The sequence below is a fragment of the Myotis daubentonii genome, chromosome 6 (assembly GCF_963259705.1).
Source record: "Myotis daubentonii chromosome 6, mMyoDau2.1, whole genome shotgun sequence".
Lineage (NCBI taxonomy): Eukaryota > Metazoa > Chordata > Mammalia > Chiroptera > Vespertilionidae > Myotis > Myotis daubentonii.
In genome coordinates, this window is record NC_081845.1 from 94,838,882 (window position 1) to 95,121,134 (window position 282,253).

Below are 282,253 nucleotides of genomic sequence, written 5' to 3' on the forward strand. Positions count from 1 at the left end.
AAGACAGAACCTACGCAGAACCTGGAGATGGAGGAGCTTCGCTGGAGAGAACATGGCAAGGGATCCTGGATTGAACCTGACTGCAGAGATTGGCAAGAGAGCCTGACTAGAACCTGGTGACCGAACCTGGCTGGAGAACCTAGCGAGGGAACATGGCTACAAAACCTGGCTGGAGGTCCGAAGCAGAACCTCTCTGGAGATCCAGACCAGAACGTGGCTGGAGATCCTGGCTGGAGATCCTGGCTAGGCTGCTGATCAACTGAACACTGTCTCCATATCATTCCTTCTTCGCCGACTCCGTCCACACCTTTGGGAACCCCTGGACCCGCTGGGGTTGGACCCCGGCACATAAGGACGGATTATCCCAAAATCACTGGCACGTATTTTATTATTTATTTTGAATAAAGAAACAACATTGCGGGCACAGACCTGGGATCATGGGCAGTGGCTGGTGGAACACAAGGTGGAATTTTGAAAAACCCTGTGGCCGGTGTTTGTGCTGGATGCAGAGTTGGGTTCTTCTCCAGGACACGGTTACCACAGGCCTGGGTCAGAGAGAGGGAAGGGAACCCCTGCTGACAGCACAGTGGCGGGGCTGTGAGCTCCCTCTGCTGCTCTCCCTGGGCCCCTCCCTGCACACACTCTGGTTCTAAAGCTTGCGCTGGGCTGAGGGTTATGAAGCGCAGATCAGTGAGGTCAGGGAATGGACTTCAGAAGCCGAGGAAGCCCTGCCAACCGGCTTCGTGGGAAGACGGGTCCGTCTGACGTCCCTACGGGGGACATCGCTGCCTCTCACCGGGCAGGGCTGCCAGCCGTGCTGAGCACTAGCGTGGCCTGTCCGTGGCACGGCCTTCCCTCACGGATACGTGTCTTCCGTGGTAAGAAGACCTTGGCCCTGTCTACCCATTTGCCTCTTAACTATAGGGACCAATAACCTGCTTCTCACTTTAAGTTCAAATTAGCAGTGGGAGCTTTCTGGAAACGACGAAGAATGTCCTGAGACAACTCAGACATGAGGCAGACACTCCATGCTGCCTGTGCTGATCACAAAACACCCGTTTCCCAGATTTATTGCAAACTTTCAGGCTTAACACAGGTGAGTTCATTGGGTGACACAGGAGTGCTCAAGACCTTGTGTGAAGCTGCCGATGGCAAGCTGCCTGTTGTTCCACAAAAATCTGTGTTTCTGGCCCGGCCGGCTTGGGTGTGTGGTTGAGCATCAAACTATGAACCAGGTCAAGGTTTGATTCCTGGACAGGCACATGCCCGGGTTTCAGGCTTGAACCCCCCATTTGATGTTTCTGTGTCTCTCACCCTCTCCTTTCGTCCCTGAAAGCAACAAAAACTGTATATTTTTAAAAATCTGTGCTTCTGATTTTACTAGTTTCTTCCCAAGATGTTGTGATACATTTTCCTTAAACACAAAGTTGTGGCCCCAAGAGTGAAGACCAGAGACTGTACGACTTCTGAACTGACAACCACTGTCCCCCAGAAACCAAGTCAAAGGCCTTTTCCTAGGACGGACCCCGAGTTTCCTGCGGAGCAGAGCAGGGCTGCCTCCCCTCCTGCTCAGTGGGAGGTCCGGCCTGGGGACCACCTGCAGGACTGACCCTGAGGGGGCCGCTGTAATGTTGATTTACCTGAACTCTGCTTCTACTGAGTCAGCTCTGAGGAAAAGTGTGAGATATAAAAGCAGCGAGTTTTGTCACACATAACTGGACAGCATACAGAATTTAAGCCACAGTTGTTGATACATTCTCTTTTTTAAAAAAAATTGATTTTAGAGAGACAGAAACATTGATGTGAGAGAGAAACATTATCTGTTGCCTCCTGTACACACTGGACCGGGGACTGAACCCAAAACCCGGGCATGTGCCCTGACAGGGAATCAAACCGGCCACCTTTCAGTGCACAGTACGACACTCAACCACTGACCCACACCAGCAGTGCTGTCCATTCTTTTTAAAAATAAATTGCTGTGATTTGTAAATTTATGTCAAATTTGTATAAACACATTTGATATGTTCTCTTTGACCATATCTCAGTGTATTCTTCATATAGAATTGCTGTGTTTGCCATTCTTTTTCATCCAAATCTAATGTGGACCTTAGCGTGGCTTTCCCAGACTGTCACACATCACGATTAGAGAATGTTGAGTCAGTTATGATTGTCTGCTTGCTAAATTAAAAGTGATATTCTCCTAGTTGCCTCTGTACAACTGCCCACAGAACTGAATTACCACTGGGGTCTCGGGACAGAGTTTGTTCTCAAATCCAGGAACTGGAGTGATTTCTTCCCAACCTCGCCAAGAAATTCTGACTCTTCCACATTAACAGAAACATATTTTCCCAAAGTAAGTGAGACACACTTTCTGGTCTGATTTCAGGTGGTGTAATTTGCACTTAACATGCTGAAAAGCCTGAAATGCTGATGAGAACAGTAGGTTGGATTTAGGAATCCGGGCCACCGTTGTCTCTAAGAAGGGGAAGGTGTGTGCGGGAGCTCTGGGTGTCATTACATAAGTTAATACAAAGCTTGTCATTTCCAGAGAAGGGGACCATGGTGAGGCGGGCATCTTGTCCAGGAACTGGAATTGCTCCGCTGCAGCCGCCTCAGTTTATGGGCAATGCGGTCACTCACTGAAAGGAGTAGCGTGTGGGCAGGCACATCTGTGAGTGAGGGAGGGGAGTGCTTTCCTGGAGGAACAGTCCCTTCAGAAGGTGAATGCGAGGTGGTGGGTGCAGTGGCTGAGCGTGTGGGTCTGAACACATCGCTGGGCTCAGCCTGGAGGGCACCTTTACTGCCTGTGTCCTTGCAAAGGTCCTTCCACCACCATCACTCTATTCTCTCCAACTGTAGGAACGAAGGGCACTGAGCTCACCGAGATGATGTGAGAATTAAACAAAAATCTGGTGCAACAAAAGCCCCTGTATATCCTGGGCACAGAGTAAAATGCTCAAAATGCTCAATAAATTTTACTCACTTTGTATACTGAGGTATAATTGACATATGGCATTAGCTTCACATAAAGATTGGATATCCTAATATATATAAAAAACCAGGGCCCTCACTACCAGACAGACAACCAAACAATAACAGTAAGAACCACACAGCAGTTGTGTGGGGCGACTATCCCAGCAGGGAGGTTAGTGAGGGACAACCAAATGACTGAACAAGCAGGCTGTGTTGGGTGACAAGACCAGCAGGAGGGTTAATGAGGGACAACCAAAGGACTGACCATCAAGTTGCATGCAGTGGCTGGGCCGGCAGGGGGGTTAGTGAGGGATGACCAAAGGACTGACCAGAAGGCTGCGTGGTGCAAATTGGCCAGTGAGGGGGCAGTTAGGGGCCATCAGGATGGCTGGGGCGGGGGGCAATTGGGGGCAACCTAGCCAGCAGGAGGGCAGTTAGGGATGATCAGGTAGGCAGGCAGGCGAGCAGTTAGGAGCCAGAAGTCCCGGATTGTGAGAGGGATGTCCGACAGCCGACTTAGGCCCGATCCCTGGGATTGGGCCTAAACTGGCAGTCAGACATCCACCAAGGGGTACTGGATTGGAGAGGGTGCAGGCTAGGCTGACTGAATACCCTCCCCCCCACACATGAATTTCGTGCACCGGGCCTCTAGTTTGTATATATTGGAAATGACCACCACAGTAAGTCTAGGTAACATCTACACCACATGTAGTTACTAAACTCTTTCTAGTGATGAGAACATTTAAGACGGTGGTTCCAACGTGGGGCACATGACACACGGGGGGCAATTTGATTTTTAAGGCCAGAAATTTGAGAATGAGTTATTAACAGTTCATTTTTTTATTTTTCAGGGTTCTAGGGGCCTCATGTATAGTATATAAATGTATATTGTGACATATTTATGCATTTCAGTTGTCTACTAGTGTTGTTTTGAAACTTCACTTGCTATTTTTTCATATCACTTCATATTATTTTTTAAACAATTTCTTAGTGATTTTTCCCTCAGTACTTCAAATCTCCATTCGTGCTTTTACTTTTCTCTTTCATGGGTGCCATGTTCTGTGGAAGCTTGTTTAGACCAAGTTAACAGCCCTTTAGGCTCCTCCACGTGAATAGGAGCTCACTTTTTGAATAATAAGAATCCTATGTCACAGGGGGCATCAGGGTTTTAGAGATGCTTAGGTGGGGCATGGCCAAAAAAAGGGTGGGAAACCTCTGCTTTAAGATCTACCCTCCTGGCTGTGCATTACATCCTGATGACTTATTTATTTCTTAGCTGGAAGTTTGTGCCTTTTGACCATCTTCCTCCATTTCTCCCCTTCAATTGCAGTCATTTCGCTGCAGCATTGTCAGTATCCTGTCACTAGACATATATATGCAGGCACAGGGAGGACTGCATGTCAGAACTGAGGATCAGAGAGGTACCTGTATGTTAGTATAACGTGTACTGATTATCTAACGTAGAACTAGATGTTCTAAATCACATGATCACATCAAAGGATGTACTTCCTAGTTTCCCATTGAGCTCAACTTCCTGATCACTCTGTAATAATTTCATTAGCAAAGCCTTCTTCTACCTTTTCCTAGAATAAAGCAAGAGAAATTGACTAAATAAGAGGACATGGCCCCAAGAAAATGAGAAAATCCTAACGCGGAACAGGAGTAAAGAACTCAATGCTTTTCACATGAAATACTAGCTATTTTAACGCAGAGCTGCTGGGCCAAAGGCTGGCTTTGAGTCCTTCTCAGTCTCCCAGTCCCTTGCACACTTTGGTTTGGACAGTTGGCCTGATCACACTGGTGGGGTAAGTGCTGTCCAAAGGCACTTTCCCTCCATCCCACACAGATCGCCTCCTCTAGCCCCTTTCTCCAGTGTGTTCCGGAGGGGCCCTGAGCGCAGTGACAGCACCAGGAGAGAAACCTGAAAAACCTTTCACTCAGGATAATTATTGAATAACTTTATTTTCCTTCAATGAGTTACATCCCCCCTGTAAAGAGTCACCGATTATACTGTCCAATCAGCAGCTACAAGACTGACATGTCATTAGTTACTAGGGGAAGCTGCTCTATGAGGTGTCCCCAGAATCACAGCCTTTTCCACTATTGAAACACCTGAAAGATCACAGTGGCTTTAACTGTGAGAGGCTAAGTCATTTCCCCAAATCTGCAGCACTAAGTTGTGTTGCATCACTAAGTTGACTGGCGAAATAAGCCAGTCAGAGAAAGACAAGTATCACATGATCTTACCCATATGCGGAATCTGACGAACAAAATAAACTGATGAACAAAATAGATGCAGAGATGCAGAAGTACACATGGAAGGCAGGGGAGGGTGGGTGGGTGGGAAGAGATCAACCAAAGAACTTGTACGTGTGTATGCATAACCCACAGACAAAGACAATAGAGTGCTGAAAACCTGGGGTGGGAGTGAGGGCGGGGAAGGGCTACAAGAGATCAATGGGGCAAAAGGGGACATAAGTAATACTTTCAACATTAAAGGTTTTTTTAAAGAACAAAATTGAAGGCCTCATAACTTGCAGTCACCTCCCTCACCCTCATCCCCCAGCACACACACTCATCTATTTGCAAAACAGCTCTGTCTGCAGTGAGAGAGACCAATGCTCCCCAAAGGCTCCAACTTGTGTGCTCATCACCGACAGCGCAGAGCTGCCTCACAATAGGGCCCAACACAGTGTTTCTGACACAACCAGACCAAACCTTCATAGCACTAAATCAAAGCAATGCTTTTAATGGAGAAAATTCTAAATTACAGAAGAGGACCTTCCTACTGAATCTCTGACCAGCAACTGATGATGCTGTTCATCTCTGATGCTCAATGGTTCTCAGTACTGAGATGACCCAATCCAGGAACAAAGAAATGAGTTCCTTACTTAGTGTTTTGGGGATGTGGGTGGAGAAGGGTCACAGTCCACACTGAGTGAGACCCCCCTGCTCCCTGCCCCTGTCCTCTCTGAGCTCCAGCATGGTGTGTCTGCGGTTCCCTGGAGGCTCCTGGATGGCCGCTCTGACAGTGACGCTGATGGCACTGAGCCCTCCCCTGGCTCTGGCCAGGGACACTCCACGTAAGTGCACCTTGGGGGTGGGCTGTTGTGGGGGAGGAAGGAAGGGAATTAGCTTTGTCACTGTGTCCAGGCCATGTCCATTAGAAAATGGTGGCATTTTCTTCAGTGGCCACCTGCCTTTATCATATGGATCCCGATTCTTCCACCACAAAAGGGGCTGGTGCTCACCACTATGAGATGTGCATGGGGCTCCATGTATCTCAGACATTTCTTGTCACCTCCCCTCCAGTAAACCTCCCCAGACTATGTCCCCTTCCATCAGGGTCCTGAAAGGATTGAGAAATAATGATTTCAGACTATTTCCCACCCAGTGCTCCATTTATTGTATTGAGTTATCCCCAAGAGGAAAGTTTCTCTGGCATTTTATGGGGAGTCAAAGGAATTAGATCCTCTCTTTGAGGACCCTGTGTTCTGTCCTCAGCAGAATCTGTGATGTTGGTGCCTCTCCCTACTATGTGAGATGTTTCCAGGGGCCTCCCCACCATCTCCTTTCCTTTCTCCGTGAGCCCCTTAAGAAAGAAAAAATTCAGAGCAATAATTCCTATAAAAATCATACCCCAGGGTTGTGGGACAGAGAGCATGGATTCACCTGACGTTACTTCAAGTGGTTAGGGAGTTCTTCCTGAGGAAGTGACACATGAGACCGGGATGATGAGAGAAGCCACAGTGTGAAGATCTAGAGGACAAGTGTCCCAGGGAGAGGGGAAGGGAGAGGCCACAGTGTGGGAACGTGTTCGCCGTGCTGAAGGGGCAGGAAGGAGGCTAGCGGGGCTGCAGCAGGCGAGCAAGTTGGGGAGTGACACTGACAGAGGAAGAGGCTGGGGAGATGGGAAACAAATATTGGGCCCTGACAGACAGGTAAGAAGTTTGAATTTTATCTGAAGAGACATGTGAACTGCTGAGGGTTACAGGAGAGTCCACGTATGTTTATTAAAAACAAAAATCTCAGCTACCAGGGGGGATTGGATTGCAGGGTTCACAAGAGGAGTCAGGGGCCCTTGAAGAGCATGGAAGAGCACCCAAGTGACGGGCTTGGGCGTCAGTTAGTGTGTGTGGCAAAGGCAGCAGGAAAGGCGAAGGAGAAGTGAGCAGATCTGGGGGAGATATTTCCACGACTCCTTCTGGATGAAATGGGAGAGGAGTCAAAATTCCAAAGGATTTTATCTTCAATAATCTGATTAAATTTGGTGGAGCTGTGTATTGAGATGGGAAAGACTGTGTAAGAAGCAATCTGAAGGTGGTGGTTAGGAATAAAGGTTTTGTGTAAGTTTGAAGTGATTTTAACATTTGTGTGGAGCTGTCAAGTGGTCAGTTGCATACAGGAGCCTGGAGTTCATGGCCGGTCAGGGCAGGGGTGATTGTGTTGGTGTCACTGACACATGTGCTGTGTTAAACTCCAGGGAAGTGGAGGGGAGAGAGAGAGAGAGAGAGAGAGAGAGAGAGAGAGAGAGAGAGAGAGAACAAGAAGATCTAAGGGCTGAGCCTAGAGGACCAAGGGCCAATGAGAGCAGAGGACACTGAGAAGGGGTGCAGTGTGTTGAGGGAAACCAAAAGAAGGTGATGCAGGGCTGTGAGGGGAAGTAGATTTTTCCAGAAGGGAGTGGCCAGCTGTGGTGAGAACCACTAGGAGGCAGGGAAGTGAGAGCATGCAGAGCAGTGAGCACTGGGTTTGGTGGGCGTGAAGTTCGCAGTCAGTGAATGGATGAGACAGAACCTGATTGGACCGTTTGAAAGGAGGACAGGAGCTGAAGACGTGAGGGATGATTACAGGTGACTCTGAGCAGCGACCTCAGGGAGACTGTGCGCTGGCCTCAGGGAGTCAGGGGACCTAAAGCATAAGAACAAAGGAGCCTCAAGAGAAGCTGGGGGACGCGAGAACCAGAGATGCACAGTCATCAGCGAGGAGCCACTGGAGTGGCCTTGAAGGCAGAGGTGACTGGTTATGAAAGCCACCAATTCCAAAGCCACCGTTTATTAGTGACCCAGAGCAGACAGTCACCACCTGAGGAGGAGGGTGGAGTCATGGACAAGACAAATCTGGTCCCTGCGGCCTGGAGCAGCGTCACATGGGGCAGTTACTGTGCACCAGGCCTGCATTTGAGTGTGTGACTCTCATAACCATCCTGTCTCACCTGCAGCAATTACAGATGTAATCACTCATGGAATCTGATTCAGAGAGTTTAAGTAACTTGCCCAGACTCACAAGGTTAGTTGTAGAGCCAGGTGACATAGTCTAGGTCTCAGTATCTAGAAAGTCCTCTCTTCTACCTCAGCACAGTCCTTTCATAGTAGGTGCATGTATATCCGATTATTATACAGACACCAATGTTTCTGTCCTTGTGTTCAAAATGATATTTAGTGATAAAACTGATCAAAGACAGTTGCCAAATGTTGATAAAGACATTATTTTCTCTAGAAAGTTAAGGAATAGAAAGATCTCATGACCCTGCATTTTTAGGGGTTATAAGAATTAAAATAGCAAGTTATTTATTGATTGCTTATATGATCAGCAATAGGAAGAATCACTATTTAATCCCACACTTAACACTATCCTGTGAGGAATACAGTATCAGTAAATCTATTTTAGAGATAAAGAACAAGGCCCATGGGTGTACAGTCTGACCCAGTGGGAGCTCATGTTCTAATTTAGGTTCCTCATTCTAGAGCCTGGGCTTCCACCCCCACTGTGAACAGGGGCTTGGCTGGGTCTGACTTGCTGCTGAGATTTCTGATGTTCCCATGGGCCAGCGTGTGTCTCAGGGTTGGCAGCAGGTGCAAGGGCTGCCAGTTCCGATATACAGGAAGAATTTATATCCATTTTGCATTTACACCTTGAAAAGCTCCATATAGGCTCACACCATGTGCAGACTGTCATAGACACGTGAGGACCACAAGGAAGTTTAAGTGCCCTCCTCCCTCTCATATTCCATCAGCAGGTGGGCTTGTGCTGCCAAAGGAAATACAGAAGCCCGATTTAAGCTGAATTTCAGAGAAACAACATTTATTTATCTGAAATTCCAATGTAAATGGGAATCGTATGTATTTATTTGCTTTATCTTTAAGTTGGGCCCATGAGCATGGCCTGACAGTGCTGAGCACACAGGCTACAGTGAACAGCAACTCACACATGTTTATTTTTCAGCTTCTCAGGTGTCAGGAAAGTGCTAGAGAATCTGTGAAATGTTACATAGACTGAGCCTGAGCAGAGTGCGCTCCCCTCTGCCATCACTTCTCCGTGAAGGCCTCCACCTAAAGCTGGGACCTGCTCCTGTTTGTAATCTGTCTCTGTGAGGGGTCATCTCAGCTGCTCCCCTTCTGAGGGACCTGCCTGTAGAAATGAGAGTCCACATCCGGCCAAGGCTGGTACCCTGATGCCTCCTGGTATTACTGGGAGCAGGAGGCAGGTAGAACGGGAATTAGTTGGGACTTTGAACAGGAATCAAATGGCCGTGGCTGTAGCTGCTCCTGTAGACAAGCAGTGGGCCAGTGGCCGGGAGATTACGAAAGAAGACGATGTTGAGGATAAATGATGACTCGGTGATTGGATAGTGAGGCAAAGAAACAGGTAGATCTTGGTCCTGAACAAGTTTATTTTCCTGGAAATATAGTCTGCACTGGGACCAGATTCCTATAGAACATATATGTCATATAGACCAGGCCTTTCCACAGACACAATATTGGCTAAATTTTTATTGTCACTCTCAGTGCTGCATCATCAACAGTGGCTTTTTCATCCCAGATTTTTTAGACAGTTCACCACCCCTTTCCCTTCTTCCCACCCCTGGGACGTCTGCAATATGTAAAGCCATGTCTGCTGTCACACAGGGGTGTCTCTGACAACTGGTGGGGATGCTGAGTGCAGCCCACTGTGCACAGAACACCCACCCCAACCTCACAGAGTCATCTGGTCCGAACGTCAATAGTGCTGAGGGTGAGAACACAGCTGGACACTGGCTGTTTCTGAAAATTCTAGACTCAAACCTTATACACACTCACCTTCCAATGCATCTCTTCACGGGTTATTAAGGAAAAAAATTAGACAGTTACATAAATTCACCACTTTCTCGTTGAACCCATTCAATCACTTGAAGTTTAAAACCTTCCTTTTTACTTTGCCTTCTGCAATATTTGTCAAAACGTCATGAGTTGTGGTCACTCATCTCTGCTGACCTTCCACGTCTCTCCTCCATGAGTCGTGCATCGTCAGGAGCCCCCTGTACTCAGTCAGGGTCTCCCATTTCTGCAGGGACTCTCTCCACACCAGCGATGGTGTCAGAGCTTCCATCCACCACCTGCTTTAACCACAGGTGTGCTCTGGTTCTCTGCGCCTCCTGGGATGGACATGCAGGACAGAGAGGGCACCCTATTGGGATTAGGGTGTAACCCCTGAACCTCCTCAGTGCTTTCCCTTACATGCAGCAGAAGCCCCCCTAACTCACCCTCAGGCTCTCAGCACCCGCCTCCTCCAGGCTCCTGTCCCCTCCCTCCCACTGTCTGGGCTCAGAGCCTGTTCTCTGGTTTCCCAGGAGGCACATGGGTTCTCTCAGGCTTTGCAGGTGGCATTGCCTTCACCTGAGATGTGCCCTTCCCCCACATACAGCGACCTTCCCCCACATCCTGTCACTCAGAGGCCCTGGCCCCGCCCCTGATGGGACTTGGACCCTGTGGTTCCTGCTTCAGGGGCCCCTTTCCTGCCATCTCCCTCCTGTGTGGGTGTGCCTGTGGTTGGGCTGTGATGGGCACTTTGGCGAATTCTAAGCTGCAGAGCGGAGGGCGATGCCCGGTTTCCCACCTGGGTCCAGGGCAGCTGGGGCCTGGCACAAGGTCCCTGCCCAGGGGGTGACAGGAGGAGGCGGGTGTGGAGAAGGGAGAGGCTGGGGGTGAGGGGGGGGGGCGTCTAGGAGGAGGCGGTGATGGCACAAGTCCTCCCCAGCCTGGAGCCGGGAGCCCCGCAGGGCAGCCCAGTGGGTGCCCAGTGTCTGAGGGTCTCAGGGGTCTCCCTGCCCTGCGGCCTTCCTCCAGCCCCAGAGGAGGGGCCCGGGAGCTGGCAGTGGGGTGCCGGGTCCTGTGTCCCCACTGCCTTGCCCCCTGCACTGGGCGGCTTCGCCTTCGACTCTCACCAGTGTGACGTGACAGGTCCTTCCTCTCTCAGCAGCAAATTTCCTGGAGCAGTTTAAGTACGAGTGTCAGTTCTCCAACGGGACGGAGCGGGTGCGGTACCTGTTCAGAGACATCTACAATGGAGAGGAGTTCGTGCGCTTCGACAGTGATGTGGGGGAGTTCCGCGCGGTGACCGAACTGGGGAAGCCTGATGAGAAGGACTGGAACAGCCAGAAGGACAGCCTGGAGCGGATGCGGGCCCAGGTGGACACACTCTGCAGACACAACTACAGGTTGTTTGAGGGATTCCTGGTGCCTCGGCAAAGTGAGCGCGGGGGGGGGGGGGGGGGGTAGGGGTGGGAGTGGTGGGATGGAGGGGCACAAACAGGGCTGTGAGGAGCACCCATGAGGGACCTGATGGCGGCTGTGGGGACCCTGTTGTCCTGTCCTGTGGAGGGCGTTTCTGGGGTGTCCAGCCATGTCCAGTTGTGTTCAGCAGCGGGGAAGGAGGGGGTGGGAGTTGGGAGAAGGGAGTCTGTCTGTCTTGGCCAAACCCCCCGGACCCTGAGCCCTGGAATAGGGGTGCTGGGTGCACAGGCCTGTCCCTGGGCGGAGGGTCAGGCTGGGTGTGAGGGGCGGGGCCTCCAGGCACCTCTGGCCTCTCTGAGCTCCTTTCAGGTCTCAGTGTCTCGTTCCCCCTCAGTGCCCCTGTGTTTACAGAGGGGGTGATGGGGAGCCAGGGTCTCATTGTAATTGTGTTACTTAACACACTGATGTCACATCTACACAGGCTGACAGCATTTAAGTCATTGCATGTTAACTGTTTAGAGTTCTGACAATTTACCTCACATTCTATTTTGTTAAATATTTTTTCAATATTGCCAAATACCCTGTGGAAAATTTGTTTTTTATATTTAATTTATCCTTCATTGATTTCTCAGGTTCTTGAACAGTTTTCACGTACGTGTTGGCTAATGACTGTTCCTGCGCTAGGAATGGCCTATTGTCCGTCATCCCTGGGGTCCGGGCCTTTTTCTCAGTGATTTTCCGGGTTCTCCAGGCAGCAAGAGGGACACTTTGCTAACATGGATTCAGCATTTTAACTTGCCCTTGCCTTGTGTTTTCATTCTGTTTTATTTCTTTCCGTGTTAGGAATGTAAACATCTTTAAGGTAATGAAATGCACTCAGAAGTTGCTAGCAATGATTTACCATCAACCTTAAATCTACCCTTTTGGGGTGCAGTAAAAATGTTTCCCCCAAGTTTCTCCTCCTCGTCCTCCTGCTCCTCCTTCCCCTCTTCCTGTTCCTCCTCCTCCTCTTCATCCTCCAAATCTGTATTCATTGAGCCTGGTCTCAGCAGGAAACACACGTATTAATGAGAACCAGTCCCAGCACCTGCCCTGAGCTCAAATGTCAGCTTAAAAAGAGAGACAATTATAAAATGACAACAATCCCAATAACAGGTTGGCTTCTTTTGAGAAGGAGCGGGTTGCTCAGTGAGTGTCACTATGAGTGTTAGAATGAGTGCTGCCCTGCTCCTCGCTCTCCCTCAGGACTGAGCCCCCAGAGCTAGGGAGTCACCTGTCTTTCCTGCTTCCAGGGGAACCATCTCTGTGTTCTCAGGTGTGATCACATTCCCAGGACTTCACACCCTGAGTCCCCATCTTCCCCAAGCTGTTCCCCAGTTTCTCTGTCTGCTTTCCTAATATTATATCTCCATACATGATAAACAGCTGACATACAGTGATGACTACGTTCCAGCCGCTGTTTTACATATTTCAGGCCCATTGATCCAACTGCCACAGGGCAGTTGAGTGGAGCTGTCCTGGCCTGGAGCCTGGGACAGGAGGCAAGGCCGAAAGAGAGCAACCAGGGGCCGCCTGTCCTGCTCACGTCTCCCTCCGCCTTCTCTGTCCTAGCTGAGCCCACAGTGACCGTGTATCCTGCAAAGGCCCAGCGCCTGCAGCACCACAACCTCCTGGTCTGCTCCGTGAACGGCTTCTATCCGGGCGGCATTGAGGTCCACTGGCTGCGCAACGGCCAGGAAGAGGAGGCCGGGGTGGTGTCCACGGGCCTGATCCGGAACGGGGACTGGACCTTCCAGACCCTGGTGATGCTGGAGACAGTTCCCCGGAGCGGGGAGGTCTACACCTGCCAAGTGCGGCACCCCAGCAGCACCCGCCCTGTCACTGTGGAATGGAGTGAGACGCCCTCTGACCTCACACCTCCCCCCCACCACCACTACAGGGGATTTTGCTTGTCCCTGAGGGTCAGGGTCCCCTTTCCCCACACCCCATTTTCCTTCGCTCGTGTCTCTCCTTCAGCACAGGCCACAGGGTAGCCCTGTGATCGCTTGTGTGAACACCCATAGCCCTGGGAGGCCGCCATGCCTGCCCTGATCTGAATTCCCCACAATCTCCCCGTCACGGTGCCCTTGACCCTGAGCACCATCCCCTGTGGGCTGGGCACTGCTTCTGCCTGCACTGAGCTGCCCACTGTGATCTGGGAAGAGGCGCGTCCTCCACAGCGTGGGGACCTTCCTGCCACAGGAGAGCCCGTCTGCTGTGCCGTCTGCGGCTCTGTCACCCGGGCCAAGTCCTGGAGGTCACCAGCCCCTGGCTCCCCAGCCTCAGAGGCCAAAGCAGTGGCCTTGGGTTAGGAGTGAGTGGACCTGCTCAGTGTGACCTCAGTCTCTTTCCTGGAAATGGCTATTGTTCTGCTTCTTCTAGGGCAGCCCCCCCTCCCTGCCCCTCTCTCCCGCCCCCCAAGCTCTCAATCTCAGGGTCTCCATTAGAGAAGCTGCTTTGGGTCAAACCCACTGAAACCAGCTTCTCTCTCAGGGGCCCAGTCTGGATCCTCACAGAGCAAGGTGCTGAGTGGAGCCGGGGGCTTCGTGCTGGGGCTGCTCTTCCTCGGGACGGGGCTGCTCATCTACTTCAGGGCTCAGAAAGGTGAGGAGCCTGCTGGCAGCTGAGGCCCCGAGAAGGTGGGGGGACCTGGGGCTTTGCTGGGTGAGCTCTGGGTATGGCAACGCCATAGAGGCCTCTCTTTCCCTGACGGTCTCACGTGTCCTGGAAATGCAGAAATAACCAGATCCGGGTTGTTAGGGTGGAGACATGAGGAGTCATGGCTGTGGGGTTAGAGAGCAGTTAACACGCACGGGAATTTGGGTGCAGATCCTGGGGTACACGGAGAAGCAGGCCTTGTGGTCACTAATGACACTGGATGTGACAGCTTTGGGGCCACTGCTCTCAGCTTCTGCTCTGGTCCCTGCTCTGGTGTCAGCGGGTGGGGGTGCTGCTGGAGAAGCTCAGGTGGCCTGGGCGGGGACCCTGTGTTTGGGGACACACTTACCTTCATATCTTTTAAGTGGCATCTTCCTTCTATTCCCAGGACACTCTGGACTTCAGCCCACAGGTAACGCTCTTTAATCCTCTCTTAGGGACGCATTGGGTTTCCCTAGAACAGAAGGTGCAGGGCATGAGCCAGGGGACAGGTAGCGGGGAGCCTGGGTGTGGCTCTGGCGGCCGCTTACACTGCAGGGTCTCCTCCCGCCTGGTGAGAGGCAGCTCTGAAGCAGCTGTGGCTCCTGTGGCCTCAGAGCTTTTCTTCTCACTTGGGAGCCCCAGCAGGAGGCCTGGGAGGGCAGCGCCCCTGCTGGCGGGGCCTGGGAACAGCACTGCCCTCTGTCTGCAGGACTCCTGAGCTGAGGTGGCCATGGGGACATGAGCAGGAGAGAACCTTCTGTCCAGCCCCTTGGCAGCCTGAAGAGGTTTCCTGCTGGGCTCTCACTCCACAAGGAGAGCCGCCTCGGGCTCTGGCTGGGTCCTGGCCCCTGACCCCACAGCAGCTGCTCCCTGCTGGTTCCTGCCCACCTGGACCTGGAGGCCCCAGTGTTGACTGCAGAACCTTAGCTCCATCCCTCCCTGTCCCTGTGTGTCAACCCTCACTGTCTGCTGTGCACCTTATGTTACCTCTACCCACATCCTATCTAATAAAAGAGAAACATGGTAATTGGCGTACGACCGATACCCTTTTCATTGGCTAATCAGCGAGATATGCAAATTAACTGTCAGCCAAGATGGCTGCCGGCAGCCAGGCAGCTTGAAACTAACATGAGGCTTGGTTGCCTCAGTGACGGAGGAAACCAACGTTCCCCGCCTGCCGCTGCCTCTGAGCTGGCAGTTTAAGAAACTCTGTAACAAATACGCCCAACTTCAGCCAGCAGATTCGCAACATTGTAAGCAAAGGCCAGAAACCTACTTTCAGCCAGAGGCCTAAGAGCTGGAGCCAAGCCTCAAGCTAAAGCTGGCCCAGAATTAAAAAAAAAAAAAGGAAAAAAGGAGCGTTTGGGAGTTCAGTCACCCCCAGCCTGAAAACAGCCCTCAGCCCCTCACCCAGACTGGCCAGGCACCCCAGTGGGGACCCCCACCCTGATCCAGGACACCCTTCAGGGCAAACCAGCCGGCCCCACCCGTGCACCCTATATAGTAAAAGGGTAATATGCCTCCCAGCACCGGGATCAGCGGAGCCGTGAGGCCTCCCGGCACTGGAATCAGCATGACAGGGGGCAGCACCCAAACCCCCTGATCGCCCTGCGGCTCTGTGTGTGACAGGGGGCGGGGCCACAACCTCCCTATTCACCCTGCTCTGTGCCTGATAGGGGGGAGCTCTCCCCCCCACGGGCCCTGCTCTGTGTGTGACGGGGTAGAGCCATAACCTCCCCATCAGCCCTGCCCTGAGTGTGAGAGTGGCGGTGCCCCAACCCCCTGATCCGCCCTGCTCTGTGGGTGATAGAGGGCAGCACCCCAACCCCCTGATGGGCCCTGCTCTGTGCGTGACAGGGTACAGAGCCCCAACCCCCCTGATGGGCCCTGCTCTGTGTGTGACAGGGGGTTGCTCCACAACCTCCCCATCGACCCTGCCTTGAGTGTGACAGGGGGCGGCGCCCCAACTCCCCAATCAGCCCTGCTCTGAGCCCGACCAGGGGCTGCACCTAGGGATTGGGCCTGCCCTCTGCCACCCTGGAGCAGGCCTAAGCCAGCAGGTCGTTATCTCCCGAGGGGTCCCAGACTGCTAGACGGCACAGGCCAGGCTGAGGGACCCCCCTCCTCCCCCGAGTGCACAAATTTTTGTGCACCGGGCCTCTAGTCCTATATAATAAAGAGCCAATATGCAAATGGTCATCGCACCCTCACGCCATCACCCCATGATGCCCTCATGCTGTCACAATCCATCACCAGGAGGCTGCGTGCACAGCGGGCGTGCACAGCTTGTGGGATATATGTGTGCAGAGCTGCGGAGGCTGGTCTACCTGCTCCAGACTACCTCTTTGGGAAAATCCATCCAGGAGCTCCTGATGATTGGGAGGGCCCTACCTCTTAAGGGAAATCGATTGCGGGGCTCGTGCACTATCAGAGGGAACAGGCCAGGCTGGGGAACTCCCTTTCCCTGAGTGCACAAATTTCGTGCACCAGGCCTCTAGTCCTATCTAATAATAGATAAACAGGGCAATTGACTCTATCTTCGTTACTCCTCCCATTGGCTAATCAGCATGATATGCAAATTAACCGTTAACAAAGATGGCAGTTAATTTACATATGTACGTGCCCAGTGGCTATCAGCTATCGGATCCTGCAATCAGAGCTGAGAGGTTCCCTGTCCAGGCCTGATGCCTCGGTCAGAAGAGTAAGTCCTAGGCATGGGCGTAGCCGGGATGGTGGGGAGCAGGAGTGGAGCCCGCGATTGCAGGGAGGTGGGGGTCCCCTGCCCAGACCTAAAGCCTCAGTCAGAGGCATTAGGCCTTGGCAGGGTTGGAGCCAGCAATCGTGGGGAGGAGGGGCAGAACTGGCAAAGGTGGGGAGCTGGGGGTCCCCTGCCCAGGCCTAATGAATCAATCAGAGGCATTAGGCCTGGGCAGAGGTGGAGCTGGCCATTGTGGGGAGCTGGGGGTCCCCTGCCCAGGTGCGGAACCAGTAATCACAGGGAGCAGGGGCCGAGTTGGTGATCATGGGGAGCTGGGGGTCCCCTGCCGAAGCCTAATGACTTGGTCAGAGACATTAGGCCTAGGCAGGGGTGGAGCGGGAGATCCTGGAGAGCTGGGCGCCCCCTGCCCAGGCCTAACACCTTGGCCAGAGGCATTAGGCCTGTGCAGGGGCGGAGCCAGTGATTGCGGAGAGCAGGGAGGGAGCTGGCGATGGCGCGAGCAAGGGCAGACCCAGCGATCATGGGGAACAGGGGCTGAGCCAACGATTGAAGGAGCTGGAGGTCCCCTTCCCAGAGCTAATGACTCGGCCAGAGGCATTAGGCCTGGGCAGAGGCCAAGCCGGCAATTGTTGTGAACTACAGAGGAAACACCTTTTCTGACTGCTCATTGGCTTAGCTCCCTGTATGCCACTGGTAATATTCTTAGTAACTTGGGTAATAAGAATCCAAATAGGTGATCTAGGATTTTTCACCACACTCCTGGAGAAAAAAAAGGAAGGTCCACTGCTGAAGGGTTAAGAAATGTCATATCCTGTCCTAGCTGGTTTTGCTCAGTGGATAATGCCTCGGCCTGCCCACTGCTGGGTCTGGGTTCAATTCTGACTAAGGGCATGTACCTAGGTTGCAGGCTCCTCCCTGGCCTGGGCCCAGGTCAGGGCTCATGCAGGAGGCAACCAATCAAAGTGTTCCTCTCACTTTGATGTTTCTCTCTGTCTTTCCCTTTCTCTTCCACATTCTCTAAAAATCAATGGAAACATATCCTCAGTTAGGATAAAAAAGGAAAGAAAGAAAGAAATGTCATATCCTATGAAAGACACATCTTGAAAATGCCTAAAGAAAGTTGTCATTTTTTCATGGTAAAGGGACTGGAGTCTGTGTTGATGAAAACACCTTGGTGGCTGCAGTGACTGGCAGTGGCTGCAGCAGCGGGGTGATGGGGTGGTGCCTTCCCCTGATCAGCCTGGTCGCCTCCCACAAAGGGAGGCCAGACTGTGGCTTAGGCCCACTCCCCCAAGGGGAGCAGGGAGAGAGAGTAGGACATCCCCTGAGGACTCCCAGTATGTGATAGGAGGCGGGCTGGGCTGAGGGACCCCCCTCCAGTGCACAAATTGCTGGGCCTCTAGTCTATATATATAAAAATCTAAGCGATTGTTATGACCGAAGGACCAGAACGACCAGAACAATGGGTTGACTGGTCGTTATGACACGCACTGAGCACCAAGGGGCAGACACTCAATGCTGGAGCTGTCCCCTGGTGGTCAGTGCACTCCCACAGCAGGAGCACAGCTCAGCTGACAGATCAGTCCCTGTGGCCCACCAGCCTGGCAACAGCCACTTACTCCCTCAGTCGTCCTGCAGCTCCAATCTCCAGGAATGGGCCAGGGACCAACACACCAGTGCAGCCAGCATGATCCCTACAGCGCCACTGGCCTCCTGGAAGTTGGCTTTGGGCACAGCGGCTGCTTCCCTGCCCTAGACCCTCCACAAGGAAGAAAGGATATAAAAGTGGCCACAAGCTGGCTTCTGACAAATGGCGCAAACATCATTGGGACAGATCTGGATCCCGGGCCAGCAAGGGCATCCCACCACCCGCAAGGAGGGCCAATCACATCCCAGCCCCTCTCCACCCCCCTAGGGACCCCACCCATGCTCCAATTCATGAACCGAGATTCTAGTTTCTTTGTAAAGTTTTCCTCAATTAAATATGGAGTGAAATCATCTGCCTCACACAGCTTCAAGGGCAGGAAGTAGAAAGAAAAGGTTTCCTTGTTCCCTTCATGCTTTTTCATGAGTTTTCCATCCTGTAATTCGGCCTGGTTCCTGAGCCAGAAAAGAGCCTGCAATGGACCTGGACAAGGTGGTCTCCTACATTGGTGTTTCTCATAGACAAGCACACAGGATCCCTTGCTCCAGGGATATGGAAAGGAGACAACAAGTATAAGAAACGCAGGCTGGCCCAGTTGGTGTGGCTCAGTGGTTGAGTGTCAACCTATGAACCAGGAGGTCACCATTCAATTCTGGATCAGGGTGCATGGCTGGGTTTTGGGCTTGATCCCCAGTAGGGGACAGTGAGAAGGCAGCTAATCAATGATTCTCTCTCATCATTAATGTTTCTATCTCTCCCTCTTCCTTCCTCTCTGAAATCAATAAAAAATATTTCTTTTTACAAGAGAAAAGAAAAGCAGGCAACTTGTAATGATCTGATGTCTTCATAATCAGGTTTTTTTTGCTCTTTTTCTCTGATTTTTTAAAAGAAGGTACCTAAACCCAGTGCCTCTTGAAGTCCCCTTTATGAGACTAATGGTGGCCTCCACACTTCAGTCTTTTTGTGTCTCAGATAAATGCCTGCTGTGCTGACTCTGCCTTGAGATGCACCTTCCCCATGAGCAGATCCCGGAGGCCATCCGGACAGAGCTGCCACTCCAGTGGGAAAGGTGCGCTTCTGAGGCCTCCAGCTTGTGTGTCAAACTCACTGTCTGTCACAGGATTTATGCAGCATCTTGTTTAATAAGACAGAGGAGGAGAAAGGACATATAGATACACCTGCTCATTTCATCTGCCTATTTATTTTCTACCTACAGTCATCTAGCTATAGAAACAGGGGATGGATTTTAAAATAGTTGTCTACAGGGCAAAATGAGGGAATAGGTTGAGGAAATCTGTATTGTTCTGAATATATATCTTATTTAATAGCTTTAACTTGAGGAACATTCAAATATGTTTTGTAATAATTTAAATCAAAAGTTTTAGAAGGAAATACATAAAAATAATCAACAAACTATAACAATAGAAACAAACTGACAAGAAGTAGATGATGGGAAACAGATAAAACAGTAAATCAATCAAGAGTTCCCAGTCCAAGACAGTGAAGGAAAGCCCTGAGATCACCTCCCCCCATTTCACATTAATTCACACCTGCAGAGGAAATGAGGGCTGACTGAACAACTTCTGCTCAACCAGCAAGAGAGAAATCCCATAGACTCAGGGGGGAGAGACAGAGACATGGCACCATGGACACCCTACCCCAGCACTGACCTGCAGTGGGCAGGGGTCCCTGAGGGCGTATGTGCAGACTCGCCCACTGTGGGTAAAGTGAAAAAAACAGTGGCTGAAAGGGCACCTAGACTATAAGGAGAAAAATCCATTTAATAACTGAGAACATCTGCCAAGTGGGAGGGGAACTGCAGGAACCCTCTCTGCTGTCAGGGGCACCTGAAAGAGCCAGTCATTCATTGACACTGTCCCTCCCCCTTGGTCATGAGCAGGACATAAGTCATGTGCTTCAGCCAGTCAGCCTTGGTGGTCAGGGTGTATACCAGGCCCTGACCCCAGGCCCCAGGCCACAGGCCCACACCAGCTCTGTGGCTTGTCACCAGGACTTCCACAGCCAATCCCACTCCAGCTCCAGCTTAGGGCTCCTTACCCTCAGGGCTCCACATGGCCCACTCCCACTCCAGCTCTGGCTTGCCTGCTAAAGACACCTGGCTCACACAGTCTACAGAGGAGAGGCTCCTAAACACATCTCTCCTTCAAGACTGGGAGAGGTCGCTGTTTCACCTAATTCATAGAAACAAACACACAGAGAGAGAGAGAGCTACAACAAGGAGACGGAGAAATGTATTTCAATAAGGAATAAGGAAACATAAATAAATAAATAAATAAATAAATAAATAAATAAATAAATACTACTAGTAAATGAATCAGAGATAAGCAATTTACCCGATAAAGAATTTAAAGTAAACACTGGTTATAAGTATGCGTAATGAACTCGGGAGAAGTATAGATGAACTCAGTGAGAACTTCAAAAAAGACATAGAAAAATATTTAAAATAACCAATCAGAAGTGAGGAATATGATAATTGAAATGAAAACAAAAATAATCTGGAGGGAATCAACAGCAGATTAGTTAAGGCACGAGAATGAGTCAGCAAGCTGAAAGTCAAGGTAGTGAAAGTCAACCAGAACCGCAAAAAGAAAATAATATTTTCAAAAGTGAGGATAGTTTAAGGGATCTGTGGGGCAACATCAAGTGTGTCAACATTTGAATCATTGGAGTCCCTGAAGGAGAAGAGAGAGAAAGGGATGTAAAACCTACTTAAAGGGATAATGGCTGGAAACTTCCCCAATCTGGTAAGGGAAACAGACATCCAATTCCAGAAAGCACAGAGACTTCCAAACAAAATGAACCCAAAGAGGCCCCTATCAAGACACATCATATTTAAAATGCCAAAAGTTAAAGAATCTTAATGGCAGCAAGAGAAAAAGCAGCTCGTTATGTACACAGGATCCTTCATAAGACCAGCATCTGATTTTTCAGCAGATACGATAATGGCACAAAATATTCAAAGTGATGAAAGGCAGAAACCTACAACCAAGTATACTCTATCCAGAGAAATTAGCATTCAGAATTAAAGTAGTGATAAGAGTTTCCTAGATAATCAAATGATGCAAGAGTTCTCACCACTCAACAAGCATTTAAAGAAAAGTTAAGGAACCTTCTTTAACTGGAAAATACCAAAAATAAAAATAAAAAAATATTGGAAAGAAAAATTTGCACTGATATAGGCAAACAGTTGTAAGTGTAGCAGATCAACCAATTATAGAGCTAGAAGGAAGATTAATATACAAAAGTGGTAAAAGCATGTGTAACACTGTAATACATTCAGAGATACACACACAAGAGAAGATGTAATATATGATGTCAAATACATAAACATGGCAGTGAGTAAAAAATGTAGTTTTAGAAAGCATTTGAGCTTCAGCAACATTTGAGCTACAGTTAAAAAAACATTGCTATAAACATAGCTTGTGATATATGAATCTTATGGCAAGCCAAAACCAAAATTCTATAATACATACAGTTAAAAATGGAGAAAAAGAACCCAAACAATACACTAGGAAGTCATCAATGTATCAGAAAAGACAGCAAGAGCCATATCCGGTTTGGCTCAGTGGATAGAACGTCAGTCTGTGGAATGAAGGGTCCCGGGTTCAATTGCAGTCAAGGGCGACTGCAGTTGCAGGCTCCTCCATGGACCAGGATCTTGTCAAGCTCAAGCAGGAGGCAACCAATCAATATATTTCTCTCACATCAATTTTTTTCTCTGTCTTTCCCTCTCTCTGAAAATCAATGGAAAAATATCCTTGAGTGAGGATTTAAAAAAAAGAGAAGAAGAAAATAAGAAAAGAATTACAAAAACAACCAAAAAACAATTAATAAAATGGCAATAAGTATACACCTATCAAAATTACTTTAAGTGTGAATGGACTAAATATTACAATCGAAAGATGGGGTGACTGGATGGATTCAAAAACAAGACCTGTGCATATGCTGCCTATAAGACTCATTCAGTTTGAAAGACACTAAAAGACAAAAAGTGAAGAGATGGAAAAAGGTATTTCATGCAAATGAAAATGAAAACTGCAGTAGCCGTAGTTATGTCAAACAAAATAGACTTTAAAACAAAGACTGTAATAAGAGACAATAAAGGGCATTACATAATGATAAATGGATCAATATAACAAAAAACATAACATTTGTAAACATCTATGCATTAAACATTAAAAGCACCTAAATATTTAAAGCAAATATTAATAACATAAAGGTAGAGTTGACTGTAACACAATAACATCAGGGAACTTTAACACCCCACTTACATTAATGAATAAATTTATTCAGACAGAAAATCAACATAGAAACAATGGTCTTAAATGACACATTAGTATAGATACACTGAACAGATACAGACCATTCCAGCCCGAATCAGAAGAATGTACTTTATTTTCAAGTACTCGTTGACCAGTTTTCTAGAATAGACCCCATGCTAGGCCACAAAAAAGTCTCAATAAATTTTTTAAAAATTGAAATCATATCAAGAATCTTCTCCAATCACAACAATATGAAACTAGAAATAAATCATAAGAAGAAAATTGGAAAAAAAACACATGGACACTAAACAACGTGAAACTAAACAAATAATAGGTTAATAAAGAAATCAAAGAGTAAATAAAAAAATATCTTGAGACAAATGAGAATGAAAACACAACAATCCAAAATCCTTGGGACACAGCAAAAGCTGTTCTAAGAGGGAAATTCAAAGCAACAGGCCCACCTCAACAAACAAGAAAGAATTCAAGTAAACAATCTAAGCTTACACCTAAAGTAAGTAGAAAAAGAAAAACAAACAAAGCCCAAAGTGAGTACAAGGAACGAAATAATTAAGATCAGAGCAGAAATAAATAAAATAGAGACTAAAAGGATAATAGAAAATACCAATGAAACTAGGAGCTGGTTCTTAGAAAAGATATACAAAATAGATAAAACTTTAGCCAGACTCATTAAGAAAAATAGAGAGAAGACCTTAATAAATAAAATGAGAAACAAAAAATGGAAAGTGACAAGCAACACCGTAGAAATACAAAAGATTATAAGAACACTAGAGGCCCAATGCACAAAATTAGTGCATGGGTATGGTCCCTAGTGGCTGCCAGCTGCCAGCCGGGGCCTTCCTTCATTCCACACCACCCCCTGGTGGTCAGCGCATGTCATATCACGCGATCCAACTCCTGGTTGGTCACACTCCCGGTCGGTCAAACTCCCAAGAGGACAGTTTGCAAACTCCCAAGGGGACAGTTTGCTTTTATATATATAGATACTATGAACAATTATAAGCTAACAAATGGACAACCTAGGAGAAATGAATAAATTCTTAAAACCATTTAATTTTCTAAGATTGAATCAGGAAGAAAAATAAAATTTGAACAGACTGATCACTAGATTCAAAATTGAATCAGAAAAGAAACATTCCAATAAACAAAAATCTAGGGACAGATGGCTTCACACCTCAATTCCACCAAGCATTCAAAGAAGAATTGATATTTATCGTTCTCAAACTATTCCCAAAAATTAAAGCAGGGGGAAAGCATCTAAACTTATTTTATGAGGACAGCATATCAAAACCAGACAAAGACCTTGTCAAAGAAAGAGGAAGAGGAGGAGGAGGAGATGGAGGAGGAAGAGAAGATGAAGAAGAGGATGAAGAAGAAGGAGGAAAAGGAGGAGTAAGAAGAGAAGGAGAAAAGGAAGTAGAAAATGACTGGCCCATATCCCAGATGAACACAAATGCAAAAATCCTTAACAAAATATTAGCAAATGGAATTCAGCAGTACATTAAAAATACCATGCAGCATGATCAAGTGGGATTTATTCCCAGATTGCAAGTTTGGTTCTATCTCCACAAATCAATGAACATGATATACCACATAAACAAAATGAAGGGTTAAAAAATCATATGAATATATCAATAGATGTAGGAAAAGCATCTGACAAAATCTAGCATCCATTTATTTAAAAAACTTTCAGCAAGGTGGGCATAGAGGAAACATACCTCAACATAATAAAGTCCATACATGAGAAACCCACAGTTAAATCATACTCCATGGGGAAAAGATGAAAGCTTTTTCTCTAAGATCAGGAACAAGACAAAAATGCCCACACTCACCACTCTCATTCAACACAGTATGATAAGTCCTAATCACAGCAATCAGACAAGAACAAGGAAAAGAAATAGGAAAGAAAGAAGTAAAAATTGTCATTATTTACAGATGACATAATACTACATCTAGAGAACTCTAAAGAAACCACCAAAAAACTATTAGAACTAATAGTGAATTCAGTAAAGTGGCAAAATACGAGATTAATATTCAGAAACCTGATATTTCTATCTTATATAATAAAGAGGTAATATGCAGATTAACCCTCATGCCCTCACAAGAGGGTTGCCTATGACCAGGCCAGCAGGGGGGTTAGTGAGGGACGACTGAACAAACAGGCTGCATGGGGCGATCAGGCCAGCAAGGGGGTTAGTGAGGGATGACGAAACGACTGAAAAAGTAGGCTGTGTGGGGAGACCAGGCCAGCAGGGGTTTAGTGAGGGACCACCAAATGACGGAACAAGCAGGATGCATGGCACTGTCAGGCTGGGGGTGGGGGGGACGAAAGGGGCAACCAGGCTGTCAGGGGAGGGGGCAGTTGGGGGCAGTTGGAGGGGAGCAGGCCACCAGCGGGGGGCTTCATCCCATGCACTGAGAGGTCACTGTTCTATGCCTGGTCAGGTCACATGTCAGGGTTGTGGGATGTGAGATCGATATCCAGTAGGGGATGTGCAGGAGGCAGCTGACCAATGGGTCCTCTCATCAATGTTTCTCTCTCCCTCTCCCTTCTGCTCTCTTTCTAAACAAAATCAATACAAACATTTTTAAAAAATGCTAACCAAGGAATAAAAAGACTTATACTGGGAAAACTATAAAACATTGATCAAAAAATTGAACAAGACACAAATAACTGGAAGGATACACCATGCTCCTATAGAGAAAGAATTAACATCATTAAAGTGCCCATACTATACAAAGCAATCTACAGACTCAATTCAATTCCTATTAAAATAGAAATCGCATTTTCACAGAACTAGAACACACAATCCTAAAATTTATATGGGTCTACAAGAGATCCCAAATAGCCAAAGAAATCTTGGGAAGGATGAACATAGTTGGAGGTATCACACTCCCTGATTTCAAATATACTACAGAATTATAGTAATCAAACAGTATGGTACTGACATAAAAACAAATACATAGTTCAATGGAACAGAGTGGAGAGTCAAGAAAATAACCCACTCTTATCAGGTCAATTAATCTCCAATAAAGAATGCAAGAACATACACTGTGATAAAGATAGTCTCTTCAATAAATGGTGTTGAGAAAATTGGACACATACATGCAAAAAAAAAAAAAAAGAAAGAAAGAAAGAAACTAGACCACTTTCTGGTACCTTGTACAAACACAAACTCAAAATAAATTAAAGACCTAAATGTAAGACCTGCCACTATAAAACTGCTACCAGAAAACATAGATTCTTTGACATTGATCATAGCAGTATTTTGTTGGCTATGTCTCCTTGGGCAGAGACAACAAAAGGAAAAAAGGGTTCGGGGGGACTTGCCCTGGGCAGTAGCTCAGTTGGTTGGAGGATCATGCCTTACACCAAAAGTTTATGGGTTCCATCAGGCCCCTGGTTGGGGCACATACAGGAGCCAACCAATCGGTGTTTCCTCTCTCTCTCTTTCCATCTCTCTCTCTCTCCCTTCCTTTCTCCCTAAAATCAATAAGCATGTCCTTGAGTGAGAATTAAAAAAAGAAAAGGTGCCCTAACCAGTTTGGCTCAGGGGATAGAACATCAGCCTGCGGACTCAAGGGTGCTGGGTTCGATTCTGGTCAAGGGCATTTACCTTGGTTGCAGGCACATCCCCAGTGGGGAGTTTTCAGGAGGCAGCTGATCGGTGTTTCTCTCTCATCGATGTTTCTAACTCTCTGTGCCTTTCCCTTCCTCTCTGTGAAAAATCAATAAAAGAAAAAAAAGGGAATTCAGCTGGTGTGGTCCAGTGGTTAAGTGTTGACCTATGAACCAGGAGACCATGGTTCAATTCCAGGTCAGGGCACAAACCCGGATTGTGGGCTCAATGCCCAATGCCTGAGTTTTGGGCTCCATCCCCAGTAGCGGATTGTGGGCTCAATCTCCAATGCCTGCGTTTTGGGCTCCATCCCCAGTAGGGAGCATGCAGAAGACATCGGATCAATGTCCTCTCTCATCATTGATGTTTCTATCTCTCTTCCCTCTTTTGAAATCAATAAAAATATTTTTTAAAGAGGACTCCATTTAAAAAAACAACAAAAAAATAAAATAAAATAGGGACTCCATCAAATTAAAAACTTTTGCACATCAAAGGAAACCATTAATAAGTTGAAAACGCAACCTGCTGACTGGGAAATTATTTGCAAATGATTCCTCCAATAAAGGGTTAATATACAAAATATATAAAGAATTCATACAACCCAACATGAAAAGACAACCAATCCAATTTAAAAATGGGCTGAGGGCCTGAATAGGCATTTTTTTAAAGAGGACATACAGACATCCAACAGATACATGAAAGATGCTCAACATCACTAATCACCAGGGAAATGCAAATCAAGCACAATGAGACATCACCTCACACCTGTCAGAATGGCTGTTATCAAAAGACAATAACAAGTGTGGGAGAGGCTGTAGAGAAAAGGGAACCCTCGTGCACTCTCGGTGGGAATGCAAATTGGTGCAGCCACTGTGGAAAATAAAGTAAAGATTCTTCAAAAAATTAAAGTGAAATTATCATATGACCTGGCAATTCTACTGGGTATTTATGTAAAGAAAATGAAAACACTAATGTGAAAAGATACATACATCATATGTGCATTGTAGCATTATTTACAACTAAAGACCCGGTGCATGAAATTCAAGGGGGGGGGGAATGTCCCTCAGCCCAGCCTGCACCCTCTACATTTGGCTGTTGGCACTGTCATCTTTGAGGGCGGGGCAGTCAATTAGCATATTCCCTCTTTAATAGATAGAATTTTTTTCTTTAAAATATTGGATACTGTACCTGCCATGGTCTTGACAAACCAGTAAAAATGCAAACCCAAGCTAAAAGTGTCATAAAATAAACTCCTTAAACAGGAATTTCATGAGACCTTGGAAAGGTGCTATCATGTGGTTGTTTCTTCCTTTTTTCCTTCTCTTTCTTTTTCTTGATGTTTCATCTTTTGTCCTTTCTTTCTTTTCTCCTTTATTCCTTTTCTCTCCTCTCTTTCTCTGAACTTTTCCGTTGGCAGACTCGTCAGTACTTGAATCTGTCTCGCTTCCAGAAGACAAAGGAGAGGGAAACACACCGTCATCTGAAGAAAAAGATGACCTATGTTGGGATCGGTGGTTTCTGGTTTTGCTCTTTTCTCCATTTGTCATTCCTGCCGGCCCAGCATCTTCAGGACGTGTGCGTGGGGAGTTCTCATTCGTGTCTACAAACCTGCCTGCCTTGGGGAAAACTGTAGGGAAAGGCCTTCCCGGGTGGGCTCAAGCGGCCCGAGGTGCTGAGGAACCAGGAGGGGAGCGCCCGCCACCGGCTCTGCGGAGCCCGACCTCCTGACCACGGGGTGCTCTCCAGTGATGTAACTGCAATGTCGCAGTTTCCCTTCAGAAATTAGTTGTAAGTTACTTCCCATGTGAAACCCGACCTCAGACATTTCCTTTGTGGTTTCTGAAGTTTTTTTAAACAAAACCCACTGACCTCCCTAACCGGGTCACAAGTTTCTGCCCAATGGGAGAGGTTTGCTGGGCAGCGTTGCCCAGATACCCGCCTGGACCCCCGCCCCCACTCCAATCACTCGGCTGGGGGCGAGGGAAGTTCTGAGGCTGACTCCCCAAGGCTGCTGGTGGGGCAGGATCACTTTCTGGGAGGGCAGACACTTTGGAGGTTGAGACGCTGAGGCTGCAGGTGTGTGGGGGGATCACTCCATGGGGACGTGCAAGGTTCCAAGGCTGAGACCCTGAGGCCATGGTGGAAGTGGCTTGCCCAGTGCTGCTAGGGTAAGTTCCTTTGAAGAAGGGGCAGAAAGATTTAGGGCAAAGAAGCCCTAAGATGCAGTTTTGCGGACTGTGAATTAGGACCATGTTGTCGTCTTGTTACAGTTAAGCCCTTCTTGTACTGGGGAAATGGAACCAACTGTGGTTGAGGGTAGCCTAGGGTATGGGGCAAGTTTATATTAGTAGTTGGGGCAACGGGGCAAGTTGATATTAGTAACTAGGGAAACGGGGCAAGTTGATATTAGTAGCTAGAGCAACTGGGCAAGTTGATTAATGAATACCTTGGTAACGGAGCAGTGTTGATTAATGTACCCCAAGTAACTTTGTGTGTGTTTAGCCAACTGTTGTATGATTTAGGGGAATAAAAGGCTGGCATGGAAGCAGGGTCAGCACTGTCGTGGGAGAACACGCCTACAGCAGCCGCTGGCCAGCTTTTCAATAAATCCTCACTTGCTGCTTAAGACCTAATTGGAGTTGGTGGTCTTACTCTCGCGAACATTGGTCCATAACATTTGGAGGCCCCAGCGAGATACCCATTGGTGGTGAGAGGTATCCCCTGAGGGGCAGGAGGCTCTCCCACCCATTTGGGCCGGGAAGGCAGTAAGGATTTATTGAAAAACCCTGCAGGAGGTAAGGCCTGGAGGCGCCTGGGGTGAGATCTCACAGAGGGGAGTCAAGTGGAGGACTGGACGCAGCACTACCTCCCGACTCCAGCCGGGGGGGCCATGACAGTGGCCATGGCATCTGGCAAGTGTAACTTTTGGTTGCACTGGGTTTGTCTGTCTGGTGTTTGTTGTCTAGTATTTGTTGTCTTGGTATTTGTTGTCAAAAAGTCATCTGCTTCTGTGTGCACCCTGCTGCAATGTTTTTTGAAACATTTTCAGGACTTCAAGGAGCGAGCTGCAGGTCCCGGGCAACCTTAGGTTGCATTTGTCTGGTTTGTTTTGTCTCTGCTCTTTGTTGTCTTTGTCTTTGTCAAAATGGGTCAGGGTCAGTCATCTTCGTCTGTCAGGGCCAGCCTGACAGGGTTGAGCCGGGCTGAGGCAGGGAGGTGGGAATTGAGAAAAGAAAGAAAGACAGGAAAGCGGGGTCGGGAGGACCCCAGTTCTCTTTTTGAACTGAAGCGACTTTATCAGCTATACAATCCTATTTATGCACAACACACTGAACAGGAGGTCTGTCAAGAGGAATGCATTCTTTGTTCCTCTTAATCTCTAAGGGAGAGATACAGCATATCTCAGTAAATAGTTACAGACTTCTTGGCAAGCTATGAAAGGCTGTTCTCATTCTACAAACGTTACTCCCATTCTACTGATAATCGCCATCCAAACAAGTCTGGGAAAACTGTGTGGGTAAGGGTCCCAGCCTTGCTAGCCCCTACAGGTGCAAGGACCTTGCCAGCTTACATCTGGCCCCCAACATTCGTCGACCCCCTATCAGTCAGGCCCACTCCAGGTGAGTGGAAGGGGAGCTTGATCACCTCCCGGGAAGCTATAGAGCTCCCTCAGGAATGGGGAAATTGTTAGGAATTGGGTGGATTGTTTAAACTGTGAGTGAATATCTGGTGAAAGTGTGTGAGTATGGAGGGAGGGGGCCTGCCCTCTCCTCTCCTTTATGTGGCTCCACGACTTCACTTACGGAGTCCGAGTGGGCCCCAACCTGCGGTTCTGCGATTCGTCATATGGCATAACGGTGACTCACCCCCACATGGAGGTGACCAGGCCTGGGGTTTATACGGGTGCACCTTAGCTAAGACGAATCTAATCTCCCAAGGGATGCGGCCAGGCGGGCATCTGCATGAGGATCTGTGAAAACAGGTCACCCCCTCCCTTGTCTGTCTCTCGCCACCGATCATGATGGGTCAGGACTAAGTTTGTTTATGTGGGACTAGCCAATTTACTACTCATTACTGGTCTGTGTAAAGTGATAGCTACTTTGATTTATTTTGCCTTTTCTGTTGATACGCTTGGCTGAATGCTTTTAATTTGCAGAAATTCTGTGAACGGGAGTGGCCCACTTTCCAGGTGGGATGGCCGGACGTAGGGACTTATGATTTAACCACTGCTTTTCAGGTTCACCATGTTGTCTACGGCCGGCCGGGTCACCCTGACCAAATTCCCTATATTCAAGTGTGGGTCGATATTTTAACTGAAAAACCAAGGTGGTTACCGAGTTGTCAGAATAAGGAAAAGAAATTGGGACAGAGACAGACAGTCCTCTTGGCTTCGGCCCAGAGGAGCAAAGCTCCCCCTGTTCTCCAAGGTCCGGGTGAGGAGGCACTCCCCAGGGTCAGGCCTCCCCCATATGCTCCTCCACCCACCGGTCCCACGGTGGCAAAAGACCCCAATCCGGAGCCCTGCCTCCTCCACAGCTGGTTTCCACCAGTCCAGGGCCCGGCTCCGTTCTCCCCTCCTCACACTGGGCAGGGACAGTGTTTGCAGGCAGGGAGGGGGAGGACCGGCGGAGCCCTGCAAGCGTCCCCTGGTCCCACAGCTCCTGTGTTGCCAGCCTTCTGTGGTCTGTGTCCCCTTTTCTACCGGTGGCCTGTACAGTTAGAGGGGCCGGGGTCCTTCTTTCTCCCAGAACCCACAGGGGTTAATCTCTCTTTTGGAGTCCGTGATTTTTTATAATTGTCAGCAGTTACTACAAACCCTTTTCACTTCAGAAGAGAGAGAGAGAGGAGGAAGGGAGAAAACTTGTTCTGGGTCCAGATAGACAGCCTACATCTGACCAAGACAGATTAGAGGCTGTGTTTCTCTTCAGGTGACCCGACTGGAACCCCAATATTAACAGGGGAAAGGAGGCTCTCGATCGGTATCGCCAGACTCAATTGAGGGGCATCCGAGCTACTGCTCAGAGACCCACAAACCTCTCTAAGGTGACAAAGACAGTCCAGGGGCCTAACCCTAATGCCCTGGAAAGTCGGAGGGCTGTCAATATTGCATTTGTTTCCCAGTCGACCCCAGATATTAGAAAAATTGCAGAAGTTAGAGAGCTTTGAGGAGAAATCAATCTCTGAGTTGGTTGAGGTGGCCCAGAAGGTTTTTAACAATCAGGGAGGACTCGACGGCAGGTTTAAACACCGGATGGTGAAGGTCCTCCTGGCCATAAGCAAGGAAAAAAGGCCCAAGGGGCCTAAGAGACAACAATGGCAAAGAAAAGACTCGCGGGAGAAAAGGAGTCCGACCCGGGCTTGGGAAAACTCAATGTGCATTTTGCAGAAAGGAAGGACATTGGAAAAAGGGAGTGCCCTGAATGTGCGGGGGGAACCGACTCAGTCCCATGCTGGTGGAGGAGGTGGATTGGGGTTGTCGGGGCTCAGCTGGCCCCCAGAAGCCCAGAATAACCCTGACAGTGGGGGGCCAAAAGGTGGACTTCCTTGTGGAACTCATAGCACTCACTCAGGCCCTCTGGTGGGAAAAGGGAAAAAGAGTAAACATTTCAGCTTCCTGAAAACAGCTGTCTTGAACCCTGCCACACTCTTCCCTGACAAGGAGGCAGAGGCCCCTCTGCATTGCTGCGAGGAGACACTGACTACCCTCACTTCCCTCCGCGAGGACCTTATGGACCAGCCCCTGCAGAATCCGGATGAGACCCTCTACATGGACGGGAGCAGCTTCATAGAGGAAGGTACCCTGTATGCGGGGGACGGCAGTAGTGACATGAGGAGGAGCCAAGGGAGATCTACAATCTGCCAGGATTAGAAAGAAGCCCTGGTAAGCGCCCCGGCACTGGTCCTGCCAGACCTACGCAGGGACTGCAAGGATATATTTCCTCACATTGCCCTACAGGAGGCCAAGTAAATGGCTAAAAGACCAGTAGGTCCCCTAGAAGTTCTCGTAGCCCTACCAGCGCGAAGGCTCCCAGAGAAGCCTACTCATCTGCCGGAGGAGCAGAGGCTAGCTGAGAAACTAAGGGCCTGGGAAGGAGAGGCTGGATGGCTAATTCTGCCAGATGGGAGGCCTATAGTACCAGAAGCCCTGGGGCGGACCAACGCTTCCCAGGCCCACCAGAGCACCCACCTGGGGGGAACGAAGCTATCAGAACTACTGGGAAAAGAATTCTAAATCCCAGGGCTCCAGAAAATATCTCAAGAGTTGGCTAGAGGGTGCCAAGTGTGTGCCCGGGTGAACCAAGGGCCCCCTGTTGTGGCCGTGCCAGGGCAGCGATTCTGAGGTCAGAACTCTGGAGAACACTGGGAAGTGGACTTCACCAAGATACCAGGAGGACAAGGAGGGTATAAATACCTGCTAGTTTTCATTGATACCTTCTCTGACTGGCCTGAGGCATACCCAACCAAGACAGAGACAGCACAGGTAGTAGTTAGGAAACTCCTCACTGAAATTGTCCCCCGGTTTGGCCTGCCACTATACATGGGGTCTGACAACGACCCGGCATTTATTGCCAAAGTTACACAATCCATAGGTAAGGCCCTAAGGGTTACTTAGAAATTGCATTGTGTTTATAAGCCACAGAGTTCTGGACAGGTAGAGAGGATGAATCGGACCTTAAAAGAAACAGTAACTAAGTTAAAATTAGAGACTGGCGAAAACTAGGTAAGTCTCCTTCCGTTTGCTCTCCTCAGAGCTAGGTGCACCCCATACATCCAAGGGCTAACTCCTTTTGAGATAATGTTTGGGCGACCGCCGCCATTGGTGTCCACGTTGGGGGAGGAGGAAGTCGCCCATCTCTCTGCCCGTAATTTGCTTAAGTCTTTGCAGGCACTCCAGCAAGCTGCCACAATAACCCAAAGGATTGTGAAGGAGGCTCACCGAGAGACTGAACAGCAGAAGGAGCCCAGGGGACATCAGTTTTTGCCGGGAGACCTCGTCTGGGTCAAGCGGCACCAGCCCGGAGGACTCGAACTGTGGTGGGATGGTCCTTACACTGTAGTCCTCCACACCCTGTTAGCAGTTAAGGTAGCTGGTAAGAAGCACTGGATTCACCGTACACAAGTGAAAGAGGACCAGACCCTGGGGTGCTCTTCACGATCCAGAGGTGAGAGACCCCTCGGCCTTTCAACCCCATCGGGCCGCTGGCACCTGTGAGGTGGCCGGAGGTCCGGAGGGACGCCAGCTCCCTACCCCATCGCCCATTTTTGCATGGACCACCGTCATGAGCCCAGGCCCAGAGGTGAAGCCAGTACTGGAAACATCACCACGGAAATGGCCTGTTCCCAAGGACCTATAATGAGGGCGGACATCTTCTCTCCGTTAGAGGCCTCCTTCCAGCTCCTGCTGCCTGGGGAACTCGGACCAGGACATCCGAAATGTCTCCACGGACCAGGAGACACCAGGACTCTGTCCATGGGGACACAGGAGGAGGGGGCTCACCCTTGAGGACATCTCTGGCACAGGGCTATGTGTAGCCTCAGCCAATTACTCACTAGGTGACTCCCCCTACCAGGGCAATTGCAACCAAACCCCAAGAGGAGAGCTGGGGGCAGCGGGGGGTGGGGGGGGGTAGCGTCCCCTGGTACCTGGTAGCCCCAAATAGGACTTGGTGGGCATGTACAACAGGAATCACTCCGTGCTTTCTCTCCTTAACCATGCAGGTAGGGGGGAGCCCATCTCAGCTAGTGGATACTAGCGACGAATCCAGGGTCTGAATTCATGCTTAAAGACCAGGAGGGAGTGTTACAGTTAGCCCCCTCTTGTACTGGGGAAATGGAACCAACTGTGGTCGAGGGTAGCCTAGGGTATGGGGCAAGTTTATATTAGTAGTTGGGGCAATGGGGCAAGTTGATATTAGTAACTAGGGAAATGGGACAAGTTGATATTAGTAGCTAGAGCAACTGGGCAAGTTCATTAATGAATACCTTGGTAACGGAGCAGTGTTGATTAATGTACCCCAGGTAACTTTGTGTGTGTTTAGCCAGCCGTTGTATGGTTTGGGGGAATAAAAGGCTGGCATGGAAGCAGGGTTGGCACTGTAGTGGGAGAACACGCCTACGGCAGCCGCTGGCCAGCTTTTCAATAAATCCTCACTTGCTGCTTAAGACCTAATTGGAGTTGGTGGTCTTACTCTCATGAACATTGGTTCATAACAATCTTTATAGAAAGAAACTTAGCGGTGGCTTCCAGTATAGAACCAGGCTGGGCTGGTTCGCGTTGCGGGCATGGCTGTCGCGGAGGTGGCGGCAGGCCCCATATTGCGCAGCTTCCGGCTCTGTGGTGCTGGGTGCCCCCGCAGGTAAGGTGGGGTGAGGTAGGGTGGGGTGGGGGGGGTGGCTGTCGATAGGCAGACTCTCCCTGGTCAGCTCCTTCTGGTGTCTCACCTGAGGTCCTCAGCCACCTGTGCCTTAACAGTCCCCAACTCTAAGCTTTCCTTTGTGGAACTGTAGGAATTAATTACACTGATTTGAAAATGTCTAAGAAATTGCAAGGGACCAGGATAGTCAAAACAATATTGAAAAGGAGAAGAAAGTTGGAGGATGTTATGCAGATTAAGGAGGGGCCATGAACTAAGGGCCCCTGTACAGGAGATACCTCCCCTGCCAAAGGAATTTGATTTTTTGTTTTTGTTTTCTTATAAAGGGGCAGGAAGGCCTCTGGGCAGCATTCCGCCAGGCCACTCACTGCCCGCTCTCAGCAGCCGCCCCCCGGGACTGGGGGACTCTGGAGGGGCTGAGAGGACTGGGTGCCATCATCGTTGTGACAGAGTGATGGTTAATTTGCATATTAGCCTTTTATTAGATAGGATCGCCAAGGAAGCCAGTCAACCTAGGTGCTATCAATAGACGAATGGATGAAGAAGGTGTGGTGCATACATATGATGGAATATTACTCAGACATGAAAAAATTAAAACCTGCCCTGGCTGGTTTGGCTCAGTAGATAGAGCATCGGCCTAGGAATGAAGGGGCCCAGGTTCAATACTGGTCAAAGGCACATGCCCGGGTTGTGGGCTACATCTCCAGGGGATTTGTGCAGGAGGCAGCCAAGCAATGATCCTCTCTCATCATTGATGTTTCTATCTCTCTTTCCCTCTCCCTTCCTCTCTGAAATCAATAAAAAATACATTTTTTTAAATTAAATCTTGCCATTTGAGGCAGCATGGATGTAAAATATTATGTTTCCTGACATAAATCGGACAAAGAACGACAAATACCATATGATTTCACTTACATGTAAAATCTAAAACACAAAACAAAGTGAAACAGTGCCGGAAGCCAATGCCAGCATGTCAGCAGGGCTGAATCATCTGGAAATGGCTGAGGGCATTTCCCAAACCTGAGAAGGATGATTGTGGCTGCCAGACAGCTAAGGGCATCTTAATGTACATGTTACTGCCTCCTACTGGCCAAACACCTGAACAGCCGAAGGCAATTTTCCCCAATCTGACAATGGATTGTGTATAGGAAACCCTACCCTTTGATGTGTATATCTACCTCGCCTTAGGACAAATTGTGTAAATAAAAAGAAAGGGGTCCTGAGACAAGGAGAGCTTAGTTCCTTTAGCTAAGTCTTCTCTGACTCGCCAATATGCCTTTCAAAATTATATTTCATCTCTGGGCTCTCTATTAAATTACACACAGCCCTTCTCCAGAATCCTGAACCCTTCTAGATGCTGGAATAAGACCCCTGGCAAAACAGAAACAAGCTCATAGATACAGAGAATAAATGCGCGGTTGCCATGAGGGAGAGGTGGGGAGGGATGGAAAGGGGAAGGGAGTGACCACAAGCTGCCAGTCACACAGCGAGTCATGGGGTGTGACATGCGGCGTTGGGGAGATGGTCAGTGACACTAATGACGACGTGCGGTGACAGATCCACTTCCTGTGGTGACCACTCTGTAAGGTATCTGTGTTCAATCACTACATTACAGACCTGAAACTAACATAATACTGTTTGTCAATTATAATTAAACATTAATTAACTAAAAAATAAAATAGCTGCCCCGATTATACTTTTTTCCAAAAAGAGTGAATGGCCAGCGCCACTGGAGGGCTACCCACTTCACCATTTGCCTCCTGACAGGGAAGGTTTAAGGGGAGCAGAGACCTGGGTGGCAGGGCCAGGGACATGCCCGGCTGAAGTTGCAGGAACTTGGAAAAGCTACAGCCCTGAGGTCTGGACACTGGGAGCTGGGTGAGGGCTGGACCCTGGGAGCTGGGTGAGGGCTGGGCACTGGGAGCTGGCTGAGGGCTGGACACTGGGAGCTGGGTGAGGGCTGAGCACTGGGAGCTGGCTGAGGCCTGGACACTGGGAGCTGGCTGAGGGCTGGACACTGGGAGCTGGGTGAGGGCTGGGCACTGGGAGCTGGTGTTAGGTCGGAGAGAGCCCAGGATCAGATACATGTGACAAGATAATGGACTTCCCCGGAATTTCTCACAGATCAAGGTGCCAGACACAGATACCGGCTTCTTCTCCCTTAATCCACATACCCCCACACAGATACTGACTTGTTTCTGAATACCCCCGCCCATCCCCTGCGGCAGAGAATTCCTCAGCTTATGTCCCACCCCTCACCCAACCGCAGTATAAAAAAAGCGCCCCCCTCCCTGTTGGTGTGAATCCACATGCCCTCTCTTTGGGGTACGTGGGTCTCCCAGGGACGCAGAAATAAACCTTTTCCTTTCCTTTCTTTTCTGATTCACTGGAGTCTTTATTTCTTGCGCCGCCTCCTGAGCCACCTAACCTAACATTTGGTGCCTTGAAACCCGGGTGGCGCGAGCACTCCCTTTGGCCGTCCCTCCACGGCTTGGGGTGCCCGCCTCTCCCTCCTCATGGCTCTGGACCCATCAGGACCTCATCTCTTCAGCTCAGCAACTTTTCCCAGTTTGGCAGCATCAGCGGTGAGTCCCGCCCCGCCCCCGTGCTGCTCCCATGTGGCCGCCCGCCCGCCGACATCTCTGTCCGTAAAACGTGGCCACGTCAGAGATTGCCTCTTTGGACCCTTCCAGGAAGGCTCCTGCGGACCTGGGGGGAGTAGCAGGGACACCTCTACTCTGCCCACGGTCCCTCCGTCCCTCCGTAGCGTGGGTTAAACCGCTGGGATGCCAGCCTTTAGCCCCGCTACAGGCCACAGGGATCAAGCACAGGGGGAATCCAAATTCCAAACCTGACCTGAGCACACCTCTAGGGTGCCTGCTCACTGATCTGGCTAAAAGCTGGGCCTGCCCAGGACCTGCGTCCTTTTTCTGTAACGTAACATAGCCCCAGTATGAAAATGGGACCCTGACTTTACCATCACTACGATCTCAGTAATTTCTGCCAGTGAACTGGGCAATTTGCCCAAGTCTCTCTCTCTCAGTCTCTCTCTCAGCCTCTCTCCATCTCTCTGCGTTCCCCATCCCTCCCCCAAAGTTCCTTCCGCCATCTCTCCTCTCTCCGCCCTTCCTTCTCCCTCCGGGCTGTCCCTGCACTGCTGAGCCCGTGGTGTGTGTGGTGCGTGTGGGAATGAGTTCATGTGCTGTGTGTGGGTGGCAGCGCCATAATCATCATCATTGTCTCCACGTTCTCCCACTCCCCTTCACCAGAGACCACAGCAAATTCCCCCCGCGAAAGGCGCCACTCTCCTACTGGCCTCGTGCCCCTGTCTGCCCACCCTCTCTCCTCCTCCCTCTCTGCTGGACTCTGCTCCAGCCACGCCTTCTCCACCGCCTCCTGATCCCGCCTCCCTTCTTCCGCCCGCCCCCAGGGCGGGAGCCGGAAACTCAAGTCCCCTGCCACCCCCGCCCCTGCCTGCTTTCCCAGTCGGTACACACATGTGTCCGTAGGCTCTACCTTCCTTCTGTCCTTCCTCCTCCGTTCTGCCCCTGGGAGGTTGCGGCTTTTAAACTCAACTGAACTGCACCTGGTGTCATCAAAGAATTCCAGTACCTCTCCCACACCCACCCAGTCCACCTCTCCCGCTCTCTCCCCTTTCCTTACAGGCCTGCCTTACTAACCTGTACCCCACGCAGTGCCCTCTGTAAGGTCTAACCGCCCGCCTTCCTCTGTGCGCTCCACCGAAACTCCACCACCATGACTGCCAGCACTTTAATTCACAGGTGGCCGGCCAGTTCCCTTTGCGGGAGGTTGCAGCTGTGCTCTCTTCAGACCCTCTTATCTAGCATCTTCCTTCTCCCCTAGAGCCCAAATCCTAAGAACATCAGCTCCAAAACAGCCTCTTCCATTCCTGCGCCCATTCTACCCCTGCCATAGTCCCGTCCAGGAACTGAGGGCATAGTCTGAATCTATGCCCCCCACTCTCTAACCCGACCTTTAAGGTCTTTATTAGTCCTCAAACCCAGGTCCGAGATCGAGTGAAAAATGGCCTTGAAGGTTCTTAATGCCCTGGAGGAGCAGGCACAGTCAGAATGGGAGGCCTGCCTTCCACAGGAGGTAGACTTGCAGACAAGCCTTAGTTGTGACCCTGTGGTTGACGGCAGCCACCATGGCCCTAAGGGGGCTGTGAGCGGTGGGGGTTGCAACGAAAGGAACGCCACCGGAGAATGCTTCAAATGCTGAAATGAAGGCCACTGGGCAATGCAGTGCCTCTGGCCCCAAGCTCCAACCAAGCCCTGCCCGGCATGCGGTCAAAATAGTCACCGGAAGAGTGACTGCCCTGGAAAAGTGGTGGGCCTCCTACGCCTCAGCGTAGGGGGGCCACCCTTCCAGGCCAGGACCCACCCGCTGGCCATGTTGGAACTGGCTGAAGACTGAAGAAGCCCATCCTCGATGACTCCAATCACCCTCGCTGAGCCTCAGGTCACAATGAAGGTAGTAGGTCACCTTCCCGGTTGACACGGGGGCTGCCTTCTCTGTCCTGCCCTCCTTTTTAGGGCCCCTTTATCCTTACAAGATCTTGGACATGGGTATTGACGGCAAATCCACCTGCCCTCTGGCCACTGGACCCCTTCTCTGCCTCCTTGATGATAGCATGCCCCATTGCCCCACGCCCCTATTAGGACGAGACATCCTCAGCATCCTAGTGGCCACTCTGCAGCTCACTCTGAGCCCTTCAGCTTCCCTGCTCCTCCCACTCCTGGCCCCCTCCCTTTACAGGGACACTGATCCTCCACTGCCATGTGTCCCGTCATGGGGCCCTGTTGTCCCAGACCACAGTAGCCTAGCTCAGTCTTCGCCTAGCTCAGTCTTCGCCTAGCTCAGTCTTCGCCTAGCTCAGTCTTCGCCTAGCTCAGTCTTCGCCTAGCTCAGTCTTCGCCTAGCTCAGTCTTCGCCTAGCTCAGTCTTCGCCTAGCTCAGTCTTCGCCTAGCTCAGTCTTCGCCTAGCTCAGTCTTCGCCTAGCTCAGTCTTCGCCTAGCTCAGTCTTCGCCTAGCTCAGTCTTCGCCTAGCTCAGTCTTCGCCTAGCTCAGTCTTCGCCTAGCTCAGTCTCCTCCACTGTGAAGCCTTATCTCCTCCACCTCATCTCCTTATCTCCTCTGCCTTATCTCTTCTTTGACTGTCCCCTCCTCTGAACTGAAAACTGCTCTGACCTCACCCCATCCCCCTCCAACCTTCCCAAAGGAAAAATGCGGCAACTTTAAAATCCAAGCAGCTAGAGGACTGGGAACAGGCTGCACGACCTGCTCCCTCCCTCTCCGCCTTTTCTCCAGCCTCCAGGTCCCTGGCTTCCGCTGTTCCATTTTCCCTTGGATAACAGTGAGTTCTAACATTTCCTCCCACTTTCACTGCAATACCTACCTCTCTCAGGCTCACCGAGTGCCTTCCACCATCCCCGAAGAAGATTCAGCGACACCATCCAGGACCGGATGACCCATCATTCCTCACAGGCTCTTACCTGGCAAGGGACCCTCCAATTTTGCTCAGGTTTTTCTTATTTTCAGGTGAAACGGACATGGAATGATGAGGGAGTCATCAATTCTACTGTCTGGATGGGAAATCCTCTAGTGTCACTCTCTATTTACGAACCCTGGACCTACTTCTATGCCCACCCTCACCAACACAACTTTCCATCTACTCTCCAACATCAATCCCTCCTCCTCTACATCCTGCTGGATTTCTGTCACTGGCTAGAACCCTCATCATAGCCACTCAATTCCAACCTATTGAACCATCTAACTAAACTCTCTCTAGAAATTCGCAGCTCCTGGCCGGACCTCCTGCCCATGGCCCTGACCAAACTCCGGCTACACCAAGGAGCCCCATTTTCTTGAGCCCTTTTGACTCTTCTTGCTCAACCACCGTCTTCTTACTGATCCCCCTCCCCTGGGTACGTATCTCCCATATCTGTCTTAAACCAGGCAGTTGCTCCGAGAACACGAGAACAGGTTTCTGCCCAAGCCAGAGCCGACCGACCAGGACTCCCAAGACCAGCCCCTCACCCTGGTGACTCGGTCCTCCTTAAGAACCTACAACCACAAGCCTTGGAGCCCAGGTGGACGAGACCTCACACTGTAATCCTCACAGCCCCCACTGCGGCCAAGCTGCTTGGCGACCCCAGCTTGACGACCTGTCCTGGCACCGCCTCTCCAGACTCAAGAGGACCCCGGAGCAGCATGACTTCTATAAATGTGAGGTGTTGGGCCCACTAAGGTCTGCCTTAACTGCCCTCCCCTACTCCTTCTCCTCCTGGCCCTGAGCAACCTACACCAACCCCCACCCGCTTATGTGTGGAGGTTCAAGGTCCATGAAACCCACTACCAGAACGGCAAACAAGTCACCTGGCAGGTAGGATCTCAGGACTGCCATCTGTTCGGATGTCAGACAAAGATCCAGATGGCTGTCGACATCCAGTCAGTGTCCAATACTGGCTGACCCTATGTCTGTTTTGCTTATGACCAGAGGAACCCAGACAGGTTTAATCAAGATGTCAACACCTATGGGGTTGCCACGGCAGAGACTGTCATACCACACCGCAGCCAGTCTCACCAAGGCCAACCCGGGTACCTTGTTTTGGTGCAACGGCACCTTAAGCAACTGCATGAACTCCTCTGACCCCGGGCCTTGCTTAGTGGTCACAGTAGTTCCCCAACTAACCTTGTATGGAGAGTCGGAGCTCACCTGGGTGCTCCCTCCATCCCAAACCCGGACCTGCCGGGCTGCCTTCCTTCCTGTCATTTTAGGGGTGAGTATTGCTGCCTCAGTAGGCCTCACTGGGGGGCCCTCGGGAACAGTCTGGTCACGGCTCAGGACTTTAATGACAAGCTCCAGTTAGCCCCGGAGTCCACTACTGCTTCTTTAGCTTCCCTACAGCAGCAGATAACATCAATAGCCCAAGTAGCCCTGAAGAACCGGCGTGCCTTAGACCTTCTGACTGTAGAAAGAGGAGGAACCTGCATATTCCTTCAGGAAGAATGCTGTTATTACATCAACGAGTCCAGAGTAGTGGAGCAAAATGTACAGACCCTGACTAAGCTGAGTGAAGAACTACATGCAGGACACTTCCAGGACAACTCTCCTTCCAGCTGGTTCCAAAGCTCCTTAGCTACCTGGGTCCTACCCATGATAGGGCCCCTGATTCTCATCTGTGTCTTTTTTCTCCTAGCCCCCTGCCTCCTCAAGTTCATCCGCTCCCAGATCGCGGAGATGTCACGAGTGACTGTGAATCAGCTCCTGCTCCATCCCTACACTTGGCTCCCCTCCGACCTGCCTCTGCTGAACCCTGGCCTTTAACCACCCCCCCCCCTCCTTCGCCACCCGTGGTCAGCTGGAAGTAGCTAGAAAGAGTCGCCATCCCCTATCAACAAAAGGCCGGGATGTTAGGTCGGAGAGAGCCAAGGATCAGATACATGTGACAAGATAATGGACTTCCCCTGGAATTTCTCACAGATCAAGGTGCCAGACACAGATATCAGCTTCTTCTCCCTTAATCCATATACCCCCACACAGATACTGACTTGTTTCTGAATACCCCCGCCCATCCCCTGCTGCAGAGGATTCCTCAGCTCATGTCCCTGCCCCTCACCCAACTGCAGAATAAAAAAAGCGCCCCCCTTCCTGTTGGTGTGAATCCACATGCCCTCTCTTTGGGGTACATGGGTCTCCCGGGGACGCAGAAATAAACCTTTTCCTTTCCTTTCTTTTCTGATTCACTGGAGTCTCTATTTCTTGCGCCTCCTCCTGAGCCACCCAACCTAACAGCTGGGTGAGGGCTGGTCACTGGGAGCTGGCTGAGGGTTGGACACTGGGAGCTGGCTGAGGGCTGGACACTGGGAGCTGGGTGAGAGCTGGGCACTGGGAGCTGGGTGAGGGCTGGGCACTGGGAGCTGGGTGAGGGCTGGACACTGGGAGCTGGGTGAGGGCTGGGCACTGGGAGCTGGGTGAGGGCTGGACACTGGGAGCTGGGTGAGGCCTGGACACTGGGAGCTGGCTGAGGGCTGGACACTGGGAGCTGGGTGAGAGGTGGGCACTGGGAGCTGGCTGAGGGCTGGACGCTGGGAGCTGGGTGAGAGCTGGGCACTGGGAGCTGGGTGAGGGCTGGACACTGGGAGCTGGGTGAGGGCTGGACACTGGGAGCTGGCTGAGGGCTGGGCACTGGGAGCTGGGTGAGGGCTGGGCACTGGGAGCTGGGTGAGGCCTGGACACTGGGAGCTGGCTGAGGGCTGGACACTGGGAGCTGGGTGAGAGGTGGGCACTGGGAGCTGGCTGAGGGCTGGACGCTGGGAGCTGGGTGAGAGCTGGGCACTGGGAGCTGGGTGAGGGCTGGACACTGGGAGCTGGGTGAGGGCTGGACACTGGGAGCTGGGTGAGGGCTGAGCACTGGGAGCTGGCTAAGACCTGGACACTGGGAGCTGGGTGATGGCTGGACACTGGGAGCTGGGTGAGGGCTGAGCACTGGGAGCTGGCTGAGGCCTGGACACTGGGAGCTGGGTGATGGCTGGACACTGGGAGCTGGATGAGGGCTGGGCACTTGGATCTGGATGAAGGCTGGGCCCTGGGAGCTGGATGAGGGCTGGACACTGGGAACTGGCTGAGGCCTGGACACTGGGAGCTGGCTGATGCCTGGACACTGGGAGCTGGCTGAGGGCTGGACACTGGGAGCTGGCTGAGGGCTGGACACTGGGAGCTGGCTGAGGGCTGGACACTGGGAGCTGGCTGAGGGCTGGACACTCAGGCTGGCTGAGCGGCTGCAGATTCTGTGGAGGACAATGAGGATCCCAGGCAGGGAGGTGTCATGGACAATATTATGACGCAGAACTGACTCTCTGAGCCCCAGGTCGTCTAATGAGGGGACGGTCAGGAGAGCCGGGGAGGGAGCAGCAGCAGGCCCACGCCCTGGGCAGTGAGGACAGAGAGGAAGCAACAAGCGCCACCAGCTTCCTCTCCCCTGAAGCCTCTCAACTCAAACAGGCAGACAGTGCCCAGTCGGCGGCCCCTTTGACTGGAGCCTCGTCCCAGGTCCAACAAGGAGGTGGGTTCCCTTCCCTGTGAGGGCACATCCCAGTGCAGGTTCCATCCCTGTTGGGGCCCCTGCGGGAGGCAACCGACCAACGTTCCTCTCTCTCCCTTCTTCTCCTTCTGAAGTCCATTAACATAGCCTTGGGTGAGGACTAAAGAAATGATTATGGCTCTCTACATAACAAAATAAATAAAAAATCAATATAATTAAAAAGAAGAAAGACAGCAATTGTGGAGTCACAAGAGGCCTCAGGAAGAAAAGCAGGGATGGGTCCTCTGAGCCCCGAGAGGACAGGAGGGCCTCTCCTCGGCCTCCCTCCCGTGAGGGGGACGGAGGGGACTGTGATGGCCCCGCGTTGCCATGAGCACAGGTAACTGTGACCCCCACTTCGAGGTGACGAGACCAGCATCCAGGCCCCGCCTACCATCCAGGGCTTTGCAGACCTGTGGTCAGGAGCCCAGCCAGCTGTGGGGTGAGAGGGGCGAGAGCTCCAGGTGCGGGCAGCGAGGAGACCCCCACGCAGCACCTCCCACCCACAGAGCCTGACCCCTGGGCTGCTGCCCTCATGGGTCCCTGAGGTCTCCGCACCCAGCTCTGCCCAGAGCCTGTCTCCTGGGGCCATGGGGGGGGGGCAGGAGGAGGTCCCCCCAGAGTGGGTCTGAGCACCAGGGACACCAGCTGGCAGAGAATGAAGTACCTGCCTGCTTTGCAGACTTTGAATGTGGAAATGACCTGGAACTTTCCTTCAGAAGAACAGGAAGGGGCGGGGCATTGCCTCCCAGTCCCTTAGGAAGCCTGGGGCAGGCCCTCCTCCCTCATGTCCTGGGAAGGATCCTGCAGTGACATCAACCCCTGGGGGAGCACAGAGCCTTACTTGCCGTCCCCCTTGCTGTGCCTCACCAGCACCTCCCGCTGCAGGCGGGGCTGGCACCAAGGAAAAGACCTGGCAGAGGGGGAGATGCTGAGCCTGTGGCCATCAGAGAAGCAGCCTGCACCCTCCAAGGAGCTCAGACCCTGGGGACCAGTGTCATGCAGGGCGTGGTGGGGGCGGGGCCTGCGCCAGGATGGCTGCTCCTGTAGGACCCAGGCCTCCCCCTCCCTCCAGATCACCGCCCCCAAGAAGTGCAACTCTATCCTCCACCAGAAGGACCTGTAGGGTCAGCAAGAGGACCAATGAGGCAGCACAGGCTTCTGGCCAAGCTGTGGCCTTCGTCCCCTGACGGGGCCTTAAAGGACAGATCCGTACAGCGAACTGAAGGGGGAGGGAAGGTGTGCACCCAGCCCGCAGGTCTTGGACCTGAAAGCAGCCTCCAGGGCTCCAGGCGTGGGGCTTCCTGGGCAGGAGCTGCTCACTGAGTGCAACGGAGGAAGCAGGCAAGCAGCTGAGGCCACCCCCCACCCCCCCCACCCCTGCTCCCAAAGCACTTTGACAAACAAGGGTGGGTTCCCAGTGCTGAGACCTTTCCCCCACCCCTACCTCCCCCCTCCCCCCCCCAGGAGGCTTCCAGAACCAAGGAGGGGCAGTGGGTGAGGAGGCAACTACCCAGGGCCCACTACCAGCTCCAGATCCAGAGTGAGCCAGCGATGCATGAAGGGGCCCAGGCAAGAGCTGCAGCATCAGGTGACCTCACGCGCGAGCCAAGGTGGGCAGTGGACTGAGTGCTAGTTTGGTGATGGGGTGTCCTCCGAGGTCGGGTCCCTGTGACTGGGATGTGTCTTGGACATAAAGCGAGTGCGGAGTTCTGATCTGTGGTTCCGTTCTCCTGCAAGGGAAGTAGCCAGAGAAGTGGATCTCAGGGAGTGGGAGACATCTCCAGTATGGAGGCTGAGCACACAGACACAAAGGACCTGCCGAGGATGGAAACAAAAACTCTCGGCCTGGGGAATGCCCTCCCCAAGTAGCCCACTGGGAGACGCTGAGGTTTTGGGAAGGGCAGTCCCCGACCCAGCGACAGGAGACATTGCTCTGCTCAGTGGTTTTCTTAGTGCAGGACCTTCTGTGTCTGTGGGTCAGGCCCGCTCATATGAGTGTTTCTGTTGATGTTTGTGTCTGTTTGTTGTTTGGTTTATTTGTTTAAAGATGGGACACGTCGTCTCTGGGGATCCCAGCTACTGTGGCCAGGCTGACCACATGGCAGAGATCGCAGGGTCACCTCAGCAGCTGCTGAGAATTCTTCATCTTGGGGAGCTTCCTGCTTTCCCGCCCAGGGTGGCAGCCGCCAGGGAAAACTTCTCTTAGCTACTGAGAAGTTTCTGTCTGTCTGTCTGTAATGTAATTTTGGTCACTGATGTCTACCTTTTGGGGACTTGGTTTGCTGGGGACAAAGATTACACAGGAAAGTAGGGATCACAGGCAGGGGAAGTCAGCACCATGGGCTGGGATGGGACTCCATTGTTTGGGCAACAAGGTTAATGTCTCCATGATAATGGGCGGTTCTTGAATAAGAATGAACCACATTCCAAGGTTGACTCCCAGATCAAGGTTGAATCCCAGGTCCCAGGGACATGTAACTTAATATTTTGAGTTTGCTGAGTTAAATGGTAAAACAATATTGAGTATCAAAATATTTTTAAATAACGAAATACTAAAATATAAATCTCAGTATGCCTCATGTGGAGAATCTAGAACAGTGGTTCTCAACCTTCCTAATGCCGTGACCCTTTAATAAAGTTCCTCATATTGTGGTGACCCCCAATTTCATTGTTACAAATTGAAAATAATTAAAGCATAGTGATTAATGGCAAAAACAATATGTAATTATATATGTGTTTTCCAATGGTCTTAGGCGACCCCTGTGAAAGGGTTGTTCGACCACCAAAGGGGTCGAGACCCACAGGTTGAGAGCTGCTGATCCAGAGGATGGATTGGAATCTGTTAATGAATAAGTATTGTATTATTTTTAAAAATCTGAATATATTGCTAATCTGAGGAATGTTAATTCTAACTAATTGGATGAATAGAATAGGAAACTGAGATGGTTAAACAGCAATTTAGAGTTATCTAGTATATCCTATAGTCCCTAAACCGAGGACACTTAAGAGTAAATGATTTGCATTTTACCTCCCTAACCATAGGACAAATAGCTTATGTCAATGTACTGAGGGAGACAGATATATGCATAACCCATGAACACTGACAGTAGTCAGTGAAGGTCTGGTATGGAGAGCAGGGCCAGGTAGAATGGGCCAATGGAGGGTGGGAAGGAGAATATATATATATATATATATATATACACATTAGAGGCCCAGTGCACAAAATTTGTGCATGGAGCGGGGGGATGACTGGGGTGGGGTAGGGGATTGTCCCTCAGCCAAGCCTGCACCATCCACAATCTGGGACTACTGGCTCCTAACCACTTCCTGCCTGCCTGCCTGATTGGCCCTAACCACTTTTGTCTGCCAGCCTGATGGCCCCTAACCGCTCCCCTGCTGGCCTGATTGACACCTAACTGTTCCCCTGCTGGCCTAATCACCCCAAACTGCTCTCCGCTGCTGACTTGTTCACCCCTAACTGCCCCCCGCGGCAGGCCCAGTCCCTCCCAACTGCCCTCCCCTGCCAGCCATCTTGTGATGACATGGGGGGCCATCCTGTGATGACATGAGGGGAGGGAGGGAGTGCCACCTAGACTTTTATTAGTATACTAGAGGCCCGGTGCACAAAAATTTGTGCACTCAGGGGGCAGGGGGGTTCCCTCAGCCCAGCCTGTGCCCTCTCGCAGTCTGGGACCCCTCGGGAGATAACGACCTGCTGGCTTAGGCCTGCTCCCGGCTGGCAGAGGGCAGGCCCAATCCCTAGGTGCAGCCCCTGGTCGGGCTCAAAGCAGGGCTGATTAGGGAGTTGGGGCGCCGCCCCCTGTCATGCACAGAGCAGGGCGGATCGGGAGGTTGTGATGCCACCCTTAGTCACGCTCAGGGTAGGGCACCACCCCCGTCACACTCAAGGCAGAGTTGATGGGGAGGTTGCGGCGCCACCCCCTGTCATGCACAGAACAGGGCCAATATGGGGGTTGGGGCGCTGTCCCCTGTCACTCACAGAGCAGGGCCCATCAGGGGGGTTGGGCCTCCGTACCCTGTCACGCGCAGAGCAGGGCCAATCAGGGGGTTGAGGAGCTTCCCCCTGTCACTCACAGAGTATGGCTGATAGGGGAGTTGGGGCACCGCCCCCTGTCACACACAGAGCAGGGCGGATAGGGGGTTGGGGTGCCACACCATGTCACATTCAGGGCAGGGCCGATGGGGAATTTATGGCTCTACCCCATCACACACAGAGCAGGGCCTGTGGGGGGGCCAGGGTTGGGGCACCACCCTCTATCACCCACAGAGCAGGGCCAATCAGGGGGTTGGGGCACTGCCACTGTCACACTCAGGGCAGGGCCAATGGGGAGGTTATGGCTCTACCCCGTCACACACAGAGCAGGGTCCGTGGCATGGGAGGGGTGTTGGGGCGCCACACCCTGTCACACACAGAGCGGGGCGATCAGGGGGTTGGGGAGCTCCCCCCTATCAGGCACAGAGCAGGGCTGATCAGGGGCTTGGGGCGCCTTCCCCTGTAACAAACAGAGCAGGGCGGATAGGGAGGTTGTGGACCAGCCCCCTGTCACACACAGAGCTGCGGGGCAATCAGGGGGTTTGGGCACTGCCCCCTGTCATGCTGATCCCTGTGCCGGGAGGCCTCGCAGCTCTGCTGATCCCGGTGCTGGGAGGCATATTACCCTTTTACTATACAGGATAGAGGCCTGGTGCACAGGTGGGGGCCGGCTGGTTTGCCCTGAAGGGTGTCCCGGATCAGTGTGGGGGTCCGGATTGGGTGCCTGGCCAGCCTGGGTGAGGGGATGATGGCTGTTTGCAGCTGGTCACACCCCCTTCAGGGTGGGAGTCCACACTGGGGTGCCTGGCCCATCAGGGTGAGGGGCTGAGGGCTGTTTTCAGGCTGGCGGGTGACTGAAGCTCCCAACCGTTCCTTTTTTTCTTTTTTCTTTTATTCTGGGCCACCTTTAGCTCTGAGGCTTGGCTCTAGCTCTGAGGCCTTGGCTGCTGAAAGCAGGTATCTGGTTTGTTTGGGTTCTATAATCGAAACACTTTTTCAACTCCAGCTCTGAGATCCCGGCTGGCTGAAAGCAGGTTTCTGGGGTTTTGTTTAGCTTCTATATGTGTAACAATGTTTCAAACAGCAAGCTCAGAGGCGGCAGCGGCAGGTGGGGAACGTTGGCTTCCTCTGTCACTGAAAAAAGCAAGCCTCCTGTACGCTTCAAGCTGCCTGGCTGCCACCCGCCATCTTGGCTGGCAGTTAATTTGCATATCACCCTGATTAGCCAATGGGAAGGGTAGCAGAGGTATGGCTAATTACCATGTTTCTCTTTTATTAGATAGGATATATATGTGTGTGTGTGTGTGTGTGTGTGTGTGTGTGTGTGTGTGTGTATGTGTGTATATATATATATATATATATATATATATATATATATATAGTACTTTCAACAATAAATATTTTAAAAAATAGGACTAAATAGAAGGCCTCCTAACCTGCAATCACCTCCCTCACCCTCAGCTCCCAGCACACTCACTCATCGATTTGCAAAACGGCTCTGTCTGCAGTGAGATAGGCGAATGCTCCTAAAGGCTCCAACTTGTGTGCTCAGCACTGACCAGAGCATAGCTGCCTCACAATAGGGCCCAACACAGTGTTTCTGACACAACCAGACCAAACCTTCAAAGCACTAAATCAAAGCAATGCTTTTAATGCAGGAAATTTTAAATTTCAGAAGAGGAACTGCCTACTGAATCTCTGACCAGCAACTGATGATGCTGTTCATCTCTGATGCTCAATGGTTCTCAGTACTGAGATGACCCAATCAAAGAACAAAGAAATGAGTTCATCAGTTGGTGTTTTGGGGGATGAGGGTGGAGAAGGGTCACAGTCCTTACTGGGTGAGACCACCCTGCTCCCTGCCCCTGTCCTTTCTGAGCTCCAGCATGGTGTGTCTGCGGTGCCCCAGATGCTCCTGGATGGCCGCTCTGAAGGTGATGCTGATGACATTGAGCCCTCCCCTGGCTGAGGCCAGGGACACACCACGTAAGTGCACCTTGGGGGTGAGCTGTTGTGGGGGGAGGAAGAAAGGGAATTAGCTTTGTCGCCATGTCCAGGCCATGTCCCTTAAAAAATGGTGGCATTTTCTTCATGGCCACCTGTCTTTATCATATGGGTGCCGATTCTTTCCACCACAAAAGGGGCTGGTGCTCGCCACTATGAGATGTGCAAGGGGCTCCATGTATCTCAGCTGTTCTTCTCCCCTCCCCTCCAGTAAACCTCCCCAGCCTGTGTCCCCTTCCATCGGGGTCTTGAGAGGATTGAGAAATAATGATCTCAGACTGATTCCCACCCAGTGCTCCATTTACTGTATTGAGTTATCCCCAAGAGGAACGTTTCTCTGGCATTTTATGGGGAGTCATAGGAATTAGCGGGTCTCTCTTTGAGGACCCTGTGTTCTGTCCTCAGCAGAATCTGTGATGCTGGTGCCTCTGCCTACTATGTAGATGTATCCAGGGGCCTCCCCACCATCTCCTCTCCTTTCTCCATGAGCCCCCAAAGCTCATAAGTCCCTGTAATGGAGCTTCTCCTATAGAGGGGGCTATGCTCTCTCTTCCTCCTGTGGAAAGCCCCCGGGAGCGGAAGCAGAGATGCTGAGGACTGGGAAGGACCCTACCGATGAGAGGCGTCTCCTGAATGCCTGGCAGGGTAGTGCTCATGAGGGATCCATGTTGAACCTTCCTGTACCATCACTTCCTCCTACATCTCCCCTTCTCTGGCCTGAGCCCACAAATAGGGACTCACTTCGTAGAGATAAATTATGTGAAATTCTGTGTTTTTAAGTTAAAAATAGTCAAATGTTAGCAATTTCTTTTGTTCAAATTATAGACCGTGAGCAGGAGTAGAGAGAGAGTGTGAGGTTCCTTACATCCCATGGGGCTGAAAGTCAATAATCAAGTCAAGGGAACTCATTGGCCTCCTGGAGTCTTGGCCCCGATGCCACAGTCCATTCACCATGTCCTCAGTTTCCTGTAAGGAGCCGTGTTTGGTTGTCTCTACTTCCAGGTCCCCCCTATTCTTCCCCCAGCTATGTCCTCACCACTCCTGAGACCCCAAAGTTCACACAGACGCTCAGCCCTGGAACAGATCCACGGACAAGATAAAATGTAGTGATATTTTCCCTCTTTCGTTACCTGTGATGTTTCTTCCAACTAATAGGAGGGGAATGAGAACGAGTCTCTGAATTTCTCACAGGAAGCAGAGGGAACATAAAGTCTCATCTGAATAAAAGTGTGTGGGAGCTTGAGCCCTTGCTGCTTTCCAAGGTCCCCACAATGATCAACTCCCATAGCCTGAGTTCATTCATTAGACCACAGGGATTTATCTGAGCGACTGTTACACACTAGGCTCTGTTCTAGACTCACAGAAGCCGATTTCATATGATAGAAAGTCACCTTTTACATGGAACTTAGCTAATGCCCACCTCCCCGAGGCTCCTGTCCCCCCCCTCCCACTGTCTGGGCTCACAGCAGGTTCTCTGGTTTCCCAGGAGGCACATGGGTTCTCTAAGGCTTCGCAGGTGGCATTGCCTTCACCTGAGATGTGCCTCCCACCCCCACATACACCAACCTTCACCCACATCCTGTCACTCAGAGGCCCTGACCCCGCCCCTGATGGGACTTGGACCCTGTGGTCCCTGCTCCAGGCGCCCCTTTCCTGCCATCTCCCTCCTGTGTGGATGCGCCTGTGGATGGGCTGTGATGGGCACTTGGGTGAATTCTAAGCTGCAGAGCAGAGGGCGATGCCCGGCTTCCTTCCTGGGTCCCGGGCAGCTGGGGCCTGGCAGGAGGTCCCCTGCCCAGGGGGTGACAGGAGGAGGCGGGTGTGGGGAAGGGAACGGCTTGGGGTGACAGGGGGGGCAGGGGGGCGGGGCCGAGGGGTCTAGGAGGAGGTGGTGATGGCACAAGTCCTCGCCCAGCCTGGAGCCCTGAGCCGTGTGGGTCAGCCCAGTAGCCCAGTGTGTCCCCAGTGGCTGAGGGTCCCAGGGGTCTCCCTGCCCTGCAACCTCCCTCCAGCCCTAGATGACAGGGTCCCCAGGTGCTGCCAGTAGGGGTGCCAGGTCCTTGTCCCCACCGGCTGGGGGCCCCCCATTGGCCGGCTTAGCCATCCTCTCTCACCAGCGTGAGGGGTCCTTCCTGTCCCCACAGCGCATTTCCTGTATCAGCCTAAGTCCGAGTGTCATTTCTCCAATGGGACAGAGCAGGTGCGGTTCCTGGAGAGACACATCTACAACGGGCAGGAGGACCTGCGCTTCGACAGCGACGTGGGGGAGTTCCGCGCAGTGACCGAGCTGGGGCGGCCCATCGCTGAGTTCTTCAACAGCCTGGAGGACCTCCTGCAGTGGGAGCGGGCCCAGGTGGACAGGTTCTGCAGAGACAACTACAGGTTGTCTGCGCGATTCCTGGCGCAGAGACAAAGTGAGTGAAGAGGGTGGGAGTGGAGTGGTGAAGTGGGGGGGGTGCGCACACAGGGCTGTGAGGAGCACCCTGAGGGGCCTGAGGGCGGCTGTGGGACCCTGAGGTCCTGTCCTGTGTAGGGGAGTTTCCGGGGGTGCACAGTCCTGTCCAGTGGGGGGAGGCGTTGGGGAGCAGCGGGGAGGGAGGGGGGGAGGGGGGAGGAGGGAGTCGGTCTGTCTTGGCCAAACCCCCCAGACCCTGAACCCTGGAATAGGGGTGCTGGGTGCACAGGCCTGTCCCTGGGCAGAGGGTCAGGCTGGGTGTGAGGGGCGGGGCCTCTGAGGCACCTCTGGCCTCTCTGAGTTCCTTTCAGGTCTCAGTGTCTTGTTCCCCCTCAGTGCCCTGTGTTTACAGAGGGGGTGATGGGGAGCCAGGGTCTGATTGTAATTGTGTTACTTAACACACTGATGTCACATCTACACAGGCTGACAGCATTTAAGTCATTACATGTTAACTGTTTAGAGTTGAGACAATTTATCTCACATTCTATTTTGTTAAATATTTTTTCAATAGTGCCAAATACTCACTTGAAAATTTGTTTTTTATTTCTAATTTATCCTTCTTTGAATTCTAAGGTTCCTGAACAGTTTTCACGTACGTGTTGGCTAATGACTGTTCCTGCGCTAGGAATGGCCTATTGTCTGTAATCCCTGGTGTCCGGGCCTTTTTCTCAGTGATTTTCTGGGTTCTCTAGGCAGCAAGAGGGACACTTTGCTAACATTGGTGCAGCATTTTGTCCAGTTCCTGGCTTGTGTTTTCATTCTGTTTTATTACTTTCCATGTTAAGAATTTAAACTTCTTTAAGGAAAAGAAATGCACTCAGAAGTTGCTAGCAATGACTTACCATCAATCTTAAATCCACCCTTTTGGGGTGCAGTAAAAATGTTTCCCCCAGGTTTCTTCTCCTGCTTCTCTTCCTCTTGCTCCTCTTCCTCTTCCTCCCCCTCCTTCTGCTCCTCATCCTCCTAATCTGTATTTATTGGGCCTGGTCTCAAGCAGGAAGCACACATATTAATGAGTTCCAGACCCTGCTCTGAGCTCAAATGTCAAATTGAAAAGAGAGACAATTATAAAATGTCAACAATCCCAATAACAGGTCAGGTTCTTTTGAGAAGGAGCGGGTTGCTCAGTGAGTGTCACTGTATGTGTTATAATGAGTGGTGCCCTGCTCCTCACTCTCCCTCAGGACTCAGCCCCTGGAGCTAGGGAGTCACCTGTCTTTCCTGCTTCCAGGGGGACCATCTCTGTGTTCTCAGGTGTGATTGCATTCCCAAGACTTCACAACCTGAGTCCCCATCTCCCCAAGCTGTTCCCCAGTTTCTCCCTCTGCTTTCCTTATATTCTCTCTCCATATGTGATAAGCAGCTGACATATAGTGATGGCTACGTTCCAGCCGCTGTTGTACATGTTTCAGGCCCATTGGTCCTCATATGTCCTTAAGCAGTGAGTTAGTATTACCACCCCCTTTGCAGGTGAGGAGCTGAGCGGAGAGGATCTCCCAGGATCAGCCAGTAAGAGGCACAGCCTGGATGTGACCAGGCAGCCCTGCTCCAGAAATCACACTTGAACTCACACACTGTGTGCCTCACAAAGATTTGTAAACACTTCATTCAACAATGAGAAACTGTTTCAAGATACGAAAAATCCCCCAAATTTCCTCAACGTCTCTCAAATACAGTGGCCTGGGCTGTAGGCAGAGATTCAGGGCCCATGGCACTACCTCCTGCGGGGCCACAAGCAGGTTTGAAGGGGGCCTGCTGGGGCCTGGAGCCCAGGACTGGAGATGAGGCCGAAAGTGAGCCACCAAGCGGCCTGCCTGTCTTGCTCACTTCTCCCTCCACCTTCTCTGTCCTAGCTGAGCCCACAGTGACCGTGTTTCCTGCAAAGACCCAGCGCCTGCAGCACCACAACCTCCTGGTCTGCTCCGTCAACGGCTTCTATCCGGGCGGCATTGAGGTCCGCTGGCTGCGCAACGGCCAGGAAGAGGAGGCCGGGGTGGTGTCCACAGGCCTGATCCGGAACGGGGACTGGACCTTCCAGACCCTGGTGATGCTGGAAACAGTTCCCCGGAGCGAGGAGGTCTACACCTGCCAAGTGCGGCACCCCAGCAGGACCAGACCTGTCACCGTGGAATGGAGTGAGACGCACTCTGACCTCACACACCTCCCCCCACAGGGGCCTTTTCTTGTCCCCGAGGGGCAGGGACCCCTCTCCCCAAACCCCGTTTTCCTTTGCTCTTTCTCTCCTTCAGCACAGGCCACAGGGTAGTCCTGTGATCGCTTCTGTGGACACCCACAGCCCTGGGAGGCCACCCTGCCTGCCCTGCCTTGAATTCCCACATTCATCCTGGTCATGGTGCCCCTTGGCCCTGGGCACCATCCCCTGTGGACTGGGCAGTGCTTCTGCCTGCGCTGAGCTGCCCACTGTGATCTGGGAAGAGGCGCGTCCTCCACAGCGTGGGAGCCTTCCTGTGGGACAGCCCCGTCTGCTGTGCCTTCTGCGGCTCTGTCACCCGGGCCAAGTCCTGGAGGTCACCAGCCCCGGGCTCCGCAACCTCAGAGGCCGAAGCAGTGCCCTTGGGTGGGGAGTGAGGGGACCTGAGGCCAGTGCCTGGGCCTTGTACCCACTCAGTGTGACCTCAGTCTCTTTCCTGGAAACGGCTATTGTTCTGCTTCTTCTAGGTCACCTTCCCCACTCCCCAACCCCCCTCCTCACCCAAGCTCTCAATTCCAGGGTCTCCATTAGAGAAGTTGGTTTGGGCCAAAACCCACTGAAACCAGCTTCTTCTCCCAGGGGCCCAGTCTGGATCCGCACAGAGCAAGGTGCTGAGTGGAGCCGGGGGCTTCGTGCTGGGGCTGCTCTTCCTCGGGGCGGGGCTGCTCATCTACTTCAGGGCTCAGAAAGGTGAGGAGCCGGCTCGCAGCCGAGGCCCCGAGATGGTGGGGAGAACTGGGGCTTTGCTGGGTGAGCTCTGGGTATGGCAACGCCATAGAGGCCTCTCTGTCCCTGTCGGTCCCACGTTCCCTGGAAATGCAGAAATAACCAGCTCCCAGTTCTCAGGGTGGAGACATGAGGAGTCATGGCTGTGGGGATAGAGAGGGGTTAACACACACGGGGATTTGGGTGCAGATCCTGGGGTACATGGAGGAGCCGGCCCTGCAGTCACTAATGACACTGGATGTGACAGCTTTGGGGCCACTGCTCTCAGCTTCTGCTCTGATCCCTGCTCTGCTGTCAGCGGGTGGGGGTGCTGCTGGAGAAGCTCAGGTGGCCTGGGCGGGGACCCTGTGTTTGGGGACACACTTACCTTCATATCTTTAAGTGGCATCTTCCTTCTCTTCCCAGGACACTATCGACTTCAGCCCACAGGTAACGCTCTTTAATCCTCTCTCAGGGACGCATTCGGTTTTCCTAGAACAGAAGGTGCAGGGGAGGAGCCAGGGGACAGATAGCGGGGAGCCTGGGTGTGGCTCTGCTGCTTACACTGCAGGGTCTCCTCCTGCCTGGTGAGAGGCAGCTCTAAAGCAGCTGTGGCTCCTGTGGCCTCAGAGCTTTTCTTCTCACTTGGGAGCCCCAGCAGGAGGCCTGGGAGGGCAGCGCCCCTGCTGGCGGGGCCTGGGAACAGCACTGCCCTCTGTCTGCAGGACTCCTGAGCTGAGGGCCATGGCAACAGGGGCAGGAGAGAACCTTCTGCCCAGCCTCTTCGCAGCCTGAAGAGGTTTCCTGCTGGGCTCTCACTCCACAAGGAGAGCCGCCTCGGGCTCTGGCTGGGTCCTGGCTCCTGACCCCACAGCAGCTCCTCCCTCCTGGTTCCTCCTGCCCTGGACCTGGAGGCCCCAGTGTTGGCTGCAGAACCTGAGCTCCATCCCTCCCTGTCCCTGTGTGTTCAACCCTCGCTGTCTGCTGTGCACCTTAGCAGACCTCTGCCCTCATTTCTTTACAAAATGTTCCTCAATTAAATATGGAGTGAGATCATCTGCCTCACAGGCTTCAAGGGCAGGAAGTAGGAAGAAAGGAGCTGCACAGGACCTAGGGGACTGGGCGCCAACAGAGCTGTGCAGGCCAAGGGCCCTGGGCCGCCTCCGAACCCCTCACCTGCAGAGGAGGCACCTGAGCCCAGAAGCCCAGAGCCTCCCAGTCACACAAGTCAGGATGGAGACCCAGCTTCCCACCCCAGGCCCACAGCTCGCTCATTGTGACTCCCCCAGGTCATCAGGAGCCAGGAAGGGGCTGGTGCAGGGAGTGTGGTCCCCGGCTCCCGCCCCTCCCAGGCTTCTGGAGCTCAGTCTGGGAGACAGAGCCAGGAGGAGTCCAGTCCCCTGTGGGCCTAGAAGCAGTTTCCATGCTTGGGCACCTCCCAGTCTCCTGTTGGGACAACCCTACCCCCAGGAAGCTCCCATCTGATGGGGACAAAAGAAACAGAGAGTCAAGCAAACACATAAATCATTGGTGAGAACACACCACAACAGGAGAGAGTGGCTGGGCCCTGGCTGGTTTCACTCAGTGGATACAGCACCAGCCTGCAGACTGGAGGGTCTCGGGTCTGATTCCAGCAAAGGCACGAGCCTGGGTTGCGGGCTTGATCCCCTGTGTGGGGCATGCAGGAGGCAGCCGATCAGTGATTCTCTCTCATCATTGAACTTTCTATCTCTCTCTCCCTCACCCTTCTCTCTGAAATCAATAAAAATATATATTTTTAAAACAGAACACTTGGAATTTGTGTTGGCTTCACCAAGGAAGGCTTCCTGGCAGAGGCTGAGATGTGAGGAGAAGGAGCTGTTTTAACAGCTTAGGAGAGGATCAGAGGGCAGAGAGGGCCTGGAGCTGGTGAGCGAGAGGGCACAGGGGAGTTGCCTCCGTGAGTTGTCTGAACCCTCACACAGGCTTGCTGGTGAACATGGGGGCCTTTATGCACAGCTTCACGCCTACATGCACACTCATCCATGCACACTCATAACAGCATGTCACATCCCAGGTGTAAGCACACATAAGCCTTCTCAGACCTCCGTGCACACACATGGATGTGCAACATGCATTCATGTTCGCATACATGCAGTCAGATACAGACTTAGAAGAGGGCCAAGCCGGCCTTTTCTGGAGTTCATATATGCTTTCCTCTGCACATCGATAGGGGGCCTGCACTCCTAGTAAACGTGGGTCCCCAGCAACTGTGTCACCTACTGAATGTCCCAGCCCCACTGCCTGGGCTCCATCCACAGCCCCTGCACCAGGTCCCATGGGGGCAATAAGAGTGTCTTTTACGCTGTGCACGTACAGGTCACTGGATGCAAGCTGCCCCAACAAATGGGGTGACCTTGAGAGAGGAGGTTCCCTTCAGCCAAGAGCACTCACAGGGGAGGGGCTCAGCTGGGAGCTGTCAGTGGCCTGCACTTCCCCCCCTCACCCCCCGGGAGGGTGAAGGGGTCTGTGGCAGCCTTTGCACAGATGCCCACTCCCCTCCCCCGCATGCTCCCTGAGTCCCTGGGATGCAGCCATGCTCCTCCCTTGGGTTCTCCTGGGCCCTGGGCCTCGTGGCCCCTCCCATATCACCCACCTCCCTGCCTGGGTGCTGACAGCTCCAGGTATCAGGCCCCTACATACCCTCTTTCCCTCTCCCTCTCACCCTCCATTCCTTGGTGAGTCCATCTCTGATCACAGGGAACTGAGGAATGGGGAGGGGGTAGGACAGGCCCTCCGCTTGCCATCCACTGTGACCCAGATCAGTGGCCAGGGGCTGACAGGCAGTGCTGGGCTGTGGCTGTGTTACCTGCAGGCTCTGTGGGTGGCGGTGGCTTTCCACGTTCTACTGACAGAGCCCCCTTCTCGCTCCCCCAGTCCTCTGGTGACAGCGCCCTCTCCTCTGCTCACACAGACACCTGGCACGAGTGTGAGAGGAGGCCAGTGGGTCCTGGTGAACTCTCATCCTTCCTTCCCAGGGAAGGTGTGGCCAGGGGACCCTGGCTCAGAGAGGGGGGCCGCCCACCTGGACTCTGGCTGTATTTCATCTGTGATGCACATGTGTTTCCACACTTTAATATCCCCAAAGCTGTGACATGTGTGTCCTTGGGTCCTGCATATATGCATTCAGGGTCTTTGGTTGATTTGCCCCACCTACCCTGCATCCCCGCCTTCCCTCTGAGATTCCACACTCTGCTTCATGCTCCCATGTGTCTGCATCCACTCCGTTCATCAGTTTATTTTGTTGATTAGTTTCCATATATGAGTGAGATAATGGGATACTTGTCTTTCTCTGACTGACTTATTTCACTCAGTGTGATACTCTCCAGGTCCCTCCATGCTGTCTCATAGGGTAAGAGATTCTTCTCTTTCACTGCTGCATAGTATTCCGTGGTGTGAGTGTATCATGGCTTTTTATCCACTCATCTACTGATGGGCACTTGGGCTGTTTCCAGATCTTAGCTATTGTAATTTGTGCTGCTATGAACACAGGGGTGCATACATTCTTTCTGATTGGTGATTCAGGATTCTTAGGCTATATTCCTTGAAGTGGGATCACTGGGTCAAATGGCAGTTCCCTTTTTAATTTTCTGAGGAAACTCCATACTGTTTTTAAAAATGGCTGCACCTGTCTGCATTCCCACCAGCAGTGAACTAGGGTTCCCTTTTCTCCACATCCTCACCAGCACTTGTCATTTGTTGATTTGCTGATGGTAGCCATTCTGACAGGGGTGAAGTGATACCTCATTGTCGTTGTAATTTGCATCTCTCTGATGACCAATGACTTTGAGCACTTTTTCATATGACTCTTGGCCATCTGTATGTCCCCTTTGGAGAAGAGTCTATTTAGGTCCTTTGCCCTTGTTTAAATTGGATTATAGGAGCTTACATTCTAAAAGAAAACACACACACATCTTCTACATGGTGTTTCTGTTTGTGGTTTCGGGGGGCTGAGGAAATGGTCTGCAGGGTGAGCTTTGGATAAACCTCAGCCCCGTTGTTTAAGGGAGAGAAGAAGAGGAAGGCTTTAAAGGCAGCCAAAGGCAGACATGCTGGGTAGGCAGAGCTCCCAGGGAGGGAACACAGTCCCAATTAGGCAGGGATTTGCTGCAGGAAATAGGACGGGGTTTTGGGGGGCAGTGAGGGGTGCAGGGCATCCTTAGACACAGTGGAGCCAGAAGGATCCTGTGGCCTTTTTCCCAAGCTCAGGCCCACCAGGCAGGACAGCTGTGGCAGGACGCAGGGCTAAGAGGGCATCCTGTGACCTGACAAGCAGGAAGAAGAAAGAACCAAAGTTGAAGGCAGGCTGCAAGGATCAAGAAATTCTTGAAAGCAAAGTGGCTGGAGGCAGAGAACCAATGGTGAATTCTACCCAGTGTCAGGTGCGCCAAGAGCATTTCGGCTTCTGAAGTTAGAAAATACCATGTACTACGATTTTATTAATTAATTAATTAATTAATTAATTTGTTTGTTTGTTTGTTTGTTTATTATTTGTTTGTTTATTTCTTCATCCTCACCTGAGGATATTTTTCCATTGATTTTTAGGGAGAATGGAAGAGAGAGGGAAAGACAGAGAGAGAAACATCAATGTGAGAGAAACACATCGATTGGTTGCCTCCTGCAGGAGCCCTGGCCTGGGCCTGGGCCAGGAAGGAGCTTGCAACCAAGGTAATGACCTTGACCGGAATGGAACCCAGGACTCTTTGGTCTGCAGGCTGGTGCTATATTAGTATTTGCTGAGCCATACTGGCTAGGGCTTTTAAGGTTTTTATTTTGTGTGTGTGTGTTTTTAATACTACAATTTTAAATGGACCACACTACTTTTTTCTGATCAAACCCCCACCTCTGGGGTGGGGGGAAATTAAAAAAATACCTTTCTCCCCCAGGGGGGTGGCCAGGGGGCAGTGCACTATGGGACCAGAGTGGGAACAGGAGAAGTTATTAGCATTTTGTTGTTATGATAAACTTTGTATTTAAACTTGGTAAAAGGCCAATTACCTGCCAAGAGGGAATAAGGAAGAAATTTCCAAAAATGTGCAAATTCCTTTAGTGAAGTTTCAGAACCAAAAGACTAATTGACATGAAAAGCTGGAGAGAAGTGTTTGAAAAGTTCATTCACAAAGTTTAATTCCACTTACATGAACTTAATACACATGTTCTTCACCCTTATGCCTAGATTGTACGTGAAAATTCCGTAAGATGTTAAACAAAGCCAGCCAGCATCTCAAGGGATTCCCTGGGAACTTTACAACACAGGCAGGTCAGGCAAGTTGCCAAAAAGTCACAAAAGCAGAGGACCTAAGAAGAGTGACATACATGGGCTTTCTTTGTGTTTTCCTGCTGTTTGATAAACGTGAAGGAATGGGTGGCAAGCAGTTCCTTATGCTCATCGTCACTGCACATTGGCCTTAGGTTGCCTAAAGCATTAAGGACCATAAATAAAACGGGGCAGCAGAAATGATGAGAGCCAACAGCAGGGAACTTGGCAGATACTGGGATGTGACCCGCTCTGCCCTTCTCCGGGGTTGGCCGGGTCCTGGCTCAGGGACCCCCTGCAGCTGTGGTCACAGGTGGCACACCAAGACTGCGAGTCACAGGCACAGGGGGTGCAGCATGGACTGTCCTGGGACCCCGTTCCTGCCCAGCCCTGGGCGGCTCCCACTTAAACACCCACAGCTACGCCTGTGCCTGCGACCAGGGACCCTTTCGCTCCCGCCAGGACCGGCCACTGTGCAGGCAGTTCTCTCTGCTCAGACATGGAAGCACTTTTTTAAATGATTGATTGGAGGAGAGAGAGGAAGGGGGAGAAAGAGAGAAACGTCGATTTGTTGTCCACTCACTTATGCTCCCATTGGCTGCTTCCTGTATGTGCCCTGACTGGAGGTCGCCCCTGCAGCCATGTCGTATTGGGACGACACTCTAATCAAGGGAGCTACCCGGCAGAGTAGACATGGAAGCGATTCTACCATTGGCTCTGGTGAAGCCACATGACCCCAAAGCACCACTATGCCAGACATTTATCACTTGTATAAAATTCCACATCCCCATGTCGGCCACCGCGAGTTGGAAACAGAACTCCATACAAGTTACCTGTCTCTACGCCCCTAATATTACACATAAACACCACTTGGCAATTCTGAAATTCACACAGAACTGCGGTTCTCAACCTGTGGGTCACGACTCCTTTGGGGGTCGAACGACCCTTTCACAGGTGTCGTGACTAAGACCATCGGAAAACACATATATAATTACATATTGTTTTTGTGATTAATCACTATGCTTTAATTATGTTCAATTTGTAACAATGAAAATACATCCTGCATATCAGATATTTACATTACGATTCACAACATTAGCAAAATTACAGTTATGAAGTAGCAACGAAAATAATTTTATGGTTGGGGGTCACCGCAACATGAGGAACTGTATTAAAGGGCCGTGGCATTAGGAAGGTTAAGAACCAGTGACATAGAAGAATGTAAACCTGTCATAAATCTGAACAAGCAACTACCCGTGGGATGGCATGGGTGGCAAAGGGTCCTCCGTGTGGATTTAGATGAGGCGCAAACGTGGGAAGGCGGCCCCTTTCCTCCTCCTTCTGCGCTCAGCTCCGTCCTGTGGGTGTGAAGGCCACAACGCCGAGCCGCTCACCATCGCATGGCTGGCGCTGCTGGCAGGGCTCTGACTCAATGGCTCAGGTGCAGTGAGGGCTCCTGCTGAGCGTGCTTGTGAGAGCGCAGGGGAGGGTACACAGAGCGCCAGTCCCATCTTCCCTGCGTTACACTGTCCTGTCACAGGCTGCCTTCCGTCAAGGGGTCATACAAGATGTAGCCATTTCTAGGTGTTTCCATGACTCCTAGAACACAGGTGTGTGGCTCTTCAACAATCGTGTGTGGTTTGTTGTGACTCAGAGAGACTCGGGAGATGTTAACTGGGAGCGTGAGTTCCCCTTGAGGGACCACTGTGCTTCCCTGGAGAGGTGAGAGCAAGTTCAGGATCTGCCTCTGTTTCCTGTTTCACTCGGTCCCCAGGAATCTCAGAGCTAACGGTGAGATACATGCAGACATTCTATTGTCTTCGCTTCTATTTATTACTAATATTTCCTCCCTGATTCTGTCCATGTGCTTTTGTTACTGGTGGTTCAATCATCAGGTAATGCATGTCCATTGCAATAATTAGGAGTGTGCAAGCAGGATATACACCAGACATGCAGCTGCTGACCTGCCCTTTCAGAGGTGATCGCGGCTGATGGTGGGAGAGTCCCCTCTCAGATATGACACTCACACTCCTCCAGCCCCTTCCCGCAGCCAGAAGTGGTTTCCACAGTAATTTCACTCTTCAGCTTGCCTCTCAAATACGAAATAAAATATATTTAATTCACGACACTGATGCCACTTTCCGTGTTACCTCTTCTATCCCCTGTAGTGTGTATAGATTCATTTCCCAATATCCTCGCAGGACTCTCTGAGCTCGGTCCCCACCACCTCCTTATTACCGCTCTCGGCTAAATGCTCCCGGCGGCCTCTGCAGTTCCAGGCACAGTGTCTCTGTGTCTCTCATTTTCTGTTGACAATTCTGGAAACCTCACTTTCTAAAACTCCTCAGAAGCTGGGCTGGAGTGAGAAGGAGAAAGAAGACAACACTTTCTTTGAAAGACAATCTGATGCCCCAGGCCCACGGCGACCCCCCTGTAAGGAAGCTGGACAGTGTGGTGTGGGTGTTGGTTTCGTGGTCAGGCCCTGCCCGTGCTCTGTGACCTCCAGCTCCAGGCAGTTAGACAAGCCTCAGGCTGCCACACGCCACTGGCATGTTGATGGTCTGTTCTCTTATTGACATGAAGGAAGGAAATTAACGTTACCCAGCTATTAGCTGAAATTCTTAAAGAATCGCTTGCATAAAGAGGGGAAAGTCTATTGGTGGAAGTCAGATTATTTGAGGAGGTGGAATAAACCAGGAAGGGAAAGTTACCTTATTGCTTCAAAATAATTTAAAACAGTCAATGAGTTTTAACTTCACTTTTTGTATTGAAATGGTCCGTCACAACCACTCATATTTTGATAATTTTTTACACTTTTGTAACTCAACATGATCACTTTATTCTCCAAGAAGCACCCTTAAATTATAACAGGTGTGAAGCTTGTAAGATGCATATTTACTCATCACTTGTTGAGAGGAGAGACCATTGAGCCAAAGTGAAAGACTGAAATAATGAAGGCGATGTCTCTGCATCAGCTTCCGACTCAACGATTGGCAGTGACCGTCTTAACGAACAGAGCGAGCAGCTGGAGGCCCCTTGGCAGCCCGTCCAGTAAGCACTCCCGGGACCAGCCCACACGGGAGCACAGCCAGAGCGTGTTTCTGGAGGCCTTGAGTCATGGCTATAAAACTATAAATGGCCCTAGCCAGTTTAGCTCAGTGGATAGAGCGTCAGCCTGAGAACTGAGGGGTCCTGGGTTCAATTATGGTCAGGGGCATGTGCTGTGGTTGTGAGCACATGCCCAGTGGTGGGGGGGGGGTGCCGGAGACAGCCAATCGATGTGTCTCTCTCATCGATGTGTCTCTCTCATCGATGTTTCTAACTGTCTGTCCCTCTCCCTTCCTCTCTGTAGAAAATCAATAAAATATATTTAAAAAACAAAAAACTATAGATGAATACGATGGGCAGGAGGAACGATATTGCAACGAATCAGCAGCAGCTGAGGGGACGCTGACAGTTAAAAGGACTCAGTGTTCACTCTGTTCAGGGAGACACTGAACACACTGCTGGGCACTCCCTCGCGGCAGGCCCAGTGCCTGTGGGACTGACCTGTCACACGGCTGCAATTTCAGAGCTTAGACATGGGAAAGGCCATGGGGTGCGCACTCCTGGAGCCACCTCACATTCTGTGTCCTCACGTGCCCTCCGCTGTGGCTGTTAGAAAGCATTCCCTGGTTGATGGTGTAGTCATGGTTAGATAATGTCTAAAGGGGTTTGTCATCCTTTTTATTTTATTTTATTATTATTTGTTTAATCCTTTCACGAAGATATTTTTCCATTGACTTTTAGAGAGAGTGGAAGAGAGAGAAAGACAGAGAGAAATATCGATGTGAGAGAAACACATCGATGGGTTGCCTCCTGCACAAGCCATGACCTGGGCCCAGGGCTGGGGAGGAGCCTGCAACCCAGGTACGTGCCCTTGACCAGAATGAAACCCATGGAACTTGGGACCCTTGGGTCCACAGGCCAACACCCTATCCACTGAACCAGACCGGCGATGGCGTAGAGAAGTTCTCATTAACTGTCCCTTTGCTTTTATTTTCACTACTGATCAGATTCCCTGGGAGTTTTTTTTTTAAGGTCGGGTCCCAAATTCGGGATTGTGAAACTGACAGGGTATCTTAGGCCTCCAGGTCATCCTCAGCGTGTCCAGATGCCCGTGTAACAGCACCCGTTTTGCTCTCTGTCTTGCTTGTGACCCGTGTGGCCCAATAGGGACCCTGCAGTGATTAGCGAGTGGTCTCCACATGGCCCTGCAGGGTGGCACGGTGCTCCCGGCACCTGAGGAAGAGGGGCCAGGCCGCGGGGGATCGCATTCACCCCGGGAGAGGGAGTGTTAGACAGTTTACTCTCCTGAGGAGAAACTTCCTTCTCCATAAGGACGGACTATCCCCAAAATCACTGGCACATATTTTATCATTTATTTTGAATAAAAGAAACAACATTGTGGGCACAGACCTGGGATCATGGGCAGTGGCTGGTGGAATACAAGGTGGAATTTAGAAAAACCCTCTGGCCAGTGTTTGTGCTGGATGCAGAATTGGGTTCTTCTCCAGGACATGGTTACCACAGGCCTGGGTCAGAGAGAGGGAAGGGAAACCCCTGCTGACAGCACAGTGGGCGGCCTGTGAGCTCCCTCTGCTGCTCTCCCTGGGCCCCTCCCTGCACACACTCTGGATCTAAAGTTCGCGCTGGGCTGAGGGTCATGAAGTGCAGATCAGCGAGGTCAGAGAATGGACTTCAGAAGCCGAGGAAGCCCTGCCAACCAGCTTCGTGGGAAGACGGGTCCGTCCGACGTCCCTACGGGGGACATCGCTGCCTCTCACCGGGCAGGACTGCCGGCCGTGCCGAGAGCTAGCGTGGCCTGTCCGTGGCACGGCCTCCCCTCACGGATACGTGTCTTCCGTGGTAAGAAGACCTTGGCCCAATCTACCCACTTCCCCCTTAACTATAGGGACCGATAGCCTGCTACTCACTTTAAGTTCCCATTAGCGGTGGGGGCTTTCTGGAAATGATGAGAATGTTCTGAGACGACTCTGACAAGAGACAGACACTCCATGCTGCCTGTGCTGATCACCAAATGCCCGTTTCCCAGGTTTATTGCAACCTTTCAGGCTCAGCACACGTGAGTCCATGGGGTGACAAGGGTAGGACTCAAGACCCTGTGTGATGCTGCTCATGGCAAGATGCCTGTTGTTCCACAAACATCTGTGTTTCTAGCCCAGCCGTGGTGGCTCCGTGGTTGATCATTGACCTATGAACCAGGTGGTCACCGTTCTATTCCTGCTCAGGGCACATGCCCGGGTGGGAGGGCATGCAAGAGGCAGTGGATCCATGATTCTCTCTCATTGTTGATGTTTCTCACTCTCTCCCACTCCCTTCCTCTCTGAAATCAATAAAAATAAAATAAATTTAAATCTATGCTTCTGCTTTTACTCTTTTCTTCCCAAGATGTTGTGATTAATTTTCCTTAAACACAAAGCTGGGGCCCCAAGCGTGAAGATCAGAGACGACTTCTGAAGTGACAACCACTGTCCCCCAGAAACCAAGTCAACAGCCTTTGTCTAGGACGGAGCCCAAGTTTCCTGCGGAGCAGAGCAGGGCTGCCTCCCCTCCTGCTCAGTGGGAGGTCCGGCCTGGGGACCACCTGCAGGACAGACCCTGTGGGGGCCGCTGTAACGTTGCTTTACCTGAACTCTCCTCCTATTGAATCAGCTCTGAGGAAAAGTGTGAGATATAAAAGCAGCACTTTTGTCACATGGAACTGGACAACATACAGAATTAAGTTATAGTTGTTGATACATTATTTTATTTTTTAATTAATTTAAAAAGAGGAAGGGAGAGTGTTGTAATGTACCCTGTGAATCACAGAAGTTTGCCTCAAGAAGTCAAATTAAAGAGTCACATTTATTGCAATCCGGAACTCTGAGGGGGGAATTTAGCTCTCCTGTTGGGGACCAGGTATAAGCTGACAAGGTCCTTGCACCTGAAGGGGCTAGCTAGGCTGGAACCCTTACCCACACAGTTTTCCCAGACTTGTTTGGATGGCGGTTATCAGTAGAATGAGAACAACCTTTGTAGAATGAGAACAGCCTTTCATGGCTTACCAAGAATTCTGTAACTATTTACTGAGATATGCTGTACTGAGAACTTGTCCTTCTGCTGTGTCTCTCCCTTAGACATTAAGAGGAACAAAGAATACATTCCTCTTGACAGACCTCCTATTCAGTGTGTTGTGTATAAAAGGCATTGAGTAGTTAATAAATTTGCTTCAGTTCCTCGAGAGCTGTAGTCCTCCCGATCCCGCTTTCCTGTCTTTCCTTCTTTTCTCAATTCCCACCTCCCTGCCTCAGCCCGGCTCAACCTGTCAGGCTGGCCTTGACACTCTCCCAAATCTCGAAGTGCTAAAATGGCTGCAAACACCAGACTTATATAGGCAAAAATCAAAAAGTTATTGATTACATCCCAGGGTTTGGAATGAGGAACCTGGTTTGCAAAAAAGCAGTTTACATAAGCAGAATTAAGAATGTTAATTATAGTTTTGGGTCCCTGGGTCACTGAGTTGACAGAAATGCATTATCTGGGACCACTGGGTTGACAGGAACACATTATCTAGAGCCATCGACGCAATTTAGAGAAATTGTGCTGTACTGATCTTGGGACCACTGAGTTGACAGGGAAACATTATCTGGAACCCTCAGGTCTTGGGATAATTGTGCTGTCCTGGTTCACAGGTACAGAGGAATGTGCTTTCCAAAACCAGTATGACCACAACCAATGGGGTATTCACATTACAATCAATAAGGCATTCAATCTAATGAGATGATTTATATAATTCAGAAAATCAAAATAACTTTTCTATTGTAAAGCCAAACAGCAGGGTCAGAGTTAAACTACAGTTTCTACCTGAGATGATTGCTGTTATGCCCAGATTTCAGGATCCCCAAGAGACCACACCAGGGAGCCAGCCGAGTCTGATGCAAAAGCAGAGAGTCTTTTATTCAAACCCGGGCTTGGCTCCCCTACCCTCCTTACTGACACAGCAGCAAGTGGCAGAGAGAGGGCTAGCCCGGTGGGAAGAGGAGTTTTATAGGGGAGTGGAGTAAGGGGAGGAGAGGGGACTGTGGGCCCTGCGGATTGGCCAGGCGCAAGTCGGTGTCTCCTTACACAGGATGTGGTCATATCTATGTCGCGCACTTCCCTTGATTGTCATTGGTTAGTTTAAAGAAATCCTGGGTGTGGCTAGCAGAGGCTTGGGCTTCTGGGAAGAAGCCTTGCCGAGCACATGGCTGCCCAAAAAATGGAGGACCCAGCGTAAGATGGAGGGCGTAGTCCTCGCCCTTTCATTCCCCACTTTGTCTTGGAACTTCCGGCTCAATCATGAGACGGACTGCATTTCCATTTCACCGTTGCTAGTGTCCCATACTGGGCACACAGAACTATCAACTGAACTATCCCTATACGCTTAACAAATGGTCTGGTGGAAGGGAAAGAAACCATTTCAGCTTTAACAACTTCTATTGAAATAGGATTTTTCTTCTTAAAATTCCTCCATGGCTATCAAAAAGCCAAATCAAAATTAATTTATCTACTGTCCTGATGTTTGCATAAACACAACAAGAATGGTAACTGACTACCTTTGCTGGAATCTCATGGTTGAATCTTAATGTGCCCCATATGGCCAGGAAGCCAAGCCATCCAGCTGCCATCAGGCCTGCCTGCATTATCTGCTGAGTTAGTGAATCCCTCACCTGTAGCAACTCCACCTGAGCCCACGCTCTAGGCTTTAAGGCCCATCTCAGTAGCCCTCCTACTCGTTGTGGCCCAGAGTGTGTGGGGGCTCTGCAGGGATGCAGAGGCATCTTTACTGTTCCCCTTCTACTCTTACCAACCGCCAGTGATGGTAGGGCATGGGCCTGATGCTCCAGCACCAGCCATCTTCAGGGCTTCCAAGCAGGATACCAGGCATTCTTCATGGCATTCTCACTGGCTTTAAGTCTTTAGAGCTCAGACAGGGCTCTTTAAAACATGATACTCCAGTCAAAGTTTTCCGTTAATAAAACCACTATTGGGAACCAGTCTTATTGAATATATGCAAAGAAATGTATTGCCATGACTTATTTAGCATTGCCATATTTCAGAGGAATTACATAAGGAGAAAAATATACTGATCTTCCTTGCTAATTCCTTTTCATGGATTTATAACAAAACAGTAACTGTTGGCATAAAACCTTCTTTCTATACATAACCATGCCTCAGACCTTCTATTCTAAACAGGCTTTTTCCAGCTTTCTACAGTTGAGGTTTGTACTACCCCTGACATGGGCATGGTTATGCAGGCCTGCAAGATAGTATATAGGCTGCCAACTGTCAACTGTTTTTCAACAGAGACCAAAACTTGATGGCACTCTTCCCTGCCCTGTTGGGCACCTGCCCTCTTGGCAGCTAGACACCCTTTACTTTTGGGGGTCACCCCACACAGTCCCCTTCCAGGACAGCCAACATACATTCAAACCTGCAAAAGAATCAAAGGTCAATATAACATAGCAATACAATGAAACATAATATTGGCATCATGGCCGCTTCAGGCAGCCAAATCTTCTGCTACTAAACATGTGATACTAAAGTCTATTCTTGACCTTCCTATACATTTTCTTTGTCTCTTTGGAGCCATGTCCATGAAGATGTAGGCATTATCTAAGTCTATTACACAGTATTGTGGGGGCTCCCAGTAGCAGGAGTGATCACGAGCAATGTTACCAGCATCAGGCAGGTCTAGCACGTCGTAGCTTGAGCTTGAGCGGGTTGCGTTGATCTCGATCAACACTCCATTTGGTGACAAAGTCTTCCAGGATCACTGATGGGTCCGCTGACCGGACGTGAGTGTGATGGACCCAGGTTGCGATGCCGTCTACCTTGATAGCAGTGGGGGTCATCAGCACCACAGTGTAGGGACCCTTTGAACGTGGCTCGAGGGTCTCCCGGCGGTGCCTTCTGACATAGACCCAATCTCCTGGTCTGTGCTGATGAGGAGTTGGGGTTGGGTCGGTCTCGTAGATGGCGCGGAGGTGCGGCCAAATGTCCTCGTGTGCCCTGTGGAGCCCTCTCAAGGAAAGAGATAGTTCTTGCAGCAAGAAAGTCAGCTTTAAGGTTAGGAATGATAGTGGGTGGCCTGCCAAAGATGATTTCATAGGGAGTAAAGCCCAGGGTGTAAGGGGAGTTCCTTACCTGGTAAAGGGCAAACAGCAGGAGAGCCACCCAGTCCCCGCCAGTCTCCATGGTTCCTTTCTACCTGCCCTGAACTCTGGGGTCTATAAGCACAATGTAATTTCCAATTTGCCCCAATAGCTCTGGTTACTACCTACATTACTTGTGAAATAAAGGCTGGTCCGTTGTCGGATCCTATCATAGCCTCCGGTTCTCCCAACCCAACCAGGTTTCGGCCAGTCTCCGAGTCAGAGTCCTCCTCTCTTGGAGAACTTCAAAGTCCTGATGGCTTCTAGATAACCCTGTTTATTCATTACAGTGCTCTGCTTTCTTGCCTTTCTACCAGTTCCCTTTGTGGCAGAGCTGCAACCAGGCCTCTTTCAAGGGAGTGCGCTAGAAGAGGATATCAGCCCCTCCTTTGCTAGCAGCAAAAGGTACCAAACCCTTTCAGTACATTTGACCAGCTTCATTCCTGCCCACCTTTATAGATTCTAAGGCCCATTGTCTTCCTTTAACCAGCAAGCCAAATGACACTGGCCTGTATTATTTAATTCAGCACAGGCAGGGGGAAGGGCCCATGAAATCTCTGCCCTGAGGAACTGTGAGCCCCCACCCTTAAATGTCCCATTCAGACTAGAAAAGCCACAAATACTTTTTAAATCTACCCCAGAATTCCAAAATCCCAACCCAGCACAGAATATCACATAGCAAATCAAAGTTCCCAGCAAACAAACAGACAGAGATGTTTACCAGTTAGGCGGGTCGATTCCACCTCTGATAGAGAGCAAGCGCCCTTGGGGAAAGATCCCCGCAGCCGCTCAGGGCGCTTTGCTATCGGTCAGAGCACTCAGCCTTAAAGAAATCAAGCGTGTGTGTTTTTTTTTTCCCGCAGGCTTCCACACTTACCTGAACAAATAATTATACCCAAGTAGACATTCAAACATCAAATAAATATTTACACTTACACCCTTTCAGTGAACAAGTACTTTTACAGTCTTGGGATCTTGAGCAGATAGCAGGAACACCACCCAAGTCCCCTGATGGGGGCCTGACAGGAACAGATGTGGGAGCCTCCCTTTCCCACATCCCAGGACAGGATTCTTGACCTATGTCTCATCCAGATAGAAACGGTACTCATCACAAACAAACAAACAAATCCAAAACCAAAAACCAAGAAAACCAAGGCCAGAAGTACCCTCTGAAGTTTCAGGGGTACCAAGGAAGGAGAAGTTAGGCCGCATCCAGCCCTTCTCACAATCCGCCACCAGTGACCAGTCCCAGCTCACTGGTCTACCATCCATTTAACATTTCTATTTCCTCCCATAACACCAAAGCCATGCTTTCCAATTAGTTAGAACTCTTAGCCTTAATTTTTAGGTGACATGTAAATAATTAACATTCCTCAGATTAGCAATACATTCAAAAAAATTTTTTAAGAGACACAGAAATTTCACTAGTTAAACAATTTTAAACAACAAAGATACATATTTAAGCAATAAGGACAGATCAATTTACAGAAGCAGAGACAGCATACAATCTAAACCACAGCTTTGGGTAAACACATTATCTAGAGTCCTTGGGTAACATAGGTTATACTTAGTCATGTCCTGGGTCTCCAGAACACTGAACTGGAGCCCTCCAACCCTGGGACAGCTGCGCTGTCCCTCCCAGGAAAAGAAAAAATGTGCCCTCTAAGATCAGTATGAAACCAGTTTCTACCTGAAATAATCGTACTTTACTTTAGAAATTGGATTACTGCTATCAGTCCCTTTTAAAGACTTTGACATAACCTTTAATTGTCCTTAGTTTAAGGAAAGCAGGGTTTTCTAGATTTAAGAGATAGCTTAAAATTAATCCACGAGGGAAGCACACTTCCTGCCCCATAAAACTCCGCCTTAAAGCTCCACCCCTGAAATTCCATCCTGTCTCAGTGAGACATTGCTAAATCAGAGGGAGGGGCCTTTGCTGTTTCAAGATGGCTGCCCCCAGGGGAGCGGCAAGTCATGTGGCTGTATTGTAGACAAACAGAAATCTTATTAGCTGTTTATACCTTTTATAATAATTTTAAAGAATATCAATTAAATTTAAACTGGTCCTTGCATCAAAAATCTTCAGTTGAGGTCACAAAATCAATCCTCTCTTCTCAATCAGACCAATAAGCAAAGGCATTTAGTTATTACAATTACATAATTTTTCCCAATTCAATCTGAACCTTAAACTTTTAGCTGGCAAGTTAAATATTCAGCATTTCTCAATATTCAACCAATAGATTTAATTCTGTTCTTTAGATTTTTCATGAGGCAAATTAGAGTAAACTTTACTTTTTACTTTCATGCGGCTCTGGAAAACCACATTTGAGCCTTGCAAAACAGGTTCTGGCCTACCTGGTCTTTTCAGATGTAAATTGACCACATTCTTCCTTGGGAAGCCAGCCTTAACATTCTTCCTTAGCATTTAAAAACTGTTCTTTATTATGGAAACGCCAATCCTTCTGCTAGAATCTAGCTAGCATCTTTTTTTTTCCCTTTGGGTAAACGATCAGTCTTGGGTTCCATCCTCCACATTTGCAAAGAGATTCCAGCTCAAAACTCTTTCCAAAATTGGACAGTGCGCGCATTAGTTTTAAGCCAGCTTTTCTTTCTACACGTGCACAGAAATCCCAGACGCATTTACTTGGGGAGGGGTGACCTGTTTTCACAGATCCTTACTCAGATGCCCGCCTGACAGAAGTCGTGGAGCCACACAAAGGAAGAGAGAGGGCAGGCCACCTCCCTCCACACTTACACACTTTCACCAGACATTCATTCAGAGTTTAAACAATCCATCCAATTCCTAACAATTTCCCAACTCCTGAGGGAGCTCTAAAGCCTCCCCCAATCTCCTTGAAATTATCAATCACAATACCCAAAGGAGCAGTCTGAGTCCATCCCATAACGTCAGTCCAGTAAGTCCACAGAAAAAAACATACAAACACAGAAAACTAAAAGGGCCCGAAAACAGAGCCTTCCAACTCCGTGGAAGCAAAACCAGAAGGTAGACGATGGCCATGCGCCAACCAGTGGAAGCGACCCACCTCGTCTCAGATTGAGGGGGTTCTAAAGACCTTCCGACTCCACGGAAGCAAAACTACACCCCTCCAAATGGAGGATCAGGGCATCGCCCGACTCCTCCCGCCCATGATCCCTCAGTGCATCCACCTAGACCAGCTGTGGGCAAACTACAGCCCGCGGGCCGGATTAGGCCTGTTTGAAATGAATAAAACTAAAAAAAGAAAAGACCGTACCCTTTTATGTAATGATGTTTACTTTGAATTTATATTAGTTCACACAAACACTCTTTCCATGCTTTTGTTCCAGCCCTCTGGTCCAGTTTAAGAACCCATTGTGGCCCTCAAGTCAAAAAGTTTGCCCACCCCTGACCTAGACTGTTTCAGGCACTTACAGATTTCTGAGCTCTCACAGAACAGAACACACAACAACACAGACACCTACCGTGGTCAGTCAGACTCTCTGGATCAGGTGTCCCTCAATGGTCTTGGGAATCCCGGACGAGCCCCCAAATGATATGCCCAGATTTCAGGATCCCCAAGAGACCACACCAGGGAGCCAGCCGAGTCTGATGCAAAAGCAGAAAGTCTTTTATTCAAACCTGGGCTTGGCTCCCCTACCCTCCTTACTGATGCAGCAGCAAGTGGCAGAGAGAGGGCTAGCCCAGTGGGTAGAGAAGTTTTATAGGGGGGTGGAGTAAGGGGAGGAGAGGGGACTGTGGGCCCTGCGGATTGGCCAGGCACAAGTCGGTGTCTCCTTACACAGGATGTGGTCATCTCTATGGCGCGCACTTCCCTTGATTGTCATTGGTTAGTTTAAAGAAATCCTGGGTGTGGCTAGCAGAGTCTTGGGATTCTGGGGGAAAAGCCTTGCCGAGCACATGGCTTCCCAAAAAATGAAGGACCCAGGGTAAGATGGAGGGTGTAGTCCTTGGCCTTTCAATTGCTACCATACGTCAAGAGGGAGAGAGAGAGGAGGGAAAATGGCGGAGGTATAAACGGACGTGTCCTGTGCCTTGTCCTGGAGCTGATAAGGGTGAGCAGCTGAAACGGGTAACATACAGCCCAAATAGGCAGAGGATTTTCAGCTGAGAGACTGTCTGCAGCTGGGAAAGACCGAGAACCCCCAGGAAAAAAGGACGGTTGGAGACTGCGGCTGAAACCTCTCTCGGTGCGCCAGCTAAGCAGCAGAGACTGCACCATCTTGGGTGGTTGTTGCCAGCATCTAGAGATCAGCTACTAACCTGGAAACAAGGGATCTCAAGCAGCGTGACTGCGTTAACTCAGAAGAGCACTGCTTCTTCTCACGGAAAGGTTAGACTTCCCCTAAAGGTGCAGTTTGCAATTCGGGTTGGAGAGAGGACCGAGCTTGCGCGTGCGCGGGGCAAAATCTGCGCCCCACAGAGTCCGCAGCTGTTGGGAACAACGTGACCCGCGAGTGGGGAAGGGGCCCCACAGGGCTGCTGGTAGAAGGGAACGCTAAAAATAAGCCCATAGCTGGACTGGATGTAAAAAAGCAGCCTTGGACTGTGCCAGTCTGCCGGCTGCTTGGTGCCAGGGGCGAGTGGGCGCGTGGAGACTGCGCGCGGAGACTGTGCACAGACCTGGAAGGTGGAGTCTTGCGAATTCGCACAACGTATCAGGCCCTTGTTACAGTTCCCCTTAGATCCGTGCATTTGATTATTAAACCCAGTGCATGGGATTCCCCAGCTGGGGTCATTCGCAGAGCCTGTAGGGGAAAGTTCTGTTTGGGGAGCCTGGGAAACAGAGCAGGCAGAAACTATTAAAGAACCAGCTCTGGGCAGTGGACTTTCCCAATTCAGTTTCAAGTACAATAGAGAAAAAAAACACCCTACTGATAGAGAGGACTTATAGCCTCAGAGGTCAATCCAGACACACTGCCACCCAGAGGCAGGGCCACGAACTGTCTCTTTTGTGATCACAAATAAAGGCAGTCTGGTAAACAAATACAACCTGCCTTAAAATCAGGTCTGTGGTTTACTGCACGGAGGGACAGTGTGTCGCAGGGAAATACAACACTCCCCTGAATGCCTGGCAGGACTAAGGCATGCCAAAAAGAAGAGTAGAAGATCTGAAGCACCTTCACTACTGCATATTTTTATATATTTTTTTAATTCTTTTTTCACCATTTCATTAAGAACCTATTTTATTATTTTTTTTTACTTTTTTCATCACCTGATTTTACCTTTTTAATTACTACATTTTTTAACCAGTATTACTGCTATCATTTTACCATTTTTTCAAGTGTCTATTTTTTATTTTTTTTATTTTTTATTTTTCTTTATTTTATTTTGGGATTAGTGTTCTACGATCTATTTTCATTATTCCTTTAGCATCATTTCTCTCTATCTCACATTTCACATAAGCCAAAACTCTCTTCCTCACTTTTCCCCTTCTGTTGTCCTGTTTCTCTTACCCTATTCCTGCTTTAGATTTTCCCTATTCCTTCTTTTTACCCACAGTATAAATTTCACCCTACTTATATATCTAATTTCCAATCCCTTGCTCTAAATCCATATACACCTCTCTCTTATCTTTCTTCACTATCCAATTCTCTCTCTCTCTCTCTCTCTCTCTCTCTCTCTCTCTCTCTCTCTCTGTCGTTTTGCTAGTGTTTGCTTGATTTTGAGTATATTGGGGGTTTTTATGCTTGTTTGGGAGATTGTTTTGTTTTTCATTTTCATTTTTCTGTTTTGCTTACTTTTTCTTTCTCTGGTTATTTTTGTGCTTCTGTTTTCCCTTGCCTCGCTTGAGACTAGTGGTTGTTTGTAGTTTGCATTAATCTCCAGGGATCTGCTGCTGGAATTCATTGAGATTAGTTGCAGTTCTCTTGGAGTTTTCTCCCCATACAAATAGCCTCTTCTCCACATCTATTTCATTCTCTTACTTTTTTTTTTTTTTGGTCTCTTTGTTTTTTTCTTCTCTCCCTTTTCCCAATCTCATTTTGGCACTCCTTTTTGTTTTTTATTTTTCTCTTTATCTTTTTCTCTTTTTTCTTCTTTATCCCCTAATTCTCTTCGCTCAGGGGGTCACCTTTATTTGGTTTTATTAATATCGTGAATACATTTTGTTCAGTGCCTTGTACGTTGTGCCTTGTTGTGTTGTATTTTGTGCCTTTAAATCAACGCAGCAGAGAGAGAACTACATAACCAAACACCTTGAGAAGAGAGATCATGGTGAAACAAAGAACCAACCCACATATGAAAGAAAAACAGGCATCATCAGAAAAGGAAGTAAACGAAATTGAGGCAATCGAGGCAAGCAACCTGTCAGAGAAAGAATTCAGAGAAATGGCCATAAGGTGGATGAAAAGAATGGAAGACCAATTCAACAATATGTGTAGGAACCAAGAGGAAATGAAGAAGAACCAAGAGGAAATGAAGAGAAACCAAGAAGAAATGAAAAATGCCATCACTGCTATAAAGAACTCAATAGAAAGCATCAACAGTAGACTAGATGAAGCAGAGGACCGCATCAGCGAGCTAGAAGACAAGGTAGGAAAAAATACTCAAACAGAACAGCTTCTAGAAAAAAAATGAAAAAGCAGGAGGAGAGTCTAAGAGAACTCTGGGAAAATGCTAAACGAAACAACATCCGAATAATAGAGGAGCCAGAAGGAGAGGAAACTGAGCAAGGAATAGAAAACCTGTTTGAAAAAATAGTAACAGAAAATTTCCCTGATATAGGGAGGAAAAAACTCACACGAATCCAAGAAACTCACAGAGTCCCAAACAAAATAAACCCGAAAAGACTGACACCAAGGCACATAATAATTAAATTGGCAAACACAAATGACAAAGCAAGAATCTTAAAAGCAGCCAGAGAGAGACAGAAAGTTACCTACAAAGGATCCCCCATCAGACTAGCGACCAATTTCTCAACAGAAACACATCAGGCAAGAAGGGAATGGAATGAAATATATAAAGTCATGCAAAGGAAGGGTCTGAATGCAAGAATACTGTACCCAGCGAGGCTATCAATCAAAATTGAGGGTCAAATCAGGAGCTTCACAGACAAAAACGGTCTACGGGAGTTTATTACAACCAAACCAGCAATGCAAGAAATGCTGAAGGGTCTGCTGTAAATAGAAAAAAACAGAAAACAAAGAAGGAATGCAGCGGTAAAGAACAAAAATGGTGACTAACAAGTTTCTATCAATAATAACTTTAAATGTAAATGGATTAAATTCCCCAGTCAAAAGGCATAGGGTAAATGAGTGGATAAGAAAACATGACCCATATATCTGCTGTCTACAGGAAACCCACCTCAGAAAAAAAGACGCACACATACTGATGGTGAAGGGATGGAAAAAGGTTTTTCAGGCCAATGGAAGTGGAAAAAAAAGCCGGGGTAGCAATACTTATATCTGACAAATTAGATCTCAAAGTGAAGGACATGAAAGAGATAAAGAAGGCCACTTCATAATATTAAAGGGAGCAGTACAACAAGAAGAAATAACTCTGGTAAATATATATGCACCCAATATAGGAGCACCCTAATACATAAGAAATCTTCTGGAGAAGATCAAGGGAGAGATTGACAGCAATACAATCATAGTAGTGGACCTTAACACCCCATTATCACCACTGGACAAACCCTTTAAACAAAAACTCAGCAAAGAAACATCAATCCTAAATGACTCACTAGATCAGATGGAATAAATTGACCCCTTCAGAACAAACATTTCACCCCAAAGCCACAGAATATACATTCTCCTCAAGTGCACATTTGTCATCTTCAAAGATAGACCATATATTGGGTCACAGACAAAGTCGCTTCAAATTCAAGAAAATTGAAATCATATCAAGCATCTTCTCAGACCACAAAGGCATAAAACTGGAAATCAACTACAACAAAAACAATCCAGAAAAATCAAACACATGGAGACTAAATAGCATGCTATTAAACAATGACTGGGTTACCAGAGAGATCAAAGAAGAAATAAAAAACATCATGGCAATAAATGACAATGAAAACACAACAATCCAAAACCTATGGGACACAGAGAAAGCAGTCTTGAGAGGGAAGTTCATAGCTCTACCAGCCTACTGCAAGAAACAAGAAACAATGAGAATAAATGACATAACTCTACAACTCGAAGAGTTAGAAAGAGAGCAACAAAAAAAGCCCACTGTAAGCAGAAGGAAGGAAATAACAAAGATCAGAGCGGAGATAAACGACATAGAGACCAAAAAAACAATACAAAAGATCAACAAAACCAAGAGCTCATTCTTTGAAAGGATAAACAAGATTGATACACCTCTAGCCAGGCTCACCAAGAAACAAAGAGAGAGGACCCAAATAAACAAAATCAGAAATGAAAGAGGAGAAATAACAACAGACCCCATAGAAATACAAAGGATTGTTAGAAAATACTATGAACAATTCTACTCCAACACACTAGACAACCTGGAGGAAATGGACATATTCCTAGAAAAATACAACCTTCCAAAACTTAACCAGGAAGAATCTAAAAATCTCAATAAGCCAATAACTATGGAGGAAATCGAAGCAGTCATCAAAAAGCTTCCAGAAAACAAAAGCCCGGGGCCAGATGGCTTCACAGGGGAGTTTTACCAAACATTCAAGGAAGACCTAAAACCTATCCTCCTCAGACTATGTCATAAGATCCAAGAGGAAGGAGCACTTCCCAGCTCATTCTATGAAGCCAACATCACCCTAATCCTAAAACCAGATAAAGACAATACAATGAAAGAGAATTATAGGCCAATATCCCTCATGAACATAGATGCCAAAATCCTCAACAAAATCCTAGCAAATCGGATCCAGCAGTACATCAAAAAGATCATACACCATGACCAAGTAGGATTTATCCCAAGGATGCAAGGATGGTACAATATCCGCAAATCAATAAATGTGATACATCACATAAACAAATTGAGAGAAAAAACCACATAGTCATATCAATTGATTCGGAAAAAGCATTTGACAAAATCCAACACCCTTTCTTGATAAAAACTCTCAGCAAGATAGGAATTGAGGGATCATACCTCAACATAATAAAAGCCATATATGACAAACCCACAGCCAACATCATAATCAATGGGCAAAAACTAAAACCATTTCCCCTAAAAACAGGAACAAGACGGGGATGCCCCCTCTCACCACTCCTGTTCAACATAGTACTGGAAGTACTAGCCGTTGCAATCAGACACGAAGAAGAAATAAAAGGCATCCAGATTGGAAAAGAAGAAGTAAAACTGTCCTTATTTGCAGATGACATGATACTGTACATAGAGAACCCTAAAGACTCCATCAAAAAATTATTAGACTTAATAAATGAATTCGGCAATGTAGCAGGATACAAAATTAATGCTAAGCAATCCATGGCATTTCTTTACATCAATAGTGAACTTACAGAAAGTGAAACTAAAACAGCAATCCCATTTACCATTGCACCAAAAAAATTAAAATACCCAAGAATAAACTTAACTAAGGAGGTAAAAGACTTATATGCCAAAAACTACAGGACACTGAAAAAAGAGACAGAGGAAGACATAAACAGATGGAAGAATATACCGTGTTCATGGATTGGTAGAATCAACATCATCAAAATGTCCATACTACACAAAGCAATTTATAGATTCAATGCAATCCCCATTAAATTACCAACAGCATATTTCACAAATCTAGAACGAACGTTCCAAAAATTCATCTGGAATAAAAAAGACCCCGAATAGCTGCAGCAGTCCTGAGAAAGAACAAAGTAGGTGGGATCTCAATACCAGATATCAAACTGTATTGCAAAGCCACTGTTCTTAAAACAGCTTGGTACTGGCACAAGAACAGACATATAGATCAATGGAACAGAGTAGAGACCCCAGAAATCGACCCAAACCACTATGCCCAATTAATATTCGACAAAGGAGGCAAGAGCATACAATGGAGTCAAGACAGTCTCTTCAATAAATGGTGTTGGGAAAATTGGACAGATACATGCAAAAGGATGAAATTAGACCACCAACTCACACCATACACAAAAATAAACTCAAAATGGATAAAAGACTTAAACGTAAGACGGGAAACCATAAAAATACTAGAGGAGTCCACAGGCAGCGAAATCGCAAACATATGCCGAAGGAATTTCTTCTCTGATAATGCTCCTAGGGCAATGGAAACTAAAGAGAAAATAAACAAATGGGACTACATCAAAATAAAAAGCTTTTGCACAGTGAAGTAAACCATCAACAAAACAACAAGAAGACCCACTATGTGGGAAAACATATTTGCCAATGATACCACCGATAAGGGTTTAATTTCCAACATTTACAGTTAACTCATGAAACTTAACAAAAGGAAGATAAACAATCCAATAAAAAAAATGGGCAACGGACCTAGATAGACACTTTTCGAAAGAGGACATACAGAAGGCCGAAAGACATATGAAAACCTGCTCAAAGTCACTAATTATACGAGAGACGCAAATCAAAACGACAATGCGTTATCATCTCACACCTGTCAGTATGGCTATCATCAACAAATCAACAAACAACAAGTGTTGGAGAGGATGTGGAGAAAAAGGAACCCTTCTGTACTGCTGGTGGGAATGCAGACTGGTGCAGCCACTGTGGAGAACAGTATGGAGCTACCTCAAAAAACTAAAAATGCAACTCCCATTTGACCCAGTGATCCCACTACTAGGAATATATCCCAAGAAACCAGAAATGCCAATCAGAAAGGATATATGCACCCCTATGTTCATAGCAGCACAATTCACCATAGCTAAGATTTGGAAACAGCCTAAGTGCCCATCAGCAGATGAGTGGATTAGAAAACTGTGGTACATCTACACAATGGAATACTATGCTGCGGTAAAAAAAAAAAAAAAAAAAAGAACTCTTGCCTTTTTCAGCAGCATGGATGGAACTGGAGAGCATTATGCTAAGTGAAATAAGCCAGTCAGAGAAAGATAAATACCACATGATCTCACTCATTTGTGGATTATAGAGAACAACATAGACTGATGAAAAGGGACAGATCCAAAGACTGAGAAACAGCTTAAGGCTATCAATCCCCAGAAGGAAAGTAGGGGAAGGCGGGGTTAAGGGGAAGAGATCAACAGAAGGACTTGTATACATGTATATAAGCCAAACCAATGGACATGGACAACAGGGGGATGGGAGCATGAGTGTTGGGGGGGGGGAGGTTGGAGATTAATAGGGGGGATGAGGACACATTTGTAATACCTTAACTAATAAAAAAAATTATATTGCATTTTATAAAATAAAAAAAAATAAAAAAAGAGGGAGAGAGATATTGATGTGAGAGAGAAATATTATATCTTGCTTCCTGTATACACAGGACCAGGAACTAAACCCGAAACCTCAGCATGTGACATGACAAGGAATCAAACTGGCCACCTTTCGGTGCACAGTACGATGCTCAACCACTCAGCCACACCAGCCAGGGGGTTCCATTCTTTTAAAAAATAAATTGATATAATTTTTAAATTTTATTTCAAATTTGTATAAACACATTTTGATATGTTCTCTTTGACTATATCTCAGTGTATTCATATAGAATTGATTTGTTGGCCATTCTTTTTAATCCAAATCTGAGATGGACCTTAGCTAGCCTTCCCCAGATTGTCACCCATCATGATTAGTGAATTGTGAGTAAGTTATGATTGTCTGTTTGCTAAATTAAACGTGATATTCTCCTAGTTGCCTCTGTACACCTGCCCACAGTACTGAATTACCACTGGGGTCGAGGGACAGAGTTTGTTCTCAAATCCAGGAACAGGAGTGATTTCTCCCCAACCTCGCCAAGAAATTCTGACTTTTCAACATTAACAGAAACATATTTTCCCAAAGTAAGTGAGACACACTTTCTGGTCTGATTTCAGATGGTCTAACTTGCACTTAACATGCTGAAAAGCCTGAAATACTGATGAGAACAGTAGGTTGGATTTAGGAATTGGGGCCACTGTTGTCTCTAAGAAGGGGAAGGTGTGTTGGGGAGCTCTGGGTGTTGTTACATAAGATAAATACAAGCCTTGTCATTTCCAGAGAAGGGGACCATGGTGAGGCGGGCATCTTGCCCAGGAACTGGAATTGCTCCGCTGCAGCCGCCTCAGTTTATGGCCAATACGGTCACTCACTGAAAGGAGTAGCTTGTGGGCATGCACATCTGTGAGTGAGGGAGGGGAGTGCTTTCCTGGAGGAACAGTCCCTTCAGAAGGTGAGTGCGTGGTGGTCGGTGCAGTGGCTGAGCGTGTGGGTCTGAACACATCACTGGGCTCAGCCTGGAGGGCACCGTTACTGCCTGTGTCCTTGCAAAGGTCCTTCCACCGCCATCACTCTATTCTCTCCAACTGTAGGGACGAAGGGCACTGAGCTCACCGAGATGATGTGAGAATTAAACAAAAATGTGATGCAATGAAAGCCCCTGTATATCCTGGGTACAGAGTAAAGTGCTCAAAATTGCTCAATAAATTTTACGCACTTTTATGTGGAGGTATAATTGACATACGGCGTTATATTAGTTTCAGGTGTACAACGTAAAGATTGGGTATTTGTATATATTGGAAATGACACCACAGTAAATCTGGGTAACATCTACACCACACGTACTTACTAAACTTTTCTAGTAATGGGAACATTTAAGACAGTGGTTCCCAATGTGTGGCACATGCCTCACAGAGGGTTAATTTTATTTTTAAGGGTGGCAATTTGAGAATGAGTTATTAACAATGAATGTTTTGCATTTCTTATGGGTCTAGGAGCCTCTTATACAGTATATAATTATATATTGCTGCATATTTATGCATTTCAGTTCTCTACTGTATGTTTTCAAACTATATTTGCTATTTTTTCATATCACTTCATATTATCTTTTTTAACAATTTCTTAGTGACTTCTTCCTCAGTACTTCAACTGTCCTTTCGCTCTTTATATTTCTCATTCATGGATGCATGTTGTTTGGAAGCTTGTTTAGGCCAAGTTAATGGCCTTTTAGGCTCCTTCACGTGACTAGGAGTTCACTTTTTAAATAATAAGAATTATATGTCATGAGGGAAGCGACATCAGGATTTTAGAGATGCTTAGGTGGGGAATGTCCAAAAAAAAGGTGGGAACCACTGCTTTAAGATCTACCCTCTTAGCTGTGCATTACATCCTGATGACTTGTGTATTTCTTAGCTGGAAGTTTGTACCTTTTGACCATCTTCCTCCATTTCACCCCCTCAGTTGCAGTCATTTCGCTGCAGCATGGTCAGTATCCTGTCACTAGACACATGCAGGCATGTGGAGGACTGCATGTCAGAACTGGAGCGTGAGAATTAACGCGGGTCTTCAATGGACAGCTGTCCTTTCAAGTTGACTGAGGATCTGAGAGGTACATGTATGTTAGTATAACGTGTACTGATTATGTAACGTAGAACTAGATGTTCTAAATCACATGATGACATCAAAGAATGTACTTCCTAGTTTCCCATTGAGTTCCATTTCCTGAACACTCTGTAATAATTTCATTAGCAATGTCTTCTTCTATCTTTTCCTAGAATAAAGCAAGAGAAATTGACTAAAAAGAGGGCATGCCCCAAAGAAAATGAGAAAATCCTAATGGGGACCAGGAGGAAAGAACTGAATGCTTTTCACATGAAATACTAGCTGTTCTAATGCAGAGCTGCTGTGCCAAAGGCTGGCTTTGAGTCCTTCTCAGTCTCCCAGTCCCTTGCACACTTTGGTTTGGACAGTTGGCTGATCACACTGGTGGGGTAAGTGCTGTCCAAAGGCACTTTCCCTCCATCCCACACAGATCGCCTCCTCTGGCCCCTTTCTCCAGTGTGTTCCGGAGCGGCCCTGAGCACAGTGACAGCACCAGGAGAGAAACCTGAAAAACCTTTCACTTGGGTTAAATTATTGAATAACTTTCATTTTCCTTCAGTCAGTGACATCCCTCCCTGTAAAGAGTCACCGATTATACTCTGCAATCAGCAGCTACCAGCCTGTCATGTCATCAGTTACTAGGGGAAGCTGCTCCTCGAGGTGTCCAAGGAACCACAGCCTTTCCCACCTGAAAGATCACAGTGGCTTTAACTGTAAGAGGTTAAGTCATTTCCTCAAATCTACAACACTAATTTGAGATAAAACAGTGAAATAAGCCACTCAGAGAAAGACAAGTATCACATGATCTCACTCATATGTGGAACCTGATGAACAAAATAAACTGATGAACAAAATAGATTCAGAGACATGGAATCACAGAACAGACTATGGAACCTCAGAGGGAAGGCAGGGGAGGGTGGGTGGCAGGGGAAGAGATCAACCAAAGAACTTGTATGCGTGTATGCATAACCCAGGGACACAGATGGTGAGAGCCTGAGGTGGAGGTGGGGGTGGGGGAGGGCTAGAAGAGGTCAATGGGGAAAAAGGGGACATATGTAATTATGTAATAGTTTCAACAATAAAGATTTTTTTAAAAGAACAAAATTGAAGGCCTCCTAACTTGCAATCACCTCCCTCATCCTCTCAGCTCCCAGCACACACACTCATCCATTTGCAAAACAGCTCTGTCTGCAGTGAGAGAGACCAATGCTCCCAAAGGCTCCAACTTGAGTGCTCATCACCGACAGCGCAGAGCTGCCTCACAATAGGGCCCAACACAGTGTTTCTGACACAACCAGGCCAAACCTTCAAAGCACTAAATCAAAGCAATGCTTTTAATGCAGGAAATTTTAAATTTCAGAAGAGGAACTTCCTACTGAATCTCTGACCAGCAACAGATGATGCTGTTCATCTCTGATGTTGGTTGGTTCTCAGGATTGAGATGACCCAATCATGGAACAAACAAATGAGTTCCTCAGTTGGTGTTATTGGGATGTGGGTGGAGAAGGGTCACAGTCCTCACTGAGTGAGACCCCCCTGCTCCCTGCCCCTGTCCTCTCTGAGCTCCAGCATGGTGTGTCTGCGGTTCCCCGGAGGTTCCTGCATGGCCGCTCTGAAGGTGACACTGATGGCACTGAGCCTTCCCCTGGCTCAGGCCAGGGACACACCAAGTAAGTGCACCTTGGGGGTGAGCTGCTGTGGGGGGAGGAAGAAAGGGATTAGCTTTTTCACTGTGTCCAGGCCATGTCCATTAGAAAATGGTGGCATTTTCGACAATGGCCACCTGCCTTTACCATATGGGTTCCGATTCTTTCCATCACAAAAGGAGCTGGTGCTCGCCACTATGAGATGTGCAAGGGGCTCCATGTATCTCAGCTGTTTCCTCTCACCTCGCCTCCAGTAAACTCTCCCCAGCCTCGTGTCCCCTTCCATCGGGGTCTTGAGAGGATTGAGAAATAATGATTTCAGACTAACCCCCACCCAGTGCTCCATTTATTGTATTGAGTTATCCCTGAAAGGAAAGTTTCTCTGGCATTTTATGGGGTTTCAAAGGAATTAGAGGGTCTCTCTTTGAGGACCCTGTGTTCTGTCCTCAGCAGAATCTGTGATGCTGGTGCCTCTCCCTACTATGTGAGATGTATCAAGGGGCCTCACCACCATCTCCTTTCCTTTCTCCCTGAGCCCCTTAAGACAGAAAAAATTCAGAGCAATAATTGCTTTGAAAAAAAATACCCCTGGTTTACGGGACAGAGAGCATGGATTCACCTGACATCAGTTCAAGTGCTAAGGGAGCTCTCCCTGAGGAAGTGACATTTGAGACCTGGATGATGAGAGAAGCCACCATGTGAAGATCTAGGGGACAAGTGTCCCAGGGAGAGGGAGAGGGAGAGGCCAGAGTGTGGGAACGTGTTCGCCGTGTTGAAGGGGCAGGAAGAAGGGTAGCGAGGCTGCAGCAGGCGAGCAAGCTGGGGAGTGACATTGACAGAGGAAGAGGCTGGGGAGATGGGAGACAAATCATATTGGGCCCTGACGGGCGGGTAAGAAGTTTGAATTTTATCTGAAGAGACATGTGAACTGCTACGGGTTACAAGGAGATTTCACGTATGCTTATTAAAAACAATAACCCCAGCTACCAGGGGGGATTGGATTGCGGGGTTCACAAGTGGAGTCGGGGGGCCCTTGAGGAGCATGGAAGAGCACCCAGGTGATGGGCTTGGGCTTCAGTGAGTGTGTGCAGTAAAGGCAGCGGGAAAGGGGACATGAGCAGATCTGGGGGAGATATTTCCATGACTCATTCTGGATGAAATGGGGAAGGAGTCACAATCCCTAAGGAATTTATATTGGACAATCTGAATAAACTTGGTGGAGCTCTGTATTGAGATGGGAAGGATTGTGTAAGAAGTAATTTGAAGGGGGTGGTTAGGAATAAATCTTTTATGTAGATTTGAAATGGTTTTTTGACATTTGTGTGGAGCTGTCAAGAGGTTAGTTTAACAAAGGAACCTGGAGTTCATGGCTGGCCAGGGCAGGGGGTGTTTGTGATTGTGTCATTGACACATGTGCTGTGTTAACTCCAGGGAAGTGGAGGAGTAGGAGGATGAGGGAAAGAGAGAGAGAGAGAGAGAGAGAGAGAGAGAGAGAGAGAGAGAGAGAGAGAGAAGCAGAGGAGAAAATGCCAAAGGTGGAGCCCAGAGGTCCAAGGGCCAATGAGCCCAGAGGACACTGAGAAGGGGTGCAGTGTGTTGAGGGAAACCAAGAGAAAGTGATGTATGGCAGTGCGGGGAAGTAGATTTTTCCAGGAGCGTGTAGCCAGATGGGTGAGAACCATTAGGAGGCAGGTAAGTGAGAGCATGCAGAGCAGTGAGCACTGGGTTTGGTGGGTGTGACGTTCACAGACAGTGGAGTGTATGAGATGGAACCTGATTGGACCGTTTGAAGAGAGGACTGGAGCTGAAGACGTGAGGGATGATTACAGGTGACACTGAGCAGGGACTTCAGGAATACTGTGCGCTGGGCTCAGGGAGTCAGCTGGACCTAAAGTATAAGAACAAAGGAGCCTGAAGAGAAGCTGGGGGACAGGAGAACCAGAGATGCTCAGTCATCAGCGAGGAGCCATGGAGTGACCTTTAAGGCAGAGGTGACTGGTCGTGAAAGCCACCAATTCCACAGCCACTGTTTATTAGTGACCAGAGCAGACAGTCTCCACCTGGGGAGGAGGGTGGAGTCATGGATAAGACAAATCTGGTCCTTGCAGCATGGAGCAGCGTCACAGTGGGCAGTTACTGTGCACCAGGCCTGCATTTGAGTGTGTGACTCTCATAACCATCCTGTCTCACCTGCAGCAATTACAGATGTAATCACCCATGGAATCTGATTAGGAGGTGGCATTGCCTTCACCTGAGATGTGCCCCCTCCCCCACATACAGCAACCTTCCCCCACATCCTGTCACTCAGAGGCCCTGGCCCCGCCCCTGATGGAACTTGGACCCTGTGGTCCCTGCTCCAGGCGCCCCTTTCCTGCCATCTCCCTCCTGTGTGGATGCGCCTGTGGTTGGGCTGTGATGGGCACTTTGGTGAATTCTCAGCTCCAGAGCAGAGTGCGATGCCGGTTTCCTGCCTGGGTCCCGGGCAGCTGGGGCCTGGCATGAGGTCCCTGCCCAGGGGGTGACAGGAGGAGGTGGGTGTCGGGAAGGGAGAGGCTGGGTCTGGGGGGCGCTTCTAGGCGAAGGCAGTGATGGCACAATCTTTGCTCAGCCTGGAGCCCAGAGCCCCGCAGGAAGCCCAATGTGTCCCCAGTGGCTGAGGGTCCCAGGAGTCTCCCTGCCCTGCAGTCTCCCTTCAGCCCCAGATGAGGGGACCCTGGATGCTGGCAGTGGTGGTGCCGGGGTCCTGTTGAGGAGGAAACTGGTCTTGCAAGGATTCTCAGGCCATAAAAACTGCACAGCCCTAGGAAGGTGGGGGGGCAGGTCATTATCACTGGCCCCAGGACAGATCACTGGATATGGCCTGGGGACCCCAAATACCTTGAGGCTTTCCTGTAAGCCCACAAAAGGGGACAGAACCATATCTGCAAGACAAAGACTTCAGAAGGTTATAAAAAGTGAAGCCTTCTGGATGTTACTCACTCTGATTTGGAAATTATTCCCTGAGTCCACTAGTGTTAATAAACGGGGTCCCTCCCTTTCTCTAGGAAGCCTGCTTGGTATTTCTTTGCTCTTCTGCAACATCTGGTTCCCTGACCGAGAAACTAACCTCATTTGGCTCTTGCCTCCAGTGAGTGAACGGGGTTTGGTGTCCAGGGGACGGGACAGACCTCCGGAAGGCACGTGCTGCTGATTTTAGCAGAATTGCACCAGGAGGGACTCCAGGCACTCCTGGACCTCAGCCCAGGACCCAGCCGGCATCTAGAGAAAGTGGACTGACACCTCTGGACCTGTCAACAGAATCTGTAAGGTAGGGGCCCCAGTCAGTCAGGCCCACTCCAAGTGAGTGGAAGGAGGGCCTTGATCACCTCCCTGGAAGTCATAGGACTTCGTCAGGTAAATCAGGAATCAAGACTCCGGAGGTGAGTGAATTCAGATTCGATTAAGGAATTATGGGTTCACTCTTCTGTTTGTTTGTGTGTGGGACTAGCCAATTTGCTACCGAGAAGCGGGGCTGGATGCAGTCTTAACTCCTCCAGGTAGGTTCTCACCAAGACGTCGGTAGAGAATTCTGGTCTGGGGCGTGAGTGCCGGGAGTGCCCCCATGCCCACCTGGGGAGTTGGGCATTATCTGCTCACCTCCAGTCTGGGCTAGTCTACTGAGAGAGTGTGAGTACGGATGTTTGTCTGTCTTGGCATAATTATCTGCTGATTAACTGGTCTGTGTGAAAGTGAAAGCCACTTTGATTTTCTGTTTGCTCATCTGGTTAAAACGTTTGAGTTACTGAAGGCTGAACCTGTGATGGTCTGCAAAAGTCTCAAGCAGTGCTGCTTAGTTTTCTCAGAGACGTTTGCTCTCTATCACAGAGGGATAGTTGATAAAAATGTCTGTCTATGTTTGTGTACTAGGGGCTTTGGTTTGCTCTGTAATTTTCCTGTGTTAGGTTGAAATTTTGGAATTCTCAGGTAGATTTAAAGGTATTTGCAGCTTTTCTTGTCCCTTTTGGCTGGCTGGGACTTTCAGAGGTGGGGCTCACAGCTCCGCAGGGTGGAGAGATTTTACCACCCCTCCCCCCGCCCCTGCCTGTGCTGATTAAGAATCTTTTTTTAAGGAGAACCTCCAGGCTTTTAGTAAATTTTCCTGCACCCTTGTCTGTCTCTAGCCACCGATCATCATGGGGTTGGGACAAAGTAAACCCACTGTTCTCAATTGCATGTTGAAAAATTTTCAAAAGGGTTTAATTGAGGACTATGGTATTAAAATGAACCCCAAAACACTGAGGAAATTCTGTGAATTAGAATGGCCAGCTTTTGGGGTCAGCTGGCCCCTGGAAGGCTCTTTAGATGTAGGACTGGTCAGGGTGGTCTGAAATGTAGTCACAACAGACCCCGAATAGCCATATCAGTTCCTTTACATAGACAGCTGGTTAGGACTTGCTCAAATCTTGCCGCCTTGGGTCTGGTTTGGTAAGGTTTTAGTAGTGGGGGAAAAGAAACAGATCTCTCAGATGGGAACCCAACCCCTTGTTCTGCCAGGATCCCCTGAGGAAACCCCGCTAGTTTTACCATCTCCGTATGTGCCACAGGCAGCACCAAGTGCTTCCCCAGCTGCTCTGAAAGATCCAGAAACACCGCCCCCTCCATTTCTCCTCAACCAGGCTCTCCAGAGCCAGTTGGGCGGTGCTTGTGTTCAGCCAATCAAGGCCCAGGCCACAACCAGCATGTCAGATGCCTCTCAGGGAGATCCGTGGTGCCAAAGTAGTTGGTGAAGATGGGACCTTGCAGGAGGGAAGGCCACTCTATTATTATTAGCCCTTTACCACCAGTGACATTCTGAACTGGAAACATCACACCCCAGCTTATTCTGAAAAACCCAAGGCCATGGTGGGCCTCCTAGAAACGATTTTCCAGACCCTGAAGCCCACCTGGGTGGACTGCAAGCAGCTCCTTTTCACGTTCTTTAACACTGAGGAGCACATGAGAGTAGTAACACAGGCTCAGAAGTGGCTCCAGACCCAGGCCACAGCAAGAATATTAGATACAGACAGATGGGCCAGGGAGGCCCTCACAGATGAGAAACCTGATTGGAACCCAAACTCAGAAGATGAAAGGACCAGGCTAGAAAGATTTCAGCTAGCCTTCCTCCAGGGGGTCACCAACAAGAAGCCCACCAACATGCCTAAAATCTCTGAGGTCTTCCGGAAGCCTGATGAGTGTCTAGCAGGTTTCTCTGAGAGACTGTGTGAGGCATAGCGGATCTACACCCCCTTTAGACCTGAGGTCCTAGAAAGTCAAACCATGGTAAATGCCATTTTTGTAGGCCAAGCCCAGGCTGACATCAGGAGAAAATTACAGAAACTGGAAGGGTTTGCAGGAAAGAATGCTACTGAACTGCTGGAGATAGCTAACAAGGTTATCATCAGTTGAGACAGTGCAGCAAGGAAGGAGGAAGAAAAGAGAATACAAAGAAGGGCCAATATAATAGCAGCAGCTTTTAGAGGCTCAGGCTCCCAGACAGATCAGAAAGGGAAGCAAGGATACAGACCAGGGGGGAAAGGAAGAGTGAGCCTGAGATGAGACCAGTGTGCCTACTGTAAGGAAACAGGAAACTGAAAAAAATGAATGTCCCAAATGGCAAAATAAGAAAACTGGGCCCCCTTTTTGCCCAGTTGCTATCAACCAGAGCCACCTGAAGCAGATCTCATTGGGCTAGCAATGGCTGATCCCTACTAGGACAGATGGGGCTCACTTCAGCTAGGCCCCCACGAGCCCATGGTCAGAATGAACATTGGGGGCCAGACTGTGGACTTTATGGCTGATACGGGAGCTGAGCACTCAGTAGTCACTCAGAAAGTAGCGCCCCTCTCAGGAAAGGAGGTCACCATTATTGGAGCTACTGAGGACCAGACTCATAGACCATTCTGCTGCCCTCGCTGATGCCAACTTGGCAGTCATCAAGTAATTCATGAGTTCCTGTACTTGCCAGATTGTCGAGTGCCTCTAATGGGTATAGACCTTTTAGCCAAAATGGGGGCAGAAATCACTTTTGCTGCAAATGGCTCAGCACAACTTCGCCTAAGTGAGGAGACCTCCCCAATGATCCTGTCCTTAGCAGTGCCAAGGGAGGAAGAATGGAGACTTTACAGCCCCCAGACAAAGGCCTCACCATTAGAACCTGAATTAGAGAAGGAATTCCAGCTGGTCTGGGCAGAAGGGAATCATCCAGGCCTGGCTAAGGACCACGCCCCCGGTGCTAATCAAGTTAAAGCCTGGGGCCCAGCCTGTTAAAATCCACCAACATTCAATTCCAAGGGAAGCACGCCTAAGAATCCAGGTCCACTTAGACCGGCTGCTTCAGTGGGGACTTTTTAAACAATGCAGGTCTCCATGGAACATGCCTCTCTTGCTTGTCAAAAAGTCTGGGACTAACAACTACCCCCAGGTGCAAGATCTACAGGCTGTTAATGAGGCTGTTATAACCCTGTACTCAGCACTGCCAAACCCCTACACTCTTCTGGGACTCAGCCCATCAGAGGCAGAATGGTTTACATGCCTAGATCTAAAAGATGCCTTTTTCTGTCTTCGATTAGTGCCTTCCAGTCAGCCTCTCTTCCCTTTCGAATGGGAAAATCCAACTACAGGGGCCAAGGAGCAGTTCACCTGGACCAGACTGCCACAAGGGTTCAAGAGATCCCCTACTCTTTTTAGTGGAGCACTAGCATCTGATCTGTCTAAGTTCCCAGGACAGGACTTGGGGTGTGTTCTACTCCAGTATGTAGACGACCTCCTACTGGCCAGCTCCACATGAGCTCAGGGCTGGGAGGGAACAGGAGCCCTTCTGAGACTATTAACTGAAACAGGTTATCGGGTGTGTAAGAAAAAAGCACAGATTTGTCAGAAAGAACTCAAGTATCTAGGCTTCCAGATCACCCAAGGGAAATGAAGGCTAGGGACTGAAAGGAAGCAGGCAGTATGTGCCATCCCAGTCCCTAGCACCCAGCGGCAGATTCGGGAATTCCTGGGAGTGGCAGGGTTCTGTCGAATTTGGATCCCAGGGTTTTCAGACCTGGCGAAGCCTCTCTATGAAGCTTTAAGAGGAGAAGAGAAGGCACCACCGACTGGGGTCCTGAACAGGAGAAAGCCTTCGTCACCATAAAGGCAAAGCTCACTGAGGCCCTGGCACTAGGGCTACCAGATGTGACGCGAGACTTTAATCTTTTTGTTCACGAGAACATCGGGGTAGCCCTCGGAGTTCTAACCCAGGAGTTTGGACCCTGGAAAAGACCAGTAGCCTCTCTCTCCAAGCGGATTGATCCAGTTGCCTCCGTGTGGCCCCCGGGCCTCAGGGGCCCTTGCAGCCACGGCATTATTAGTCAAGGAGGCAGATAAGCTTACCTTAGGACAAAACGTAAATGTAAAAGTACCTCATGCTGTTGTCACCCTGCTGGAAGCAGGGGGCAGCACTGGCTGACTCATGCTTAAATGACTCAGTATCAAGGGCTGTTATGTGAGAATCCGAGGGTACAATTAGAAGCAGTGAGAACACTTAATCCTGCCACCTTTCTACCCTGAGCATGATTGCCTGGAAGTCCTAGAGGAGGTCTATTCCAGCCTAAAGGATAGGCCCCTGCAAAACGTGGACTTGGTATTGTTCACAGATGGCAGCAACTTCTTAGATGAAGGAAAAGACAAGCCGGTTATGCAGTGGTATCAAACTTTGAGACAACTGAAGCACAGGCCCTGCCTGAAGGATGGTCAGTGCAGAGGGCAGAGCATTGGGCCCTAATAAGAGCCCTAGAACTCAGTAAGAATAAGCATGCCAACATCTACACTGACTCGCGGTATGCCTTTGCTACCCTGCATGTCCATGGGGCCATATATAAGGAAAGGGGGCTCTTGACAGCAGGAATCAAAAATCAGAATGAGATATTAAAGTTACCAGAAGCAGACTGGGAGCCTGAGGAAATAGCTGTCATCCATTGCAAAGGTCACCAGAAGGGGAAAGACTCAGTGTCAAAAGGAAACCGACGTGCCGATGCCGCAGCCAAGCTGCTGCTAAAGGACAAGTGGCACCATCATGGATCACATTGGCCCTGAATTAGCTGAACCTCCAAAATACACGCCTCAGGAGGAGGATGGGCCCAGCAAGAAGGGGCCAGAGAACGAAGGAAGGCTGGTGGATACTCCCAGATCATAGGGTCATGTCCCAGAGCAGTTAGCCCATAAGGTAGTCCTCCAGCAGCATGAACTCACTCATTTAGGGAAGGCTGCCCTAGAAGCTTGTTAGGCAGGTACTACCTAATTGCCCGTCTTCCCTCCTTGTGTGCCTCAGTCTCGCACCGTTGCCTCCTCTGTGCTCAGAACAATGCCAAACGGGGTCCTGTGGGACCGATAGGAGTTCAGCGCTGTGGGAAAGCTCCTTTGAGGACTTAGAAGTAGATTTTACAGAAATGGGGCCTGGCAGAGGGAATAAATACCTGCTAGTCTTTGTTTGCACCTTTTCAGGCTGGGTCGAGGCATATCCCACTCGCACAGAAAAGGTGAGAGAAGTCACTAAGGCATTGCTGAAGGATATAATTCCACGGTATGGAATGCCTCTGACCATAGGATCCGATAATGGCCCAGCCTTTGTAGCAAAAATAGTACAATAGGTAGCCAAGGCTTTAAGAATTAAATGGAATCTACATACAGCTTACAGGCCTCAGAGTTCAGGGAAAGTTTAGCGCATGAACCGGACTCTAAAGCAGCCTATGGCTAAGCTATGCCAAGAGACAACCTTACCCTGGACAGATATCTTGTCTCTTGTAGTCCTGCAGGTCGCTGTGCCCCAAGGGCCAGGGTAGGTTTCTCTCCCTTTGAAATTCTATATGGTAGACTCCCTCCCTTAATTTGGCCAAAGGGAGATTTGGGGTAAATAAGGAACTTAGAAATCCAGAAACAACTACAAGGACTTGGAAAAACTGTCTTTGCGGTCCACAGGTGGGTTATTGACCGACTACCCATCTCCCTAGGAACAGCCGTACATCCTCATACACCTGGAGACCAGGTTTGGGTAAAGGATTAGAAAAAGGAGCCCCTCAAGCCTACCTGGAAGGAAGCCTATCCAGTCATATTAACCACCCCCACAGCCCTTAAGGATGTAGGACTAAACACCTGGATCCACCACTCCTGGGTGAAAGCAGCCCACCAGCCCTGTGACATCCAGTCTGAGTGGAAGGTGACCTCTGACCAGAAACATCCCCTGCAGATCACCCTCAAGAAGACAGCAGACCTGGCTGAGCAACCTGCTCCAAGGAATTCAGATAACACCCTGCTGAATTCTCCCTAACACTAATCTATCTTTCTTATCTCCTCTTAATGTAACACGCTCTAGTATTTCTGGATAATCACTGGTTTTATCTAATAATTCTTATTTTGTCTTTCTCTGAGTGCCAGAGGAATCCAAGACTAGTACCAGGAGGAGAACTCATCTGTTCTTGCTGGGACACAGAAGCACCATAAGTTACTGCTCCCCACACAGCAAGGAAACAAAGGCCTTATCATAAATTGTTGGATTACACCTTGTTATGCCATCCTTTGCTCCTTGCTTAGAAACTTGCTACCCAAATATGCTAGACCATGTAGTCCACGAGAAAACCCAATTGAGCCAGATTTTTGTTAGCTATACTTATCAGCCTGGGGCATGTTACGACTCTACTACCAAATGCACATGGCAGGGGGAGGGGAATTGTATTAGGTAGCACCGGTCATGGCCAACGTGCAGCTAACTAATGTTGCTCCTATTTGTTTCAGCAGGACCCAGGGCCAACATCCAACAGGTCGCCTCCCAGATGAACTGTGCAACTCTACCCCCAAGGCTGAAAACACCACCTACCCTGGTGGCCCCCTGCAGGAATATTCTATGCATGTGGGACCACTGCTTACCTCTGCCTGCCTGAAACCAGAAGAACTCCCTACAAACCCCTCTGAGAGGAAGAAGCAGGATGCTAACCCCTTGGTCATCGTCCCTTTCCAGCAGGAAGTAGCTAAGAGCGGTCGTCACCCCTGGTCTTTGCTCCACAGGCTCAAAGAAGCTTGTAGGACAAGGGGGGGGGGCGGGGGAGATGAGGAGGAAACTTGTCTTGAGAGGCGTGTCTGGCCATAAAAACTGAACAGTGTACCGCCCTTGGGGTGGTGGGGGAAGGTCGTTATCACTGGGCCCAGGACAGATCATCGAATATGGCCTGGGGACCCCCAACACCTGGGGGTCTTCCTGTAAGCTCTCAAAAGGGGGCAGAACCATATCTGCAAGAAAAAGCCCACAGCAGGTTATAAAAAGTGAAGCCCTCTGCGTGTTACTCACTCTGATTTGGAAATTATTCCCGGAGTCGACTATTGTTAATAAAGGGGTCCCTCCCTTTCTCTAGGAAGTGTGCTTGGTATTTCTTTGGTCTTCTGCAACACTGTGTCCCACCGCCTGGGCGCTGCACACTGGGCGTCGCCGCCATCCTCTCTCACCATCTTGATGGGTCTTTCCTGTCCCCACAGCGCATTTCCTGCAGCAGATTAAGTTCCAGTGTCATTTCTCCAAGGGGATGGAGCGGGTGCGGTACCTGGAGACATACATCTACAACGGGCAGGAGGACATCCGCTTCGACAGCGACGTGGGGGAGTACCGCGCGCTGACCGAGCTGCGGCGGCCTGAGGAGCAGCTTTGGAGCAGCCAGAAGGACATCCTGGAGCGGAAGCGGGGCGCGGTGGACACGTTCTGCAGACACAACTACCGGGTGTCTGAGGGATTCCTGGTGCCTCGGCAAAGTGAGCGCAGAGGCGGGGTAGCGGGGATTGGTCCTATGTGCTGGGGAGAGAGGGGGAGGGCGTACACAGGGCTATGAGGAGCACCCGTGAAGGGCCTGAAGGTAGCTTTGGGGACCCTGAGGTCCTGTCCTGTGTAGGGAGTTTCCCGGGGTGCCCAGTCCTGTCCAGTCGGTAAGGGTTTGGGGTGCAGAGGGGAGGGAGTGGAGGAGGTGGGAGGAGGGAGTCGGTCTGTCTTGGCCACCGCCCCCCCACCCTGAGCCCTGGACTAGGGGTGCTGGGTGCACAGGCCTGTCCCTGGGCAGAGGGTCAGGCTGGGTGTGAGGGGCGGGGCCTCCAGGCACCTCTGGCCTCTCTGAGCTCCTTTCAGGTCTCAGTGTCTTGTTCCCCCTCAGTGCCCTGTGTTTACAGAGGGGGTGATGGGAGCCAGGGTCTAATTGTAATTTGTTACTTAACACACTGATGTCATATCTACACAGGCTGACAGCATTTAAGTCATTACATGTTAACTGTTTAGAGTTCTGACAATTTGTGTTCTGTTTTTGTTATATCTTTTTCAATATTGCCAATTACTCAGGTGAAAAATTGTTTTTTTCTTTAAATTTATCCTTCTTTGATTTCAAACGTTCTTGAACATTTTTCACATATGTGTTGGCTAATGGCTGTTCCTGCTCTAGGAATGGCCTATTGCCGTCAGCCCTGAGGTCCGGGCCTTTTTCTCAGTGATTTTCCAGGTTCTCCAGGCAGCAAGATAGACACTTTGCTAACATTGGTGCAGCATTTTCTCCAATTCCTGCCATGAGTTTTGATTCTGTTTTATTACTTTCCATGTTTGCAATTTAAACATCTTTAAGGTAATGAAATGCACTCAGAAGTTGCTAGCAATGATTTACCATCAATCTTAAATCTACCCTTTTGAGGTGCAGTAAAAATGTTTCCCTCAAGTTTCTTCTCCTCTGCCTCCTCCTCCTTTTCCTTCTCCTCCTGTTCCCCTTCCTCCTCTTCCTCCTCCTCCTCCAAATCTGTATTTATTGAGCCTGGTCTCAGGCAGGAAGCACACATGTTAATGAGTCCGAGCCCCTGCCTTGAGCTCAAATGTCAGCTTGAAAAGAGAGACAATTATAAAATGACAACAATCCCAATAACAGGTTGGCTTCTTTTGAGAAGGAGCGGGTTGCTCAATGAGTGTCACTATGAGTGTTATAATGAGTACTGCCCTGCTCCTCTCTCTCCCTCAGGACTCAGCCCCCGGAGCTAGGGAATCCCCCGTTTTTCCTGCTTCCAGGGGAACCATCTCTGTGTTCTCAGGTGTGATCACATTCGCAGGACTTCACACCCTGAGTCCCCATCTTCCCAAGCTGTTCCCCAGCTTCTCCCTTTGCTTTCCTAATATTCTCTCTACATATGTGATAAACAGCTGACATACAGTAATGGCTACGTTCCAGCTGCTGTTTTACATATTTTAGGCCCATTGATCCTCAAATATCCTTAAGCGGTGAGTTAGTATTATCACCCCCTTTGTAGGTGAGGAGCTGAGCAGAGAGGATCTCCCAGGTGTAGACCAGTAAGATGACACTTGAACTCACACACTCTGTGCATCTGAAATATTTGTAAACACTTCATTCAACAGTGAGTAACTGTTAGAAGATATGAAAAATCCTCAAATGTCCTCAATGTCTCTCAAATCCAGTTGTCTGGGCTGTAGACAGAGATTCAAGGCCCATGGCACTACCTCCTAAGGGGCCACAGGCTGGGTTTGAGATGGGCTTGCCTGGGCGCTAGAGCCTGGGGCTGGAAACGAGCCTGAAAGTGAGCCACCAAGGAGCCTGGTGCCTTGCTCAGGTCTCCCTCCGCCTTCTCTGTCCTAGCTGAGCCCACAGTGACCGTGTATCCTGCAAAGACCCAGCGCCTGCAGCACCACAACCTCCTGGTCTGCTCCGTGAACGGCTTCTATCCAGGCCACATAGAGGTCCGCTGGCTGCGCAATGGCCAGGAAGAGGAGGCCGGGGTGGTGTCCACGGGCCTGATCCGGAACGGGGACTGGACCTTCCAGACCCTGGTGATGCTGGAGACAGTTCCCCGGAGTGGGGAGGTCTACACCTGCCAAGTGCGGCACCCCAGCAGGACCAGCCCTGTCACCGTGGAATGGAGTGAGACACCCTCTGACCTCACACGCCTCCCCCCACAGGGGCCTTTGCTTGTCCCTGAGGGTCAGGGTCCCCTCTCCCCAAACCCCGTTTTCCTTTGCTCCTGTCTCTCCTTCAGTACAGGCCACAGGGTAGCCTTGTGATCGCTCCTGTGAACACCCATAGCCCTGGGAGGCCGCCATGCCTGCCCTGCTTTGAATTTTCCACACTCTCCCGTTCATGGTGCCCTTGGCCCTGGGCACCATCCCCTGTGGGCTGGGCGGGTGGTTCTGCCTGTGCTGAGCTGCCCACTGTGATCTGGGAAGAGGCGCGTCCTCCACAGCGTGGGGACCTTCCTGCCGCGGGAGAGCCCCGTCTGCTCTGCCCTCTGCGGCTCTGTCACCCGAGCCAAGTCCGGGAGGTCACCAGCCCCGGGCTCCGCAGCCTCAGAGGCCGAAGCAGTGGCCTTGGGTGGGGAGTGAGGGGACCTGAGGCCAGTGCCTGGGCCTTGTACCTGCTCAGTGTGACCTCGGTCTCTTTGTGGAAATGGCTATTGTTCTGTTTCTTCAAGGGCTGCCGCGCCCCCCCACCCCCGACTCCCCGCAAGCTCTCAGTCCCAGGGTCTCCATGAGAGAAGTTGCTTTGGGCTAAAACCCACTGAAACCAGCTTCTTCTCCCAGGGGCCCAGTCTGGATCCGCACAGAGCAAGCTGCTGAGTGGAGCCGGGGGCTTCGTGCTGGGGCTGCTCTTCCTCGGGGCGGGGCTGCTCATCTACTTCAGGGCTCAGAAAGGTGAGGAGCCTGCTGGCAGCCGAGGCCCCGAGATGGTGGGGAGAACTGGGGCTTTGCTGGGTGCGCTCTGGGTATGGCAACGCCATAGAGGCCTCTCTTTCCCTGTCGGTCTCACATTCCCTGGAAATGCAGAAATAACCAACTCTTCGTTCTCAGGGTGGAGACATGAGGAGTCATGGCTGTGGGGTTAGAGACGGGTAAACACGCACGGGGATTTGGGTGCAGATCCTGGCGTACATGGAGGAGCAGGCCCTGCGGTCACTAATGACACTGGATGTGACGGCTTTGGGGCCACTGTTCTCAGCTTCTGCTCTGGTCCCTGCTCTGGTGTCAGCGGGTGGGGGTGCTGCTAGAGAAGCTCAGGTGGCCTGGGCGGGGACCCTGTGTTTGGAGACACACTTACCTTCATATCTTTTAAGTGGCATCTTCCTTCTCTTCCCAGGACACTCTGGACTTCAGCCCACAGGTAATGCTCTCTAATCCTCTCTTAGGGACACATTCGGTTTTCCTAGAACAGAAGGTGCAGGGGACGAGCCAGGGGACAGGTAGCGGGGAGCCTGGGTGTGGCTCTGGCGGCCGCTTACACTGCAGGGTCTCCTCCTGCCTGGTGAGAGGCAGCTCTGAAGCAGCTGTGGCTCCTGTGGCCTCAGAGCATTTCTTCTCACTTGGGAGCCCCAGCAGGAGGCCTGGGAGGGCAGCGCCCCTGCTGGCGGGGCCTGGGAACAGCACTGCCCTCTGTCTGCAGGACTCCTGAGCTGAGGTGGCCATGGCGACAGGGGCAGGAGAGAACCTTCTGTCCAGCCTCTTGGCAGCCTGAAGAGGTTTCCTGCTGGGCTCTCACTCCACAAGGAGAGCCGCCTCGGGCTCTGGCCCAAGCTGTTAAAACAGCTCCTTCTCCGTACATCGCAGCCTCTTCCAGGAAGCCTTCCTTGGTGAAGCTACAGCCCCTGCACCAGATCGCTTGGGGGCGATGGGAGTGTCTTTTATTCTGTGCTTTTACCGGTCACTGGATACAAGCTGCCCCAGTCAATGGGGTGACCTTGAGAGAGGAGGTTCCCTTCAGCCAAGAGCCCGCAGCCTGGAGGGTCTCAGGTCTGATTCCAGCAAAGGCACGAGCCAGGGGTAAGGGCTTACCTGGGTGCTGTCAGTGGGAAAAATATCCTTGGGTGAGAATTAACTAATAAACAAACAAACAAACAAACAAAGTCACAGTACATGGTATTTTTTAACTTCAGAAGTCAAAATGTTCTTGGCGCACCTTACACTGGGTAGAATTCACTGTTAGTGGATTTTTCCATTGATTTTTAGGGAGAGTGGAAAAGAGAGGGAAAGACAGAGAGAGAAACATCAGTGTGAGAGAAACACATCGATTGGTTGCCTCCTACAGGAGCCCTGACCAGGCCTGAGCAGGGGAAGAGCTTGCAACCAAGGTGCATGCCCTCGACTGGAATGGAACCCAGGACCCTTGGGTCTGCAGGCTGGCGCTGTATCTGCTCAGCCACACTGGGTAGGGCTTTTAAGTGTTTGTGTGTGTGTGTGTGTGTGTTTTAATATTACAATTTTAAATGGACCCCCCCCCCCCGCCCCCCAACACACACACACACCACCACCACCACCGGGGAAAAAACACACAAAAGAAAACCAAAAAAAATCCCAACTTTTCTCCCCCAGGGGGCTGGCCAGGGGGCAGTGTACTATGGGACCAGAGTGGGAACAGGAGAAGTTATTAGCATTTTGTTGTTATGATAAACTTTGTATTTAAACTTGGTAAAAGGCCAATTACCTGCCAAGAGGGAATAAGGAAGAAATTTCCAAAAATGTGCAAATTCCTTCAGTAAACTTTCAGAACCAAAAGACTAATTGACATGAGAAGCTGCAGACGTGGTTGAAAAGTTCATTCACAAACTTTATTCCACTGACATGAGCTTAATACACATGTCCTTCACCATTAGGTCTGGATTGTGCCTGAAAATTCCGTAAGACGTTACACAAAGCCAGCCAGCATCACAAGGGATTCCCTGGGAACTTTACAACACATGCATGTCAGGCAAGTCGCCAAAAAGTCACAAAAGCAGAGAACCTAAGAAGAGTGACAGACATGGGCTTTCTTTGTGTTTTCCTGCTGTTTGATAAACGTGAAGGAATGGGTGGCAAGCAGTTCCTTCCGCTCATCATCACTGCACATTGGCCTTAGGCTGCCTAAAGCATTAAGGACCATAAATAAAACGGGGCAGCAGAAATGATGAGAGCCAACAGCAGGGAACTTGGCAGATACTGGGACTTGAACCGCTCTGCCCTTCTCCAGGGTCGGCCGGGTCTTGGCTCAGGGACCCCCTGCAGCTGCGGTCACAGGTGGCACACCAAGACTGCGAGTCACAGGCACAGGGGGTGCAGCATGGACTGTCCTGGGACCCCGTTCCTGCCCAGCCCTGGGTGGGTCCCACTTAAACACCCACAGCCACGCCTGTGCCTGTGACCAGGGACCCTTTCGCTCCCGCCAGGACCAGCCACTGTGCAGGCAGTTCTCTTTGCTTAGACATGGAAGCACTTTTTTAAATGATTGATTGGAGGAGAGAGAGAGAGAGAAATGTCGATTTGTTGTCCACTCACTTATGCCCCCATTGGCTGCTTCCTGTATGTGCCGACTGAAGGTCACTCCTGCAGCCATGGCGTATTGGGACGACACTCTAACCAGCGGAGCTACCCGGCAGCGGAGACATGGAAGCGATTCTAGCATTCGCTCCACTGAAGCCACATGTCCCCAAAGCACCACTATACCAGACATTTATCACTTGTATAAAATTCCACATCCCATGTCGGCCACCAAGAGATGGAAACAGAACTCCCTACAAATTACCTGTCTCTGTGCCCCTGATATTACACATAAACACCACCTGGCAGCACAGGAATTCACATAGAAGTATGTAAACCTGTCATAAATCTGAACAACCAACTACCTGTGGTCAGCATGGGTGGCAAATGGTCCTCCCTGTGGATTTAGATGAGGCGCAAACGTGAGAAGGCGGCCCCTTTCCTCCTCCTTCTGCGCTCAGCTCCGTCCTGTGGGTGTGGAGGCCACAATGCCAAGCCTCTCACCATCGCACGGCTGGCACTGCTGGCAGGGCTCTGACTCAATGGCTCAGGTGCAGCCACGGCTCCTGCTGAGCGTGCTTGTGAGAGCGCAGGGGAGGGTACACAGAGCTCCGGTCCCATCCTCACTGCGTGACACTGTCCTGTCACAGGCTGCCTTCCATCAAAGGGTCATACAAGATGTAGCCATTTCTAGGTGTTTCCATGACTCCTAGAACACAGGTGTGTGGCTCTTCAACAATCGTGTGTGGTTTGTTGTGACTCAGAGAGACTCGGGAGATGTTAACTGGGAGCATGAGTTCCCCTTGAGGGACCACTGTGCTTCCCTGGAGAGGTGAGAGCAAGTTCAGGATCCACCTCTGTCCCTGTTTCACTTGGTCCCCAGGAATCTCAGAGCTAATGGTGAGATACATGCAGACATTCTATTGTCTTCGCTTCTATTTGTTACTAATATTTCCTCCCTGATCCTGTCCATGAACTTTTGTTACTGGTGGTTCAATCATCAGGTAATGTATGTCCATTGGAATAATTAGGAGTGTGCGAGCAGGACATAAGCCCGCCTGCAGCTGCAGACCTGCCCTTTCAGAGGTGAGCGTGGCTGATGGTGGGAGAGGACCGTCTCAGATATGATACTCACACTCCTCCAGCCCCTCCCGCAGCCAGAAGTGGTTTCCAAAGTAATTTCACTCTTCCGCTTGCCCCTCAAATACGAAATAAAATATATTTAATTCACGACACTGATGCCACTTTCCATGTTACCCTTTCCTTCCCCTGTAGTGTGTATAGATTCATTTCCCAATATCCTCGCAGGACTCTCTGAGCTCGGTCCCCCACCACCTCCTTATTACCTCCCTCAGCTAAATGCTCCCGGCGGCCTCTGCAGTTCCAGGCACAGTGTCTCTGTGTCTCTCATTTTCTGTTGCCAAGTCCTGAAACCTGACTTTCTAAAATTCCTCAGAAGCCAGACAAGGGGGCACATGGGAGGAGAAACAAGGCAGCACTTTCTTTGAAAGGCAATTAGATGCCCTAGGACCACAGTGAGCCCCCTGTAAGGAAGCTGGACAGTGTGGTGTGGGTGTTGGTTACAGGGTCAGGCCCTGCCCGTTCTCTGTGACCTCAGCTCCAGGCAGTTAGACAAGCCTCAGGCTGCCACACGCCACTGGCACGTTGATGGTCTGTTCTCTTATTGACATGAAGGGAGGAAACTAACCTTACCCGGCTGTTAGCTGAAACTCTTAAAGTATCGCTTGCATAAAGAGGGGGAAAGTCTATTGGTGGACGTCAGATTATTTGAGGGGGTGGATTGAACCAGGAAGGGAAAGTTATGTTATTTCTCCAAAAGAGTTTAAAAGGGCCAATGAGTTTTAACTTCACTTTTTATATTGAAATGGTCCGTCACAACCATTCATATATTGATAATTTTTTACACTTTTGTAACTCAACATGATCACTTTATTCTCCACAAAGCACCCTATAAATTATAACAGGGGTGAAGCTTGTAAGATGCATATTCACTCATCACTTGTTGAGAGGAGAGACCATTGAGCCAAAGTGAAAGACTGAAATAATGTAGGCGATGTCTCTGCATCAGCTTCCGACTCAACGATTGGCAGTGACCGTCCTTAATGAACAGAGCGAGTAGCCAGAGGCCCCTTGGCAGCCCCTCCAGGTAAGCACTCCCGGGACCAGCCCACGTGGGAGCACAGCCAGAGAGAGTTCCTGGAGGCCTTGAGTCATGGCTATAAAACTATAGACGGCCCTAGCTAGTTTGGCTCAGTGGATAGAGCGTCAGCCTGTGGACAGAGGGGTCCCAGGTTCGATTTTGGTCAGGGGCATGTGCCGTGGTTGTGAGCACATCCCCAGTGGGGGGCGTGCAGGAAGCAGCCGATCGATGTGTCTCTCTCACCGATGTTTCTAACTGTCTGTCCCTCTCCCTTCCTCTCTGTAGAAAATCAATTATATATATTAAAAAAAACAAAAACTATAGACGAAGACAATGGGTAGGAGGAACGATATTGCAACGAATCCACAACAGCTGAGGGGATGCTGACAGTTAAAAGGACTCAGTGTTCACTCTGTTCAGGGAGAAACTGAACACACTGCTGGGCACTCCCTTGTGGCAGGCCCAGTGCCTGTGGGACTGACCTGTCACAGGGCTGCGATTTCAGAGCTTAGACATGGGAAAGGCCATGGGGTGCGCACTCCTGGAGCCGCCTCACATTCTGCGTCCTCATTTGCCCTCCGTTGTGGCTGTTAGAAAGCATTCCAATAAATGCTTATTCCTATAATGTTTAAAGGAGTTTCTTATCCTTTTTTATTTTATTTTAGTATTATTTTGTTTAATCCTTCCATGAAGATATTTTTCTATTGACTTTGAGAGAGAGTGGAAGAGAGGGAAAGACAGAGAGAAATATTGATGTGAGAGAAACACATCGATGTGTTGCCTCCTGCACAAGCCATGACCTGGGCCAGGGACCAGGGAGGAGCCTGCAACCCAGGGACATGCCCTTCACTGGAATCAAACCCATTGACCTTGGGACCCTTGGGTCTATAGGCCAACGCTCTATCCACTGAGTCAAACAGGCGATAGTGTAGGCAATTACTCGTGAACTGTCCCCTTTGCTGTTATATTAACTACTGACCAGATCCCCCCAAAAGTTTTTTCTTTAAGGTCGGGTCCCAAATTCGGGAACATGAGACTGACAGGGTATCCTAGGCCCCCAGGTCATCCTCAGCCTGTCCCGATGCCAGTGTAATAGCGCCCCATTTTGCTCTTTGTCTTGCTTTTGTAACCCGTGTGGCCCAATAGGGACCCTGCAGTGATTAGCAAGTGGTCTCCACATCACCCTGTGGGGTGGCACGGTGCTCCCGGCACCTGAGGAAGAGGGGCCAGGCTGTGGGGGAGCCCATTCGCCCCGGGAGAGGGAGTATTAGACAGTTTACTCTCCTGAGGAGAAACTTCCTTCTCCATAAGGACGGACTATCCGAAAATCACTGGCACATATTTTATCATTTATTTTGAATAAAGGAAACAACATTGCGGGCACAGACCTGGGATCATGGGCAGTGGCTGGTGGAACACAGGGTGGAATTTTGAAAAACCCTGTGGCCGGTGTTTGTGCTGGATGCAGAGTTGGGTTCTTCTCCAGGACACGGTTACCACAGGCCTGGGTCAGAGAGAGGGAAGGGAAATGCCTGCTGACAGCACAGTGGGCGGCCTGTGAGCTCCCTCTGCTTCTCTCCCTGGGCCCTCCCTGCACACACTCTGGGTCTAAAGCTCGCGCTGGGCTGAGGGTCATAAGCGCAGATCAGTGAGGTCAGGGAATGGACTTCAGAAGCCGAGGAAGCCCTGCCAACCGGCTTCGTGGGAAGACGGGTCCGTCTGACGTCCCTACGGGGGACATCGCTGCCTCTCACCGGGCAGGGCTGCCAGCCGTGCTGAGAACTAGCGTGGCCTGTCCGTGGCACGGCCTTCCCTCACGGATACGTGTCTCCCATGGTAAGAAGACCTTGGCCCTGTCTACCCATTTGCCCCTTAACTATAGGGACCGATAACCTGCTTCTCACTTTCAGTTCCAATTAGCGGTGGGAGCTTTCTGGAAACGACGAGAATGTTCTGAGATGACTCGGACATGAGGCAGACACTCCAGGCTCCCTGTGCTGACCACGAAACGCCCGTTTCCCAGGTGTATTTCAACCTTTCAGGCTTCGCACAGTGAGTCCATGGTGTGACACAAGCAGGACTCAAGACCTTGTATGATGCTGCCAATGGCAAGCTGCCTGTTGTTCCACAAAAATCTGTGTTTCTGGCCTGGCCGGCATGGCTCAGTGGTTGACCATCGACCTATGAACCAGGTCAAGGTTTGATTCCTGGACAGGCACATGCCCGGGTTTCAGGCTTGAACCCCCCCCCCCATTTGATGTTTCTATGTCTCTCTCCCTCTCCCTTCCTCCCTGAAAGCAACTAAAACTATATATTTTTAAAAATCTGTGCTTCTGATTTTACTGATTTCTTCCCAAGATGTTGTGATGCATTTTCCTTAAACACAAAGCTGTGGCCCCGAGCGTGAAGCCCAGAGACTGTACGTCTTCTGAACTGACAACCACTGTCCCCCAGAAACCAAGTCAAAGGCCTTTTCCTAGGACGGACCCCGAGTTTCCTGCGGAGCAGAGCAGGGCTGCCTCCCCTCCCGCTCAGTGGGAGGTCCGGCCTGGGGGCCCACCTGTAGGACTGACCCTGAGGGGGCAGCTGTTACGTTGCTTTACCTGAACTCTGCTTCTACTGAGTCAGCTCTGAGGAAAAGTGTGAGATATAAAAGCAGCGAGTTTTGTCTCACATAACTGGACAGCATACAGAATTTAAGCCACAGTTGTTGATACATTCTCTTTTTTAAAAAAAAAATTGATTTAAGAGAGACAGAAACATTGATGTGAGAGAGAAACATTATATGTTGCCTCCTGTACACACTGGACCAGGGACTGAACCCGAAACCTGGGCATGTGCCCTGACAGGGAATCAAACCGGCCACCTTTCAGTGCACAGTACGACACTCAACCACTGACCCACACCAGCAGGGCTGTCCATTCTTTTTAAAAATAAGTTGCTGTGATTTGTAAATGTATGTCATATTTGTATAAACACATTTGATATGTTCTCTCTGACTACATCTCAGTGTTTTCTTCATATAGAATTGCTGTGTTTGCCATTCTTTTTCATCCAAATCTAATGTGGACCTTAGCATGGCTTTCCCACATTGTCACATATCACGATTATGGAATTTTGAGTCAGTTATGATTGTCTATTTGTTAAATTAAAAGTGATATTTTCCTAGTTGCCTCTGTACAACTGCCCACAGCACTGAATTACCACTGGGGTCTAGGGACAGGATTTGTTCTAAAATCCAGGAACAGGAGCGATTTCTTCCCAACCTCGCCAAGAAATTCTGACTTTTCCATATTAACAGAAACATATTTTCCACAGTAAGTGAGACACACTTTCTGGTCTGATTTCAGGTGGTCTAATTTGCACTTAACATGCTGAAAATCCTGAAATCCTGATGAGAACAGTAGGTTGGATTTAGGAATTGGGAGCACTGTTGTCTCTAAGAAGGGGAAGGTGTGTGCAGGAGCTCTGGGTGTGGTTACATAAGAGAAATACAAACCTTGTCATTTCCAGAGAAGGGGACCATGGTGAGGCGGGCATCTTGCCCTGGAACTGGAGTTGCTCCGCTGCAGCCGCCTCAGTTTATGGGCAATGTGGTCACTCACTGAGAGGAGTAGCGTGTGGGCGTGCACATCTGTGAGTGAGGGAGGGGAGTGCTTTCCTGGAGGAACAGTCCCTTCAGAAGGTGAATGCGAGGTGGTGGGTGCAGTGGCTGAGCGTGTCGGTCTGAACCACATCGCTGAGCTCAGCCTGGAGGGCACCTTTACTGCCTGTGTCCTTGCAAAGTTCCCTCAACCGCCATCACTCTATTCTCTCCAACTGTAGGGACGAAGGGCACTTAGCTCACCGAGATGATGTGAAAGTTAAACAAAAATCTGGTGCAAAGAAAGTCCCCATATAATCCTGGCTACAGAGTAAAATGCTCAAAATCGCTCAATAAATTTTACTCACTTTGTATATTGAGGTATAATTGACATATGGCATTATATTAGTGTCACATAAAGATTGGATATTCTAAATATATATAAAGCCAGGGCCCTCACGACCAGATGGACAACTGAACAGTAACAGTAAGAACCACACACCAGCTGCATGGGGTGACCTGGCCATCAGAGGGGTTAGTGAGGGACAACCAAATGACTGAACAAGCAGGCTGTATTGGGGGACAAGACCACCATGGGGGTTAATGAGGGACAACCAAAGGACTGACCATCAGGTTGCACGCAGTGACCAGGCCAGCAGGGGGGTTAGTGAGGGACTACCAAAAGACTGACCATCAGGCTGCATGGTGCCAACAAGCCAGCGAGGGGGCAGTTAGGGGCTACCAGGCCGGCTGGGAGGGCAATTGGGGGGGACCTGGCCAGGAGGAGGGCAGTTGGGGGTGATCAGGCCAGCATGCAGTGGTGGTTAGGGGTCATCAGGCTGGTGGGGGGTGGCAGTTAGGGGCAATCAGGCAGGCAGGCAGGCGGGTGGTTAGGAGCAGGCAATCCGGATTGTGAGAGGAATGTCTGACAGTCGGCTTAGGCCCAATCCCTGGAATTGGGCCTAAATTGGCAGTCAGACATCCCCCGAGGGATCCAAGATTGGAGAGGGTGCAGGCTGGGCTGACTGAATACCCTCCCCCTGCATGAATTTTGTGCACTGGGACTCTAGTTTGTATATATTAGAAATGAACACCACAGTAAGTCTAGGGAACATTTATACCACACATAGTTACTAAACTCTTTCTAGTGATGATAACATTTAAGACAGTGGTTCCAACATGGAGCACATGCCACACAGGGGAGAAATTTGATTTTTAAAGGCAGACATTTGAGAATGAGTTATTAACAGCTAATTTTTTTATTTTCATGGTTCTAGGGGCCTCATGTACAGTATATAAATGTATATTGTGACATATTTATGCATTTCAGTTGTCTACTAGTATTATGTTTTGAAACTTTACTTGCTATTTTTCATATCACTTCATATTATTTTTTTAAACAATTTCTTAGTGGTTTTTCCCTCAGTACTTCAACTGTCCTTTCATGCTTTTATTTTTCTCTTTCATGGATGCCATGTTCTTTGGAAGCTTGTTTAGACCAAGTTAACGGCCTTTCAGGCTTCCTCCACGTGAATAGGAGCTCACTTTTTGAACAATAGGAATCCTCTGTCATGAGGGAGGCGGCATCAGGGTTTAGAGAAGCTTAGGTGGGGCCTGGCCAAAAAGGGTGGGAACCACTGCTGTAAGATCTGCCCTCGTAGCTGTGCATTGCATCCTGGTGACTTGTGTATTTCGTAGCTGGAAGTTTATGCCTTTTGACCATCTTCCTCCATTTCACCCCCTCAATTGCAGTCATTTCACTACAGCATGGTTAGTATCCTGTCACTAGACACATGCAGGCACATGGAGGACTGCGAGTCAGAACTGGGGCGTGAGAATTAACACGGAACTTCAATGGACAGCTGTCCTTTCGAGTCCACTGAGGATCTGAGAGGCACATGTATGTTAGTATAATATGTGCTGATGATCTAACGTAGAACTAGATGCTCTAAATCACATGATGACATCAAAGGATGTACTTCCTAGTTTCCCATTAAGTTCCATTTCCTGAACATTCTATAATAATTTCATTAGCAATGTCTTCTTCTACCTTTTCATAGCATAAAGCAAGAGCAGTTGACTAAATAAGAGGACATGCCCCCAGGAAAATGAGAAAATCCTAATGGGGACCAGGATGAAAGAACTGAATGCTTTTCACATGAAATACTAGCTGTTCTAACGCAGAGCTGCTGGGCCACAGGCTGGCTTTGAGTCCTTCTCAGTCTCCCAGTCCCTTCCACACTTTGGTTTGGACAGTTGGCCTGATCACACTGGTGGGGTAAGTGCTGTCCAAAGGCACTTTCCCTCCATCCCACACAGATCGCCTCCTCTAGCCCCTTTCTCCAAGTGTGCTCCGGAGAGGCCATGAGCTCAGTGACAGGACCTGGAGAGAAACCTGAAAATCCTTTACACTCAGGTTAAATTATAAAATAACTTCTATTTTCCTTCAGTGAGTGACATATCCCCTCTGTAAAGAGTCACCAATTATACTCTCCAATCAGCAGCTACAAGCCTGTCACATCATTAGTTAACAAGGAAGCTGCTCCATGAGGTGTACCCAGAATCACAGTCTTTCCCAGTATTGAAACACCTGGAAGATCACAGTGGCTTTAACTGTGAGAGGCTAAGTCATTTCCCCAAATCTGCAGCACTAAGTTCAGGGACAACAGCGAAATAAGCCCCTCAGAGAAAGACAAGCCACTCCTGCTCATCAGTGAGATCCACATAATCTCACTCATATGTGGAATCTGATGAACAAAATAAACTGATGAACAAAATAGATGCAGAGACATAGAAGCACAGAGGGAAGGTAGGGGATGGTGGGTGGGTGGGAAGAGATCAACCAAAGAACTTGTGCACCTGTATGCATAACCCAGGGACACAGACAATAGAGTGGTGAGGGCTTGGGTTGGGGTGGGACAGGGGAGGGCTAGAAGAAGTCAATGGGGAAAAAGGAGACATATGTAATACTTTCAACATTAAAGATTTTTTAAAAAGAACAAAATTGAAGGCCTCCTAACTTGCAATCACCTCCCTCATCCTCTCAGCTCCCAGCACACACACTCATCCATTTGCAAAACAGCTCTGTCTGCAGTGAGAGAGACCAATGCTCCCCAAAGGCTCCAACTTGTGTGCTCATCACCGACAGCGCAGAGCTGCCTCACAATAGGGCCCAACACAGTGTTTCTGACACAACCAGACCAAACCTTCAAAGCACTAAATCAAAGCAATGCTTTTAATGCAGGAAATTTTAAATTTCAGAAGAGGAACTGCCTACTGAATCTCTGACCAGCAACTGATGATGTTGTTCATCTCTGATGCTCAATGGTTCTCAGTACTGAGATGACCCAATCCTGAAAAAAGAAATGAGTTCCTCAGTTGGTGTTTCTGGGGATGTGGGTGGAGAAGGGTCACGGTCCTCACTGAGTGAGACCCCCCTGCTCCCTGCCCCTGTCCTCTCTGAGCTCCAGCATGGTGTGTCTGCGGTTCCCCGGAGGCTCCTGGGTGGCCGCTCTGATGGTGATGCTGATGGCACTGAGCCCTCCCCTGGCTCAGGCCAGGGACACTCCACGTAAGTGCACCTTGGGGGTGGGCTGTTGTGGGGGGAGGAAGAAAGGGAATTAGCTTTGTCACTGTGTCCAAAATGGTGGCATTTTCCTCAGTGACCACCTGCCTTTATCATATGGATCCCGATTCTTTCCACCACAAAAGGGGCTGGTGCTCGCCAATATGAGATGTACAAGGGGCTCCATGTATCTCAGCTGTTCTTCTCACCTTGCCTCCAGTCAAATCTCCCCAGTCTCCTGTCAGCTTTCATCAGAGCCTAGAGAGGATTGAGAAAATAATGATCTCAGACTAATTCCCACCCAGTGCTCCATTTATTGTATTGAGTTATCCCCAAAAGGAACGTTTCTCTGGCATTTTATGGGGAATAAAAAGGAATTAGAGGGTCTCTCTTTGAGGACCCTGTGTTCTGTCCTCAGCAGAATCTGTGATGCTGGTGCCTCTCCCTACTATGTGAGATGTATCCAGGGGCCTCCCCACCATCTCCTTTCCTTTCTTCCTAAGCCCCTTAAGAAAGAAAAAACTCAGAGCAATAAATGCTTTAAAAAAATACCCCAGGGTTATGGGACAGAGAGCATGGATTCACCTGACATCAGTTCAAGTGCTAAGGGAGCTCTCCCTGAGGAAGTGACACTTCAGACCTGGATGATGAGAGACGCCACCCTGTGAAGATCTAGGGGACAAGTGTCCCAGGGAGAGGGAGAGGAGAGGCCAGAGTGTGGGAACGTGTTCGCCGTGTTGAAGGAGCAGGAGGAAGGCTAGCGGGGCTGCAGCAGGCGAGCAAGCTGGGGAGTGACATTGACAGAGGAAGAGGCTGGGGAAGACGGGAGACACATCATATTGGGGCCTAATGGGTGGGTAAGAAGTTTGAATTTTATCTGAAGAGACGTGTGAACTGCTGAAGGTTATAGGGGAGCCCACCTATATTCATTAAAAACAATAATCCCAGCTACCAGGGGAGATTGGATTGCGGGGTTCACAAGAGGAGTCGGGGGGCCCTTGAGGAGCATGGAAGAGCGCCCAGGTGACGGGCTTGGGCTTCAGTGTGAGCGGCAAAGGCAGCGGGAAAGGGGACGTGAGCAGATCTGGGGGAGATATTTTTACGACTCCTGGATGAAATGGGGAAGGAGTCACAATCCCTAAGGATTTATCCTCAATAATTTGAATAAACTTGGTGGAGCTGTGTATTGAGAAAGGAAAGACTGTGTAAGAAGTAATTTGAATGATTTTAACATTTATGTGGAGCTGCCAAGAGGTCAGTTGAACACAGGAGCCTGGATTTCATGGCCGGCCAGGGCAGGGGTGATTGTGTTGGTGTCATTGACAGATGTGCTGTGTCAAACTCCAGGGAAGTTAAGGAGAGAGAGAGAGAGAGAGAGAGAGAGAGAGAGAGAGAGAGAGAGAATATGAGAAGATGCTAAGGGCTGAGCCTAGAGGACCAAGGGCCAATGAGAGCAGAGGCGACTGAGAAGGGGTGCAGTGTGTTGATGAAAACCAAGAGAAGGTGATGCAGGGCTGTGAGGGGAAGTAGATTTTTCCAGAAGGGAGTGGCCAGGTGTGATGAGAACCACTAGGAGGCAGGGAAGTGAGAGCATGCAGAGCAGTGAGCACTGGGTTTGGTGGGTGTGAAGTTCGCAGTCAGTGAATGGATGAGACGGAAACTGATTGGACCGTTTGAAGGGAGGACAGGAGCTGAAGACGTGAGGGATGATTACAGGTGCCTCCGAGCAGCCACCTCAGGGAGACTGTGCGCTGGGCTCAGGGAGTCAGGGGACCTAAAGCATAAGAACAAAGGAGCCGGAAGAGAAGCTGGGGGACGCGAGAACCAGAGATGCTCAGTCATCAGCGAGGAGCCACTGGAGTGACCTTGAAGGCAGAGGTGACTGGTTATGAAAGCCACCAATTCCATAGCCACCGTTTATTAGTGACCCAGAGCAGACAGTCACCACCTGGGGAGGAGGGTGGAGTCATGGACAAGACAAATCTGGTCCCTGCGGCCTGGAGCAGCGTCACATGGGGCAGTTACTGTGCACCAGGCCTGCATTTGAGTGTGTGACTCTCATAACCGTCCTGTCTCACCTGCAGCAATTACAACTGTAGTCACCCATGGAATCTGATTCAGAGAGTTTAAGCAACTTACCCAGAGTCACATGGTTAGTTGTAGAGCCAGGTGACATAGTCTAGATCACAGTATCTAGAAAGTCCTCTCTTCTACATCAGCACAGTCCTTTCATATTAGGTGCGTGTATATCCTGTTATTATACAGGGACCAATGTGTCTGTCCTTGTGTCCAAATGACATTTAGTGATAAAACTGATCAAAGACAGTTGCCAAATGTTGATAAAGACATTATTTTCTCTAGAAAGTTAAGGAATAGAAAGATCTCATGACCCTGCATTTTTAGGGGTTATAAGAATTAAAATAGCAAGTTATTTATTGATTGCTTATATGATCAGCAATAGGAAGAATCACTATTTAATCCCACACTTAACACTATCCTGTGAGGAATACAGTATCAGTAAATCTATTTTAGAAATAAAGAACAAGGCCCATGGGTGTACAATCTGACTCAGTGGGAGCTCATGTTCTAATTTAGGTTCCTCATTCTAGAGCCTGGGCTTCCACCCCCACTGTGAACAGGGGCTTGGCTCGGTCTGACTTGCTGCTGAGATTTCTGATGTCCCATGGTCCAGCGTGTGTCTCAGTGCTGGGGGCAGCTGGTGCAAGGGCTGCCAGTTCCAATATACAGGAGGAATTTACATCCATTTTGCATTTACACCTTGAAAAGTTCCATATGGGCTTACACTATGTACAGACTGTTGTGGGCACGTGAGGAACACAAGGGAGTTTAAGTGCCCTCCTCCCCCTCAGATTTGATCAGCAGCTGGGATTGTGTTGCCAATGGAAATACAGGAGCCAGCTTTAAGCTGAATTTCAGAGAAACAACAATTATTTATCTGAAATTCCAGTGTAACTGGGAATCATATATATATTTATTTGCTTTATCTTTAAGTTGGGCCCATGAGCATGGCCTGACAGTGCTCACCACACAGGCTACAGTGAACAGCAACTCACACATGTTTATTTTCAGCTTCTCATGTGTCAGGAAGGTGCTAGAGAATTTGTGAAAAGTAAGACAGACCTGGTCTGACCAGAGTGTCCTCCCCTCTGCCGTCATTTCTACGTGAAGGTCTCGACCTAAAGTCTGGGACCTGCTCCTGTTTGTAATCTGTCTCTGTGAGGGAGTCATCTCAGCTGCTCCCCTTCTGAGGGACCTGCCTGTAGAAATGAGCGTCCACATCCCGCCAAGGCTGGTACCCTGATGCCTCCTGGTATTACTGGGAGCAGGAGGCAGGTAGAAAGTGAATTAGTTGGGACTTTGAACAGGAATCAAATGGCCGTGGCTGTAGCTGCTCCTGTAGACAAGCAGTGGGCCAGTGGCCGGGAGATTACAAAAGAAGACGATGTGGAGTATAAATGATGACTCGGTGATTGGGTGGCGAGGCAAAGAAACAGGTAGATCTTGGTCCTGAACAAGTTTATTTTCCTGGAAAAGTAGTCTGCACTGGAACCAGATTCCTAAAGAACATACATGTCATATAGACCATGCCTTTCCACAGACACAATATTGGCTAAATTTTCATTGTCATTCCCAGCTGCTGCATAATCAACAGTGGCTTTTTCACCCCAGATTTTTCAGACGGTTCACCACCCCTTCCTCTTCCCAAACCAGGAACTTCTGGCAATTTCTGGAGCCATGTCTGCTGTCACACGGGGGTGTCTCTGACAGCTGGTGGGGAAGCCGTGTGCAGCCCACTGTGTACAGAACACCCACCCCAACCTCACAGAGTCATCTGGTCCGAACGTCAATAGTGTGAGGGTGAGAACACTGCTGGACACCGGCTGTTTCTGAAAATTCTAGACTCACACTTTATACACACGCACCTTCCAATGCAGCTCTTCACGGTTTATTAAGAAAAAAAAATTAGACAGTTACATAAATTCACCACTTTCTCGTTGAACCCATTCAATCACTTGAAGTTTAAAACCTTCCTTTTTACTTTGCCTTCTGCGATATTTGTCAAAACGTCATGAGTTGTTGTCACTCATCTCTGCTGACCTTCCACGTCTCTCCTCCATGAGTCGTGCATCATGGGGAGCCCCCTGTCCTCAGTCAGGGCCTCGCATTTCTGCAGGGACTCTCTCCACACCAGCGATGGGGTCAGAGCTTCCATCCACCACCTGCTTTAACCACAGGTGTGATCTGGTTCTCTGCGCCTCCTGGGTTGGACATGCAGGAAAGAGAGGGCGCCCTATTGGGATTAGGGTGTAACCCCCTGAACCTCCTCAGTGCTTTCTCTTACATGCAGTAGAAGCCCCCCTAACTCACCCCAGGCTCTCAGGACCCGCCTCCTCCAGGCTCCTGCCCCGTCCCTCCCACTGTCTGGGCTCAGAGCCTGTTCTCTGGATTCCCAGGAGGCACATGGGTTCTCTGAGGCTTTGCAGGTGGCATTGCCTTCATCTGAGATGTGCCCCCTCCCCCATATACAGGGGCCATGCCCCACATCCTGTCACTCAGAGGCCCTGGCCCCGCCCCTGATGGAACTTGGACCCTGTGGTCCCTGCTCCAGGCGCCCCTTTCCTGCCATCTCCCTCCTGTGTGGGTGTGCCTGTGGATGGGCTGTGATGGGCACTTTGGTGAATTCTAAGCTGCAGAGCAGAGGGCGATGCCAGGTTACCTGCCTGGGTCCCAGGGCAGTTGGGGCCTGGCAGGAGGTCCCATGCCCAGGGGGTGACAGGAGGAGGCGGGTGTTGGGAAGGGAGAGGCTGGAGGTGAGACCGGGGCGTCTAGGAGGAGGAGGTGATGGCACAAGTACTCCCCAGCCTGGAGCCCGGAGCCCTCGGGGCAGCCCAGTGGGTGCCCAGAGGCTGAGGGTCCCAGGGGTCTCCCTGCCTTGCGGCCTCCCAGCCCCAGAGGAGGGGCCCTGGGCGTTGGCAGTGGGGGTGCCAGGTCCTGTGTCCCCACGCCTGGGAGCCCCGCAATGGGCGGCGTCGCCATCCTCTCTCACCAGCGTGACGGGTCCTTCCTGTCCCCGCAGCACATTTCCTGGAGCAGGCCAAGTCTGAGTGTCATTTCTCCAAGGGGATGGAGCGGGTCCGGTTCCTGGACAGATACATCCACAACGGGCAGGAGGATGTGCGCTTCGACAGCGACGTGGGGGAGTTCCGCGCGCTGACGGAGCTGGGGCGGCCAGACGCTGAGGCCTGGAACAGCCAGGAGGGCGAACTGGAGCGGATGCGGACCTCGGTGGACACGTTCTGCAGATACAACTACAGATTGTCTGAGGGATTCTGGATGCCTCGCCAAAGTGAGTGCGGAGGGAGGGAGGAGGGAAAGGGGTGGGAGGGGTGGAGTGGGGGCGGGGAGGTGCGCACACAGGGCTGTGAGGAGCACCCTGAGGGGCCTGTGGTCCTGTCCTGTGTAGGGCGTTTCCAGGGGTGCCCAGTCCTATCAGGTCGGGGGAGGGCTTGGGGAGCAGCGGGGAGGGAGGGGGGGAGGTGGGAGGAGGGAGTCAGTCTGTCTTGGCCAAACCCCCCCTGACCCTGAGCCCTGGAATAGGGGTGCTGGGTGCACAGGCCTGTCCCTGGGCAGAGGGTCAGGCTGGGTGTGAGGGGCCGGGCCTCCAGGCACCTCTGGCCTCTCTGAGCTCCTTTCAGGTCTCAGTGTCTTGTTCCCCCTCAGTGCCCTGTGTTTACAGAGGGGGTGATGGGGAGCCAGGGTCTGATTGTAATTGTGTTACTTAACACACTGATGTCACATCTACACAGGCTGACAGCATTTAAGTCATTACATGTTAACTGTTTAGAGTTCTGACAAACTACTTTGCATTCTGTTTTAATTTTTTTCAATATTACCGAATACTCAGGTGAAAAATTGTTTTTTACTTTAAATTTATCCTTTTTTGATTTCTAAGGTTCTTGAACATTTTTCACGTACGTGTTGGCTAATGGCTGTTCCTGCTCTAGGTATGGCCTGTTGTCCGTCATCCCCGGGCCTTTTTCTCAGTGATTTTCCGGGTTCTGTAGGCCCGTGGTCGGCAAACGGCGGCTCGCGTGACACATGTGGCTCTTTGGCCCCTTGAGTGTGGCTCTTCCTAAGCCTTAGAAGTACCCTAATTAAGTTAATAACAATGTACCTACCTATATAATTTAAGTTTAAAAAATTTGGCTCTCAAAAGAAATTTCAATCATTATATTGTTGATATTTGGCTCTGTTGACTAATGAGTTTGCCAACCACTGCTATAGGCAGCCAGATGGACACTTTGCTAACATTGATTCAACATTTTCTCGAGCTCCTGCCTTGTGTTTTCATTCTGTTTTATTGCTTTCCATGTTAAGAATTTAAACATCTTTAAGGTAATGAATACACTCAGAAGTTGCTAGCAATGATTTACCACCAATCTTAATCTACCCTTTTGGGGTGCAGTAAAAATGTTTCCCCCAGGCCCCTCCTCCTCCTCAATCTTTCCCCCTCCTTCTCCTCTTCTATTTCCCCCCCCCCTCCTCCTTCTCCTCTTCCTCCACTTTTTACTCCTCCTCCTCCTCCGCAAAATTTGTCTTTATTGAGCATGGTCTCAGGCACCAAGTACATGCATTAATGAGTCCCAGACCCTGCCGTGAGCTCAAATGCCACTTGAAAAGAGAGACAATTATAAAATGACAGGTATCCCAATAACAGACCGGCTTCTGTTGAGAAGTAGCGGGTTGCTCAGTGAGCGTCACTGTCAGTGTTACAATGATGCTGCCCTGCTCCTCTGTCTCCCTCAGGACTCAGCCCCCGGAGCTAGGGAGTCACCTGTCTTTCCTGTTTCCAGGGGAACCACCTCTGTGTTCTCAGGTGTGATCACATTCCCAGGACTTCACACCCTGAGTCCCACCTTCCCCAAGCTGTTCCCCAGCTTCTCCCTCTGCTCTCCTTGTATTCTCTCTCCATATGTGATAAACAGCTGACATATAGTGACGGCTATGTTCCAGCCACTGTTGTACATATTTCAGGCCCATTGGTCCTCATACGTCCTTAAGCGGTGAGTTAGTATTATCACCCCCTTTGCAGGTGAGGAGCTGAGCAGAGAGGATCCCCCAGGATCAGCCAGTGACCAGGCAGCCCTGCCCCAGAAATCACACTGGAACTCACACACTCTGTGCCTCACAAAGATTTGTAAACACTTCATTCAACAATGAGTAACTGTTTCAAGACATGAAAGATCCCCCAAATTTACTAAACGTCTCTCAAATCCAGTGGCCTGGGCTGTAGGCAGAGTTTTAAGGCTCATGGCACTACCTCCTGTGGGGCCACAGGGTGGTAGGAGGGGGGCCTGCCTGGGCCTGGAGCCTGGGACTGGAGATGAGGCCAAAACAGAGCAACTAAGGGCCTGCCTGTCCTGCTCACATCTCCCTCCGCCTTCTCTGTCCTAGCTGAGCCCACAGTGACCGTGTATCCTGCAAAGGCCCAGCGCCTGCAGCACCACAACCTCCTGGTCTGCTCCGTGAACGGCTTCTATCCGGGTGACATTGAGGTCCGCTGGCTGCGCAACGGCCAGGAAGAGGAGGCTGGGGTGGTGTCCACGGGCCTGATCCGGAACGGGGACTGGACCTTCCAGACCCTGGTGATGCTGGAGACAGTTCCCCGGAGCGGGGAGGTCTACACCTGCCAAGTGCGGCACCCCAGCAGCACCAGCCCTGTCACCGAGGAATGGAGTGAGACGCCCTCTGACCTCACACGCCTCTCCCCCCATCCACAGGGGCCTTTGCTTGTCCCTGAGGGTCAGGGTCCCCTCTCCCCACACCCCGTTTTCCTTTGCTCTGTCTCTCCTTCAGTACAGGCCACAGGGTAGCCCTGTGATCGCTTCTGTGGACACCCATAGTCCTGGGAGGCCGCCATGCCTGCCCTGCTCTGAATTCCCCACACTCTCCCCTTCATGGTGCTCCTTGGCCCTGGGCACCATCCTCTGTCGGGCTGGGCAGTGCTTCTGCCTGCGCTGAGCTGCCCACTGTGATCTGGGAAGAGGTGTGTTCTCCACAGCGTGGGGACCTTCCTGCCGTGGGAGAGCCCCGTCTGCTCTGCCGTCTGCGGCTCTGTCACCCGGGCCAAGTCCTGGAGGTCACCAGCCCCGGGCTCCGCAGCCTCAGAGGCCAAAGCAGTGGCCTTGGGTGGGGAGTGAGGGGACCTGAGGCCAGTGCCTGGGCCTTGTACCTGCTCAGTGTGACCTCAGTCTCTTTCCTGGAAATGGCTATTGTTCTGCTTCTTCCAGTGTAGCACCTTCCCGCACACCCACCCCCCATTTCCAAGCTCTCAATCCCAGGGTCTCCATTAGAGAAGTTGGTTTGGGCCAAAACCCACTGAAACCAGCTTCTCTCTCAGGGGCCCAGTCTGGATCCGCACAGAACAAGGTGCTGAGTGGAGCCGGGGGCTTCGTGCTGGGGCTGCTCTTCCTCGGGGCGGGGCTGCTCATCTACTTCAGGGCTCAGAAAGGTGAGGAGCCTGCTGGCAGCCGAGGCCCCGAGATGGTGGGGAGAACTGGGGCTTTCCTGGGTGAGCTCTGGGTATGGCAACGCCTTAGAAGCCTCTCTTTCCCTGTCGGTCTCACGTTCCCTGGAAATGCAGAAATAACCAGCTCCCGGTTCTCAGGGTGGAGAGATGAGGAGTCATGGCTGTGGGGTTATAGAGGGGTTAACACCCACGGAGATTTGGGTGCAGATCCTGGCGTACATGGAGGAGCCGGCCCTGCAGTCACTAATGACACTGGATGTGAGGGCTTCGGGGCCACTGCTCTCAGCTTCTGCTCTGGTCCCTGCTCTGGTGTCAGCGGGTGGGGGTGCTGCTGGAGAAGCTCAGGTGGCCTGGGCGGGGACCCTGTGTTTGGGGACACACTTACCTTCCTATCTTTAAGTGGCATCTTCCTTCTCTTCCCAGGACACTCTGGACTTCAGCCCACAGGTAACGCTCCCTAATCCTCTCTCAGGGACGCATTTGGTTTCCCTAGAACAGAAGGTGCAGGGGAGGAGCCAGGGGACAGGTAGCGGGGAGCCTGGGTGTGGCTCTGGCCGCTTACACTGCAGGGTCTCCTCCCGCCTGGTGAGAGGCAGCTCTGAAGCAGCTGTGGCTCCTGTGGCCTCAGAGCTTTTCTTCTCACTTGGGAGCCCCAGCAGGAGGCCTGGGAGGGCAGCGCCCCTGCTGGCGGGCCCTGGGAACTGCACTGTCCTCTGTCTGCAGGACTCCTGAGCTGAGGTGGCCATGGCGACAAGGGCAGGAGGGAACCTTCTGTCCAGCCCCTTCGCAGCCTGAAGAGGTTTCCTGCTGGGCTCTCACTCCACAAGGAGAGCCGCCTCAGGCTCTGGCTGGGTCCTGGCCCCTGACCCGCAGCTCCTCCCTGCTGGTTCCTCCCCACCCTGGACCTGGAGGCCCCAGTGTTGACTGCATACCCTTATCACCATCCCTCCCTGTCCCTGTGTGTTCAACCCTCGCTGTCTGCTGAGCATCTTAGCTCACCTCTGCCCACATTTCTTTGTAAAAATGTTCCTCAATTAAATATGGAGTGAAACCATCTGCCTCACAGGCTTCAAGGGCAGGAAGTAGGAAGAAAAGGTTTCCTTGTTCCCATCCTGCTTTTTCATGAGTGTTCCCTCCTGTAATCGGCCTGGTTCCTGAGCCAGGAGAGAGCCGGCCATGGACCTGAACACAGTGGTCTCCTACGTCGGTGTTTCTCAGACAAGCACACAGGTTCCTTTCTCTTGGGATACAGAAGGGGCCAGCCTGTATATGAAACGCAGGCAAGCCAAGCAGTGTGGCTCAGTGGTTGAGTGTCAACCTGTAAACCAGGGGGTCACCCTTCACCTCTGGGTCAGGGCATATCCCAGGGTTTCAGGCTCAATCCCCAATTGGGGGCATAGAGAAAGCAGCCGATCAATGATTCTTTCTCATCATTGATGTTTCTATGTCTCTCCCTCTTCCTTCTCTGAAATCAATAAAAATATATATGTATATATTTTTTTTTTAAGAAAAGCAGGCCACTTATAAGGATATGATGTCTTCACTGTTTCTATAATCATGTGCTTTTTGCTCGTTTCCTCTAATTTTTTAAAAGAAGGTACCTAAACCCGGTGCCTCTCAAAGTCCCCTTTATGAGACTAATGGTGGCTTCCACACTTCAGTCATTTTGCGTCTCAGATAAAATGCGTGCTGTGCTGACCCTGCCTTGAGATGCACCTTCCCCATGAGCAGGTCCCAGAGGCCATCAGGACAGAGCTGCAACTCCAGTGGGAAAGGTGCGCTTCTGAGGTCTCCAGCTTGTGTGCAAACGCACCGTCTCTCACGGGAAACCCTGTGTGGACCTTATCTGAGCACCAACCAGGGCCCCTCTGGGCACCCAGGGGAGCGTGTGGCTCCCTGATGTGCCACCAGCGTGTGATCCTCTGCCTGGAGGGAACGTGAGAGCCTCCTGTGGGGTGGCCTCCCAATGCCTGTGAGCAAGGAGCAGCAGAGTTTTATGCAGCATTTTATTTAATAAGACAGAGGAGGAGAGCAGGACATATAGATCAACCTGGTCATTTCATCTGCCTATTTATTTTCTACCTACTAGTCATCTAGCTTTAGAAACAGGGGATGGATTTTTAAGTGGTTGTCTACAGGGAAAAATGAGGGCATAGGTTGAAGGAGCCTGTACTTTTCTGAATATACATCTTATTTAATAGTTTTAACTTGAAGAACATTCAATGTAATAATTTAAATCAAAAGTTTAAAAAATAAAAATGAAAAAATAATAATAAATCAAAAGTTTTAGAAGGCAATACATAAAACAAAAAAAATTGCAATAGAAACAATCTGACAAGAAGTAGATGATGGGAAAAAGCTAAAAAAGTAAATCAATCAAGGGTTCCCAGTCCAAGACGAAATGAAGGAAAGGCCTGAGCTCACCTCCTCCCATTTCACATTAAATTCCCACCTACAGACAGAGCACCTCCCCCTGGAGAGGAAATGAGGGCTGACTGAACAACTTCTACACGACCAACAAGAGAGAAATCCCATAGACACAGCGGGGGAGAGACAGAGACATGGCACCATGGCAACTGCACCCCAGCACTGACCTGCAGTGGGCAGGGATCCCTGAGGGCGTATGTGCAGACTCGCCCATTCTGGGTGAAGTGAAAAACAGTGACTGAAAGGGCACCTAGACTATAAGGAGGAAAATCCATTTACTAACTGAGAACATCTGCCAAGTGGGAGGGGAACTGTAGGAACTCTCTCTGGTGTCAGGGGCACCAGAAAAAGCCAGTCATTCATTGACACTCTCCCTCTCCCTTGGTCTCATGTGCAGGACATAAGTCAGGTGCTTCAGCCAGTCAGCCTTGGTGGTCAGGGTGCACACCATGCCTAGGCCCTAGGCCCCAGGCTCACACCAGCTCTGTGGCTTGTCCGCAGGACTTCTACTCCCACTGCAGCTCCAGTTCTGGGCCCCTTAACCCCAGTGCTCCCCATGGCCCACTCCCACTCCAGCTCCAGCTCAGGGGCCCTTACCCCCAGGGCTGCCTGTGGCCCACTCCCACTGCAGCTCCAGCCAGTCTGCTAAAGACACCTGGCTCACACAGTCTAGAGGACAAGCTCCTAAACAAGTCTCTTCTTCAAGACTGGGAGAGGTTGCTGTTTTACCTAATTCATAGAAACAAACACAGAGAGACAGCCACAACAAAGAGACAGAGAAATGTATTCCAAATAGAGGATCAGGAAACATAAATCCTATCTAATAAAAGAGAAACATGGTAATTAGCCGTACCTCCACTACCCTTCCCATTGGCTAATCAGGGGGATATGCAAATTAACTGCCAGCCAAGATGGCGGCCGGCAGCCAGGCAGCTTGAAGCGAACATGAGGCTTGCTTGCTTCAGTGACAGAGGACTCCAACGTTCCCCGCCTGCCGCTGCTGGCCTCTGAGCTTGCAGTTTGAAACATTGTTACAAATATAGAAGCTAAACAAAAGCCCAGAAACCTGCTTTCAGCCAGCCGGGATCTCAGAGCTGGAGTTGAAACAGTGTTTCAATTATAGAACCCAAACAAACCAGATACCTGCTTTCAGCAGCCAAGGCCTAAGAGCTGGAGCCAAGCCTCAGAGCTAAAGCTGGCCCAGAATAAAAAAAAAAAAAGGAGCGGTTGGGAGCTTCAGTCACCCGCCAGCCTGAAAACAGCCCTCAGCCTCTCACCCAGACTGGCCAGGCAGCCCAGTGGGGACCCCCACCCTGAAGGGTGTGTGACCAGCTGCAAACAGCCATCAGCCCCTCACCCAGGCTGTCCAGGCACCCAAGCGGGACCCCCCACCCTGATCCAGGACACCCTTCAGGGCAAACCAGCCGGCCCCCACCCATTCACCAGGCCTCTATCCTATATAGTAAAAGGGTAATATGCCTCCCAGCACCGGGATCAGCATGACAGAGGGCAGCACCCAAACCCCCTGTGGCTCTGTGTGTGACAGGGGGCGGGGCCACACCCTCCCTATCCACCCTGCTCTGTTCCTGACAGGGGAAGGCACCCCAACCCCCTGATCAGCCCTGCTCTGTGCCTGATACGGGGAGCTCCCTGTGTGTGACAGGGTGCGGAGCTCCAAACCACCCCTCCCCCACAGGCCCTGCTCTGTGTGTGAAGGGGTAGAGCCATAACCTCCCCATCGGGCCTGCCCTGATTGTGACAGTGGCGGTGTCCCAACCCCCTGATCTGCCCTGCTCTGTGTGTGACAGGGGGCGGTGCCCCACCTCCCCTATTGGCCCTACTCTGTGCGTGACAAGGGGGAGCTCCTCAACCCCCTGATGGGCCCTGCTCTGTGCGTGACAGCGGGGAGCTCCCCAACCCCTTAATGGGCCCTGCTCTGTGCGTGACAGGGTACAGAGCCCCAAACCCCTTGATTGGCCCTGCTCTGTGCGTAACTGGGGGTGGCGCTGCAACCTCTCCATCTACCCTGCCTTGAGTATGACAGGGGGCGGTGCCCCAATGCCCCAATCGGCCCTACCCTGAGCATGACTGAGGGTGGCATCGCAACCTACCAATCTGCCCTGCTCTGTGCATGACTGGGGGCAGTGCCCCAACTCCCCAATCGGCCCTGCTCTGAGCCCGACCAGGGGCTGCACCTAGGGATTGGGCCTGCCCTCTGCCACCCGGGAGCAGGCCTAAGCCAGCAGGTCGTTATCTTCCGAGGGGTCCCAGACTGTGAGAGGGCACAGGCCGGGCTGAGGGACCTCCCCCTCCCCCCTAGTGCACAAATTTTTGTGCACCGGGCCTCTAGTAAATAATAAATAAATAAATAAATAAATAAATAAACAAACAAACAAACAAACAAACAAGCAAGCAAGCAAGCAAGCAAGAACTACTAGTAAATGAATCAGAGATATGCAATTTACCAGAAAAAGAGTTAAAAATAAACACTGGTTGTAAGTTTGCTCAATGAACTAGAGAGAGGAATACATTGCCGTAGACCAATTCCAGCATGTCATAATTTCAAGAGTTTCATCAAAAGGTTGATGAGACTTGGGGACTCAACAGGGTTGAGCCACACATGTAGACACCTGTTGGGAATGGCTAAAGGCATTTCCCCAAACCTGAATAGGAAACTGATTGTGGCTGCCAGACAGTTAAAAGGCATCTTAATCTACATGTTATTGCCTCCTACTGGCTGTTAACGTTAAAAAACCATTGAAACCTGTAAAGAATTTTTGTGAGTTTATTTGAGCCAAACTGTCGACATATGCCAGGAAGCAGAACCTCAACGAATTGAGATAGTGCTCCGGAGAATGGTGGGTTACAATTGTATTTATACATTGCAATCAAAGGAGGGACATAGGTGAGTTACATGAAATTCATTGGTGATAGATTAAGGAGGAGGGATAAAGCAAAGTGGGGAATCCCCCGGGATTGAATAAAAAGTAAAATGATGGACACACACTTAGGTGGGTGCAGGATCAATGAACATGATAATGAAGGATTTTGTGGTCTCTGTCCTGGCGCCCAGCACATGAGGTTGTGCCCCAGGGGCTCCAAAAAAAGGGAAGTCACAAGTTACCCAGACATTTCAAGGACATGTTATCATAGATGCAAAAAGACAGATAGGCTCAGTTACAGTAAAGGTTGACCTTGTCAGTGAAGATACTGGCCTAGGACGTAACTGCCCACCATAACTGCTTTTAGTTAAAGTTTAATTTCAGAACATCCTTTGTGGTGACTTTAGGTCTCTGAGTTTGCAAGACTGCCATGCAGGCCTCTCCTGAGCTTGTCAGGTCAGCATGTGGCCCCTTTCGTCCACACATCCCCCTTTTGGTCATAAATCAACCCGAAGGATGCATTGATGACCAACCTTTTGGTTGAATAATGGAGTCCCACGTTGCTAGGAAGGCTCGTTCCTAGGATGTCTCAGTGTCAGCATGACTTGCTGAATAGGTGGACCACTGGGGATGGGGCAAGACCATAACCTTAGATGGCATTTAAGGTGGAATTATTATTATTTAAAAAAGGGCAGGTAAATGGGAGGCAGTCAGGTCCTATACGTCCTTATTAAAAAGTAGTCTGGATCATTTCTAATTTTTGAGCCACCATGATCCGAGTCTTTTTGTTGTTTGTCAAGTTTTGTTTTTCTGCATCTAGTATAACATTTACATATCAGGAACAAAAGTAACAATACTAAACCAACATTGATTAGGAACAGAAAATGTCTAATACTAGACGAGGAAACGTCTGAGGGGAATAAACATCCCAGCCAACCGAAAAACCCTTTACATGTATCATCATAATTTTTTATTAAGCTAATTATATGTTTCCCTCCTTCATCCACTGTCACTTGTACCTTATGATACTTTGGCCAGATGAATTAAGACTCTACTATTTCATTATCTAGAAGCTCTAATTTTTCGTTTGGCCAGTTAGTTTCCATAGAAATGACTTCATGGGGAAGATTAAGTTCAATTTCCCAATACATTGGCTTTTCAGTATCAATATTATCATAGGTTTTATGAACCTCAGGCAAAGTTATTCTGCCTATAATTTCAGTGTTACACCATATTCCAGTATTATTTAATGTAAACTTGGTGATATTACAGTAAAAATCGCTTAGTATAACAGAAAAGTTTTTTTAACCCTTCCCAGCAAAAAACGTCCCTTTCCCATATACCATATACTGTTATTTGTTGGGGTAGATACAATAGGCCAGGACTGGGTGAATTCAGTATTCCATATGGATTGGGGGCATAACCATTCACCTTTCCAATTTTCACACTCAGACAGTGAGATGGGTTCCCATTGTTTATTATTTTTAAATATGGCCCATCTACTTCCCACTGGAAGTATTCTAGTATTATTGAGGATGCCTATGCCTATGCCTATGCCAGCCAGTTGAACTACTGGGAATTTAAGCATAGGATCTAATCTAGGTACCTGGGCTTTTAAGACACAACGTCTTAGATCGCATTTCCCATCTAAAATTTTTCAAATTCCTGGGGAACCATGAGTCCCACGAGTGTCTGGCCTGGGCTTAGGGTACAGGCACGTTCCCATTGTTGGGTTTGTGCATGAGTTTTTACAGTCTGTCGTGTCTGTTCTCCATGCTGCTTCAAAACCCTTTACAACTACACAAATTCCTCAGCACACAACATAGGGGAATTTTCTGGGAGCTAGGTCTGCCTCAGGCGGCTCTGGCTGATAGCGGCTGGGTGGTTTGGATGGCCTTGCCAGCTTCTTCTGGCCTGCTCCTGCCCTGCCTGCCTCTTCACTCCTGCTACTAAACCTTACTCTGTCCCTTCTTACACACGCAGAACCAGACCAAAGGCAGCAAGGTTTGAGCAATTTTTTTTAATTTTTATTAGTTAAGGTATTGCAAATGTGTCCTCATCCCCCCAATAAACCCCAACCTTCCCCCCAGCCCCCTCCCCGCACACTCATGTTCCCATCCCCCTGTTGTCCATGTCCATTTGTTTGGCTTATATACGTGATAAAAGTCCTTCGGTTGATCTCTTCCCCTTACCCCCGCCCTCCCCTACTTTCCTCCTGGGGATTGATAGCCTGATCGCTGTTTCTCAGTCTTTGCTTCTGTCCCTTTTCATCAGACTATGTTGTTCTCTATAATCCACAAATGACGGAGATCATGTGGTATTTATCTTTCTCTGACTGGCTTCTTTCATTTAGCATAATGCTCTCCAGTTCCATCCACTATCCATGCTGTTGCAAAAGGCAAGAGTTCCTTCTTTTTTTTCCGCAGCATAGTATTCCATTGTGTAGATGTACCACAGTTGTTTTTTTTAAAAAAAATTGTTTTATTGCTTAAAGTATTACAAAGGGTATTACGTGTGTCCCTTTTTTCCCCCCGCCCTTGACAATCCCCTGACCTCCCCTAACCCCCAGTGTCTTATGTCCATTGGTTATGCCTATATGCATGCATACAAGTCCTTCGGTTGATCTCTTACCACCCTCCCTCCTGCCCCCCAACCTTCCCTGGCCTTCCAGCTGCAGTTTGACAATCAGTTTGAGGCAGCTCTGCCTCTGTATCTATTATTGGCCATAGTTTATAATGGTTATTATTATCCATAAATGAGTGAGATCATGTGGTATTTTTCCTTCATTGACTGGCTTATTTCACTTAGCATAATGCTCTCCAGTTCCATCCATGCCGTTGCAAATGGTAAGAGTGCCTTCTTTTTTACAACAGTGTAGTATTCCATCGTGTAGATGTACCACTGTTTTCTAATCCATTCATCTACTGATGGGCACTTAGGCTGTTTCCAGATCTTAGCTATGGTGAATTGTGCTGCTATGAACATAGGGGTGCATATATCCTTTCTGATTGGTGTTTCTGGTTTCTTGGGATATATTCCTAGAAGTGGGATCACAGGGTCAAATGGGAGTTCCATTTTTAGTTTTTTGAGGAAACTCCATACTGTCTTCCATAGTGGCTGCACCAGTCTGCATTCCCACCAGCAGTGCACAAGTGTTCCTTTTTCTCCACATCCTCTCCAGCACTTGTCGTTTGTTGATTTGTTGATGATAGCCATTCTGACAAGTGTGAGATGGTACCTCATTGTTGTTTTTATTTGCATCTCTCAGATGATTAGTGACTTTGAGCATGTTTTCATATGTCTCTTGACTTTCTGAATGTCCTCTTTTGAAAGGTGTCTATCTAGGTCCTATGCCCATTTTTTGATTGGATTGTTTATCTTCCTTTGGTTAAGTTGTATGAGTTCCCTATAAATTTTGGAGATTAGGCCCTTATCAGATATGACGTTGGCAAATATGTTTTCCCACACAGTGGGCTTTCTCATTGTCTTATTGATGGTTTCTTTTGCTGTGCAGAAGCTTTTTATTTTGATGAAGTCCCATTTGTTCATTTTCCCTTTAGTTTCAAGTGCCTAGGAGCTGTATCAGTTAAAAAATTGCTTCGGCATATGTCTGAGATTTTGTTGCCTTTGGATTCTTCTAGAATTTTTATGGTTTCCCGTCGTACATTTAAGTCCTTTATCCATTTTGAGTTTATTTTTGTGTATGGTGTAAATTGGTGGTCTAGTTTCATTTTCTTGCATATATCTGTCCAATTTTCCCAACACCATTTATTGAAGAGACTATCATGGCTCCATTGTATGTTCTTGCCTTCTTTGTCAAATATTAATTGAGCATATTGGGTTGGGCTGATTTCTGGGCTCTCTATTCTATTCCATTGATCTATATGTCTGTTCTTGTGCCAGTACCAGGCAGTTTTGAGAACAGTGGCTTTGTAATACAGCTTGATATCTGGTATTGAGATCCCACCTACTTTGTTCTTTCTCAGGATCACTGCAGCTATTCGGGGTCTTTTTTTTTCCAGATGAATTTTTGGAGAGTTCGTTCTAGATCTCTGAAGTATGCCGTTGGTATTTTAATGGGAAGTGCGTTGAATTTATAGATTGCTTTGGGTAGTATGGACATTTTAATGATGTTGATTCTACCAATCCATGAACACGGTATGTTCTTCCGTCTGTTTATGTCTTCCTCTATCTCTTTTTTCAACGTCCTGTAGTTTTCTGAAGTGAAGAGATGGAAAAATATCTTTCAGGCAAATGGAAATGAAAAGAAAGCTGGGGTAGCAATACTTATATAGGACAAAATAGTCCTCAAAGTGAAGGCCATAACAAGAGATAAGGAAGGCCACTTCATAATATTAAAGGGATCAATACAACAAGACGATATAACCCTGGTAAACATATATGCACCCTGTGCAGGAGCACACAAATACATAAAAAAAAAACTCCTGGAAGATATCAAAGGAGAGCTCGACAACAATACAATCATAGTAGGGGACTTTAATACACCACTGACATCACTGGATAAATCCTTTAGACAAACAATCAGCAAAGAAACAGCAATCCGAAATGACTCACTAGATCAGTTCGCAATGGCTAGTACTTCCAGTACTATGTTGAACAGGAGTGGTGAGAGGGGGCATCCCTGTCTTGTTCCTGTTCTTAGGGGAAATGGTGTTAGTTTTTGTCCATTGAGTATGATGTTGGCTGTGGGTTTGAAATATATGGCTTTCATTATGCTGAGGTATGATCCCTCAATTCCTATCTTGCTGAGAGTTTTTATCAAGAAAGGGTGTTGGATTTTGTCAAATGCTTTTTCCGCATCAATTGATATGACTATGTGGTTTTTTTCTCTCAATTTATTTACGTGATGTATCACATTTATTGATTTGCGGATATTGTACCATCCTTTCATCCCTGGGATAAATCCTACTTGGTCATGGTGTATGATCTTTCTGATGTACTGCTGGATCCAATTTGCTAGGGTATTGTTGAGGATTTTGGCATCTATGTTCATGAGGGATATTGGCCTGTAATTCTCTTTCATTGTGTTGTCTTTATCTGGTTTTGTTACTAGGGTGATGCTGGCTTCATAGAATGAGCTTGGAAGGGTTCCTTCCTCTTGAATCTTTTGACATAGTCTGAGGAGGATAGGTTTTAGGTCTTCCTTGAATGTTTGGTAAAACTCCCCTGTGAAGCCATCTGGCCCCGGGCTTTTGTTTGCTGGAAGCTTTTTGATGACTGCCTCAATTTCTTCCATAGTTATTGGCCTATTGAGATTTTTAGATTCTTCCTGATTAAGTTTTGGAAGGTTGTACTTTTCTAGGAATATGTCCATTTCCTCCAGGTTGTCTAGTTTGTTGGAGTAGAGCTGTCCATAGTATTTTCTAACAATCCTTTGTATTTCTGTGGGGTCTGTTGTTATTTCTCCTCTTTCATTTCTGATTTTGTTTATTTGGGTCCTCTCTCTTTGTTTCTTGGTGAGCCTGGCTAGAGGTATATCAATCTTGTTTATCCTTCCAAAGAACCAGCTCTTGGTTTTGTTGATCTTTTGTATTGTTTTTTTGGTCTCTATGTCTTTCATCTCCGCTCTGATCTTTGTTATTTCCTTCCTTCTGCTTGCACTGAGCTTTTCTTGTTGCTCTCTTTCTAGCTCTTTGAGTTGTAGAGTTATGTCATTTATTCTCATTGTTTCTTGTTTCTTGCAGTAGGCTTGTAGAGCTATGAACTTCCCTCTCAAGACTGCTTTCGCTGTGTCCCATATGTTATGGATTGTTGTGTTTTCATTGTCGTTTGTTGCCATGATGTTTTTTATTTCTTCTTTGATCTCTCTGGTAACCCAGTCATTGTTTAATAGCATGCTATTTAGTCTCCATCTGTTTGATTTTTTGGATTGTTTTTGTTGTAGTTGATTTCCAGTTTTATGCCTTTGTGCCTAAGATGCCTGATATGATTTCAATTTTCTTGAATTTGAAGAGACTTTGTCTGTGACCCAATATATGGTCTATCTTTGAAGATGACCCATGTGCACTTGAGAAGAATGTATATTCTGTGCCTTTGGGGTGAAATGTTCTGAAGAGGTCAATTAATTCCATCTGATCTAGTGATTCATTTAGAATTGATGTTTCTTTGCTGATTTTTTGTTTAGAGGATTTGTCCAGTGGTGATGATGGGGTGTTAAAGTCCCCTATTATGATTGTATTGCTGTCAATCTCTCCCTTGATCTTCTCCAGAAGATTTCTTACGTATTTGGGTGCTCCTATATTGGGTGCATATATATTTACCAGAGTTATTTCTTCTTGTTGGACTGCTCCCTTTAGTATTATGAAGTGGCCTTCTTTATCTCTTTTTATGTCCTTCACTTTGAGATCTAATTTGTCAGATATAAGTATTGCTACCCCGGTTTTTTTTTTTTTTTCACTTCCATTCTCCTGAAAAACCTTTTTCCATCCCTTCACCATCAGTCTATGTGCGTCTTTTTTTCTGAGGTGGGTTTCCTGTAGACAGCAGATATATGGGTCATGTTTTCTTATCCACTCATTTACCTTATGCCTTTTGACTGGGGCATTTAATCCATTTACATTTAAAGCTATGATTGATAGAAACTTGTTAGTCGCTAGTTTTGTTCTTTACTGCTGTGGTCCTTCTTTTTTTCCTGTTTTTTCTTTTTATAGCAGACCCTTCAGCATTTCTTGCATTGCTGGTTTGGTGGTAATAAACTCCCGTAGTCCTTTTTTGTCTGTGAAGCTCCTGATTTGACCCTCAATTTTGATTGATAGCCTCGCTGGGTACAGTATTCTTGGATTCAGACCCTTTCTTTGCATGACTTTGTCTATTTCATTCCATTCCCTTCTTGCCTGATGTGTTTCTGTTGAGAAATCAGTCACTATTCTGATGGTGGATCCTTTGTAGGTAACTTTCTGTCTCTCCCTGGCTGCTTTTAAGATTCTTGCTTTGTCGTTGGTGTTTGCCAAGTTAATTATAATGAGCCTTGGCATTACTCTTTTGAGTTTCATTTTGTTTGGGACTCTGTGAGCTTCTTGGATTTGTGATTTTTTTCTTCCCTATATCAGGGAAATTTTCTGTTATTATTTTTTCAAAGAGGTTTTTTATTCCTTGCTCAGTTTCCTCTCCTTCTGGCACCCCCATTATTCAGATGTTGTTTCATTTTGTGTTGTCCCAGAGTTCTCTTCGGCTCTCCTGCTTTTTAATTTTTTTTTCTTAGAAGCTTTTCTGCTTGGGTATTTTTTTCTACCTTGTCTTCTAACTCGCTGATGTGGTCCTCTGCTTCTTCTAGTCTACTGTTGATGCTTTCTATTGAGTTCTTTATAGCAGTGATGTCATTTCTTATTTCTTCTTGGTTTTTCTTCATTTCCTCTTGGTTCTTACACATATTGTTGAATTTTCCTTCCATTCTTTTCATCCACCTTATGGCCATTTCTCTGAATTCTTTCTCTGAAAGGTTGCTTGCCTCAATTGCCTCGATTTTGTTTACTTCCTTTTCTGATGATGCCTGTTTTTCTTTCATATGTGGGTTGGTTCTTTTTTTCACCATGATCTCTCTTCTCCAGGTGTTTGGTTATGTACTTCTCTCTCTGATGCATTGTTTTAAAGGCACAAAATACAGCACAACAAGGCACAACATACAAGGCACTGAACACAAATGAATTCACGATATTAATAAACCTAAATAAAGGTGACCACCCGAGCAAGAGAATTAGGGGGTAAAGAAGAAAAAGAGAAAAGAGAAAAGGAAACAACAAAAAGGAGTGCAGAAATAAGATTGGGAAAGGGGAGAGAGAAAAAAAAGTAAGAGAGAGAATGAAATAGAGGTGGGGAAGAGACTATTTATATGGGGAGAAAACTCTAATAGAACCGCTACTAATCCCAACAAATTCCAGCAACAGATCCCTGGAGATGAATGCAAACTACAAACAACCACTAATATCAAGCAAGGCAAGGGAAAACAGAAGCACAAAAATAACCGGAGAAAGAAAAAAAACCAAAACAGAAAAATGAAAATAAAAAACAAAACAATCTCACAAAAAAAGCATAAAAAAACCCAATATACTCAAAATAAAGCAAACACTAGCAAAATGACAGAGAAAAAAAAATTGGATAGTGAAGAAAGATAAGAGAGAGGTGTATATGGATTTAGAGCAAGGGATTGGAAATTAGATATATAAGTAGGGTGAAATTTATACAGTGGGTAAAAGGAAGGAATAGGGAAAATCTAAAGCAGGAATAGGGTAAGAGAAACAGGACAATAAAAGGGGAAAAGTGAGGAAGAGAGTTTTGGCTTAAGGGTAAAGTTGAGATAGAGAGAAATGATGCTGAAAGAACGATGAAGATAGAGTGTAGAACACTAATCCCAAAATAAAATAAGGAAAAAAATAAAATGACACTTTAAAAATGGTAAAATGATGGCAATAATACTGGTTAAAAATAAAAATGTAGTAATTAAAAAGGTAAAATCAGGTTATGAAAAAAAAATTTTTAAAAAAAAAAAAATTTTTAAATAATACAATAGGTTCTTAATTAAAAGGTGAAAAAAGAATTTAAAAAATAAAATAAAAGAAAGATGTGCAGTAGTGAAGGTGCTTCAGATCTTTTACTCTTCTTTTTGGCATGCCTTAGTCCTGCCACATATTCAGGAGAATGTTGAATTTCCCTGCGATACACTGTTCCTCCATGTTGGAAACCACAGTCCTGATTTTAAGGCAGGCTGTATTTGTTTCCCAGATTGCCTTTATTTGTATGTACAGAAGAGTCAGTTCATTGCTCTGTCTCTGGGTGGCAGTGTGTCTGAATTGACCTCCGAGGCTATAAGTCCTCTCTATCCAGTAGGGTTTATTTTCTCTGTTGTACTTGAAACTGGTTTGGGAAAGTCCACTGCCCAGAGCTGGTTCTTTAATCATTACTCCCCGCTCTTTTTCCCAGGCTCCCCAAAAACAACTTTCCCCTACAGGCTCTGCGAGTGATCCCAACTGGGAAATCCCATGCACTGGGTTTAATAATCAAATGCACAGGTCTAAGGGGAAGTGTAAAAAACAATAGCCTGAGAAGTTGTGCGAATTCGCAAGCCTCCACCTTCCAGGTCTCCGTGCGCCCACTTGCCCCTGGCACCAAGTAGCTGGCAGACTGGCAAAATTCGAGGCTGCTTTTTTGCATCCAGTCCAGCTATGGGCTTATTTTTAGCGTTCCCTTCTGCCAGCAGCCCTGTGGGGCCCCTTCCACACTCGCGGGTGACGCTGGCCCCCAATGGCCGCGGACTCTGTGGGGGGCAGATTTCCCCCCATGCACGTTCCTCTCTACAACCTCAATTGCAAACCTCACCTTTAGGGGAAGTCTAACCTTTCCATGAGAAGAAGCAGTGCTCGTCTGAGTTCACGCAGTCGCGCTGCTTGAGATCCCTTGTTTCCAGGTTAGTAGCTGATCTCTGGATGCCAGTAACAGCCACTCAAGATGGCGTGGTCTCCATAGCTGAGCCGGCACACCGAGAGAGATTTCATCCGCAGTCTCCAACCATCCCCTTTTTCCGGGAGTTCTGTCTTTCCCAGCTGCAGACTGTCTCTCAGCTGAATATCCTCTGCCTATTCGGGCTGTATGTTACCCGTTTCAGCTGCTCACCCTTATCTTTTCCGGGACAAGGCAAAGGACACATCCGTCTATACCTCTGCCATTTTCTCCTCCCCTCAAGGTTTGAGCAATTTTTAAATTCCTTAACATACATTCTAAGACAGTCGAGTTTGAGGAGGAGCTATTTTATTACTGCAGGGAGGGAACGGGTTACCTCCTCCTTAAAAAATACCTGAATAAAAGAACTAATCAAGATAAGGTTTATTTTCCAACTTCATTTGTCCTTGGGTGTGGACAGCAAATGACACTAACTAGATTGACATAAACTATTTAACCTTTGTTTAGGAAGGAAAATGCAAATCATTTACTCCCAAGTGTCCTTGGTTTAGGGAAGATATGATTTCTGCTCAGTTTCCCTATTCTACTTGTCCCAGCTTACTGGCCTATCATGCATTCAACTTTTTTTCAACATTTCTCTGTTCCTTCTCATCACATACAAAACCTTCACAAATTTCACACTTTCAAATTAGCCTTCAAACCTTCTTTCTATGTCCTTCAAAAATGCATAACCATGCCTCAGACATTCCATTAAGTATTTCTCCTTACCTTCCTCCATCATACCAAAGCCATACTTTCCAGTTAGTTAGAACTCTTAGCCTTAATTTTTAGGTGACATGTAAATAATTAACATTCCTCAGATTAGCAATACATTCATATTTTTTAAGAGACACAAACAGAAATTTCACTAGCTAAACATTTTAAACAAAGACACATATTTAAACAATAAAGACAGATAACATTCCCCATTAAAAACTTTGAATCACCAGGGCAAGCAATATCAGTTTGTAAGTATACAGGCCTTGTTGGAGGCTGTCTGCCTCTGTGGTCAGCAACTTCTCATCCTTGAAAAGGCCTCAGCTGTTCCTCGTCCTTGAAAAGTCTTTGATCTCTGCTGCAGACGGAGATGGGTGTCAGATGGGAGTAGGTGTCCATTCACAGTCAGGTGCCCTTTTTAAATGAGAAATGTGAATCCAGAGCTAACTCCTTTAAGTTTAGCTGCACATGGGTTAGTAAGTAATACCTGGTAAGGTCCCCTCCAATGACGTTGGAGAGAGTCTTTTATTTGGTGTCTTTTCCAATACACCAAAACTCCTGGTTGTAAGCCATGATCTTTGAAATCTTTACTCCCAGGAGCGCACTATGAAATGAATCTGTTACCAATTTGTTAGTTCCTACAATGCAGAATGTCTGCTCTTTACTTTTCCTTATATTTGCGAAACAAAAGATTTAGAAGTCAACAATATTTTAAACAGCCATAAGAATAATTATCCTCAATTCACTTAGTCCCATAGTTATTTTTGTTTATCCTGATTATTTGCCAGTAGTTTTTTGTTTTTTGTGTTTTGTGTTTTTTGTTGTTTTTTTTGTTTGTTTGTTTTATTTTGGTTTGCCTGGGACTTTCCCAGTATTATTTTGTTTTCATTTTTTTTTATTGCTTAAAGTATTACAAAGGGTATTACATATGTGTCCACTTTTCCCCCCCCGCCCTAGACAGTCCCCAAGCCTCCCCTATCCCCCAGTGTCTTATGTCCATTGGTTATGCTTATATGCATGCATACAAGTCCTTTGGTTGATCTCTTACCACCCTCCCTCCTGCCCCCTAACCCTCCCCGGCCTTCCCACTGCAGTTTGACAATCTGTTTGAGGCAGCTCTGCCCCTGTATCTATTATTGTTCAAAAGTTTATAATGGTCTCTATTATCCATGAATGAGTGAGATCATGTGGTATTTTTCCTTCATTGACTGGCTTATTTCACTTAGTATAATGCTCTCCAGTTCCATCCATGCCGTTGCAAATGGTAAGAGTGCCTTGCTTTTTAGAGCAGCATAGTATTCCATCGTGTAGATGTACCACTGTTTTCTAATCCATTCATCTACTGATGGGCACTTAGGCTGTTTCCAGATCTTAGCTATGGTGAATTGTGCTGCTATGAACATAGGGGTGCATATAACCTTTCTGATTGGTGTTTCTGGTTTCTTGGGATATATTCCTAGAAGTGGGATCACAGGGTCAAATGCGAGTTCCATTTTCAGTTTTTTAAGGAAACTCCATACTGTCTTCCATAGTGGCTGCACCAGTCTGCATTCCCACCAGCAGTGCACAAGTGTTCCTTTTTCTCCACATCCTCTCCAGCACTTGTCGTTTGTTGATTTGTTGATGATAGCCAGTCTGACAGGTGTGAGATGGTACCTCATTGCTGTTTTGATTTGCATCTCTCGGATGATTAGTGACTCTGAGCATGTTTTCATATGTCTCTTGGCTTTCTGAATGTCCTCTTTTGAAAGGTGTCTATTTAGATCCTTTCCCATTTTTTGATTGGATTGTTTATCTTCCTTTGGTTAAGTTGTATGAGTTCCCTATAAATTTTGGAGATTAGGCCCTTATCAGATATGACATTGGCAAATATGTTTTCCCATGCAGTGGGTTTTCTCGTTGTTTTGTGGATGGTTTCTTTTGCTGTGCAGAAGTTTTTATTTTGATGTAGTCTCATTTGTTCATTTTCTCTTTAGTTTCAAGTTCCCTAGGAGCTGTATCAGTGAAGAAATTGCTTCAGCATATGTCTGAGATTTTGTTGAAGAGACTATCTTGGCTCCATTGTATGTTCTTGCCTCCTTTGTCAAATATTAATTGAGCATATTGGTTCGGGCCGATTTCTGGGATCTCTACTCTATTCCATTGATCTATATGCCTATTCATGTGCCAGTACCAGGCAGTTTTGAGAACAGTGGCTTTGTAGTACATCTTGATATCTGGTATTGAGATCCCACCTACTTTGTTCTTTTTCAGGATCGCTGCAGCTATTCGGGGTCTTTTTCTTATTCCAGATGAACTTTTGCAGAGTTCATTCTAGATCTGTGAAGTATGCCGTTGGTATTTGAATGGGAAGTGCATTGAATTTATAGATTGCTTTGGGTAGTACAGACATTTTTATGATTTTGATTCTACCAATCCATGAACACGGTATGTTCTTCCATCTGTTTATGTCTTCCTCTATCTCTTTTTTCAACGTCCTGTAGTTTTCTGAGTAGAGGTCTTTTACCTCTTTAGTTAAGTTTATTCCTAGGTAGCTTAATTTTTTGGTGTGATGGTAAATGGGATTGTTTTTTTAGTCTCTCTTTCTGAAAGTTCAATATTGGTGTATAGAAATACCTCAGATTTCTTGGGGTTAATTTTGTATCCTGCTACATTGCCAAATTCATATATTAAGTCTAGTAGCTTTTTGATGGAGTCTTTAGGGTTTTGTATGTATAATATCATGTCGTCTGCAAATAAGGACATTTTTACTTCTTCTCTTCCAGTTTGGATGCCTTTTATTTCTTCTTCTTGTCTAACTGCAATGGCTAATACTTCCAGGACTATGTTGAACAGGAGTGGTGAGAGTGGACATCCCTGTCTTGTTCCTGTTCTTAGGGGAAATGGTGTTAGTATTTGTCCATTGAGTATGATGTTGGCTGTGGGCTTGTCATATACGGCTTTTATTATGTTGTGGTATGATCCTTCTATTCCCACCTTGCTGAGAGTTTTTATCAAAGATGTGTGTTGGATTTTGTCAAATGCTTTTTCTGGGATGCAGATGTCTTAACAACCCAGTGACCCGTTCTTTGCTCCTGACTGGAGCTCAGGCGCCATGTATTTCCTGATTGGCTAATTCAAAGGGAGGGGTTGGCCTTTCCTGTTTCAAGATGACAACCCCCAGGGGAGCGGCAAGCCATGCGGCCAACATGGCAGCTGTCAAGTCAGGCAGCCCAAAGTGGTTGCTGTCTACACTGTTCTTTGCAATTAAATTTAAACTGGTTTTTGTATTAAGAATTTTAGTTGAGATCACAGAGTTAATCCTCTTTTTTAATCAGACCAATAAGCAACATATTTTGAATTCCTAATTATCTCAGAGAAAGCAAAAATTATTTTCTAAAAAATTAAATTTCTACACTTTAGGCATCTAGCTACCACAACTACACAATTTCTCCCAATACAATCTGAACCTCTAACTTTTAGCTGGAAAGTCAAATATTTAGCATTTCTCAATCAGTAACATTTTTAAGAATAAACTTCAAAAATACAAGACATCATCAACCAACAGATTCAATTCTATCCTCTAGATTTCATATGCGGCACACTCAGATCAATATTTCAGTATTATGTCACTTCAAAATACGTAGACATAAGTTTTTATCATTTGATTCAGTAAACTCCAAGGCCCCAAGTTCCCAGTGGCTCTGGAAAACCACTCTTGAGACTGGTAAAACAGGCTTGGCCCAGCTCTTAACTTTAAAACGACCTTTTTTTTCTTCTGGGGAAAGTCAAGAAGCAAACTTGTAGCTACATAATTTCTTGCCAGTTGCTTGCCTGCAGGGGAAATTTCAAAATTGGCCAATTGATTGCAGCCGCAGCCTTGGGGGAAACTGTTCTCAGCAAGTTTGGTCTAACCTGGTCCATTCAGATGTAAATTGACCACATTCTTTCTTTAAGATTTGCTAGAGGCGGGAAGCAACTAGCCACTTCCTCCATTAGAAAGGCCTCAGCTAGCCTTTTTAATTAACAAAGGGTCAGTTTTTTTTTAACCAGGCTACTTAGATTTTTATAATTAACTAGAGGCCCAGTGCACAAAAATTTGTGCACTCGGGGGGGGGGGGATCCCTCAGCCCGGCCTGTGGCCTCTCACAGTCTGGGACCCCTTGGGAGATAACGACCTGCTGGCTTAGGCCTGCTCCCGGGTGGCAGAGGGCAGGCCCAATCCCTAGGTGCAGCCCCTGGTCGGGCTCAGAGCAGGGCCGATTGGGGAGTTGGGGCGCTGCCCCCTGTCATGCACAGAGCAGGGCGATCGGGAGGTTGTGATGCCACCCACAGTCTCACTCAGGTTAGGGCCGATTGGGGGGTTGGGGCACCGTCCCCTGTCACACTCAAGGCAGGGTCGATGGGGAGGTTGCGGCGCCACCCCCTGTCATGCACAGTGGGTTGGGGCACTGCCCCCTGTCATTCACAGAGCAGGGCCCATCAGGGGGTTGGGGTGCCACCCTCTATCACCCACAGAGCAGGGCCGATCAGGGGGTTGGGGCGCTGCCACTCTCACACTCAGGGCAGGGCCAATGGGGAGGTTATGGCTCTACCCCATCACACACATAGCAGGGCCCGTGGGGGTGGGGGGGCGCCGCACCCTGTCACACACAGAGCCACAGGGTGATCAGGGGGTTGGGGAACTCCCCCCTATCAGGCACAGAGCAGGGATGTTCAGGGGGTTGGGGCGCCTTCCCCTGTCATGAACAGAGCAGGGTGGATAGGGAGGTTGTGGCCCCGCCCCCGGTCACACACAGAGCCGCAGGGCGATCAGGGGGTTTGGGCACTGCCCCCTGTCATGCTGATCCGCTGATCCCAGTGCTGGGAGGCATATTATCCTTTTACTATATAGGATAGAGGCCTGGTGCACGGGTGGATGCCGGCTGGTTTGCACTGAAAGGTGTCCTGGATCAAGGTGGGGGTCCCCACTGGGGTGCCTGGCCAGTCTGGGTGAGTTGATGATGGCTGTTTGCAGCTGGTCACACACCCTTCAGGGTGGGGGTCCCCACTGGGGTGCCTGACCAGTCTGGGTGAGGGGCTGAGGGCTGTTTTCAGGCTCGGGGTGACTGAAGCTCTCAACCACTCCTTTTTTTCTTATTTTCTTTTTTATTCTGGGCCAGCTTTAGCTTTAGCTCCAGCTCTTAGGCCTCCCCTGCTGAAAGTAGGTTTCTGGCCTTTGCTTACAATGTTGCAATCCTGCCGGGCTTGGCGGACTAAAGCAGGTTTCTGGGGTTTTGTTTAGTTTCTATATTTGTTACATAGTTGCTTAGAGTTGCAGCTCAGAGGCCGGCAGCGGCAGGCAGGGAACGTTAGAGTCCTCCGTCACTGAAGCAAGCAAGCCTCATGTTAGTTTCAAGCTGCCTGGCTGCCGGCCGCCATCTTGGCTGGCAGTTAATTTGCATATCGCCCTGATTAGCCAATGGGAAGGGTAGAGGTCGTACGCTAATTACCATGTTTCTCTTTTATTAGATAGGATATATTTCAATAATTCTTGAGATTCAAATCCAATTATTATTTTAAGGCATTTACTTTGGCATATTTTTGTAACAGAGACAATTTTACTGAATTTTCTTTTGGAGGCTTGTTGCTAGAACAAGCCTGCATTTCTTCCCTGGGTCAAATTCGCCATTTTTCTTAGGAAATAATCAGTCTTGGGTTTTATTTTGTACATTTATAAAGAGACTCCAGCTCAAGACTCTATCTAAATATCCAAAAACAGGACAGTTGTACGCATTAGTTTTAAGCCAGCTTTTCTCTTTACATATGCACAGAAATCCCAGACGCATTTTTGAATTTTGTAAAACTTTTCAATTACAAGGAGACTTTAAAGTAGAATACTTGGGGAGGAGGCGTCCATATCGGATCACCATGTGCTCCCTTCTTCACTTTCCCACATCCTGCTTTGGGGGAAGTTTCAGCAAATGATTCAAATGGCGCATTTTTCCCAAAGTCATGCTTAATAGAAAGACATTTTAAATTTTTTCCTAATTCACTTTCCAAAGAAATGGCTAGCACCCAAGGTTATCTTAGCCAAAATTTGGTTATCATAAGATCTTCTCCGGTAATTTTTAAATAAAACTAGTCTTTTTGAGGGCAAGCCGATAGTTCTACCCTCTCCTGCCACCTTTGAATCTCTCCGCAACAGAGGCGGGTTCGGCAGCAGGGTTTTATTTCTTATTACAGATTTTAGATTCCAAATACAAATTAAGATTTTAATTTGGACAAGAAACCACATTGAGGTGACCATTGCATTCTTTTTTCAACCTGATTTAAAAGACAACTAGGCTTCCCCAAAGCGGAACTTGCCTCCTCTTTAAACAAATTTAAACAACAACAAAGAGACACAAAAACATCAACACTCTTATACAGGCACACAGAACACACTAAAAGTTTACACCAGAGAATGTCCAGCATTAGAAACTACCAAAGCAGTGTCTTTTGTCCCTGGTTCGGGAACTTACCCTCTCTAAAATTTCAGTATATTCCCAATGGACTATTCAAAAAACAAACAAACAAAAAATGGGCTAAGGGAAAAACAGGGTGTAGACATTAATTAACTTCAGAATAGTTCTGAGACAGTCTCTAAAATTTTATTAATGTCCATCTTATTAGAAGAAAATTTTTTCTATGCTTTTCTCTAGAAGCTTCTAATTTCCAAATCAAGATATGCTTCCCATATATTCATTCAGTTTAATTTCAGAGCCGGCATTTTCTCATTTCTGCATGCAAAATATTAACATAGGTACCCCAAACAAACTGCATTTTAGCCATTTCTCAGTTAATATTTTCTAGTTAAATCTTCCCATTTCTTTAAAGTACTTGCAAGTAAAGGCTTCCTATCAGGAGTATTAAATGAGGGCTGGGGTCTCGGGAGCTTCTGGCCTTGGAGGAACAATTCTCCATGTTAATTTTTTTATTATTATTGAATATCTGTAGAGTCTGAGCAAATTTTCTAGGGGTGTTATGTAGTGGGTTGCAAAATGTACTGCTTATGGGTTGAGCTCCATGAGGCTGTCACCCCTCATGTCGCAATTCAACCCTCTTACGTGTCTCGGTTTCTCTCCTGGCTGTCTAAAACAACCAGAAGGGCTCGGGGCTCTGGCTTACCAGGCCTTATGGCCGCTCTCCCGGATGAGCCAATCAGTTAATTACAGTTGAGTTGGAATTTCCCTGTGGGGCTCCTGCATGTCGTGAGGTATAACCTCTGACACCTCCTCAAAGGTTCTTAGTCACCTAAGAACACCCAAGAATCGGGCAGGAGGGAGGATGTGCCCCTTTATCTTCGGAGCTGAACGAGTTCAGCTCTCATTTATACAGCGAAGGTTTTATTTTTTGCTCAGACTCTCAGAAAGCAATTCTAATTGAAGAACCGAAATCAAAACCAGCCACCCATTTTTTTGCTCCAGTCCTGCCTTGGCTTGGGTTCTGTGAAACCTTAACCTGGGGTCTTATCAACCCTGGTTCCACCTCGAGGATTTTAAACAGTTCAAATAAAGTCCGACCTTCAACCAAAGGAAGGAAAGATTCTGGATCCAAGAGACAACTCACTAAAGTTCACCTGGGACGGGGGAGCCGGCGGGGCTCAATGGGCCCTTGGCTGGATCCTAGCACCGAGTCTGAGTCCGCAAGGTGGTCCTGGGTGAGCTTCTTTGGAATCCTGCTGTGACTACGCCAAGTAATGTTAACGTAAAAAAACCATTGAAACCTGTAAAGAATTTTTGCGAGTTTATTTGAGCCAAACTGTCGACATATGCCGGGAAGCAGAACCTCAACGAATTGAGATAGTGCTCCAGAGAATGGCGGGGTTAAAATTGTATTTATACATTGCAATCAAAGGAGGGACGTAGGTGGGTTACATGAAATTCATTGGTGATAGATTAAGGAGGAGGAATAAACAAAGCAGGGAAACCCCTGGGATTGGATAAAACGTAAAATGATGGACACATACTTAGGTGGGTACAGGAACAATTAACATGATAAATGAAGGAATCTGTGGTATCTGTCCTGGGGCTCAGCACATTTGGTTGTGCCCCAGGGGCTCCAAAAAAAGGGAAGTCACAAGTTACACAGACATTTCAAGGATATGTTATCAAACATGCAAAAAGACAGATAGGCTCAGTTACAGTAAAGGTTGACCTTGTCAGTGAAGATACTGGCCTAGGACGAAACTGCCCACCATAACTGATTTTAGTTAAAGTTTAATTTCAGACCATCCTTTGTGGTGACTTTAGGTCGAGTTTGCAAGACTGCCATGCAGGCCTCTCCTGAGCTTGTCAGGTCAGCATGTGGCCCCTTTCGTCCACATGGCCAAAAATCTGAACAGCCGTAGGCTATTCCCCAAACTGACAATGCTTCTGTACCCTTTGAAGCCTTACCCTTTGAGGTGTATTAGCTCCACCTTGCCTTAGAACAAATTGTGTTAATAAAAGCAAGGGTTCTAGACAAGGAGGGAGTCTTCAGTTCCTTTAGCTGAAGGTCCTCCGAGCCCCAATGCCTTTCAAAATTACATCTCGTCTCCGGATTCTTTATTAGTCTCTGGATTCCTATGTCACCTACGCACAGCCCCTTTTCCAGATTCCTGAACCCTTCTTGATGCTGGGACATGAACCCTGGCATAATAGATGAACTCAGTGAGAACTTCAACAAAGACATAGAAAAATATTTAAAACAACCAATCAGAACTGAGGAATAGGATAAGTGAAATGAAAACAAAAATGCTCTGGAGGGAATCAACAGCAGATTAGTTGAGGCAGGAGAATGAGTCAGCAAGCTGAAAGACAAGGTAGTGAAAGTCAACCAGAACAGCAAAAAGAAAAAATAATGTTTTTAAAAATGAGGATAGTTTGAAGGACTTATGGGGCAACATCAAGTGTGCCAACATTTGAATCATAGGGGTCCCAGAAGGAGAAGAGAGAGAAAGGGATGTAAAGCCTACTTAAAGGGATAATGACTAAAAACTTCCCCAACCTGGAGAGGAAAACAGACATCCAAATCCAGAAAGCACAGTCCGACTCGGGAGTCCTGAAGGCTTCTTGTCTTTTACAGTCTCCATAGGGAGCATAGCACCACTCTCGGCCCAAGCGGAGCAACCGGCCAGGAGCAGGGAGAGCCCTGGGCTGCTTCACTAGCCTTTCCACCCCACCAGCCAGACCCTTCCTGCTCAGCTCTGCTCCATTCCCAGGCCTCTTGTTTTCCCGGAATGAGAAGGGCCTGGCCTCAGCTGCGCTCCTGCATCCCCGGTGGTGGAGCCTCATTGGACCCCATGAACTGGTCCGTCACCCTTCACACACGGACTCGGGGTTTATCGTCATGAGCCAAAAGGTTGGTCTTTGAAACACCTAATAGTTCCCTTATCTTCCCCCCAAAATTTCAAAATATGAAGCAATATGAAATTCCAGTTTTCCATCCCTGGAATAAATGTGATTACAGATGCCTCGCACTGTTCTGGGAATAATGCCCACGCCTCTGGACCACGACGTTTTCCCTCCGCTGTTGTCTTCCCAGAGGATGTCTGTCCACGCAAACACAGTTCCCTGTTCCCCTCAAGGACACGCTTCACCGCCCTCCGCGCAGCCCGCTCTGGAGACGCGCTGGACCGGAAGGCCTGGCCCAATGCACACGGCTGGGCGCCACCAGGCCGGAGCAGAACCGCGTGTTCTGACACTCGGGGGTTTATGCGCTCAGTCCTGGGGGAAGCAGGTCATGGCAGCGGGTCTAGGGTTTCAAGGCTGAGAGTCCATCCGCCCTGACTCCCCCGCACTGGCCTGGGCAGACTACAGGGCCCAGGGGTTGTGGAGGTTGGGAATGTGGTCCCCTCCTTCCTCGGAGAAGGCAGAGCCCCCACTTCTCCCCACCCCACACTCTGCTTGCCAGCTGCCCCACCCCTGCCCCCACCCCCAGTCACTCCTAAAGCCCAGACTCCAGCTTTTAATCATGCGCAGCTTTGCCTCAAGCCAACCCCAGGGAGCTCGCTCCTCTGTGCAAGGCCTGCAATGCCCAGCAGTGGGCCCCGCTGCGCCTGGGCCCGCCTCTCCTAACCAGTTGAAGCACAACCCACAACTGCCTGCTCAGCGGAGCGCCCCGTCCATGCTGGCCTGTGACCAGTGTTCACAGGCCCCTCCCGGAGTCCACAGGCCCGCACAGGCTCAGCTGGGCAGAGTGCTTTGTAGGTTGCTAAAAACTTCAGGATTTTAAAAGATATGCAAGGTTAAGTTTGACACGATCATGGAATTGCTGCATATCTTTTCAAGTGATGAAGCCCACCTGGGGATTTAAGAAAAGAAGTTGTACTATGCTGTATGAGAAATATTTTACTGTCTCTCCGCCTGTTTTCTATTTCAGTACTCATTATGGTGACTGTTCATAGCATGATCATTGCTTAACCATTGGAGGACAGCATTTGTTAGTGGAGATCAGAAAAATTATTTGTGAGATTCTGCAGAGTTCATTTTTCTATTCCCAATATTTGCTGAAGTTAAATAAAATTTTTCAAACCATTGATGTAATAACAATAAAAAAAATCCAGAAAGCACAGAGAGTTCCAAACAAAATGATCCCAAAGAGGCCCATATCAAGACACATCAGATTTAAAATGCCAAAAGTTAAAGAATCTTAATGGCAGCAAGAGAAAAAGCAGCTTGTTATGTACACGGGATCCTTCATAAGACCATCAGCTGATTTTTCAGCAGATACAGTAATGGCACAAAATATTCAAAGTGATCAAAGGCGGAAACCTACAACCAAGTATACTCTATCCAGAAAAGTTAGCATTCAGAATTAAAGTAGTGATAAAGAGTTTCCCAGATAATCAAATGATGAAAGAGTTCATCACCACTAAACAAGCATTAAAAGAAAAGTTAAGAAACCTTCTTTAAATGGAAAATACCAAAACTAAAAACAAGAAAATATTGGAATGAAGAAATTTTCACTGATAAAGGCAAACAGTTGTAAATGTAGTAGTTCAACCAATTATAAAGCTAGAAGGAAGATTGACATACAAAAGTAGCTAAAGAATGTGTAACACAGTAATACATTAAGGGATACACACACAAAGCAAGATGTAAAATATGATGTAATAAACATAAACATGGGGGTGAGTACACAGTGTAGCTTTAGAAAGCATTTGAGCTTAAGCAACAATCAACTTAAAAAAACATTGCTATACACACAGCTTGTGATATATGAATCTATGGCAACCCCCAATCTATAATAGATACAGTTAGAAATGAGGAAAAAGAACCCAAACAAACACTAAGAAGTCATCAATGTACATGAAAAGAGAGCAAGAGCCATAGCTGGTTTGGCTCAGTGGATAGAGTGTCAGCCTGTGGACTGAAGGGTCCTGGGTTCAATTCCAGTCAAGGACACAGTCCTCGGTTTCAGGATCCTCCCCAACCCAGGCCCTGGTTTGGCTAGTGCAGGAGGCAACCAATCAATATGTTTCTCTCACATTAATATTTCTCTGTTTTTCCCTCTCTCTCTGAAAATCAATGGAAAAATATACTTGAATCTGAATTTTTAAAAAAAGAAAGAAGAGATCAGGAGAAAAGAAACAGAAAAGAACTACAAAAGCACAGAAAAAAATTAATAAAATAGCAATAAGTATACACCTATCAATAATTTCTTTAAATGTAAATGGACTAAACATTTCAATCAAAAGACAGGGTGACTGGATGGATTAAAAAACAAGACCTGTGCATATGCTACCTATAAGAGTCTCATTCAGTTTGAAAGACACAAAAAAACAAAAAGTGAAGAGATGGAAAAAGGTATTTCATGCAAATGGAAATGAAAAGAAAACTGCAGTAGCAATACTTATGTCAAACAAAATAGACTTAAAACAAAGGCGATAACAAGAGACAAAAAAGGGCATTACATAATGATAAATGGATCAATCTAACAAAAGAAGATATTTATAAACATCTATGCATTAAACATTAAGAGTACCTAAATATTTAAAGCAAATATTAATAACATAAAGCAAGAGTTGACTGTAACACAATAATAGCAGGGAACTTTAACACCCCACTTACATCAATGGATAAATTATTTGGACAAAAAAATCAATCAGGAAACAATGGTCTTAAATGACACACTAAAATAGATACACTGAAAAGATACAGAACATTCCAGCCAGAATCAGAAGAATATACTTTATCTTCAAGTACTCGTGGACCATTTGTCTAGAATAGGCCACATGTTAGTCTACAAAAAAGTCTCAATAAATTTTTTAAAATTGAAATCTTATCAAGAATCTTCTCCAATCACAACAGTATGAAACTAGAAATAAATCTAAGAAGAAAATTGGGGAAAAAAATCAAAAACACATGGAGACTAAACAACATGGAACTAAACAATTAATAGGTTAATAAGGGAATCAAGGAGTAAATGAAAATATATGTTGAGAGAAATGAAAATAAAAACACAACAATTCCAAATTCTTGGGACACAGCAAAAGCAGTTCTAAGGGGGAAATTCAAAGCAATAGGCCCACCTCAAGGAACAAGAAAGAATTCAAATAAGCAATCTAAGCTTACACCTAGGGTAACTAGGAAAAGAAGAACAAACAAAGCCCAGAGTACAAGGAACAAAATAATAAAGATCATAGCAGAAATAAATAAAATAGAGACTAAGAAGATAATAGGAAATATCAATCAAAGTAGGACTGGTTCTTTGAAAAGATAAACAAAATAGATAAAAACTTTAGCCAGACTGATGAAGGAAAAAAAGAGAGAAGACCTAAATAAATAAAATGAGAAACAAAAAATGGAAAGTGACAAGCAACACCACAGAAATACAAAAGATTATAAGAAAATACTATGAACAATTATATGCCAACAATTGGACAACCTAGGAGAAATGAATAAATTCTTAAAACCTTATAATCTTCTAACAGTGAGTCAGGAAGAAACATAAAATTTGAACAGACTGATCACTAGAGTCAAAATTGAATCAAAAAATAAAAATTCCCAATAAACAAAATCTAGGGCCAGATGGCTTCACAGCTCAATTCTACTGAGCATTCAAAGAAGAATTGATATTTATCATTCTCGAACTATTCCCAAAAATTGAAGAGAGGGGAAGGCATCTAAACTTATTTTATGAGGAAAGCATATCAAAACCAGACAAAGACCTTGCCAAAGAAAAAGGAGGAGGAGGTAGTGGAGGTGGGAGAGGCAGAGAAGAAGAAGAAAAAGACGAAGACGAAGGAGGAGGAGGAGGAGGAGGAGGAGGAGGAGGAGGAGGAGGAGGAAAAAAAGAAGTATAAAATGACTGGTCCATATCCCAGACGAACATAGATGCAAAAATACTTAACAAAATATTAGCAAACTGAATTCAGCAATACATTAAAAATATCATACAGCACGATCAAGAGGGATTTATTCCTAGAATGCAAGAATGGTTCAATATCCAATAATCAATGAACATGATACGCCACATAACAAAAGGAAGAATTAAAAAATCATATGACTGTATCAATCGATGTAGGAAAAGCATTTGACAGAATCAAGCATCCGTTTATTTAAAAATATCTCAGCAAAGTGGGCATAGAGGAAACATGCCTTAACATATTAAAGTCCATACGTGAGAACCCACAGCTAAAAACATACTCCATGGTGAAAAGATGAAAGCTTTTTCTCTAAGATCAGGAACAAGACAAGAATGCCCACACTCAGCACTCTAATTCAACACAGTAGGGTAAGTCCTACCCACAGCAATCAGACAAGAACAAGGAAAGGAAATAGGAAAGAAAGAAGTAAAAATGGTCATTATTTGCAGATGACATAATACTACATCTAGAGAACTCTAAAGAAACCACTAAAAAACTATTAGAATTAATAGTGAATTCAGTAAAGTTGTAGGATACAAAATTAATATTCAGAAACCTGGTGTTTCTATAGACAAATAACAAATGATCAGAAAGAGAAATTAAGAAAATAATCCCATTTATAACTGCATCAAAAAGAAGAATATAGTTAGGAATAAATTTAACCCAGGAAGCCCTGCCTGGTGTAGCTCAGTTGTTTGAGCTTCATCCCATGCACTGAGAGGTCACTCTTCTATACCTGGTCAGGGCACATGCCAGGGTTGTGGGATGTGAGGTTGATACCCAGTAAGAGACGTGCAGAAGGCAGCTGATCATTGGTTCCTCTCATCCATGTTTATCTCTCCCTCTCCCTTCCTAAAAAAATCAATAAAAACATTTTTTAAAAATGCTAACCAAGGCAGTAAAAGATCTGTACTCAGAAAACTATAAGACATTGATCAAAGAAATTGAACAAGACACAAATAAATGGAAGGATATACCATGCTCCTATAGAGGAAGAATTGACATCATTAAAGTATCCATACTATCCAAAGCAATCTACAGATTCAATGCAATCCCTATTAAAATACCAATGGCATTTTCACAGAACCAGAACAAACAATCCTAAAATTTATATGGATCTACAAAAGATCCCAAATAGCCAAAGAAATCTTAAGAAAATTGAACAAAGTTGGATATATCACAATCCCTGATTTCAAACTATACTACAGAATTATTGTAATCAAACAGTATGCTACTGACACAAAAACAGACACGCAGGTCAATGGATCAGAGTGGAGAGCCAGGAAATAAAGCTACTCTTATCAGGTGAATTAATCTACAATAAAGGATGCAAGAACATACAATGTGATAAAGACAGTCTCTTCAATAAATGGTGTTGGGAAGACTGGACACATACATGCAAAACAAATGAAACTAGACCAATTTCTTATACCTTATACAAACATGAACTCAAAATAAATTAAAGACTTAAATGTAAGACCTGACACTATAAAACTCCTAAGAGAAAAAATAGTAGATTCTTTGACATTGAGCATAGCAGTATTTTTTTTTTTGGATATGTCTCCTCTGGCAGAGACCACAAAAGCAAAAAAAAAAGTGGGGAGGGGGAGAAGATTTGACCAGACCGTGGCTCAGTTGGTTGGATCATCATGCATACATCAAAAGTTTGTGGGTTCCATCCTTGGTCAGGGCTTCTGATTGGGTCATATACAGGAGGCAACCAATCAATGTTTCCTTCTCTCTCTCTCTCTCTCTCTCTCTCTCTCTCTCTCTCTCTCTCTCTCTTTCTCTCCCCTCTCCCCCTTTTTCTCTCTAAAATCAATAAGCATGTCCTTGGGTGAAAATTAAAAAAAAAAAAAAGTGGAGCCCGGTTGGTGTGGCTCAGTGGTTAAGTGTTGACCTATGAGCCAGGAGGTCATGCAAGTAAGGGCACAAGTCGGATTGTGGTTCATTCCACATGCCTGGGTTTTGGGCTCCATCCCCAGAAGGGGACATGCAGGAGAATTCGGATCAATGTTCTCTCTCATCATTGATGTTTCCATCTCACTTCTCTCTCTGAAATCAATAAAAATATTTTTTTAAAGGGGATTCTATAAAAAAAAAAAAATACCAAAAAAATAAAATAAATAAAATAACAATAAAATAGGGACTCCATCAAACTAAAAAGCTTTTACACATCAAAGGAAACCATCAATAAGATGAAAATGCAACCTGATGAATGGGAGATTATTTGCGAATAATACTTCCAATAAGGGATTAATATACAAAATATATAAAGAATTCATACAACTCAACATCAAAAGACAACCAATCCAATTTAAAAATCGCTGAGGAACTGAATTGACATTTTTCCAAAGAAGACATATTGATGGCCAACAAGTACATGAAAAGATGCTCAACATCACTAATCACCAGGGAAATGCAAATCAAAACCACAATGAGACATCACATCACAGGTGTCAGAATGGCTGTTATCAAAAGACAATAACAAGTGTGGGAGAGGCTGTAGAGAAAAGGGAACCCTCGTGCACTGTTGGTGAGAATGCAAATTGGTGCAGTCACTATGCAAAATAATGTAAAGGTTCCTCAAAAAATTAAAGTGAAACTATCATGTGACCTAGAAATTCTTCTGGGTATTTATGGAAAGAAAATGAAAACACTAATGTGAAAGATATATATCATATGTTCATTGCAGCACTATTTACAATAGCCAGGATAGCCAGTCAACCTAGGTGCCTACTGATAGACAAATGGATGAAGAAGCTGTGGTTCATATATACAATGGAATATTACTCAGACATAAAAAAATTAAATCTTGCCCTGGATGGATAGAGCATCGGCCTACAAATGAAGGATTCCAGGTTCAATTCCAGTCAAGGGCATATGCCCAGCCTGTGGGCTTGAACTCCAGGGGGCTTGATCTGTGCAGGAGGCAGCCAAGCAATGATCCTCCCTCATCATTGAGATTTCTATCTTCCTCTCCCTCTCCCTTCTTCTCTGAAATCAATAAAAAAATATATGTTTTTTAAAAAATTAAATCTTGCCATTCGAGGCAGCATGGATGTAAAATATTATGTTTTGTGGCATAAATCGGACAAAGAAAGACAAATACCATATGATCTCACTTATATGTAAAATCTAAAAAACAAAACAAAGTGAAACAGAAACAAACTCACAGATACAGAGAATAAATGAGCAGTTGCCACAAGGATGAGGTGGGGAGGGATGGAAAGGGGAAGGGAGTGACCACAAGCTGCCAGTTATACAGCGAGTCATGGGGTGTGACATGCAGCATTGGGGAGATGGTCAGTAACACTAATGACCATGTGTGGTGACAGATCCTCTTCTTGTGGTGACCACTCTGTAAGGTATATGTGTTTAATCACTACATTACAGACCTGAAACTAACATAATACTGTTTGTCAATTATAATTAAACATTAATTAATATTAAAAATAAAATAAAAGAGCTCCCCGGATTATGCTTTTTAAAAACTAGTGACACAGTGCACAAAATTCGTGCACATTAATAGGGAATTAATTAGAGGAAGTATTTTAATATTGCTATTTGCCCTTTCTTTATAATAGAAGTGTCAAAGATGACTCTCTGCTGTGTGGGTCCTGGGTGCAGGTGAATGGGATTCCTTGCCGGAAGCCAATGCCAGCATGTCAGCAGGGCTGAATCATCTGGAAATGGCTGAGTGCATTTCCTCAAACCTAAAAAGAATGCATAAATGATTGCTTGCTGCCAGACAGCTGAGGGCATCTTAATTTACATGTTATTACCTCCTCCTGGCCAAATACCTGAACAGCGGGAGGTAGTTTCTCCAATCTGACAATGGATTCTGTATATCAGTGGTTCTCAACCTGTGGGTCTCCAACAATGAAAATACATCCTGCATATAAGATATTTACATTATGATTCATAACAGTAGTAAAATTACAGTAATGAGGTAGCAATGAAAATAATTTTATGGTTGGGTCACAACATGAGGAACTGTATTAAAGGGTCAAAGCATTAGGAAAGTTGAGAACCACTGCTAAACCCTGGCCCTTGATATATCCTATCTAATAAAAGAGAAATATGGTAATTAGGCGTACATCCGCTACCCTTCCCATTGGCTAATCAGGGCGATATGCAAATTAACTGCCAGCCAAGATGGCGGCGGCAGCCAGGCAGCTTAAAGCGAAATGAGGTTTGCTTGCTTCGTGACAGAGGCTTGCAACGTTCCCCGCCTGCCTTGCCGACCTCTGAGCTTGCAGTTTGAAACATTGTTACAAATATAGAAGCTAAACAAAACCCCAGAAACCTGCTTTCAGCCAGTCGGGATCTCAGAGCTGGAGTTGAAACTGTTACAATTATAGAACCCAAACAAACCAGATACCTGCTTTCAGCAGCGGAGGTCTCATAGCTGGAGCCAAGCCTCAGACCTAAAGCTGGCCCAGAACAAAAAAGAAAAAAAGGAGCAGTTGGGAGCTTCAGTCACCTGCCAGCATGAAAACAGCCCTCAGCCCCTCAACCAGACTGGCCAGGCACCCCAGTGGGGACCCCCACCCTGATCCAGGACACCCTTCAGGGCAAACCAGCTGGCCCCCACCCATGCACCAGGCCTCTACCCTATATAGTAAAAGGGTAATATGCCTCCCAGCACCGGGATCAGCATGACAGGGGGTAGCGACCAAACCCCCTGATTGCCCTCCGGCTCTGTGTGTGACGGGGCGGGGCCACAACCTCCCTATCCACCCTGCTCTGTGTGTGACAGGGGGCGGTGCCCCAACTCCCCTATCGGCCCTACTCTGTGAGTGACAGGGGGGAGCTCCTCAACCCCCTGATTGGCCCTGCTCTGTGCATGACAGGGGGTGGCACTGAAACCTCCCCATCGACCCTGCCTTGAGTGTGACATGGGGCGGTGCCCCAACCCCCCAATCGGACCTACCCTGAGCATGACTGAGGGTGGCATCGCAACCTCCCGATCCGCCCTGCTCTGTGCATGACAGGAGGCGGCACCCCAACTCCCCAATCGGCCCTGCTCTGAGCCTGACCAGGGGCTGCACCTAGGGATTGGGCTTGCCCTCTGCCACCCAGGAGCAGGCCTAAGCCAGCAGGTCGTTATCTCCCAAGGGTTCCCAGGCTGCAAGAGGGCACAGGCCGGGCTAAGGGACCCCCCTCCCCGCCGAGTGCACAAATTTTTGTGCACCGGGCCTCTAGTCCTATATAATAAAAGGCTAATATGCAAATCAACCCAATGGCAGAACAACTAGTCACTATGACATGCACTGACCACCAGGAGGCAGATGCTTGATGCAGGAGCTGCCCCCTGGTGGTCAGTGCACTCCCATAGGAGAGGACCTCTCAGCCAGAAGCTAGGCTCATGGCTGGTGAGTGCAGTGGCAGTGGTGGGAGCCTCTCCCACCTCCATGGCAGTGCTAAGGAAGCCATCAGTCAGACATCCCCCAAGGGCTCCTGGACTGCAACAGGGTGCAGGCTGGGCTGAGGGACCTTCCCCCTCCTCCCCACCAAGTACACAAATTTCATGCACCAGGCCTCTAGTATAGATATAGATATATAGATATAGATATAGATATAGATAGAGATAGAGATAGAGATAGAGAGAGAGATAGAGAGAGATATATAGAGATATCTATATCTATCTATCTATCTATCATCTATCTATCTATCTATCTATATCCACCTTGCTTTAGGACAATTTGTGTTAATAAAAAAGAAGGGGTCCTGAGACAAGAGAGAACTTGATTTCTTTAGCCAAGCTCTTCTGGCCCACCAAGTGCCTTCCAAAATTGTGTTTCATCTATGGACTCTTGCTTAATTTACATACAGTGCCTTCTCCAGGTTCCTGAATCCCTTCTAGATGCTGGATAAAGAACACCAGCATTAATTCCTGGCTGTCAGGCCACTGACAGCAAGCTGATGAACAGCCTAATCTGCAAGGGATGGGTCTCCCGCCGCCCAGTTTTGAGGGTCCTGGGTGCAGGTATCTGGCTCTCTCCTCCCTCCTTGAGAGTCTGGTGTGCACTGCAGGATCCAGAGTCAAGTCCCGCCCAACTGCGCTTGCCTCATCGAGCACGCAACACTGTCCACCCACTGGCTCATAAAGTCAGTTCTGCCTCATAATATTGAGGGAGCTGGCTGAGGCTGGACACTGGGAGGGAGGGAGGGAGGGAGGTGTCATGGACAATATTATGAGGCAGCCTCCTGCTTATCGGTCATTATGGTATGAGGGTGTAACAACCATTAGCATATTAGCTCTTTATTACATAGGGTTAGAGTGAAAGGCCAGTGCCACTGGAGGGTGGCCATTCCCCATTTCCCCTTAGCCTCCTGACAGGGAAGGTTTAAGGGAATCAGAGCCCTGAGAGGCGGGACCAGGGAAATGCCCAACTGAATGTGCAGGAACTTCGAGCAGCTACAGTGTTGTGGACTGGACACTGGAACTGGATAACGGCCAGAACACCCAGAGCTAGCCTGGACACTCAGCCTGGAAACTGGGAGCTGGCTGAGGCCTGGAACCTATGAGGTGGCTGAGAGGTGGGCACTGGGAACTGGCTGACAGGTGGACACTGGGAGATGGGTGAGGGCTGGACCCTGAGAGCTGGCTGACAGGTGGAGACTGGGAGCTGGGTGAGGCCTGGACACTGGGAGCTGGCTGAGAGGTGCACACTGGGAGCTGGCTGAGGGCTGGACACTGGGAGCTGGCTGAGGGCTGGACACTGGGAGCTGGCTGAGGGCTGGACACTGGGAGCTGGGTGAGGCCTGGACACTGGGAGCTGGGTGAGGGCTGGACACTGGGAGCTGGCTGAGGGCTGGGCACTGGGCGCTGGCTGAGGGCTGGGCACTGGGAGCTGGCTGAGGGCTGGACACTGGGAGCTGGGTGAGGGCTGGACACTGGGAGCTGGGTGAGGGCTGGGCACTGGGAGCTGGGTGAGAGCTGGACACTGGGAGCTGGGTGAGGGCTGGACACTGGGAGCTCGCTGAGGGCTGGACACTGGGAGCTGGGTGAGGCCTGGACACTGGGAGCTGGATGAGAGGTGGACACTGGGATCTGGGGTAGGGCTGGACACTGGGAGCTGGGTGAGGGCTGGACACTGGGAGCTGGGTGAGGGCTGGACACTGGGAGCTGGCTGAGGGCTGGACACTGGGAGCTGGGTGAGGGCTGGACACTGGGAGCTGGCTGAGGGCTGGACACTGGGAGCTGGGTGAGGGCTGGACACTGGGAGCTGGGTGAGGGCTGGACACTGGGAGCTGGGTGAGGGCTGGACACTGGGAGCTGGGTGAGGGATGGACACTGGGAGCTGGGTGAGGGCTGGGCACTTGGAACTGGCTGAGAGGTGCACACAGGGAGCTGGGTGAGGGCTGTGAACTGGGAGCTGGGTGAGGGCTGGACACTGGGAGCTGGGTGAGGGCTGGACACTGGGAGCTGGTGAGGGCTGGGCACTGGGAGCTGGGTGAGGGCTGGACACTGGGAGCTGGGTGAGGGCTGGACACTGGGAGCTGGCTGAGGGCTGGACACTGGGAGCTGGGTGAGGGCTGAGCACTGGGCGCTGGCTGACGGCTGGACACTGGGAGCTGGCTGAGGGCTGGACACTGGGAGCTGGGTGAGAGGTGGACACTGGGAGCAGGGTGAGGGCTGGACACTGGGAGCTCGCTGAGGGCTGGACACTGGGAGCTGGCTGAGGGCTGAGCACTGGGCGCTGGCTGAGGGCTGGACACTGGGAGCTGGGTGAGGGCTGGACACTGGGAGCTGGGTGAGAGGTGGACACTGGGAGCAGGGTGAGGGCTGGACACTGGGAGCTCGCTGAGGGCTGGACACTGGGAGCTGGCTGAGGGCTGAGCACTGGGCGCTGGCTGACGGCTGGACACTGGGAGCTGGCTGAGGGCTGGACACTGGGAGCTGGGTGAGAGGTGGACACTGGGAGCTGGGTGAGGGCTGGACACTGGGAGCTGGGTGAGGGCGGGACACTGGGAGCTGAGTGAGGGCTGGAAACTGGGAGCTGGGTGAGGGATGGACACTGGTAGCTGGGTGAGAGGTGGACACTGGGAGCTGGGTGAGGGCTGGGCACTTGGAACTGGCTGAGAGGTGCACACAGGGAGCTGGGTGAGGGCTGGGAACTGGGAGCTGGGTGAGGGCTGGGCACTGGGAGCTGGGTGAGGGCTGGACACTGGGAGCTGGGTGAGGGCTGGACACTGGGAGCTGGGTGAGGGCTGGACACTGGGAGCTGGGTGAGGGCTGGACACTGGTAGCTGGGTGAGAGGTGGACACTGGGAGCTGGGTGAGGGCTGGACACTGGGAGCTCGCTGAGGGCTGGACACTGGGAGCTGGGTGAGGGCTGGGCACTTGGAACTGGCTGAGAGGTGCACACAGGGAGCTGGGTGAGGGCTGGGAACTGGGAGCTGGGTGAGGGCTGGGCACTGGGAGCTGGGTGAGGGCTGGACACTGGGAGCTGGGTGAGGGCTGGACACTGGGAGCTGGGTGAGGGATGGACACTGGTAGCTGGGTGAGAGGTGGACACTGGGAGCTGGGTGAGGGCTGGGCACTTGGAACTGGCTGAGAGGTGCACACAGGGAGCTGGGTGAGGGCTGGGAACTGGGAGCTGGGTGAGGGCTGGACACTGGGAGATGGGTGAGGGCTGGACACTGGGAGCTGGTGAGGGCTGGGCACTGGGAGCTGGGTGAGGGCTGGACACTGGGAGCTGGGTGAGGGCTGGACACTGGGAGCTGGCTGAGGGCTGGACACTGGGAGCTGGCTGAGGGCTGAGCACTGGGCGCTGGCTGACGGCTGGACACTGGGAGCTGGCTGAGGGCTGGACACTGGGAGCTGGGTGAGAGGTGGACACTGGGAGCTGGGTGAGGGCTGGACACTGGGAGCTCGCTGAGGGCTGGACACTGGGAGCTGGGTGAGGGCTGGACACTGGGAGCTCGCTGAGGGCTGGACACTGGGAGCTGGGTGAGGGCTGGACACTGGTAGCTGGGTGAGAGGTGGACACTGGGAGCTGGGTGAGGCCTGGACACTGGGAGCTCGCTGAGGGCTGGACACTGGGAGCTGGGTGAGGGCTGGACACTGGGAGCTCGCTGAGGGCTGGACACTGGGATCTGGCTGAGGGCTGGACACTGGGAGCTGGGTGAGGGCTGGGCACTGGGAGCTGGCTGAGGGCTGGGCACTGGGAGCTGGGTGAGGGCTGGACACTGGGAGCTGGCTGAGGGCTGGACACTGGGAGCTGGCTGAGGGCTGGGCACTGGGAGCTTGGTGAGGGCTGGGCACTGGGAGCTGGCTGAGAGCTGGGCACTTGGGCTGGCTGAGCGGTGCAGGTGGTGTGGAAGGCGATGAGGAACCCAGGCAGGGGTGTGTCATGGACAATATTATGACGCAGAACTTACTCTGAGCCCCAGGTCATGAAATGAGGAGATGGTCTGGAGAGCCGGGGAGGGAGCAGCAGCAGGCCCACGCCCAGGGCAGTGAGGACAGAGAGGAAGCAAAAAGCGCCACCAGCTTCTTCCCGCCTGAAGCCTCTCAACTCAAACAGGCAGACAGTGCCCAGTCGGCGGCCCCTTTGACTGGAGCCTCGTCCCAGGTCCAACAAGGAGGTGGTTCCCTTCCCTGTGAGGGCACATCCCAGTGCAGGTTCCATCCCTGGTGGGGCCCCTGCGGGAGGCAACAGACCAATGTTTCTCTCTCTCCCTTCTTCTCCTTCTGAAGTCCATTAACATAGCCTTGGGTGAGGACTAAAGAAATGATTATGGCTCTCTACATAACAAAATAAATAAAAAATCAATATAATTAAAAAGAAGAAAGACAGCAATTGTGGAGTCACAAGAGGCCTCAGGAAGAAAAGCAGGGACGGGTCCTCTGAGCCCCGAGAGGACAGGAGGGCCTCTCCTCGGCCTCCCTCCCGTGAGGGGGACGGAGGGGACTGTGATGGCCCCGCGTTGCCATGAGCACAGGTAACTGTGACCCCCACTTCGAGGTGACAGAGACCAGCGTCCAGGCCCCGCCTACCACCCAGGGCTTTGCAGACCTGTGCTCAGGAGCCCAGCCAGCTGTGGGGTGAGAGGGGCGAGAGCTCCAGGTGCGGGCAGCGAGGAGACCCTCACGCAGGACCTCCCGCCCACAGAGCCTGACCCGCGTGCTGATGCCGTCGCTGGTCCCTGAGGCCTGGGCACCCAGCTCGACCCAGAGCCTGTCTGCTGGGGCCATGGTGGTGCCGGGAGGAGGTCCCCTTATAGCTGGTGTCAGCACCAGGGACACCAGTGTGCAGAGAATGAAGTACCTGCCTGTTTTCCAGACTTCAAATGTGGAAATGACCTGGAACTTTCCTTCAGGAGAACAGGAAGGGGAGGGGCATTGCCTCCCAGTCCCTTAGGAAGCCTGGGGTGGGCCCTCCTCCCTCAGGTCCTGGGAAGGATCCTGCAGTGACATCAACCCCTGGGAGAGCTCAGAGCCCTACTTGCTGCCCCCCTGGCTCTGCCTCACCAGCACCTCCCGCTGCAGGCGGGGCTGGCACCAAGGAAAAGACCTGGCAGAGGGGGAGATGCTGAGCCTGCGGCCATCAGAGAAGCAGCCTGCACCCTCCAAGGAGCTCAGACCCTGGGAACCAGTGTCATGCAGGGCGCGGTGGGGGCGGGGCCTGCGCCAAGATGGCTGCCCCTGCAGGACCCGGGCCTCCCCCTCCCTCCAGATCACTGCCCTCAAGAAGCTCAACTCTGTCCTCCATCAGAAGGACCTGTAGGGTCAGCAAGAGGACCAATGAGGCAGCACAGGCTTCTGGCCAAGCTGTGGCCTTCGTCCCCTGATGAGGCCCTAAGGACAGATCCGTACAGCGAACTGAAGGGGAAGGGAAGGTGTGCACCCAGCCCGCAGGTCTTGGACCTGAAAGCAGCCTCCAGGGCTCCAGGCGTGGGGCTTCCTGGGCAGGAGCTGCTCACTGAGTGCAACGGAGGAAGCAGGCAAGGGCTGAGGCCACACACACCCCCCCCCCACCCCGCTCCCAAAGCACTTTGACAAAAAAGGGTGGGTTCCCAGTGCTGAGACCTTTTTCCCTCCCCTCGCCCCTACCTCCCCCCCCCCAAGGAGGCTTCCAGAACCAAGGAGGGGCAGTGGGTGAGGAGGCAACTACCCAGGGCCAACTATGAGGTCCAGATCGAGAGGGAGCCAGCGACGCATGAAGGGGCCCAGGCAAGAGCTGCAGCATCAGGTGACCTCACGCGCGAGCCAAGGTGGGCAGTGGACTGAGTGCTAGTTTGGTGATGGGGTGTCCTCCGAGGTCGGGTCCCTGTGACTGGGATGTGTGTTGGACATAAAGCGAGTGCGGAGTTCTGATCGGTGGTTCCGTTCTCCTGCAAGGGAAGCGGCCAGAGAAGGACGAAGTGGATCTCAGGGAGTGGGAGACATCGCCAGTATGGGGGACTGAGCACATAGTCACAGGGGACTCTTGGGTTGCGCAATAAATCCCCAGTATGGAGGCTGAGCACACAGACACAAAGGACCTGCCGAGGATGGAAACAAAAACTCTCGGCCTGGGGAATGCCCTCCCCAAGTAGCCCACTGGGAGACGCTGAGGTTCTGGGAAGGGCAGTCCCCGACCCAGCGACAGGAGGCATTGCTCTGCTCAGTGGTTTTCTTAGTGCAGGACCTTCTGTGTCTGTGGGTCATGCCCGCTCATATGAGTGTTTCTGTTGATGTTTGTGTCTGTTTGTTGTTTGGTTTATTTGTGTAAAGATGGGGCACGTCTGGCTCTGGGGATCCCAGCTACTGTGGCCAGGCTGACCACATGGCAGAGATCGCAGGGTCACCTCAGCAGCTGCTGAGAACTCTTCATCTCGGGGAGCTTCCTGCTTTCCCTCCCAGGGTGGCAGCCGCCAGGAACTCTTAGCTGGTGAGACGTTTTTGTCTGTGTGTCTGTAATGTAATTTTGGTCACTGATGTCTATCTTTTGGGGAGTTGGTTTGCTGGGGACAAAGATTACACAGGAAAGTAGGGATCACAGGCAGGGGAAGTCAGCACCATGGGCTGGGATGGGACTCCATTGCTTGGGCAACAAGGTTAATGTCTCCATGATAATGGGCGGTTCTTGAATAAGAATGAACCACATTCCAAGGTTGACGCCCAGATCCAAGGTTGAATCCCAGGTCCCAGGGACGTATAACTTATATTTTGAGTTTGCTGAGTCAAATGGTAAAAAAAATATTGAGTATCAAAATATTTTTAAATAACGGAATACTGAAATATAAATCTCAGTATGCCTCATGTGGAGAATCAAGAACAGTGGTTCTCAACCTTCTTAATGCCGTGACCTTTAATAAAGTTCCTCGTATTGTGGTGATCCCCAATTTCATTGTTGGAAATTGAAAATAATTAAAGCATAGTGATTAATCACAAAAACAATATGTAATTATATATGTGTTTTCCAATGGTCTTAGGCGACCCCTGTGAAAGAATTGTTTGACCCCCAAAGCAGTCGCGACCCACAGGTTGAGAACTGTTGATCTAGAGGATGGATTGGAATCTGTTAATGAATAAGTATTGTATTATTTTTAAAAATCTGAATATATTGCTAATCTGAGGAATGTTAATTCTAACTAATTGGATGAATAGAATAGGAAACTATTCTATGAGATGGTTAAACAGCAATTTGGAATTATCTAGTATATCCTATATTCCCTAAACCAAGGACACTTAAGAGTAAATGATTTGCATTTCACATCCCTATCCATAGGACAAATAGCTTATGTCAATGTACTGAGGGAGACAGATATATGCATAACCCATGAACACTGACAGTAGTAAGTGAAGGCCAGGTATGGGGTCCAGGGCCAGGTAGAAGGGGTCAATGGGAGGTGGGGAGGAGAGTATGTGTGTGTATGTATGTATATATATATATATATATATATATATATATATATATATATATATATATATATATATTTTAGAGGCCCAGTGCACAAAATTTGTGCACAGGGCCGGTGGGATAGAGGAGGTAGGGGGTTGTCCCTCAGCCAAGCCTGCACCATCTCACAATCTGGGACTGCTGGTTCCTAAACACTTCCTGCCTGCCTGCCTGATTGCCTCTAACCACTTTTGTCTGCCAGCCTGATGGCCCCCTAACTGCTCCCCTGCTGGCCTGATCACCCCCAACTGCCCTCCACTGCTGACTTGTTCACCCTTAACTGCCCCCACCCCCTGCAGGCCCAGTCCCTCCCAACTGCCCTCCCCTGACGACCTGGTTGCCCCCAAATGCCCTCCCCTTCCAGCCATCTTGAGACGACATGGGGGGCCATCCTGTGATGACATGAGTGGAGGGAGGGAGTGCCACCTAGGCTTTTATTAATATATATATATATATATATATATATATATATATATATATATATATATATATATATATATATATATATATACATATATATATACATATATATATATATATATATATATATATATATATTACTTTCAACAATAAATGTTTTTAAAAATAGGACTAAATAGAAGGCCTCCTAACTTGCAATCACCTCCCTCACCCTCAGCTCCCAGCACACTCACTCATCCATTTGCAAAACGGCTCTGTCTGCAGTGAGAGAGGCGAATGCTCCTAAAGGCTCCAACTTGTGTGCTCAGCACTGACCAGAGCATAGCTGCCTCACAATAGGGCCCAACACAGTGTTTCTGACACAACCAGACCAAACCTTCAAAGAACTAAATCAAAGCAATGCTTTTAATGCAGGAAATTTTAAATTTCAGAAGAGGAACTGCCTACTGAATCTCTGGCCAGCAACTGATGATGCTGTTCATCTCTGATGCTCAATGGTTCTCAGTACTGAGATGACCCAATCAAAGAACAAAGAAATGAGTTCATCAGTTGGTGTTTTGGGGGATGTGGGTGGAGAAGGGTCCCAGTCCTCACTGAGTGAGACCCCCCTGCTCCCTGCCCCTGTCCTCTCTGAGCTACAGCATGGTGTGTCTGCGGTTCCCCAGAGGCTCCTGGATGGCCGCTCTGATGGTGATGCTGATGGCACTGAGCCCTCCCCTGGCTCAGGCCAGAGACACTCCACGTAAGTGCACCTTGGGGGTGAGCTGTTGTGGGGGGAGGAAGAAAGGGATTAGCTTTTTCACTGTGTCCAGGCCATGTCCATTAGAAAATGGTGGCATTTTCCTCAGTGACCACCTACCTTTACCATATGGATTCCGATTGTTTCCACCACAAAAGGGGCTGGTGCTCGCCACTATGAGATGTGCAAGGGGCTCCATGTATCTCAGCTGTTCTTCTCACCTCGCCTCCAGTAAACCTCCCCAGCCTGTGTCCACTTCCATCGGGGTCTTGAGAGGATTGAGAAATAATGATCTCAGACTGATTCCCACCCAGTGCTCCATTTACTGTATTGAGTTATCCCCAAAGGAACGTTTCTCTGGCATTTTATGGGGAGTCATAGGAATTAGTGGGTCTCTCTTTGAGGACCCTGTGTTCTGTCCTCAGCAGAATCTGTGATGCTGGTGCCTCTGCCTACTATGTGAGATGTATCCAGGGGCCTCCCCACCATCTCCTCTCCTTTCTCCATGAGCCCCCAAAGCTCATAGTCCCTGTAATGGAGCTTCTCCTATAGAGGGGGCTATGCTCTCTCCTCCTCCTGTGGAAAGCCCCCGGGAGCGGAAGCAGAGATGCTGAGGACTGGGAAGGACCCTACAGATGAGAGGCGTTTCCTGAATGCCTGGCAGGGTAGTGCTCATGAGGGATCTATGTTGAACCTTCCTGTACCATCACTTCCTCCTACATCTCCCCTTCTCTGGCCTGAGCCCACAAATAGGGACTCACTTAGTAGAGATAAACTATATGAAATTCTGTGTTTTTAAGTTAAAAATAGTCAAATGTTAGCAATTTCTTTTGTTCAAATTATAGACCGTGAGCAGGAGTAGAGAGAGAGAGTGAGGTTGCTTATATCCCATGGGGCTGAAAGTCAATAATCAACTCAAGGGAACTCATTGGCCTCGTGGAGTCTTGGCCCTGATGCCACAGTCCATTCATCGTATCTTGTTTCCCTTAATGAGCCGTGTTTGGTTGCCTCTACTTCCAGGTCCCCCCTATTCTTCCCCCAGCTATGTCCTCACCACTCCTGAGACCCCAAAGTTCACACAGACGCTCAGCCCTGGAACAGATCCACGGACAAGATAAAATGTAGTGATATTTTCCCTCTTTCTTTACCTGTGATGTTTCTTCCAACTAATAGGAGGGGAACGAGGAAGAGTCTCTGAATTTCTCACAGGAATCAGAGGGAACACAATGTGTCGTCTGAATAAAAGTGTGTGGGAGCTTGAGCCCTTGCTGCTTTCCAAGGTCCCCACAATGATCAACTCCCATAGCCTGAGTTCATTCATTAGACCACAGGGATTTATCTGAGCGACTGTTACACACTAGGCTCTGTTCTAGACTCACAGAAGCCGATTTCAATATGATAGAAAGTCACCTTTTACATGGAACTTAGCTAATGCCCACCTCCCCGAGGCTCCTGTCCCCTCCCTCCCACTGTCTGGGCTCAGAGCAGGTTCTCTGGTTTCCCAGGAGGCACATGGGTTCTCTCAGGCTTCGCAGGTGCATTGCCTTCTCCTGAGATGTGGCCCCTCCCCCACATACACCAACCTTCACCCACATCCTGTCACTCAGAGGCCCTGGCCCCGCCCCTGATGGAACTTGGACCCTGTGGTCCCTGCTCCAGGCGCCCCTTTCCTGTCATCTCCCTCCTGTGTGGATGCGCCTGTGGTTGGGCTGTGATGGGCACTTGGGTGAATTCTAAGCTGCAGAGCAGAGGGCGATGCCCGGTTTCCTGCCTGAGTCCTGGGGCAGCTGGGGCCTGGCAGGAGGTCCCCTGCCCAGGGGGTGACAGGAGGAGGCGGGTGTGGGGAAGGGAGAGACTGGGGATGAGTAGGGGGGAGGCGGTGATGGCACAAGTCCTCGCCCAGCCTGGAGCCCTGAGCCCTGCGGGGCAGCCCAGTAGCCCAGTGTGTCCCCAGTGCCTGAGGGTTCCAGGGGTCTACCTGCCCTGCAGCCTCCCTCCAGCCCTAAATGACAGGGCAGTGGGAGTGCTGGGGTCCTGTGTCCCCACCACCTGGGGGCCCCCCATCGGGCAGCTTAGCCATCCTCTCTCACCAGCATGACAGGTCCTTCCTGTCCCCACAGTGCATTTCCTGTATCAGCCTAAGTCCGAGTGTCATTTCTCCAAGGGGACAGAGCAGGTGCGGTTCCTGGAGAGACACATCTACAACGGGCAGGAGGACCTGCGCTTCGACAGCCACGTGGGGGAGTTCCGCGCAGTGACCGAGCTGGGGCGGCCCATCGCTGAGTTCTTCAACAGCCTGGAGGACCTCCTGCAGCGGGAGCGGGCCCAGGTGGACAGGTTCTGCAGAGACAACTACAGGTTGTCTGCGGGATTCCTGGCGCAGAGGCAAAGTGAGAGAAGAGGGTGGGAGGGGTGGCGTGGGGGGGCGGTGCGCACACAGGGCTGTGAGGAGCACCCTGAGGGGCCTGAGGGCGGGAGTGGGGACCCTGTGGTCCTGTCCTGTGTAGGAAGTTTCTGGGGGTTCCCAGTCCTGTCCAGTGGCGTGAGGGTTTGGGGAGCAGCGGGGAGGGAGGGGGAGGTGGGAGGAGGGAGTCGGTCTGTCTTGGCCAAACTTCCCCCCACACCCCCCACCCCTGACCCTGAGCCCTGGAATAGGGGTGCTGGGTGCACAGGCCTGTCCCTGGGCAGAGGGTCAGGCTGGGTGTGAGGGGCGGGGCCTCCGAGGCACCTCTGGCCTCTCTGAGCTCCTTTCAGGTCTCAGTGTCTTGTTCCCCCCTCAGTGCCCCTGTGTTTACAGAGGGGGTGATGGGAGCCAGGATCTCATTGTAATTGTGTTACTTAACACACTGATGTCACATCTACACAGGCTGACAGCATTTAAGTCATTACATGTTAACTGTTTAGAGCTGAGACAATTTATCTCACATTCTATTTTGTTAAATATTTTTTCACTAGTGCCAAATACTCACTTGAAAATTTGTTTTTTATTTTTAATTTATCCTTCTTTGAATTCTAAGGTTCTTGAACAGTTTTCACGTACGTGTTGGCTAATGACTGTTCCTGCGCTAGGAATGGCCTATTGTCCGTCATCCCTGGGGTCCAGGCCTTTTTCTCAGTGATTTTCTGGGTTCTCTAGGCAGCAAGAGGGACACTTTGCTAACATTGGTGCAGCATTTTCTCCAGTTCCTGGCTTGTGTTTTCATTATGTTTTATTACTTTCCATGTTAAGAATTTAAACTTCTTTAAGGAAAAGAAATGCACTCAGAAGTTGCTAGCAATGACTTACCATCAATCTTAAATCTACCCTTTTGGGGTGCAGTAAAAATGTTTCCCCCAGGTTTCTTCTCCTGCTCCTCTTCCTCTTGCTCCTCTTCCACTTCCTCCATCTCCTTCTGCTCCTCATCCTCCTAATCTGTATTTATTGGGCCTGGCCTCAGGCAGGAAGCACACATATTAATGAGTTCCAGACCCTGCTCTGAGCTCAAATGTCAAATTGAAAAGAGAGACAATTATAAAATGTCAACAATCCCAATAACTGGTCAGGTTCTTTTGAGGAGGAGCGGGTTGCTCAGTGAGTGTCACTATGAGTGTTATAATGAGTGCTGCCCTGCTCCTCCCTCTCCCTCAGGACTCAGCCCCCAGAGCTACAGAATCCCCTGTTTGTCCTGCTTCCAGGGGAACCATCTGTGTTCTCAGGTGTGATCACATTCCCAGGACTTCACACCCAGAGTCCCCATCTCCCCAAGCTGTTCCCCAGTTTCTCCCTATGCTTTCCTTATATTCTCTCTCCATATGTGATAATCAACTGACATATAGTGATGGCTACGTTCCAGCCGCTGTTGTACATATTTCAGGCCCATTGGTCCTCATATGTCCTTAAGCGGTGAGTTAGTATTATCACCCTCTTTGCAAGTGAGGAGCTGAGCAGAGAGGATCTCCCAGGATCACCCAGTAAGAGGCACAGCCTGGATGTGACCAGACAGCCCTGCTTCAGAAATCACACTGGAACTCACACACTCTGTGCCTTGCAAAGATTTGCAAACACTTTGATTAAACAATTAGTAACTGTTTCAAGATATGAAAAATCCCTCAAATTTCCTCAATGTCTCTCAAATCCAGTGGCCTGGGCTGTAGGCAGAGATTCAAGGCCCATGGCATTACCTCCTGTGGGGCCACAGGCGGGTTTGAGGGGGGCCCTCCGGGCCTGGAGCCTGGGACAGGAGACGAGGCCCAAAGTGAAGCCACCAAGGCCTGCCTGTCTTGCTCACGTCTCCCTCCGCCTTCTCTGTCCTAGCTGAGCCCACAGTGACCGTGTATCCTGCAAAGACCCAGCGCCTGCAGCACCACAACCTCCTGGTCTGCTCCGTGAACGGCTTCTATCCGGGCCCCATTGAGGTCCGCTGGCTGCGCAACGGCCAGGAAGAGGAGGCTGGGGTGGTGTCCACGGGCCTGATCCGGAACGGGGACTGGACCTTCCAGATCCTGGTGATGCTGGAAACAGTTCCCCGGAGTGGGGAGGTCTACACCTGCCAAGTGCGGCACCCCAGCAGGACCAGCCCTGTCACCGTGGAATGGAGTGAGACGCCTTCTGACCTCACACGCCTCCCCCCACAGGGGCCTTTGCTTGTCCCTGAGGGTCAGGGTCCCCTCTCCCCAAACCCCGTTTTCCTTTGCTCCTGTCTCTCCTTCAGCACAGGCCACAGGGCAGCCCTGTGATCGCTTCTGTGGACACCCATAACCCTGGGAGGCCGCCATGCCTGCCCTGCCTTGAATTCCCACACTCATCCTGTCATGGTGCCCTTGGCCCTGGGCACCATCCCCTGTGGGGTGGGCGGTGCTTCTGCCTGCGCTGAGCTGCCCACTGTGATCTGGGAAGAGGCGCGTCCTCCACAGCGTGGGGACCTTCCTGCCATGGGAGAGCCCCGTCTGCTCTGCCCTCTGCGGCTCTGTCACCCGGGCCAAGTCCTGGAGGTCACCAGCCCTGGGCTCTGCAGCCTCAGAGGCCGAAGCTGTGGCCTTGGGTCGGGAGTGAGGGGACCTGAGGCCAGTGCCTGGGCCTTGTACCTGCTCAGTGTGACCTCGGTCTCTTTCCTGGAAATGGCTATTGTTCTGCTTCTTCTAGGGAACCGCTCCCCCCACCCAAGCTCTCAATCCCAGGGTCTCCATTAGAGAAGTTGCTTTGGGCTAAAACCCACCGAAACCAGCTTCTTCTCCCAGGGGCCCAGTCTGGATCCGCACAGAACAAGGTGCTGAGTGGAGCCGGGGGCTTCGTGCTGGGGCTGCTCTTCCTCGGGGCGGGGCTGCTCATCTACTTCAGGGCTCAGAAAGGTGAGGACCCGGCTGGCAGCCGAGGCCCCGAGATGGTGGGGGACCTGGGGCTTTGCTGGGTGAGCTCTGTGTATGGCAACGCCATAGAGGCCTCTCTTTCCCTGACGGTCTCACGTTCCCTGGAAATGCAGAAATAACCAGCTCCCGGTTCTCAGGGTGGAGACATGAGGAGTCATGGCTGTGGGGTTAAAGAGGGGTTAACACGCACGGGGATTTGGGTGCAGATTGTGGGGTACATGGAGGAGCAGGCCCTGTGGTCACTAATGACACTGGATGTGACGGTTTCGGGGCCACTGTTCTCAGCTTCTGCTCTCGTCCCTGCTCTGGTGTCAGCAGGCGGGGGTGCTGCTAGAGAAGCTCAGGTGGCCTGGGCGGGGACCCTGTGTTTGGGGACACACTTACCTTCCTATACTTTAAGTGGCATCTTCCTTCGCTTCCCAGGACACTCTGGACTCTCTGAGGGCCCTGTGCCCTCCCCTGGTCCAGGCCAGGGACACACCATGTAAGTGCACCTTGGAGGTGAGCTGTTGTTCATTCTAATGAATGAACTCAGGTTATGGGAGTTGATCACTGTGGGGACCATGAAAAGCAGCAAGGGCTAAAGCTCAGGTGGCCTGGGCGGGGACCCTGGGTTTGGGGACACCCTTACCTTCCTATATTTTAAGTAACATCTTCCTTCTATTCCCAGGACACACTGGACTTCAGCCCACAGGTAACTCTCTCTAATCCTCTCTCAGGGACGCATTCGGTTTCCCTAGAACAGAAGGTGCAGGAGACGAGCCAGGGGACAGGTAGCGGGGAGCCTGGGTGTGGCTCTGGCCGCTTACACTGCAGGGTCTCCTCCTGCCTGGTGAGAGGCAGCTCTAAAGCAGCTGTGGCTCCTGTGGCCTCAGAGCTTTTCTTCTCACTTGGGAGCCCCAGCAGAAGGCCTGGGAGGGCAGCGCCCCTGCTGGCGGGGCCTGGGAACAGCACTGCCCTCTGTCTGCAGGACTCCTGAGCTGAGGTGGCCATGGCGACAGGGGCAGGAGAGAACCTTCTGTCAGGCCCCTTGGCAGCCTGAAGAGGTTTCCTGCTGGGCTCTCACTCCACAAGGAGAGCCGCCTCGGGCTCTGGCTGGGTCCTGCCCCTGACCCCACAGCAGCTCCTCCCTGCTGGTTCCTGCCCCCCCTGGACCTGGAGTCCCCAGTGCTGACTGCAGAACCTTAGCTCCATCCCTCCCTGTCCCTGTGTGTTCAACCCTCGCTGTCTGCTGAGCACCTCAGCTCACCTCTTCCCACATTTCTTCAATTAAATATGGAGTGAGATCATCTGCCTCACAGGCTTCAAGGGCAGGAAGTAGGAAGAAAGGAGCTGCTCAGGACCTAGGGGACTGGGCGCCGACAGAGCTGTGCAGGCCAAGGGCCCTGGGCCGCCTCCGAACCCCTCACCTGCAGAGGAGGCACCTGAGCCCAGAAGCCCAGAGCCTCCCAGTCACACAAGTCAGGATGGAGACCCAGGTTCCCACCCCAGGCCCACCCCTCGCTCCGTGTGACTCCCCCAGGTCATCAGGAGCCAGGAAGGGGCTGGTGCAGGGAGTGTGGTCCCCGGCTCCCGCCCCTCCCAGGCTTCTGGAGCTCAGTCTGGGGGACAGAGTCAGGAGGAGTCCAGTCCCCTGTGGGCCTAGAGGCAGTTTCCAGGCTTGGGCACCTCCCAGTCTCCTGTTGGGACAACCCTACCCCCAGGAAGCTCCCATCTGATGGGGACAAAAGAAACAGAGAGTCAAGCAAACACGTAAGTCACTGGTGAGAACACACCACGACAGGAGAGAGTGGCTGGGCCCTGGCTGGTTTGCGCAGTGGATAGAGCGTCAGCCTGCAGACTGGAGGGTCTGGGGTCTGATTCCAGCAAAGGCAGGAGCCTGGGTTGCAGGCTTGATCCCCTGTGTGGGGCGTGCAGGAGGCAGCCGATCAGTGATTCTCTCTCATCATTGAACTTTCTATCTCTCCCTCACCCTTCTCTCTGAAATCAATAAAAATATATATTTTTAAAACAGAACACTTGGAATTTGCGTTGGCTTCACCAAGGAAGGCTTCCTGGCAGAGGCTGAGATGTGAGGAGAAGGAGCTGTTTTAACAGCTTAGGAGAGGATCTGGGCCAGGGAGAGTCTGGAGCTGGAGAGGGAGAGGGCACAGGGGGAGTTGCCTCCGTGAGTTGTCTGAACCCTCACACAGGTTCATTGGTGAACATGGGGGCCTGTATGCACACACTCACGCCTCCATGCACACTCATCCATGCACACTCATAACCACATGTCACATCCCAGGTGTTAGCACACATGAGCCTTCTCAGACCTCCATGCACACACATGGATGTGCAACATGCATTCATGTTCGCACACATGCAGTCAGATACATACCTAGGGGGGGCCAACTCAGCCTTTTCTGGAATTCAGATATGCACTCCTCTGCACATTGGAAGGGGGCCTGCACTGGCCTAGTCAAACGTGGGTCCCTAGCAACTGTGTCATCTGTCGAATGTCCCGGCCCCACTGCCTGGGCTCCATCCACAGCCCCTGCACCAGGTCCCACGGGGGCGACTGTCTTTTACGCTGTGCACTTCCTGGTCACTGCATGCAAGCTGCCCCAGCAAATGGGGTGACCTTGAGAGAGGAGGTTCCCTTCGGCCAAGAGCACTCACACGGGGAACACTCACTCTCCTCTCCTCACACAGACACCCTGACATGAGTGCGAGGGGAGGCCTGTGGGTCCTGGCGAACCCTCATCCTTCCTTCCCAGGGAAGGTGTGGCCAGGGGACCCTGGCTCAGAGAGGGGGCTGCCCACCTGGACTCTGGCTGTATTTCATCTGTGATGCACATGTGTTCCCACACTTTAATATCCACAAAGCTGTGACATGTGTGTCCTCGGGTCCTGCATATATGCATTCAAGGTCTTTGGTTGATTAGCCCCACCCACCCTCCATCCCCCGCCTTCCCTCTGAGATTCCACACTCTGCTCCATGCTCCCATGTGTCCACATCCACTCCGTTCTTCAGTTTATTTTGTTGATTAGTTTCCATATATGAGTGAGATCATGTGATACTTGTCTTCCTCTGACTGACTTATTTCACTCAGCGTGATACTCTCCAGGTCCCTCCACGCTGTCTCATAGGGTAAGAGATTCTTCTCTTTTACTGCTGCATAGTATTCCTTGGTGTGAATGTATCATGGCTTTTTATCCACTCATCTACTGATGGGCACTTGGATGTTCCCAGATCTTAGCTATTGTAAATTGTTCTGCTATGAACACAGGGGTGCATATATTCTTTCTGATTGGTGATTCTGGATTCTTAGGCTCTATTCCTTGAAGTGGGATCACTGGGTCAAATGGCAGTTCCCTTTTTAATTTTTTGAGGCAACTCCATACTGTTTTAAAAAATGGCTGCACCAGTAGGCCTTCCCACCAGCAGTGAACTAGGGTTCCCTTTTCTCCACATCCTCACCAGCACTTGTCATTTGTTGATTTGCTGATGGTAGCCATTCTGACAGGAGTGAGGTGATACCTCATTGTCGTTGTAATTTGCATCTCTCTAATGACCAATGACTTTGAGCACTTTTTCATATGACTCTTGGCATCTCTATGTCCCCTTCGGAGAAGAGTCTATTTAGGTCCTTTGCCCATGTTTAAATTGGATTATTGGAGCTTACATTCTAAAAGAAAAACACACACATCTTCTACATGGTGTTTCTGTTTGTGGTTTGGGGGCGCTGAGGAAATGGTCTGCAGGGTGAGCTTTGGATAAACCTCAGCCCCCTTGTTTAAGGGAGAGAGGGAGAGGAAGGCTTTAAAGGCAGCCAAAGGCAGACATGCTGTGTAGGCAGAGCTCCCAGGGAGGGAACACAATCCCACCCAGGCAGGGATTTGCTGCAGGAAATAGGACGGGGTTGTGGGGGGCAGTGAGGGTGCAGTGCATCCTTAGACACAGTGGAGCCAGAGGGATCCTGTGGCCTTTTTCCCAAGGGCAGGCCCACCAGGCAGGACAGCTGTGACAGGACGCAGGGCTAAGAGGGGATCCTGTGACTTGACAAGCAGGAAGAAGAAAGAACCAAAGTTGAAGGCAGGCTGCAAGGATCAAGAAATTCTTGAAAGCAAAGTGGCTGGAGGCACAGAACCAATGGTGAACTTTACCCAGTGTCAGGTGCGCCAAGAACATTTCAGCTTCTGAAGTTAGAAAATACCATGTACTACGATTTTATTAATTAATTTATTTATTTATTTATTTATTTATTTATTATTTGTTTGTTTATTTGTTAATCCTCCCCTGAGGATATTTTTCCATTGATTTTTAGAGAGAGTGGATAAGAGAGGGAAAGACAGAGAGAGAAACATCAATGTGAGAGAAACACATTGATTGGTTGCCTCCTGCAGGAGCCCTGGCCTGGGCCTGGGCCAGGGAGGAGCTTGCAACCAAGGTACATGACCTTGACCAGAATGGAACCCAGAACCCTTTGGTCTGCAGGCTGGTGCTATACTAGTATTTGCTGAGCCATACTGGCTAGGGCTTTTAAGGTTTTTATTTTGTGTGTGTGTTTTTGATACTACAATTTTAAATGGACCACACTACTTTTTTCTGATCAAACCCCCACCTCTGGGGTAGGGGGAAATTAAAAAAATACCTTTCTCCCCCAGGGGGCTGGCCAGGGGGCAGTGCACTATGGGACCAGAGTGGGAACAGGAGAAGTTATTAGCATTTTGTTGTTATGATAAACTTTGTATTTAAACTTGGTAAAAGGCCAATTACCTGCCAACAGGGAATAAGGAAGAAATTCCAAAAATGTGCAAAATCCTTTAGTGAAGTTTCAGAACCAAAAGACTACTTGACATGAAAAGCTGGAGAGAAGTGGTTGAAAAGTTCATTCACAAAGTTTAATTCCACTGACATGAGCTTAATACACGTGTTCTTCACATTATACCTAGATTGTGCGTGAAAATTCCATAAGACTTTACACAAAGCCAGCCAGCATCTCAAGGGATTCCCTGGGAACTTTACAACACAGGCAGGTCAGGCAAGTTGCCAAAAAGTCACAAAAGCAGAGGACCTAAGAAGAGTGACATACATGGACTTTCTTTGTGTTTTCCTGCTGTTTGATAAACGTGAAGGAATGGGTGGCAAGCAGTTCCTTATGCTCATCGTCACTGCACATTAGCCTTAGGTTGCCTAAAGCATTAAGGACCACAAATAAAACGGGGCAGCAAAAATGATGAGAGCCAACAGCAGGGAACTTGGCAGTTACTGGGACGTGACCCGCTCTGCCCTTCTCCGGGGTCGGCCAGGTCCCGGCTCAGGGACCCCCTGCAGCTACGGTCACAGGTGCGCACACCAAGACTGTGAGTCACAGGCACACGCGGTGCAGCATGGACTGTCCTGGGACCCCGTTCCTGCCCAGCCCTGGGCGGCTCCCACTTAAACACCCACAGCCACGCCTGTGCCTGCGACCAGGGACCCTTTCGCTCCCGCCAGGACCGGCCACTGTGCAGGCAGTTCTCTCTGCTTAGACATGGAAGCACTTTTTTAAATGATTGATTGGAGGAGAGAGAGAGAGAGAGAGAGAGAAACGTCGATTTGTTGTCCACTCACTTATGCCCCCATTGGCTGCTTCCTGTATGTGCCCTGACTGGCAGTCGGCCCTGCAGCCATGGCGTGGAAGTGATTCTACCTTTGGCTCCGGTGAAGCCACATGTCCCCAAAGCACCCCTAGGCCAGACATTTATCACTTGTATAAAATTCCACATCCCATGTCGGCCAGCTCGAGATGGAGACAGAACTCCCTACAAATTACCTGTCTCTGTGCCCCTGATATTACACATAAACACCACCTGGCAGCACAGGAGTTCACATAGAAGTATGTAAACCTGTCATAAATGTGAATAAACAACTACCCGTGGGACAGCATAGGTGACAAAGGGTCCTCCGTGTGGATTTAGACAAAGCGCAAACGTGGGAAGGCGGCCCCTTTCCTCCTCCTCCTGCGCTCAGCTCCGTCCTGTGGGTGTTGAGGCCACAATGCCCAGCCTCTCACCATCGCATGGCTGGCGCTGCTGGCAGGGCTCTGACTCAATGGCTCAGGTGCAGTGAGGGCTCCTGCTGAGTGTGCTTGCGAGAGCGCAGGGGAGGGTACACAGAGCTCCGGTCCCATCTTCACTGCGTGACACTGTCCTGTCACAGGCTGCCTTCCGTCAAGGGGTCATACAAGATGGAGCCATTTCTAGGTGTTTCCATGACTCCTAGAACACAGGCATGTGGCTCTTCAGCAATCGGGTATGGTTTGTTGTGACTCAGAGAGACTCGGGAGATGTTAACTGGGAGCATGAGTTCCCCTTCAGGGACCACTGTGCTTCCCTGGAGAGATGAGAGCAAGTTCAGGATCCACCTCTGTCCCTGTTTCACTGGGTCCCCAGGAATCTCAGAGCTAACGGTGAGATACATGCAGACATTCTATTGTCTTCGCTTCTAATTATTACTAATATTTCCTCCCTGATCCTGTCCATGTACTTTTGTTACTGGTGGTTCAATCATCAGGTAATGCATGTCCATTGGAATAATTAGGAGTGTTCGAGCAGGACATAAGCCCGCCTGCAGCTGCAGACCTGCCCTTTCAGAGGTGAGCGTGGCTGATGGTGGGAGAGTCCCCTCTCAGATATGACACTCACACTCCTCCAGCCCCTCCCGCAGCCAGAAGCGGTTTCCAAAGTAATTTCACTCTTCCGCTTGCCCCTCAAATACGAAATAAAATATATTTAATTCACGACACTGATGCCACTTTCCATGTTACCCCTTCCTTCCCCTGTAGTGTGTATAGATTCATTTCCCAATGTCCTCGCAGGAGTCTCTGAGCTGGGTCCCCACCACCTCCCTTTACCTCCCTCGGCTAAATGCTCCCGGCGGCCTCTGCAGTTCCAGGCACAGTGTCTCTGTGTCTCTCATTTTCAGTTGCCAAGTCCTGAAACCTGACTTTCTAAAACTCCTCAGAAGCCAGACAAGGGGGCACATGGGAGGAGAAAGAAGACAACACTTTCTTTGAAAGACAATCTGATGCCCCAGGCCCACGGCGACCCCCCCTGTAAGGAAGCTGGACAGTGTGGTGTGGGTGTTGGTTTCGGGGTCAGGCCCTGCCCGTGCTCTGTGACCTCAGCTCCAGGCAGTTAGACAACCCTCAGGCTCCCACACGCCACTGGCACGTTGATGGTCTGTTCTCTTATTGACATGAAGGGAGGAAACTAACCTTACCCAGCTGTTAGCTGAAACTCTTAAAGTATCGCTTGCATAAAGAGGGGGACAGTCTATTGGTGGACGTCAGATTATCGGAGGGGGTGGATTGAACCAGGAAGGGAAAGTTATGTTATTTCTCCAAAAGAGTTTAAAACAGCCAATGAGTTTTAACTTCACTTTTTGTATTAAAATAGTCCATCACTACCGTTCATATTCTGATAATTTTTTACATTTTTGTAACTCAACATGATCACTTTATTCTCCAAAAAGCACCCTATAAATTATAACAGGGGTGAAGCTTGTAAGATGCATATTTACTCATCACTTGTTGAGAGGAGAGACCATTGAGCCAAAGTGAAAGACTGAAATAATGTAGGCGATGTCTCTGCATCAGCTTCCGACTCAACGATTGGCAGTGACCGTCCTTAACGAACAGAGCGAGCAGCTGGAGGCCCCTTGGCAACCCATCCAGGTAAGCACCCCCGGGACCAGCCCCCGCGGGAGCACAGCCAGAGCGAGTTCCTGGAGGCCTTGATTCACGGCTCTAAACTATAGGCGGAGAGACGATGGGCAGGAGGAACGATAGTGCAACGAATCAGCAACAGCTGAGGGGACGCTGACAGTTAAAAGGACTAAGGGTTCACTCTGTTCAGGGAGACACTGAACACACTGCTGGGCACTTCCTCGCGGCAGGACCAGTGCCTGTGGGACTGACCTGTCACACGTCTGCGATTTCAAAGCTTAGAAATGGGAAAGGCCATGGGGTGCGCACTCCTGGAGCTGCCTCACATTCTGTGTCCTCACGTGCCCTCCGCTGTGGCTGTTAGAAAGCATTCCCTGGTTGATGGTGTAGCCATGGTTAGATAATGTCTAAAGGGGGTTGTCATCCTTTTTATTTTATTTTATTATTATTTGTTTAATCCTTTCACGAAGATATTTTTCCATTGTCTTTTAGAGAGAGAAAGACAGAGAGAAATATCGATGTGAGAGAAACACATCGATGGGTTGCCTCCTGCACAAGCCATGACCTGGGCCCAGGGCTGGGGAGGAGCCTGCAACCCAGGTACGTGCCCTTGACCAGAATGAAACCCATTGTTCTTGGGACCCTTGGGTCCATAGGCCTACGCTCTATCCACTGAACCAGACCGGCGATGGCATAGACAACTTCTTGGTATCTGTCCCCTTTGCTCTTAATTTAACTACTGATCAGATTGCCTGAAAGCTTTTTCTTTAAGGTCAGGTCCCAAATTCGGGACGGTGATACTGACAGGGTATCTTAGGCCCCCAGGTCATCCTCAGCGTGTCCAGATGGCCCTATAACAGCGCCCCATTTTGCTCTCTGTCTTGCTTGTGACCCGTGTGGCCGAATAGGGACCCTGCAGTGATTAGCGAGTGGTCTCCACATGGCGCTGCAGGGTGGCACGGTGCTCCGGGCACAGGGAGGAAGAGGGGCCAGGCCGCAGGGGACCGCATTCACCCCCGGGAGAGGGAGGGTTAGACAGTTTACTCTCCTGAGGAGAAACTTCCTTCTCTATAAGTACGGGCTATCCCATAATCACTGGCACGTATTTTATCACTTATTTTGAATAAAGAAACAACATTGCGGGCACAGACCTGGGATCATGGGCAGTGGCTGGTGGAACACAAGGTGGAATTTTGAAAAACCCTGTGGCCGGTGTTTGTGCTGGATGCAGAGTTGGGTTCTTCTCCAGGACACGGTTACCACAGGCCTGGGTCAGAGAGAGGGAAGGGGAACGCCTGCTGACAGCACAGTGGGCGGCCTGTGAGCTCCCTCTGCTGCTCTCCCTGGCCCCTCCCTGCACACACTCTGGTTCTAAAGCACGCGCTGGGCTGAGGGTCATGAAGCGCAGATCAGTGAGGTCAGGGAATGGACTTCAGAAGCCGAGGAAGCCCTGCCAACCGGCTTCGTGGTAAGACGGGTCCGTCCGACGTCCCTACGGGGGACATCGCTGCCTCTCACCGGGCAGGGCTGCCAGCCGTGCTGAGAGCTAGCGTGGCCTGTCCGTGGCACGGCCTTCCCTCACGGATACGTGTCTTCCATGGTAAAAAGACCGTGGCCCTGTCTACCCATTTGTCCCTTAACTATAGGGACCAATAACCTGATTCTCACTTCAAGTTCAAATTAGCGGTGGGAGCTTTCTGGAAACGATGGAGAATGTTCTGAGACGACTCAGACAAGAAGCAGATACTCCAGGCTAACTGTGCTAGTGACCAAACGCCGGTTTCCCCAGGTGCATTGCAACCTTTCAGGCTCAGCACAGGGAGTCCATGGTGTGACACCGAGGGCTCAAGGCCTTGTGTGATGATGTTGCTGGCAACTTGCCTGTTGTTCCACAAAAATCTGTGCTTCTGGCCCAGACAGGATGGATCTGTGCTTGATCATTGACCAATGAACCAGGAGGTCATGATTCTATTCCCGCTTAGGGCCCGAGTGGGGGGTGGCATGCAGGAGGCAGCCAATCCATGATTCTCTCCCATCATTGATGTTTCTTGCTCTCTCCCACTCCCTTCCTCTCTGAAATCAATAAAAATAAAAAGATTTTAAATCTGTGTTTCTGATTTTACTCAATTCTTCCCAAGATGTTGTGCTTCGTTTTCTTTAAATAAAAAGCTGTGGCCCTGAGCATGAAGATCAGAGACTGTACAACTTCTGAACTGGCAACCACCTTCTCCCAGGAAACCAAGTCAACGGCCTTCTCTTAGGATAGTCCCCAAGTTTCCTGCGGAGCAGAGCAGGGCTGCCTCCCCTCCTGCTCAGGGGGAGGTCCGGCCTGGGGCCACCTGCACCCTGTGGGGGCAGCTGCTACGTTGCTTTATCTGAACGCTCCTTCTATTTAATCAGCTCTGAGGAAAAGTGTGAGATAGAGGATATTAAAAGCAGCACTTTTTGTCACATGGAACTGGACAACATACAGAATTAAGTCATAGTTGTTGATACATTCTTCTATTTTTTAATTGATTTTAGAGAGAGGAAGGGAGAGGGAGAGAGATATTGATGTGAGAGAGAAATATTATCTGTCGCCTCCTGTACACACAGGACCAGGGACTGATCCCCAAACCTCGGCATGTGCCCTGACAAGGAATCAAACTGGCCACCTTTCAGTGCACAGTATGACGCTCAACCACTGACCCACACCAGCCACAGTGATCCATTCCTTTAAAAAATAAACTGATATAATTTTTAAATTTTATGTCACTTGTATAAACACGTTTGATAGTGTTCTGTTTGACTACATGTCAGTGTGTTCTTCATATAGAATTGCTTTGTTTGCCATTATTTTTAATTCAACTCTAATGTGGACCTGAGCTAGGCTTTCCCAGATTGTCACACATCACGATAAATGAATTTTGAGTAAATTATGATTGTCTGTTTGTCAAATTAAAAGTGATATTCTCCTAGTTGCCATTGTACAACTGTCCACAGCACTGAATTGCCACTGGGATCGAGGAATCCAGGAACAAGAGTGATTTCTTGCCAAAATCGGTTTGGCTCAGAGGATAGAGCGTCGGCATGCAGACTGAGAGGTCTTAGGTTCGATTCTGGTCAAGGGCATGTTCCTTGGTTGCGGGCACATACCCAGTGGGAGATGTGCAGGAGGCAGCTGATCAATGTTTCTCTCTCATCGATGTTTTTAACACTCTAGCTCTCTCCCTTCCTCTCTGTAAAAAATCAATAAAATATATTTTTTAAAAAAAGAGTGATTTCTTCCCAACCTCTCCAAGAAATGTTGACTTTTCCACATTAATAGAAACAAATTTTCCCAAAGTAAGTGAGACACACTTTCTGGTCTGATTTCAGGTGGTCTAATTGGCACTTAACATGCTGAAAAGCCTGAAATCCTGATGAGAACAGTAGGTTGGATTTAGGAATTGAGGCTAGTGTGGTCTCTAAGAAGGGGAAGGTGTGTGCGGGAGCTCTGGGTGTCATTACATAAGTTAATACAAAGCTTGTCATTTCCAGAGAAGGGGACCATGGTGAGGCGGGAATCTTGTCCGGGAACTGGAATTGCTCCGCTGCAGCCGCCTCAGTTTATGGGCAATGCGGTCACTCACTGAGAGGAGTAGCGTGTGGGCGTGCACATCTGTGAGTGAGGGAGGGGAGTGCTTTCCTGGAGGAACAGTCCCTTCAGAAGGTGAATGCGAGGTGGTCGGTGCAGTGGCTGAGCGTGTGGGTCTGAACACATCGCTGGGCTCAGCCTGGAGGGCACCTTTACTGCCTGTGTCCTTGTGAAGGTCCTTCCACCGCCATCACTCTATTCTCTCCAACTGTCGGGATGAAGGGCACTTAGCTCACCGAGATGATGTGAGAATTAAACAAAAATCTGGTGCAAAGAAAGCCCCTGTATATCCTGGGTACAGAGTAAAATGCTCAGAAATGCTCAATAAATTTTACTCACTTTTATGTGGAGGTATAATTGACATACGGCCTTATATTAGTTTCAGGTGTACAACGTAAAGATGGGTATTTGTATATATTGGAAATGACACCACAGTAAGTCTGGGTAACATCTACACCACACATAGTTACTAAACTTTTCTAGTGATGGGAACATTTAATACAGTGGTTCCCAACGTGGGGCACATGCCTCACAGGGGGGTAATTTGATTTTTAAGGGGGGCAATTTGAGAATGAGTTATTCACAGTGAATATTTTGCATTTCGTATGGTTCTGGGGGCCTCATATACAGTATATAAATATATATGTTGTGACATATTTTTGCATTTCAGTTCTCTATTATATGTTTTGAAACTTTATTTACTATTTTTTCATATCACTTCATACTATTATTTTTTAGACAATTTCTTAGTGATTTCTTCCTCAGCACTTCAACTGCCCTTTCGTTCTTTTATTTTTCTCCTTCATGGATGCCATGTTCTATGCCCTTTCTCCAAGTGTATTCCAGAGGTGCCCTGAGCTCAGTGACAGCACCAGGGGATAAGCCTGAAAAACCATTTCATTTGGGATGAATTATTGAATAACTTTCATTTTCCTTCATTCAGTGACATTCCCCCCACGTAAACAGTCACCAATTATACTCTCCAATCAGCAGCTACCAGCCTGTCATGTCATCAGTTACCAGGGTACTGCTCCTCGAGGTGTCCAAGAATCACAGCCTTTCCCAGTATTGAAACACCTGAAAGATCACAGTGGCATTAACTGTGAGAGGTTAAGTCATTTCCCCAAATCTGCAACACTAAGTTCAGGTACAACAGCGAAATAAGCCACTCAGAGAAAAACAAGTATCACATGATCTCACTCATATGTGGAATCTGACAAAATAAATAAACTGATGAACAAAATAGATTCAGAGACACAGAAGCACAGAACATTCTGTCAAACCTCAGAGGGAATCAGGAGAGTAAGGGTGTGTGGGAAGAGATCAACCAAAGAACTTGTACGTGTGTATGCATAACCCAGGGACACAGACAATAGGGTGGTGAGGGCCTGAGGTGGGGTGGGGACCGGGAGGACTAGAAGAGATCAATGGGGCAAAGGGGACATATGTAATTATGTAAGACTTTCAACAATAAAACTTTTTTAAAAACAGGACAAAATTAAAGGCCTCCTAACTTGCAATCACCTCCCTCACCCTCATCCCCCAGCACACACTCATCCATTTGCAGAACAGCTCTGTCTGCAGTGAGAGAGACCAATGCTCCCCAAAGGCTCCAACTTGTGTGCTCATCACCGACAGCGCAGAGCTGCCTCACAATAGGGCCCAACACAGTGTTTCTGACACAACCAGACCAAACCTTCAAAGAACTAAATCAAAGCAATGCTTTTAATGCAGGAAATTTTAAATTTCAGAAGAGGAACTTCCTACTGAATCTCTGACCAGCAACTGATGATGCTGTTCATCTCTTTTGCTGGTTGGTTCTCAGTACTGAGATGACCCAATCATGGAACAAACAAATGAGTTCATCAGTTGGTGTTTTGGGGGATGTGGGTGGAGAAGGGTCACAGTCCTCACTGAGTGAGACCCTTCTGCTCCCTGCCCCTGTCCTCTCTGAACTCCAGCATGGTGTGTCTGCGGTGCCCCGGAGGCTCCTGGATGACCGTTCTGATGGTGATGCTGATGGCACTGAGCCCTCCCCTGGCTCAGGCCAGAGACACTCCATGTAAGTGCACCTTGGGGGTGAGCTGTTGTGGGGGAGGAAGAAAGGGAATTAGCTTTGTCACTGTGTCCAGGCCATGTCCCTTAGAAAATGGTGGCATTTTCTTCAGTGGCCACCTGCCTTTATCATATGGATCCCTATTCTTTCCACCACAAAAGGGGGTTGTGCTCGCCACTATGAGATGTGCAAGGGGCTCCATGTATCTCAGCTGTTTCTTCTCACCTCGCCTACAGTAAACCTCCCCAGCCTGTGGCCCCTTCCATCAGGGTCTTGAGAGGATTGAGAAATAATGATCTCAGACTGATTCCCACCCAGTGCTCCATTTATTGTATTGAGTTATCCCCAAAGGAACGTTTCTCTGGCATTTTATGGGGAGTCAAAGGAATTAGAGGGTCTCTCTTTGAGGATCCTGTGTTCTGTCCTCAGCAGAATCTGTGATGTTGGTGCCTCTCCCTACTATGTGAGATGTATCCAGGGGCCTCCCCACCATCTCCTCTCCTTTCTCCCTGAGCCCCTTAAGAAAGAAAAAATTCAGAGCAATAACTGCTTTGAAAAAATACCCCCGGTTTATGGGACAGAGAGCATGGATTCACCTGACATCAGTTCAAGGGATTAGGGAGCTGTCTCTGAGGAAGTGACACTTGAGACCTCAATGATGAGAGAATCCACCGTGAGAGGATCTAGGGGACAAGTGTCCCAGGGAGATGGAGAGGGAGAGCCCACAGTGTGGGAACGTGTTCGCCGTGTTGAAGGGCAGGAGGAAGGGTAGCGGGGCTGCAGCAGGGGAGCAAGCTGGGGAGTGACACTGACAGAGGAAGAGGCTGGGGGAGACGGAGACAAATCATACCGGGCCCTGACGGGCAGGTAAGAAGTTTGAATTTTATCTGAAGAGACGTGAATTGCTGAGAGCCCACATATGTTTATTAAAAACAATAACCCCAGCTTCCAGGGGGGATTGGATTGCAGGGTTCACAAGAGGAGTCGGGGGCCCTTGAGGAGCATGGAAGCGCGCCCCAGTGATGGGCTTGGGCATCAGTTAGTGAGTGCGGCAAAGGCAGCGGGAAAGGGGACATGAGCAGATCTGGGGTAGATATTTCCACGACTTGTTAATGAGCTCGAGCCCAGGTGCATGAAATCCTGCACAGGTGGGGTCCCTAGGCCTGGATGCCAATCAGGGCCTATGAGAGCTGTCTCACCCAGTCCCAATTGGGCCCACGGCTGCTGTATGAGACCTGCTGGATTGGGGGAGGGATGAGGGAAGGGACCGCAGGAGGTTGGCTGGCCTTGGGATGTGGGCTGTGGGAGCACACTGACCACCAGGAGGCCACTCTTGCATTGAGTGTCTGCCTCTTGGTGGTCAGTGCGCATCATAGTGACTGGTCGACCAGTCATTGTGGTCGTTCCAGTTGTTCAATCGTCATGGTCACTTAGGCTTGTATATATGAGTGGTTAGGAATAAAGGTTTTGTGTAAGTTTGAAATGATTTTTTGACATTTGTGTGGGCTGCTAAGAGGTCAGTTGAATACAAGAGCCTCGAGTTCAGGGGTGGCCAGGGCAGGAGTTGTTTGTGTTTGTATCATTGACACATGTGCTTTGTTAAATTCCAGGGAAGGAGAGAGAGAGAGAGAGAGAGAGAGAGAGAGAGAGAGAGAGAGAGAGAGAACAAGAAGATGCCAAGGGTTGAGCCCAGAGGACACTGAGAAGGGTGCAGTGTGTTGAGGAAAACCAAGACAAGGTGATGCAGGGCGGTGAGGGGAAGTAGATTTTTCCAGAAGGGAATGCCCAAGTGTGGTGAGAACTGCTAGGAGGCAGGGAAGTGAGGACATGCAGAGCAGTGAGCACTGGGATTGGTGAACATGGTGTTCGCAGTCAGTGGAGTGTAGGAGTTGGAACCTGATTGGACCGTTGAACAGAGGGACGGGAGCTGAAGATGTGAGGGATGATTACAGGTGCCTCCGAGCAGCGACCTCAGGGAGACTGTGCGCTGGGGTCAGGGAGTCAGGGGACCTAAAGCATAAGAACTAAGGAGCCTGAAGAGAAGCTGGGGGACTCGAGAACCAGAGATGCTCAGTCATCAGCAAGGAGCCACGGGAGTGGCCTTGAAGGCAGAGGTGACTGGTTATGAAAGCCACCAATTCCACAGCCACCGTTTATTAGTGACCAGAGCAGACAGTCACCACCTGGGGGTGAGGGTGGAGTCATGGACAAGACAAATCTGGTCCCTGCGGCCTGGAACAGCGTCACATGGGGCAGTTACTGTGCACCAGGCCTGCATTTGAGTGTGTGACTCTCATAACCATCCTGTCTCACCTGCAGCAATTACAGATGTAATCACCCATGGAATCTGATTCAGAGAGTTTAAGCAACTTACCCAGAGTCACATGGTTAGTTGTAGAGCCAGGTGACATAGTCTAGGTCTCAATATCTCGAAAGTCCCTCTCTTCTACCTCAGCACAGTCCTTTCATAGTAGGTGCGTGTATATCCCGTTATTATACAGACACCAATGTTTCTGTCCTTGTGTTCAAAATGATATTTAGTGATAAAATTAATTAAAGACAATTGCCAAATGGTGGTGGAGACATTATGTGATCTAGGAAGTTAAGGAATAGTAGAAAGATCTTGTGAGCTTGCATTCCTAGGAGTGATAAGAATTAAGATACCAGGGTACTTACTGAGTGCTTATATGATCAGCATCAGAAACATTATTTAATCCCACACTTACAATATCCTGTGAGGAATACAGTATCAGTAAATCCATATCAGAGATAAAGAACAAGGCCCATGGGGGTTACAGTCTGACCCAGTGGGAGCTCATGTTCTAATTTAGGTTCCTCATTCTAGAGCTTGGGCTTCCACCCCCACTGTGAACAGGGGCTTGGCTGGGTCTGACTTGCTGCTGAGATTTCTGATGTTCCCAGGGGCCAGCGTATGTCTCAGGGTTGGAGGCAGCAGGTGCAAGGGCTGCCAGTTCCAATATTTAGGAGGAATTTACATCTATTTTGGTTTTAAAACTTGAAAAGTTTCCTATGGGCTCACACTATGTGCAGACTGTCGTGGGCATGTGAGGAACTCAAGGGAGTTTGAGAGCCCTCCTCCGCCTCAGACTCCATCAGCGGGTGGGCTTGTGTTCCCAAAGGAAAGAGTGGATGCCCCATTTAAGCTGAATGTCAGAGAAAAAAACAATTATTTATCTGAAATCCACATGTAACTGGGAATTGAGTATTTTTATTTGCTTCATCTGGTGGTCTTTCAGTTGGGCCCATGAGCATGGCCTGATAGTGCTGAGCACACAGGCTACAGTGAACAGCAACTCACACATGTTTATTTTCAGCTTCTCAGGTGTCAGGAAGGTGCTAGAGAATTTGTGAAAAGTTACATAGACTGAGCCTGAGCAGAGTGCCCTCCCCTCTGCCATCACTTCTACGTGAAGGTCTCCACCTAAAGCTGGGACCTGCTCCTGTTTGTAATCTGTCTCTGTGAGGGGTCATCTCAGCTGCTCCCCTTCTGAGGGACCTGCCTGTAGAAATGAGAGTCCACATCCGGCCAAGGCTGGTACCCTGATGCCTCCTGGTATTACTGGGAGCAGGAGGCAGTTAGAAAGTGAATTAGTTGGGACTTTGAACAGGAATCAAATGGCCGTGGCTGTAGCTGCTCCTGGAGACAAGCAGTGGGCCAGTGGTTAGTTAACAAGGCAAAGAAACGGGTAGATCTTGGTCCTGAACAAGTTTATTTTGCTGGAAAATAGTCTGCACTGGGACCAGATTCCTAATGAATATAAATTCCATATATACCAAGCCTTTCCACAGACACAATATTGGCTAAATTTTTATTGCGATTCCCAGCTGCTGCATTTTTCACCTCACACTTTTCAGATGGTTCACCACCCCTTCCTCTTCCCAAACCAGGAACTTCTGGGAATTTCTGGAGCCATGTCTGCTGTCACATGGGGGTTTCTCTGACAGCTGGTGGGGATGCCGAGTGCAGCCCACTGTGTACAGAACACCCACCCCAACCTCACAGAGTCATCTGGTCCAAACGTCAATAGTGTGAGCGTGAGAACACTGCTGGACACCGGCTGTTTCTGAAAATTCTAGACTCACACTTTATACACACACACCTTCCAAGGCAGCTCTTCACGGTTTATTAAGAAAAAATTAGACAGTTACAGAAAGTCAGCACTTTCTTGTTGAACCCATTCAATCAATTGAAGCTCGCGATGTTGATGTTTACTTTGCCTTCTGCGATGTTTGCCAAAGCGTCATGAGTTATTGTCACTCATCTCTGCTGATCTTCCATGTCTCTCCTCTATGAGTCGTGCATCGTGGGGAGCCCCCTGTCCTCAGTCAGGGCCTCCCATTTCTGCAGGGACTCTCTCCACACCAGCGATGGTGTCAGAGCTTCCATCCACCACCTGCTTTAACCACAGGTGTGCTCTGGTTCTCTGCGCTTCCTGGGTTGGACATGCAGGAAAGAGAGGGCGCCCTATTGGGATTAGGGTGTAACACCCTGAACCTCGTCAGTGCTTTCCCTTATATGCAGAAGACCCCCTAACTCACCCCCATGCTCTCAGCACCCCGCCTCCTCCAGGCTCCTGTCCCCTCCCTCCCACTGTCTGGATTCAGAGCCTGTTCTCTGGTTTCCCAGGAGGCACATGGGTTCTCTCAGGCTTTGCAGGTGGCATTGCCTTCACCTGAGATGTGCCTCCTCCCCCATATACAGCTACCTTCCCCCACATCCTGTCACTCAGAGGCCCTGGCCCCGCCCCTGATGGAACTTGGACCCTGTGGTCCCTGCTCCAGGCCCCCTTTCCTGCCATCTCCCTCCTGTGTGGGTGTGCCTGTGGTTGGGCTGTGATGAGCACTTTGGTGAATTTTAAGCTGCAGAGAGGAGGGCACTGCCCGGTTTCCTTCCTGGGTCTCGGGGCTGGTGGGGCCTGGCACGAGGTCCCCTGTCCAGAGGGTGACAGGAGGAGGTGGGTGTGGGGAAGGGAGAGGCTGGGGGTTAGGGGGTGGCGTCTAGAAGGAGGCAGTGATGGTTTGACAGAAAAACCGGACAAGAACCAAACAGCGCTCTGAGAGTTTGGAGTTACACTTTATTCACCACAGTGGGCTCAGGGAAAATAATCCAAATTCTAAGCCCAGCTACAAGCAGAACTTCCCTCTTTATGGAAGAGCCAGCCCTTTGTGCGCTTGCTGGCGGTGGCCTTGAAAACTACACAGTTCTATCCAATTAAAAAATGCACCTGGCATGGCATTGGGTGTATCTAGTCTCTGGCCTACAAGGTCAGACAGCTAAGTTTATCTCCCCCATTATTCAAGCAGGCTAGAAAGCAAAGTTACTTTTTCAGAATTGGATAGAGGCCGTCCAAAGAATAGCAGAGAATTCCAAACAGTAGTTTTACAGAATAGGGGTTTTCCTTCACATTCCCCCCACCTTCTGTCCCACAAGCTTTTCAGCCTTGTGGTACAACAACCACGGATGTTATGGTGAACAGGGGTATCGATCAATCTTTTACTACTTCCTGCTGGAAAAGGACGATGTCCAAGGGGTTAACATCCCGTTTCTTCCTCTTGGAAAGGTTTGTAGGGAATTCTTCTGGCTTGTAGGACCATTTGAAGTTTAAAGGCATCTAGACGGGATGAGATAAAGCAAGTTAACAGAATTAGAAGACATGGTCCTAGGATTATGGCCATGAGTAGCATTAACAGTGGTGCTGTCAATGGAAGGAGCCGTTTCCAGATCCCCCGCTCCCATGCAGCCCAGGTCTCAGATAACTCCTGTTTTATTCATCTTGTTCCTTTTTTTGTGTAGGAAGCAGTAATTTTATGGTGCTTCAGTATTTCAGCAAGGGCAGAAGAGTTCTCCTCCTGGGACTAGCCTCGGGTTCCTGCGGCACTCATAAAAAGACAAAATGAGAATTACTAGAAAGATAAAAATAATTATTATCCAGAAATGCCAGAGCATTTTGCCTTTAAGAGAAGATAAGAAAGAAAGTGTAAGGAAGAATTCAGCAGGGTGTTCTCTGAATCCTTTGGAGCAGGTTGATTGGCCAGGTCCGTTGTCTTCTTGACGGTGATCTGCAGCAGGTGTGTCTGGTCAGAGGTCACCTTCCAGTCAGGCTCCTCGCTGTCCTGGGCACAGGAGCTGGGCTTGTGACCTGGCAGAGACAAACTATAACAAATGGTCCGAAAAACACTTCAGTTTTAACAACCTATCTTGAAATAGGATTTTTCTCCTTAAAACTACCTCTATGTTTATCAAAAAGCCAAATCAAGACCAATTTATCTACTATATTCAATTTGGCCTGATGTTTGCATAAACACAATAAGAATGGTAACTGACTACCTTTGCCGGAATTTCATGATTGAATCTTAATGTGCCCCGTAGGGTCAGAAAGCCAAGCCTTCCAGTTGCCATCAGGCCTGCCTGCAGTATCTGCTGAGTTAGGTGAGTCCCTCACCTGCAGCAACTCCACCTGGGCCCACACCCTAGGCTTTAAGGCCCATCTCAGTAGCCCTCCTACTCATTGCGTCCCAGAGTGAGTGGGGGTTCCGCAGGGACGCAGAGGCGTCCTTATTGCTCCCCTTCTACTCTGACCAACCGCCAGTGATGGTAGGGCATGGGCCTGACGCTCCAGCGCCAGCCATCTTCAGGGCTCCCCTTACTTGACTTGTTCTCTCAGAACAGACTAAAGGAGCTTTATTTCCTTACACGGTCTCACATGTCACAGGACCTCACAGGGTCTGTAATTCCTGTAACAGAGGGCTAGTATTTATCACTTCACTACTTCCTTCTGTTCCAAACAGGCCTTCCCCAGTTTCCTACAGTTGAGGTTTGTACCACCCCTGACATGGGCATGGTCACACAGGCCTGCAAGATAGTATACAGGCTGCCAACTGTCAACTGTCTCTTAATAGAGACCAAAACCTGATGGGTATTCTTCTTTGCCCCGTTGGGCACCTGCCCTCTCGGCAGCTAGGCACCCTTTACTTTTGGGGTTCACCCCACATAGCCCCCTTCCAGGACAGCTAACACATAGCCATAACAACAGCCCTCAGTGTGGGAATCTGGATACTTGCCAGTTACTCCCAAAGACTACCAAGGACTGTAGACCATCACCAGTCTACAGCAACTGCTGGCAGCTATTGCTACATTCAAACCTGTAAGAGAATTAAAGGTTAATATAACATATTTATACAATGAAACATAATATTGGCACCATGGTCGCTTCAGGCAGCTAAATCTTCTGCTACTACACATGAGATATGGTAGGGCTATACAAACATCTTAGGGAGGTGACTAAAGTCTACTCTTGACCTTCCTATATAAGGCAAAATTGTCCTTGTCTCTTTGGAGCCATGTCCAAGAAGATGCAGGCATCATCTAAGTTTATTATACAATTTTCTGCAGGCCACTGTCATGGCCGTGCATTGTGGCCAGTTCTTCTTTCTAGTGACAAACACAGTCTGTCCAATTTCCTTAAAATGTATTCTGGCACAGGAGAAAGTTGTTTTGCTGTATACAGGTAGCTTAACCCCTATACAATTGGGCTTGGACCTCTGCCTAGCAAACTGCAGTTTACAAGTTCAGTATGCAACCTCTAGTTCTCCTAACCCAACGAGGTTCTGGCCAGTCTCTAAGTCAGACTCCTCCTCTCTTGGAGAATTTCAAAGTCCTGATGGCTCCCAGGTCCAGGAAGAGTGCCCTTTTCTTTGCCCTTTTGTTAACCCTGTTTATTAGTTAAAGGGCACTGCTTTCTTTGTCTTCCCACCAGTCCCCTTTGTGGCAGAGCAGCAACCAGGCCTCTTCCAGGGGAGTGCACTGGAAGGGGATATTAGCCCCTCCTCTTCCAGCAGCAACAGGTACTGAACCCTTTCAGTACATTTGCAAACAGGGAGCTTTTGCTAGCTCTATCCGCAGCTTTTATAGGTCCCAGGCTTGCTGCTCTATTCCTGGGGCTGTAGGAAGGCTAGTAGTAGTCACTGACTTCTGTTTTAACTGCTGTAGCCAGTAAGCCAAAGGCCCAAGTCTTGTACTGCTTGTTGTAAATACTACTTACTCACTGGGCAACAGAGGGGCAGCTCTATTGGCAGGTAAATTTCTGCTTTCCCCCACTTCTCTTGCTGCTGCTTCTTCTTTAAGGGCCGCAGTGGGCAACTCAGGCATCCAGCCCCGCTTCTTTGACCTGGCTCTCAGGGACTGAGTCTGCCTGGCAAACAGTTCTAAATCACCAGGGCAGCTTCAGACTTCAGCTCTGTTTCTCCTCCACTTTTCTCCTGGGAGTTTAGTTGTTTTTAATGTATTAGAATTCTTTATTCTTAGAAACCTTAATCTTTTAATGATTACTAAAAGTGAACAATCAGCATTGGTTCTCACAGAAAACTTGTGACCTTGAAGTTTGTTGATAAGGCACCTGCAGCCAGTAACATAACTGCCAACACCCCCGCCCCCCTTCTCTCAGCCTATGCCTGCTGCTTTCCCCCACAGATTTTTCCTCTTTACTCTTGATCTCTCCAACCAATTTCCCTGTCCCCCAGTCCAGTTGTTTGTCTCCCTTTAAACAGTGGGAGTTTCGAAGAAAACTACAGACTGCTCCTATAGTATGCCTCCCTCCCGGAGGCTGGGGTCCAACCTGTGGGGAAACATGACTCTTAGTTGGCCTAGAAAGATAACGGGTGCATAGGGATATTTCTTGCAGACAGAAAGCCTGGAGGCCACCTGAAATCCAGTTACAGATGCTTTCAGAATCAGGATGAGGGAGGAAGGGAAAGGCCAGGTTATGTCCTCTATGAGGATCCTAATAAATAACTGAAAATGGCAAGTCAAACAACACACATAATCACAAAGACAAAGACAACAGACCACACGAGACACACAATCAGGGGTTAACGGTGTCTATAGACAGTTTATAATAACTTCAGCCTTAGGTGGCTCATGTTGGACTATGATGTCACAAGCAGGGTCAGGGCCAGTAAATCTCTGCCCTGTGGAGCTGTAAGCCCTTTGTGTCCACCAAAGAGATAAGAAAACCATAAATAACAAGTTCTTTGAAATTTACTACTTTGTTAATTTGCTAAGCAAATAGTTAACTTGAAAAGACTTCTCTCTTGCTTTTTTTACAAACGATCTTGGAACCTAGCCAGCCTTTATTTTAGCCTTTAAATCTACCCTAGCACTTCAAAATTTCAATTTAATACAGCGAATTTACAACCCAGGTAAGAGCAACAGATAGACAGAAATTTTTGTTAGCGAAGTGGGCTGATTCCTTCTGTAATGGCGAGCAAAAGACTCTGAGAACTGCTAGAGACTTTTGCAACCCATCGCGGGTCCAGTCCAAAAGTTCAGCCAGATGAATTAACAGAAATGCAAAATAAATCAAAGTAGCTTTCACTTAACCGAGACCAGTTAATGAGCAGCCAAGACACTCTCTCAGTAGACTAGCCCAGACTGGAGCTGAGCAGATAAACAAAACAATACCCAACTCCCTAGATGGGCATGGGAGCGCTCCTGGCACCCATGTCCCAGAACAGAATTCTTGACCAACGTATTGGTGAGAACCTACCGGAGGAGTTAAAACTGCGTCCAGCCCACCTTCTCGGTAGCAAATTGGCTAGTCCCACACAAACAAACAGCTGTTCACTCATACTTCCTTAATGTTTCAGCATTCATTCCAATTCCACAATCTCTATTGTACCCCTTTAAAATTTTCTAACATGTAATTAAGAACAGTAGGTTTATTTTGACCCGACCCCATGATGATCGGTGACGAGAGACAGACAAGGGAGGGGGTGACCTGTTTTCACAGATCCTCACTCAGATGCCCGCCTGGCCGCATCCCTTTGGAGCTTAGATTCGTCTTATCTAAGGTGCACCCATATAAACACTGGGCCTGGCACCTCCACATGGGGGTGAGTCACCGTTATGCCATATGACAATCGTGGAACCGCAGGTTGGGGCCCACTTGGACTCCGTAACCAAAGTCATGGAGCCACACAAAGGAGAGGAGAGGGCAGGCCCCCTCCCTCCACACTCACACACTTTCACCAGACATTCACTCAGAGTTTAAACAATCCACCCAATTCCTAACAAATTCCAAATTCCTAACAAGTTCCAAATTCTAAACAAATTCCCAATTCCTGAGGGATTACCAATTCCTGACAGATTCCAAATTCCTGAGGGATTCCCAAAACCTGAGGCAGCTCTATGGCTCCCCGGGAGGTGATCAAGCTCCCCTTCCACTCACTCTGAGCAGGCCAGACGGTAGGGGATTGGGTCCCCTACCTTACAGAGTCTGCAGACAGGTCCAGAAGTGTCCGTCCATGCTCTCTAGTTGCCGGCCGGGTCCTGGGCAGAGGTCCGGAGTGCCTAGAGCTCCCCTGGTTCAATTCTGCTAAATCAGCAGAATGGCGCCTCCCGGGGGCCTCTCCGGCTCCCCCGGTCCTCAAACCGAGTCCACACCGGAGGCCAAGAGGCCACGATGAGTGGTTCCCCGGTCTTCCTGAAATGTCAGGGAACCAATTATGTTACAGAAAAACCGGACAAGAACCAAACAGCACTCTGAGAGTTTGGAGTTACACTTTATTCACCGTGGTAGGCTCAGGGAAATTAATCCAAATTCTAAGCCCAGCTACAAGCAGAACTTCCCTCTTTATGGAAGAGCCAGCCCTTTGTGCGCTTGCTGGCGGCGGCCTTGAAAACTACACAGTTCTATCCAATTAAAAAATGCACCTGGCATGGCATTGGGTGTATCTAGTCTCAGGCCTACAAGGTCAGATAGCTAAGTTTATCTCCCCCATTATTCAAGCAGGCTAGAAAGCAAAGTTACTTTTTCAGAATTAGATAGAGGCCGTCCAAAGACTAGCAGAGAATTCCACACAGTAGTTTTACAGAATACGGGTTTTCCTTCACAATGGCACAAGTCCTGGCCCAGCCTGGAGCCCAAAGCCCCGCAGGGCAGCCCAGTGGGTTCCCAGTGGCTGAGGGTCCCAGGGGTCTCTCTGCCCTGTAGCCTCCCAGCCCCAGATGAGGGGCCCCGGGCGCTGGCAGTGGGGGTGCCGGGTCGTGTGTCCCCATCGCCTGGGAGCCCCGCACTGGGCGACGTCGCCATCTTCTCTCACCAGCGTGACGGGTCCTTCCTGTCCCTGCAGCAAATTTCCTGTATCAGCGTAAGTGCGAGTGTCATTTCTCCAACGGGACGGAGCAGGTGCGGTTCCTGTACAGAGACATCTACAACGGGCAGGAGAACCTGTGCTTCGACAGTGATGTGGGGGAGTGCCGCGCGCTGACCGAGCTGGGGCGGCCGGTCGCCGAGTACTGGAACAGCCAGAAGGACAAACTGGAGCGGGCTCGGGCCTATGTGGACACGTTCTGCAGACACAATTACTGGGTGTTTGAGGGATTCTCGGTGCAGCAGAAAAGTGAGCGCGGGGGTGCGGGGAGAGGGTGGGAGTGGTGGAGTAGGGGGGGTGCGCACACAGAGATGTGAGGAGCACCCATGGGGGTCCTGAAGGCGGCTGTGGGGACCCTGAGGTCCTGTCCTGTGTAAGGCGTTTCCCCAGGTGCCCAGTCTTGTGAGGGTTTGGAGAGCGGAGGGGAGGGAAGGGAGGTGGGAGGTGGGAGTTGGGAGAAGGGAGTCGGTCTGTCATGGCCAAATCCCCCCCTCCCCGACCCTGAGCCCTGGAATAGGGGTGCTGGGTGCACAAGCCTTTCCCTGGGCGGAGGGTCAGGCTGGGTGTGAGGGGCGGGGCCTCCAGGCACCTCTGGCCTCTCTGAGCTCCTTTCAGGTCTCAGTGTCTTGTCCCCCCTCAGTGCCCCTGTGTTTACAGAGGGGGTGATGGTGAGCCAGGGTCTCATTGTAATTGTGTTACTTAACACACTAATGTTACATCTACACAGTGCTGACAGCATTTAAGTCATTACATGTTAACTTTTTAGAGTTCTGACAATTTACTTTGCATTCTGTTTTGTTAAATCTTTTCCAATATTGCCAAATACTCGGTTGAAAAATAGTTTTTTAAATTTATCCTTGTTTGATATCTAAGGTTCTTGAACAGTTTTCACGTACGTGTTGGCTAATGACTGTTCCTGCGCTGGGAATGGCCTATTGTCCGTCATCCCTGGGGTCCGGGCCTTTTTCTCAGTGATTTTCTGGGTTCTCTAGGCAGCAAGAGGGACACTTTGCTAACATTGGTGCAGCATTTTCTCCAGTTCCTGGCTTGTGTTTTCATTATGTTTTATTACATTCCATGTTATGAATTTAAACATCTTCAAGGTAATGAAATGTACTCCAAAGTTGCTAGCAATGACTTACCATCAATCTTAAATCTACCCTTGTGGGGTCCAGTAAAAATATTTTCCCCAAGTTTCTTCTTCTCCTCCTCTTCCTCCCCCTCCTCTTCCTCCTCTACCTCTTCCTCTACTGTCTCCTCTTCTTCCTCCTGTCCTCCGTTCCCTCCTCCTTTTCCTCCTACTCCAAATCTGTATTTATTAAGCATGGCCTCAGGCAGGAAACACACATATTAATGAGCCCCAGTCCCTGCCCCTGCCCTGAGCTCAAATGTCAGCTTGAAAAGAGAGACAATTATAAAATGTCAACAATCCCAAAAACAGGTTGGCTTCTTTAGAGAAGGAGCGGGTTGCTCAGTGAGTGTCACTGTAAGTGTTATAATGAGTGCTGCCCTGCTCCTCCCTCTCCCTCAGGACTCAGCCTGCGGAGCTAGGGAATCCCCAGGCTTTCCTGCTTCCAGGGGAACCATCTCTGTGTTCCAGGTGTGATCGATCACATTCCCAGGACTTCACACCCTGAGTCCCCATCTCCCCAAGCTGTTCCCCAGTTTCTCCCCACGGATTCCCTTATATTATCTCTCCATATGTGATAAACAGCTGACATAGAGTGGTGGCTATGTTCCAGCCGCTGTTGTACATATTTCAGGCCCATTGGTCCTCATATGTCCTTAAGCGGTGAGTTAGCATTATCACCCGCTTCACAGGTGAGGAGCTGAGCAGGGAGGATCCCCCAGGATCACCCAGTAAGAGGCACAGCCTGGATGTGAGCCAGGCAGCCCTGCCCCAGAAATCACACTGGAACTCACACACTCTGTGCCTCACAAAGATTTGTAAACACTTCATTCAACAATGAGTAACTGTTTCCAGATACAAAAAATCCCCCAAATTTCCTCACTGTCTCTCAAATCCAGTGGCCTGGGCTGTAGGCAGAGATTCAGGGCCCATGGCACTACCTCCTGTGGGACCACAGGGTGGTTGAGGGGGGCCCTGCAGGGGCCTGGAGCCCAGGACTGGAGAAGAGGCTGAAAGTGAGCCACCAAGGGGCCTGCCTGTCCTGCTCACGTCTCCCTCCGCCTTCTCTGTCCCAGCTGAGCCCACAGTGACCGTGTATCCTGCAAAGGCCCAGCGCCTGCAGCACCACAACCTCCTGGTCTGCTCGGTGAACGGCTTTTATCCGGGTGACATTGAGGTCCGCTGGCTGCGCAACGGCCAGGAAGAGGAGGCCGGGGTGGTGTCCACGGGCCTGATCCGGAACGGCGACTGGACCTTCCAGACCCTGGTGATGCTGGAGACAGTTCCCCGGAGCAGGGAGGTCTACACCTGCCAAGTGCGGCACCCCAGCAGCACCCGCCCTGTCACTGTGGAATGGAGTGAGATGCCCTCTGACCTCACACGCCTCCTCCCACAGGGGCCTTTGATGTCCCTGAGGGTCAGGAACCCCTCTCTCCACACCCCGTTTTCCTTTGCTCCTGTCTCTCCTTCAGCACAGGCCACAGGGTAGCCCTGTGATTGCTGCTGTGAACACCCATAGCCCTGGGAGGCCACCATGCCTGCCCTGCTTTGAATTCCCCACACTCTCCCCTTCATGGTGCCCTTGGTCCTGGGCACCATCCCCTGTGGGCTGGGCAGATGCTTCTGCCTGCGCTGAGCTGCCCACTGTGATCTGGGAAGAGGCGCGTCCTCCACAGCGTGGGGACCTTCCTGCCACGGGAGAGCCCCAGCTGCTGTGCCGTCTGGGGCTCTGTCACCCGGGCCAAGTCCTGGAGGTCACCAGTCCCAGGCTCTGCAGCCTCAGAGGCCGAAGCAGTGGCCTTGGGTGGGGAGTGAGGGGACCTGAGGCCAGTGCCTGGGCCTTGTACCTGCTCAGTGTGACCTCAGTCTCTTTCCCGGAAATGGCTATTGTTCTGCTTCTTCTACGGCAGCATCCCCACTCCCCAACCCCTCTCCGCCCCCCAAGCTCTCAATCCCAGGGTCTCCATTAGAGAAGTTGCTTTGGGCTAAAACCCACCGAAACCAGCTTTTTCTCTCAGGGGCCCAGTCTGGATCCGCACAGAACAAGGTGCTGAGTGGAGCCGGGGGCTTCGTGCTGGGGCTGCTCTTCCTCGGGGCAGGGCTGCTCATCTACTTCAGGGCTCAGAAAGGTGAGGAGCCTGCTGGCAGCCGAGGCCCCGAGATGGTGGGGAGAACTGGGGCTTTGCTGGGTGAGCTCTGGGTATGGCAACGCCATAGAGGCCTCTCTTTCCCTGTTGGTCCCACGTTCCCTGGAAATGCGGAAATAACCAGCTCCCGGTTCTCAGGGTGGAGACATGAGGAGTCATGGCTGTGGGGTTAGAGACGGGTAAACATGCACGGGGTTTTGGGTGCAGATCCTGGGGTACATGGAGGAGTAGGCCCTGTGGTCACTAATGACACTGGATGTGACAGCTTTGGGGCCACTGCTCTCAGCTTCTGCTCTGGTCCCTGCTCTGGTGTCAGCGGGTGGGGGTGCTGCTAGAGAAGCTCAGGTGGCCTGGGCGGGGACCCTGTGTTTGGGGTCACACTTACCTTCATATCTTTTAAGTGGCATCTTCCTTCTCTTCCCAGGACACTATCGACTTCAGCCCACAGGTAACGCTCTTTAATCCTCTCTTAGGGACGCTTTGGGTTTCCCTAGAACAGAAGGTGCAGGGGACGAGCCAGGGGACAGATAGCGGGGAGCCTGGGTGTGGCTCTGCCGCTTACACTGCAGGGTCTCCTCCCGCCTGGTGAGAGGCAGCTCTGAAGCAGCTGTGGCTCCTGTGGCCTCAGAGCTTTTCTTCTCACTTGGGAGCCCCAGCAGGAGGCCTGGGAGGGCAGCGCCCCTGCTGGCGGGGCCTGGGAACAGCACTGCCCTCTGTCTGCAGGACTCCTGAGCTGAGGTGGCCATGGCGACAGGGGCAGGAGAGAACCTTCTGTCAGGCTGTTGGCAGCCTGAAGAGGTTTCCTGCTGAGCTCTCACTCCACAAGGAGAGCCGCCTCAGGCTCTGGCTGGGTCCTGGCTCCTGACCCACAGCAGCTGCTCCCTGCTGGTTCCTCCCCACCTGGACCTGGAGGCCCCAGTGTTGACTGCAGAACCTGAGCTCCATCCCTCCCTGTCCCTGTGTGTTCAACCCTCGCTGTCTGCTGTGCACCTTAGATCACCTCTGCCCTCATTTCTTCATAAAATGTTCCTCAATTAAATATGGTGTGAAATCATCAGCTGTAGAGGGCCGCCTGGGAGGCACCTAGGCATTTTCTTATAATTATTGTCACCTGAACTCAGAGCATAGGCAGAGCCACGCCCTGGGAACATGCTTCCCCAATAAGGCTGGACATGTTAACCAGGCAGGGGCGGAACTAGATAGGTAATTCTAGGCCTTTAAAATAAACCTGCTGTGTGGCTCAGCCCGCTTTTTGCCGCCTCTCCATCAGAGAGGATGGCGCCCACCTGGCCCCAGCTTAAAATCTATTTCTGCGTCTTGGTCTTTCTTTAATTTCTTAATCCCCAGCTCCTCCACTCAGCAAATGGACTGTTTCCTTTTCCATGCGGGACATGGAGAAGAGAGAAACAGCCCCCCACAATCTGCCTCACAGGCTTCAAGGGCAGGAAGTAGGAAGAAAGGGGCTGCACAGGACCTAGGAGACTGGGCGCCGACAGAGCTGTGCAGGCCAAGGGCCCTGAGCCGCCTCCGAACCCCTCACATGCAGAGGAGGCACCTGAGCCCAGAAGCCCAGAGCCTTCCAGTCACACAAGTCAGGATGGAGACCCAGCTTCCCACCCAGGCCCACAGCTTGCTCCGTGTGAATCCCCCAGGTCATCAGGAGTCAGGAAGGGGCTGGTGCAGGGAGTGTGGTCCCCGGCTCCCCGCCCCTCCCAGGCTTCTGGAGCTCAGTCTGGGAGACAGAGTCAGGAGGAGTCCAGTCCCCTGTGGGCCTAGAAGCAGTTTCCATGCTTGGGCACCTCCCAGTCTCCTGTTGGGACAACCCTACCCATAGGAAGCTCCCGTCTGATGGGGACAAAAGAAACAGAGAGCCAAGCAAACCCCTAAATCATTGGTGAGAACACACCACAACAGGAGAGAGTGGCTGGGCCCTGGCTGGTTTCACTCAGTGGATAGAGCACCAGACTGCAGACTGGAGGGTCTCGGGTCTGATTCCAGCAAAGGCACGAGCCTGGGTTGTGGGCTTGATCCCCTGTGTGGGGAATGCAGGAGGCAGCGGATCAGTGATTCTCTCTCATCATTGAACTTTCTATCTCTCTCTCCATCCACCCTTCTCTCTGAAATCAATAAAAATATATTTTTTAAAACAGAAAACTTGGAATTTGTGTTGGCTTCACCAAGGAAGGCTTCCTGGCAGAGGCTGAGATGTGAGGAGAAGGAGCTGTTTTAACAGCTTAGGAGAGGATCAGAGGGCAGAGAGGGCCTGGAGCTGGCGAGGGAGAGGGCACAGGGGGAGTTGCCTCCGTGAGTTGTCTGAACCCTCACACAGGCTCACTGGTGAACACGGGGGCCTGTATGCACAGCCTCACGCCTACATGCACACTCATCCATGCACACTCTTACCACATGTCACATCACAGGTGTAAGCACACATAAGCCTTCTCAGATCTCTGTGCACACACATGGATGTGCAACATGCATTCATGTTCGCATACATGCAGTCACATACAGACCTACAAGGGGGCCAACCCGGCCTTTACTGGAGTTCAGATATGCTTTTCTCTGCACATCCAGTAAACGTGGGTCTCCAGCAGCTGTGTCACCTGTCAAATGTCCCGGCCCCACTGCCTGGGCTCCATCCACAGCCCCTGCACCAGGTCCCACGGGGGCGACGGGAGTGTCTTTTATCCTGTGCATTTCCTGGACACTGGATGAAAGCTGGTCAAGAAAATAGGGTGACCTTGAGAGAGGAGGTTCCATTCAACCAAGAGCACTCACAGGGGGAGGGGCTCAGCTGGGAGCAGTCAATGGCCGGCACTCCCCCCGCTGGGAGGGTGAAGGTGTCTGTATGCAGCCCTGGCACAGATGCCCACTCTCATCCACGGCAGGCTCCCTGATTCCCTGGGCTGCAGCCATGCCCCTCCCTTGGGTTCTTCTGGGCCCTGGGCCTCGTAGCCCCTCCCACAGCACCCACCTCCCTGCCTGGGTGCTGACAGCTCCAGGAGTCAGGCCCCTCCACACCCTATCTCTCCCTTTCCCTCTGCCCTCCATACCTTGGTGAGTCCATCTCTAAACACAGGGAGCTGAGGAATGGGGAGGGGTTAGGACAGGCCCTCCGCTTGCCATCCTCTGTGACCCAGGTCAGTGGCCAGGGGCTCACAGGCAGGGCTGGGCTGTGGCTGTGTTACCTGCAGGATCTGTGGGTGGTGGTGGCTTTCCACGTTCTACTGACAGAACCCCCTTCTCCACTCCCCCAGTCCTCTGGTGACAGCGCCCTCTCCTCATCACACAGACACCCTGGCACGAGTGGGAGCAAAGGCCTCTGGGTCCTAGTGAACCCTCATCCTTCCTTCCCAGGGAAGCTGTGGGCCAGGGGACCCTGGCTCAGAGAGGGGGGCTGCCCACCTGGACTCTGGCTATATTTCATCTGTGATGCACATGTGTTTCCACACTTTAATATCCCCAAAGCTGTGACATGTGTCTCCTCGGGTCCTGCATATATGCATTCAGGGTCTTTGGTTGATTAGCCCCACCCACCCTGCATCCCCGCCTTCCCTCTGAGAATCCACACTCTGCTCCATGCTCCCATGTCTCTGCATCCACTCTGTTCATCAGTTTATTTTGTTACTTTAGATTCCATATATGAGTGAGATCATGAGATACTTGTCTTTCTCTGACTGACTTATTTCACTCAGGATGACACTCTCCAGGTCCCTCCATGCTGTCTCAAAGTGTAAGAGATTCTTCTCTTCTACTGCTGCATAGTATTCCATGGTGTAGATGTATCATGGCTTTTTATCCACTCATCTACTGATGGGCACTTGGGCTGTTTCCAGATCTTAGCTATTGTAATTTGTGCTGCTATGAACACAGGGGTGCATACATTCTCTCTGATTAGTGATTTGGGATTCTTAGGATATATTCCTATAAGTGGAATCACTGGGTCAAATGGCAGTTCCCTTTTTAATTTTCCCAGGAAACTCCATACTGTTTTAAAAAATGGCTGCACCAGTCTGCGTTCCCACCAGCAGTGCACAAGGGTTCCCTTTTCTCCACATCCTCACCAGCACTTGTCATTTGTTTATTTGCTGATGGTAGCCATTCTGACAGGAGTGAGGTGATACCTCATTGTCGTTGTAATTTGCATCTCTCTAATGACCAATGACTTTGAGCACTTTTTCATATGACTCTTGGCATCTCTATGTCCCCTTTGGAGAAGAGTCTATTTAGGTCCTTTGCCCATGTTTAAATTGGATTATAGGAGCTTACATTCTAAAAGAAAAACACACACCTCTTTTACGTGATGTTTCTGTTTGCGGTTTGGGGGGTAGGGGGGCTGAGGAAATGGTCTTCAGGCGAGCTTTGGATACACCTCAGCCCCATTGTTTAAGGGAGAGAAGAAGAGGAAGGCTTTAAAGGCAGCCAAAGGCAGACATGCTGGGTAGGCAGAGCTCCCAGGGAGGGAACACAATCCCACCCAGGCAGGGATTTGCTGCAGGAAATAGGCCGGGGTGGGGGGTGGACAGTGAGGGTGCAGGGCATCCTTAGACACAGTGGAGCCAGAAGGATCCTGCAGGCTTTTTCCCAAGCGCAGGCCCACCGGGCAGGATGGCTGTGACAGGACACAGGGCTAAGAGGGGATCCTGTGACCTGACAAGCAGGAAGAAGAAAGAACCAAAGTTGAAGGCAGGCTGCAAGGATCAAGAAATTCTTGAAAGCAAAGTGGCTGGAGGCACAGAACCAACGGTGAATTCTACCCACTGTCAGGTGCGCCAAGAGCATTTCGGCTTCTGAAGTTAGAAAATACCATGTACTACGATTTCATTTATTTATTTATTTATTTATTTATTTATTTATTTATTATTTGTTTATTTGTTAATCCTCACCCGAGGATATTTTTCCATTGATTTTTAGGGAGAGTGGAAGGGAGAGGGAAAGACAGAGAGAAAAACATCAATTGCCGGGAGCCGGTCCATCCTTGCTGTTTCAAGGGACCTGGCATATATGGCATACTGTTCTTAATATGTTTGCTCCCCTTAGCACTGTGTGTTTTAACCAAGGTCACCTCCAGAGCCTAGGCACAGAACCTACACAGAACGTTCTCTAGAGACAGAAGAACTTCGCTGGTGAGAGCATGCCAGAGGATCCTGGACAGGGACTGGCCTCGGAGCCTGGAGGCGGAGCCTGGCGAGAGAGCATGGCAGGGATCCTGGACTGAACCTGACTGCGGAGATTGGCAAGAGAACCTGACCAGGACCTGGCCACAGAACCTGGCTGGAGATCCGAAGCAGAACCTCTCTGGAGATCGAGACCATTCCTTCTTCACCGACTCCGTCCACACCTTTGGGGACCCCTGGACCTGCTGGGGTTGGACCCCGGCATATGGCGCCCGAACACTATAGAACATGGCAAGAGAACCTGACTGGAGTACCTGGCCACTGAACCTGACTGGAGTACCTGGACAGAACCTCTCTGGAGAGCCTAAGCAGAGCCTCTCTGGAGATCAAGACCAGAACTTGGCTGGAGATCCTGGCTAGGCTGCTGATCAACTGAAAGCTGTCTCCGTGTCCTTCCTTCTTTGCCGACTCCGTCTACACCTTTGGGGACCCCTGGACCTGCTGGGGCTGGACCCCAGCATATGGCGCCCGAACAGGGTTCCCATAGGTAAGCCCCCCCCCCCCCCATTGAGAACCCCACACTCGGGACGGATAGGACTCCACCATAGGAAAAGGGTGGATAGTCTTCGCCGACTCCGTCCACACCTTTGGGAACCCCTGGAACAGGATTCCCTTAGGTAAGCCCCCCCCCCCTTGAAAACCCCCACACTCGGGACGGATAGGACTCCACCAGGGTGCTACAGACCCCCCTATAGAGGATAAGTAGGGTAAGAAGGTGGATAGTACAGAACTTAGTTTGAGAAAATGTGCCATACTGAGTCCAAAGAAAGAAGACTCTGTATTGATCTTTAGATTAAGAAGATGTGCCATACTGAGTCTAAAGAAAAAAGACTCTGTATTGATCTTTTAACATATATACTTGCTAGCAGAGGAATTAAGGTTACTCCCAGTCAGACAGAACGTTTTATACAAGAAATATGTCCATGCTTTTCTGAGGAAGGAAAGGTAAATGTAATGGCATGGGAGAAGGTAGGCCCAAGGAGCCTTATCCTTAACCCCACTGCAGCCTTTCTACCCTGGGAAAGTGCAGGATTGGCAAGCTCTCCCTGGGATGATAGATCAGGACTCAGGTAATAGCGGAAAGTGCCAATCCTACTCTTAAAATGGATATAAGAGAGCATTTGAGGTTTTTCTTTTTAATGCTTGCTTTTAAAAAATAAAAAAGGGGGAATTTGCCGGGAGCCGGTCCATCCTTGCTGTTTCAAGGGACCTGGCATATATGGCATACTGTTCTTAATATGTTTGCTCCCCTTAGCACTGTGTGTTTTAACCAAGGTCACCTCTCCTAGAAAGGTTGTTTCCCTAGGTAGGAATTTTTCCCTGAAGTCAGGGAGGGGATGAAACTCCTTAACTAAGTGCCAGGCGGGTAGTTAATCACTACAAACAATCATGCTTAAGCTACATAATCTTTACTCCCTGGAATGGAGATAAGAAACGCCCTAGCCTTTGTAATAGAAATTGACAGGATTAAAATCAACTAGTATAAATACAGATGTAACCAGACAGAGAGAGACAGAACTCAGAACAAGACAGCAAGAGACAGAACTCAGACAGGGCTTGGAAGACAGGACCAAGAGAGACAGAGCCTAGGCACAGAACCTACACAGAACGTTCTCTAGAGACAGAAGAACTTTGCTGGAGAGAGCATGCCGGAGGATCCTGGAGAGGGACTGGCCTCGGAGCCTAGAGACAGAGCCTAGCGGGAGAACATGGCAAGGGATCCTGGACTGAACCTGACTACAGAGATTGGCAAGAGAACCTGACTGGAGTACCTGGCCACTGAACCTGACTGGAGTACCTGGACAGAACCTCTCTGGAGAGCCTAAGCAGAGCCTCTCTGGAGATCAAGACCAGAACTTGGCTGGAGATCCTGGCTAGGCTGCTGATCAACTGAACGCTGTCTCCGTGTCCTTCCTTCTTTGCCGACTCCGTCTACACCTTTGGGGACCCCTGGACCTGCTGGGGCTGGACCCCGGCAATCAATGTGAGAGAAACACATTGATTGGTTGCCTCCTGCAGGAGCCCTGGCCTGGGCCTGGGCCAGGGAGGAGCTTGCAACCAAGGTACATGACCTTGACTGGAATGGAACCCAGGACCCTTTGGTCTGCAGGCTGGCGCTATACTAGTATTTGCTGAGCCATACTGGCTAGGGCTTTTAAGGTTTTTATTTTGTGTGTGTGTTTTTGATACTACAATTTTAAATGGACCACACTACTTTTTTCTGATCAAACCCCCACCTCTGGGGTTGGGGGAAATTAAAAATCACCTTTCTTCTCCAGGGGGCTGGCCAGGAGCCAGTGCACTATGGGACCAGAGTGGGAACAGGAGAAGTTATTAGCATTTTGTTGTTATGATAAACTTTGTATTTAAACTTGGTAAAAGGCCAATTACCTGCCAAGAGGGAACAAGGAAGAAATTTCCAAAAATGTGCAAATTCCTTCAGTGAAGTTTCAGAACCAAAAGACCAATTGACATGAAAAGCTGGAGAGAAGTGTTTGAAAAGTTCATTCACAAAGTTTAATTCCACTTACATGAACTTAATACACGTGTCCTTCACCATTAGACCTGGATTGTGCGTGAAAATTCCGTAAGACGTTACACAAAGCCAGCCAGCATCTCAAGGGATTCCCCTGGGAACTTTACAACACAGGCAGGTCAGGCAAGTTGCCAAAAAGTCACAAAAGCAGAGAACCTAAGAAGAGTGACATACATGGGCTTTCTTTGTGTTTTCCTCCTATTTGATAAACGTGAAGGGATGGGTGGCAAGCAGTTCCTTCCGCTCATCGTCACTGCACATTGGCCTTAGGTTGCCTAAAGCATTAAGGACCATGAATAAAACGGGGCAGCAGAAATGTTGAGAGCCAACAGCAGGGAACTTGGCAGATACTGGGATGTGACCCGCTCTGCCCTTCTCCGCGGTTGGCCGGGTCCTGGCTCAGGGACTCCCTGCAGCTGCGGTCACAGGTGGCACACCAAGACTGCGAGTCACAGGCACAGGGGGTGCAGCATGGACTGTCCTGGGACCCCGTTCCTGCCCAGCCCTGGGCGGCTCCCACTTAAACACCCACAGCCACGCCTGTGCCTGCGACCAGGGACCCTTTTGCTCCCACCAGGACCAGCCACTGTGCAGGCAGTTCTCTCTGCTTAGACATGGAAGCACTTTTTAAATGATTGATTGGAGAAGAGAGAGGAAGAGAGAGAGAGAGAGAAACATCGATTTGTTGTCCACACATTTATGCCCCCATTGGCTGCTTCCTGTACGTGCCCTGACTGGAGGTCACCCCTGCAGCTATGGCTTATCAGGAAGACACTAAGCAGCCGAGCTCCCCAGCAGTGTAGACATGGAAGCGATTCTGCCATTGGCTCCGCTGAAGCCACATGTCCCCAAAGCACCCCTAGGCCAGATATTTATCACTTGTATAAAATTCCACATCCCATATCGGCCACCGAGAGATGGAAACAGAACTCCCTACAAGTTACCTGTCTCTGTGCCCCTGATATTGCACATAAGCACCACTTGGCAGCACAGGAATTCACATAGAAGAATGTAAACCTGTCATAAATGTGAATAAACAACTACCCGTGGGATGGCATGGGTGGCTAAGGGTCCTCCATGTGGATTTAGATGAGGCGCAAACGTGGGAAGGCGGCCCCTTTCCTCCTCCTTCTGCGCTCAGCTCTTTCCCGTGGGTGTGGAGGCCACAAGCCCGAGCCTCTCACCATCGCACGGCTGGCACTGCTGGCAGGGCTCTGACTCAATGGCTCAGGTGTCAGCCACGGCTCCTGCTGAGCGTGCTTGTGAGAGCACAGGGGAGGGTACACAGAGCGACGGTCCCATTTCACTTCATGACACTGTCCTGTCACAGGCTGACTTCCATCAAGGGGTCATACAAGATGTAGCCATTTCTAGGTGTTTCCATGACTCCTAGAACACAGGTGTGTGGCTCTCCAACAATCGTATGTGGTTTGTTGTGACTCGGAGAGACTCTGGAGATGTTAACTGGGAGCATGAGTTCCCCTTGAGGGACCACTGTGCTTCCCTTGAGAGGTGAGAGCAAGTTCAGGATCCACCTCTGTCCCTGTTTCACTTGGTCCCCAGGAATCTCAGAGCTAACGGTGAGATACATGCAGAAATTCTATTGTCTTCGCTTCTATTTATTACTAATATTTCCTCCCTGATTCTGTACTTTTCTTAATGGTGGTTCAATCATCAGGTAATGCATGTCCATTGCAATATCTAGGAGTGTGCGAGGCAGGACATACACTCATCCTGCAGCTGCCGACCTGCCCTTTCAGAGGTGAGAGTGGCTGATGGTTGGAGAGTAACTTCTCACATATGACACTCAGCTCTCCTCCAGCCCCTTATCTCAAAATATGAAAAAAATATATTTATTTCACGACACTGATGCCACTTTCCGTGTTACCCCTTCCTTCCCCTGTAGTGTGTATAGATTCATTTCCCAATGTCCTCGCAGGACTCTCTGAGCTCGGTCCCCACCACCTCGTTATTACCCCCCTCGGCTAAATGGTTGTGCACTCGGGGGGGTGGGGAGTCCCTCAGCCCGGCCTGTGCCCTCTCGCAGTGTGGGACCCCTTGGGAGAAGACCACCTGATGGCTTAGGCCCGCTCTCCGGGGGATTGGGCCTAAGCTGGCAGTCAGACATCCCTCTGGCAGCCCGGGAGCCCTCAGGGGATGTCCACTTGCCAGCGGGGAGCAGGCCTAAGCTGCAGTTTGACATCCTTAGTGCTGCTGAGGAGGCTGCAGAGGCTCCCACCACCACTGCTGTACTGGCAGCCATCAGCCTGGCTTGCGGCTGAGCAGAGCTCCCCCTGTGGGAGCGCACTGACCACCAGGAGGCAGCTCCTGGATTGAGCGTCTGCCCCCTGGTGGTCAGTGTGTGTCATAGTGACCAGTCATTCCCAGTCGTTCTGCTGTTAGGGTCAGTTTGCATATTGCCCTTTTATTATATAGGATAGAGGCCTGGTGCATGGGTGGGGGCCAGCTGGTTTGCCCTGAAGGGTGTCCCAGATCAGGGTGGGGGTTCCGCTGGGGTGCCTGGCCAGCCTGGGTAAGGGGCTTATGGGTGTTTGCAAGCTGCTCACACCCCCTTCAGGGTGGGGGTCCCCACTGGGGTGCCTGGCCAGCCTGGGTGAGGGGCTGATGGCTGTTTGCAGGTTGGTCAAACCCCCCGCAATAGGGACCCTCACCCCATGGCGGTTTGGCCAGCCTGGGTGAGGGGCTGATGGCTGTTTTCAGGTTGGCCACACCCCCTTTAGGGTGGGGGGTCCCACTGGGGTGCCTGGCCAGTCTGGGTGAGGGGCTGAGGGCCGTTTTCAGGCTGGCCAAGCCCCCTGGTGATGGAAGCTCCCAGCCTCTCCTTTTTTTCTTTTTCTTTTTTATTCTGGGATTTATTTACCTTCTATAATTGAAACTTTGTTGCCTTCAGTGGATCTCAGAGCCAGCCACGGCAGGTGGGAAGCTTGGCTTCCTGCTCGCTCCAGCTCCGTGGCCACAGCAGGCTGAAAGCAGGTATCTGGGGTTTATTTACTTTCTATAATTGAAACTTTGTTGCCTTCAATGGAGCTCAGAGCCAGCCACGGCAGGTGGGAAGCTTGGCTTCCTGCTCGCTCCAGCTCCGTGGCCACAGCAGGCTGAAAGCAGGTATCTGGGGTTTATTTACTTTCTATAATTGAAACTTTGTTGCCTTCAGTGGATCTCAGAGCCAGCCACGGCAGGTGGGAAGCTTGGCTTCCTGCTCGCTCCAGCTCCGTGGCCACAGCAGGCTGAAAGCAGGTATCTGGGGTTTATTTACTTTCTATAATTGAAACTTTGTTGCCTTCAATGGAGCTCAGAGCCGGCCGGGAAGCTTAGCTTCCTCCATCACTGGAACAACCAAGCCTCCTGCTTGCTTCAGCTCCGTGGCTGCTGGCCGGCATCTTGGTTGGGCTAATTTGCATATAGTCGCTCTGATTGGCTGGTGGGCGTGGCTTAAGGCGTAGTGAAGGTTTGGTCAATTTGCATGTTTGTCTTTTATTAGATTAGATTATTATTTAGTATAATACTTACATAAAGATATTTTTCCATTGTGTTTTAGAGAGAGTGGAAGAGATAGGGAAAGACAGAGAGAAATATTGATGTGAGAGAAACACATCAATTGGATGCCTCCTGCACAAGCCATGACCAAGGTCTGGGGCCAAGGAGGAGCCTGTAACTCAGGTAATTGCCCTTGACTGGAATCAAACCCATCAAACTTGGGATCCTTGGGTCTACAGGCCAATACTCTATCCACTGAGCAAAATTGATGATGGCATAGACAATTTCTTGTTAACTGGCCCCTTTGCTCATATTTTAACTACTGGCCAGATGCCCCCTAAAACTTTTTCTTTAAGGTCAGGTCCCAATCTGGAACTATGAGACTGATAGGGTACCTTAGGCCTTGAGGTCATCCTCAGCATGTCCAGATGGCCGTGTAACGGCACCCCATTTTGCTCTTTGTCTTGCTTGTGACCTGTGTGGCCGAACAGGGACCCTGCAGTGATTAGCGAGTGGTCTCCACATGGTGCTGCAGGGTGGCACGGTGCTCCCAGCACCTGGAGGAGGAGAGGCCAGGCCCCAGGGGGAGCACATTCGCCCCTCGGATAGGGAGTATTAGACAGTTTACTCTTTCTGAAGAGAAACTTACTTCTCTATAAGTACGGGCTATCCGAAAATCACTGGCACGTATTTTATTATTTATTTTGAATAAAGAAACAACATTGCGGGCACAGACCTGGGATCATGGGCAGTGGCTGGGGGCACACAAGGTGGAATTTTGAAAAACCCTCTGGCCGGTGTTTGTGCTGGATGCAGAGTTGGGTTCTTCTCCAGGACACGGTTACCACAGGCCTGGGTCAGAGAGAGGGAAGGGAACCCCTGCTGACAGCACAGTGGCGGGGCTGTGAGCTCCCTCTGCTGCTCTCCCCGGGCCCCTCCCTGCACACACTCTGGATCTAAAGCACGCGCTGGGCTGAGGGTCATGAAGCGCAGATCAGTGAGGTCAGGGAATGGACTTCAGAAGCCGAGGAAGCCCTGCCAACCGGCTTCGTGGGAAGACGGGTCCGTCTGACGTCCCTACGGGGGACATCGCTGCCTCTCACCGGGCAGGGCTGCCGGCTGTGCTGAGAGCTAGCGTGGCCTGTCCGTGGCACAGCCTTCCCTCACGGATACGTGTCTTCCGTGGTAAGAAGACCTTGGCCCTGACTACCCATTTTTCCCTTAACTATAGGGACCGATAGCCTGCTTCTCACTTTAAGTTCAAATTAGCGGTGGGAGTTTTCTGGAAATGACGAGAATGTTCTGAGACTGTTATGGGTTCACTCAGTGAGATAGACCACCGACTCAGAATTTAAATTTAGGAGCCTTTATTAAGCTGGCCAGCGACTGCAGTTGGAGCACCCTTGCCGAAGGAGAGGCTGAACTGCAGCGCTGGCTGCAAGAGTTACAGCATTTTTATTTGCAAAAACTACAAAGTTACAAAACCTTAGTTCCCGATACAGTACAGCATCATTACAGTGACTACCTTCCTATCTATGTGTTCTGGGAACAGAGAGTACAGAGTGCCAGGAAGGAGCCATGAGACCATATCTCAAGGCCTGGCCTGATGTCATTACCTTCCTATCTAGTGTTTTAGGAACAGACAGCACAGCATGACCCATCTGGCCAAAGCGCCAGATATGCAGCCCAGCACAAGACCACTCGGACAAGAGGCAGACACTCCATGCTAACTGTGCTGATCACAAAACGCCGGTTTCCCAGGTGTATTGCATCCTTTCAGGCTTAGCACAGTGAGTCCATGGGGTGACACGGGCCGGACTCAAGACCTTGTGTGATGCTGCCGATGGCAAGCTGCTGCTGTTCCACAAAAATCTGTGTTTCTGGCCAGGCAGGCGTGGGTCCGTGGTTGAGCATCAACCTATAAACCAGGTCAAGGTTCCATTTCCAGACAGGGCACATGCCCGGGTTTCAGGCTTGAATCCCCCATTTGATGTTTTTATGTCTCCCTCTCCCTTCCTCCCCGAAAGCAACTAAAACTATATATTTTTTAAAATCTGTGCTTCTTTTTTTTTTTTTTTTTTTTTTTTTTTTAATTAAATCTTTATTGTTCAGATTATTACATTTGTTCCTTTTTTTTTCCCCCCCATAACTCCCCTCCTCCCAGTTCCCGCCCCACCCTCCGCCCTCACTCCCCACCCACTGTCCTCATCCATAGGTGCACGATTTTTGTCCAGTCTCTTCCCACATCTCCCACACCCCTTTCCCCCCCAAGAATAGTCAGTCCATTCCCTTTCTATGACCCTGATTCTATTATAATCACCAATTCATTCTGTTCATCAGATTATTTATTCACTTGATTCTTAGATTCACTTGTTGATATATGCATATTTGTTGTTCATAATTTGTATCTTTACCTTTTTCTTCCTCTTCCTCTTCTTAAAGGATACCTTTCAGCATTTCATATAATCCTGGTTTGGTGGTGATGAACTCCTTTAGCTTTTCCTTATCTGTGAAGCTCTTTATCTGACCTTCAATTCTGAATGATAGCTTTGCTGGATAAAGTAATCTTGGTTGTAGGTTCTTGGTATTCATCACTTTGAATATTTCTTGCCACTCCCTTCTGGCCTGCAAAGTTTCTGTTGAGAAATCAGCTGACAGTCGTATGGGTATTCCCTTGTAGGTAACTGAGTTTCTTTCTCTTGCTGCTTTTAAGATTCTCTCTTTGTCTTTTGCTCTTGGCATTTTAATTATGATGTGTCTTGGTGTGGTCCTCTTTGGATTCCTTTTGTTTGGGGTTCTCCGCGCTTCTTGGACCTGTAAGTCCATTTCTTTCAGCAGGTGGGGGAAATTTTCTGTCATTATTTCTTCAAATAGGTTTTCAATATCTTGCTCTCTCTCATCTTCTGGCACCCCTATAATTCTGATGTTGGTACGCTTGAAGCTGTCCCAGAGGCTCCTTACACTATCCTCGCATTTTTGGATTCTTTTTTCATTTTGCTTTTCCGGTTGGATGTTTTTTGCTTCCTCGCATTTCAAATCATTGACTTGATTCTTGCGCTCCTCTGGTCTGCTGTCGGGCGTCTGTATAATATTCGTTATTTCAGTCTGTGTGTGCTTAATTTCTAGTTGGTTCCCCAATATAAGATCGAGGGTCTTATTAGTTTTCGTGTAGATCTCATTAAGTTTATCGGCAGCTTCTAAACAGTTCTTGAGAGACCTTAAAAGTGTGGTTCTGAACTCTATTTCTTCCATTGACAATTTTGTCCTGTTTCTTTGTCTCCGCATTTTGTTATGCTTCCTTGGTGTACCCCCTAGTGGTCTTTGTTCTCAGTCTTATAGATAAATCTTGATTGTTGTAGCTAATTCCAGGGAGGGTTTGACCTCCAGGCCAAGTGGCTATGAGAATCAGCTGTGTCAGCAGTGAGAGAACTTCTGTCCTCTAGGGAGGTGCTAATCTAGCCTTTGCCTGAGGCTATCCGGCAAATGCCTCTGTGCAGGGCTTGGGCGGGGCGGGTCGCACAGGATCAACAGGGTGGGCCGGAGAGAGCAGTTATGGCGGCTCTCAGTCCTGTCCCAAGGGGCTCTGCCTCTCTGAGTCCCAGCACCCACTGCAAAGCTGGGAGAGAAAGCTGCACTCGCTCTGACTGAAGCCAGACAGTCCCGCTTCTCCGTTTGAGTCTGGGTCCCTAAAGACTCGCCCGGATCTGGAGCTCAGAGTCTGCGACTCCCTCCCGATTGAAAACAACAACCACGCCCTCCGCCGCCAGCCCGCTCCGCGCACTCCGCACCTCAGAATTTGACTTCAGCACTGCGCCTCCTCTGAGTGTCCGTGAGCGTTTCTCTTTCCTCCTAGTTGTAGGACTTCCACTCAGCCAGCGTTCCTGTGGTTCTGGGTGGTGTCCCTTCCGTTTTTTGGTTTCACTTTTGAAGTAGTTGTTCAAAGCAGCAAACTCTGGCGTTAACCTATGCCGCCATCTTGGTTCTCCTGTGCTTCTGATTTTACTCAATTCTTCCCAAGATGTTGTGATGCATTTTCCTTAACACAGAGCTGTGGCCCCGAGCGTGAAGACCAGAGACTGTACGACTTCTGAACTGACAACCACTGTCCCCCAGAAACCAAGTCAACGGCCTTTTCCTAGGACGGACCCCAAGTTTCCTGCGGAGCAGAGCAGGGCTGCCTCCCCTCCTGCTCAGTGGGAGGTCCGGCCTGGGGACCACCTGCAGGACTGACCCTCTGGGGCCGCTGTTACGTTGCTTTTCCTGAGTCTCCTTCTATTGAATCAACTCTGAGGAAAAGTGTGAGATATAAAAGCAGCGAGTTTTGTCTCACATAACTGGACAGCATACAGAATTTAAGCCACAGTTGTTGATACTTTTTTTAAAAAAAAAAATATTGAGTTTAGAGAGACAGAAACATTGATGTGAGAGAGAAACATTATCTGTTACCTCCTGTACACACTGGACCAGGGACTGAACCCGAAACCTGGGCATTTGCCCTGACAGGGAATCAAACCGGCCACCTTTCAGTGCACAGTACGACACTCACCCACTGACCCACATCAGCAGGGCTGTCAGTTCTTTTAAAAAATAAATTGCTGCGATTTATAAATTTTATGTCATTTGTATAAACGTGTTTGATAGTGTTCTCTCTGACTACATCTCAGTGTGTTCTTCATATAGAATTGCTTTGTTTGCCATTCTTTTTCATCCAAATCTAAGGTGGACCTTAGCGTGGCTTTCCCAGACTGTCACACATCACGATTAGAGAACTTTGACTAAGTTATGATTGTCTGTTTGCTAAATTAAAAGTGATATTCTCCTAGTTGCCTCTGTACAACTGCCCACAGTACTGAATTACCACTGGGGTCTAGGGAAAGAGTTTGTTCTCAAATCCAGAAACAAGAGCAATTTCTTCCCAACCTCGCCAAGAAATTCTGACTCTTCCACATTAAGAGAAACATATTTCCCAAAGTAAGTGAGACACTTTCTTTCTGATTTCAGGGGGTCTACTTTGCACTTAACATGCTGAAAAGCCTGAAATCCTGATGAGAACAGTAGGTTGGATTTAGGAATTGGGGGCACCGTTGTCTCTAAGAAGGGGAAGGTGTAGGGGGGAACTCTGGGTGTGGTTACGTAAGTTAATACAAACCTTGTCATTTCCAGAGAAGGGGACCATGGTGAGGCGGGCATCTTGCCCAGGAACTGGAATTGCTCCGCTGCAGCCGCCTCAGTTTATGGGCAATGCGGTCGCTCACTGAAAGGAGTATCGTGTGGGCGTGCACATCTGTGAGTGAGGGAGGGGAGTGCTTTCCTGGAGGAACAGTCCCTTCAGAAGGTGAGTGCGAGGTGGTCGGTGCAGTGGCTGAGCGTGTGGGTCTGAACACATCACTGGGCTCAGCCTGGAGGGCACCTTTACTGCCTGTGTCCTTGTGAAGGTCCTTCCACCGCCATCACTCTATTCTCTCCAACTGTAGGGACGAAGGGCACTTAGCTCACCAAGATGATGTGAGAATTAAACAAAAATCTGGTGCAAAGAAAGCCCCTGCATATCCTGGGTACAGATTATCATGTTCAGAATTGCTCAATAAACTTTACTCACTTTTATATGGAGGTATAATGGACACTATATTAGTTTCAGGTGTACAATGTAAAGATTGGATGTTTGTATACATTGGAAATGACACCACAGTAAGTCTGGGTAACATCTACACCACACGTAGTTACTAAACTTTTCTAGTGATGAGAACATTTAAGACAGTGGTTCCCAATGTGGGGCACATGCCCCACAGGGCGGCAATTTGATTTTTAACGGGGACAATTGGAGAATGAGTTATTAACAGTGAATGGTTTGCATTTCTTATGGTTCTAGGGGCCCCATGTACAGTATATAAATATATATTGTGACATATTTATGCATTTCAGTTCTCTACTAGAATTATGTTTTGAAACTTTATTTGTTGGGGTCTAGCCACAGCAGATCCAGGGGTTCCCAAAGGTATGGACGGAGTCGGCAAGGAAGGAAGGACATGGAGCCAGCATTCAGTTGATCAGCATAGCCAAGTTCTGTAGCCAGGTTCTCTTGCCATGTTCTCTTACTAGGTTCTCCAACCAGCTTCTGTGTTTTATTGTCTTGTTACATCTGTATTTATACCAGTTTATTTTAATCCTATCAATTTCTATTCCAAAGGTTCGGGCGTTTCTTATCTCCATTCCAGGGAGTAAAGATTATGTAGCTTAAGCGTGATTGCTCAGAGTTAAAGTGATTAACTACCAGCCTGGCACTTAGTTAAGGGGTTTTATTCCCTCCCTAATTTCAGGGAAAAATCCCTATCTGGGAAAACAACCTTTCTTGGAGAGGTGACCTTGGTTAAAACACATAGCGCCAAGAAGGGGAGCAAACATATTAAGAACAGTATGCCATATATGCCAGGGCCCTTGAAACATAAGCTGTGCAGATGTTTCTTCCCTGCCGCGACTGTGTCAAGCAGCAAGGATGGACCGACTTCCGGCAAATTCCCCCTTTTTTACTTTTTAAATGATAGCGAGCTTACTACATGGACCAGCTTCCGGCATTTATTTCCTATTTTTTCATGTCACTTCATTTTTTTTTTTTAACAATTTCTTAGTGATTTCTTCCTCAGAACTTCAACTGTCCTTTCGTTCTTTTATTTTTCTCTTTCATGGATGCCATGTTCTTTGGAAGCTTGTTTAGAAAAAGGTAATGTCCTTTTAGGCTCCTCCACCTGAATAGGCACTCACTTTTTGAATAATAGGAATTATATTTCATGAGGGAGGCAGCATCAGGGTTTTAGAGATGCTTAGGTGGGGCATGGACAAAAAAATGGTGGGGAACCATTGCTGTAAGATCTGCCCTCGTAGCTGTGCATTGCATCCTGATGACTTGTGTATTTCTTAGCTGGAAGTTTGTACCTTTTGGACCATCTTCCTCCATTTCACCCCTCAATTGCAGTCATTTTGCTGCAGCGTGGTCAGTATCCTGTCACTAGACACATGCAGGCATGGGGAGGACAGCATGTCAGAACTGGGGCGTGAGAATTAATGCAAAACTTAAATGGACAGCTGTCCTTTCAAGTCCACTGAGGATCACAGAGGTACATGTATGTTAGTATAACGTGTGCTGATTATCTAACATAGAACTAGATGCTCTAAATCACATGATGACATCAAAGGATGTACTTCCTAGTTTCCCATCGATTTCCATTTCAGGAACACACTAAAAATTTCATTAGCAAAGTCTTCTTCTACCTGTTCTTAGAATAAAGCAAGAGCAGTTGACTAAATAAGAGGACATGCTTCCAAGAAAATGAGAAAATCATAATGCGGACCATGCAGAAAGAACTGAATGCTTTTCACATGAAGCACTAGCTTTTCTAACGCAGAGCTGCTGGGCCACAGGCTGGCTTTGAGTCCTTCTCAGTCTCCAGTCCCTGCGCACTTTGGTTTGGACAGTTGGCTGATCACGCTGGTGGGTAAGTGCTGTCCAAAGGGACTTCCCCTCCATCCCACACAGATTGCCTCCTCTGGCCCCTTTTTCCAGTGTGTTCCGGAGGGGCCTGAGCTCAGTGACAGCACCAGGAGAGAAACCTGAAAAACCTTCACTCAGGATAATCTACACTAATAAAAGAGAAAAATGGTAATTGGCGTATGACAATACCCTTTTCATGGGCTAATCAGGGCTATATGCAAATTAACTGCCAACTAAGATTGGCAGTTAACTGCCAACAAGATGGCAGTTAATTTGCATATGTAGGCACAATGCAGGAAGGCAAAAGGGAAAGCAGGAAGAAGCCCCCTGCCACTGACAGTGATTGGAAACCCAGGGGGGAGCTAAGAGCTGGGGGGCAGCTGCCCTGCCCCCCAGCCATGATCAGAGAATCAGGTGCCTTTTCCGCCCTGGCCAGTGATAGCAGGAAGTAGGGGTGGAGCCAGCGATGGGAGCTGGGCATGGTCAAAGCTGGCAGTCCCAGGAGCTAGGGGCCCCTTGCCTGGGCCTAAAGCGGAGCCCATGATCCTGGGGCCGCTGCAGCTGTGGGTCCCCGCTGCCCGGGCTGAACGCCTCAGCCAGAGGCATCCTAGAGGGGCAGGGGCAGAGCCCGCGCGATCGCGGCGCCCCCCGCTGCCACTGCATGTCCCCGCTGCCCGGGCCGGACGCCCAGGCCAGAGGCGTCCGGCCTGGGCAAGGGGCCGATCCTGCGATTGGAGGGTGATGGGGGTCAACACCTGAGGGCTCCCAGTATGTGAGAGGGGGCAGGCTGGGCTGAGGGACACTCCACCCCGCCCCACACCCAGTGCACGAATTTTGTGCACCGGGCCCCTAGTTATTGAATAACTTTCATTTTCCTTCAGTGAGTGACATCCCCCCCCCCTTAAAGAGTCACCAATTAAGCTCTCCAATCAGCAGCTGCCAGCCTGTCATGTCATCAGTTACCAGGGGAAGCTGCTCCTCCAGGGGTCCACAGAATCACAGCCTCTCCCAGTATTGAAACACCTGAAAGATCACCGTGGCTTTAACTGTGAGAGGTTAAGTCATTTCCCCAAATCTGCAACACTAAGTTGTGGTGCAACAGTGAAATAAGCCAGTCAGAGAAAGACAAGTATCACATGATCTCATATGTGGAATCTGATGAACATAATAAACTGATAAACAAAATAGATCCAGAGACATAGACACACAAAACAGACTATCAAACCTTAGAGGAAAGCAGGGGAGGGAGGGTGTGTGGGAAGAGATCAACCAAAGAACTTATACTTCTGTATGCATAACTCATGGACACAGATGGTGAGCTTGAGGTGGGGCTGGGGCCCGGGGAGGGCTAGAAGAGGTCAATGGGGGAAAAGTGGACATATGTAAATACTTTCAAAAATAAAGATTTTTTAAAAAATAGGACAAAATTAAAGGCCTCCTAACTTGCAATCACCTCCCTCCCCCTCAGCTCCCAGCACATTCACTCATCCATTTGCAAAACAGCTCTGTCTGCAGTGAGAGAGACCAATGCTCCCCAAAGGCTCCAACTTGTGTGCTCATCACCGACAGCGCAGAGCTGCCTCACAATAGGGCCCAACACAGTGTTTCTGACACAACCAGACCAAACTTTTAAGCACTAAATCAAAGCAATGCTTTTAATGCAGGAAATTTTAAATTTCAGAAGAGGAACTTCCTACTGAATCTCTGGCCAGCAACTGATGATGCTGTTCATCTCTGATGCTGGTTGGTTCTCAGTACTGAGATGACCCAATCCAGGAACAAAGAAATGAGTTCCTCAGTTGGTTTTTTGGGGGATGTGGATGGAGAAGGGTCACAGCCCTCACTGAGTGAGACCCCCCTGCTCCCTGCCCCTGTCCTCTCTGAGCTCCAGCATGGTGTGTCTGCGGTTCCCCGGAGTCTCCTGGGTGGCTGCTTTGACGGTGATGCTGATGGCACTGAGCCCTCCCCTGGCTCAGGCCAGGGACACTCCATGTAAGTGCACCTTGGGGGTGAGCTGTTGTTGGGGAGGAAGAAAGGGAATTAGCTTTGTCACTGTGCCCAGGCCATGCCCATTAGTAAATGGTGGCATTTTCCTCAGTGGCCACCTACCTTTACTATATGGGTTGATTCTTTCCACCACAAAAGGTGCTGGTGCTCGCCACTATGAGATGTTCAAGGGGCTCCATTCTTCTCACCTCACCTCCAGTAAGCCTCCCCAGCCTCATATCCCCTTCCATCGGGGTCTTGAGTGGATTGAGAAATAATGATCTCAGACTGATTCCCACCAAGTGCTCCATTTATTGTATTGAGTTATCCCCCAAAGGAATGTTTCTCTGGCATTTTATGGGGAGTCAAAGGAATTAGAGGTTCTCTCTTTGAGGACCCTGTATTATGGCCTCAGCAGAATCTGTGATGTGGGTGTCTCTCCCTAGTATGTGAGATGTATCCAGGGACCTCACCACCATCTCCTCTCCTTTCTCCCCGAACCCCTTAAGAAAGAAAACCCTCAGAGCAATAATTGCTTTGAAAAAAAATACTCCAGGGTTACAGGCTTTTAGTTCCAGTGGTTAGGGAGCTGTCCCTGAGGAAGTGACACTTGAAACCCGGATAATGAGATACACCACCGTGTGAAGATCTAGGGGACAAGTGTCCCAGGGAGAGGAAGAGGGAGAGGCCACAGTGTGGGAACGTGTTTGCCGTGTTGAAGGGGCAGGAAGGAGGCTAGCGAGGCTGCAGCAGGCGAGCAAGCTGGGAAGTGACATTGACATAGGAAGAAGCTGGAGAACATGGGAGACAAATCATATTGAGCACTGACAGGTGGGTAAGAAGTTTGAATTTTATCTGAAGAGACATGTGAATTGCTGAGAGCCCACATATGTTTATTAAAAACAATAATCCCAGCCACCAGGCGGGACTGGATTGCAGGGTTCACAAGAGGAGTCGGGGGCCCTTGAGGAGCATGGAAGCACTGTGACAGGCTTGGGCTTCAGTGAGTGAGTGCGGCAAAGGCAGCGGGAAAGGGGACATGAGCAGATCTGGGGGAGATATTTCCACGACTTGTTAATGAGCTCGAGCCCAGGTGCATGAAATCCTGCACAGGTGGGGTCCCTAGGCCTGGAGGGCAATCAGGGCCTATGAGCGCTGTCTCGCCCAGTCCCAATTGGGCCTGTGGCTGCTGTATGGGGCCTGCTGGATTGGGGGAGGGATGAGGGAAGGGACCCCAGGAGGTTAGCTGGCCTTGGGATGTGGGCTGTGGGAGAGCACTGACCACCAGGAGGCAGCTCCTGCATTGAGCATCTGCCCCTTGGTGGTCAGTGCACATCAAAGTGACTGGTTGACCGGTCATTGTGGTCTTTCAGTTGTTCAATCATAATGGTCGTTTAGGCTTTTATATATATACTAGGGGCCCGGTGCAGGAAATTTGTGCACTGGGAGTGTCCCTCAGCCCAGCCTGCCCCCTCTCACATACTGGGAGCCCTCAGGCGTTGACCCCATCACCCTCCAATCGCAGGATCGGCCCCTTGCCTAGGCCTGACACCTCTGGCCTAGGCGTCCAGCCCGGGGAAGCAGGGACCCGCAGTGGCAGCGGGGGGGGGGGGGGGCACGGCGATTGCTCAGGCTCCGCCCCTGCCCCTGCAGGACGCTTCTGGCTGAGGCGTCCAGCCCGGGCAGCGAGGACCCGCACCTGCAGCGGCCCGACGATCGTGGTCTTCGCTTTAGGCCCAGGCAAGGGACCTCTAGCTCCTGGTATTGCCAGCTTCGACTGTGCCCACCTCCCATCGCTGGCTCCACCCCTACTTCCTGCTATCACTGGCCAGGGCGGAAAAGGCACCTGATTCTCTGATCATGGCTGGGGGGCAGGGCAAAGGCGGCCCTAGGGCCGCCTTTGCCCTGCCCCCCAGCTCTTAGCTCCCCCCTGGGTTTCCAATCACTGTCAATGGCAGGGGGCTTCTTCCTGCTTTCCCTTTCACCTCCCTGCATTGTGCCTACATATGCAAATTAACCGCCATCTTGTTAGCAGTTAACTGCCAATCTTAGTTGGCAGTTAATTTGCATATAGCCCTGATTAGCCAATGAAAAGGGTAGCTCGTACGCCAATTACCATTTTTCTCTTTTATTAGTGTGGACTAGAGGCCCGGTACACAAAAATTTGTGCACTCGGGGGGGGAGGGGGTGGTTCCCTCAGCCCGGCCTGTGCCCTCTCGCAGTCTGGGACCCCTCGGGAGATAATGACCTGCTGGCTTAGGCCTGCTCCCAGGTGGCAGAGGGCAGGCCCAATCCCTAGGTGCAGCCCCTGGTCGGGCTCAGAGCAGGGCCAATAGGGGAGTTGGGGCGCGTCCCCCTGTCATGCACAGAGCAGGGCGGATCGGGAGGTTGCAATGCCACCCTCAGTCACGCTCAGGGTAGGGCCGATTGGGGGGTTGGGGCACCACCCCATGTCACACTCAAGGCAGGGTCGATGGGGAGGTTGCGGCGCCACCCCCTGTCATGCACAGAGCAGGGCCAATCCAGGGGTTGGGGCGCTGCCCCCTGTCACACACAGAGCAGGGCCCACCAGGGGGGTTGGGGCTCCTTACCCTGTCATGCACAGAGCAGGGTCGATCAGGGGATTGGGGAGCTCCCCCCTGTCACTCACACAGCAGGGCCCATCAGGGGGTTGGGGAGCTCCCCCCTGTCATGCACAGAGCAGGGTCCATCAGGGGGTTGGGAGCTCCCCACTGTCACTCAGAGTAGGGCCAATAAGGGAGTTGGGGCACCGCCCCCTGTCACACACAGAGCAGGGCGGATCAGGGGGTTGGGACGCCACCACTCTCACACTCAGGGCAGGGCAATCATGGGGTTGGGGAGCTCCCCAGTATCAAGCACAGAGCAGGGCTGATCAGGAGGTTGGGGCGCCTTCCCCTGTCACGAACAGAGCAGGGCGGATAGGGCGGTTGTGGCCCCACCCCCTGTCACACACAGAGCCGCAGGGCGATCAGGGGGTTTGGGCGCTGCCCCCTTTCATGCTGATCCCTGTGCCGGGAGGCCTCTCGGCTCCGCTGATCCCAGTGCTGGGAGGCATATTACCCTTTTACTATATAGGATAGAGGCCTGGTGCATGGGTGGGGCCGGCTGGTTTGCCCTGAAGGGTGTCCTGGATCAGGGTGGGGGTCCCCACTGGGGTGCCTGGCCAGCCTGGGTGAGGGGATGATGGCTGTTTGCAGCTGGTCACACACCATTCAGGGTGGGAGTCCCCACTGGGGTGCTTGGCCAGCCTGGGTGAGGGGATGATGGCTGTTTGCAGCTGGTCACACACCCTTCAGGGTGGGGGTCCCCACTGGGGTGCCTGGCCAGCCTGGGTGAGGGGCTGAGGGCTGTTTGCAGCTGGTCACACACCCTTCAGGGTAGGGGTCCCCACTGGGGTGCCTGGCCAGTCTGGGTGAGGAGCTGAGGGCTGTTTTCAGGCTGGCGGGTGATGGAAGCTCCCAACCGCTCCTTTTTTTCTTTTCTTTTTTTAATTCTGGGCCAGCTTTAGCTCTGGGGCTCCAGCTCATAGGCCTCTGCTGCTAAAAGTAGGTATCTGGTTTGTTTCGGTTCTATAATCGAAACAATGTATAACTCCAGCTCTGACTCCAGCTCTGAGATCCCAGCTCGCTGAAAGCTGGTTTCTGGGTTTTTTTTTAGCTTCTATATTTGTTAAAATGTTTCAAACTGCAGGCTCAGAGGCCTGCAAGGCAGGCGGGGAACGTTGGTTTCCTCCGTCACTGAAGCAAGCAAGCCTAATGTTAGTTTCAAGCTGCCTGGCTGCCGGCCGCCATCTATGCTGGCAGTTAATTTGCATATCTCCCTGATTAGCCAATGGGAAGGATAGCGTTCGTACGCCAATTACCATCTTTCTCTTTTATTAGATAGGATAGAGAGAGATACTTCTATTAAATTTGGTGGAGCTCTTTATTGAAATAGGAAAGACTGTGTAAGAAATTATTTGAAGTGAGTGGTTAGGAATAAAGGTTTTGTGTAAGTTTAAATGATTTTTTGACATTTGTATGGGGCTGAAAAGAGGTCAGTTGAATGCAGGAGCCTGGAGTTCAGGGCCGGTCAGGGCAGGAGTTGTTTGTGTTTGTGTCATTGACACATGTGCTGTGTTAAATTCCAGGGAATGAAAGAGAGAACAAGAAGATGCCAAGGGTTGAGCCCAGAGGACACTGAGAAGGGGTGCAGTGTGTTGAGGAAAACCAAGAGAAGGTGATGCAGGGCAGTGAGGGGAAGTAGATTTTTCCAGAAGGGAGTGGCCAGGTGTGGTGAGAATCACTAGGAGGCAGGGAAGTGAGAACATGCAGAGCAGTGAGCACTTGGTTTGGGAGTGGTGTTCACAGTCAGTGGAGTGTAGGAGTTGGAACCTGATTGGACCGTATGAATGGAGGGACGGGATGATTACAGGGGACTCTGAGCAGCGACCTCAGGGAGACTGTGCGCTGGGGTCAGGGAGTCAGTGGACCTAAAGCATAAGAACAAAGGAGCCTCAAGAGAAGCTGGGGGACTCGAGAACCAGAGATGCGCAGTCATCAGCGAGGAGCCACTGGAGTGGCCTTGAAGGCAGAGGTGACTGGTTATGAAAGCCACCAATTCCACAGCCACTGTTTATTAGTGACCAGAGCAGACAGTCACCACCTGGGGAGGAGGGTGGAGTCATGGACAAGACAAATCTGGTCCCTGCAGCCTGGAGCAGCGTCACATGGGCAGTTACTGTGCACCATGCCTGCATTTGAGTGTGTGACTCTCATAACCATCCTGTCTCACCTGCAGCAATTACAGATGTAATCACCCATGGTATCTAATACAGAGAGTTTAAGCAACTTACCCAGAGTCACAAGGTTAATCGTAGAACCAGGAGACATAGTCTAGGTCTCAGTATCTAGGAAGTCCCTCTCTTCTACGTCAGCATAGTCCTTTCATATTAGGTGCATGTATATCCTGTTATGTACAGACACCAATGTTTCTGTCCTTGTGTTCAAAATGATATTTAGTGATAAAATTAACTAAGACAATTCAAAATGGTGATGGAGACATTTTCTGATCTAGGAAGTTAAGGAATAGAAAGATCTTGTGAGCTTGCATTCCTAGGAGTTATAAGAGTTAAAATAGCAGGGTACTTATTGTGTGCTTATATGATCAGCACCAGAAAGAATCACTATTTAATCCCACACTTAACACTATCCTGTGAGGAATACAGTATCAGTAAATCTATTTTAGAGATAAAGAACAAGGCCCATGGGTGTACAGTCTGACCCAGTGGGAGCTCATGTTCTAATTTAGGTTCCTCATTCTAGAGCCTGGGCTTCCACCCCCACTGTGAACAGGGGCTTGGCTGGGTCTGACTTGCTGCTGAGATTTCTGATGTTCCCAGGGGCCAGCGTGTGTCTCAGGGTTGGGGGCAGCAGGTGCAAGGGCTGCCAGTTCCAATATTTAGGAGGAATTTACATCCATTTTGGTTTTAAAACTTGAAAAGTTTCCTATGGGCTCACACTATGTGCAGACTGTCGTGGGCATGTGAGGAACTCAAGGGAGTTTGAGAGCCCTCCTCCGCCTCAGACTCCATCAGCGGGTGGGCTTGTGTTCCCAAAGGAAAGAGTGGATGCCCCATTTAAGCTGAATGTCAGAGAAAAAAACAATTATTTATCTGAATTCCACATGTAACTGGGAATTGAGTATTTTTATTTGCTTTATCTGGCGGTCTTTCTGTTGGGCCCATGAGCATGGCCTGATAGTGCTCACCACACAGGCTACAGTGAACAGCAACTCACACATGTTTATTTTCAGCTTCACATGTGTCAGGAAGGTGCTGGAGAATTTGTGAAAAGTTAGATAGACTGAGCCTGAGCAGAGTGCGCTCCCCTCTGCCATCACTTCTGCATGAGGGTCTCCATCTAAAGTCTGGGACCTGCTCCTGTTTGTAATCTGTCTCTGTGAGGGGGTCATCTCAGCTGCTCCCCTTCTGAGGGACCTGCCTGTAGAAATGAGCGTCCACATCCGGCCAAGGCTGGTACCCTGATGCCTCCTGGTGTTACTGGGAGCAGTAATTAGAACTCGAATTAGTTGGGACTTTGAACAGGAATCAAATGGCCAAGGCTGTATCTTCTACTGTAGACAAGCAGTGGGCCAGTGGCCGGGAGATTACGAAAGAAAACGATGTGGAGGATAAAGAATGACTTGGTGGTTAGTTAACAAGGCAAAGAAACAAGTAGATCTTGGTCCTGAATAAGTTTATTTTTCTCAAAAATAGTCTGCACTGGAACCAGATTCCTAAAGAATATAAATTCCATATAGACCAAGCCTTTCCACAGACACAATATTGGCTAAATTTTTATTGCAATTCCCAACTGCTGCATAATCAACAGTGCATTTTCACCCCAGATTTTTCAGATGGTTCACCACCCCTTCCCCCTCTTCACAACCCAGGAACTTATGGCAATTTCTGGAGCCATGTCTGCTGTCACACGGGGGTGTCTCTGACAACTGGTGGGATGCCGAGTGCAGCCCACTGTGTACAGAACACCCACACCAACCTCACACAATCATCTGGTCCAAACGTCAATAGTGTTGAGGTAGAGAACACAGCTGGACACCGGCTGTTTCTGAAAATTCTAGACTCACACTTTATACCAGCCGTGGGCAAACTACGGCCCGCGGGCCGGATCCGGCCCGTTTGAAATGAATAAAACTATTGAAAAAAAAGACCGTACCCTTTTATGTAATGATGTTTACTTTGAATTTATATTAGTTCACACAAACACTCCATCCATGCTTTTGTTCCGGCCCTCCGGTCCAGTTTAAGAACCCATTGTGGCCCTCGAGTCAAAAAGTTTGCCCACCCCTGCTTTATACACACGCACCTTCCAATACAGCTCTTCACGGGTTATTAAGAAAAAGCTAGACAGTTGCACAAAGTCACCACTTTCTTGTTGTATCCACTCAATCAATTTAAGCTCAAGATGTTGATGTTTATTTTCCCTTCTGCGATGTTTGTAAAAACGTCACAAGTTGTGGTCACTCATCTCTGCTGACCTTCCACGTCTCTCCTCCATGAGTTGTGCATCATCGGGAGCCCCCTGTCCTCAGTCAGGGCCTCCCATTTCTGCAGGGACTCTCTCCACACCAGCGATGGTGTCAGAGCTTCCATCCACCCCCTGCTTTAACCACAGGTGTGCTCTGGTTCTCTGTGCTTCCTGGGTTGGACATGCAGGACAGAGAGGGCGCCCTATTGGGATTAGGGTGTAACCCCTGAACCTCGTCAGTGCTTTCCCTTACATGCAGCAGAAGCCCCCCTAACTCACCCGCCTCCTCCAGGCTCCTGTCCCCTCCCTCCCACTGTCTGGGCTCAGAGCTGCTTCTCTGGGTTCCCAGGAGGCACATGGGTTCTCTCAGGCTTTGCAGGTGGCATTGCCTTCACCTGAGATGTGCCCCCTCCCCCACATACAGCGACCTTCCCCCACATCCTGTCACTCAGAGGCCCTGGCCCCGCCCCTGATGGGACTTGGACCCTGTGGTCCCTGCTCCAGGCACCCCTTTCCTGCCATCTCCCTCCTGTGTGGGTGTGCCTGTGGATGGGCTGTGATGGGCACTTTGGTGAATTCTAAGCTGCAGAGTGGAGGGTGATGCCCGGCTTCCTGCCTGGGTCCCGGGGCCGCTGGGGCCTGGCACGAGGTCCCTGCCCAGTGGGTGACAGGAGGAGGCGGGTGTGGGGAAGGGAGAGGCTGGGGGGGGGGGGGAGGGGGGAGGGCATCTAGGAGGAGGCGGTGATGGCACAAGTTCTCGCCCAGCCTGGAGCCCGGAGCCCCGCGGAGCTGCCCAGTGGGTCCCCAGAGGCTGAGGGTCCCAGGGGTCTCCCTGCCCTGCGGCCTCCCAGCCCCAGAGGAGGGTCCCTGGGCGCTGGCAGTGGGGGTGCCGGGTCCTGTGTCCCCACCGCCTGGCGCCCCGCACTGGGCAGCGTCGCCTTTGACTCTCACCAGCGTGACGGGTCCTTCCTTTCCCCGCAGCGCATTTCCTGAAGCAGGTTAAACACGAGTGTCAGTTCTCCAACGGGACGGAGCGGGTGCGGTACCTGTACAGAGACATCTACAACGGGCAGGAGTTCGTGCGCTTCGACAGCGAAGTGGGGGAGTTCCGCGCGGTGACCGAGCTGGGGCGGCCGGACGAGAAGCTCTGGAACAGCCTGGAGGGCGAACTGGAGCGGAGGCGGGCCTACGTGGACCAATGCAGACACAACTACCGGGTGTTTGAAGGATTCTCCGTGCAGCGGAAAAGTGAGCGCGTCGGAGGGAGTGGGAATGGAGGTGTGGGGGGGCGGGGGTGCGCACACAGGGCTGTGAGGAGCACCCTGAGGGGCGGGAGGGCGGCTGTGGGACCCTGAGGTCCTGTCCTGTGTAGGACGTTTCTGGGGGTGTCCAGCCCTGTCCAGTGGGGAGAGGGTTTGGGGAGCAGTGGGGAGGGAGGGGGGTGGGAAGTGGGAGGTGGGAAGTGGGAGGAGGGAGTCGGTCTGTCTTGGCCAATCCCCCCTGACCCTGAGCCCTGGAATAGGGGTGCTGGGTGCACAGGCCTGTCCCTGGGCGGAGGGTCAGGCTGGGTGTGAGGGGCGGGGCCTCCAGGCACCTCTGGGCTCTCTGAGCTCCTTTCAGGTCTCAGTGTCTTGTTCCTTCCTCAGTGCCCTGTGCTTACAGAGGGGTGATGGAGAGCCAGGGTCTGATTGTAATTGTGTTACTTAACACACTGATGTCACATCTACACAGGCTGACAGCATTTAAGTAATTATGTTAACTTTTTAGAGTTGAGACAATTTACCTCACATTCTATTTTGTTAAATATTTTTTTCAATATTGCCAAATACTCAGCTGAAAATTTGTTTTTTATTTTTAATTTATCCTTCTCTGATTTCTAAGGTTGTTGAACATTTTTTATGTACATGTTGGCTAATGGCTGTTCCTGCGCTGGGAATGGCCTGTAGTCCATCGTCCCTGGGGTCGAGGTCTTTTTCTCAGTGATTTTCCGGGTTCTCTAGGCAGCAAGATGGACACTTTGCTAACATGGATTCAGAATTTTCTCCAGCTCCTGCCTTGAGTTTTATTCTGTTTTATTAGTTTCCATGTTAAGAACCTAAAGATCTTTAAGGTAATGAAATGCACTCAGAAGTTGCTAGCAATGATTTACCATCAATCTTAAATCTACCCTTTTGAGGTGCAGTAAAAATGTTTCCCCCAAGTTTCTCCTCCTCCTCCTCCTCCTCCTCCTCCTCCTCCTCCTCCTCCTCCTCCTCCTCTGCCTCCTCCTCCTCCTCCTCCTCTGCCTCCTCCTCCTCCTCCTCCTCCTCCTCTTCCTCCTCCTCCTCCTCCTCCTCTGCCTCCTCCTCCTCCTCCTCCTCCTCCTCCTCCTCCTCCTCCTCCTCTTCCTCCTCCTCCTCCTCCTCCTCTGCCTCCTCCTCCTCCTCCTCCTCCTCCTCCTCCTCCTCCTCCTCCTCTTCTCCAACTTCTCCTCCTCTTCCTCTTCCTCCTCAACATTTTTCTCCTCTTGGTCCTCTTTCTCCACCTCATCATCATTCTCCTCCTCCTCCACTTTTTCCTCCTCCTCCTCTTCCTCCTCCTCCTCCTCCTCCTCCTCCTCCTCCTCCTCCTCCTCCTCCTCCTCTTCTTTCTCCAAATCTGTATATACTGGGCCTGGTCTGAGGCAGGAAGCAAACATATGAATGAGTCCCAGACCCTGCCCTGAGCTCAAATGTCAGCTTGAAAAGAGAGACAATTATAAAACGATAGAAATCCCAATAACAGCTCGGCTTCTGTTGAGAAGGAGCGGGTGGCTCAGTAAGCGTCGCTGTCAGTGTTACAATGATGATGGCCTGCTCCTCCCTCTCCCTCAGGACTCAGCCCCCGGAGCTAGGGAATCCCTGTCCTTCCTGTTTCCAGGGGAACCACCTCTGTGCTCTCAGGTGTGATTGAATTCCCAGGACTTCACACCCTGAGTCCCCATCTCCCCAAGCTGTCCCCCAGCTTCTCCCTCTGCTCTCCTTGTATTCTCTCTCCATATGTGATAAACAGCTGACATAGAATGATGGCTACGTTCCAGCCGCTGTTGTACATGTTTCAGGCCCATTGGTCCTCATATGTCCTTAAGCAGTGAGTTAGTATTATCACCCCCTTTGCAGGTGAGGAGCTGAGCAGAGAGGATCTCCCAGGATCACCCAGTAAGAGGCACAGCCTGGATGTGACCAGGCAGCCGTGCTCCAGAAATCACACTGGAACTCACACACTCTGTGCCTCACAAAGATTTGTAAACACTTCATTCAACAACGAGGAACTGTTTCCAGATACGAAAAATCCCCCAAATTTCCTCAACGTCTCTCAAATCCTGTGGCCAGGGCTGTAGGCAGAGATTCAGGGCCCATGGCACTACCTCCTGTGGGGCCACAGGGTGGTAGGAGGGGGGCCCTCCGGGCCTGGAGCCTGGGACTGGAGTTGAGGCCCAAAGTGAAGCCACCAAGGGGCCTGCCTGTCCTGCTCACATCTCCCTCCGCCTTCTCTGTCCCAGCTGAGCCCACAGTGACCGTGTATCCTGCAAAGGCCCAGCGCCTGCAGCACCACAACCTCCTGGTCTGCTCGGTGAACGGCTTTTATCCGGGCCACATAGAGGTCCGCTGGCTGCGCAACGGCCAGGAAGAGGAGGCCGGGGTGGTGTCCACGGGCCTGATCCGGAACGGGGACTGGACCTTCCAGACCCTGGTGATGCTGGAGACAGTTCCCCGGAGTGGGGAGGTCTACACCTGCCAAGTGCGGCACCCCAGCAGCACCAGCCCTGTCACCGAGGAATGGAGTGAGATGCCCTCTGACCTCACACACCTTCCCCCACAGGGGCCTTTGCTTGTCCCTGAGGAAAAGGGTCCCCTCTCCCCAAACCCCGTTTTCCTTTGCTCGTGTTTCTCCTTCAGCACAGGCCACAGGGTAGCCCTGTGATCGCTGCTGTGGACACCCGTAGCCCTGGGAGGCCGCCATGCCTGCCCTGCTCTGAATTCCCCACACTCTCCCGTTCATGGTGCCCTTGGCCCTGGGCACCATCCCCTGTGGGCTGGGCGGTGCTTCTGCCTGCGCTGAGCTGCCCACTGTGATCTGGGAAGAGGCGCGTCCTCCACAGCGTGGGGACCTTCCTGCCACGGGAGAGCCCCGTCTGCTGTGCTGTCTGCGGCTCTGTCACCCGGGCCAAGTCCTGGAGGTCACCAGCCCCGGGCTCCCCAGCCTCAGAAGCCAAAGCAGTCGCCTTGGGTCGGGAGTGAGGGGACCTGCTCAGTGTGACCTCAGTCTCTTTCCCGGAAATGGCTATTGTTCTGCTTCTTCTACGGCAGCATCCCCACTCCCCAACCCCTCTCCGCCCCACGAGCTCTCAATCCCAGGGTCTCCATTAGAGAAGTTGCTTTGGGCTAAAACCCACCGAAACCAGCTTCTTCTCCCAGGGGCCCAGTCTGGATCCGCACAGAGCAAGGTGCTGAGTGGAGCCGGGGGCTTCGTGCTGGGGCTGCTCTTCCTCGGGGCGGGGCTGCTCATCTACTTCAGGGCTCAGAAAGGTGAGGAGCCGGCTGACAGCCGAGGCCCCGAGAAGGTGGGGAGAACTGGGGCTTTGCTGGGTGAGCTCTGGGTATGGCAACGCCATAGAGGCCTCTCTTTCCCTGTCGGTCTCACGTTCTCTGGAAATGCAGAAATAACCAGCTCCCGGTTCTCAGGGTGGAGACATGAGGAGTCATGGCTGTGGGGTCAGAGAGGGGTTAACACGCACGGGGATTTGGGTGCAGATCCTGGGGTACATAGAAGAACAGGCCCTGTGGTCACTAATGACACTGGATGTGACGGCTTTGGGGCCACTGCTCTCAGCTTCTGCTCTGGTCCCTGCTCTGGTGTCAGCGGGTGGGGGTGCTGCTGGAGAAGCTCAGGTGGCCTGGGCGGGGACCCTGTGTTTGGGGACACACTTACCTTCATATCTTTTAAGTGGCATCTTCCTTCTCTTCCCAGGACACTCTGGACTTCAGCCCACAGGTAAGCTCTTTAATCCTCTCTTAGGTACACATTTGGTTTCCCTAGAACAGAAGGTGCAGGGGGCGAGCCAGGGGACAGGTAGCGGGAGCCTGGGTGTGGCTCTGGCCGCTTGCACTGCAGGGTCTCCTCCCGCCTGGTGAGAGGCAGCTCTGAAGCAGCTGTGGCTCCTGTGGCCTCAGGACATTTCTTCTCACTTGGGAGCCCCAGCAGGAGGCCTGGGAGGGCAGCGCCCCTGCTGGCGGGGCCTGGGAACAGCACTGCCCTCTGTCTGCAGGACTCCTGAGCTGAGGGCCATGGCGACAGGGGCAGGAGAGAACCTTCTGTCTGGCCCCTTGGCAGCCTGAAGAGGTTTCCTGCTGGGCTCTCACTCCACAAGGAGAGCCGCCTGGGGCTCTGGCTGGGTCCTGGCTCCTGACCCTGCAGCAGCTCCTCCCTGCTGGTTCCTCCCCACCTGGACCTGGAGGCCCCAGTGTTGGCTGCAGAACCTGAGCTCCATCCCTCCCTGTCCCTGTGTGTTCAACCCTCGCTGTCTGCTGAGCACCTTAGCAGACCTCTGCCTCATTTCTTTACAAAATGTTCCTCAATTAAATATGGAGTGAGATCATCTGCCTCACAGGCTTCAAGGGCAGGAAGTAGGAAGAAAGGAGCTGCTCAGGACCTAGGAGACTGGGCGCCAACAGAGCTGTGCAGACCAAGGGCCCTGGGCCGCCTCCGAACCCCTCACCTGCAGAGGAGGCACCTGAGCCCAGAAGCCCAGAGCGTCCCAAGTCACACAAGTCAGGATGGAGACCCAGCTTCCCACCCCAGGCCCACAGCTTGCTCCGTGTGACTCCCCCAGTTCATCAGGAGCCAGGAAGGGGCTGGTGCAGGGAGTGTGGTCCCCGGCTCCCCTCCCCCTCCCAGGCTTCTGGAGCTCAGTCTGGGAGACAGAGTCAGGAGGAGTCCAGTCCCCTGTGGGCCTAGAAGCAGTTTCCATGCTTGACAACTTCCCAGTCTCCTGTTGGGGCAACCCCACCCCCAGGAAGCTCCCATCTGATGGGGACAAAAGAAACAGAGAGTCAAGCGAACACATAAATCATTGGTGAGAACACACCACAACAGGAGAGAGTGGCTGGGCCCTGGCTGGTTTTGCTCAGTGGATAGAGCGTCAGCCTGCAGACTGGAGGGTCTCGGGTCTGATTCCAGCAAAGGCACGAGCCTGGGTTGCGGGCTTGATCCCCTGTGTGGGGAGTGCAGTAGGCAGCCGATCAGTGATTCTCTCTTATCATCAAACTTTCTATATCTCTCTCCCTCCACCCTTCTCTCTGAAATCAATAAAAATATATTTTTTAAAACAGAACACTTGGAATTTGTGTTGGCTTCACCAAGGAAGGCTTCCTGGCAGAGGCTGAGATGTGAGGAGAAGGAGCTGTTTTAACAGCTTAGGAGAGGATGGGAGGCCTGGGAGAGCCTGGAGCTGGTGAAGGAGAGGGCACAGGGGGAGTTGCCTCTGTGAGTTGACTGACCCTCACACAGTCTCACTAGTGAACATACGGGCCTGTATGCACACACTCACACCTACATAAACACTCATCCATGCACACTCATAACCACATGTCACATCCCAGGCGTAAGCACACATAAGCCTTCTCAGACCTCCATGCACACACATGGATGTGCAACATGCATTCATGTTCGCACACATGCAGTCAGATACAGACCTACAAGGGGGCCAAGCCGGCCTTTTCTGGAGTTCAGATGTGCTTTCCTCTGCACATCAGAAGGGGGCCTGCATTGCCCAGTAAACGTGGGTCCCCCAGCAGCTGTGTCACTGTCGAATGTCCCGGCCCCGCCGCCTGGGATCCATCCACAGCCCCTGCACCAGGTCCCATGGGGGCGATGAGAGTGTCTTTTACGCTGTGCACTTCCTGGTCACTGCATGCAAGCTTCTTCAGGAAATGGGGTGACCTTGAGAGAGGAGGTTCCCTTCAGCCAAGAGCACTCACAGGGGGAGGGGCTCAGCTGGGAGCTGTCAGTGGCCGGCACTCCCCCCGCTGGGAGGGTGAAGGGGTCTGTGGGCATCCCTGGCACAGATGCCCACTCCCCTCCCCCGCAGCCTTCTGAGTCCCTGGGCTGCAGCCATGCCCCTCCCTTGGGTTCTCCTGGGCCCTGGGCCTCGTGGCCCCTCCCACAGCACCCACCTCCCTGCCTGGGTGCTGACAGCTCCAAGTGTCAGGCCCCTACATCCCCTCTTCCTTTCTCCCTCTCCCCCTCCATTCCTTGGTGAGTCCATCTCTGAACACAGAGAGCTGAGGAATGGGGAGGGGGTAGGACAGGCCCTTCGCTTGCCATCCTCTGTGACCCAGATCAGTGGGCCAGGGGCTGACAGGCAGTGCTGGGATGTGGCTTTGTTACCTGCAGGCTCTGTGGGTGGCGGTGGTTTTCCACATTCTACTGACAGAACCCCCTTCTCGCTCCCCCAGTCCTCTGGTGACAGCGCCCTCTCCTCTGCTTACACAGACACCTGGCACGAGTGCGAGTGGAGGCCTGTGGGTCCTGGTGAACCCTCATCCTTCCTTCCCAGGGAAGGTGTGGACCAGGGGACCCTGGCTCAGAGAGGGAGCTGCCCCCCTGGACTCTGGCTGTATTTCATCTGTGATGCACATGTGTTTCCACACTTTAATATCCCCAAAGCTGTGCCATGTCTAACAATGGATGGTTTATCCTGATTTATCAGCAGCGTTTTTGCCCTTCATGGTCCCTAAAATGATGGGGACTCAAATGAATGGCACCTTGGGCTGGATGAGGTCCATTCTTTGCAGCCGCCTGAGAGGTGACGTCCCCTCTCCCCCCAGGTGGGGAGTGCAGGGGCCTCGAGTGGGCACCTTTCAGCATCTCCTGCGTCAGGTTTTCTCGCCCAACTTCAGGACAGAGCCCCCCGCCCCCCGTCCCCGAGGCCCCCGCAGCAGGTGAAACAGAACCAGAGACTCGGGGCTGAGGTTTGCTTCCAGGGCCCTGCAGACCTCATTTGCTGGCAGCCACAACCCCCCTCTGCAGCCTGAATATTAAAAGTAGCTGATATTGGAACCAAGATGGCAGCATAGGTAAACGCCTGTACTCACCGCCTCCCACAACCACATCAAAACTACAACTAAAATACAGAACCACCATCATCCAGAACCGCCTGAAAGCTGGCTGAATGGAAGTCCAACAGCTAGAGAAGTGAAGAGAAGCACACTGAGGCTGGCAGGAGGGGCGGAGGTGCAGAACGGGCTGGACCGGCACCCACATGTGCCATTTTTTTAATCAGGAGGGAGATCGTCCCTATGGAGGCTGCCAGTGAGGAGCAAGGATCCCAGCTGCACACCAGACCCCCAACCAAGGGTCCCAGAGCTGGGAAGAGAGTCCCCATAACTTCAGGCTTTAAGAACCAGCAGGGGTTGTGGCAGAGGGACATGGAGACTGCTGGAGACCCAGGTGTTCTTCTTAAAGGGCCGGTGCACAAACTTACTCAGACTCACCTCCTCTAAGCTCCAGCTGCAGGAGGCGTTGGGGGACCCAGACACATAAGGGAGGAACTGGATTGTCTGGCATCGGGGCAGCAACTCAGGTGGCTTTCTCCCAGACAGGGGTCAATGCAGGGGTCATTGTTCCAGTGCTGGGACCTCCCTGTCACAGAGCTGATTGGCAGCCATATGAGTCCCCATCAACCTGGAGCACACTGTTTGCTCCACCCTGATGATTCCTTGAGACCCCGCCCATCCAATTTGCAGTCTCACCCAAGCTGTTTGCAGCACCTTTTCCATATGAAAGGCCTGTCCTGGCTCAGGCTTCAGACTTTCCTGAAATCTCTCAAACAAGCAGCAGCTGGTGTCAGTATGCCCCAAACCTATCAATTAAAGGCCTAAGACCTGGCACTACCACCAGCCTGCCTTGCTTCACAGCTGGGCCTCACCCAGGCACTTCCAAACCCAATAGCAATAGGAGGCATCTGAAGATCTCTCTGTAGCTCCTGCTGGGTGGCCCCTGGCAGTGGCTGACTTCTCACCTCCCTGGAGTCCCTAGAACCAGTGCACCCAGTGGACAGCTTCAGATTATACCAGATTGCAACTCTACACATCCACAAGCAACACACTCAAGAGGCAGACTCAGTGAGCACCAAAGCCCCACTGAAGCAAGTCCTGCTCGATAGGGGTTTCTCCTGCACAGCAGCTCTCCCACTGTAGTTGCAGCTGGTCCTCACAGCCAATGGGCCTGGAGAATTCCTCCCAGTGACACCAACAGCATTCAAGGCTCAAGTACAAGACTGTGCACATAACCCACGCAGGGGCACACCTAGAGTGCCCAGCTCAGGTGACTGGGCCCTACAGGACACTCTACCACCTCCAGAAGACATAACAGCTCTACCCAATTCATAGAAACAAACACAGGGAGGCAGCCAAAGTGTGACAAAGAAGCATGTCACAAATGAAAGAAATGGAAGAAAGCAAACTACTGCATACAGAGTTCAAAACCACCATTATTAGGTTACTCAAGGATCTTCATGAGAGCTTAAGGGACTTAGTGGGACTTTCAAGGTTCTTAGTGAGAATGCCAAACACATGAAAAAGGACCAGTTAGAAATTAAGCATACACTAACTAAAATAAAGAATAACTTACAGAATCACAATGAGTTGGAGAGAAACCAAGATGGCGGCATAGGTAAACACCGGAAATTCCTGCCTCGAACAACCACTTCAAAAATACAACTGAAAGATAAAACAGACATCATCCGGAACCACAGGAATGCTGGCTGAGTGGAAATTCTACAACTAGAAGGAAAGAGAAAAGCATACCGAGACTCAGAGGAGGTGCGGTGTGGAAGTAAAGTGCAGAGGTATGGAGGTGCACGCGGAAAGGGCTGGCAGCTGAGGATACGGTTGTCTTTTTCAATCGGGAGGGAGTCTCAAGATCCCGACTGCTCTGAACTCCAGTTCCGGGTGAGTCTCTGGGGACCCAGACTCATAAGGGAAGAGGCTAGACTGTCTGGCATTGGTCGGACCTTGAGGGCGGCTTTCTCTCAGAGGTGCTTGCAGTGATTACTGGGACACTGAGAAGCGGAGCCTCTTAGGGCAGGACTGAGGAGCAGCCATAGATGCTTGCCCCGCTCTGTTGATCCCCTGGGACCCCGCCCCGCCCAAGCTGTGCCCAGAGGCTTTTGCATATGAAAAGCCTGGCCCTTTGCAATCTGAAAATTACCTAACCAATAGCAGCTGGCCCAAGGCCCCACAGCAGCTTGCATTCCTTCACAGCTGAGCTCCTGCTGGGTAGCCTCAGGCAGAGGCTAAATTAGCACCTCCTTAGCGATCCAAGAACCAGTGTACCCAGTGATCAGAGTGGGACCATCCAGATTACAACTCCTCAGATCCATAAGGGAGACACTCAGGGGGCAGACTCAGTGAGCACCAAAGCCCCACTGAAGCAAGTCTTACCCCAGAAGGGTGTCTCCAGCACAGAAGTTCACCCACTGCAAACACAGCTGATTCTCACAGTCAATTGGCCTGGAGGTCAATTCCTCCCAGTGTTACCTACAACAATCAAGGCTTAACTACAACAAGACTGTGCACAAAGCCTACAAGGGGGTGCACCAATAGTGTCCACCTCAGGTAATTGGGGAGGCTAGGCCACTGGGCCCTATAGGACACCTAGCACAGAAAGCCACTCTATCAACACAGGGAAGCATAAAAAATGCCAAGACAAAGAAACAGGTCACAAATGACAGAAATTGAGGAAAGCAAACTACTGGATATAGAATTCAAAACCACGGTTATAAGGTTTTTCAAGAATTTTCTAGAAACCGCTGATAAACTTAGTGATACACTCAAGAAATCTAGTGAGACCGCTGATAAATTTAATGAGATCCTCAATAAGTCTAGTGAGACCCTCGAGATTATGAAAAAGGACCAACTAGAAATTAAGCATACACCAACTGAAATAAAGAATATTATACAGACTCCCAACAGCAGACTAGAGGATCGCAAGAATCAAGTCAAAGATCTGGAATACAAAGAAGCAAAAAACACCCAACCAGAAAAGAAAGAAGAAAAAAGAATCCAAAAATATGAAGATCGTGTAAGGAGCCTCTGGGACAACTTCAAGTGAACCGAATTATGGGGGTGCCAGAAGAAGAGAGAGAGCAAGATATTGAAAACCTATTTGAAGAAATAATGACAGAAAACTTCCCCTACCTGGTGAAAGAAATAGACTTACAAGTCCAGGAAGCACAGAGAACCCCAAACAAAAGGAATCCAAGTAGGACCACACCAAGACACATCATAATTAAAATGCCAAGGGCAAAAGACAAAGAGAGAATCTTAAAAGCAGCAAGAGAAATACAGTCAGTTACCTACAAGGGAGTACCCATACGACTGTCAGCTGATTTCTCAACAGAAACTTTGAAGGCCAGAAGGGAGTGGCAAGAAATATTCAAAGTGATGAATACCAAGATCCTACAACCAAGATTACTTTATCCAGCAAAGCTATCATTCAGAATTGAAGGTCAGATAAAGAGCTTCACAGATAAGGAAAAACTAAAGGAGTTCATCACCACCAAACCAGTATTAAATGAAATGCTGAAAGATATCCTTTAAGAAGAGGAAGAAGAAAAAAAAGGTAAAGATACAAATTATGAACAACAAATACACATCTATCAACAAGTGAATCTAAAAATCAAGTGAAGGTCGGGCCGGCCCCAGTGAGGTTGAAACGGCTCCGGTGAGGTCAAGACAGCCCTGGTGAGGCTGAAACGGCCCCAGTGAGGTCAGGACGGCCCCAGTGAGGCTGAAACGGCTCCGGTGAGGTCAGGACAGCCCAGGTGAGGTTGGGATGACCCCAGTGAGGCCACAATGGCCCTGGTGAGGTACGGCACCGGTGAGGTCAGGATGGCCCTGGTGAGGTTGGGACAGCCCCGGTGAGGTTGAAATGGCCCCAATGAGGTAGGGACAGCCCCGGTGAGGTCAGGACAGCCCCGGTGAGGTCGAAACGGCCCCGGTGAGGTCGGGACTGCCCCGGTGAGGTCGAAACAGCCCCGGTGAGGTTGGGACAGCCCTGATGAGGTTGAAACGGATAATGGGGACCAGTATAGACTGATGAACAAGGGTAGATGTAGAGGCAGAGCTGCATAGAACAGACTGTCAAACTACAGTGGGAAGCCTGGGGAGGGTTTGCGGGGAGGGGGGTTAAGAGATAACCAAAGGACTTACATGCATGCATATAAGAATAACCAATAGACACAAGACACTGGGGGGTAGGGGAGGCCGGGAGAATGTCAAGCGGGGGGGGGGGGGGCGGGGGAGACATGGCTAATACTCTTTGTAATACTTTAAGAAATAAAAATTATTTAAAAAAATAAAAATAATAAAAATAAAAGTAAAGTGAATAAATAATCTGATGAACAGAATAAACTGGTGATTATCATAGAATCAGGGGCATAGAAAGGGAGTGGACTGACTGTTCTCAGGGGGGGGAAGGGGTGTGGGGGATGCGGGAAGAGACTGGACAAAAATCATACACTTATGGATGAGGACAGTGGGGGGGGGGGGCGGGTAAGGGCAGAGGGTGTGGTGGGAACTGGGTGGAGGGGAGCTATGGGGGGGGGAAGAGGAACAACTGTAATAATCTGAACAATAAATATTTAGTTAAAAAAAGAAATAAAAAAAAGAATAACTTACAGGGACTAATCAGTACTAGAGGAGAGGATTCTGAGAATCAAATCAATGATCTGAAGTATGAAGAAGCAAAAAACACCCAATCAGAAAAGAAAAAAGAATCCAAAAAATATGAAGAAAGTGTAAGGAACCTCTGGAACAACTTCAACCCTACCAACATTCACATTATGGGACTGCTGGAAGGAGAAGAGAGAGCAAGATATTGGAAACTTATTTGAAGAAATAATGACAAAAAACTTCCCCTACCTGTGAAAGAAATAGACAAGTCCAGGAAGCACAGAAAGTCCTAAACAAGAGGAACCCAAAGAGGCCCACACGAAGACACATCATAATTAAAATGCCAAGGGTTAAAGACAAAGAGAGAATCTTAAAAGCAGCAAGAGAAAAGCAGTTAGTTACCGACAAGGGAGTGACCATATGATTGTCAGCTGATTTCTCAACAGAAACTTTGCAGAGTAAGATAATCTAGTTTATCTTTTTATTTTTTGACATTTTTATGGTCTCAGAATGCTCGGTCCTTGTTGCATCTGCGCACTCTCCACCTCCACCTCCAATTACAGCATCAGCTGACGTCAGTAACAATAAGGCTCATGATTTGAGGAAACCTGTTTGACAAGATATGGGCAACTACGCACCAGCAGGGCTCCCTCCTCGGCTGACTTCTGCATATAAGATGCCCCTCAATTTTCAGTCTAATGGTTTTAGAAAAAAAATAACATCTTATACACAAAAAAAATACGGTAAGTCACACCACCATGCTTGCACTCCTTAAACCTACACACTGAAGTGTGTCAGTTCTCAGTAAAACGGGCAGGAGGGGGGGCACTGGGAGAGGCAGGGAGCGGGGGACTGTTAGCAGGGAGGATGTCAGAGGCTGGGAAGAGGCTGGGCTGCAGTTCCAGGTGAGGCCTGCGACGTTGTTAACTGGCCTGGCACCATCTCCAGGTGAGAGGACGCCCTTCGGGGCCAGATGGAAACCACCTGGGAATTCAGGCCAAGTGTCCACTGGAGCTGGACAGGCAGGGCTGGGAGGGCTGCGAGCTCAGCGGGAGGAGCAGCGTGCTGGGACCGGTCTGGCCACAGCCCAGGGAGACCTGCCCAGCCTCATGCTGCACCCGCTGGTCCCCACAGCCCTGGTGCACTTCCAAAGGGCCATCTGAGCTGACTCCTGGCGGAGGAGGTGGCAGGACGATGACACCAAGAGCTGAACCTCGACAACCAGGGCAGATTTCAACAGCAGAGCCTGGAGGAAGCCATTCCGGCACAGGGACGGGTGTGGGTGAGACCCGAGAGGCACACTGCATGCTGAGGTGGCTGGGCAGTGTGGCCTGGGAACCCCACTATGCGCCCTCCTCTGACTGGAGTTGGAGCCCATAGCAAGGAACCCTGGGAAGTGTCATCTGTAGGAGCTGGCAGCTCCCAGGCTGGCAGGGCTCCCCCAGCCCAGGGGCTCTCACTCCGCAGGTGTGTATGCAGCACCCACTGCAGGCTGACACTGCTCTGGGTGCTGGGGCTTCCAGGAGCCTGTGTCCAGTCAGGAGAGAGGTAATAAAATGAACAGAGAGTCAGGGCGAGGTGCCATGGGGAGGGGTCCCTGGGAGGAGCATTGGCAGGGAGAGGAATGCTTTCTCAGGGAAGTCCCTCTGAAGCGAGGCTGCGCCAGCAGGACGTCTGCAGGCAGGTGCAAAGGCCTGGGGGTAGGAGCAAACTTACAAGAAGGCCTGTGGCTGGGGTGGAGGGAGCCAAGAAGAGAAGAGGAGGAGGCGCGGACGGGGAGGACAGCCAGGGAAGGGACCTTGACGTTCACGCGCGGTAAACTGGGAGCCTGCAGTGGTTTGAGCAGAAGGTGTGACCTGACTTGGGTTTCAGCAGGAGGACAGACGGGAGGGGTAAGGAGCCAGGGCGGGGAGACCATTAGGCCATTGCAATCTTTCCAGCCAAAGGTGGCAGTGGTAGGATCAGGGTGGGGTGCGGGGGAGGTGTCAGGAGAGCCACGGGGATGTGCTGACAGGCGGGGTTCCGGTGTGTTGCAGTTACCTATTGCTGCATGGAAACCACCCAATGCCTGGTAGCTTAAAACAACCAGTCTTTTTGGTTTTGCTCCTGAATCTGCAGTTGGGCAGGACTCACCGGGAAGGCTCACCTGCTCCACGTGACATGGCTGGGGCACTGCCAGGATGGCTCCGTGGCAGTGCTGGGCTGAGCCAGGGCCTGTCCCAGGCTCCTTGGGCACCTCAGACATGGCAGCTGGGTGACAGAGTGAGACGTCCAGCTCACCAAAGAGGACGTGGGAGGCCCTAATGCAGCCTCTAGTCCCAGAACATCACTTCTCCCGCCTCGGATTGTCCATCAAGTCCCCAAGGCTAGTCCCGACCAAGAGAGGGAATTAGACTCCACCATTACCTCCCAGTGGGAGGAGGAGGGGCCACATTAATCTGCCACAGGAGGGTAAGGCAAGAGGTGAGTGGGGGTGACTCCAGGACCTGGGATGAGCACTTACATCCCGACTGGGGCTGCCATTTACACCCCAATTACCTAACCCCCCAGAGATAAAGCTGTGTGACCTTAGCAAAGGCCCTGCCAGGTGCAGGGTGGACCAGCCAGCTGCCCCTCCTGCCCTTCTGGGGAGCATCTGCCTTTTCATTCAGGAGGAAAAAGTAGAAAAATGGCCAGGGGAGCAGTAACTAACTCCCCCGGCCCCCTCCCCTTTTTTAAGCAATTGCAGCAAAAAAACGTCACCGCTGGGATGGTTAAGGGAGGGCCTGGCTGCCTCCTTGGGGCCATATTTCACCCAGGCCCTGAGGCCAGGCTTGCCTGTGATCCCCTAAGAGCTGCAGGATGGTGTAAATTGCCCTCCGTTTGTCACCTCTCTGGCAAGCCAGGCCCTTCGGACGCTTAACCCAGAAGCACCAGGCCTGGCCTGGCCCATCCCAGTCCCACAGTACAACTGCAAGGAGGGAAACCGCGGCACCGCCTAGTCCCAAGCCCTTTCTGCACCTCCAGACCCGCTTGCTGTGCTGGCTTCCCCCACCCACTCGGGGCCGGCAGGGACCAGCGCTGTCCTTGGGCTCCCGGATGAGTTTTGAGGCCTCCTTAACGAAAAGAGAAACGGAGACCTGCGCCTTCCTGTGCCCGCCCCCACATAAAAGCTTTCTCTTTGGCCCTCCTGGTGTGGCTCAGTGGTCAGAGTGTTAGCCTGCGGACTGAAGGGTCCCGGGTTCAATGCCAGTCAAGGGCACGTACCTCGGTTGCAGGCTCGGTCGAGTGAGGGAGGCGACCAGTCGACGTGTCTCTCACATCGATGTTTCTCTCTGTCTCTCCTCCCTTCCACTCTCCCTAATAATTAGTGGGAAAACATCCTCGTGTGAGGATCAGCAACGACAAAGATCCTTTCTCTTTGGATTTCTGCTAGAAACAGTTCTGTGTTGGGTGAGGCTGGAAGTGGGGAGGGACCTGGGAGGAAACACAGGAATGACGTCACTGCACTGGCCAGGGTAGCAGTTGGCATCACAGGCCTCTACAAGGTGCCAGGGCAGTGCGGGCTCAGCGTTTGTATGGGCCCAGCTAGCAAGGGTTCTGGGCCAGTGCCTCTGCCAAGCTCAGGTGGGGCTGGGTGCCCATCCCCTCCCCTGCACGGGGCTGCGCTGGTCTGGCAGCCGCTGCCACATCTTGACTCCCACTGTACCTCCGCCCGGAGCGCCCTCTCCTTCCCAGGCAGTTGTGCGTTACTCATCCGTCAAGGCTGAGCCACCTCCTCTGGGAAGCCTGCCAGCCCACCTACTCCCGCCTCCCCTGACCTGCCTGGAGCCAGCGCCTAAAGCCGTGGTTCTCAACCTTCCTAATGCAGCGACCCTTTAATACAGTTCCTCATGTGGTGGTGACCCCCAATTTCATTGTTACAAATTGAACATAATTAAAGCATAGTGATTAGTCACAAAAACAATATGTAATTATATATGTGTTTTCCGATGGTCTTAGGCGACCCCTGTGAAAGGGTCGTTCGACCCCAAAGGGGTCACGACCCACAGGTTGAGAACCGCTGTCCTAAAGGGATTCTCAGGGGAAGAATCACATGGGCTGCAGCCAGTCTTGTCTCTTTCCAAACACACCAGGAGCCGCTCACGGGCAGAGCTGGCCCTAGCCCTGGCTCATGGGAAGGATGTTTGACAATCCCCTCTTCTGGTGGAGGAGCCTGACGCCTTTGTGAGTCCAGGCTCGCCTCTGGCTCTGTGCTCTGAGAGCCCTCCCCCCGCCCAGCCCTACCCTGCCCCCTTATTCCTCTGCCTGGTCTTCCTCCCCACCGGACACTTCCTATGTCTTAGTTCCTCCTTTATGGTCTCTCTCCTGACTAGAGGGTAAGCTTCAGTCGTGGCTGGGTTTGCCTGCTTCCTCCACTGCTGGGGCCTGGGGTCTGGACTTGTGCCTGGCATAGAGTAGGTGCTGAGTAAACGCTACACCCAGTTCTTACAGCGTGAACTGAAGCAGTGCAGTTTTTCTTTTCTTGATCCATAAAGCCGGGCAGCTGATGGCAGGGGTGAGTTCTGAACTGGGCAAGTGCCGGGGAGAAGTGAGTCCTTTCGCACCACCCCAGGACCTGGCCCCACGCTTGAAAATCTGGACACTCAGGGCATCTCCCCCCTAACATGCCCTTAGTCTGGACCGAAGCCCTTGGCGAGCTCACACACAGCATTTCGTTTGTTTGCTTATGTATTTTGCTTGGGCACATGGAGGGTCTCCGGAGAACAGCCGCCTTTTTGAGAAGAGAGAAGTATAGCAACTTGCATGGGCCCACCAGAGCCCACCTCGCACCCAACCCCACCCCAGCCCAGAGGAGGCCGCCGGCCACCGGCCCCACTGCCTCTCTTCTGCACCCACTGGTTGAAGGCGGCCAGAGACAAAGAAGTGAAACTGACCTTGGGGTTTTGCTCCAAAATAAAATGGGAGGGCCTGTGATGGAGGCTGCACCTGCCGCACCTGTCGCACCTGTCACACCTGTTGCACCTCCAGTCCTGGCTGGGCCGGAGCCTCTGGGGCGTCTGCACCAATGGAACTGGTCCTCAGGCTGGGCCCCCACTGGCTCTCACCTAAAGGCAGGGCTGGGCCCTAACTAGCTCTCACCTAAAGGCAGGGCTGGGCCCTAACTAGCTCTCACCTAAAGGCAGGGCTGGGCCCCCACTGGCTCCCACCTGGAGGCAGGGCTGGGCCCCCACTGGCTCCCACCTGGAGGCAGGGCTGGGCCCCCACTGGCTCTCACCTGGAGGCAGGGCTGGGCCCCCACTGGCTCTCACCTGGAGGCAGGGCTGGGCCCCCACTGGCTCTCACCTAAAGGCAGGGCTGGGCCCCCACTGGCTCCCACCTGGAGGCAGGGCTGGGCCCCCACTGGTTCCCACCTGGAGGCAGGGCTGGGCCCCCACTGGCTCTCACCTGGAGGCAGGGCTGGGCCCCCACTGGCTCTCACCTAAAGGCAGGGCTGGGCCCCCACTGGCTCCCACCTGGAGGCAGGGCTGGGCCCCCACTGGCTCTCACCTGGAGGCAGGGCTGGGCCCCCACTGGCTCTCACCTAAAGGCAGGGCTGGGCCCCCACTGGCTCTCACCTAAAGGCAGGGCTGGGCCCCCACTGGCTCTCACCTGGAGGCAGGGCTGGGCCCCCACTGGCTCTCACCTGGAGGCAGGGCTGGGCCCCCACTGGCTCTCACCTGGAGGCAGGGCTGGGCTCGGGCCCTGCGTGCTGATCAGCAGGTCTGCAGCGATGAAGTTAGCCGGTGTTCCTGACAAAGGCTGCTGCTGGGAGGGGCACCAGCTTGGAGAACTGCTGGCTGAGGACATTCTCTGCTGTCGCAGGCTCATGCTGGGAACTAGGTTGGGAAGAAGAGAAGTGTAGGGACTTTTGCTTTTTATTTGTCCACTCCGAAAGGTCATGAATGTCTAAAAGCTCATAAGGATTCTTTTTCTAATCGTTTTAAAGTTTTAAAGAAAAACGAGCAAGTCGTGCAGGGTGTGAATGGCAATGGTCTATCCCACCTAACAAGCATGCATTATACGCCCACTGTGTGCAGGGCAAAATCTATAGAGAATAAGACCCAGGGCCTGGGCACTGAGACAGATAAAATAACACTACTGCAGTGGTTCTCCGCCTCGGCTGCACATTAGACTCACCTGGGAATCTTTTTAAAATCCTGATTTCTGGGCCTCATCCTCCGGAAAGTCTGTTTCTTTGTTATGGGGTGGGGCCACAACATTAGTAACAAAGAAACAGAATTTCTGGAGGATGAGGCCCAGAAATCAGGATTTTAAAAAGATTCCCAGGTGATTGCAATGTGCAGCCAAGGTTGAGAACCACTGCACTAATGGAAAGAAGGAGGGACGCAGAGAGGAGTTTACAGGTGCAGCGGGAGCACAGGTGGCAATTAATTGCACCTGAGGGGTCGGGAAACCTGCCAGAGAGAAGATGGCATTTTCGCTCGGCCTTGAAGGGCCCCAGCCGAGGGAACAGCAGGAGCAGAGCCTGAAGAAGCGCGGGGCCTGCGTTGTTAGGGAACTGGGCCAGAAGTCTGGGCAGCGGGAGCCTGGGGAGGCGGGGATGGGAGGCTTGGAGGCAGCCAGGAGCAGGTGGCGGGCAGGGGCTGAGAGTCCCGTCTATGGAGCTAAGTGGCTGCCACTTCACAGAGAGCCCTCCCAGTTCCAAAGCAGGGAGATGAGCCCCCTGCTGTGTGTTTCGGAAGGGCGCCTTGGTAGCCCTTCAGATGGCGCCCAGGGAGGAGGTGGCAGATCTCCCAGAGAGGGGAGACAGTGGGGAGTGGGCACAGAGAATGCCCCTGTGGCCTGGGCCCAGGAAGGGAAGAGAGAGGGAGGGAGGGATATGCTCCCAGGTTCCTGGCTAGAGCACAGGGCTGTGGTGGCACCACCTTATCATATGATTCCCTTCCCTCCCCCCCATTTCCCTGGCCAAAGCCGATTGGTCCACATCCAGGCACATAATCCAACTGGGTGGGGTGCTTTGGGGGGAGAGGGGAGATTCTGCCCAAAATCTGCCCTAGAGGATTCCTTTGCAAAATATGCATAATTAAGGGCTCAGTCCTGCTACCTCCCACTGCTCTGGCAGCACAGGCCTGGGCCCAGGGGTGGGGAAGTGAGAGCTGGTGTTCATTGAAAAGGAAGGCAAGAGGAGCTGGTGCAATCAGGGAGGACTCCCTGGAGGAGTTGGATTTGAATGGACAGAAGGAAGAGCCCAAGACCAGGCAGGAGCACAGGACCAGGCAGGTCCTCAGGCCATCTCTCCCTCTCCGACCCGCTCAGCACAGGCGCCCTGCACCTCGGAGGAGCTCCAACTTCCCTGCCCGCTTGGCTCCCCTGCTTGGGGTCTCTGAGAGCAGCTTTGGGGGAGTGCGGCCCCCCAGCCATGGGAGAAATGAGTCCAGAGAGAGCAGCAACTCGTCCGAAGTCAAACAGCCTGTTGGTGGCCTGCGGGACCCATCTTTCCGGGAAGTGGTCAGGGCCGGGCACACCTCCCACAGCGAAATCTACTGGCCTGTGCTGTGGACTGGCCCTGGAAGGCTGACTTGCTGCTGCGGCCGCCCAGACACTCCCACTCAGGCCACAGGCCCTGGAGGCACGGGCGGAGGCTGGGCCTGGGGGTCGGGCTCAGGAGGCTAGGCTGCTGTGACCTCCTCGGGAACCTCAGCCCAACGCCTGCCTGCCCCCATGCTGGTAGGTAAAGGGCGGGGCGAGGGGGTGAAAGAGGCCCTGCTGGTGCCTCGCCAGTGGACCTCTCCTCAGTGCCAGGAATTCGCCTGAAGGGATGGCGGTGACAGGCACCAGCTGCCCAGCCTGCAGGTCCGCCCGGAGCACAGCCAGCAGGCGGGTAGGAGTCGCTGCGCAGAAGGGGGTGCCTGTGCCCCGCTCAGGATTCACCCACCCTGCTGCCCTAGCAGCAGGAGGCACGGCCAGCTCCTTCGTCTTTGCCTCCCTCCCTGCAAACTGCCCTCCCCCAGCCACACCTCCAGGGCTCTCTCCAGCCCACCCCACCCACCCTTCCCCTCCCTCCTGCCTCTCCCCTCCCTCCTCCTCAGGGAGGCTATCCCTGTGGGTTAAGCATGGCCCTCCTGGGTCCTCTTTTCAAACCCCCCCACCCCCCAGGGAAGGTCTCAGGGACCATCGGTACTGCCCTTGACGGAGACAGACCTAGTCCTGGCGGGACCTGAACAGGGAGAGGGAGCAAAAGGGGGTGAAGAGCGCCTGGTGTCCTCAGCAGGACTGCCGCCTCCTCACACCTTGTGAAAGGCAGGGAGAGGGGAGAGGGGAGGCTGGGAACGCTGAGTGTGGGCCCCTGCCCCGGGCGGGGGGCAGCAGGGACAAAACTGGGCTGCCCCCCAATTTCAACCGCACAAGGGCCCAGAGCCCCACCCGACAGGGCAGGGCGCCTGGAAGAACCGTGTCACCTCCTTAATGTGATGCAGCAGGTGGAACGAGGTCGCAGGTGCAGAGACCATTCCCCACCGCACACCACACAGTGACTGGATGTGGCCGGTCCGAGGGACTCACCCAGTGCCCCTCCCGCGGCCGCTCTATGGAGGCCACCGAGTCCCCTGGGTCCCGCCCGCTCCCGGGAAGCATGGTCAGTCACAGGGGCGGGCCTCAGCCCACACACCCAGCCCTCGCAGCTTTGAGTCGTCAGATTTCCTATATCGCTGCACGCAGCCCAACGCAGCCCCGCGTGAGCACGCTGTCCACATGTGCACTGCCATTTCCACGTCTAAAGAGGCTATTGTGATAAACAAAACACAAGTTCGTCCCAAGTGCCTCTGAATCCGGAGGGTTCTCATCACCATGCATTTCCCACGGGGGCGGCAGATCACTAAAAGCGCAGCTGGAAGCTGTTGTTTTCAAACAAAGTAGTGCTGGGTTTTATGCATTTGTGTGTGTGTGTGTGTGTGTGTGTGTGTGTGTGTGTGTGTGTGTTTAATTCTCACCTGAGGATGTTTATTGATTTGAGAGACAGAGAGAAAAGGAGAGAAGAGAAGAGAGAGGTGAGAGGGAAACATCAATCAGTTGCCTCCTATATGTGCCCTGACCGGGGATCGAACCCGTACCTTACGGTGTATGGTACAATGCTCCAACCAACTGAGCCACCCAGCCAGGCCTTTATGCATTTTTTCTTAGAAACTTTTTTATTATGGAAAATTTCAAAAATACAGAGACTCGTCTAACTATCCATCACCCAGCGTCAGCCCTCAACAATTCCTGGACGCCTCTGTGGCCACACCTCCAGCCCCGCCCACACCCGTGACTTTCAAAGGCGATCCCAGCCATCACATCATTTCCTCCATCAGTGTTTCTCTGTGTGTCTCTGAGAGATAAGGACACTTCATTGTTAAACAGAATCAAAGTGCCATTATGACACGTGATGTGATTCTTTTATATCCAGTCAGTGTTCAAAGCCCTTGGAAGTTTTCATGTCAAACATGGATCCTTATACTTGCAAAGGCAGGGAGCCTTGGATCCTCTTGTCTGCCCTGCATGTGATTGTAACAGCGCTCCTCTAGTCCCCATCCCTGCCCCCCCCCACCCCTGTCCCCCGCCCACGCAGCACCTGGGAGCAACCTCAGGCCAAAAACCTCCTCAAAATCCTCCCCTCACCCCCTCCCCACGGAGAATTGGGTTGGACCACCACCCTGGGCTCCACGGTGGCTGCTCCATAAACATTTGTCCAAGTGCCCTGAACTGCACCCTCAGGCTGCATCAAAGGCCTCAAAGTTCTGAGGGCAGTGAAAAGCAGTGGGCACCCCTCTCTCCGCCCAGCAGAGTTGGGGGCCTGGGCTCTGGGTCACAGGGCCATGGCCAAAGGCACTCTCGTTAAAAGTATGAGCAGCCCATGCATGAGGTTCAAGCCAAGGACGGAGCCGCCCTGAGGGAGAGGGGTGGGGCGGTGCCATGAGGCACAGGCCCTGCAGACCCCTGGGCCCACGTACCTGCTAACCCATTTTACTTTCCCACTGACTAGGCCCAAGTTAAGCTTGCTTAAACTCCAAGCCTCGTCTTAGCCAGGGCGTGTGAATTATGAGACTTCCCCGTCTCATAGGGTGAAGGGGTTTGAGGAGGAAAAAATTGGCCTGAAATTGGAAGAAATTGGCCCATGGAGGTGGGGTGGGCAGAGCCCGGAAAAGCCCTCGTGTGGACTGAGATGCTGAGGGAGCCAGCACCACGGACTGGGGGCTGCGCAAGAATTCCCCGGGGATCCCAGTAACTACCTGGGAGGGGATCCTGGGTGAGCCTGGGCTCCTGCAGACGGGGAGGGGCTCCAGCGCTGTGGGGCGCAAGGAAGCCCAGTCCCCCACCGGAGACTGGAGAAGCAGGAGGCAGCGGCTTGCAACACAGGAGAAACCCAAGGCCCAGAGAGGCCCAGGCTCCCCGAAGGCCCTGCTCCCAAGAACGCAGCTCCTCAGCCCTCCTGGCCTTCAGGGGCACCAGACGCCCCTCGGGCTGAGTTCCCTTTGGTCAACGTCTCCTCCCGCTCAGCCAGAGGCTCCTCCGCCTTTTCCTTCCGAAGGGACCGGGTTCCCAGCTGGGGGAGGGGCGGCCGTGGCACTCTACCCTCTACCTGGGCTCTGGGCTCCGGTTGACTTCCCCTCCTGTCCCAGCAGCAATCAAGACCTTTCCCACACTCTGTAGCTGCTATCACCACCTCGCGGCGCCCCTGATCCTGTTTCCACGGTCTCCCAGAGAAAGGCAGAGGGGTGCTGGAGAGGAGGCTGAGAGTGACAGAGGACAGGTGGCTTTCTTAGAATATGAACAGCGGTTCTGACTTCTAGAGGGACCGTCCTAGAGGGAATGAAAGGTCGCGGCTGATCTCCGCAGGGAAACTAGAAGAGGCCCGCACGTGCCCCTAACTCAGGGGTGGGCAACCTTTTTGTGAGTGCGTGCCAAAACCAGCAAAATCTCTGACTCAAAATTCTTCTCCGTGCCAACCCTAATTTTTTGAGAACGTGTTACGCCTACTTGATATCTCTTAAGGTGTACGTATGTGAAGAACCTTGAAGAAATAATAAAATTCATTCGAGCGACAAAAACATAGTATATGATGATGAAAAATACATTATTTTTTAATGTATACATGTGCACTGATAGTCCGACAGAAAACTTTATGACTCCGTTTGATATTATCAGTGGGACTTTTGCTGCTGCATCACTGATGACAGAGATTTTACATCAGGTTTATATTTCGTGACCTTCAGAGATATGCACGAGCTACTAGTTTCATCTGTCAGGCTACTCCTATTACGAGACTAACAAAATTCATCACTGAGAACAAAGATTCACAATTGTAAATGGAAGATTATATGAGAGGGTTTCACGTGCCAGCAAAAGTTACTGGAGTGCCATGTTTGGCACGCGTGCCAGGGGTTGCCCACCCCTGCCCTAACTCACCTATCCCTGGTGCCGGAATCTCCAATTAGAGATTTATTCCTTTAAGTAGGACATGTTAGAAATACAAATATTCGCAGTGACTCCAGTAGTCATCTGTGCTGGCCCCGCCTGTAGGCTGGCCCTCCCTCAGCTCGGCCCCAGAGCACCACGCGCCTGGCCTACTGGCTTCCGGTCGGTTCCGCCCATGGAAGCCCCTGGCTGGAGACTGGGAGCCAAAGGAGCAGAAGCCACAGTGTTTCTTCTCTCTCTCGGGCTTGGATGTCTGACAGTGGCTGCTTATCTGCAGCTTCCCCAGTGTGTCCCCTCCACAGCTCCAGACCCTTCTCCACGTCCCAGCTCCCACCGGCAGCCCCAGGTCCTGGGCTGGCACGGGACCTCTTTCCTTGCAGGGTCACGGCGGGCAGGGGCGGGGGGGGGGGGGGGGACTCATCTCCAGGTGAGCTCTCCCAGCACCTCTGCAGCTGGGCCGGCACGCTGTCCCTCTGCAGAACCACCCGCCCAAGGTGCTCTTCCCCTGCTTGGACTCTCACTGGCAGCAGCTCACGCGTACAAAGTTCGACAAGGAACTATCAATTCCACCTCCCCCAGCACACATCCCTTCCTCCCTCAGTCTCCTCCAGCTCCCTGTCCACACAGAGCTCGAGAGGGAAACCTAAACGCCACCCTGACTCTTTCCTGAATGCACCCAATCTCTCACACCGTGTGCATGGGTGTCCTTGGCTTTCGTCACCGCTGTCCCTCGGGGCCTGAAGCCTCCCTGCCTCTTCCCTGGCTGCCCGCAGCCCACCCCACCGCATCCAGGGTGATCTCTAAAGACAACCCTCCATGTCCTCTCCAGCCCAAGACCCCTCAGCGGCATCCCAGCTGAATCAGACTCCTCCCCAGTCATGTAGGATGCGCTCATTCCTATGTCGCCGCCCATTTCTGGCTTTAAAAAGGCCCTGCTGGAGGATGGGGGGCCCAGCAGAGCCCCCATATCAGCAGACCTCGGGCTTGGGAAACAGGCAAGAAGCCTCATTTGGCAGGAAGCCAGATGGAACAGGCCAGGGCTGCCAGGCCCCGCATCCCCCATTACAGCCCAGAGGGAGCCTGACTGAGTATTTGAGACTCAAGGAGGGAGCAGTCGGCCAAGCCAGTCAAGTGCCATATCGTAGCCAAATGAGAGAGAATCTGGCCCCTCTGGCTTCCCACTCTCTGCCCCAAAAGAGAAACGGTGGATGCTGGACAGCCAAAGCAGGATACATATCCATGGGTGGCCTTCAGGTGCTGCGTGATCCAGCTCCCGCCTCGGTCTCCTCATCCCCAGCTCATTCGCACACACCTCACCCCGCCCCCCTCCTGGGTTCACGCCACACCTGTCAGTTTCTAGAACATGGCCAAGCTCTTGCCTGTCCTTACGATCTCTGTCAAGGATGCCCCTCGAAGAGGAACGGTGCCCTTTGCCCCAGCAGCCCACAGGCCTCTTGCCTACTCCACTTTCCCTGCTGAATGGGTGGGAAGGGTGACTAGAAGGTGCCCAGGCCATTCTCCAGGCAGCTGTGGTGGGCGACCAATCCAGCGTCCGTGGCCAGCACGTTCACAGAGCCTGGGCGTTGTCTGGGCAGCCCCGGTCCTGGGCTGCTCCCACAGGGGAGCACCGAGCCCAGCACCTTCCAGGGGGCACTTCCCCAGAGGCAGGCTCACCATCCTCAGCCACACCACAGTCCTGTCCCTCCGTGTCCCTCTCCCACACGCACCTCCTTCCGCCTCCCCACCTCCTTCATTACCACCAGCTGCAAAATCTCAGCCGAAAACATAAAAGACAGGTGCTTGTCTTTGGCTTTTTTCTTTTAAGAAGAAAAACAATGAAGAGACAAACCCTAGGAGATCAAGTGTGTGTTTGGGACGGCGGTGGGGGGATGTTCTGGGGAAATGTTAACTCAGCAAATTGAAATGCCAGGGATGAAAGTGGCCTGCAGGCGGAGCCTGTCACACTGCACCCCCACAGTGACAGTGTGGTGATGGCGAGGGGGGCGCAGGCAGCACCTCCATTCTGCTGGCCCCTGAGTCCACCCACCCCCGTGGCTCTCCCTGGCCCTGGCCCTCCTGTCTCCCCTCCAGCTTAGACAGTATGGGTTGGAGCGGGGGGGGGGGGGGGGCTCTCTTACCCCTGCCCCTCCCCCACGAATTGCACTTAGGTCCCCCAGTCCCCACCATCACGGAGGAGAGTGCCCCCTGGTGGAGCTGTGGCGCTGAGATGCACAGACAGTTGGTCTCCCCCTTCCCAGCACACAGCTCCTAACACCCTTGAGTTTCCTAAGTGCCGAGAGCAACGGGAGCACCCTTTGTGGCAATATTGAGTCTTTTGTCCTTGGTTCCCGAAACAAGTCCAGAGTCATAAGGGCGAACAGAACGCCTGTTTTCACAGCGAGCTCCTTTCTGCCGCGCCTGGGTTTCTGTTAATGAGGTGACTGTGGGGAAGCACCTACGGGTGGGCTGGCTGCCAGGGGAACCGAACACTTGATGGGAGGGATGGCTCCCAGGGGGGAAAGAAGGGCCAGAAATTGAGTTCAACCGCCAAGGGCAAATGATGTGACCCATCACACCGCTGTCATGAGCCTCCATTACAAAAAAAAAAAAAAAAAAGGCAGAGTTCAAAGGGCTTCTGGGTGGGAACACACCCACACACCTGGAGGTGGCGCACCCCCACTCCATGGAGACGGAAGCTCCTGAGCTCTCACCCTTTCAGACCCCACCTTAGCACCCCTGCATGTGGCTGCTCCTCTGCATCCCCCATCCTGCTCCTCATCATAAGCCCATAGCCCAGAGTGCATGCCTCTCGGGGCCCTGAGCCGCCCTAGCTCACTAACCAAGCCTGAGGACGGGGGTGGGGCCTCCCGTGTACAGCCCGCCAGTTAGGAGCACCTGCACTTGTGATTGGCATCTAACGTTGGGGAAGGGGAGAGCCTTATCGAGGGAGCCCTTACCTGTGGGATCTGATGCTGCCTCCAGGGAGAGCGTGTCAAGATTGCGTTAAATTGTAGGACGTTGGCTGGTGTTGCAGAATTGCCTGGTGGTGTGTGTGTGGTGGTGGGCGGGGGGGGGGGGGGGGGACATGCTTGTGCTGGGGTGGCCTCAGCAAGAGATTGTGGCCTCCGGGGCCTCTAGGAATTCCCCCTCCTGTTACCAGACAGAGGGCCTGGCCTGAGCCGGTCTGCTGGGGCCAGCAGGTAGTGTGCAGGTTCTTGACTTCGTGCAGGAAAGATTTCACAACACGAGTGCAGGTGCTCGAGAGCGCGCCAAAGCTGAGGACAGCGAGACAGGAGGAGCTTGGCATAGAGGCAGCCACAGGAGAGCCTGGGCAGAGCTGCCCTGCCTCTCTGGGAGGCCAGAGAAAGGGGGCCTTGGGGACAGGTCCGGCAGTTAGTCTGGGACAAGCTGGCGCTGCCCAGTGCTCCCCTGATTGCAGGCCTCACTGGGTGGCTTAGAATTTAGGAGGTGTGTGCCTGAGGGGGGGGTGCAGGGGGGGGGAGCCTGCTCCCAGGAGGAAGAGGGCATGCTGGGTCCTTTGTCTTGAGGCTTTCTCTCTCTCTCTCTCTCTCTCTCTCTCTGTCTCTCTCTCTCTCTCTCTCTCTCCCTCTCTGGCTGGAATCGTAGGGGAGGTCTCAGGAGGGTTTCAGCAGAATATTCATCCGTTTTCCACGTGTGCCCTTCAGGGTTGTGGTCTCTACTGATTGGTCAGTGCCAGGGCAGGGGGTCATTGGTCATTGCAGCTGGTCCTGGCATCGTCCACCTGGTTTTGCTGCTTTTCTGGGCCCGGAGCTGAAATACAACAAAGGCCTAGATGTTATCTCTAGGGAGGCGACCTTCTGCATCTGCTGTGAACTGCTCTGCCAGTTTGTTCAGCTCTGTTTCCCCATTCCACTTCCAGGGCTTCCTAGCTTCTTACTCTCCTGCCTCCGTCTCAGGGCCGGGACCTCCTAGATGGGAAGCCTCTGTCCTCTGTCCCAGGGAGAGGTTAGCCTCCAAGGGGGTGGGCTGCATTCCTGTTTCCAGGGCACCAACACTCATCCCTGGTCACTGACTATGACCATGGTCTACTGGGCATAGAGGGTTCCGAGTGGACCAAGTCCTCAGGGGAAAGGAAGAGAGAAAGAGGGGTCTGGCGTCTATGGAGAAGAGCCCAGTAGATCAGCTCCTTGAGGCTAGGCTGTGAGCGGGGTGAGGGAGGGAACAAAGGATGTTGGAGACCAGAAAGCAGAGAGGCAGCCAGGGAGATGTAGCAGTGGCCAGTCCAGGGAGGGAGGGGACAGGGACCCGCCCCTGGCCCCTGAACTGGACCCAGGCCTAAAGGGCTCACACAGGACCTGGGCTGGAGCCTGTGAGTTGGAGGGAAAGGCCTGCTGCCCCCCGAGCTGTTACCTCCACACCCGGACTGTCTAACCCTAATGAGCATCTCACCCCACACAGCACCCGCCCATCAGGCCCGAGGGAGCCTGGCCTCTCTAAGTGGCTGTGCATCTTTCAGGACAAAGTGGGGCCTTCTCCTCAGCTCAGTGCTCACTGTCATCATGAGTTTTGAGGAAAAATGATGACGGGGCAAATTGGACCCCTCCCCTCCTGTCAGGGCCAGAGGCTGAGGGAAGGCGGGCTGGGCGTGCTGCTGGCTGGCTCTACGTTGCAGGGCTCCTCTCCCTTAAGAGCTCATAGCCGGCCTCACCCACAGCAGGGAAGCCAGCCCACTCCCCTCCGTCCTCCCAAATCTCCTTCTCGGAGCTCCCTGCAGGGCCACCCACCCCCTCGGCACTGAGTACCCTTGAATGAGGGGTAGTCATTCCAGAGACGCAGCAGGGGAGGTCTTGCTGCCCTTAGGGAAAGGGCATTTGTTTAAACAATTCAGCCCTCCCAGTCCCAAATGAGAGCCTGGCTAAGTGGGCGGCCTCTAGGCGTCAGCACCACGGACAGCGCCAGGGGGCCCAAGCCGCGCAGGAGGATGGGAAGGGGCGGCGCTAGACCTAGGGAACCCCACTCTTGAGGCCCGAGGGCCTGCCCTTTCACTGCAGCTCGAAGGGACATTGGATCAGGAGTGTCCCCGCCGGGCCCAGTGCCTGGTAATCAACCATTCCCAGTGCCCTGCATGGGAAGGCAATTAAAGCAAGAATTAAAAAGCCATAGCTTCACTTCAACTCCATGGACTGGCCTGAAGTGTGTCCTCTGTCTCTAGGGAGGGTAGAGGGGGTGCTGGGGTGCCAGGGCAAAGGGACGGGGCAACAAGGAAAGAGAAAGAAGCAGAAAGGGAGTTGGGGGCATGACAATGCAGGGTTCTGAGGCTCAAACGCCTTCCCAGTGCTGGCCAAAGTCAGCTCGCCCCCCACCCCACTGCCCAGAAGCCCCCCTGATGGCTCTGGCCTAAGGAAATTCTCCCCTCTGGAGTCTCCTGAGCTACCACCACCTCACGGGCGGGTGGGTAGCCTTGCGTTCGTCTCCACCAGAGCATGTGCCCCCACTGATGGGCTGTGCTAAGTCACCAGGGCCCACCCCCACACCCAGTGCCTGGCGCAGAGCGACACTGGGTAGGTGATCGTTAACTACTGGCTCACTGGTTCTTTGGCTGAAGCTCTTAACATAGTCCCACCCACACACACACCCCAATACCACCCTACAGCCGGGCAAGGCCATCCCAAAATGAGTCATAAAGCTCAGCACCCTCGGGAGCCTGTTAGACACAGAGCACCCCCTTTGTCTCCAGGGTCTAACGAGCTCGTGCGTGTTCCTTCAAGGAAAAGCTCTGGATTGGCTTCTCACTTCTGGGAGCCAGAGAATTCTCATCTACTGAACCGCCGTTAGCCCTTTCCACGTCAACAAAGCCTCCGCGGGTCCTCCTCCCGTCCCAGGCGAGGCCTTGATGGGCTTGGAAGTGAGGGCGGCACTCGCCTCCTTTCATTCCCATCCTCCTGGTGAAATCCTAAACCGGGGATTCGAGTTTGATTGGAGCTGTTCTAGCAACTTATGCCTCTGCCCCTTGGGAGCTGCACGTGTCTATTTTAAATAAATTCCCCTTTTTTCGCTCCTTTTTACAAAGAACAACTGCAAATCTCCTCTGAGGAAGCTTTTCTTTGGGGTGGGATTCAGTTCTGACAGCCAGACGTTCCTGAGACAGGCCCGGGGTGAGTAATGATTACATGAATTAGCTGTGTGGTTGGCTCTTGCCTGACCCCTGGGGTGCTCTCTCAGCATCCTGCAGTGTTTGTGGCTGCAGTTCCCCAATAACTTGGTTGCTCTTTTAAGAAAAATATGGTTCTAAGGAGTGAAAGGAAGAAGGAAAGAGGGCTGGGTGCTGCAGGCGAGGGGAGAGTGAGCCCTAACGCCTGTCTTCACAGCTGCCCAGCGCTCTGTTGCTTGTTTTATTTAATTTTTAAAATATATTTTTATTTATTTTGAGAGGAAGAGAGAGGGAGAGAGAGAGAGACATCAATGATGAGAGAGACTCGTAGATAGGCTGCCTCCTGCACGCCTCCTACTGGGGATTGAGCCTGCAACCCAGATATGTGCCCTGACCAGGAATCAAACCGTGACCTCCAGGTTCATATGTAGAAGCTCAAACACTGAGCCACACCAGCCGGGCTCTGTTCCTTGTTTTAGATGTAGGTGAGCATCGCCAAGATTTGCCACTACCCACACTGCTCTCTCCAAATGCATCGTGCCCACGTCCTGGGTCCCCAGGTGTGAACACAAGTGTGTCTCTGGCTTACCCTCCTACCCTGACTGAGACTGGAGGAGCTGGCCATGTGGCACACATGAGAGTCTGCGGGTCCAGGCCTGAGGAGCATGCCCACTGTGGTGGTGGACGGGTCTCTGCTCAGCCGGACACCGATGAAGGGGCTGAAGCCAGGAATGGCCCCTGAGCACCAGACCTGAGCAGCAAAGGCCCCTCGACCCCTGGTGAACTCCTCCTCCTCCATCGCCCAAGCTCGACCAGACCCCGGGCCACCCAGCCCAGCCCCGGGCCAGAGGAAACAGGATCCCCCTTCTTTACTGCCATCACCTCCAGAAAGGGCTGGGGGCAAGGAGGCCTGGGTGATCACCACTGATGTCACTGGCAGAGGCTGCTGGAGACTCGCCGCTCCCATTAGCAGCCGCCATGGCAGCCCCCCAAATCCAAACACCGTCAGCCTAGCAGTGTGGGGAGGGTGCCGCCGAGTTTGCGATGCAATGGGAGAGAAAGCGTTTGGCCAGCTGGCTCCCTTCACCGGACCTGACTGGATGGGGCTGACCTCTGAACCACTGTGCTCCCAGCCACATGGTAAAACCTCGACCAAGACTTCTCTGCTTCTTCACATGAAAGCACAAACTTCCCTCAGCTGCAGACTTCCGCAGCCGTTTATGAATGCACATCAGCCCCCGCCTTGCTCTCGCTCCTCGTGTCCTGGGATGGGGAGCTGGGAGCTGCCTGCCCGGGAAGGTGAAGAGGAAGGAGAGGATCTGGCGTGTGAGGGGCCAGGCTTTCTCTATAATTAATGAGTCGCTTTTGAAGCCATCTGCTTTCTCTCCGCACACATCTATCATCTCCATGCAAACACCATAGAAACATTTAAAATGCAATAAAAGGAGACCGCGTGCCACAGAAGGAGCAGAAAAACAAGTCCTGCTGAAGTCCCGCCACAGACCCAGCTCTCGGCCGCGCGGCCTGTCCCTGGAGAAAAAGTCATGCAGCCGCTTCCGAGAGTTTTATAGCAGCGGCTTGTGTGATAACCCCATAAATAGAAAGGGAGCCCAGAAGCAAGTTGGTGACGGGGACATTTCTGGGCGTTGTCAACCGCCCGGGGAAGTACTGACTGGGAGTCGGCAGGAGAGCTGCTGAGAAACTCAGCCGCGCCCCCAAGTTCCGTGCGCTCTGTCCACAGTCCGTGAGGCGAACCGAAAAGGAAGCACTTTATCGGATCGTTCCGGGTCCAGGCTGTGGTGAGCACTGGGCGGACGCCACAGGAGATGGGAGATGCAGGAATGTCACTTGGAGCAGCAGCTGTAACACAGACAAGAGTTCTGCTCCTTGGAACTGAGCTCTGGTGGGCTCTGCGTTTGTGTTTTCTTTCCATGTGCCCTGCTCCTACGCCGGGGTCCTGGGGTTCGGCAGCGGCTGCTGTGCCCCACTTCTCAACAAGTCACTGTGAGTTCTACAAACAGACCCTGAGCCACAGAAGGAAAAGAATAAAAATACCCCACAGGTCACCGAAGCCGTGTCCCCTGGGCCAGGACACGATGTTGCCTGAGATACACCTCTCAGGGCTTGGCTTGCCCAGTGTTTCTGCCCCTGAGCCCAGACCCCGGCCCCAGCTCTGTGAGGGACATCGGGGACCCCACACCGAGCAGAGCACCGCCCTCCCCCACCCCGCTGCCTGCACTCCAGGAGCTGGGCCCTTCGCCGCCTTGGCCTTTGCTGCTGCCAGCAAAGCCCTTTCATTCTTCCCGGCGCTCTGGGCAAGCTGACCTTCTACTAGTAAGCCTTTCCTTTCTCCATTTCACCGGGAGCTTCGCTGCTCCCAGCATCCCTCACTCTCCTCTGTCTCTCAGCTCTGTCGTCCTCGACTGCCATCTGCCTCTGAGGGGCCATCGGGAACCGGGCCCTGTGAGCCCCTTGCCACCCCCCCCAGGCGCCCCCAGTTCCAGCGTTCCGCCTTCGCTGGCCCCTCCTGCCACCTGCGTCCTCCACCTCGTGTCCTCGGGGCCTGTGGACATTGGTCCGGCCGCTTGCCTGGCCTTTCCGCTATGGTTTGAAGCCGCTGGCATCTTGCTTTCGGGCTCTGTCCTGCCTGGTGCTGGCTGCATCTCCCAAGGTAGCAGCGTCTGCAAATCCAGTTCCCACACACAGCCTCCCTGTTCCGGGCCTTCAGTGAGGACGCTGGGGCAGCGTCTCAAGGTCACGTGGAGAGGAGAGGAGAGGAGAGGAGAGGAGAGGAGAGGAGAGGAGAGGAGAGGAGAGGAGAGGAGAGGAGAGGAGAGGAGAGGAGAGGAGAGGAGAGGAGAGGAGCGCTAACGTGCCTGTGCCGCTGCCCATCCAGGGAAAGAGGCCCCGGGTGCCCACGTGTGGTCTGAGTCGTGTCCTCTGGGTTTTGTGAGCTTCCCTCCCGGCCTGGGCTGGTTTCCTGCTCCCTCTGCCTCGGCCGCTGCACGCTTGTGGAGTTCCCCTTTGAAGAATGAAGAGCTCAGAGCGTCCTTCCTTTCATTTTTTGTCCAATTTCTAGCAGGGGAAATAGCCACTAATTGAGGGTCTGAGGGAGAGACGTGTACGTGGGAAAGATGAAGCAGTCATGACTAGGCTTGTTACCCGCCACCGCTCCATTTCTGACGCACTAACCGTGACTGGAAAACACACCTCGAGGGCCAGGCACCTGGGAGAGGGGAGAGGGGAGAGGGGAGAGGGGAGAGGGGAGAGGGGAGAGGGGAGAGGGGAGAGGGGAGAGGGGAGAGGGGAGAGGGGAGAGGGGAGAGGGGAGAGGGGAGAGGGGAGAGGGGAGAGGGGAGAGGAGACATCCCGGCGAGACGGTTCAGAAAGAACCGGCCCACAGTCTGCACCCCAGAGGGGCACCACGGAGAGGCCCTTGGTCCCTGCCGCCCTGTCGGTGGCCCACAGCGGACCGTGAGCCTCGTAAGGCACGTGCCCTCTGCCCTGCAGGGAGGAGCCCCTGCGAACGCTGCCAAGCCCGCTCCGCACGGAACTGCAGATGCCAGCCGCAGTGCTGCCGCCTGCCGCCTGCCGCCTGCCGCCTGCCGGGCTGAAGTGCCGCATCGCAGGAGCGGCCCAGCAGGGGATGCACACCCAGAAAACTGGTCTCTTCCCTTCTCCCGCCCCCCCTCCCGCCACCCCCCCCCCCCCCCCCCGCACAGGCCTGTCCCTAACCGCATCTCAGTGTCTTGAAGGTGTCTCTGGGCCAGAGCCCCGGCTGCCCAGCGGAGGTGGAGGGCGGCGAGCAGCCTCACTTTGCCTGCTGCTTGGCGCGGGGTCTGGCCGCCGTCTGCGTCCTCCTGGGTCCAGACTGGACCCCCCAAGCCTAAGACACACAGAACAACAGTGCTTGTCCCGCCGCTCAGCTCAGACGCATCGCGCTCAGGCACCTTGCCAGGTGGCTCAGGGAAGAGGGCAGGTTTGAAGAATTTGTACCAGGCCCGTGCTCACGCAGCAAACACTCAGGCACAAAGCACGGTCGGTCCTGAAGCCAGACTCTCGAGTTTGAATAATGGCCCGCGTGTTAAGAGCTGTGTGACCTTAGGCCAGTCCTTCCACCTCAGCTTTCCCACCTGGAAAATAGGACAATAGCCACCCTGACCTGGTAGGGGTGTGAGATTTTTAAAACTAGTGTGTGTCATGTCTGCTGTCATTTTCACTCCTGGGGCACCACCCTCCCCCCAGACACTGTCGAGCAGAGCCGGCACTTTTTCCATAAGGTCCACGTCATAAACATTTCCAGCTTCATGGGCCGGACCGAACTCCTCTGAGAGCGTTTCGCCCCCGCGGGCGGGAGTTCTGACCCGGCGTCGGTGGCACAGAGACCAGCGGGGAACCTTGCTGACCCGGGAGGGGTGAGAGGTCGTCTGGCCAGGCTGGAAGCTCACAAACCTTTGCTCCTTTCTGAGGGGAAAAGCCAGGGCAGACAGACGGGCTGACCGGAGGGGCTCCTGGACAAGCCGCCCCATCTGCATGTTGGGTTCCTCAGGGACCCACACGCTGACCCCAGGGCGACTCTCCTAACCCACGCGGGTCCTCTGTGACGCCCCACTCTGCCACCTCTGCACCTGCGTGCGGCCACTCCCTCCCTCCCTCCCTCTGCCCGCCTGGCCACGCTCAGCCTTGACCCTTGTGTGAAGAGACCTGTAGTGCGTCACAGAGGAGCGATTCAGCTGTGCCTCAGGTTCCTTATCTGTAAACCAGGGGCATGAGCACCCCGCGTGGGCTGCTGAGCTTTCATGCGCTCACACGTCAAGCACGCCCTGCGCGGCCGGCCAGTCCGACGGCAGAATGCTTTCGCCTCTCCCGCCTCGGTCCTTAAGTTTACCGTTAGAATCACACGGTGACCACAAACATCTCCCGGTGGGTGTCCTCCCATCCAGGCCGCAGACGGTAACCCTCCTGCCCCTCACGCCGCACGCATGTGCCGGTAACCCTCCTGCCCCACACGCTGCACGCATGTGCCGGTAACCCTCCTGCCCCTCACGCCGCACGCATGTGCCGGTAACCCTCCTGCCCCACATGCTGCACGCATGTGCCGGTAACCCTCCTGCCCCACACGCCGCACGCATGTGCCGGTAACCCTCCTGCCCCACATGCTGCACGCATGTGCCGGTAACCCTCCTGCCCCACACGCTGCACGCATGTGCCGGTAACCCTCCTGCCCCACACGCCGCACGCATGTGCCGGTAACCCTCCTGCCCCACACGCCGCACGCATGTGCCGGTAACCCTCCTGCCCCACACGCCGCACGCATGTGCCGGTAACCCTCCTGCCCCACACGCCGCACGCATGTGCCGGTAAGCCTCCTGCCCCTCACGCCGCACGCATGTGCCGGTAACCCTCCTGCCCCACACGCTGCACGCATGTGCCAGTAACCCTCCTGCCCCACACGCCGCACGCATGTGCCGGTAACCCTCCTGCCCCACATGCTGCACGCATGTGCCGGTAACCCTCCTGCCCCACACGCCGCACACATGTGCCGGTAACCCTCCTGCCCCACACGCTGCACGCATGTGCCGGTAACCCTCCTGCCCCACACGCCGCATGCATGTGCCATGGTGACCGGGCTCCCCGAGCCTCTGGCGCTCGGCTGGTCTGGACTGTCATTTTCTTTTCATTCCTGGATTGAAACGCAGCCGCCCACCGTGAGCCCTTTCTCTGAGAGGAGCTTCAGGGGGAAGACTCAACAGAGACTCCGGTCAGCAGGGCTGGCCTGATGACCCCACATGGAAGGGACAATAGAGAAAGGGCTTTCCGTAGAACGACCCTCAGCGGGCGCTGAGGTCTGCATGGGCAGGAGGTCTGGTGGGGCTGGCCTCCACCGAACCCTGGCCGCGGCCCAGGGAAGAGGCCTCCGGAAAAGCCCCAGCCATGGCGTGGCAGGCCTGCCGTTGTTTCCACGAGCTCCAAGAATCCAGGCTCCCCACCCAGCACCCCCAAAGGTGTGGCCAAAGGTCAATGCGCTCCAAAGGGGAGACTGGAGGTATATAAGGGCCCGTCAGGCCAGGCGGACACAGAAGACGAGCAGCGACTCCGCCAGGCCCACGCTGACCACGCTCGCACTGTGAGTAGCCATGGAAGGGGGGTGAGCATGAGCCCCAGGGTAGCCCTTCTGCCACCTTCCATACTTAGTGGGGTCCAACTGAGTGCTGCACCCTGGTTTCGGGTGGCAGGTTAAAGGCACGCAGGTAAGGAGAAGCGGGGCCGCCCTGAGCGTGGAGGCCGGAGGGGGCAGGTGGGTGCAATTCCTGGCAGCATAGAGGCTGTTTGGGGTCAGTGGTGCCATTGACTGCCGGCCAGAAACCCCAGCCAGAGCTCAGCAGGACCCCAGGGCGCCTGTGGCACGGAAGCTTTGCTCTGGACGTTAAGAGGAAAGGCAGGTCCCTGGGGCTCCCAGGCCTGGCCTCCTCTGGAGGGGCCGGAGTGGGTGGGAGGGGATGGGCTGGAGGCAACACCCACCCCTCTGGTGCTGGGATGGGAAGTCAGCCCTCAGGCAGCGGAGAGCTCAGCCCGCCCCCCTCTGTGCCCAGGACACCAGTGCGTGTAGGGGACATGCCGACTGCCAGTTGGATCAAGAAAATGAGCAGCAATTGGATTCTGCCTTTTTTATTTCCAGTTTTTATTGATTCTGATTCTTATGGAGTAGATTAATGCCAACACAGAATGAAAAGGGTTTGTAGCACCTCCGTGAAGGAAATGGAACAGCTTCACTGTGACACAGGCGTCTCCTCTCCTCTGGGAAGGGCGCGGGGGGAGGTGGGGGGAGACTGCTAAGGGGAAGGATAGGAGGAGCCGAAATTCAGGGCTCCCCACCCCCACCGGCCTTTGTCCCCTCAGGACCTCCCCGCCCTGGGGAACCTGTATGCTCCTGGCCTGGAAGCTTTGGTGTCTGGGCGCTGGTGTTCTTGCTCATAGAGTTTTATCAAGAAGAGGAGAGAAAGTAGGATGGGCACCAGAGTGGCAAGACACAGAGGGCGTGTCCGCTGGGCACAGGTGGCCTCAGAGGACTGAGAGAGAGGGCCTGGCAGAGGGGCAGGATACAGCCTGGAAGATTCTCTCCGGGGAGAGACAGGGCGGACCCAGGAGAAGCAAGAGGCCGGCTCAGGCAGGGCTCTCCTGTACAGCAGATCCTGTCCCACCCCCTACCCCCCACCCCCCCACCCCTGCCCAGGTGAGCCCCGGAAGCTCATTATCTGAAACCCCTCCCTGTCTGGGGGCCTGGCAGCCCACCCAGCATAGGAACGCTGGTGCCAGGAGTCGAGTCCGCAGGCCTGGCCCAGAAGGCCCCTCCCTGCCTTCTGTGGCCAGAGGCAACATGCGGTGGGGACTGGGGAAAGCACCCGCCTCAGAAGGCCAGTCTCCAGCCCCCACCCCACCCCCCCACCCCCGCCCCTGAATGCGTCCCTCCACCTCCCCACATCTCCTCCCTCCCCAGGTCACACCTGCTCCCAGGTGGGCATGAGGGTCACTCGGGAGGGCAAGGAAGGAATCACCCAGGGGCATCCAGCAAGCAGACCACATCCTCCCCCCTGGGGCACTCCCGGCCGGCCCTGCCCGCCCAGCCTCTGAGCCCTGTCTCAGTCCCGTGGCCACCACGCCCACTGCTCCCTGCCAGGTCTCTGCAGCCCACCCTCCTGCCTGCATTCCAGACAAAGCCACTTACTGGATGCGAGAGGGGCCCCAGGCCTCCCCCCTCCTCACTGTGGAGGCTGAAGTGTGGGGTGACGGCTTGCAGAGAGGGGTGCCCCCTGTTGTTTCCCATGACAGCGAACAGGCAGCTGCTTCAGGAGCTGGGCAGGGGCTGGTTCCAGAGCCAGTGCCGCCCAGCGGGTGGGGCCTCACCCTGGCTCTGTCTGGCTCTGCCTCCCCTGGGCAGAAGGTCTCAGTCAGTGCTTTTCCCTCGAGCCCTGGAGTAGAGCTGGGCATCTGGGCCTGGTCCATCCTTCCCACACCCTGATCGGCTCAGGGGCGGGGTCCCCAGGCCTCGGCATGGTTCTGTGGTATCTAGGGGTTTTTTCTCTGAGACACGAGGCCCCTCCCACATCAGGAGCCTCTGGGGCCCCAGCAGACCTCACCTATAACAAGGAGAAGGGCCACGTGGGATGAGTCTGCCCTGGTGCGGGCAGGGGCCAGGCGGCCTCGCCGGGTGCGTGGTCAGCTCTCAGGGCTGTGGGGCAGAGAGGGGCCTGAGCTCACCTGGTAAAGCCCCATGCAGGCCCCTGTCACAGCCGGGGTCACACAGCCGGGGCCTGGACCAGCGCTCCCGCCTCCAATGCAGCCACCCATCACCGCCCCCACCAGTGACAGCAGCCCCTGTCGCCCAGCTCCAGGATGGTGTCCCGCAAGGCCCTGGCTGCTCTGCTGGTGGTTCACGTCGCCGCTCTGCTGGCCTCCCAGACGGAAGCTTTTGTTCCCATCTTCACGCACAGCGAGCTCCAGAGGATGCAGGTAAGAACCCCCACGCCCAGTGCCCACCGTCCAGTGCCCACTGCCCAGTGCCCACCACTTATGGCCCACCGCCCAGTGCCCATCACCCAGTGCCCACCACTCAGTACCCACCACCCAGTACCCACCACCCACAGTCCACTGCCCAGTGCCCACTGCCCAGTGCCCACCACTTATGGCCCACCGCCCAGTGCCCACCACCTGCGGCCCACTGCCCAGTGCCCACGACCTATGGCCTACTGCCCAGTACCCACCGCCCAGTGCCCACCGCCCAGTGCCCACCGCCGTGGCCCAGGTGACACAGCCCTGCTCGCACTGAAGAGGTGCTAGATCTAGAGTCAACCTGCGTTTGATCAGCTCTGCCAGTGGCACGGGGACAGCATGGGGGCCGGGACCAGGCTCCAGCGCCGCCCTGGCCTCCACTCCTCTAGAGCCACTCAGTGTCAGGGGCATCTCTTCCCACCCGGCCACCCACCTCCCGAGGAGTCTCCAGTTACCACGTCAGTGCGCACTCGCTCAGCATCTGGGTGAGAGGCCGGCACACAGGGAGACGTACGGGGAAGTCCAAGCCCTCCGTCTTCAGGAGCCGGCCTGGGAGTCAAGACAGACCCGTGGGGAAGTCACTAGCTGGTTAACTGCCCAGTCGGTGCCCTGTCCTTCGTGCTGAGTCCCAGGAGGGGAGGCACTCGGGCTGGCACCTGGGAAGCCCCGGGGGCAGGTGAGACTGAGCTGGCGCCTTGGAGACCAGGAGGGGCCCCGGTGGGCAAACGTCCAGCAGCGGCCAAGGCCTCCTTCTCTCAGAGCCCAGGCGACACCAGGTGGCAGCTGCAGGACAGCTGGGCCGCAGGACTGCCTCCCGGTGACTTTATTTATTTTTAAAATATATTTTTATTGATTTCAGAGAGGAAGGAAGAGGGAGAGAGAGAAGCACCAATGATTAGAGAGAATCATTGATCGCCTGCCTCCTGCACGCTCCACACTGGGGATCGAGCCTGCAACCCGGGCATGTGCCCTGACCTCCTGGGTTCATAGGTCAGCGCTCAACCACTGAGCCACACTAGCCGGGCCCAGTGACTCACTTTATTTCTTTTTTTAATGTATTTTATTGATTTTTTACAGAGAGGAAGGGAGAGGGATAGAGAGTTAGAAACATTTATGAGAGAGAAACATTGATCAGCTGCCTCCTGCACACTCCCTACTGGGGATGTGCCCGCAACCAAGGTACATGCCCTTGACCGGAATCGAACCTGGGACCCCTCAGTCCGCAGGCCGACGCTCTATCCACTGAGCCAAACCAATTAGGGCCCAGTGACTCACAGGGGTTCTGAGTGCCTGTGCGACACGGGTTCTCTTTCACCCGAAGAGATGAAGAAATGGAACTGGCACGTCCCGCCCGTCTGAGGCCGAGGCCCCGCTGGGACAAACACCCAAGTCAGTTCCCTGTTCTCTGGGAGGTCGCGTGGCCTGGGGCCGGCTTCCGTATCTGCACCCTCTGTCCCGGACAGGCATCCACATCCCTGCGCAGCGGCCCTTGCAGAGCCAAGGCTGGACCCAGACCCCTCCTTCAGGGACACACCTCCCTCACCCCGGTCCCTCTCCAGAAAAGACGACCGCGGTTCTAGAACCGCCCGCCAGGGCAGGCCCGAGCTGAACCCCAGGAGTGCCGTTAAGAGGCCAGAGCGCAGCGGGTCTGGTCTGAGTGCTCGGGCCTGGCCAGTGGGGTGCCAGGCGAGATGGGGGCTGGACAGAAAGAGCCAAACTCAGTAGAACATAAACCAGCAAAACGGCAACCACAGGACGCTTTGCGTGAACCTGCTCTGCGGTCTTGCTCCCTGCAATTGCCCGGCTCGGGGTTTGTATGAAGAAGCTGCAAGCTCCCTCCTCCATCAACCATCTCCCTGCCTTCCCTCTTATAAATCCCCTCCCAGGGACTCCAGCTTCGGGCCCCCTGGCGCCCTACAGGCTAGGCTGTCTTCCACCTTTTTTATAGGTTCTCTGCTAAGAAAAACACATTTTCACACTTAATATGCATGCAGGGCAGCCATTATTTTCAGCATTTTAACTTAATTAACAGGAACAATCTGGGTGCAATGTTTGAACTTCAAAGGACCAGATTCCTCTGCAAGCTGACCTGCTGGTGGGCAACTCGAGGGCCAGTGTTGGGCCACGGAGTCTGCGACTCGTGCAGGAGGCACGGGAGAAGGGGGCTGTGGCCCGAGGGAGCTGGGCCACTGGCACCCGGGGCAGAAGCAGGCGAGGGCCATCTGGGGAGGAGAGGGAGGGCGGGTTTGGTGCCATTTGTGCTCTGCCCCTAGGAAAAGGAGCGGAACAAGGAGCAAAAGAAATCGCTGGGCGAACAGCAGCGGTCTGAAGAGGTGGGTCCTCTGGACCCCGAGGAGCTCACCGAGGAGGAAGACAACCAAGTTATCAAGGTGAGCGGACAGGCGGCCAATGCAGAGACACCTGGTGGGCGCCCCTGGCCAGCCACCGGACGCGCCAGGGCTCAGCAGCAAGCCAGGGGTCCAGTAGTGAGCCCCATGCGGTGGGGAGGCAGGCCCCGACATGAGACAGTGCACCGTTTCAGGCGCCGAGTAAAGGAGTGTCAGAGAGTGAGAGTGGGATTGGACGGGGCAGTCAGGGAAGGCCTCTCGGAGGGGGTGGCATTGCCTTTGAAACCTGAATGACGAGGAGCCCCTCCATGAGAGCTAGAGCAAGGGCTTTCCCGCCACAGGAACAGGGAGGCGACGGCCCTGCTCAGGAAGCACCTGGTGGGTGTGCGGTCCTCGAGGCCTGGGGCCTGAGAGGCAACAGGGCCGCAAAGCCTGCTGGGCCAGGGCCACCAGGAGTCCCAAGCAGGGACTTGGCCAGACCTGACTCTGGGCAGCACAAGGGAAGGCAGGAGACTGTCAGGGGAAAGCTGCAGGCCCCGACAGGAGGGAGATGATCCGAGACAGCTCGTGTGAAGACCTGGGCCCAGGACCTTTAGCAACAGGTTAGGGTGCCCAGACCGTCCGGGCCGGCGAGCCTGGACTGTGTCCAGCACAACTGTAGTTTCACGTTCATGTATTCTGACCATGAATACCCTAAGCCCTCTGTGTGTGTGGCCGGTTCTGGGCCCTGGAAATAGAGCAGTAGACAAAACGGACGCGTAAGCAGCCCTCCTGACTCCCTGGCTCCAATGGGGGACCAGAAACAGATGCCAGGATGGGCAACATTCCTCGAGTAGGATAATAAGCCCACTGTGCCCCATAGCAGGTAGGATAAGCGCTACAGAGAAACAAAGCAGGGAAAGCAAGGGGGTGGTTGCAATTTAAATAGGGTGATCAGAGCGGGCTTCATGATTGGGTGGTATTAGTGCAAAGACTTAAAGAGAATGAAGGAGTGAACCAAAGGAATGTTTGGGGGAAGAGATTCCAGTCAGAAGCAAGAGCTGTGCAAAGGCCCTGGGGCAGGAGTGGGCCTGGAGCATCCAGGGAACAGCGAGGAGGCCAGAGGGGCTGCAGGGGAGAGAGAGGGAGATGAGGCGGGATGTGGACGTCATGGGGCATTGTTTGGACCTGGCCTTCACTCTGCTGACTGGGAGCCCTGGGGCCTTTGAGCAGAGGAGGGACGTGATGTACATGGAGAACAGGCTAAAGGGGTGAAGGCGGAACGAGGGGGACCCCTGAGGAGGCTGCAGAACCCAAGAGAGAGTGGTTCAGCCCAGGTGGTCGTGGTGGAGGCAGAGCAAAGGTCAGATTCTGGAAATTTTGGAGGTAGACGCCCACAGGACTTGCTGGAAGAATGGATATGGGTTGTGGAAAAGGGGGAAAGAGAAAACCCTTTTTCGGCCGGGACACCGGAAGGATGGAGCTGCCACCCGGGGGGGTGGAGCCTGTGGTTGGCTGCAGGGTGACAAGAGGAAGGTCAGGAGGCCAGGGGCCTGTAAACTGAGATGCTGTTGGCATCTGGGTGGAGACGGTGCAGGCAGGTGGGTAAGTGAAGTGGGCACTTCAGGAGAGGCCAGGGCTGAGACATCACGTGGGAGTCCCCAGCGATTAGATGAATTCAAGCCGGGACAGGGCGAGGCCGCTGACCGGCGCGGGCAGATGCAGAATGGAGAGGCCCCAGGACTGAGCGTGAGCACTTCCCTGTAGAGGCCTGGGAGGGAGGAGACGAGTGAGGCCTTGCCAAGGTCACCCAGGGTCAGGGGAGAACGAGCTGGACTCCATGCCTCCCGCCTCCCCCGGACCCTGGCCGTGATCTTCCCGCCCCCAAGGTCGCACAGCATGCTGTCCCCAAACAGTGAGGTCCGACATGTAGCCCAGAGGCTCATCTTGGTGCTGTGGCCCCGCATGGGGCTCCTTGGGCTCTGAGGAGGGAACGGGAGTGAGTCCTTCCGCTGGTGAAGGGAGGCTGGCCCGGAGCTGCCCTCTTCCGAGCACCGGGGGCAGAGCTAAGGCACTCATTGAGGTTTCCACGGCACAAGCTACATCCAATGTAACATCCAGGAGGCTCGGGGGGCGGGGGGCACCTCGCGTCCCCTGTCCATCTCCCTGGAACCATGCTAGGCAGGCCAGGGTCCCTATGGATCGTCCAGCCCAGCCTCCTCCCTTTACAGAGGAAACTGAGGCCTGGAGGACAACCACAGCCAGGGGACGGCATAGGCCGGGCTGGACCTGAGCCCCACACAGGCCGCCCAAGGTTGCCCTGCAGCATCCGAGCCCATTCCCAGCCCCAGGGAGTCGGTGAGGGTGGGGAGCTGGTTTGGCAGCAAGACCAGTGAACCAGGAAGCTCTGGGGTGACAGCGAGATGAGTCTCCAGACAGGTCCCTAGGGGCTCACTGTGTTCCCACAGCGCCAGAGCAGTAGAGCCTGGTGGGCACTGGCACTGACCCTGGAGACAGGCCCGCTGGGTTACCATTTTATCCCTCGGTACTTAGTACCTGTGTGGCCTCAAGCAAGTTATTCAACCACTTCGTCCTCAGTTTCCTCATCTGCAAAATGGGGACACTAATGGTCTCTACATCATAGGGCTACCGAGAGGCGTAATAATATGCTGAAGGCCTTAGGGTGACACCTGGTGCGTGGTGGCATAGCCTCAGGAGAAGGGGAGGTGTGTGTCCCCCACATGAAAAGCCAGGAGGGTCCTGCCAGTCCCACCCCTCCTGTGACAGCTCCCCCAGAGGAGGTGTGCTGATCCTCCTCCCAGAAGGTCTCAGCAACTTCCAGGATCCAGCCCCCTGGTTAGACCGGGCTGGGGGGGGGGGGGGGGGCGCAGAGTTCCCAGCAGGCCCTGGAAGCCCAGAGGATCCCAGAGGATAGGTAGGGTGGGGCCAAGCGGCAGGGCGCCCACAGGGCACCCAGGGGTCCTCAGCACTCCCCCTCTCTCCCTCTCCGCCTCTCCCTCCTTGTTAACTCTGCCTATTTCACAGCTCACTGCTCCCGTGGAAATTGAAATGAGGATGAACTCCAGGCAGCTGGAAAAGTACCGGCCGCCGTGGAAGGGCTGCTGAGCGAGTGCTGCCCACCCAGAGCGGTAAGGGCGGCGTCACCGGCACTGACACCACCACCCGTGTTAGCATTCCAGGAGCCAGCGAGCGGTCTGAGCAGGGTTTGGGGACAGCGATTCGCTTTCCTGCTTTGCACCCGAGAACGAGCTGTTTTCTCCCAGAAGCGTGCCCTCCCCTGTGTGGAGCAGGCGGCTTGATGGCTGTGGCGTCCAGGAGCCCAGCCCCAGCCAGGGCACCTCCCTCAGTGGCTCAGGCCCGCGTCCCAAACACCTTTCTGGTGACAACCCACCAGCCCTCCCCTGCTTCAAAACCCCACTGAGCTGCTGGTTACTCTGAGGAAAACAATGCATTCTGGCCACAAGCCTGCATTGTGTTCATCGCTCTGCAAATCGCAGTCCTGAGCCCCATTTGGCCTTGCGCAGTCCAAGGTCGCCGCCTGAGTTACTTGGGCAAAGCTAGGTCTCTGCTGACAAACAGCCACTAATTCCTTCTCACGGTCCCAGGAGCAGGGAATTCAGCGAGCAGTGACAGGGAGGCTAAATGACTTGCCCCAGGCTACAGAGAGGGTAGAGGTGGGGCTGGCTGAGCTGGCCAAACCCCTGGGGGGTGCCCCTCCTCCCTGGGACGCAGGCAGCTTTAGAAGGTGGTTTCATAAGCTCCTGGGGACCTGCTGCCACTACTCAGCTACAAACCTTGATTTTCTCCAGCAGCCAAGTGACCGCCGCTCTGCTCCTGGGAGAACTGGCCGCTGAGAGCCTCCATGGAGGGCTGCATGGCCGGCGGCTGGGCTTGGGAGCAGGGCACCCGCTCCCCAGCAAATCCCTCTGCAGCAAATAAAGCATGAAATATACAGAAACGACTCTCTTATTTAATATCTTAATATCCAAAGGTCAAACTCAGGTCAAGCCATGGGCGGAATGAAGTTCTGAGGGAGATGCATACATTAGCAAATCATGGGACTTGTCTACGTTCTATGTTCAAATATTTACTTAGGCCACAGAATTGGGGGATTTGCACTGGCCCTTCCACGACTGGTGAGGAAACTGAGGCCCAGAGAGATGGTGTTTGTCCACACAGGAGTCCGTGGCTGAGCGAGGCCTAGAGTCAGGGCTCCTGCCTCCTGGTCCGTTTTCTGTTTACCAGCGAGGCCAGGTCTAATGGGCCAGCGAGTCTGAAGGCCTCTGCACTCAGCCCCTTGCTGAGTGGCCTCCAGCTGGTCTCTCAACTCAATGAACCTTTGCAAAAGCAGTGGCAGTAGCCACTGAGCTGAGGGCATGGCGCACCAGCAAAGAGCAAATACTTATTATCCCTGTGAGTGCACGCTGCCGTGGCCGCAGCACATACACAGCCCCCCGCTTAGCTCTGCCTCCTAAACACAACTAGATGGGCGTTCCATTCCAACGTCATTTTACATTAATGAATGTTCACTTACGTATAAGCCAGGGCCATGCAGGAACCATCGGCCACCAGCAAATTAGGCACAGTGCCGCTCCACGTCTCCACCCACCCCACCGCACTGCGGGGGCGGAGCCACGGGTGGCAGTTACTTAAGAAGGACACTCCCCTGGGTGCTCTGAACGCCCGGAGGAGCACCCAAGCCCGCTGACGGCACATTCAGTTCCCAGTGCACAAACCACGAAGACCAAGCGCAGCCGCAGGGCCCGGGAAATGCCACCGCCGCCAGGCAACGAATGGCGCGAGGGCCGCAGCGGCAGGTGGGAGAGAAAGAGACGCCACGTGATCAGCTGGTTATTAGTAACAGGAAGGAGCAAAGGGGAGGCCAGACATTGCAAGCGCGGCCACCTGGGCAGCTTCACAGGAAGCTGCAATTTCACACCCCAGGGACCCACGGCCCACGGCCCGGTCCCCGCAGATCACCGGGAAGGGGCCCAACTACGGGGAGATGGGCACAGGCACGGTGAAGCGGGATGACAGGGCACAGAGCTGGCAGGGCCAACGCCAGCCGTGGGAATACTAATCCCTAGACAAAGGCGCTGGCTCTCCGGGCTCTTGGCGACGTGGCTCTTGGCTCTCTGGTTCCTTTGGTTTTGCTCCTGCCCATGTTCCCTCCATAGCCACGTGCCCTGTGGACCCCACACACAACGGTCTGATGAGCTGCAGTGGGGACCCAGCCTGGCGCTGGGCTGGACTGCGCCCCCACATGGGGCGGGAGCTCTGGGTGACGCGGTAACTCCGGCCCGACTGGAGCCACAGCTTCACCTCTCCCGTGGCGGGACAGAGGGAAATGGACCTTGAGACTCAGGGTGATTCACAGAAACAAGCTTTCTACAGTCCCGCACCCTCCCGTGGGCCTCTGGAAATGCTTCTTCTAGCAGCACGGCGGGCGGGGCGGGCGGGCGGGGGCTCCCCACTGGTAACAAAAGGAGGAAGAGGCACGGGAACCTTAAAGCTGCACTGGGCGGAGCTGAGTCCAAGACCCCTGGCCTCCAAGGGCCGTGCCAGCCGGGCAGCATCTGTAACGCACACCAAGAAGCAGGAAGCAAAGTGCTCAGTGTCTCCCCACGGGGAAAACAGGTTTCATGTGGTTCCTCCCGCCTCCCGGCTGCTCAGGCCTGCCCTGCAGTGGGCCACGCCCCCTCACCACCAGGGGTGTCCATCTCTGGGCTGGGGCCCCAGCACCCTCTGAGGAATCTTCTTTAGGATCCTGGAGTGGAGAGCAGCCTTGGAAAAGGTGCCAGGAGAGAGCTGAGGCCCCAGGAGAGTTCACCCAGGGAGTCTGCATCCATTTGTGATGGGAACATGGGAACGGGGCCAGCAGGTGCAGCCCTGGGAGCGCGAGGGCGAGGGGGCCACCTGCTCTGCGGAACAGCCCTGCACAAAGCCCAGGAGCAGCCGCTCGTGACCCTGTCCCCGCGACCCCCTCCCGTGGCCCCCGAGGGCGCTGGGTAGGAGCTGCCACCTGGCCTCTGTGCGCGCTGTGCCCAGGGCCGTGTAGATGTGCCGGCTCCTTTCTTCCCTTTCCTCCTCCCACACTGTCCACTTTCTCACCATCCGCAATAACCCTTCCTCCCAGCTCCTCCCGTTTCTAGGACAGGAGAGCAGGGGCTTCAGGGCCTGCAGAGCCGGGAGATTAAAATTGGGGAAGGCTGGGGGGCTTCTGTGAGCTGAGCCCAGAGGATATGCCCCCCTGTGTCTTGAAAAGAGAAGTAAGGGGCCCGCCCCGGGGGAAAGCTCCAGGTGCCTGGGCCCGGGCGGCACCGGGTCAGGTCGGGAGGCCCGAGGAGCGTGGCCGCCGCCCTCCCTCTCGCTCGCTGAGGGCCACCCGCACCATCGGCAGGCTCTCTCCAATTCCGGAGCGACAGATGGCCCGTCTGCCAGTGGAGTGGACGGTGCACGCGGCAGGACCACGGGTGATGGTAGGGACCCTGACCCGCTGCACAGGTGCAGGCGCGGAGGCACGTCGCTGCAACCACATCCGTGTGACTTTATAGTCCTGAGCCACGTGGACGTGCCGTGAACTTGGACAGATAAAAGCAGAGGAACTGCCTGGTGTCCGTACTCTGTCATTTAGCAGAATCTAATCATGGACAAAGTCCAAGAGAAACGGTTTGGAAAGCGTTACATTTTCTCTTCCCACAGCCTCCGTTCCTGAGCCCGGATGTACCCACGCCTGGGCAGGAACGCTGCCCCACAGGCAGCCAAGTGCGAGGGGCCGGAGAGTGAGAGCTTTGTTCCCTTGTCACCTGGAAAGCAGTGACAAACTGCCCGTTAAACCCATTCTGGGGTTGCTCTGACTCTGCCCGTCACTGACCCAGAGGCGGAAAGGGCCCTTCACTCCCACACGCAGAGGCAACAAGATGTAGGGCAGCGCGGGCCCTTCCAGTCCCTCCTGCTTAGCCACACTGTCCCCGCGCCGCCCAGTGACGCCTCCGCGCTGGGTTTGAAGGAAGCCCAGAATAGCTGAGGGACGCGCGAGGCCAGCGAGGAGGTCGATCAAGGACAAGCCCTGGTCCCAAGCGTCTTTAAGGACCTGATAAATGCGAGCAGGGCTGGGGAGGAGGAGGAGGAGGAGGAGGAGGAGGAGGAGGAGGAGGAGGAGGAGGAGGAGGAGGAGGAGGAGGAGGAGGGCAGAACCCACTAAGATTTATGGCTGCTATTCTCACAGGCTCTGCCGAGGTGGGCGGTCAGCAGGCGGGGGCGGGCGGGGCCGGGCGGCCCCTGGGAACACAGAGCGACCCCCCCCCCCATAGCCCCCGCCACCGCTGGCTGTGTGGCTGTGGGTACGAGCAGATTTAGACACTGGGGCTTGTTTGTCCTCTTCTGTCTTTAATAGGAAGATGGATCGCAGCCCGAGCTGCTCACCTTAAAAAAATCACAGCAAAGTGATGAGAGAGGAGAGCACAGGGACAGCTGTTACTTTGCAATATCACCCTTTCCTGTAAAATATGGCTGCCCAGCCCAGCGCCGTGGCTCGGGGGTTGAGCGTCCACCTATGAGCCAGGAGACCACGGTTCGATTCCCAATCAGAGCACATACCCAGGTTGCGGGCTCGATCCCGTGTGGGGCGTGCAGGAGGCAGCCAGCCAATGATTCTCTCTCATCATTGATGATTCTATCTCTCTCTCCCTTCCTCTCTGAAATCAATAAAAATATATTTAAAAAATAAAATATGGCTGCTCATGCTGGACCGGCCCAGCTGAGGAGGCACGTGAAGACAGGAAGGCAGATCAGAGAGCCCACGGGAGCCGGCCCTGGAGGGAATACAGGCTCAGGGAAGGAGTGGGGCCAGCCGTGTGGAGGAGTACGCACAGCAGCCAGCTGGCTTCACTAACGCAGGGGAAGAGCTTCCGGGGGCAGCAGGTGATGGAGGACCAGAGGGGTGAGTAACCCGGGAGGGTCGGGACTGGAGCCGAGAGGTCAGAAGGAAAATGGAGAGGCGGAGGCCGGGGAGGAGGGGCTGATAGCTCAATAAGATGGTGAGGTTTCTTCTCGCAGGGGGAGGAAGCACTGATGGGCAGACGTGCCCCAGGCGGTGGCACACGGCCTCACCAAAGGCTTGCAGGGCCCGCAGGCCGGGCCGGGGCAGCCAGGGCCGCATGGAGGCCGGAGGGTGGACTGTGGGGGATGGTGGCGCTGCTGGAAACATGAGGGCTCCAGGCCAGAGGGAGGCACGGAGGAGGGGGGTAGGGGAGGGTCACTTGGCCCTAGGTGTGGGAGGCAGCAGCGTCGGCTGACAAACCGAGAAGCCCACACTGGGCCCGCGCCGGGCGGCTCGAGTTCTGTTCGTATCTTTAAATCGCCCCGAGAGCCACGGTGATGAAATGGACCGCACCTCTGCAGCGCCGTGACTGTGGGAAGCATCGTCTCAGGCCCCCTCGGCACGCAGGCCAGTGCCGCCCGAAGGCTCGCTCTTTACACACGGAACAGCACAGCCGTGGGCAGGTGCACGAGTGTGACCCACTCATCTGCCATGCAAACAGCGCTTCAGAAAGAAAGAAAATACTATTGTGTGGTATTTGTGTTAGGCAACCACTATATCAGATTCATGGCATTCGGTGCAAACACAGGCAGGGAGAGGAAAACAGCACTTGGTGAGAGAGGCGCCGCCTGGGAGCAGCTGAGTCGGGAGGCGGGAGGCGGGGGGTGGGGGGCGAGAGACAGAAGCCTGACCAGCCAAGGCTGTGATCCCCCCATGTGGCCAGGGTCGAGCACCCCTGGGGCGAGCAAGGGCGGGCATGCAGACCACGGGCAGAGGGGCCTTGCCCACAGACCAGTCTGGGAGGGGCCAGGAGGCATGAGGTGGGGGTGGGCAAGGGGACCGCGGCCGGGGAGCAGGGGAAGGGGGCTGAATTGGAGGCGGACATGGGCTGGGACCCAGCAGGCCTGCGGTGTGTTTGGGGAAGGCAGTTGATGGGCTGTGGAAGGAACAGAGGGAGAGGGAGGCGGAGGAAGACTAGGAGCCGTAGCTCCTTTCCAGTTGCCACGCCCCCCAGGCCCCCTCGGGCTTCCTCACCGAGAGCAGCCTGCGGGGTCTACACCGCGGCGGGTGTGCGGGTCCAGCACCAACACCAAGGGGCACCGTGCTAGGCACCCATACAAACCACCTCGCCTCCCCTCATCCTCCGAAAGCCAAGGTTCCCAACCGCAGGCTGGCAGCTCCCCAGATGTGATCACACGGAGAGCGGTGCCCCCAGGATCCCTACCCTGGCCCCCGAGGCCCCTCTCCCGGATGCGATCACACAGGGGAGAGCGGTGCCCCCGGGACCCCAGGCTCTGGCCCCCCCGAGCCCCCCTCTCCCGGATATGATCACATGGAGAGCGGTGCCCCCGGGATCCCTGACCTGGCCCTCCCGAGCCTCCCTCTCCCGGATGTGATCACATGGAGAGCGGTGCCCCCGGGATCCCTGACCTGGCCCCCCCAGCCTCCCTCTCCCGGATGTGATCACATGGAGAGCGGTGCCCCCGGGATCCCTGACCTGGCCCCCCCGAGCCTCCCTCTCCCGGATGTGATCACATGGAGAGCGGTGCCCCCGGGATCCCTGACCTGGCCCCCCCGAGCCTCCCTCTCCCGGATGTGATCACATGGAGAGCGGTGCCCCCGGGATCCCTGACCTGGCCCCCCCAGCCTCCCTCTCCCGGATGTGATCACATGGAGAGCGGTGCCCCCGGGATCCCTGACCTGGCCCCCCCAGCCTCCCTCTCCCGGATGTGATCACATGGAGAGCGGTGCCCCCGGGATCCCTGACCTGGCCCCCCCAGCCTCCCTCTCCCGGATGTGATCACATGGAGAGCGGTGCCCCCGGGATCCCTGACCTGGCCCCCCCAGCCTCCCTCTCCCGGATGTGATCACATGGAGAGCGGTGCCCCCGGGATCCCTGCCCTGGCCCCCGAGCTCCCCTCTCCGGAGAAGACCCTGCCGCCCTGGCACAGCCTCCCCCCAGGCCTCACTGCCACTCATCCTCCATGGGTGCCCGCAGGCAGGAAAGCAGCCTGAGGCCTCGCCCCGGGGCAGCCGGCCTCCTCGCCGCCGGGTCCACTCAGGCCCCAGCCAGCCCTTCCCTGAGCGAAGGGAGCGAGTCCGGCCTCAAGCAGGAGGGAAGGGCCCGCCGGGCAGGCTTGCCTCTCCCCCAGCAGCCCGCCCGCTCGGGCAGCACGGCTGAGGCCCCGCCAGGGTCGCTGTACCCCGGGGCCGTGGGTTCCATTCCGGGTCAGGGCACACAAGAAGCAGCCAATGTTTCTCTCTCTGCTTTCCTCTCTAAAATCATTAAAAACCAACATGGCTGTCTTAGTGACCAGCATATCAGGGGCTGTGCAAGGGGTGGAAGCTTCAGACGTTAACACCTTGGAACTAAGCAAGGAGGGAAAGGAAGAAAAACAAACCCCTAGGGCCTAGGACAGCGGTTCTCAACCTGTGGGTCGCGACCCCTTTAGGGGTCAAACAACCCTTTCACAGGGGTCGCCTAAGACCATCAGAAAACACATATGCTATCTAATAATAGACAAACATGGTATTTGACCATACCTTCGCTACGCCTCCCATTGGCTAATCAGCATGATATGCAAATTAGCCACCAACAAAGATGGTGGCTAATTTGCATACTGGAGGCAGATCCTGCTGCACTGCCCCCCTGGGGCTGGCGGCATCTCGATCCCCAGCCGCTGGCCGCCCCAGACGAGATCCTGGCCTGCCATGTGTGGGGTGGGGCGGGCAGGGTGGGCAGCAGCACAATCCGAGCGGCCACCCCGACCCAGCGCAGGAATCGGGCATGCCATCTGCAACTGGGGAGACGGGGCAGTCACTGCAGGATCGGGCGTGCCATCTGCCACCCGGGGAGCGGGCCTAAGCCAGCAGGTGGTTATCTCCCGAGGGGTCCCAGACGGTGAGAGGGCACAGGTTGGGCTGAGGGACACCCTCCTGACAGTGCACCAATTTTTGTGCACCGGGCCTCTAGTTGAATATATAATTACATATTGTTTTTGTGATTAATCACTATGCTTTAATTATGTTTAATTTGTAACAATGAAAATACATCCTGCATATCAGATATTTACATTACAATTCATAACAGTAGGAACATTACAGTTATGAAGTAGCCACGAAAATAATTTTATGGTTGGGGGTCACCACAACATGAGGAACTGTATTAAAGGGACAGAAGGTTGAGAACCACTGGCCTAGGACCTCCCCTGTGTGAAGACGACCTCCTCACCATGGCGACCCCACCGGTCCCTTCTCAACATGGCGCCCCACGACCTCCCCATCATGGCGCGGGCCCATCAAGGCGGCCATATGTGAGATGACCTCCTCTCATGGCGGCCCCTCCCACCTTCTCAACATGGCGCCCGGCGACCTTCCCCTCATGGCGCGGGCCCTTCCGGTCGCCCGGCGGCGGGAGCAGTTCCGGGCGCGGTGCATGCCGGGGCGGCTGGGGCCATGGCCGGCCTGTCAGACCCGGAGCTGCGGCGAGAGCTGCAGGCCCTGGGCTTCCAGCCCGGCCCCATCACCGACACCACCCGGGACGTCTACCGCAAGAAGCTGCGCCACCTGCGGGGCGCCGTCCGGCTGCGCGAGGAGGCCCGGCCGCGGGGCGAGGAGCGGCTGCGGGCGGAGGCCCCGCTGCGCGCCCGGCCGGCCGCGGCCGCTCTGCGGGCGGAGCCCTGGCCGTCCCCGCTCGCCCCGAGCTCGGCTTTCGCCACCGCCGGGGCCTACGGGGACCTCGGGGCGCCCGCGGCCGCCTGGTCCGCGAGCCGCGACCCCGCCCCCGCCGCCCGCCCCGCGCCGCTCCGGCGCCGCGCCTCGGTCCGGGGCAGCTCCGAGGACGACGAGGACGCCCGGGCGCCCGACCGGCCTGGCCCCCGGGCCCGTCGCTGGTGGGCCCCGGCCCGGCCGCCCCCCGCCCTCGGCCCCGACCCGCGCCCCGGCCTGCGGGCCACGCGAGCGGGCGCGGCGGGCGCGGCGCAGGCCCGGCCCGAGGCGGGGCGGCGGCTGGAGCGCTGCCTGTCGCGGCTGCTGCTCTGGGCGAGCCTGGGGCTGCTCTTCGTCTTCCTGGGCATCCTCTGGGCGAAGATGGGCCGGCCCTCGGCGCCGCGCGAGGCGGAGGACCACAGTACGTGGGCGCAGGCCGGCGCGGCCGCGGGTCGGACACACCTCCGGACGGGACCCCGCGGTGGGGGGGCAGGGCCCGAGTGGGCGGCCGTCCCGGCCTCACGACCCGCTCTCCCCGCTGCCCGGCCCGCACTCCGCCTCCCCCCCACACCAACCCCCCCTTCCCTGCCTTCTCCCCTGGAAAAGGCCGCGCCCCGCAGGCACACGCCCCCTCCTCTCAGTCTCAGGTCTCAGCCCGCAGGCGGGCCTGGTGGGTCCCGGCACCGGTGACCGTGTGCCCGCTTCGTGGGGGCCCGTGTGGCGGGTGTGCGGGACCTCCTGGGGAGCCTGCGGGAAGGGGGCCTTGCTGTGGCCGCAGAGCCTGGAGGGTCAGGAGGGACCTGAGGTTCAGGGACCCCCAGCCACGCTCCTGCCCGCGCTGGGCGCGGTGAGCCGGCCGCGAGGTCTGCAGGCGGGGCGCCCGGGTGGGAGGGGGGCGCCCGGGTGGGAGGGGAGCGCCCTGGAGGCAGGACAGCGCAGAGCGCGCGTCTGCCGGAGCCGATATAAAGTGACGCTTAAACCGCAGGGGCTGTTCTTTGCAAGCGGGGCTGTCCGAGGTCACACCCTTCCGCGTGGGTGTGGACACGGCCGTGGGCACGGGGACTCCAGGGGGCCCTGGACTGGGCGCGCGCTCAATTCCTGACTGTCCCCCGCGGCGACCCGCAGGCCGGGCGCACACTCCCTGCTGGGACGGCAGCCAGCGCTGGCCACATCCTGGGTTCCCGGAGTTCCCTCCCCTGATGGTGCTCGCCCCTGTCTAACGTGTCATCGCTCACAGTTTATAGACTGTCACGGACGTTGCCTGGTTTGAGGTCCCGCCCGAGTCAGGCCAGGGCGGCTCCATGGATCCTGCTCCCACTGAGGAGCGGGGTCCAGTCGCCCGGAGCCCACCAGACCCGCTGTCGTTCCCAGTCCCTTGCATTTTTCTGCCTGCACGTTAGAGTGCATCCGTCAGCCCACAGCTTTCCCACCTCCCGGAGGCTGGCCGCGTTCACTCCCTGGATTTTGAGAGGTCCTGTTGGTACTCTTCTGCAGCCCCACTTTAATTTTCTGTTTCTTTCTGGTCTCAGTGAAATTGTTGCCAGTGGACTGCGAGAGGAAAAACGATGAGGTGAGTGTTTCTCTGTCCTTCCTCCCCAGCACGTCTGCTGTCCTTTCGGGAGCCCTGGCGTGATGTCCACACCTGTCTGCGGCCCGGCTCTGTTCATAGCGCCTGGGACGTGGGTCCCCTGCACGGTCCATCCAGGGGCACGCAGCCCGCGGTGAAGGGCCCGTGCTCCCTGCCTCAGGGGAAGGGCCAGAGGTTCCTAACCGACAGGAGGCGTGTTGTCATTTCCCTTCCCTCCAGCAGTGCTTTTGTGGCTCTGAAAATGCCCTTCTGATTTGAGACGTGGGGAGGGGGTGTTTGGAACACATTTGAAGTGGAATTGGCCCTCTTAGTCTATAGATTCGTTTTATGAAGCCTTAATGTTCCCTACAAATAGTATTGGGGGACGGTGAGCAGCCGTCCACTGTAAAGGGAGCGTGTGTGAGGAGTGGATGCTGAGAGGTGGCCGTCTGGGGAAAGCCCTGAGTCCCAGCCGGAGGAGCTGTCTCCTAACTAAGCCTGCAGCAGGGCTCCCACTCGGCTCACATCTGCCCCCCACACCCCTGCGCTGACGCTTGCCCACGTTCTGAAGGGCACCCTGGTTTCTCTTGGCTTGTGCTGTGTCCTATTTGAAGTTTTGGGGGTTTATTTACATTCATGTATTGCATTCATCCACCAAATATCCTTGCTTCCCAGTTGTTTTGTAGAAACATATTCATAGTAAGTTTCATCTTCCATCATAAAAACCACGACTGATGACTAGAGGAGGAGCCCAGAAACATAGGCGGCAGCTAGAGGAGGGACTAGAATTTTGAAGACTGAAAACCGGAAATAGGAAAACAGGAGCTTTCTGTGAGACTTCTCTGGTGATGCTCATTTGTTGTCTTTTAATTAGAAACATCTCCCCGGCTTCTGTTTCTTGACCCTTCACGTCTCTAAATGGATCAGGCCTACGGCTGAGGACAGATTCGTTCCCTTCGTTCCCCGGCCCTCCTCTGAGCAGACAGGTGCAACCCAGGGCCTTGCTAAAGGTGTGCCCAGCCAGCCAACTGTGCCGGAACATTGGCGCCCGGAAGGCCAGCGTCTGGGCCCCCAGCCTGGGCTCCGTGGAGCTGAGCGTTCATGGGGTGCCCTTGGCCTTCCTGGGAACGGGCAGGTTGGGAGGCACGTCGGCTCTGCTGAGGCTCTTGCTGAAAGTCTCACTCTGTGTGTGGCTCCGGCTCACCCGGGACCCAGCAGGGCATTTGTGTGCCTTTCCCTTCTCAGCGGACTTGACACTGTATTTTCTTTCTGCCCTTTTGCTACGGAAAACATGGGCACAGGCTGAGAGCAGGCGTGTTGTCGTATCAGCTGTCCTGCTGGCTGGGACCTTGTGTCCTGTTTCCTTTCGGTGGCATCAGCCTGCTCGCCTGGATGTTGGCGACGTGCAGCCGTGGTCCTTGTTACTGCCGATTTCCTGGAGCGACAGTAAAAGATGTTAGTGTAGACCGTTTGAAAAGGAAAGTCGCCATGACTCTGCCACCTGGAGATAATTACTGTTAACGTTTGGGGATCTTCCCGTCTTATCTCCGTATGTGTGTCTATAGACTTGGATTCTTGGCGTATATTTAGTTAGCTTTAACCCTTATCTCACCATTTCCCACACATAAAACGTGGGACCTAACTCACTAGAAGCCACATGAGTTGTTTCTGACCATGTGCGGTCGTGTATACTGCAAAGGCTCTTGGGTCTTTAGGCAGCGTGAGGGGACATCTTGCCTCTGAGAGTGTTGGAAACCAGGTCCCTCCCATTCAGGTGAGGCAGCTGATGAGCCTGGGAGGAAGGCCACGTCAGTTCCTTCTGTAGTTGCGGGGCCAGGCCCCAGGCTCTCGGCTCAAAGTCCAGGGCTTTGCCCAGCGACACCAGAGGCGGCCTGAAGTGTGGGGCGTGGTGTCGGCTGGCCTGACCCCACCTCTCATGAGCTGTGGGACCTTGGTGGCTTACCTAAGGTCTCTGAGCCTCAGGCTCCCCATCTGAGAAATTGGGGTACAGTGAGGAGTGTGGTGACAATTCAAGGCGCTCTCACATATTAACCACTCCGCACAGCACCTGGCTCTCGGTCCATCGAGGAGAGCAACCATGAGTCTAGCAAGATGGCCTCAATGTTACAGGGGCTGGGGGGCTAGGTCTGCATGTGTTCCTGCTCCCATTTTCTCATGCAGATGGCTTTTCTCCCCTATGACTTCAAAGGTTTCTAGGAATTTTACTTTTTGCAGCAGATACTCCACAAGACAGACAATCGATGGGCGGATTGTAGACACTTGAGTCTCCACCACGGGTGGGAGTGGCCCCAGGGGGAGAGGACACAGCGTGGGTAGCTTCCCAGGACTACAGCGCTCATTTCCCACAGCAGCCTTGCCTCTGCTCCTCAGCCCCACTAGTGGCCATTACTCCATCGGCACCGGGGAAGGGCGGGGGCCTCCAGGATGGCAGCCCTTAGTGACTGTGCCTTCACTCTGCCCTGCACTCACTCAGCCCCACATGTATCGGCCCTGTCCCTGGGCCCACCATTTTGCAGAATTGGTTTTTAGTTTTTAAAAGTATGAGGTGTTGCTTACTGCTTAGTACTTGACAGTGCAACGAGGTAGAGCCACACTGCCTCCTTGCCCACCGCCCTGCTGACCGCTTGTCCTGTCCTCTCAGTTCTGTCAGGCCAAGCAGAAGGCGGCCTTGCTGGAGCTGCTGCACGAACTCTACAACTTCCTGGCCATCCAAGCCGGTGAGTAGGTCTCCAGGCCCCAGATCCTCATGAGCTGCTCGTGGGCCAATGGCTGAGGCGTGCTGTGGTCTCCGCCCAGAAGACACTCAGAAACCAGTTCCTGCTTCCCCTCTGACATTTGTTTAAGCCTTGCATTTGGTCCATTTGGTCCTCACCTCCTGTTGAGGGTCTCAGGGCTCCTGGAACATGCACAGGCCTTTCTCTGGATAAGCCCCACCTCAGGCTTCGGGGATCCCTGTTTCACTGGCAGGGTGAGGGGACAGGCCCTGGGTCTCAGCGTCTGGGTGCTTGCACCTGGAGGCCTGCCTGCACCAGGTGGTTGGCCGGGGTAGGCAGAGAGGCCCGTGCAGGTGACGGGTCCGTGGTGGGCTGAGCACACTCAGGCCCGTCCAGCTGCCAAAGCCCTGGTGTCACATCCGGTCCCAGTCGCCCTAGCTGGCTCAGGACCTTGGACAAGTCCCTTTTAGTCTCAGGTAGTCTTGGGGCCTCCATCTCCCTGTTACTGAGTGATCTTGGGTCTCTCTTTTCTATTTTTAAATGGGGGGCGGGGGAGGGTAATTGATTTTAGAGAGAAAGGAAGGGAGAGGGAGAGAGATAGAAATAGTGACGGGAGAGAAACATGGATCGCTGCTGCCTGCACGCCCCCTACTAGGGATCGAGCCCACAACCCAGGCATTGCCCTGACTGGGACTCAAACTGGCGACCTCTCAGTGCACGGGACAGCACTCAGCCAGCTGAGCTGCATCGGCCAGGGCTCTCTTCTCTTTATAACATGAAAGCCAAGTGCTGTCCCCCAGAGGAGCACTCTCCGCACCCCGGGAAAGACCCTGAACACTCATCCCTCCAGGCTCCCCTGCTGTTTTATTTGGTAAACAGTCCTCAAGGCTAGAGATGTCGCCTGCATTGTGTCCTTCCCACACCTGGCGTCTAGGGAGGATCAGAATCACTTGCTGATGGCTTAGGCCAGTGGTCGGCAAACTGCTGCTCGCGAGCCACATGCGACTCTTTGGCCCCTTAAATGTGGCTCATGAGCCACATTTGCCGACCACTGGCATAGGCGAATGGGCTGGTGCCGAGTTAAATATACTTGGCACGAGAGCCAGATGGAGCTGGTCAGTCTTATGGGATGTTCAGGAGGCACCTCTTAGCTACGGAACAACCTTTGGCCATTGCTGGGGAGACAGGTTTGGGTGGACTGGGCCCTCAGTCCTCAGGGCCAAGCTTGTGGGCCTCAGCTCTGCCACCTCCTCCCTCCTACTGGTGGGAGACGGGGTGGTCGGGGAGCGTCTGCGCTCCTGGCAGGAGCGGTCCTATGGGCATGTCCCCGTGGCCCAGGTGCTTGGGATATACAATCTGGCCCACGAGGGAGTTCTAAACGTTTGTGACTCGATTGTGGTCCAAGCAGCAGCAGCAGCAGCTGGGAGCTTATTGGAAATGCAGAATCTCAGGTCCCATCCCAAACCTACTGAATCAAAGCCTGCGTTTTAATAAGACCCCAGGGGATAAAGTTGAGAAGCTCAGCTCTTAAACGGTGAATCCTAGTAGCCATTTCTCCCCCTCCACCTCCACATGTGGTCCTCATTATGCCGTCAAGCGGCCTGGCTCCCGCTGTCCTCTGACAAGCCTTGCAGGGGCAGCCCTGCGGGTGTGCATCTCACGGAGGCAGCTGCTGGGGAGTGCGTGCTCTCTGCTGGGCCACTCTCCCTTCCCCCCTGTGGAGTCCCCTCTGGCCAGGGCACTGTAGGATGCAAGATGGGTTCAGGGGCCTGCCGCAGGCCACCTACCTCCCTGACCACTGGGTGATATAGGATGCTGTTGGAGGAGAGCTGAGGGCCAGAGGTCCCGAGAGGCACGATGCCTTTTAGCTAGAACAGTCAGGAAAGGGTCATGGGAGGCCCTGAAGTCCAGGAGGATGGGTTTTGTATGTGTGGGGGGAGGTGGGGCCAACAGGGCAGGAGATTACAGAGTCAGGATGGAAACGGCTTCATGAGGGAAGGAGAAACAGGGAGTGGAGTTTGGAAAGATCAGTTGGGTCCCACAGATGCCAGGCCACCGGGGCTTAATGTTGTGGGCAGTGAGGCCCAGAGGCTTTTGCGTAGGGAAGTGACATGCCGAGAGCAGGTGCCAAGAAGGCAAAAGTGGCAGCAGCTTAAGTGGAGTCGTCGTCTTTTAAAGCTTTAAAACATG

At 51.3% G+C, this 282,253-nt stretch overlaps 7 protein-coding genes across 18 annotated transcripts in view; all 7 read left to right on the forward strand.

Annotated features, from left to right (window-relative positions):
* The first annotated feature begins 5,856 nt into the window (after window positions 1–5,856).
* Window positions 5,857–99,781, forward strand: LOC132237451 (HLA class II histocompatibility antigen, DR beta 5 chain-like). Of its 4 annotated transcripts, none has more exons than XM_059701956.1 (6): window positions 5,857–6,056; window positions 11,212–11,481; window positions 13,077–13,358; window positions 55,223–55,333; window positions 99,064–99,087; window positions 99,367–99,781. In XM_059701956.1, exons 1-6 carry the CDS (start codon window positions 5,957–5,959, stop codon window positions 99,378–99,380), a joined length of 801 nt encoding a protein of 266 aa, XP_059557939.1. In that variant the 5' UTR covers window positions 5,857–5,956; the 3' UTR covers window positions 99,381–99,781. The 4 variants fall into 4 exon arrangements, with proteins under 4 accessions (XP_059557939.1, XP_059557940.1, XP_059557943.1 ...); XM_059701960.1 differs by lacking the exons at window positions 55,223–55,333; window positions 99,064–99,087; window positions 99,367–99,781 and adding exons at window positions 13,998–14,108; window positions 14,551–14,574; window positions 14,854–15,166 and having other exon boundaries at window positions 5,923–6,056; XM_059701958.1 differs by lacking the exons at window positions 5,857–6,056; window positions 11,212–11,481; window positions 13,077–13,358; window positions 55,223–55,333 and adding exons at window positions 84,823–84,937; window positions 95,438–95,707; window positions 97,573–97,854; window positions 98,511–98,621 and having other exon boundaries at window positions 99,367–99,702.
* Window positions 99,782–110,322: 10,541 nt separating this feature from the next.
* LOC132237449 (DLA class II histocompatibility antigen, DR-1 beta chain-like) lies at window positions 110,323–196,172 on the forward strand. 3 transcript variants are annotated; one of them, XR_009453532.1, is made up of 8 exons: window positions 110,323–110,528; window positions 115,621–115,890; window positions 117,999–118,280; window positions 118,945–119,055; window positions 119,497–119,520; window positions 119,797–119,880; window positions 119,941–119,997; window positions 196,045–196,172. XR_009453532.1 is itself a non-coding variant. In XM_059701955.1 (6 exons), exons 1-6 carry the CDS (start codon window positions 110,429–110,431, stop codon window positions 119,808–119,810), a joined length of 801 nt encoding a protein of 266 aa, XP_059557938.1. In that variant the 5' UTR covers window positions 110,323–110,428; the 3' UTR covers window positions 119,811–120,127. The 3 variants fall into 3 exon arrangements, 1 of the variants encoding a protein (XP_059557938.1); XR_009453531.1 differs by lacking the exon at window positions 196,045–196,172 and having other exon boundaries at window positions 119,941–120,127; XM_059701955.1 differs by lacking the exon at window positions 196,045–196,172 and having other exon boundaries at window positions 119,797–120,127.
* On the forward strand, window positions 161,764–168,569 carry LOC132237448 (DLA class II histocompatibility antigen, DR-1 beta chain-like). 3 transcript variants are annotated; one of them, XM_059701953.1, is made up of 6 exons: window positions 161,765–161,964; window positions 164,082–164,351; window positions 166,256–166,537; window positions 167,179–167,289; window positions 167,978–168,001; window positions 168,278–168,569. In XM_059701953.1, the coding sequence occupies exons 1-6, from the start codon at window positions 161,865–161,867 to the stop codon at window positions 168,289–168,291; spliced, it is 801 nt and encodes a 266-aa protein (XP_059557936.1). In that variant the 5' UTR covers window positions 161,765–161,864; the 3' UTR covers window positions 168,292–168,569. The 3 variants fall into 3 exon arrangements, with proteins under 3 accessions (XP_059557935.1, XP_059557936.1, XP_059557937.1); XM_059701952.1 differs by lacking the exons at window positions 167,978–168,001; window positions 168,278–168,569 and adding an exon at window positions 167,731–167,809 and having other exon boundaries at window positions 161,764–161,964; XM_059701954.1 differs by lacking the exon at window positions 167,978–168,001.
* On the forward strand, window positions 180,497–229,101 carry LOC132237447 (HLA class II histocompatibility antigen, DR beta 5 chain-like). 3 transcript variants are annotated; one of them, XR_009453530.1, is made up of 7 exons: window positions 180,497–180,676; window positions 191,822–192,091; window positions 194,048–194,329; window positions 194,990–195,100; window positions 195,543–195,566; window positions 195,842–195,916; window positions 228,212–229,101. XR_009453530.1 is itself a non-coding variant. In XM_059701951.1 (6 exons), the coding sequence occupies exons 1-6, from the start codon at window positions 180,577–180,579 to the stop codon at window positions 195,853–195,855; spliced, it is 801 nt and encodes a 266-aa protein (XP_059557934.1). In that variant the 5' UTR covers window positions 180,497–180,576; the 3' UTR covers window positions 195,856–196,172. The 3 variants fall into 3 exon arrangements, 1 of the variants encoding a protein (XP_059557934.1); XM_059701951.1 differs by lacking the exon at window positions 228,212–229,101 and having other exon boundaries at window positions 195,842–196,172; XR_009453529.1 differs by lacking the exon at window positions 228,212–229,101 and having other exon boundaries at window positions 194,990–195,566; window positions 195,842–196,172.
* On the forward strand, window positions 215,683–228,259 carry LOC132237453 (DLA class II histocompatibility antigen, DR-1 beta chain-like). Its single transcript, XM_059701961.1, has 6 exons — window positions 215,683–215,807; window positions 223,832–224,098; window positions 226,371–226,652; window positions 227,287–227,397; window positions 227,840–227,863; window positions 228,138–228,259. The coding sequence occupies exons 1-6, from the start codon at window positions 215,708–215,710 to the stop codon at window positions 228,149–228,151; spliced, it is 798 nt and encodes a 265-aa protein (XP_059557944.1). The 5' UTR covers window positions 215,683–215,707; the 3' UTR covers window positions 228,152–228,259.
* A 30,090-nt stretch (window positions 229,102–259,191) lies between the features above and the next one.
* Window positions 259,192–267,962, forward strand: MLN (motilin). 2 transcript variants are annotated; one of them, XM_059699691.1, is made up of 5 exons: window positions 259,192–259,241; window positions 261,502–261,625; window positions 263,938–264,054; window positions 267,037–267,140; window positions 267,822–267,962. In XM_059699691.1, the coding sequence occupies exons 2-4, from the start codon at window positions 261,509–261,511 to the stop codon at window positions 267,115–267,117; spliced, it is 315 nt and encodes a 104-aa protein (XP_059555674.1). In that variant the 5' UTR covers window positions 259,192–259,241; window positions 261,502–261,508; the 3' UTR covers window positions 267,118–267,140; window positions 267,822–267,962. The 2 variants fall into 2 exon arrangements, with proteins under 2 accessions (XP_059555674.1, XP_059555675.1); XM_059699692.1 differs by having other exon boundaries at window positions 267,825–267,962.
* Window positions 267,963–275,466: 7,504 nt separating this feature from the next.
* The window catches only part of LEMD2 (LEM domain nuclear envelope protein 2), a 15,088-nt gene continuing 8,301 nt past the window's right edge, over window positions 275,467–282,253 (forward strand). The window contains exons 1-3 of one of the 2 annotated variants that reach the window (XM_059701963.1): window positions 275,467–276,182; window positions 277,291–277,331; window positions 279,991–280,066. In XM_059701963.1, coding sequence (XP_059557946.1) covers window positions 275,510–276,182; window positions 277,291–277,331; window positions 279,991–280,066 — 790 coding nt within the window. In that variant the 5' untranslated portion in view covers window positions 275,467–275,509. The remainder of the gene's footprint in view (window positions 276,183–277,290; window positions 277,332–279,990; window positions 280,067–282,253) is intronic. The other variant, XM_059701962.1, reaches the window with a different exon arrangement.

What these genes read in the sequence shown, in the direction of transcription:
- LOC132237451 (XM_059701956.1), top strand. Translation starts at nt 5,957, where the DNA reads ATGGTGTGTCTGCGGTTCCCTGGAGGCTCCTGGATGGCCGCTCTGACA. An exon ending in TCTGGCCAGGGACACTCCAC is followed by an intron (nt 6,057 to 11,211) that starts GTAAGTGCACCT and finishes CTCTCTCAGCAG; the next exon opens with CAAATTTCCTGGAGCAGTTT. An exon ending in ATTCCTGGTGCCTCGGCAAA is followed by an intron (nt 11,482 to 13,076) that starts GTGAGCGCGGGG and finishes TCTCTGTCCTAG; the next exon opens with CTGAGCCCACAGTGACCGTG.
- LOC132237449 (XM_059701955.1), top strand. Translation starts at nt 110,429, where the DNA reads ATGGTGTGTCTGCGGTTCCCCGGAGGCTCCTGGGTGGCCGCTCTGATG. An exon ending in TCAGGCCAGGGACACTCCAC is followed by an intron (nt 110,529 to 115,620) that starts GTAAGTGCACCT and finishes CTGTCCCCGCAG; the next exon opens with CACATTTCCTGGAGCAGGCC. An exon ending in CTACTTCAGGGCTCAGAAAG is followed by an intron (nt 119,056 to 119,496) that starts GTGAGGAGCCTG and finishes TTCTCTTCCCAG; the next exon opens with GACACTCTGGACTTCAGCCC.
- LOC132237448 (XM_059701952.1), top strand. Translation starts at nt 161,865, where the DNA reads ATGGTGTGTCTGCGGTTCCCCAGAGGCTCCTGGATGGCCGCTCTGATG. An exon ending in CCCTGTCACCGTGGAATGGA is followed by an intron (nt 166,538 to 167,178) that starts GTGAGACGCCTT and finishes TTCTTCTCCCAG; the next exon opens with GGGCCCAGTCTGGATCCGCA. An exon ending in CTACTTCAGGGCTCAGAAAG is followed by an intron (nt 167,290 to 167,730) that starts GTGAGGACCCGG and finishes TTCGCTTCCCAG; the next exon opens with GACACTCTGGACTCTCTGAG.
- LOC132237447 (XM_059701951.1), top strand. Translation starts at nt 180,577, where the DNA reads ATGGTGTGTCTGCGGTGCCCCGGAGGCTCCTGGATGACCGTTCTGATG. An exon ending in ATTCTCGGTGCAGCAGAAAA is followed by an intron (nt 192,092 to 194,047) that starts GTGAGCGCGGGG and finishes TCTCTGTCCCAG; the next exon opens with CTGAGCCCACAGTGACCGTG. An exon ending in CTACTTCAGGGCTCAGAAAG is followed by an intron (nt 195,101 to 195,542) that starts GTGAGGAGCCTG and finishes TTCTCTTCCCAG; the next exon opens with GACACTATCGACTTCAGCCC.
- LOC132237453 (XM_059701961.1), top strand. Translation starts at nt 215,708, where the DNA reads ATGGTGTGTCTGCGGTTCCCCGGAGTCTCCTGGGTGGCTGCTTTGACG. An exon ending in TCAGGCCAGGGACACTCCAT is followed by an intron (nt 215,808 to 223,831) that starts GTAAGTGCACCT and finishes CTTTCCCCGCAG; the next exon opens with CGCATTTCCTGAAGCAGGTT. An exon ending in CTACTTCAGGGCTCAGAAAG is followed by an intron (nt 227,398 to 227,839) that starts GTGAGGAGCCGG and finishes TTCTCTTCCCAG; the next exon opens with GACACTCTGGACTTCAGCCC.
- MLN (XM_059699691.1), top strand. Translation starts at nt 261,509, where the DNA reads ATGGTGTCCCGCAAGGCCCTGGCTGCTCTGCTGGTGGTTCACGTCGCC. An exon ending in GCGAGCTCCAGAGGATGCAG is followed by an intron (nt 261,626 to 263,937) that starts GTAAGAACCCCC and finishes CTCTGCCCCTAG; the next exon opens with GAAAAGGAGCGGAACAAGGA. An exon ending in AAGACAACCAAGTTATCAAG is followed by an intron (nt 264,055 to 267,036) that starts GTGAGCGGACAG and finishes CCTATTTCACAG; the next exon opens with CTCACTGCTCCCGTGGAAAT.